Source organism: Aristolochia californica, unplaced genomic scaffold, assembly GCF_029961685.1.
Source record: "Aristolochia californica isolate CCGP_79_NKW_82.1479 unplaced genomic scaffold, dmAriCali1.0.hap1 SCAF_16, whole genome shotgun sequence".
NCBI lineage: Eukaryota > Viridiplantae > Streptophyta > Magnoliopsida > Piperales > Aristolochiaceae > Aristolochia > Aristolochia californica.
Window position 1 is genome coordinate 89825 of NW_027181837.1, and position 244148 is coordinate 333972.

At 40.3% G+C, this 244148-nt stretch overlaps 7 protein-coding genes and 2 non-coding genes across 12 annotated transcripts; 3 read left to right on the forward strand and 6 right to left on the reverse strand.

The window, feature by feature from the left end:
- Positions 1–4199: 4199 nt before the first annotated feature.
- On the reverse strand, positions 4200–6554 carry LOC137953653 (uncharacterized). Its single transcript, XM_068801110.1, has 2 exons — positions 5646–6554; positions 4200–5181 (listed from the first exon to the last, which is right to left on the reverse strand). Exons 1-2 carry the CDS (start codon positions 6266–6268, stop codon positions 4491–4493), a joined length of 1314 nt encoding a protein of 437 aa, XP_068657211.1. The 5' UTR covers positions 6269–6554; the 3' UTR covers positions 4200–4490.
- Positions 6555–8200: 1646 nt separating this feature from the next.
- On the reverse strand, positions 8201–41720 carry LOC137953168 (aspartate--tRNA ligase, chloroplastic/mitochondrial). The gene is made up of 15 exons (XM_068800424.1): positions 41319–41720; positions 40281–40424; positions 40001–40114; positions 38365–38472; positions 29846–29917; positions 28653–28744; positions 27684–27804; positions 27449–27571; positions 26412–26607; positions 26139–26326; positions 17598–17669; positions 16892–16990; positions 14657–14737; positions 11159–11216; positions 8201–8707 (listed from the first exon to the last, which is right to left on the reverse strand). The coding sequence occupies exons 1-15, from the start codon at positions 41700–41702 to the stop codon at positions 8538–8540; spliced, it is 2022 nt and encodes a 673-aa protein (XP_068656525.1). The 5' UTR covers positions 41703–41720; the 3' UTR covers positions 8201–8537.
- Positions 41721–43645: 1925 nt separating this feature from the next.
- LOC137953467 (uncharacterized) lies at positions 43646–44590 on the reverse strand. Its single transcript, XM_068800881.1, has one exon. It carries the CDS (start codon positions 44588–44590, stop codon positions 43646–43648), a length of 945 nt encoding a protein of 314 aa, XP_068656982.1.
- A 2437-nt stretch (positions 44591–47027) lies between these two features.
- On the forward strand, positions 47028–50211 carry LOC137953941 (uncharacterized). The gene is made up of 3 exons (XM_068801504.1): positions 47028–47365; positions 47460–49726; positions 49825–50211. Exons 1-3 carry the CDS (start codon positions 47167–47169, stop codon positions 49897–49899), a joined length of 2541 nt encoding a protein of 846 aa, XP_068657605.1. The 5' UTR covers positions 47028–47166; the 3' UTR covers positions 49900–50211.
- A 4887-nt stretch (positions 50212–55098) lies between these two features.
- On the forward strand, positions 55099–151270 carry LOC137954022 (serine/threonine-protein kinase TOR-like). 2 transcript variants are annotated; one of them, XM_068801604.1, is made up of 57 exons: positions 55099–55304; positions 55384–55722; positions 55823–55897; positions 56107–56279; positions 63061–63159; positions 63322–63481; positions 63780–63923; positions 65440–65609; positions 65697–65901; positions 66243–66434; positions 68143–68295; positions 72499–72620; positions 72739–72838; positions 72925–73020; positions 93871–94001; positions 97509–97611; positions 98197–98379; positions 98480–98572; positions 98668–98703; positions 99608–99706; positions 99983–100081; positions 100194–100356; positions 100432–100556; positions 100640–100692; positions 109449–109572; positions 109661–109846; positions 109958–110110; positions 110196–110348; positions 110887–110958; positions 111053–111187; positions 111274–111335; positions 111767–111864; positions 113383–113492; positions 113572–113745; positions 113840–113905; positions 127272–127340; positions 137606–137716; positions 137868–138008; positions 138113–138241; positions 138577–138742; positions 138915–139129; positions 144193–144399; positions 145858–145971; positions 146055–146249; positions 146329–146409; positions 147875–147949; positions 148114–148180; positions 148267–148427; positions 148657–148830; positions 148911–149039; positions 149170–149253; positions 149376–149437; positions 149583–149655; positions 149741–149875; positions 150515–150688; positions 150782–151053; positions 151171–151270. In XM_068801604.1, exons 1-57 carry the CDS (start codon positions 55179–55181, stop codon positions 151187–151189), a joined length of 7425 nt encoding a protein of 2474 aa, XP_068657705.1. In that variant the 5' UTR covers positions 55099–55178; the 3' UTR covers positions 151190–151270. The 2 variants fall into 2 exon arrangements, with proteins under 2 accessions (XP_068657705.1, XP_068657707.1); XM_068801606.1 differs by having other exon boundaries at positions 150794–151053.
- A 9521-nt stretch (positions 151271–160791) lies between these two features.
- LOC137953141 (endoribonuclease Dicer homolog 3a) lies at positions 160792–222745 on the forward strand. Of its 2 annotated transcripts, XM_068800379.1 has the most exons (25): positions 160792–161004; positions 161272–161452; positions 161558–161671; positions 189501–189635; positions 190701–190770; positions 194913–194977; positions 195177–195308; positions 195413–195565; positions 198109–198244; positions 207635–207731; positions 207834–208026; positions 208184–208344; positions 208590–208808; positions 208906–209171; positions 209260–209525; positions 209608–210098; positions 210187–210284; positions 210432–210670; positions 210751–210960; positions 219576–220052; positions 221010–221294; positions 221382–221708; positions 221786–221984; positions 222111–222222; positions 222300–222745. In XM_068800379.1, exons 1-25 carry the CDS (start codon positions 160883–160885, stop codon positions 222505–222507), a joined length of 4956 nt encoding a protein of 1651 aa, XP_068656480.1. In that variant the 5' UTR covers positions 160792–160882; the 3' UTR covers positions 222508–222745. The 2 variants fall into 2 exon arrangements, with proteins under 2 accessions (XP_068656480.1, XP_068656481.1); XM_068800380.1 differs by lacking the exon at positions 189501–189635.
- Positions 222746–224257: 1512 nt separating this feature from the next.
- On the reverse strand, positions 224258–239828 carry LOC137952865 (inositol-tetrakisphosphate 1-kinase 3-like). 2 transcript variants are annotated; one of them, XM_068799951.1, is made up of 10 exons: positions 239337–239828; positions 237939–238020; positions 237699–237731; positions 236445–236565; positions 236018–236110; positions 225681–225800; positions 225397–225573; positions 225232–225287; positions 225029–225113; positions 224258–224714 (listed from the first exon to the last, which is right to left on the reverse strand). In XM_068799951.1, the coding sequence occupies exons 1-10, from the start codon at positions 239513–239515 to the stop codon at positions 224647–224649; spliced, it is 1014 nt and encodes a 337-aa protein (XP_068656052.1). In that variant the 5' UTR covers positions 239516–239828; the 3' UTR covers positions 224258–224646. The 2 variants fall into 2 exon arrangements, with proteins under 2 accessions (XP_068656052.1, XP_068656053.1); XM_068799952.1 differs by lacking the exon at positions 239337–239828 and adding an exon at positions 237141–237191 and having other exon boundaries at positions 237939–237990.
- Positions 232568–232665, reverse strand: LOC137954067 (small nucleolar RNA U19). Its single transcript, XR_011112498.1, has one exon. It is a non-coding gene; the product is annotated as a small nucleolar RNA U19 (small nucleolar RNA).
- Positions 233953–234050, reverse strand: LOC137954066 (small nucleolar RNA U19). Its single transcript, XR_011112497.1, has one exon. It is a non-coding gene; the product is annotated as a small nucleolar RNA U19 (small nucleolar RNA).
- Positions 239829–244148: the final 4320 nt, after the last annotated feature.

The window sequence follows — 244148 nt, forward strand, 5'->3', positions numbered from 1 at the left end:
CCTAGTTGAGTGTATAGGAGATTCCCAACCCATTACTCAAAGACGTTGTTGTCACATGAGCTAGAAATATAATTCCAAATTTAACTAGACGGAAACACAATTTAACTAGACTCGTATGCACGTCATATACACCTAAAAGAAACTCAACTAGCACTCGGATTTTCAAATGAAACCACCAAATCAGGTAACCAAGCCGGATAGCCGAGTTGTACTATACTCCAACAAAGAATGGAAGAAAACCCTTCTCTTTCACCAATGACAAGGGAGGAGCCATTGCCCTCCCAATCATTAGCCATCATCTAACAATAGAGAGAGAAGGCTTAGTCTTCTGGATGGCAGCAACCAATACCCCTATCCCCCACCCACCCCAAGTTCCTTTATAGTCTGACTTGACTAAGCCACGGTTGGCTCTTGAGTCAACCGGTCCCATCTAACCCAAGATGCATGCAAAGTACAAATATTTTGTAATTAAAAACCTACAAAACCTAGGTGGTTATTTTTAAGTGTTTGGCTTTGAATATAACTGGGCTATGGGTAATTTAATTGTAATTTGATTCTAGTAGTTTTTTTCCATTATAAATAGAGGCTCATTATACTTAGTTATAATCAAGTCAATGAATTATTTATCTGTTCCGAAAATTCAACATATTCAAACAAGTAGTCAAATTCATCTAGAAAGTCTTGCCATCAAACCTACTTCATATTGACTTTCCTCTAAAGCCAAGAAGTACTTGTGGCCATATTATCCATCTTGACCACAAACCTCGACCTCGACCCTAGCAGGTAGTGCCTCCATACCCAAAGACAATGTACTTCTAGACTTATATGATGTCAAATAAGCTCCTGGCCAAATGGATATTGAGACTCAATAAGGCTATAATAAATATGAATTTAAGGAAAATTAATTTGATAATTATGTTTATATTAAGATAGGTATCACGAAGGTGTTCATGGTAACCATTAGATGATATCTTAATTATTGGGAATGATTTTGTCTTGATCATTGCTAAAAAAATAGTTATCACATAAATTTAAAATGAATGATCTTGATAAAACTTCCAATATATTAAGAATAAAAATTGACAAAAACAAAAAGTTGAAATTGTTGAGATTTTCTCAAGAATTTCATCTTGTTGAATTTATAGAAAAAAAGAAATACTTCATTGACATTATTGACTTATTATAATCAGAGTACATGAACCTCTATTTATAATAGAGGAAGGTAATAGAGTCCAATTACAGTAAAACTACATTTGTCCCAATTGCATCCAAACTCTAACACTTAAAGATAAACCCTAGCATAATTAAATAACAATATATAGATAAAAGAAAAATAATTTCGGTTACATAAACTTATCCAATACATATTGAATAAAGTACCTCTTTCTTGTACTTCTTCTACTTCTCTCCCTCAAGTTGGGAGGTAATGGCAATGATCCCAACTTGAACCAAATATCATAAATGTAGCAAGAAGCCCAAATAACATAGATGTATAAATAAGTCCTCAAACTAGGGAGAAGTGAGATATTTTTCTGATATAGCAACTCAAACAGTGACACAAAACAATCAGCTTAAATTCGTATTTTTCAATGCAACAGGATACTAGCATGACCTTTGATTCTTCTAATGCGAATATATCTTAAAATATAAATCAGATTGACATGAATTTTTTTCTATTTGAAACTAGACTTAAATACCTTTCATCCAAGTATAACATATCTTCATTAAATATAACTATCAGAAGATAAATAATTTGATAAATTTCGGTCTCTGTCATCTAGCCGAACTAAGTACTATTTCTCTTTTTTTTTCCAGCTTGACCATTGACTCTTCCAAGATCAATATCTTCTGATAAAAAACTCAAATCGAGAATTGGTTGAATAGGTAAGAAAATAGACTTACAGATATTTATTTTGATTTATAATTTTTAATATAAAGTCTAGTTCTTGATGGCATATAATACCTCAGAATTAGAAGTTATTTGTTGTTGTTCGAATATCTTTTGCAATCTGACCGTCGCTAATTCAAATATAGATTTCTCTTTGTAGATAACTCCGATTGAAAAAACTCATTTTTCCTTGGAAATTAGACTCAAATATATTTCCGTCAATATATAATTTGTAATATGAAATTCTCAATATAGAGGTGAAAAACGCAAAGCAAACTATGTGTGTAGGGACTTAAAAAATTAACTACGAACCTAAACTTAGTGTTTAGAGTTTAGGGTTTAGAGAAAAAGGATCTTATTATCTTTGTGGGTTGACCAAGTCAACTCATAGAACCTTCCCTGATACCATGATGAATTTATGGAATAGCAATATTGACTTATTATAGTCAGAGTACATGAACGTCTAAGTATCATAGAGGAATGCAGTAGAGTCCAATTACAATAAAACTATATTTGTTCCAATTACACCCAAACTCTAACACTTAAATATAAGCCCTAACATAATTAAATAACTCAAACTAGAACTCTTCTAGGACGTGATCGTAAGATAAAGATACATTTGTGAGTCTTTGATATTTCAACTTATGTGATAAGGATGTCAGCTCGTAGTAATCATGGTGGGTCTTACTTCTTATGGGTTTTGGCCCATCTTGTGGGCCTTCCTTGGTCGTGTACCTCATCTTATAATATTCTTAGATATGTGGGTCTTCCTTAGTCGTTTGGGTTGGAGCCCATCTTCTAACACATCTTAATACAGTCTTGAAGAGATTTGGTATGGAAAATTATAAAATAATTTTCTAATCGACTGTGAAAGGCTAGAAGTTTGATAAAATGGATTATCCATGAAATGAGCTTGAAATGCTTGATGTGGAAAGATAACATGATGCCTCTATAATTGAGAGTTGAATGTATGCAATCACAAGTATAAGTGCATATTATGTTAAGTAGTTGGACTTTTGGGGAGTTATTAAGAAAATCTAAGTAAAGTATATTATGAAGCTTCCAAAAGGGTGTCAAGATCCATTAAAGGAACTAAATTACAAATGCTAGCGTACTACGCACATGAGTGAACAATTTAAGGATATTTAAACTTCGATTACAAAAGTGATTGTGCTTTTCAAAACCTGGTTCTAGGTTAAATAATAAAGATCTTTAGTGAGAAATTAGGTCAACAACTTCTTAGCCCCCATTACCTAGCTATGCGTGAAAGCATATGAGAGCATTATATTTTTGTAAGGGTTATTGACCCATTTGCCCGACCATGGGATCCAATATGAATATTGGGAACATAGAATGAAAGTCTTTAAGAATGTCTAGACAGGTGAGACCTTATCTCTCAGTTCAAGATGTGAATGGTAGATTGATCCCAATTTGGTGTCCGATCGGGATGATATGGACATTCCCAGATTGGATCTCAATGCCAACGCCATGGCATTTTTTGCACAGAGCTTTGAGCAATTTTTTGATTGATTTAGTTTCGTTTTATAGTTTTGCTAAGGATATATGGAGATAAAAGTTGAATATAATTATTTTAGGGACAGTAAGGGTACCTCTTTCTCACTACGACGGCTTATCTTGACACTTATCCTTGATTAGTGATATCATCTCAGATAGAAATGACAAATTTGAGAGTGGGAGTAATGAGGAACCAGATTTGGAGGAATTGTTAAAAATTACGAGATGGACTTAGGATCGCCCACCAAAGAAAACCATATACGGCTATCTAGATTAGAAGAGGAGATGGAATCTTTGAGAAGAGAAAATTTATTAAAATTAGAAGAGCCTTATTAAGAGGGAAAATGATAGATTCAAAGTGCTTTATTCATTGTGTGTTTGCGTCCGTGTGTACTCTGATTATTTGTACGTGAATATTAATTATTAATTTTATATTGCACATACAAATATTTGAGAATGCAAAACACACAAGTAGGATTAAGATAAAATTAACTAATAGATATAAAAATTCGAAATTTACAAAATAAAAAATATATATAATTACACAACTACCCCTTTGTAATTTTAAATTTTCTCTTTATAACTAAAAGAACTGCCCCTGTCGCTCTCTCTCTCGGAGTTTGTAATAGAAAAAAGTACCCTTTCATTTGAGTATTACTTTTACTGAAATGTCGCAAAGTCCAAAAGCAATCGCAGTTGACAGTTGCTCCACGTGCACGTCACTTTTAATGAAAAGGCACGCGATGCTTTACAGCTAGACTTCCCTTTTTTCTAAACAAAAAATATCACTCACATGTCACAAGAACAACAACAAAAATTATAAAGAACAACTCTCTTCCTCTGTACATTCATGGCTTCCTCAAAAAACATCACCATTTTCTTCACCTTCCACTTCCTCCCCCTTCCCCATTCTTCTTTAGTTAGTTCTCCCAAGAATCAAAACAAAACCAAACAAAAACGAATCCTACTAACTCCTCCTAACCACGCCAACATCAAACAAATTCACTGGACCAAAGGAAAAATAAATTTGAATTTTTGATTTCTAAATGCCGTGCACATTCACATTCACATTCACAGAGGCTGCTTACTACAATTCCAGCTGATGACACAGTTCTTTCCTCAGCTTCTGGGAGAACAGTTTGCACGCATCTACGCTTAGATCTATTGCCGCTGCAAGAGCCACGAACGCCGCTGCATCCTCTCGGCAACCGACATGCTGGACCCCGATCTCCACCACCGGCCGGCTGCATTTCCCCTCCCCTTCAACGGTGGAAGACATCACGAACCCTCTATATGCACAGTATGGCCACAACCCGTACCCGTAGTCCCCACTGCTGCGAGGGCTACACGCCGGCGATGGTCCTGCCGGCGTCGAACACCTCCCCAAATCGATACAGAACTTCCCGCCCTTGCTGGTGGAGAGACTGGACTCTGCCAGGAGAATACCGGAACTGGACATGTCTGGTAGGAGGAGCTCGAAGCGGTAACCTAGAGCTTCGCCCCCGCGCTCACGCCATGCCTCCAGGCGGCCCCACGGCTTCAGTGTGCCATCCCCCCCTGGTCGGAGAATTAGCCACGCGCCTGGATTGGCACGAGAGACGCGATCCGAGTTCGGGGACGCCACAAATGGGGTGACCATGGAAGCCGTGGCCACACGGGAGCCTGAGAGGTCGTGGACAGTGATGGACCAGCCTTTGCGTTCTTTAGCCGGGCGCTCTCTCTCGCTTCCCAGAGAACTCAACCAGCTTCTTGAGCAGCTCGGATCAGATTGCGTGCTTCTGTCATAAGAATTAATCAAATTATTTCAAAGATTAAGTAGGATTCGAGCACAAAACCAGGCCGTTTCAAGCACACATCAAATAAAAATGAAGCTAGACAAATAGCTGATGGAAGGTAAAACAACAAAACTCAGTAGAAGGAACAAGTTCAAGAAAATTTGGGAAGAATTTCTTAGCTCATGCAACAAAACAATACGAGTGAAAAAGACTTCGAGCAAACTCCCCGAAATTAGGAATAGTGAAAGACATACTCGATATTCACGAAAAGAAGACAGGACATTAGGGTACGAGATATTCATGACAGCAGAAAATTCAGTTGAATTGATATCTGAAATTAAGCATAAAAAAATAAGAAGTAGAAGAAGTAGAGAATTTTTAACCGAGATGGAGAATTCAATAACAAGAGCTGATCGTCAAAGACAAAAAGAAAAATCAAAGACAATTACTGGAGAAAAAAAACTAACCTGGATCTGTTATTCCATTCGCCAGAATTTCGAAGACTGAACTTGCACGTAAAAACCGGCTGCCTCAGATTCCCCTGAATCTGAAACACCTGTGGGCTGCACTCCGGCTCTCCATCAAATTCAAACACGAACCTCGGATCCGGCTCCGCCCTCACACTCAAGTACATCTGCGCAGACGATCCTTTGGCACCTTTCCCAATTGAAATCCAGCCGTTGTGAAATTTTACAGCCTTCGACTCCGTCCCCGTAAGATCCAAGGGTAACGAAACCTTTCCCAAAAGCTTTCCCGAATTAACACCGCAAGTCGTACCCCTTCTGCCAGTATAGATCTCAATCTTCAAACACGTCTTCCCGGCAAAAATCGATTTGACGGCCAACTTATCCACATCCGACTTGGAAAGATGAAAAGTAGCAGCCAATGTGTGGGGGTTACCGTCGGGGTAAGCGGTCTCCGGCGGAATGAGCGGGACTACAGAGGTCTGGTATGGGAAATTCTTAAGGCGGATTTTGCAATAACATGGAGAGGTAGAAGGGTGCACACCGGACCGAACAGGCTTAACAGCAACAGGTATCTTGACAGCGAGGTTTCCAACAAGAAGACGAACAAAAGGGCAAGGATCCATGGTGGGAGAAGGCCCCTCCGGCAAACCGTTGGGGTAGAAACACAAGTTTCGATCAGAGAGATTGAGGAGAGGCGGAGGTTTTAAGAGAGGGCCGCCATGGAAGATCTGCAAGGAGGAGAGAATGGACAGGTAAGAATCATGTCATGGGGAAGCGTGAGGAGCTGAGCTGGTGCGCAACGCGCACACGTACGAGGCCAACGTGAATCGATCGGTCCCTGATCTGGCGTCTGCAGCCACAGCTGCTGCTGCTTCTGATTTCTCACTTTTGACTTTCTTTAATCGGATCCTCCTCACTAGGCTTTTTTATTAACATCTGTTTGTAGTATTTATTTTAAAATTTAAAGAGGAAGGAAGAGTACGGAAGCGTTAAAGGGCGGAGTGGTGGAAGACAGCTGTGGACAGGCTGTCGTTAATGGATTTAGCAGTCGAGGGGGAAGAGTTGACGCGACCGGCCTATCCACACCCCGCCACAAGGACACTGACGATTAAATGGCAGTTATGTCCTCCTTTTTCGCCTATTTTCAGTCCAATTCCCTCTCCCCCACTCCCGCTTCCCTCGCTTCAATTTTTACTTCACCAGATCCGGATCTCAGACTTGGACCCACAAGTGGGTCCGCGTCGCTCTCACGCAGCTGGAAGCCAGGGTGGCGCCTCGTCGATGCGCCCACAGGAGAATTGAGGAACACCACATCAGCCGTGACTTTTTCTCTCTGTTGTTTCAATATAAAAAGGGCTGAGAAACAGAAAAAGTCCGTGAAGCGGGCCCCGGCTGAGACACTTTTACTTTTTCCTTTCAGATTGAAGCGATCCATCCATTATAGCCATTATTTTGTATTATTTATAATAATTAATAAAATAAGAAATATTCTATTTTGATTAAATTAAAAAATGGGTACACCAAACTTTGATGAGTTTGGTACTTAATTGCTTTTTCTAGTAGTAAATTTAAATATTAAAATTTACTACGAATTTGTAATTTACAACAAAATGGTATCTTTTAAGAATTAGAAAAATTATATATCAAAATGGAAAGTGGGAACGGGAGTGGGACCTATTTTACATAGGGTCAATGTAGGGCCCCTTAAAAAGTGATTACATAGATCATATCAGCTTCTGTTGCCAAATTCTCTGCAAGAAGAAGAAGAAGCCTTTGGTTCCGTCGGACACCAGAAACAAGGAAAAGAAAACAATGACTAGTGTCTCACGAACTCACAATAGTTTGTTTTTTCCGTCGGGCTCATACTGTGAAAGCAAACGTTGGAAACCAGATGTTGGAGAGTAGCTTATTTGGAGGAGTATCTCGTAGCTGTTCCAAACGTGGTGGACGAAAGTTCCCTGGACGAGACCAGCAGATTGAGGAAAACGATAAAAGCAACCTGTGGAAATGTTCACAGAAAGCAAGACACAGAAGAAGAACGACGGGCAAGAATTAGGTAATGGGAGCTCTCTTTAAGAGCCACCAAACCCCAAATGTCTTTCTGGAGTTGGATCTTCGAACTTCCAAGGAGATTTTAATGATCAAAGCCCTATACTTGCTATTAACAATTAGATAAAAACAACAAAAAAAGGAAATTTCTAGTTGTAAATTTGTTCCATCGGCTAAAACCCATTAAAGGGATTTACTAGTTAATTTTTTGTTTGTTAAATTGTAGTTTTTTTTTTTTATTATTTATCTCCGTTTATTTGAAGTTGTTTTAGTAATGAAAACCTGCGGGTTCAATACCTACTCTAAATAACTATTGGAAATACCAAATCTAAGAGAGATATTCAAAACTTGCCCTCAAGACTTTAGATACAAGTAGCAATTTCCCTTGATTTTGTGCATCCATCCAGATGGACCATGATGGCGAGATGGTTATACTTTTCCACAAGATTAGCACACAGAATGGGAGACTTTATGGTAGAAGCTTCTGGTGGAAACAAGAGCCAAACTACGATAAACATTAAAAAGCTTATATTAATCAAAAGCAACTATTATGATCAATGTTAGCTGAAAAAGGTTGGAGAAAAAATTGCAACTAATCCTCTAGCAAATTCCTGTCCACGGCCTTTCAGCACCTCCATTTTTTTGCCATTCTTTGTTGTAGTTATTTGCCAAATTTCAATATTAAAACGTCATTAAAGTATAATTTGGCAAGCTACAAATTAGGCTACCACCTACTGAAGATTGGTCAACAGATAACTTACAGATAAGAAAAGGGTAGAAGAAACCGTTTGGAGGATTTTATGGGGGCTTTGCAGGATTAAATTAAGGATTTGAGAAATTGGACTATTGTACAGGATAAGAAAGGTCATGTAGTTGCTGCTGATCAACCTTCGATGGTGTCCCAGTGAGGGCACATTGAGCGGTGCTGGTCTTTGGGAATGCTATGACATCTCTGATAGAACTGGCACCCACCAGAAGCATCACGAGACGGTCCAATCCATAAGCTATTCCACCTGTGTAAATGGACAAATGAGTTAACAGAAAGGGTATTTGTTTTTGTCCATCAATGATTCAGCTGCCTTTACTAAAGATGACTGCAAGCAAAGCAATAGACTTATAAACTGGAGACAAAATTTACAAGAATTTTCAAAATCTTCGGTCACACATGATTAAGAAAATCTGTCGTTCTGAAGAGGAACAAAAGTGAAGTAACAAGAGAAATTACTTTGTACATAACATAAAAGATTAGATTCCCATTTCACCACTTGGCACCATCAAATTCAACCATTCAATGTGTAAAAACACTAAAGCCACACAAGTCCCTCAAATCCTTGAGTATCCAGCGATTTGGAATCACAGATCATGTAGGTCCTACATAGATCACTCACTAAGTCCTAACTATATGTAATTTTGGGTAAGAAAAATGGTAGTGGAGAGTCAAAAGCTCCTTCAAAAATATTGCAGCCTACCCTGTCAAAATTGGAACTTCAAATTTCTGGTTCCAAATACACTACTTATATAAAAAACGTATCTGTGTAGCACTCTCTTCTTTTATTGGTTTTGTTCCTGCTGATTGGTAATATTTCCAATAATCAGGCTGGTCCTCTAGGAGTGAGGGTTTGTTATTGGATGAATATTAACACAGCACAAACTAAGATTTGAAAGTTTCATAAATTAACTTGTAGATCTAGGAAGATTTGAAGGGAAAAGTAGGTTTTCTCAGTGAAACCCCCAGCATAACCAGAAAGTCTTGTAAAGCTATGAATTTTGACTTTTATAGAATTCCTAGTAATGTCTACTTGAAATAGTTAGATTAATAACTTAATGGGTTCAAGTAACTAATGTTATTCAGACCCATTGAGCTTTTTAAAACACAATAAACCCACTTCTACTCAAAGTAACCTACAGAATAAAAAACATATAGAAATTCAAGGCCAATGGGCTTTATTAACTACTAATACATCTTAATTTTTCCTTTCACCCAATCCACCACCTCTTCATAAGCTATAGCTATCTCCTCTACATTAATCCCCTCCGCTCGAACAGACTCACCCTATAGTTGGATTCATTTGGCATACAATACTTCCAGAGATTTAGAAATGTCAACAACATAAGCATTGTCATTGGCTGTTGATGTGTAGTAGGCAGAATCCCCTTGCACGGATACACCATCACCTCACCACCAACACCAAATAGCTTCACTCTCCTATGCTGATCAGTGGCATTAGATTTTTAAAACAATTGGCTTCTTGACTTCAGCTTGCCAGCAAGATGCTCTACAGCCACAATATAGACCGGTAATTTAGGAAAGGGAACAAAGTCTAATGTGTCTAAGTGTGCCATCATCATAATCTCGAAAGGCAACTTCCCAGAAGCACTCATCTTGTGATTAAACCAAATCCCACTAGTTTGGTTTGCTCCCAAAAATGGAACTGATCAAATTACCAAGAGAACAACTCACGACCTGTCTTTGGCCATCAGTTTGCAGACGATAGATACTGCTATATAGAAGTCTGTCTCAAACCTCCCATAAAATCCTCCAAAAGTCACTTAAAAAGTTAGTGTCCCTATTATAGAAGGAGATTCAAAAGTCATCATTGACTAGTGTTCAAAAGTTGTTGATCCTCCTTGGCGCCATTGGACAATTTTTCATCAGATTATTAAAATTGTTTCTTATTTTAATTGCTCTTGGTCTCAAGTGCCTAAATCAGCAAATCATAGTGTTGATTCCTTGGCTCCTTTAGCTTGTTTCTTGTTGCTCTCTATCAATAAATCATTTCATTCAAAAAAAAAAAAAATAAGATATCTGAAATGAAAGGGAGTTATTGACAAAATTGAGCTATTCACCTCATAATCTCTACTCTATAACCAACCTCTTTTGTCTCCTTTCTTCTCCATACCTATTCATCTTCTTCTCTCTATTGTTAACTCTTCCCTCTGATTTCTCTTTATTTTTCTTTTTTTTTTATCACTATAAAAAAGAAATTGTCATACTGATAATACATTTTGAAACCCTGAAAGATAGATAGCATTTTTTCTCTTTTGAAATGGAAAAGATAGATATCATATTGGGCATTAGATCAGAGGAATAAGAAAAATTAGGAAAAGACAGAAGAAGCGAAATATAAGTTGGAAAGAGGTGTACTACTTTTTCTCACTTCTTGTAAAATACATTGGCAAGCCAAAAATAAAAAAAGGGAATTATCCTGCAATGTTGGAAAGAGGCCAAGCTGATGCCAATCAATTTAAACTGTATTTCTCAAGAATTTGCATAACTTTAGGTGATAAGAGAATTCGCAACTATCACCTGTAAACCTTGTCTGTCAAAAACACCAGAAGTAAAATATTCTCTTTGGAATTTCTTTAAACAGATGATTATCTCTCACTTTTTGTCTAACTTAACTGGGCTTTCTGCTGTAAATGCCAAGATAATAATGAGAATTTCATCAGGATAGTATACATACCATGTGGAGGAGCTCCCATGTCAAGAGCCTCCAGAAGATAACCAAACTTTTCTTCAGCCTGCATTAACAGTATGTTGCTTCAGCTTTGTGTGTTAATAAAAACATGATAATAAATGGAGAAAAAAATGGATAAGAAAAAGCGGAAGTGACAAGACTGCAAAACCTACAAAAGCATCAAAAATAGAAACACGGACCACAGAGAACATGATGTACAGACAAATTCAGAGTTGACAGTGTTGACTGCTGATATCAAGCAAACAAGAACGTTATCTGAAATACTGCTATCACTTAACTTTTTGTATAAATTATTAAAAAGAGAGTAAAGTTCAAAAAAAACCTAGCTAGGTGGGCCTTCCTCCACAACAAGGTGTTGGAGCGAAATACCCAACTTAGCCTGAATGTCTGCCAAATGATTGGCAGAACGAGGAATATGCTTCCAATTACAATTTAAAAAAGAAATTAAATTACAAATATCTGAATACATATCCCAATAACGCCACGGAGGTCAGGTAGACTTTGCACACCAATCAATGACCATCCCCCCTTTGATGCAGAGGGGACCCGTGAACCAGCTTGTAAAGATTTGAATCCCGTTAAGCAGTCTAGAGAATTCTGTTGTGGTGGAGTCGGAGACTCCAACTGGCCCAGCGAAGGAGAAGAGGACAGTTGTTTGCATCATGGATAACTTCTCCATAGCCCGCAGGACCCGGGCAGCCAAGAGCATTCCCATCGAAGTTTAGCTTGTAGTGACCCGTTGGTGGACGGGCCCAGATAGCCATAATCGGAGGGTGGGAAGGCTGAGACAGCCCAGCAACCAGCTGTCAGTTTCCTCTGAGATTGGAGCTGCTGAAACTTCTGAACTCTTTTTCGGTCAGTAGCCAAGTTGTTACGTGGCCCGTAATGTTATCAATCAATATTTCAGAAGGGGAAGATTTAAAATTGAATTTTCTCCTATTTCTTTCCTTCCATAATCCTCATATGATATGCCCAATGCAACATGAGAGAAGCATCTTTCCAAGCTTTGGGAATCTAGGACTAGTGATTGAGAGGATAGTCGATGACAGATTTTGAGAGGTGCAATACTGAAACCCAATTTTATTTAAGAAGGTGGTCCAGATAGTATGGGCATAATGGCAAGATAAGACCCACACCCAATTAAAGAATCTGTGGTGAGGATTTTATTTCTACAAGCGCTCCAGATAAAAAAATTTGTACATGGCGGGGCAAGTAGTGTCCAGGTGAAGGTTGCAGGGTGATTGGACTGCTTTGAAAAGGGGTTATTAAGGAAGTTGTAAGCTTATACGGTTGAGAAGGTACCTTTTGTACAAGGGGGCCAGATCAATGTATCAGGTTAATCCGGGGTTTAGCCGTAGAGAAGCTCCAGAGGAGATTAGACGCCAGAATGGCTTCAGAATTCGAGAGAGCTCTTCAGAGGTTCAAATTCCAGCCCCCGATTTCAGACCACATATCTGAGATAGAAGCATCAACATTTCTTGTCAGGGTTGAGATAGACTCATAGCTGTTGTTGAGGCTGCATCGTCCAATCCACCAATCGGACCAAAATTTAGAGAAGGCCCCATTACCGACGTAGCATTTAACAGCTTTCTTGAAATAAGAAGTAACATGATTATTTTTTTCCATACAAGAGATAGTCGGTAGTGTCTTCCCCCCCAGTCCACCAACCCAGATGTTTGTTGGCTTTGGAAGCTACTAAAGCTCTCCAAATCAGTTCAAGGAAGAGATTGAATTTCCAGATCCATTTTAGGAGGAGAGCAGAATTCGTAGTGGTTGTATCACGGATACCAAGTCCGCTAAGGTGTTTAGGTTTGCATACCTCTTCCCATTTCACCAAGTAATACTTTTTCTCACCATTTGGCCCTCCCCACATAAATCTTCTTTTGATGAGATCTATTTTGTCTCTAATTGAGGCGGAGCACCGGAACATTGATAGAAAGTATTCAGGGATTCCATAAAGGCAGGGCTTTAGTGTGGCTGATACTAGATTGATCAAGTTTGCAATAGGTAGCATGAACTGAAAACAGTTCCAAGCACCCCAAAATGTTTTGTCCTGACCTGTAACTCTATAGCACAACGATTGTAACAGTGACCAAAATCTCTGAAGATCATTGGAATCAAAATTGTATGTCATCAATCTGTGTAGATTCGTTTCATCCACTATCAATGTCCAGAGTCTTTAACCATGATTTCCATGTGAGATAAGTCAGAATAAAGATGTGGAATTTCCAGGGTGAGAGGCTTATTTCCAATCCACCAATCATGCCAAAAGTTTATGAACTCACCAGGTCTGACTCTAAATCTTATAAATTTCTGGAATGTTGTAAACCTGAACAAGTAGCACCCCAAATAAATGACCCATCTGAGGGAATAACCGGTGAAGGAAACCAACAATTTTCATCAAAGTGATATTTTGCATATACTATTTTCCTTCAGAGGCTCTGCTTTTCACAACCAAATCTCCATAACCACTTAAACAGAAAGGTATGTATCAGTGTTCTAATTTTTCGAATTCCCAAGCCCCACATTTCTTTTGGAAGGTAAACATCATCGCACATCACTAGTTCACTCGAACGAGCCATCCAAAGAAATTTTTTTCCAAGGATTCGAGTTTTAAAAACTCTTTACTTCCATTTCCAGCTTTTGTAGCAATAAAACAAAAAAAAAAAAAAAAAATGGATTCGAGTTTTATAGCTACAAAAGGTAGACATGGAAGTAAAGAGAGATGGTAATAGAGCATTACCCACAAGAGTGGCTATGATTAAAGTAATGAGGCTGCAAAAGGACAACATTTTACCATTCCAAACCAACAACCTTTTTTCAAACTTTTCAATGACTGGGTCGCAATGGGATTTCAGAACTCTACCATAAAACCTGAATGGAAGCTTCATCTTTAGGGAGACTCCACATGCGTCATCAGCTGTTGGGAGCAAAGATCACCCCTTGGCGCTGATGGCAGCAGTTTTTTTTTAAATTCAGGACTTGTCTAGAAATGTTTTTGTAAGTGGTCTCATATTCATAGGCCTACTTATAGTGTTGCTAACTCTTTAGCCCCATAGCAGGTTTCCCTTTGATCCTTCATATTGGAAGAGATCCCCCTTTGTAATGATCCTGTTTGGCTTGGAGCTTTAATGAAAAAGCACCTTTTTCTTTAAAAAAAAAAAAAAGAGTTTTATGAAAAACATTTACAAAAATTTCTATGGGTATTCCTGTTCCTTTTCACAAAAAAGAACAAAAGAAGAGAGAGAAGCGAGAAGCAATTAACCCTAAATTATTTCATTTCAAGATATTGTATGAATGTGCAAATAGAAAGCACATGTCAAAAACATACTAGATAAAACTGATGGAAGGAAATCTAAGCATATATTGCATAGCATCAACAGATCATGAAGAATCATTATAGTGGGGAGAAAGCCCTTTTACATGCTAAGTAAATCAACTTGCTGAAGTTAATATAAAGAAATAATTAGTAAAGAAATTCACCATTTTGGGTGTGATACCAACAATATCCAGGACCTTTTCTTGAATGTCACGCTTATATATTCTCAAACTTCCACCACCAATCTGGTTCAGAACAAAAATTGAATGAACTTCATCAGTAAATAATTTGTGCACCCCATGCCAATTTGTGTTAGATATCCAGCCTTTTCACAAACAGGATAACCAACTGCCTCTTTGTTTAAATGGAAAGGAGAGAATGGGATATCTGCATAATAGGGTACATACGGTCCACTAAAACTTATATCATTATATTTCATCATCACTATAGCATGCTCCCATATATGTTAAGAACTTCACATTTGAAACCTCTATCGCACCATCATTTTCAATCTCTGCTCTTTTAAGTGTAGATAGAGTAACATCCTAAGTCCCACAAAGACTATTATCTAGACCCACTACATAAAAAGAAATTGAGGTTGATGAGGATGTAAAGCATAAAATAAATGCAGATGGCTTGAGTGGAGAATTGGTGTCTATATGTTGAATTTTACGCATATAATGGAAAGTGATGGCAAATTTTAGAAGCTTGCCTTCCGACCAACAATCCTAGAACATTAGGCAGTGAGGGAAGCAATGGTTACAGGCGGTGAAGGACCAAAGATGTGGATTGAGACACTTGAATGGGAAAACTTGGAGAAACAAAATGTAAAATGAACCAGTTAGTGAACACTTAGGACTAGCAGAGATAGATGAGAAAATAAGAGAAAGGTATTTTAAGAAGAGTTTTGCCAGCATCGGTTGAAATATAGGGAGGCAGATACACACAATAGAGTGGGTGGGGACTTGAACGAGGGTCACATAGCAAAAAGAGTGAATGATACAGTTCAATGGAGAAGGATTCATGTAGCAGACCCTAATACAGTGGGTATGGCATGCTATGATGAGAGCTGATATGTAAGACAAGTAATCTTGATAAAGGGAACGACAAAATAAGCAGTTTGATTAGGGGTCGATCAAAACAGTTTGATAGAAGAGAAATTGAAATAGACAAGTGAGAAGAAAGCAGGGATAAGAGAAGCACAACTACATAAGCAGTTTAATTAGGGGTTAAATAATGACTTAAGTGAATTACATCCAAAAAGAAAAAATTGCGCATCTTGCCTAAAATGTCAACAAACAGTATCATTTGAAGACAATAAAGATTAAGACTGAACCATTCTAACCTAGACTACAACTTATAGAAAGAGGGGGAACACGAAATGATCAAAATACCTCTTAGTGCAGAATTTTCCAACACCCCACCTCAAACTGGAACATATAAATCTAATAGCCCTAGTTGGTTATAAAATAACACAAATACCCGTTTTCTAAGAGCTTTAGTTAAGAAATCGCCAAGCTAACAGTATGGTGTCACCATTTTGCCACTCATAACTAAGTAGCAGATAATATGCTTGATCTGCTCAAGGAATAGAGGATTGGTTGTAATAAATATGGTAACTCGATTATCGTAGCCCATACCCATAGGATCTTTAATGTCAAATTCAAACTCCACCAAAACTGATTTCATCCACATTAGTTCACACTATCCCGGCCATTGCCTTGTACTCGGCTTCTCCACTGGATCCAGCGACGACTATCTTCTTCTTGCTCTTCTAAGTCATTAAGTTACCTCTAACGAATTTGCAGTAGCCAATAGCTGACCATCTATCCACCTTTGAACATCCACATTTGAAAACCCTTGATCTCTAGATGCCAAGAGACTTGTATAATAACTCCTTACCGAGTACCCCCTTATCTCAAAATCTTGTGAACTGCCTCCAAATGTATTTTTATTAATGTCTCCACTATAATTTAACTTACAACACCCACAACACATAAGATATCTGGCCTACTATAGAAGCTTCCCAAACAACCATTTGTGTGGAGTTCTATCATTTACGACTTTGATCAACATGAAATGCTAGAATTAGTGTCCATAGGCTCTCCATTAGCTTCACTCAAGAAGCCTATTTTCTTGCAACATATTAATAAAGTACTTACGTTCGAATCGGCACTAAAACACTGACGACGAACGTAAAACAAAAAAAATAAATAAATAACATTATCCTAAGCAACCCATCATGATACTTGTTTTTACCTTAGCCTCTTCACATTATGTACAAGAAACCCAAACCAAAATCGAGAGGACATTCCAACGACATACACACACACACACACGCACACACACATACAGAAAGAGAGAGAGAGAGACAGAGAGAGGTGTTATATTGAGAGTACCTCAACTCCATTGTAGACCATGTCATAAGCCATTGCACGAGCATTAGGTAGATCGTTAATGTCTCCAGGGTATGGTGCAGTAAAAGGATGGTGCATGGCCTGCAGAACAATTGAATTGTAGCTTGGTATATGGACAATGTGAGCACATTTTAATTAACTAGATGAATTGTGGTTGTGGTCGCCAAAATGAAGAACAAGAAGAATGGTAAAAATATGCCACTGTAATTGCAGTTGGTGCTCCTCAACTGCTACCCCCTCCCCACGGAGGGAAGGGGGGGCGGGGGGGATGGCACCAGCATGTTTGCCACTGCATTTCTGACCTCATTTCCAACCTCACTTATATATGGTCCCATGTCCCCTGCTCAGCCAATTCTTTGGCAGACGGTCTGGCCAAACGCGGGACCTCCTCCCTTCTTTAGATCGGGAGGCCCCCTTTTACTGAAATTGCTCTCTTTTTTAATATATTATCACCTTTATCAAAAAAATAAAAATATGCCACTGGAGATTAATAGGAAGTCAGCTTCCCATCAAGAACAAGAATATTCACCACAATCCTAATAAAAGTGATTTCATGAATTACCAAATTTCATCAGCCAAATGTAGCTACACTCATTATCTTCTAAACTTCAATTACTATCTTTTCTTTTTTTTTTAAAGCCTCAATTTTCTTTCACAACTCAAATGCCTAAAGAAACAAAGGTCTCACCTCAAGCCTTTGCTCAGACGAGTTCCACTCAAACATGGGAAAATCAGTCACCCAAAGAATTGCATGCGCTGACTACAAATAAGAAAAATGGAATATGCCATCACTAATCAGAAATATTTTCAAGATCCAGTAAAAATAAGAATGAGATCAACAACCACAATTACAAAAGTTGCACAACTTGCAATTCTCAAAAAATAACTAACAGAGAACACAATGAACCACCACATAAGGCTTCCATACTTATAACAACAAGAATTTTTTCAACCAATCATGAAGTCAAGGAGGAAAAGCCAAAGGAGATACAGCATTTTGTAAATTATTCTCTTTCTTTAAAAGATTTTCTCACTATTTTCAAAAAAAAAAATTGGTTACGAATTAGAGAACTAGCATAGCACCCTTGAGCCAGAAAATTGAGACATGATCATGCGAAACAGTAGCTAGAGAAACTTAAGCATGTGCGAGAACGAGATAGAGCAAGAATATGAGTTGAGATAGGGAAAGAGAGAAGTGTTTCTACTTTCTCATAAAAATACCAACTACAGTTAGAATCAGAATTAAACTAAACTACCCCAACTCCCAATTACACCGATAGTAAACTTACTAAATTAAATATAAAGAAACATAAAACACAACTAGGAAACCTGTTGTAAACTCCTCTTCAATCCATCTTCTTCCTTTTTTTTTTAAAATGTTGATGATTTTATTTCAAGAAGAAAAAGAGTACATCAAGGGAGGCCTCCCCTTACAATAAGAGATTGAAGGGAGGGACCCAATTTAGCACAAGAGTCCACAGCCGAATTGGCTAATCTAAGTACATGAGACTAGGAACAAGGGATAAAGGAGACAAGATCCATAATATCAAAAAATAGCTTCCAATGATGCCAAGGAGGGAATGAGGAGGAGCTCCATCCAATGACCACCTGAGAGTCGCCTTCCACAATGAGCGGGCCACTAAAATGATCCTGGAAGATACGAAGGCCATGGAAAAGACCCAAAAGTTCCACCGTGGTCGAGTCAGCAATGTCGAGGGCCCCGAAATAAGAGATAAGAGCAGTGCCGTCAGGATCAAAGATCACACTGCCCAAACCGGCCATCCCAGGATTCCCAAGAGCGTTGCTATCAAAGTTGAGCTTGAAGTGACTGGCGGGGGAGGAGCCCAAACAGCCACCTGAGGGGTGGAGGGGGAGCGGACATCTAAGCAATCACCTTCCAATTGGTGTGCAGAGGGGAACATGAGAGACACTCGGGCTCCTTTCTAGTGCGGATCCAGGCAGAGATGAGGCTCATGGCAATGCAAGAGACTTCATCAGCCATGCGGGAGACACGATCAAATCTCTGAGAGTTCCTCTCCTTCCAGAGGCACCAAGAGATGTGGGCAACACAGGCTGATAAGAGGAGCTTACCCAGGATGGGTAGGCGAGCCTCAGAAGGGTAGTGGCACATAGTGCTCAAATCATGAGGGAGGTAAAGCTAGAGGCCCAAACTATTGAGGAGAGATGTCCAAACCTGCCAGGCAAAAGAGCAATGCAGAAGGATGTGACAAGTAGTTTTTTCCTCCAAACAACAAAAGGGGCAAAGGGGATCCAGGGAGGAGTTGACGCACAGAAGGAGATTGTCAGAAGTAAATATTTTGTTGTAGCAAGCACTCCTCATGAAGAATCTCACCCAAGCAGTGGCGGTCGGGTGGGTGATGGGGGTCCTAGTCTAGCCCATGAGGAGTCTGTAGACCGAGGAAATTGAGAAATAACCACTGTCATCGGGGAGCCATATCATCCGATCAGCCACATGAGCGCAAAGCTTAACTTCGCCAAGGCCATCAATCAAGTCACAAATAGTAATGGCTTTCTCATCAATGAGGTCCCGCCTCAAACGAAGAACCCCGGAGACATTTCCCCAAGCATCGGCAACAAAGAGATCACAGCAAGTGGAGAGCTAGAAAAGCGGGGGGAAGGAGGAAACAAGACGGCCATCACCCGACCATCAATCAATCCAAAAGTTAAGGCTGGAGTCATCACCAACAAAGTAATGGATAGCGGAGTGGAAGACCGGAAATAAGTGGAACATCGATTTCCAAATGGGGGAGAGGTGACGTCCGCTATCATCAGTAATCCATCTAGCCCCGAGAAGCCAAAGCTTGGAAGTTACCATCGGTTTCCAAGAGGCCGTTGAGCTAGAGTTGTGTTTCCAAAACCACTTGAGGAGTGCATATCCCATCTCCTTAGTGCGTTTGATCCCCAAACCACCCAAGGATTTCGGCAAACAAACATCTTCGCAGTTGATTGTTGATGAGGTGATAATGGAACTCATTACTAGTATCACGCCACAGGAATCGCCTCTTGATCATGTCAATGCACTGGCAAACAGAGGCGGGGCAAGGAAGAAACGAAAGAAAGTAGTTGGATATACCAACTAGACAAGAGTTGAGGAGAGTCAATCTGACAACTTTGGGGAGAAGCCTATCTTCCAAGTAGACAGCCACAGCTCGAGTCTCTCAATCACCGGGACCCAAAGCCCATTTGTGGATTGCAATCAATAAAAGGGAGGCCGAGGTAGGAGAAAGGGAGAGTCATGATCGAGCAACTTAAAGTATCTGCCATAAGCTAGAGAAGAGAAGGATCAATATAGATGCCCATATGAGTCGTCTTCCTCCATTTAATCTTTTGACAAGAGGTGATCTCAAAGAGACCAAGAACGGCCTTGATATTGTGGATTTGATCAAGTGTGTCAGTACTAAAGCAAATAGTGTCATCTGCAAACTGGAGCAACGAACTATCAAAATTGCTCTGATCTGAGACAACATCAAGCTTCCCAAGGTTAAGGGCTGAGTAGAACATGGAGGACAACTACTCAGAGATAATATTAAAAAGCAGCAGGAAGAGGGGGTCCCCTTGTCAGATGCCACAGACAGTGCCGTTGAGGAGCAAAGAGTATAAGGCCGATGAGATGCAGCTACGAATCCAAAACCTCCATCGGTCACGAAAACCCATGCATTGCAAGACATGGTCAAGGAGGGACCAACTCACACGGTCAAAGGCTTTTTCAACGTGAGCTTGAGGACGAATCGGGGGAGACCCAACTTGGCGAGGTGATCAATAATCACGTGGGCAGCCATGGCAGAGTCAAGAATGTCTCGGTCACGGATAAAATCACTTTGACCTCTGTGGATGATGGCGGGGAGAACAACCTTGAGAAGATGCACCAAGATGCTGGCAATGATCTTGTATGGACTCGAGACAAGACTTATTGGCCTGAAATCGCGTGGATCCTCAACGTTGGCTTTCTTAGGCACAAGTGCAATAGGGGAAGCACTGACACATTAAAAAGTGATGCCCCGATCATAGAAGTTGTGAACCATGGAGAGAATGTACGTTCTCAAGGTAGGCCAACAAAGTCTATAGAACTCGCCATTATAGCCATCGAGGCCCACGGCTCTATCCTAGGGTAGGCCCATAACAGCATCCTCAACCTCAAGGTCCGAGAAGTGGAGCTCAATAAAGGCTGATCGGGTGGAGATTCCGATCGGGGGCGACGCTTGTTTCTTCTTTGCAATTGCTCCACTTGTAAGACTTGCCTTAGAACTCCACAAAACCAGCTTCTTTCACCCCCTCAAGTTGGATTTTGTAATTTTAGCTAGCAAAAAAAAAAAAAAAATCTTTATCTTTAATCTTCAATCTTCCTTTGCCTTCAATACCTTTGACTGCAAATTCTCTGTCTTCCATTCTCCCCCTTACTTGAATGTCATGGTCACCAAATTTGATCATAATTTCACCACCATTCTTGGAAATCTTCATTGTAGGCTCCTCCCAACACCTCCTTCTTTTGTACTTCTCCACCTACTTCTCCCCCACAAGTTGGGGATCTATGAGACCTATTAGACAAAAAACATCACCCTAGCTAACCACCAAAACCATAATTTATCAAACAATAAAATTAATCTACCAAATATTGACACAAGAACTCAACCCTTTAATGATTTCCTAACTTGTCACAATCCATTGCAGTAACTGAAATCAAAGCCAAGGAAGAAGGACATACTCATTAACTCAGGTTATATGTACTCCTTTCTATAGCAGTAAAAACATGTGTACACCCTCAATTCTTCGGAGAAGGCATGACACAAAGTACTATTGCGAGTAATGGGTGTGTGAGCAATGCTTCGAAGTGATGAAAATCATAACAACCGAAGAAATGCAAAGAAAAATTTTTCTGTGTTCAATCTTCAATCTTCCTTTGCCTTCAATACCTTTGGCTGCAAATTCTCTGTCTTCCATTCTCCCCCTTACTTGAATGTTAAAGTCACCAACTCTTATCAAAATTTCACCACCACTCTTGGAAATCTTCATTGTAGGCTCCTCCCAACACCTCCTTTTGTACTTCTCCACCTACTTCTCCCCCACAAGTTAGGGCTCCATGATACCTATTAGACAAGAAACATCACCCTAGTGAACCAACAAAACCCATACTTTATCAAACAATAAAATTAATCTACCAAATACTGACACAAGAACTTAACCCTTTAATGATTTCGTAACTTATCACAATCCCTTGCAGTAACTGAAATCAAAGCCAAGGAAAAAGGTCATACTCATTAACTCAGGTTCGATGTACTCCTTTCTATAGCAGTAAAAACATGTGTACTCCCTCAATTCTTCGAAGAAGGCATGACAAAAAGTACTATTGCGAGTAATGGGTGTGTGGGCAATGATCCGAAGTGATGAAAATCATAGCAACCGAAGAAATGCAAAGAAAAAATTTCTTTGTGTTCAATCTTCAATCTTCCTTTGCCTTCAATACCTTTGGTTGCAAATTCTCTGTCTTCCATGCTCCCCCTTACTTGAATGTTAAAGTCACCAACTCTGATCAAAATTTCACCACCACTCTTGAAATCTTCATCGTAGGCTCCTCCCAACACCTCCTTCTTTCGTACTTCTCCACCTACTTTTCCCCCACAAGTTGGGGATCCAAGAGACCTATTAGACAAGAAACATCACCCTAGCCAACCACCAAAACCCATACTTTATCAAAGAAGAAAATTGACATCTACCAAATACTGAAGCAAGAACTCAACCCCTTATTAATTCTTGACACAGCCCCATGCAATGACAAAAATCGAAGCCAATGAAGAAGGTCATGCTCATCGACTCTGGTTAGATGTACTCCTTTCTACAACAGCAAAAACATGTGTACACCCTTCAATTCTTCGAAGAAGGCATGACATAAAGTACCATTGTGGGTAATTGGTGTGAGGGCATTGCTCAAAAGTGATGAAAAACGTAGCAACCAAAGAAATGCAAAGAAATTTTTTCTGTCTTCAATCTTCCTTTGCCTTCAATATCTTTTGCTGCAAATTCTTAGTCTTCCATTCTCCCCCTTACTTGAAAGTTATGGTTACCAACTCTGATCAAAACTTCACCAACCAAAATTTCACTGCCACTCTTGGAAATCTTCATTGTAGGCTCCTTCCAACACCTCCTTCCTTTGTATTTCTCCATCTACTTCTCCCCCACAAGTTGGGGATCCATAAGAGCTATGAAAAAGAAACACTATCCCTAGCCAAACAACAAAACCCATACTCTATCAAAGAAAAAAATTCACATCTACCAAAAGAAAATTGACATCTACCAACTACTGACACAAGAACTCAACCCCTTACTGATTTTCTAACTCGCCACGATCCCTTGCAGTGACAGAAATTGAAACAGAGGAAGAAGGTCATGCTCATCGACTCTGGTTAGATGTTCTCCTTTGTACAACAGCAAAAACATGTATACACCCTTCAATCCTTCGGAGAAGGCATGACACAAAATACTATTATGGTAATGGGTCTATGGGCATTGGTTTGAAGTGATGAAAGACATAGCAACCGAAAAAATACTACTTGAGGCTTCACATCTCAAACTTGAATATACATGACTTACCCCATAACCATATGCATACCAAGAGAGAGATTGACCAGATTAACCCACAAAACTTCAAGATTGACCCACCTTAACAACAATAAGGCCAGAGAAAACAAAAAGAACAATTCCGATTATGTTGGACTTAGAGATTGGAATTTGAACACACTCATAACACACTGTCACAGAATTAAACCAAGTATTACAGCATAGAAAAGCTTTATCAGTGCCGTAAAGGAAAGCCTAGACTTTATATCTGACAAGCACCACTCCCTACATACAGAGCTGAGAGACCCAAGAAAACACCTAACAAAATTAATGCTACTGTAAAAGAGAGCTCAGATAGCAAGATAAAATCATACATTAGATAAGGACTACTCTTTGCTTCAAAAACAAACAAAAACAAAAGAAACCTAAACTTAGAGAATTGCTAACAGCATGAGGAAACAAAAAACAGAACCTTAATTCAGCAGCATATAGTGCTGACCAGTCAAATATTGGTGTTTGCCAGAATTGGCCTTGAGAATCACATAACAAATTTATGCAAGAAAGATTATCCTGCATCAGCAATTGAAACGCACACAGGCTGCCAAAGGGAGAACAAACTGAGCAATGAAGATTGTCCTGCATCACCCAACAACAACAAACAGATGCATATGTTGTTGTTGATAACTTCAAGCAACACCAGCAGCTGCTTGGGACAACTGAGGAAAGCCAGCCGCTGTTGTCAGAAGGATGCTAGCAAACAGAGAACAGAGGAGACAAATGCCGGAATATTCTGCGAACAAAAGACTTTAACTCAAGAGGAAAGAAAAATGAAATAGGAAAGCTGCTCCTAAGTTAAAATAAAAGAAGCCATGTGCAATGCAAAAAAGGAGGTCTTCTCAATTAAACAGAGAAAGCCTACCTCAACCAGGACTCACTATTGCAAGAACATGGATAAGGAAAGCAACCAAGAATATAGATTAATTGTCGACAATATTCCTTGCTGGAAGAGGACTCAAAATAGCTCCTATTCAAAATAGATTTACAGTTTTTCACCAGTCTTCAACAACTTCTAACCATGAGAACTAATGTTGAATTTCCCAAACAAGACCAAAACCAACTTCTGAACAGAACAAGACATTTGAATTCTTGTCTCCACATCGAGACCAGTAAAGAAGGCAAAACCAAGCTTTAATTCAGTAACATAGAAGTCACCAAACGTCAATAACTGACCTCTAATGATGAGAAAGAGACAATCTCCACTACCAAACAAAGGCCACCATTTTTTTTTTTTTTTGAAAAATGGGCTGAGGTCCTCAGGGAAAATAATCCCCAACAAAATACAAGGATTTTCAACCCTCGACTTTGCTAAACCATCAGCTAGATGATCAGCTGATCCAAATACATATTGTCAAGAAACATCAATCTCTTCCAATAAGTGCAAAATTTCCTTATAACAACATCTCCGCCTCCAAGCGAGGGTGGCAGATCTAGAAAACCATGAGAGAACCATGAATGAATCTCCCTCAACAATTAAAGGAGCTGCAAACTTTTGAACAGAGTATCTGACACCATGCAAAAGGGCAGTAAGCTTTGATGTAAGTGCATCACTTCTGCCAGTAAACCCAACTAAACCAATTCAATCACACAATCATGATCTTGAAGAACTCCTACAATTTCTGCACACCGAGGGTTACCAACAGAGCTTTCCTAAAAATTCCACTTGTAATAACCAAATGGAGGGCACTCCCATGTAGCTAATTTGGGTAGGGAAGAACTGGTGAAATAAGCTAACTCAGCCCAATTGCACCAGACAACAAATCTGGGATAAGTAGAGAATAGACCAAAAATGGAAGTCTAAGGAAGAATAGAATGAGCCACCTTCTCAATGACACTTCCAATAGAACGATGAACCCCCCCTGGATGTTTGATAATTCCTTTCTTTCCACAATAGCCAAAAAACAACAGCTAGTGAAATGTGCCAAAAAGAAAGCCATCCTTTGAAAAAGGGGCAACAAAAATCTGAGAAATGAAATCTGTAATTAAGAGAGGAAAGCATACAAAAATCCCAAACTTCCTGCATATGAAACTCCAAACATGCTGGGAACAGGCAGTGTAAAAGAATGACATTGGCACATTCCTCCACCTCACTGCTGAACTTACACAAACTAGCCATAAACTGGCCTCTTTTTGTAAGGTCGTCATATGTTAATATTTTTCTATGCATAGCAAACCACATAAAATGGTTATCCTTAGGAGGTGCTTTAGATTTCCAAACAAAAGAAACCTTCGGTCAATGAGAAGTTATTGAAAATCCAGCAATATACTTATAAAAAGCAGTAGAGAAGGAAACTGAACACTCAAAACTCCATATGGGAATATCAATATCATAACCACTCTTAACACACACTGGGTTCATCCATAATCTGAAAAGAAAAGAAATTGGGTCATACAGAAAGAGAACATCAGCAAGCCCAACAGTTCTGTTTGAGCTCAAACTGCCAGATAAGTTTTCTTTGGATCTAATTTTCACGGATAGTAACGCCTTTCAAAGTAAATAAACGTTGCAGAATCTCCAAATATACTGCATGGTGTTTGCAAGTGCAGTGAAAGGTTCACTATCAAAGACAAGAAGTGAAGATAAAAGATAAGCACTAACATCATTGACCAATCCCAGCTGGTCTGCAGTGAACAGTCGAAGCCGGTCAAGGGTCTTATTGACTGATGATGGAAGCCCAACAGCAAACAGGATAAGATCCCCTGGTTCTGCAGATAATACGCTCAACAGCTGCTCTTTATTTTCAGCTCCTAGAGTTGATGCTAATGTTTGAATACCTTCAAGATCTCCTGATATTATTTTCAAACAAATGAAAATAGAAAAAAGCATTCAAATCAAATTTGAAGACAAACTGACAAAGGGCAAACTCTCTACCATCACTAGTGACCTTGAGAAAGGGTAAACCCTTCGCTCCACATTTAATTGCTTCATTGTAGATTTCACCCTTTTTAAGGGCTGTGTTAGAATATCTCTCCACACCAGATGGCACACACAAAGCTTTGATAATCCCCCCACCAGCCAAGGTCTCCGCAAATACCTTGAAAGTGGAGTTGGAGAAGATCTCAGATACCTGGAAACCCACTTACAGAGGTCAGTAGATGCTCAAAGATAAGGGCATAAATTTCATGAACCAAATAGGATGCCAGCTCAATACGGAATAAAATGTTAAGGCCCTATCAGTACCTTTATAGAAATGAATGTTTTCCCCTAGTAGTTACTATTTCCCCACCTATGAAATGACAGAATAAGTCGACTACCACCATGGAGATTCCATGACTTGCATTTGGAGACACAAGATCTTTCCAACATACACGGCATCTCCTTCTCACATATTCAGATCAATAGAACCCCTTCGGAATTGCTTAAACTTTAATGCCAAAAAGATCTTTTCTTTTTTTTTTGAAAAGGTTGCCAAAAAGAATTTCATCTATGTATTACTTTTTTTTTAAAACCATTTCTTTTAAATCTGTATTTTTAAATAAATCATTTGCAAAAGATAAGTTTGCAACACGAAAATTTTGGCATAGATGAGTTGTAAAAACAACAAAGAGCAAGATTCAGATTGAACATAGAGAACATACAGGGATGTGGCAAAAAGACAGTTTGGACATGTCCGATATGATCGTTATCGGGTATAAGACAAGATTTTATGTGATCTAAATCAATAATAGCAACATTCAAAAAAATTGATAATTGCAAGAACTATATAAAGGCCAACAAGGAAATGGATGAAGTTTCCAATACAGAATAGAATAATCAAGCTTAGTGTTAAACTTGGGTTCAGGTTTATCCCAAAATGTCTAGCTATAGATGTTGTTACTGTACCTTGTGACTTTCATTTTGGACAAGGGACTATATTTTCAAAAAATACAGTATTCTATTTGATAATAAGAAAGTAAAACAGAGAGTACTTCTTTCAGCTCCATGCCAAAACGAATATCGGGCCTGTCTGTCCCATAACGGCTTATTGCTTCAGCATATGTAAGTCTTGGAAAGGGGTCAGGCAGTTGGATTCCCTTTATCTCCTCAAATACCTGTCAAAGAACAACTGACTGCATTAGTTCTCTAAAGCATTATCCTATTTTTAAGTAAAACAAGGATTGGGTAAAGATTTAAAAAGAATTCTTGCAAGCAACAAGGGCAAACATGTCTTATCAAATCCTCATTAAGTCTCAACATGTCTTCCATAGGCATGAAAGCCATTTCCATATCTAGTTGCGTGAACTCCGGTTGGCGATCTGCTCTTAGGTCTTCATCTCTAAAACATCTAAAAACAATAAACATAGGGATTAGAATGGTAACACCAATCGAAAAACAATCAGACAGCTATCTTTTTCTTTTTCTTTTTCTTTTTCTTTATATAAAAAAAAATTGAATCAGACAGCATGTCCACCGATTTTTCACGCAGAAAGAGAATTCAAGCCTCTCCTAAACAAGAAAATCAAAACTACATTAGTTGTTCAGTATTACAGCATATTCCCCTTTTTATGCATTACGCTAATTTTAGTTTAAAAAAATAAAGGGAGGAAAAACGTGCATCTAATGAACCCATCAGCCACATCCGAAAACCAAACACTCCTATATGGGATGAGCAAAAGCTACCATATGAGCATCCTCAAAAGCAACCACTAAACCCCATTATGAAGTAACAAAATGCTTTCGCACAACAAAAACTACACCACACAAAATGACTTTGACAATGAATATGGAAATTAGTTCTTTATGAACTCAACCACGGCTGAACTCTCTGGACTGTTTAATGGACTGAAACTATTCAAGCAACGTCTGGCGGGCCCTCTCTGCATAGAAGGCGACTCGAAAATTATTATCAACTGGTGTGCGAAGTCCATTAATCCTCCTTGGCGGCACTGGGTCTGTTTTTTTTATATTTGTAATTTAATTTCTCAATGAAACTGTAACTAGAAATACATTCCTAGATCATCTAATCATTTAGTAGACACTCAGGCTAAATTAGGTGTTTCACTCCAACCCCTTGTTGTGGAGGAAGACCTTTTTTTAGCCAGGTATTGTACTCTTCACTCTTCTTATTAGCTTCTACACCTTTTACTCAAAAAAAAAAAAAAGTTCTTTATGGATATGATTTTGCAAAATTACCTGGCTATTTGATAATATTTGTCAAAGGAAGAGACCATCAGCATCTGTTTAAACAATTGTGGACTTTGAGGTAACGCATAGAACATTCCTGGCTTCAAAAATACCAAAGTTTATAAAAAATCAGATAAATATGGTATTTTTAATAGTAAACCATGTAAATAAGCAATCATGTATAATTAAAAATAGCACCTTCAGTGACAGTGACAGTGACAAGGACCAAAGAACTGAAAGGCCACTCCAAAAATCATTTTGTGGTTTAACAAGTTGTTACATGTATTCTTCAAAATATAATATTTTGATGGAGGAATGATAATCTAAGAGAAGAAACGCCAATTCACATAAACAGCATGTGGTGTCAATCAGTGCTTGTGGCTCCAGAACAAACAACTGAAGCAGTTCACCCCAAAAAAAGATGACCTAAAAGTGTTAAACTCCCAAGCAGGAAAGACCACATAGAAAAATACAACTATTAGGGAAATTTGAGTGAAGCCATTCTTTCCTTAACTTTATTCCCTAATGAATGGGTTATAATAGTACTGGAAGAAAACACTTGCAATCAAGATGAGAAGAGGGAAAAATAAATGTGGAAATGGTTATGCATTTCTTTTACTGAATAGAAAGAACTGTGTAAAAAAAATTGTATTAAACAAGAGAAATGACAACACCTCTAAAAAACATGTAAAAATCAAGATTTGGGTGAAAGAAGAGGAGAAAATTGAGAGAAAAAAGGACAAAATAGAAGAAGAGTTTTCTGAAGAGCATGAATGGTGGACCTGGGAACTGTGCACGAATTTCCAGACTCCTTAAATAAGCATTTTGAGTTACAAATTACAAAAATGCCCCTATAGACTTAATAAACCTTAATCTCCTTATATCTCCCTAACTACACATCCAATGTAAATGAAAATTTAGCCACAGATATAATTTAACATACAGAAAAAGATTACGTAAAGAAAATTAACCACTGAAGTGATAAAATGACCAAAATACCCCTGGATGTATTTTCTAAAAAAACAAAAAAAAAATACAAAAAAAGAGAGATGGAAAAAGATTGAATACAAATAATAAGAATTTCATTAAGAAAGGGGAAAAGATACAAGAATATGAGATGAGAAGGCTAGCCACATGCAAGCTCAACAATAATGAAAAGAAAAATAGTTGTACTACGGAAATAAATAAGAAAGCTCAACTACCTGAATTCGTGAAGGTACTAGATAATCCCGAGCACCTTCAGGTGTAGATCTAGATAGGATTGGAGTCTCAATCTACCTTATAACCACGAGAAAAATAGGTTAAATAGAGAACGATACACAATTATAGCCATAAAAAATTGTGTCAAACAAATTAAACCTGCAAAACTAAAGCATAACAAAAAAAAAAAAAAAAAAAATCTATTGTGAGAAGCTCCACCAGAATAGCCAGCCAGTGAGCATCCAACAAAAACAAGACCACCAGTCAATGAAGAGCTACAAGGCCATGAAATTCAGGGTTGAAGAGAGAAATTATCTAAATTATAGCCTTAAATGAGTTTAAAATCTTCCTCCCTGGGAGTTTTCTTATTAATGAATTCTCATTTAAAAAAACAAAAGAATTCTCCTTTGTCATTGTTATACAAAAACAAAACAAAAGGCTTAGTTCCCATGTAACAGATGGTTCCACTGTTTGTTTTTTATTTGATGAATGGATACGTTATAAAGGTCTCAATGAGGCTTTCCATCTCTCTTTTCCCTTGTTAGGAATCATGAGATCCTAGTGTGGCAGGTTTACACTAATGAATCATGGATCTTTTATTTTCTTAGGAACCCAATGGAGGATGAGATGGAGGAGATTGGTTGCCTTTGCCTGAAAACACATTATGTTAGTGGCTCTAGGCTACGAGTTAATTTGGAAGCTGAGGTGCTTCTGGTCACGACTATGTCTCCTCCTATTATGAGTCTGCTTCACGTATCTTTCCCCCTCTTGGATAGGAAGGTTCTTCACTGGTCTGGCAGCTACCCTTTTCCTAAGATGTTTTTTTATGGTGTGCCCTTAAGGACTGTGTTCTAATCATGGACCAGCTTTGTAGAAGGGGCCAGGTGATTCCTGATTTGAGTTGTAAACTGTGTAGCAGCTTTGAAGAAACAAATAATCATCCTTTCACTCATTGCACTTTTGCACAGTCTTTGTGGGTTCTCTCTTCCCTAAATTGGGTTTTCAAGTATGTTTCCCATTGACCTTTTCAGATTTCATGTTTTGAATTTTAAAAAGGCCTCTTTCTAAACCAGGTCTGATTTTGTCGTAACCCTCATTTTCGGCGGTGGTTAGAGCAATTTGGAAGGAAAAGAATAATAATGTTTAATGCATTGGCAAAATATCGCGTCTTCTTCAGAACAGGAGGTCCCTCACATTGGACAGTGGGACCCCCTCCTCCAGGTTGATTTAAACTGAATTTTGGCAGTAGTTCTATGGGTAATCCAGAACCCATGGGAGGTGGAGATGCCATTCGGGATCATTCAACCAATGTTCTTAAGATTTTGTTCTACTCCATTTGGTTGATGTTACGCCTCTGAGGCAAAGCTTCGTACCCATCTTTGTGGTAATCAGAATTATAAGCAGCATTTTACACAACCCTTACTCATGAAAGGGGACTCTTTGGTTATCAACTGTTGGTTTTCATCTAGAAAGAGGCCCTCTTTGTGTTTTCTTCACATTTTTTAAGAAAGAGTGGATCTTTCCTCTTCCCTTCAAGTTCAGTGAGTACATGTAGTGCATTCTGCTAACTCGAAGGTGCACTTGTTGGCTAGCATGGTGTTACACTAGATGTTATTCAGGAGTGGCATTCTTTCCCCTTTGATGTAAATTGGTGTTTATTTTGCTCTTTGATAATGTACTTACTCTTGTGCCTAAGGTCATCAGCACTCCTTCACCTGTCATGTCACTCCTTATTCTCTCCTTCTAAATGAAATTCTAACTATTTAAAAAAAAGGGAGTTTAAAATAGAATGTTCACACCAACCATTTTATCTAGTGTGTACAAATTTCTGGGAAAACAAATGAGCATATTTCCACCAAATCAGTGGGACAAGTCATTTGGTGCATACAAATTCTTAGAACTTTTTTTTGAAATGATGATAATTTTATTTCAAAGAAAGGGAAGACACATCAAGGGAGGCATCCCCTAACAACAAGAGATTGAAAGGGGGGGGGGGGGCTAGTTTAGCACACAAATCAGCAGCTGAATTGGTTGATCTAAGTACATGAGACCAAGTACAAGAAATGGTGGAAACAATGTCCAAAATATCAAGAAAAATTTGCCAGTGACGCCATGGAGGGAAAGATGTACTGGAGCACCATTCGATGACGACCTTGGAATCTCCCTCAACAATAAGGGGACCACTGAAGCGGTTTTGAAAAATACGCAAACCGTGAAGGGGACCAGAGAGCTCAGCAATGGTTGAGTAAGCAGTTTCAAGAGAGCTAGAGTAAAAGAGTATGGCAGTGCCGCCCAGATCAAAAATACCCCGCCAAAGCCAGCCAAACCAGGGTTCCCAAAGGCGCTACCATCAAAATTCAGCTTATAATTACCGGTGGGAGGAGGCTCCCAAACAGCAACTCGGCGGGGAGTAGAGGGGACGAACATCTGAGCAATAATCTTCCAATTGGTGCAAACGGGGGAACAAGAGAGGCAGGCAAATTCTTTCCGGGTGCGGATCCATGTAGAGATGAGCCTTGTGGCGGTGTAGGAGACCTCAGCAGCAGAGCAGAAAGTACAATCAAACCGTCGGAGTTCCTCTCTTTCCAAAGGCACCAAGGGACAAAAGCAATGCAAGCAGCTATCAGAAGCTTGCCCAGGCCGAGAAGGCAGGTCCCAGAAGAGAAACGACGCATAGTGCTCAGGTCAAGTGGGGTGCAGAAGTTGAGACCCATATTATCAATAATCATGTAAGTCCACACCTTCCAGGCGAAGCCACAGTGGAGTAGAAGATGACTCACAATTTCAGCCTCCGTCTGTTACGGTCCCGGATCTGACACGTGGATTCTTTGGAAGGATCTGCAATCTGCCACGGATTACCGTACGGATAGTAAGGATTGAAGGCAGACATGGAGAACGAAAACGAAAGATCAAGCCAAAGGGAAGCTTGAAAGCCCTAGAGCTCGTTGAGGAGAACTCTAAGCCTCTTTACGCTAAATTTAACCTAATTCTTAACACTTCAATGCTTCTATTTCTCATTAGTCTTACCCCTTAAATAAGGTTCACCCGGTTAGGGTTTACAATAAAATATTCCAAAATACCCCTATAAATAAAATATTCCAAAAATACCCCTATGACCTAAAACTGAAATAAAATAAAGTAAATTAAAGAAAACACTAAAATAATAATGTTATTGTGTGCATAACATTACACCCCCCTTGGAAAACGAGTTTGTCCTCAAGCTCGAAAGTAGTGTCTATATGCCGACGTCTTCACCGGTGCTGAAGTAGCATCCGCGAAAGTTATGACGCCCCCTCTGTTTGCCCGCTTCCTTTTTTTTTTTTTTTTTTTTGGTGGGGGGGGCTGGTCCGAGTTAACCTGGGTTGACCCGGTTCAGGAACCCGGTCCGGCTTGCGACTCAGTGGACCGGGACGATTAAATTTTCCTAAGTTAGGAAAATTTAATCGGGAGTCATCGTCTTCCTTCGGCGGCTCCCGAACTCTGCGGCCGGCAGTTCCATTCCTCACGGCACCGACGAAGTCCGGCGATTGGCTTCTTCTTCCTCTCTCCCGGCACCGACGAAGTCCGGCGACGGGCGTCTTCTTCCTCTCTCCCAGCACCGACGGAATCGCAGCCCGTCGGGGCTTCGCCACCTGGATAGTTTCCAAGACAGAGGGATCTCGGAAACTCGTGAATCGTCGTTGCTCAGCCTCCCGGAATCGAGATCCCTTGCAGAAAAGTTTCTTACGGCGCCGACGAACTATCCTGCTTCGCCGGTGGCGACGAGAAGCCCGTTGGGGTTTCGCCGCTGGGAGCATTGCCGAGACAGAGAACCTCTGTTTCTCAGCCCACCCGGAATAGAGCCCAGCGGAAATTCCGTCAGAAATTTTGCCTACGACGCCGACGGAATTTTCTATTCCCCTCCGATTTCAGATTTTCGGTCATCCCAAAATCCTCCGGTGCCGACGATTTCGGGATTTCCTCTGTTAGGAAATCACCTCCCTGCTGCAGCTTAGGTGTGGAGATACGCACGGCGTCCATTGGGAAACGGTGATCCTCTTCTGTTTTTGAAATTCCGGTGTATCCGCCGTTGGATTTTGGATTTTTGGAGAGCTTTCTCGAGACAGTCTTCTGTTCGTCCGAGGGAGCTTCTGCGTCTTCTGTGCGGCTGTCATGCTCGGCGAATTCAGGTCGTGTGACCTGTTTTGCGGCAGCGCGTGGCTCCCTTGTCCAGCATTCCATGAAAATTTCATATAATGCTCGTGCTTCTCCAAATTGTTTACATAGTTTATCCGTGGAATTGTATACCTTCTCTATGCAAGCTTGTGTTCCTTCATATGGAAGGGAGAAACTGGTATCAGAGCGGGAACACAATGAATTATTCTATATCTCAAGAAGGAACACAAGCTTGCATAGAGAAGGTATACAATTCCACGGATAAACTATGTAAACAATTTGGAGAAGCACGAGCATTATATGAAATTTTCATGGAATGCTGGACAAGGGAGCCACACGCTGCCGCAAAACAGGTCACACGACCTGAATTCGCCGAGCATGACAGCCGCACAAAAGACGCAGAAGCTCCCTCGGACGAACAGAAGACTGTCTCGAGAAAGCTCTCCAAAAATCCAAAATCCAACGATACACCGGAATTTCAAAAACAGAAGAGGATCACCGTTTCCCAATGGACGCCGTGCGTATCTCCACACCTAAGCTGCAGCAGGGAGGTGATTTCCTAACAGAGGAAATCCCGAAATCGTCGGCACCGGAGGATTTTGGGATGACCGAAAATCTGAAATCGAAGGGGAATAGAAAATTCCGTCGGCGTCGTAGGCAAAATTTCCGACGGAATTTCCGCTGGGCTCTGTTCCGGGGGGCTGAGAAACAGAGGTTCTCTGTCTCGGCAATGCTCCCAGCGGCGAAGCCCCAACGGGCTTCTCGTCGCCACCGGCGAAGCAGGATAGTTCGTCGGCGCCGTAAGAAACTTTTCCGCAAGGGATCTCGATTCCCGGAGGCTGAGCAACGACGATTCACGAGTTTCCGAGACCCCTCTGTCTCGGAAACTATCCAGGTGGCGAAGCCCCGACGGGCTGCGATTCCGTCGGTGCTGGGAGAGAGGAAGAAGACGCCCGTCGACGGACTTCATCGGTGTCGTGAGGAACGGAACCGCCGGCCGTAGAGTTCGGGAGCCGAAGGAAGAAGACGACTCCCGATTAAATTTTCCTAACTTAAGGAAAATTTAATCGGCCCGGTCTGCTGAGTCGCACGCCGGACCGGGTTCATGAACCGAGTGAACCCAGGTTAACTCGGACCGGCACAAAAAAAAAAAAAAAATTGGCATCCAGAAGAGGGGGTCGTGCGCTGGACCGGGTTCCTGAACCGAGTCAACCCAGGTTAACTCGGACCGGGCCCAAAAAAAAATCCTGAAGGGGGTTATAGCTATCGCGGATGCTACTATGGCACCGGTGGAGACGTCGGCATACAAACACTACTTCCGAGCTTGAGGACAAGCTCGTCTTCCAAGGGGGGTGTAATGTTATGCACGCAATAACATTATTATTTTAGTTGTTTTATTTAATTTACTTTATTTTATTTCAGTTTAGGCCATAGGGGTATTTTTGGAATTATTTATTAATAGGGATATTTTTGGAATATTTTATTCATAGGGATATTTCTGTAATATTTTATTAAACCCTAACAGGGTGAACCCTATTTAAGGGGTAAGAGTAATGAGAAAAGGAAGCATGGAAGTATTAAGAATTAGGTTAAATTTAGCGTAAAGAGGCTTAGAGTTCTCCTCAACGAGCTCTAGGGTTTTCAAGCTTCCCTTTGGATTGATCTTTCGTTTTCGTTCTCCATGTCTTCCTTCAATCCTTACTATCCGTACGGTAATCCGTGGCAGATTGCAGATCCTTCCAAAGAATCCACGTGTCAGATCCGGGACCGTAACAACAATGTTATGCACGCAATAACATTATTATTTTAGTTGTTTTATTTAATTTACCTTATTTTATTTCAGTTTAGGCCATAGGGGTATTTTTGGAATTATTTATTAATAGGAATATTTTTGGAATATTTTATTCATAGGGATATTTCTGTAATATTTTATTAAACCCTAACAGGGTGAACCCTATTTAAGGGGTAAGAGTAATGAGAAAAGGAAGCATTGAAGTATTAAGAATTAGGTTAAATTTAGCGTAAAGAGGCTTAGAGTTCTCCTCAACGAGCTCTAGGGTTTTCAAGCTTCCCTTTGGCTTGATCTTTCGTTTTCGTTCTCCATGTCTTCCTTCAATCCTTACTATCCGTACGGTAATCCGTGGCAGATTGCAGATCCTTCCAAAGAATCCACGTGTCAGATCCGGGACCGTAACAACTGGTATTCTATATCCCAAGAAAGATGGATCACTATGGGTAAGGAATTGGAGAAAATACGAGCACGGTTAGATGCTTCCATTGAACGTTATGGAAGGGAGAAACTTGTTGTTGCAGCAAAACAGGTCATACGACCTCAATTCTCTATCTCGGACGGGCAGAACGGCCCATGGCCGGAAAAATCAAAAAATTCGTCTCGAGAGGCGGACGCAGAAAATCAACAGAAATCAGTCCCTAAAACCTGCTCACGGCAACAAGCCAATGGGGAAAATTTCCGTTCCGCACGGGAGGGGGAAAATTTCCGTTCTGCACGGGAAGGGAAAAATTTCCCGGCCATTCCCACCGGGAAATATTTCCGAGAGTCTGTCTCGGCAAAATTCCAATCGGCGAAGCCTCCAAGGGCTGCTAGTCACCGCAGGAGCAGCATGAGACTCCGTCGGCGACAATTCCGCCCTGTTCGGCGACATTCCAACAACAAAATCGTCAACATTCCAACAGAAGATCGTCGAAGATATTTCCGCAGAAGACCGTCGGCGACAATTCAGCAGAAGACCCGTCGGCGACATTCCAGCAGAACCGTCGGCGATATTCCGAGAGCCCTCTGTCTCGGCAACTCTCCCATCGGCGAAGCGAAGCCCCAATGGGCTGCTCTTCATCACCGGAAAATCAGGCGATTCCGTCGGTGCCGGGAGAGAGGAAGAAGAAGCCAATCGCCGGACTTCGTCGGTGCCGTGAGGAATGGAACTGCCGGCCGCAGAGTTCGGGAGCCGCCGAAGGAAGACGACGACTCCCGATTAAATTTTCCAAACTTAGGAAAATTTAATCGTCCCGGTCCGCTGAGTCGCAAGCCGGACCGGGTTCCTGAACCGGGTCAACCCAGGTTAACTCGGACCAGCCCCCCCCCCCAAAAAAAAAAAAGGAAGCGGGCAAACAGAGGGGGCGTCATAACTTTCGCGGATGCTACTTCAGCACCGGTGAAGACGTCGGCATACAGACACTACTTCCGAGCTTGAGGACAAGCTCGTTTTCCAAGGGGGGTGTAATGTTATGCACACAATAACATTATTATTTTAGTGTTTTCTTTAATTTAATTTATTTTATTTCAGTTTTAGGTCATAGGGGTATTTTTGGAATATTTTATTTATAGGGGTATTTTGGAATATTTTATTTATAGGGGTATTTTTGGAATATTTTATTGTAAACCCTAACCGGGTGAACCCTATTTAAGAGGTAAGACTAATGAAAAATAGAAGCATTGAAGTATTAAGAATTAGGTTAAATTTAGCGTAAAGAGGCTTAGAGTTCTCCTCAACGAGCTCTAGGGTTTTCAAGCTTCCCTTTTGCTTGATCTTTCGTTTTCGTTCTCCATGTCTTCCTTCAATCCTTACTATCCGTACGGTAATCCGTGGCAGATTGCAGATCCTTCCAAAGAATCCACGTGTCAGATCCGGGACCGTAACACCGTCCCGCAGAAGGGGCAGAGAGGATCGGGAGTGGTGTTACTGCAGCTGATAAGGTTGTCTGCAGAGAGGATCTTGTTGCGGCAGGAACTCTAGAGAAAAAACTTCACCTTGGGTAGGGCCGAGAGGCGCCAAACAAAAGTTACCGGGTGGGGGGCGGTCGGCCGAGTCCATCCCATAAGATGGCGGTAGGCCAAGGAGACCGAGAATCACCCGCTGTCGTTAAGGAGACAGATCATCCGGTCAGCCGTCTGAGGGTGGACTATAACACTACCAAGGCTATCAATCAAGCCACATACAAAAATGGCTTCCTTAAGGGTGCGTCTAAGGCAAAGATTCCATGAGTCATTCCCCCAAATGTCAGAGATAGATAAATCACGGCTGGTGGTGAGCTGAAGCAGAGGTGGAAAAAACAAGGCAAGAGAGCCATCGCCCGACCACCAATCTGTCCAGAAACGCAGATTGGAGCCATCCCCAACAAAGAACCGAATGGCAATGCGGAAGGTGGCATACAAATTCGTAGAACTAAAAACGCAGACAATGCTAAAGCTTCTGTAAAGAAGGACTCTATTACATCCTACCACCAGAAAAGCCAAAAACTAAAATTAACGGAAGAAAGTACAAAATCTGCAAGAATGAACATGCAGAGTTCAATTGTATTTAAAGAATAGGTTTATATGTAATGACTCGTAAAAGAATATGGATAGTACCTCTAAGAAACCATGAACATCTTCTAGAAAATGTCGGATAATCTTAACAACTCTATATCGCAACATTATGTTGTAGTTCATTTGCTCTCTGCGTAAATCAAGATATCGGTACCTGACATCACAAAGAAATGCAATTCTCAAAGAAATGATAGTGTAATGGTAACAAAGAATAAATACTAGCATCATTTCAAAAAAAAAAAGAATAAATACAAATATAGTGTTGACTTACTTTCAAAATATATGTTTGTGCTAAGTCTTTCTATGTTAAACTTGGGTTCACTTACTCTAAAACCATTTCATTGAGTTAAGCATTTGATTTGGGGCTCGATTTTTCAAATTTGGCTCTCAATTGAAGTTTTCATGAAGCAGCACAATCTCATTGTGCCTTTCACTTTAAAATCGTTCATCTGAAATTGAATTTGAGCTGCTTTTGCAATAGTAGGATCACTTAGGCTGGGTATATTGACTTTTCTTCATATTATAATAATATCAGCCTATTAAGAGGCATAATTTGACCTTCCCCAGTAAAGCAAAAAAAATGTGCATCATAATTGGACATACCTTGTCCAAAACCTCACTCAATTAACTTTTGGGGGTTGAGTTGTGTTTGTGCATTGAAAAATCCTTTATGGGTCTAGGAATTTGTGCCTGATTTGGTGTAACAAGTTCCTTAGAGGGTAATTGCTTTAATTTGACCTTTGCAGTCAATAGTTTATCAGTTCTATTTGGTTTTTCATAGTTAAATCAATTCCAAAGTGTACAAACACATTTTGGAGTGAATATAACAACCTAAGTTTGGGTTGTGAACCATTATAAATCTTTTTGCATGATTGTGGGTGTATTGTTCTTTGCATTAAATATTAAATTTTTATTTCATATTAATTGAATTTCTGAATTAGAGCACAATATAGGGAGACAAGTTAAAAATTAGTCATTAAAGCTTATAAACCTATTATACAAACACCTCCCCCCCCCCCCCCCCCCCCCCCCCTGCTCTTCTTTTCTAGGGCTATACTTGCGGGACCTTCAGATATACAATATGTACTTGTGAAAGTGACTGTTTAAACAAAAGAGTCCATAAAATGTCATTGTGTTCAATTGCCAAGGCCAAACCAGAGGATACATTCATTGACATCATTGTGAAATTTTTAAGCAAAAGAAAAAGACATAAAGCAGCCAACTACATGGCAACGAGCATAAAAAGAAGAAAAGACGATTGAAACAAATTCACAACGTTAAAATCCTGATATAGGGGTATTTTGATCATTTCACATACTCATTTGGGTCTCATAAAGTTACGGCAAGCTAGACTTCATATTAGGATTCTAGTTTTTAATTTTCATTGAATTCTACCTTGTATTATGAAGTTATGAGTGTGTTTGTAGTGAAGGGCAGAATTGTTTTTTCTTTGTATTTTTTACGTAAGTGAGATTATTACAAGAAATCTCGATTTCTGAGCCCTCATTCAACGCAGGCTTAAGTGCTGCTTCTCCCACTCTCTCGTCTCCTAATTTTCTCCCTTTCTTCTCCTTTAATCCATCTAATATTGCATCTTTTCACATAGAAGCAATTAAAAATAAATAAAAAAGATGAAAGTAAATTAAATAAATTCTTTCAAAGTCAAATATTAAATCAGGTACCTCAAGCGGATTTCCTCTGTTACTATCTCCTTTGCATCGGCTGCAGTGGTCACCAGGAAGGGAAGTGAATGTTTTACAGAGTTCAGTAGCACTACATGTTCGGCAACAATCTGATTATAGTGGCAACAACACATATTTAACAGCAAGTAACAAACTTGAAATATAAATCATGTACGTTACTTCCAAAATCAACAGCGACTCTGAATGTGAGTTTTGAACCAGTAACATGAAGCTTAAAACTATTTTTACTTCCAAAAAAACAGTCCAAGAAGAAACCTCTATCATGCCAGTTTTCATCTTCTTATTCACATATTCATTGGGCCGAGACTGCACAGTACCCTCCACAGCTATGACATACTCAAGGCTCAGCTTATTCACAGCACGATAGGCATCAGGGAACCTATCTGGAAGTGTTGTAATCTGAAAGGAATAAGTCTGATAGTTGTGAGACCGTAAAATTATTAAAGGTCACATACAAATGTCATTCTCAAGCGTAAAGCAAGTACTAACAATATATATGTGGCAAATTTTGAAAACAACAAATCCCAGGCCAAGAATCTTTTAAGACCAGATAACAGCGAACAAGCCACTAAAGAACAAAGGTGGCATAATCATATTTAACACGGAAGAAGCCACAAAATAGCAAAGTTATATAAAAATATGAAGCATAAATACACAAAATAAATGGTGGAGAACCCTTGAAATTAGCTAAACTTAACTGATTTTTCGATCAAGTTAGTCGAACCCATAAAACAATTCTTGCCAAGTTCTTGATGTATAAGATGAGTACAAAGCAAGTTCAGGATCCCTGATTAGTTCCTCCAAGCATCTAGTTTTCCCAATCAATCAGATTTTTTCATTTGAAAATGAATAAAAGAGAAACAAGAAAAAGTGCAACATGTGCAATTCCTGGACTCTATGGTAACTATATTTTTCAAAAAAAAAAAAAAAAAAGGCCCCGTCATAAGTGTTGCAAATTGAACCTTGCTTGCATTACCAATATTACTTTCTTCCGTTTGACACTTTCATATAAATTTCCCTTCTTCAATTATACAGATTAAACAGCACTCTTATGTGCTATTCAGACGACAATAAACTTCAAATCCACCTGCAATATGTCAATACCGACTACCAAATATGCGCGCGCAACACTCCCACTCCCAGGGGTTCATAGTAGACCAGCTCCATAGTAAAAAGTACAAATACAGGAGTTTCAGAGATTAATTAAAATGTAACAGCATTGTCAAATACACCAAAAGTGCAAAATATGACACCAAAACATGATGGTAAGGGCGCATTAATATTAAAATTAACCTGAACAATCCCAGTGTGATCTCTGAGATTAACAAAAGTAACCCCCCCGTGAATTCGATGCTGTGCCACCCACCCACACAAACGGACTCGCTTTCCGACATCTTCGACCGTCAAATTGCCGCAGCAGGCCGTTCTGCTAATCCATTCCATAGAATTGTCATCACAATTTACGAGCTGCAAATCCGGTTTTTCTGTTTTGGTTATGGGAGTGGTAGCAGAGGAAGAGCCAGCAGACGCAGAGTTAGAGAAGCCACAGTATCTTCGCTTCTGCAACCTTCGCAGTTCGAATTTGGGTAATTCACAACGTAAAATCGGCAATAATGCAGCTGAAAAGGGGATAATGCGATGGCACACGAGAGGCGACAGACGGAGTACCAGCGACATTGCCCCCAGTGTTTTGCACAAGAGACACAAGGGCGGGGGGGGGGGGTTATGAAGCATTACAACATTATCTATGCCGAAGGTTTTGGGAATGGGTTTTACGTAAGGCTGAATGTCTCTCTAATTCGACCAGTCAATTCAAAATATCGGATTAGATTCTAAATATTTAAAGCCATCTAATCTATACTTACCTATTTCTATTGGTAAAAACTATTTTCAAGAACCATCCAAAGGCCAAGGGACGGAGATAACAAATTAACTAGAAATCTATAATTTATATCTGTATATTTATTAATTTAGTATAAAAAATTCAAATATCTTAAATAAATGGATTAATAATGAATTTGATTTACTAAAGACATCAAATCTAAATATTTTTCATCTAAATATCAAATTTTAAAATATTTATTAATTCAAATAATGGACTCAAATTTTTAATAGATTACTCTCCATTGACGTAGAGGACTGGTGTTTGGAATCTTATAATTTGGCTAATAGACATATTTTTTTCTCCCATATTAGTTTTGGACAAGTTAGGCTCGGAGAAAGATAAATAGATGAAAATAAGAAAGTAAGGAAGAAGCTGGAAGAGCATATAATGAAGAGCTCCAGTAGCTGTCAAAGATATCCAAGGGAGAAAATGGAAATCGAAGAACTCGTATCTATCAGTAGTTAAAATGGTTATTCTAGAAAAACTCGATACTAAAATTTAGTAGGAAAAAGGGAATGACAAAGATAAAACAAAGAGAAAGGAAAGGTTGTCAAAGTCTGACCTATTACAAAAACGAAAAAGAAAGAAAAAAGGAATAAAAATTTAGTAGTTTGAAAGAAAAGATTTGATGCAAGAGAACAATTAGGAAGATAAAGAAAGGGAGCCTAATGCTACAAAATAGTATGTGGTGGTACATTATGACGACTATAACATAAATTGTTCAATAATGTTCCTTTAATGGATTATTAGGTTCTTAATTTTATAATAAATAATATTTTTTGTATGTTTTGTAAGTAAACTGTAGAATTAAAATACAATTAATTAAACCAATTAGGATTTGTTGGTAAAAGATATCTAATTATTCCATTGAAGTGGCTTCAGTTATGATAATAACTCAAAAAACGCGCAAGTCCAGTAATGTGATACATTCCATTCATGGATATTCCATGCAAACTCATTTATTTGAAGGTGGATGATGAGTTTGTTGGTTGAGATGTCTCAACTCTCAACTCTCAACGGTGTCAGGTGGGAAGTCCATCTCAGGAATCCCAATTAGATCGTTGAAATTAGGGTCTTTTTGACCTGACTTTATAAGTCGATTATTCGAGAACAGTCTAGCAATCCGTCTGGTTTGACTAAGAGAGCCTTCACGTTTTCTGTGACCCAATTGAGATTGACGACCCATAACCCCTTGATTATTGACCTCAAATGTGGACCCACCATTACTTACTGTCACGGTGTCACCCACCCCGATGGGCCCATCTCGAATAAATACCTTTTATGTGTTCTTACAATGGGTGGGCCCACAAGAGTTGAAGAAAGTACGGAAAATCGCAATAATCTCGTAATAAAATGGAGTAAATGGAGTAAAGGCAGACACGGGGTCACATTTGTTTGAGGTGTTCGGGTGCTTCATTAGTCCACTTTATCGTTGAAGGGGGTGGGACCCAAATAATATAATATTTTTATTTCCATTTATAATAAAAATTGATTAAAAATACAAAAAAAAAATTGTTTGTAGAGTCACGTAATAAAATTAAGATTGAACTCTGTCTATTTATTTCTTCACAAATCTGAACTCTGTACCGAGAGTGACGAAAAGAATGGTCGTAGTTCTGAACGTCTGATCCATCTTTTCAAGTTTTTTGTCAGGCTTTTCAATCAGAGACGATTGATCTCAACCGTCGAATATATAAAAAAAAAAAAAAAAAGGATTTTTGCAGCATTGGGAAGACTAGGACCCCACCTGCTCATCTTCCAAACCTAGCGCGTAGCCTACGTCTTCCCTGCTCCAGCCGGCTCTCCTCAACATCAGGGAGAGTAGACGCACGTGCCAAAGCACGCCGTCCTTGCTCTTCACACGCTTCTCCATCCCCTCGTCTCCCTCCAGCATTTCCCTCACTTCCTCCTCCCGCCACCCTCCCTCCCGTAGCATCAGCCGCACCTGCTCCAGGCACACCCCCAACCAACCCTTGCGCTCCCCCCAGCTCACTTCTTCGCCTTCGCACGTGACTTCCCACCATCCACACGTGCTCCCTCGGCTCTCGCATTGCTCCACCAGCTCCGACCAGAAGTCTATCCTCCTCGCCGCCTTCGCAGCCCACGCGGGTGACCAGCAGCCGAACGTTCCTTTTTCGTCGGAATTCCCGGCGAAGAATCCGGCGACGTCGTAGCCGGAATACCTACACTCTCCGCCGCGGACGTAGAAAACGGGATTCCCGGCCAGGTTGGGTTGCGAAGAAATGTAGCAATAACGATAGATGGGTACGAGTGGCGGTGCCTGTGCGACGTAAGGTTTGGCACGGGAGAGGGCTTCGTCGCTGGTCTGAGGTCGAGGACCCCAGGCTTGACACCAGAAATTACCTTTGGAGATCTCGTTGAGCAGGCCGGAGATGGGGAGGTTGGCGATTATTTGAAGCTGTTGGTGAGAGGAGGATCGCCAGTTGGGGAAGCCTAAGCCGATCGGCAAGCCTTCCTGGAGGATGGATCGGAGATCGGGGGGGAACCTGAAGTTGAAAGCCGACTCGATGGATACGAATTCCTCGTCGGTGAGACCTTCAGCAACGGGCACTTTACGGGACTTGAGATGATCAATGACAGTCTTCGCGTAAGCGGCGAAAGAGAAACACACTCTCCGCGGATTGCAAGTCGTCGAATCGATTGCCGCAGTCGGGGCCATTTAGAATTCCAAACTCTCAGAGGGACGGCATTGACAGAAACCGAAATCTATGGAAGATCAAATGTAATGTAACGAAAATGGGAGCCGTTAAAGGAAGGAACTTACAAGTAGTTAGAGCTAGTGGAAGAAATTAAACGGATCGAAAATTCCAAATTGAGAGAGAAATCAAGAAGAGGGGAAGAAAAAGCGAGAACGGAGGGGGAGAATTTAAAGAGAGATGGGGGATCAAAGAAGAAGGCCGCCCGCGAGCTTGGGCGAAGAAGTCGCTCGCATAACAACAAATCCGGGATTACATCTTTGTTTTGTTGTGCGTTTTGGCCTCCGAGCGAGAAGAGACATAAATGAAGGGAAGAGCTTCTCATTGGACACGTGGCGCGTTTCTCACGTAATGTTGCAGTTGGCACCCCGGCTCTCCAACAAGTCCCACCGCTATCGAATCTCGATAGAAAGTAAATTTCCCTCTGTACTCGCAGTGGGCCCACTTTCTAGTTATGTATCTAAATTATTAAATTATCGACGGCAAACCAAGCGGAGACTCGAGGCTGTGTGTTCTAACTTCTTTGCTGAATAAAGGAAAAGGGCCAAAAATGAGCTTATTAAAATATAAAATATTTAATTATAATAATTATTATTTTTTAAAATTAACATTTAATGATGTATAATCATCACAGAAGAGGATTAAGGGGGTAAAAAAAACAAAGAATTGTAGAGAGAAGGTTTTAGGAGGACAAGAGGAAGAGCGACGAATTTAGAGAAAAGAGAAGTAAGATTAAAATAATGGATTTATCTAAACCCTCCCTTAAGTTGTACTAATATTACAATAATACATTTCACCTTATTAAGAGTGCATAAGAGACATAAATCATAAATTAATTACAAAAATATCATCTTTATGACATAGTTCTTTATTTACCATCATGTCGCCATTGTGTGAGCTTATGGGCCTTCACCTTGGTTTGTAAGCTTGAACCCATCTTCGACACACTTGGAAGTATATGTCTTCCTTGGTCGTGTAGACTTGGACCCATCTTTTAACAATATTTACCTGTTTTTTAAAGCTAATAAATACTTGGATTTTTAATTACCCTAAATAAAAGTATTATAATTATTTATTGGTTTCTAAAAAAAAATATTGCACACATAATTGATGACTAATATTGTTTTAAAACTTGTTTCACAAAAGCAGATGTGAGAAATACAAAATAAAATCTTACCTCAAAATCAGTAGAAGACCTTTTACAAACTCCAAGAAAATATTTTAAAAATTATAAGAAATCTTATTCATATTAAGTAGGAATTCGTTTGAATTTTTATTTCAAGGTATATGTTTTTTATTCTTCATTACAATAAAAGACCACAAATCAAAAATAAGAAAAGGTCAAAGATTGAAAATTGACTATATAAATTATTCAATCCAAATAATTATTTAATCAAGTAAAAAAGTATTATAATTATTTTATTTTTTATTTTTATTAGTTGTTGTCACAAATAATTTATTGTCGAATATTATTGAGTACTTTCATTTATTTCATCTAAAATTTATCTTTTTATTTTTATAAATAGATTATTCTCTATCACCTAATTTTATATTATTTTTAATTTATATCTTTCTTTATGTTCGCAATTATTATAAATTTTAAGTGTGTATACTTCCATTTTCTTTTCTTTTTTTATAATTACAATTTCTCCATGTGTAGTGCTTCTTAATCACGAGATTATAACTATTAATTTCATTTGCGATAAGAAAATTAAAAAAAAATATAGTAATTTTTAAAATAAATAGTACTTGACTATATTTAATCATTTATGTGTATCTACATTATGTTATGTATTATATGTAAGGAGACATACTATACTTAAGTAGTGTTACATACAATTGATTACACTAGGCACCTTTTTTGGGATCCTTCCTTGGCAAGGAAAGAAGAACATGTGCAAACCCATGGTATGATTCTTTCTTTCTATAATCGAGTCATCCGGTTTTTTAAGTACATCTGATTTTTGCTTAAATAAGAATCCAGAAAAAAAGAAAAAAATTGATTCCGATTTAACCTGGTTGAAACGGCGGGTTGGGCCCAATTTAAAATATTATGGAAAAATGAAAAGCCCACTTTGCCTCAAACCTATAGTATTTTTCTCTCGTCCTTTATTCACGTAGTAATGGGCCCGTCCACCCAACTCGATTCAAGTGAAATCAGCCCTTTTAATTAAAACCATGGACGCCTCTAGTCCTACTATGTTGATCTCAATAGCTCCGATTCGTGGAGTGGGTTTGCTCTTTATCGGGCCAATGGCTCGGAAAGGCGGAACTCTTTTATTCCCCAACGGTCGGACATCCATGGGCATTTAAAAATTCAAAAAAGCCGACACTAGAACGTTATAAAGTTCTCTTCTCCTCCCCCACTAGCCGTTTCTATTTCCTCAATTCGAACTTCCTTTGCCCTTTGTCCCGAGATACTGTCGAAATCCCCTATATCGACATTTCCGCTTATAATCACTGTAACCAATCTTTCTTCCTCGCCATTCTCTTTCAATCACTGCAGAAAGTACTCCGTACTAGAGAAGGGAAGGAAGAAATGGACAGAGAAAACACCGGGGCCTCATTGATCAGATCCCCAACTCCCACTGCAAACAGATCAAACCATAATCTTATTACTCCAGATAGTTCCGTTCGGGGGAAGAGTTTCACGGGTACTGCCGCTGGCAGGCCATCTATCTCGGCAATTCAGAGAAACTTCTATCCTGTTACTCCTGCTAACAGCCCTGCAAGTCAAGGTACTGTGGTCTTATTTCTTGAAATGTTTGTTTTCTTTTCCTTTTCAGTTTATGTTCTTCAGCTGGGTGTTGCTATTTCTTACTTTTGGACCAGAAATCCCCCCAAGAAAGATGAGAGCTTCCTTCGATAAAGAGAACGAGAAAGATCGAACTGCATCGAGTTCAGTCCGTACACAATCACCGGTCAATTCAAAGGGGACAAAGAATTTCATGGCTCCAACCATCTCTGCAGCTTCCAAAGTTGCTGCGTCGCCTAAAAAGAAAGTTCTTTCAGAAATAAACGAAATGGTTAGGTCTTCTGTTTCTCTCTCTGATGTAAAATCCTCGGTCATGTCCATGAATTCATTAGAGTCGTCTTCTGGAACCGGAAAGGCCTTCCGGAAATCCGAAATCAGCTCTGTTTCGCTGTCAATACCAGCAAACTTCCAGATCACAAAACAACTAACTTCTGGAGATCAGATCCAAAGGGCTCCAGTTTCTCTCCCTGACGGTAATTTCCCTTTTGTTTCGGAAGAGCTGTCTGATATTTCTGAAACTGGAAGGGAGAAACCGAAATTGGAGAATAAGGTCGGTTCCGAGACCCAATCAGATGACCCAAAATCCTCATTATATGGAGAAAGTCCTGAATCTGTGACACCAGATAACTCGAAAGTGACAGAAACTTTGGAGCCAAAATTTTCCGAATCAGTTTACAGTGATGATCGGTTGAATCCTAAAGAGGATAACTTCTCTTCTCAGGCTTCGCCCCACATTTCTTCTCGTCCTCCATATGATCCAAAAACAAATTATCTTTCTCCTAGGCCTCGATTCCTCCATTACAGACCCAAGTCGCGGATTGAAATCTGTCTGAGTAGAGAAAATGATTCTTATTGTGACAAAGGCATTAAGCTTGAAAAAAGCTTCACGTCTGAAAGCTCTTCAGATACCGAAGAGGCTGTAGAAATCCCAAACGATTCTGAGGAATCATTTTTTCATGATGAAGAGGCCGAATATTATGAGGAGACCTGTGTTACTCGACCCATAACAGAGAGTAGTAATGGTTGCATCAAAAGGAGGTTTGGTTCCTACCTTTCTGGAGAACGAAAGGTGAAATCGGCCCTTCTAGTTTTTGTTATAGCTTGTTTATCCATGTCAATTACAGATTCTCCAGGCATTGTTATCTCTTCTTTTCTCCCCAAAACCTATTTTTCGAATCAGTTATTTGCTCCTGCATATGAAAATCTTGAGCGGACAGCTCAAAGTTTTAAACAGTGGTCAGTCTCTTATTGGTCCAAGGCGAATATCTTTTCTAAAAAAGAAAAGACAGGCAAATTTCAGTTTTCAAATTTAACTTCTTTAGACCGTGAAATTTGTAAGCTGCTGGATATTATGGCTGCCGAGAATCCGGCGAATTTTTTTCCTGGAGTTCAGTTCAAAGAAACGGACAAAAAAAGTAGGACAGGCCTGGAAAGGGAAGAGCAGATCGTAGAAGATTTTACTGAAGCAAAACTTCACGTGACACGTGAAGATTCCAAAGATCATAGAGGTAGCAATCTCGTGGAGGAGGATAAAATAGAACAAAAATTGAAAGGTGAAGAGGGTCACTCAGTCTACAGTGTGGCAGAAGCTATGCAAAACCAGATTGGTTCAAGGCTGGAATCTGAAGAAAAAAACAAAGAGGACGCTGCTGATCACGTGGACGATGAGAGTAAAGAAGTTGCTGAAGAGGTTGTTGAGATAGTTCTGCAGGTTGAAGCACAAGATGAAGAGGATCTATCGCACCATGAAAGCACAAACAATATTGATATGGAAGTTGTAGAAGAAATTGTAGATGCGGCTCTTGAAGCTGAACAACTGTCATCCAAAATTGGGAATGAATCCCAAGAAACTATTACCAGTGATTATCATACTTACATTAAGAGTGAGTCAACATCTGAAGAAGCCGCTTCAGGGAAGTCGGATTGTTTTAGCACATTCCATGCAGGAAACACGCTCTGGGTGCACATTGCTCTAACATCGTTTGCATTCCTTGCACTTGTTGCCGTATCATCGACCATCTATCTCAAGCATAAGAAAGTTTCTGCTGTACACCCAACAGTTTTAAAACAGAATTGTCCAGCAGAAAAGGTGGTCTCGAAGGGAGATTCTTACTTGAAGGGATCTCGAAAATCACATATGGAGGTTGACATATTAGGGGGGTCAGGTCCCTCAGAAATGAGTAGCAGTGTCCGGAAGAGCTCATCTCACAGCGGACGGAGAAAGATTGAAGAGATTCGGAGCATTGAAAGAAAGGTGAGAAGAAACTCCTTGGTTTCGGATTGTTCTGCAGAGTCACCTTCTTTTGGAAGTTTCACAACATATGAAATGCTACAGGGTAAACATGTAAGTTTCTCTCTAATAGCTTTAATAGATTTTATTTCTTTTTCCTGGTAAGCTTGTTGTCAAGAAGAAATTTCTCTAATATTTTGTTATGGTTGAAGGGATGCCAAGAAAATGATGAACTCACTCCTGTGAGGCGTTCGGGCAGAATTAGGAAGAGAATCACTTCCCCCTGACAAGAGGATGTGTGCCATCACTATTTGGGGTTTCTTATGTGATGCTGTGCCGTGTGCATTCTTCCACCCTCAACACTAATACTAATAGTGTTTTGCAAACGTGGAAGTACAACCCATCAATATCTAAGTATGGGAATATGATTTTTTCAACTAGTTCAAACATAAGGTTACCTGTGCGTTAATCCTTTTTTATGTTATCTACTCTATTACATGTCAAAACTTTAGTGGACTGTGACCAAGTTGACTCACACAGTGATATATGTCATCTCAATTTCGAATCCATAGAGCAACTGGAGGTAAATAGGACTTAAAGAGGTATTACAATGATAGCCACTTTGACTATTATGAGGTTGTAATGAATATTATCAAACTATGGTATTTGAATAATAATTTTATATAAATAATAAACGATAATGTATTAAGATCGATTATTGATTCATGAAAGCAGATAAATGTAGTGCAATGATGATCCATTCATGCTGGCATGTCAAATAAAATATGTTTTTACGTGGAAAAACCCTATACATAGTTTAAAACATAGTTACAATAAACATGTTCAATGCGCTGGAACAACATATAACTTTAAATGGTGGATTGGATGCCTATCAATATAAGTTATCAAGTGAAAAATCACATTATCCAAGGGAAGGTGATGTTAGGCCATTAGGTAGGTTAGATGTTCCTCCATAACATGGACCTGTGCCAATTGAGATCGTAGTCAATGAAGTTTAGAAATAAGAGACAGAGGTAGAAGATAAGGACAAGGAAGAACAAGAATATGTTATGGAATAAGACAATGAAGAAAAAGATGAAGGAAATGAGCAAACTCAATTAGTTGTAATGAATTCAAATAGTTTTTTTTTAGTCAACGATGTTTGTCCACTAAAGTTGTAACATATGTATTTGTTTAAAATTCATCGGTGCTATTGTCTTTTGATTCGTAGCATAACTGATATCATGAATAATTGTGCAAGTTATTTCATCTCATGCCTCCCCATCCACCTGGAGTACCACCAACATGACCTGCATTACCTAAGAGTAGTCCCATGGTAGATCCACTATTAGAGATGCATGATGATGAGTTGCATGAGGATGAGTTACTTGGGAAAGACAATCGTCTTCCAATGACTCGTGGAATTAAAGTTCTTTTTAATAAATTTAACAAAAACGTACTTCTCAAAATTCAATAACCTTATAAAGTTTATTGTAAAATTTTAATTTATTATATGTATAATATCTATTTATACAAGTGCATCTCCATCCACAACCTCGCTCAAATAAAGATTTGGCACGAAAGATATAAAGTTATGAGAAAGTTGGATAAGTAGATCTCCTTGAAGTTAAAAAATTTATAGGATGGACTTTAGTATTTAGAGTCATCTCTTCACCCATTGACAAGTTGCATGCTTAGGAACCATATGCGTGTAAGAGTGTCAAACTTTAAGGAATACATTGATGAGTTGTTATCACACAAAAACCCCCATAGTAAACATTAAATATTTTACAATTACACTCTTTCTTTTGCACTCACCTCTATTGGTAATTTTAATTTTGATGTTCGATGTTATTTTTATTTTTTAAACTAAGATCGAATTTTAATTTTCTAAGTAACAAGGAGTCACATGTCGTCATGTATTCGAAATAGGGTGTTACATTTTGGCAACATCGAACTAGTATGTACACATAGGGGGAGTTAGTCAGCAAATGGATTTTTGAAGTTCATGTTCATCTCCAACATGAAGATCATCTCAGTCATGTACATGAACTTCAACTTAACACTTGCTGGGGGGGGTTAGTGCACATGACTCAGGACATGATTTTCATGCGCATTACGCAGTTCATGTCCTGGTGTCGTTAGGGGGCGCCGAAATTCATGTCATGTACATGAATATACATGAATCAGGAGTTCATGTCCCAAAAGTAAACGGCGGAAAGCTTTTTTCGCCCGATTTTAAGAATCATCCACATGACTCTCGCACGGGGCTGTCTTTCGGGGCTCTCTCTGCCGCACACCTCTCTGCCATTGCATTCCCGCAACCCTCTCTCATTCTCTGCTCCCTCTCTCGTCTCCATTCCCGCAGCCCTCTCTCGTCTCCATTCCCGCGACCCTCTTTCGTCTCCATTCCCGCAGCCCTCTCTCATTCCCGCAGAGCACAGGAGGTCGAGCTCTGTTGCAGAGCTTCTCGGCCTCCCTCTCTTCTCCCTCTCGGCGTACCGTCGAAGCGTCGCCTCTGTCAGCATTGCCCGTCGCCGTCGCCTTTGCCTAGCCCGTCACCGTCGCCATCGCCGTTGCCCGCTGGCTCACTGCGGAGGAAGACGAAGATGTTTAATTTATAATTTTTATTTATAAAATAATTATTTTTATTTTACAATTACTATATTAAAATAGTGATTTAATATTCATAATTCTAATGTTTTTGAAATAAATATTTGATAAATTATTTTGGCATAATTATCCGATTGCTATAGTTAATTAAACCAATGGTTTTAAATTTTGTGATAATATATTATTAATTAATAATACATAAAATATATTATGTACAAATATATTGTGTGTTAAAGTTCTGATTAGATCAATTTTTTCTCTTAAAATATTCATTTTTAGGTTAAAGTATATCATATGTTATTAATAAATTAATAACTTAACGTATTACTTTCGTTTTTTTATTTATAACATTATTTATTTATTATTTGTAATTAATCATATATGTATTTCATTGGCTCATGTAATTACCATATTAATGCACAATAAAATATCTAATTCAATTAATAAATATATTAATATATTTAATTATACATTAAATAACTTATTCGTGTAGTAATAATGGTTGTTTTACCTAATTTGGGGTTTAAAGATTATGTTGTAATTAAGTGCACTATAAAGGTTTAGAGATTCTCTTGTTTTTAATGTTTTTCTCATGTTGGGGCACTAACACTGGAAACTGTTTTCCGGTGCACATGAAGTCGTCAATACTAATACCAAGTGCGAAGATGATCTTCATGTACATGACTGACATGATCTTCATGTTGGACATGAACTTGATCTTCAAGAATCCATTTAGGGCACTAAGGTGTTAGTGTCGACGACTTCATGTACATTGGAAAACAGTTTCCAGTGTTAGTGCCCCAACATGAGAAAAACGTAAAAAATAAGAGAATCCCTAAACCCTTACAGTACACTTAATTAAAGCATAATCTTTAAACCCCAAATTTGGTAAAACAACCATTATTACTACACGAATATGTTATTTAATGTATAATTAAATATATTAATATATTTATTAATTGAATTAGATATTTTATTTTGCATTCATATGGTAATCACATGAGCCAATGAAATACGCACATGATTAATTATAAATAATAAATAAATAACATTATAAATAACAAAAACGAAAGTAATACGTTGAGTTATTAATTTATTAATAACATATGATATACTTTAACCTAAAAATGAATGACTTAAGAGAAAAAAATGATCTAATCATAACTTTAACATACTATATATTTGTACATAATATATTTTATGTATTATTAATTAATACTATATTGTCACAAAATTTAAAACCATTGGTTTAATTAATTATAGCAATTGGATAATTAAACCAAAATAATTTATCAAATATTTATTTAAACAATATTTTAATTATGACTATTAAATCACTATTTTAATATAGTAATTATAAAATAAATATATTAAAAAAATAAAAAGTAATTATTTTATGAATAAAAAATATAAATTAATGATTTTTATGACGATAGTTTAATTTTTCCTAACTTAGGAAAAATTAAACCATCGTCGTCTTCCTCAACAGCGAGCCAGCGAGCAACGCCGATAGAGGCGATGCACCGACATTACGCTAAGAGGGAGGGCGAGAAGCTCGACCTCCTGTGCTCTGCGACAGAGGTCGAGAGGGAGGGCGAGAAGCTCAACCTCCCATGCTCTGCGACATAAGTCGAGAGGGAGGATGGCCGACGGAGGAGGGGGGGGGGGGGGGGGGGGGAGGGAGGAGGAGGAGAGAGGAACACTGAGAGAGAAGAAAAGTCGTCATCGAGGGAGGAAGGCCTCCCTCTCGATCTCTATCGTAGAGCCTCTCGGTCTCCCATACTCTACAACGGATGTCAAGAGGGAGGGGCCGTAGAGAGGGAGACCGGAGAGGGACGATGGAGACGAGAGAGGGAGCAGAGAGCTCGGGGAGAGAAGGGGTGCAGGAAACGGAAATGAGTAGACTCACAGAGAGGGTGTGCGACAAAGAGAGGGGCGCGCTCGTTTCATGTACATGATTATCAAAATTGGGCGGAAAACGCATCCTCTCGTTTATGCTTTGGACATGATCTCGTGAGTCATGTACATGACTTGAACTCCGGCGCTCCACTAACGACCTCAAGACATGAATTGAGTAATGCGACTGAAGTTCATATCCTAATTCATGTTGACTAACCCCCCATAGTAAAAGGAAAATAGGGGTCACCCTACATGACTGTCAATACCTTATAAAATAGTTTATCCCAAAGACTCGCAGTAGCTTTATTAGGATGTCTTAAAGCCGGAGCAATCCAAGTTATTTAAAATAATGGGGTTAAATATAAAAAATTAATTACATAAAGTATTACTAATATTGTCTAATTCCAAATTCAAGAGATATTACCAAGTAAATGTCAAAAACAATTTAAAACAAATGGTTTGATATATTACAATGCAAAAAGAATGAATGGGATATGAGAATATAGGGCATATAGTAAAATTGAACTATATTTTATTTATTTTATCATCATTTTGTAGAGTATATGACAATGAGAAATTTAGGATTATTTATCAATAAATACACAATCAATTACCTAGCGAAAGTGAAAATAATTGTGAATTGTTTTTTTGTGTTAATATGCGCAATGAAAAGTATAGTGGAAAGTAAATTTGGGGGCACTAACATTGAAATATGTTTTCCAGCTACTTTAACTCGTCTACACTAATAACCAAATATGAGTTAAAGTTAAATCAATTCATTTCACTTCATTCAATTATTCACTTCAATTCTAAGTAATTGGGCTTAAATTCGGGACAACTGACTTTATTTCTGTAAGTATTTCTTTAATAGGTTTTCGGTTATTTTCGCCGGATACTTTCGCTTTCGGAGTGCAATCGCTAAATTCCACTCTGTTGTATAGGGCCAGCTCAACTTCCCTCTGTCCCCTCCTCTGTCAACTATGCATCATACACACGGCATAGCGCACTCCTTCGTGCTGTTAACAATGCTCAGTCTCCATAGGGTTTAAGCAAAATGGCTTCCGGCGCCACGTCGATCCGATACGGCCTGGCAGCCTCGGCCACCGCCGCTGTAGCTGCGTCAGGAGCTGATGCCCTTAACCGCATCCTTGCTGACCTTTGCACCAGAGGCACTCCAAAGGTTTCTTTCGATCTGCATTTGTTTCCAATGATCTTTCCCGTGTTTCACGGTATATTCAACCTCTGCTTCGTCTTTACAGGATGGTTCCGCATTGACACTCAGGAAGCACGTCGAAGAGGAAGCTCGAGACCTTAGTGGTGAAGCCTTCTCTCGCTTCATGGATCAACTTTACGATCGCATTTTGAGTCTTCTGGAAAGCCACGACGTGGCTGAGAATCTCGGTGCGCTTCGAGCGATTGATGAATTGATAGACGTACCACTTGGGGAAAACGCCTCTAAGGTCTCTAAGTTCTCAAATTACATGAGAACTGTTTTCGAAGCGAAACGGGACCAGGAAATTTTGATTCTGGCCAGTCATGTTTTGGGTCATTTGGCTAGAGCTGGTGGGGCTATGACTGCTGATGATGTGGAGCGTCAGGTTTGGTTCTATCCGTCTAGTGCTCTTGTCATATTCAGTGCTTAAGGAGGCAAATTTTACACTTGTGAGTTGTTGGTTGACTGTGTCTTTTCCTGTTTAGGTAAAAAATGCGCTGGATTGGCTTCGAGGTGAAAGAGTGGAGTACCGCCGGTTTGCAGCGGTCTTGATTTTGAAAGTAGGCTTTCTATCCATTTCATCGTCTCTGAGGTGTTTGAATGGTGTGGAGTTTTCTGTTCTCTTTGTCAAAAAATATATTTTGTTATTGAAATGTGTAAAATCTCAATATTGACAGAAAAAGCCTTCTTTCAACATATAAGTTTACATTTTTAATGTATCACTCTTGTATTGGTAGACAGAACTAATTGATAATATTCTCTTTCATAGGAAATGGCAGAGAATGCGTCAACAGTATTTAATGTTCACGTGCCAGAGTTTGTTGATGCCATATGGGTTGCGTTAAGGGACCCTACATTGGCTGTCAGAGAGAGAGCAGTGGAGGCTTTGCGTGCTTGCCTTCGTGTTATTGAAAAGCGTGAGACACGCTGGCGGGTTCAGTGGTAGGTTGAGCTATTCACAGTTATAAGTTACACAAAAAGTAGTCTGTTTGTGAACAAAAAATTAGAGCAAGTGACCTTAAGATTCATTGTTATAGTAGTGCATCATAATGTGTAAAGTGCATTAACTCAGAAAAAAAATGTTAAAATGGTTTTGGCAATAGATGTGAAGTCACAGTGAGTCCCTTGCATATTTTCGACCACCATTTGGAGTGAGAAAGAAAAAGGAATTCTCACTAAGTCAATAGTGTAGCCGGTTTTGGCATGCTGAACCTTGTGTTTTTGCACCTAAACCTTATCAGCTTCAACTTGGTGGGTATGCAATGCATATGGTAAGAAAAGAAACCACTGAGGTAATAATGCTTTAAGAAGCTGCAAAAGTGTTTGAAGGTGGAGGAAGCCTTTCAGAATTGTTTTTGTAATTTAATTGGAGTGCTGACCTAAAAACTATTTAATAAGTTAATTGAAAGGAACCAACTTTCGTGATTATCTAATGAAATTTTTTGGTAAGGGTAAAATAATCTGTCAAGACTTACTTGCTTAAAAGAAAGTTAACTAGCCTTGACATATTACTAGTAGTTCAAAGTTTACTGTCAAGTTCTGAACTAGCCTCGGGGCAGAAAGTTAACTGTTTTTCAAGCTTCCTTTTGGCTTGATCTTTGTTCTCCATGTCTCCCTACAATTCCACCATGTCTTTCTACAATTCCCCATGGCCGAACTAGAACGTCAACAATGAATCTTTGTGTCAGATCCGGCACCGTAACAGGTATTTTGATGCCGATTATGTTGGGTGTAAGATGGATAGACGTTCTACATCAGGCTACTGTTGTTTGTTGGAGGCAACTTGATAAGTTGGAAAAGTAAGAAACAGACAGTTGTGTCTAGGTTTAGAGCAATGCCAATAGACACTACCGATAGAAGATGGAGTGTGCCTTACATCCAGCATTAGGATTGGAGTATGAAGCAATGGCTTATCGGCTAGGAGTGATTTTTACACTCACTTATATTATGCCAGCAAGGCCTCATGGAAGGACGCAACAACGTGAGGGGGAATGTTGGAAGATGAAGGCATATTGGAAGATGTGTCATTTTATACAAAAATATTTTATACATCAGTTGCAGCAAGCTGGGAGTTCATGTTGTTCTCTCACCCCCAGCTTGAGGGGGAGTGTTGGAAGATAAACTCAAGCCCACACAACCAAGGAAAGCCCACATATCTAAGATTATTATAAGATGGGCCACACGATCAAGACCCACAAGATGGGCCCAAGCTCATAAGAAGTAGGACCCACAATGATTACCATGTGCTGACATCCTTATCACATCAGTTGGAAGATTGAGAAGGACTCACAAAAGTATCTTATCTTATGCTCACGTCAAAGAAGAGTTTTAGTTTGAGTTATGTTTGTCTTTTATCTATATTGAGTTATTTAATCATGTTAGGACTTACCTTTAAGTGTTAGAGTCTGGGTGTAATTGGGACAAGGGTAGTTTTATTGTAATTGGACTCTACTACCTTCCTCTATTGTAAATAGAGATTCATGTACTCTGATTACAATAAGTTATTGAAGTCAATGAAGTATTTATCTTTTCCATAAATTCAACAGGCACCGTCTACATGGAGCCCCTCAGGGGAGATAACTACCTGTCTGAGAAGTCCAAGAAGAACACTAGTGATCAATGATCATTATCTCTTGGAATGTTCAAGGAATTGGATCCATGCGTCGCCGTGCCGCAATTCGCGACCTCCTTGCCTCTACCAAGGCAAATGTTGCTATTTTTCAAGAAACCAAGGTGACTTCTCTGCCCCTTGGATATATCCGTGAGCTGTGGCCTCTTAAGGAGCTTGGATGGATTTTTGTGGATGCGATTGGATTGGCGGGCGGCATTCTGATTGTGTGGGACATTAATACTATTGAGGTGCTCGATCGTTGCTGTGGCACTTACTCCCTCAAAATCAAATTGAGAGACAAAGGATTGGGGAACATTTGGTGCCTTGTGGGTGTGTATGGTCCTACTAGACACCATGAGAGACATCTCTTCTGGGATGACCTTTTGAGAACTTGTCAGAGGTGGCCCATTCCTTTGATGCTTGTGGGAGATTTCAATGTTACCCGCTTCTGCCACGAGAAATCCCCTCCCTCCTAGAGTATCACTACCTCCATGAGGCTATTTGCAAACTTTATTGGTAGTTGGGATCTTGATGAGGTTACCCTATCTGGGAAGACCTTCACTTAGTCAAATGGCAGACATCCCCCCGTCCTCTCCAAGCTTGACCACTTCTTAGCCAACAACGACTGGCTTCAGTTATACAACAATGCCACATGTAATCCTCAATAGGGTTGTTTTTGACCATTGGCCGATTATGGTAGATACCCACTTCGGCAGTTGGGGTCCCCCCCCCCCCCCCCCCCTTTTCAGGTTCAACAATGCTTGGATGGCGGATGCCTCTTTTGACTCCTCTATCCAGTCCTTCTGGGAAAGGGTGGTCGTGACGGGCCCGACCGGGTGGAATTTCCCTGCCAAGCTCAAGATGCTAAAGCTGTTGCTGCGATCATGGGCCTCTGCGAGAAAGGCCTCTTCCTTAGCCGAGAGAGCCGTCGTCCTTTCTCAAATTTCCACTCTTGACTGTGAAGAGGAATTTAGAAACCTTTGTTCCTCAGAAGTAACTTAGAGATACGCCCTCCAAGGGCAAATGCAGTCCTTCGCTCATAGTGAGCTCGTCCACTGGAAGCAGCGTGCAAGATTTTAATGGCTCGTTGAGGGGGATGCCAATACTAAATTCTTCCATGCAGTCGCCTTTGCTCGGAGAAGAGCCAACCACATCACCACTCTCATCGTCAATGGTGAGAGTACCTCGGATCGATCCCTTATTTCAGAGTTATTGGTGAACTTTTTTGAAGAATTATACTTTGATGGCCAGCTAGTTCGCCCTTTCTTCGAAAGGGTTCATCTCCAGGCTATTCCTTTGATTGCAACTAGTCTCATCGAACTCCCTTTCTCTGATAAGGAAATTGAAAAAGTAGAGTTGGGTCTTCCTTTGGATCATGCTCTGGGCCGGGATGGTTTCTATGGGGAATTCTATTGCTGATGCTGGCCTTTCATCAGAGACGATATTGCCTGCAAGATCCACTCGTTCTATCAGTATGACATCAAATATAGGAGCACCGGAGCTTCGCTTATTGCCCTCATCCCTAAAAAGGAAGGGGCAGGAATTTCTTCTGACTTTCGGTCGATCAGCCTCACCACCAGTGCTTAGAAGGTGCTTGCACACCTCCTTGCCAATCGCCTCTGGCCGGTTCTCCCTATTGCCATTCATCATGGCCAGAGTGCTTTTATCAAGTGAAGAAATATATTAGACTTAACCATGGTATGTCACGAACTCATCCACCATTTTAAGGCTTTAAAGCTTCCCAGATTCATCCTAAAGCTTGATTTTGAGAAAGCCTTTGACAGAGTTAATTGGAAGCTTTTGGACACTCTCCTGGGGTAGATAGGATTAGGGGAAAAATGGCGCTTCTGGATTCAAAGTTGCATCTCCTCTGCAAGTTACTTAGTCCTTCTCAACGGAACGGCCTGCAGTTATTTTAAGGGATCCAGGGGAATCATGTAGGGAAAACCCCTTTCCCCTTTGCTCTTCAATGTGGTAGCGGAATACCTATCATCTTTGATCTATTCGGCCAAAAACCTGGGTTGGCTCCTCCCCACGATGGACTATGCAGCCTTTGATGTGCCGGTCCTTCAGTTTGCAGACGATACAATTTGCTTTGGGATTGGTACTATGGATTAGATCCGAAAACCCCGTGCTGTATTGGGACTATTTGAACTGGCTTCTGGTCAGAACATTAACTGGAAGAAAACCACCCTCCTAGGCTATCATATCGACTCAGCTGTGCTTCAGGGTATGGCTAAATATTTGGGGTGCTCAGTGGGACAATTGCCAACTACATATCTTGGACTACCATTCTTTGACTCTCGGTCTTCGGCGACACATTGGTCCCCCCTCATTGAGAAATTTGAGAAGAGACTAGCTACTTGGAGGGGCAAACTTTTATCTTCTGTTAGGCGACTCACTCTCCTCAAGTCTTGTTTGGCAGGACTGCCAAACTATTTATTATCATTCATGCACTGTCCGACCTTCGTTTGTAATCGGATGGACGCCATCTGTTGACGTTTTCTCTGGAAAGGATCAGAGGACACCTTCAAATATCATTTGGTGAGTTGGAAGGATATTTGCATACCCCGCAATTTGGGTGGTTTAGGCATTCGGCCTACGAAGGAGATGAATAATGCCCTCTTGCTCAAATGGATATGGAACTTCAACATTAAGCATAATGGCCTATGGGGTGATAAGGTCAGGTTCTACCTTCAACCTTCGGGTGCCTGGTGGAGGGAGGATGGTGCTACTCGACTCCTATCCCCGATATGGAAATCAATTAAGAAGCTCCTCCCAATATTCAGAGATGCAACTTCTTTTCACATAGGCGATGGAAGGACCCTCCTTTTTTGGTCGGATGAATGGTGCAGCCCCCGCCCCCTATCCGAGGATTTCCTGGGGCTCTCTAGGGTGGCGAGGGACCTCTCTTGCTTAGTGGCTGATTCTTGGAGAGATCGCTCAAGGAGTCTCATATTTCGCCGGGGATTAAATGATGAGGAAACTATGACTTTTTGCTGTCTCCTCTCCAGACTCAGCAACACTACCATTCGTGAGCATGTAGTTGGTAAACTGACATGGAAGCTCAGCATTAATGGCCGATTCACAGTTGCATCCGCCTACTCTCTCATTAGAAAACAAGATTACAATATGCATGAGCTCAAGGCAAACCTAGCATGGTAGCTCTCAACGCCTAGTAAAATCAAATTCTTTGTGTGGACAGCCATTAGGGAACAAATCCTCACCTCTGACAACCTCCATAAAAGAGGTAACACTACCCCCGATCGCACTTGTCCCCTTTGTGGTGTGTATGACGAGATAGTCCAGCATGTTCTCTTACATTGCGACTTTTCTTGGTAAGTCTGGATGAAGATCTTTTAGAAGATTGGTCTCCAAATGGGGCTACATCAGGACCTTTTCGGCACCTTTAAGATGGTCATGGGGATATGCCTTCCTAAGCTGGGCAAGATAATTCTCTTGGCATGCCTTGCGCATATCCCATGGTGTATATTGCTCGAGCGAAACGACCGGAGATTCAACTCCAAGGCTAGCAACCCTGATAATATAACTTTTCTGGTAGTGGGCCTTATCTCGAGTTGGCTACATTCTAGGAAGGAGTTTGCTTCTCTATCGGGCATCTCCCTTCGAGAAAATTGGGGCTTGATCGCGCACATGGCGGGCCCCTGTAGGAATCCGGTTATGGCCACCTGGGATCCTCCCCCTTACAATTGCACCAAATTCAATTTTGATGGCAGTGCTTTAGGCTGTCCTGGGCCGGCTGGAGCTGGTGGTGTTTTCAGAGACAGCAGTGGAGACCCTATTCTATCCTATGCAGGGCCGGTGGGTATTATTGATTCAAATATTGCTGAAGTGAGTGCTCTTCTATTTGGCCTCCAAATCTTTAAAGAGCGGCTTCATGGCAAGCTAATTATCGAAGGCGACTCAAAGACTGTCATCTGCTGGTGTTCAAAAGATAGCCCCCCTCCTTGGCGCCACTGGCCAATCACTGATTATATTGCTGACACTGTGTCATCTGTTCATTGTAAATGGAACCTCGTTCCTAGGTCAGCCAATTTTTTGGTTGATAAATTGGCAAAATTCAGAACCTCCAGCAATCTCTCATTGTTTGGGAAGGCTTCCTCTCATGTAATCTACTCGTTTGAGCTCTCATAATAAAATTCAGCATCATTTAAAAAAAAAAACTTTGTGCCCTTTTTTTTATGGTATTTGTCTTTATTAGTATTGATACTCGTCCACTTGGTTATATAAGAAGACTCTTTAGTGGTCATTTCTTGGTTTTTTTTTGGAAAGAGGCCTCTTTGGCGTTTCTTACACATTTTTGAAGAGGTTGAAGTGCTCTTTTCTCCTTTTCAAAAACAGTGAACTCATACAGTTTGCGGCGCCAACTCAATCATTGATTCTATGGCTCGTCTTGGGTTTCTTTGGGTGTTATTTAGGAATGGGATTTGTTTCCTTTTGATGTGCATTAATTGTATTCTTATTTTTTATTTTTTGTACATATTTTTTTGTACTTGCGCTTGTACTTTGCCGCATTGTTTTCTTCTCCCTTGTAACTCTTACCACTCTTGCTCTTAATGGGATTCTCAATATTCTCAATATAGACCTTGAGGGGCCGCTGCTATAATGGAGATTCCTCCCCACCTTTGAAATACTCCATGTATATGTTTGGGATGGAAATTCTGGGTAGGAGAATGGCATGAACAGCTGAGTTCCAAACTTATCGAATACATACTCCTACCTACCTCCTGAAGGTGTCAGTGTTTTTATGTGTTGAGCATGGAGTTCCAATTCTCTCTCTCTCTCTTTTTCTCACACTCATTCTCTCTTAGACTCATGTATGAGATAAATTATTTGATAGCTATTTTATGTTTATAGTTTTGTTATTTAGAATGCTCCTGGATCTGATGTCTATTAGAGGGATAATATGTTGACTTTAAGCTGATAAATGTACAACACTAGAAGTTATGGTTGGAGATCTATTTTCTTCTCTTGTTATTTATGCATTATCCTTCTGGTTGTTGTGAGCATTGACTAACCTATGCTTCTCATATTGCTCGGTTCCCCTCCATGTGGCATTGTTCTTTTTGATTTTTATCATACTACTTATAGGTACTATCGCATGTTTGAGGCTACACAAGATGGATTGGGAAAAAATGCTTCTGTTCACAGCATCCATGGTTCGCTGCTTGCAGTTGGAGAGCTTTTGAGGTAGTTTGGTGTTTATTGATTCTTTAACCTTTTTTTTGGCAATAATTCATTTTTTCATTTGGTATTCCGATAAATCTTTTAAAAAAAACTTGTGCTAAATGATTGTTCAAGCATATCTTATATGATAGGCATTTGGACCTTATTTGGAATCTGTCTTGTCAGGAACACACGTGAATTTATGATGTCAAGGTATAGAGAAGTAGCTGATATTGTCCTCAAATATCTACAGCACCGTGATAGGCTTGTCCGCCTCAGCATTACCTCATTGCTGCCTCGGATTGCGCACTTCCTGCGTGATCGTTTTGTTACGAACTACTTAAAGGTCCACTCACTTCTTCTGCTTGGCTTGGGTGAGAGATTTTGGTTTTACTGTAGTATGTCCTATTATGAGTGTTGATGGTTGTTATATTGTTATGCTATACTTTTCTTTGGTGAAAAAAAAATTGTTTACAATGCTAAGCAGCTGGCTTATATAGTAGTTTACCATCCCTTATGCTTTTGATGTTCAGACTTCAATATAAATATTTAGGTAGGGGCATGAAGACATAACTAATATAACATACTTTCTCAAAGAAAAAACAAGGAATGCAGAAGACCTCACTGTTCATTCTAATTTACAGATTTGCATGGATCATATTCTTGCTGTTCTGCGGATTCCAGCCGAGCGTGCTAGTGGATTCATTGCTTTGGGGGAGATGGCAGGTGCTTTGGATGGGGAGCTCATCCATTATTTGCCGACAATTACCTCTCATTTGCGTGATGCAGTATGTGTTGACATTTAGTTTCAGTTCTTTTTTGATTGAGTTGCTATATCTGTTTGTATTTTTTTCTTTCTTTTGCTGAGGTCATTTGATTTTGGGAATTTTGGAGGTTAAGTTCTTGGGAAGTGGTTGAATAGTAGATGGAAAAATTATTTCTGGATTGGGTGGGAGAGCTTTTCTGGGACACTTCCCCGTATTTTTTACATACTATGAGTTACTAGTGCATAAGTCATTATTTATTTTGAATGATGAGCTTTTTATTGAAGCAAAGGTGAGAAGGGAATTACATGGCAGGGTGAGTCCACAACAAGAAGCAACAAGTAGTAAAATAATACAGCATTACACTGGTGGTTTGTGATTGCCAACACGAGCCAATATTTATTTTAAAAAAATGCTATCAAGCTATTTAAAAAAAAATGCTATTACGATAATCAATCGGCTGTTGTCATCATCAGGAAGTCTTGGGAGCAGATTCCCATGATCTTTCCTTTACATCTTTATTAAAATTTTGGACTTCTGTAGATCATTGATCACTCTGAGGGCCACTCAGCTCATGGTCCTACAGGTGTTGGGTGCCAATCATTTGGCGGTCTCCTCGAGTAGGAAAAGATGTCCCTACAACATCTCGTAATGGTCATGAGCCTTGTATTTAGTTCATCTCGCAGGGTATTTTTTATTCCCTGCACATTCTTTACACCAAATTTACTTAGTATGGTATCTATATCTCTTAAGTAATGCTATTAAACCCTACTTCGTCACAAACCCGAAGACGAGAGGTGATCTGGTCTGCTTGAGCCTGATTCAGCTGGTCATGATGTAACTATGAAAAATTTAAAAATAAAAAAACAAAAATTAGATTAAGGGAGGGTCTCCTCTGACCTTTGAATGTAGGGGGAGGGGAGCAGAACCTCCCTTTCCTCCTGTCTGCATGCAGAGGAGGGGCCCCTACCTTCCTTCACACATTGACAGAATGGAGAGGGGAGGGTTTTGGCTTTCCTCCCTCCATTTTTCTTTTCTATTGGGAAGAGGGACCTCCAGCCTGCATGACACTGGTAACACCGGGAGGTTTCTCCCTCATTGACAAAAAAAAAGGGTGGAGGAGTGGGGTGGTGGCTTTTTATCACTTGTCTGTACTAAGGGGAGTGGGAGGAGGACTGCTGACTCCATCCTTCTTTCTTTTCCTTCACTAACGAGGGGACCTGTGGGGAGGATGGATGACTTCCAACCCAAATTTCTATGTCACTTGGTGGAAGGACCTTCCCCATGTGACAGGGTTGCTGGCTGAAACAGGTTCAGTTTTGATAAATGCTGCCCTAAAGTTATTGAAAAAATAGTTTCATGGGATCAAGAAGAAAATGGAACAATGGTATGGAAGAAAGATTATATCTGCAATTGTTTCTGTTTGCAAAATAAGATGGGTTGTGGGCTTGCAGTTTGTGTCACAGGGCAGTGACACTTTTCTGTTTGAAAAGCACATGTATCATGTTGCTACTGATGGTTCTTTTATCAATGATCTTAGATTGCTCCACGGAGAGGACGGCCTTCGCTTGAAGCCTTGGCTTGTGTGGGAAGCTTTGCAAAAGCTATGGGACCTGCTATGGAACCTCATGTTCGTGGTCTTCTTGATGCTATGTTTTCTGCTGGTCTTTCTCCTACTCTAGTAGAAGCTCTTGAACAAATAACTGTCAGGTCTGCTTTTAATTTCTTTCTGCCGCCTCTCTCCTTCCCATATATTTAGTTGTATTTATTTTAATAAATTCATGGTTAAATCTTCAGCATTCCATCTTTGCTGCCAACGATACAAGAGCGTTTGCTGGATTGCATTTCAATGGCCCTTTCAAAATCTCTTTATCCTCAGGCAAGGGCTGGTGCTGTGGTTGCTCGTACGCATACTGTGACCAATCCACAGCAAATTTCAGATATTACTGGGCCACCCCTTGTACAACTTGCTTTGAGAACCTTAGCTCGCTTTAACTTTAAGGTTGACTCATATAATTTATACTTCTTCTCTTTTGCTGATATTCTTGATTCTGCACAAAATAATTATTACTCATACAACACTTGAAATTGGAAAGTGGTCCAACTGGTTGCCTGACGATGTTAAAAATTGTTGATTGGGTGTGCATGAATGCCTTAAAATGTTGATGGTTCAATTTTTAGAATTATGGAATTGCCCCATTAGTAAGATTTGAGCTTATATTTTTCTATACTTTGACAAGTCAGCATGTTTCATTGCCTGCTTAATGTTTCATCAAAAGATTCATGAGAATCCTGCATCTCCTTGCTTATGGAATCTCTCTGGAGCTAACTTGTTGTTTATAGGGTCGTGAACTTCTTGAATTTGCCAGAGAGTCAGTTGTTGTGTATCTAGAGGATGAAGATGGTGCAACGCGAAGAGATGCTGCCCTTTGTTGTTGCAAGTTAGTTGCAAACTCCTTTTCAGGATGTACAACATTTATCTCAAGTAGGTCTGCTAGACCTGGTTGGGGAAAGCGTCGCCGCCTTATTGAGGAGGTAGGTATTAGCGTGACTCAAGATATCTCTTATCTTCATCACTACTCTTTTCGTAGTCAGATATATGATGTAGTCTATGGTTATTTAATTGCTTTTTTATTTTAATCTGCAATTGATCAGAGTTCATGTATAAGAATTATGATCAGTATCTTGTTTGCTTGTCTGTATACCAATTTAAGATTGTGTACAGATCCATGAATAGGTTCTGTATTATACTGAATGTTAGTAAATCTCTGAGCACTATCTTGTTAGATCTTTGTTTTTTTTTCTCGATAATGATGTATTTATATTAACAAGAAAAAATTATTACAAAGGAAGAGGGAGCAAATCCCTCTCAACAAGAGATTGCAGGGACGCTTCTTGTTTGGCTAGCACATCTGCAGCCGAATTTGCAAATATCGGAATATGAGACCAAATACAAAAGAGTAGTGAGGTAATATCTAAAATCTCCCGAAAGATGTCCCAATGGCGCCACGGTGGAGGGGAAGCACGCTCACACCATCTAATGACCACCTTCGAGTCCCCTTCAATGTGAATGTGACCACTGCAATTGTCTCTGAAAACACGAAGCCCATTGAGGAGGTCATAGAGCTCAGCCGACGTTGAATCAGAAATGCCTAATGGGCCGGCATAAGAGAAACATTGATTGCCAGATGGATCCGAAATAACTCCCCCAAAACCAGCGATCACCGGATTGCCGAGAGAAGAGCCATCAAAATTTAACTTTAGGTAACCAGCTTCCAGGGGGGTCCACTCCTGCATGGCTAGAACCTTGATCCTGAAGTGCATCCTTGCCAAATTACACCAGTTATCACGGATAGAGGTACCCTTGAAAGAGGAAAAAGACTTCTTAGTTAGAAGGCAAGTGGATATGTGCCCCGACACCTTGTCTGCTACTCTTACTTCCAATTCACTTTTAGCATTGAAACGCCTTCGGTTGCATTCATTTCAAAGCCTCTATGGTACGAAACTGGCACAGACGGAGATCATCACTTTTTCGAGACCAGGAAGGGGAAAGCCAATGAGCGACTTGCTGAAGGAGATCAAATCAACTGATATACAAAATTGCAGCCCCAACTTGCATAGAACAGGGGTCCACACATTCCATGAGAAGGAGCACTGTAGAAGAATATGACTGGCAGTTTCAGCTTTAGTACTACCAAAAGGATAGATGGGTGACCCCTTCTACTAAGCACATCTGCCATGAGAATCTTATTCTGGCAAGCGCTCCACATGAAGAATTTTATCTTTGGAGGTGTACAAAGACACCATACAAAGTAGATATCATGCTCCCTTTGCGTCAAATCCCAGCCATTAATGTAATTGTATGCAGATGAAACTGAAAATGTGCCGCTTTTGTCAGGCCACCAAATAAGCTTGTCCACATCGGAAGGTCTCATGCTGACATAATTCAGAGAGTCCAATAAACTGCTCGCTTCCAAGGCTCTGAGTCGGAAAGGCCCTTTTGTTAGATCTTTGTGGTATACATTATTTTTAATTATTTAAAATTTTCTATTAATCTTAGCTAGATTTTGAAGCCTATTCCATCTTTCAAAAGATAAAAAAGTGCAGCTTGGAGCTAATATTTAGAGATTTTCTTACTTGAGCTTTTCAACTTTTTTTTTGACATAACAGGATGCTTAAAAACCTATCTGAGCCCACAGGTAGCCCTTCGATATGTTGTTAATCCTGCTGATTCATGTTGCAGATTGTTGAAAAACTTCTGATTGCTGCTGTGGCGGATGCTGATGTTAGTGTGCGACATTCTGTTTTTCTTTGTTTACATGGAAATGTGGGCTTTGATGAGTTTTTGGCACAGGCTGATAGTCTTACAGCTATATTTGTTGCTCTAAATGACGAGGTAATATTTCTTCTAACTATGATTTTACAAGCTTGCGAAATCCTGGATTTCTTGTGGATGAATAAATGTTGTTTTTCACTTATCATGTCAATAGAAAATTTCTAGATAGACCACAATGTGTTTCCTTTGTTAGTTAGTTAGTTAGTTACTAATTCTTCATTCCTTACACCAAAAAATGCAACAGGTGTGAACATCACACAGAATTACAAGAATTGCTTGAAAATTCATTTTATTTCTTGTGAGTGTTAATCTTTTGATATGCCTTTTTCAAAAGTATCTATTGATATAAATTGAACACAGTTTGATGAACTTTTTTACGGAAAGGTGGCATACAAAATCTGCTATTTCATTGAATCCGTTTTTTTATCTCCTTCGAATGGCCTTGTACTTTTTTGAAAGAAAAATTTATTTACATGTTGGGCTTCTAGTGTTTTCTATAAATGGGGTTTTTGAATAACAGTGAGAAAGGGGTTGTCATAAAGAGGACTCTTAGTGGAGTAAGGAGAGGTAGGATTCAAAATTGCATAAATTAAAGTAAAAATACATCTAATAAGAATAAGATAAAGGTCAAGATAATTATGGGGATATTCCTTCCTAAGTTGGGCAAGATAATACTCTTGGCATGCCTTGCGCATGTCCCATGGTGTATATGGCTCGAGCGAAACAACCGGAGATTCAACTCCAAGGCTAGCGACCCGGATAATATAGTTTTTAAGGCACTGGGCCTTATCTCAAGTTGGCTACATTCTAGGAAGAAGTTTGCTTCTCTATCGGGCGACTCCTTTCGAGAAAATTGGGGCTTGATTGCACACATGGCGGGCCCTTGTAGGAAACCGGTTATGACCACCTGGGATCCTCCCCCTTACAACTGCACCAAACTCAATTTTGACGGCAGTGCTTTAGGCTGTCCTTGGCCGGCTGGAGCTGGTGGTGTTTTCAGAGACAGCAGTGGAGACCCTATTCTATCTTATGCAGGGCCGGTGGGTATTGCTGATTCAAATACTACTGAAGTGAGTGCTCTTCTATTCGGCCTCCAAATCTTTAAAGAGCGGTTTCATGGCAAGCTGATTATCGAAGACGACTTAAAGATTGTTATCAGTTGGTGTTCAAAAGGTAGCTACCCTCCTTGGCGCCACTGGCCAATCACTAATTGTATTGCTGACATTGTGTCATCCATTGTAATTGGAACCTCGTTCCTAGATCAACCAATTTTTTGGTTGATAAATATGCTAAATTCGGAACCTCCCAACAATCTCTCATTGTTTGGGAAGACTTCCCCTCTTGTAATCTGCTCGTTTGAGCTCTCATAATAAAATTCAGCATCATTTCAAAAAACAAAAAAAAAGATATAGGTTAATAAAGAAACTTGGAACCAAGTCCAAAGACCAAAGCTATTAGATTGGAAGGGAGGCCCAACAACAACTTGTTACCTGGTAACTCCCTCCATTCGTGTATACATTAGAATGTTAACTTCTATGTGTATGATTCCACAGGATGTAAGAACTGCAAAGGTCTTCAATTTCATTGAAATAAGTCAGAAATCTATTCAGAGGTGGTTTCTTTCGTGAAGCCCTTCTAATAATCACGGCTAAGTCCCCCTTAACAACCAAAGGATGGGAGAATCTGCCAGTGAAGAGTCTAATACCTTGCAGTAGAGCCCCTAATTCTGCTTTGGTAGAATAACAGTGACCAAAGAGGGCGAAGAAGACAAGGAGGATATTACTTAGCCCATCTCTAATGGCACCTCCATCAGCTGGCCCAGGGTTTTATGAGAGCTAACATTAAAATTGGATTTAATTTGACCATTAGGAGGCGGAGACCAGGTGTTAACATTGTGAATGCGGTGGATGGTGGAGTTAATTAAGGCTTCCCAGTTTTGTCTTATGAGTGACTGATGTGAAATTTAATTACATCGGCTTTTATACGTCGCAAGCGTACGAATCGTTCATGTAATCTAGCGGGAAGCGAGGGTCGTATCCACAGGGAGGACTGAATTTTGTGTATTCTTCAGTCAACTAGCCTAACCAAATATGATGAATTAATCTGAACTAAACACTGATTATATCTTAAATTATCAAGCAATGATCTAATTAACTACTTGCACAATAGGAAACGTCAACTCTGGATTTTACCGTGATTCGTGCCTCTCTCGAGTGCCACGTAACCACGAATCCGGATTCTCAATCCTTGCGTCTAGCCCCTCTCGGGAGCCTAGAGTAAAGGACAAAGATCGGATTATAATACCAGAATCCAACCTAAATTATAATCCTGCCCTAACTAGCTAATTACTCGGAAAATTCGGAGAACAAATATTCGATAAACATCAATTCTCAAATAAAATTTAATAAGCATTCAAACCTAAGTTCAAACTATAGAAAACTAATTAAATTACAAAATGACGGATTACTCCTCTTCTTCTTCCTCTCGCTCAGGCAGCAATTCCGTTCTCACGGTTGTTGTGATTTCCAGAAATTAGCGGCTTCGGGTAGCAGGAGCGAGCGGCCGGAAGTAGAGGCGACGCCGGCGAAGAGGAATCGAAATCGGCGCCGAAGGAGGTGGTGCGGCGGAAGACGAGATGGAAGCGAAATCCTCTGACCGGCTCTCTCGAGTCTCGGTCGGAGTCGGACTAGGCTCGGGAAGTGGTTGGAAATGCGTAATCGACGCTTGAGGATGGTCGGAATGCAGAATCGGCGCCGGAGGAGCCCTCTTGGGTCACCTCTCGGCCTGGCGAGCAGAAAATGGCAGTGTTGAACTCGCCGCGACGGAGACTCTCTCGAGCTCTCCTCAGGTCTGTTCTCGGTTGTCGAACGGCGGTGGCGCGCGGCGAACGACGGCTGGAGGGAGCCCTCTCGGGTCTCTCTTCTTTCGGTTGGCGGCTGGCTTGAGACTCTCCCGAGCTCTCTTCTCCCTCTTTCCCTCAAAACGATTTTGCCCTAAAAATATCTCTCCCTTTAACTAATGGCATTTTTGTAAATATCTCCTTCTCCACCAAAATTCTCCTGAAATTCCATAATTGAATCCATAAAAATCATTTAAGGAAGAAATAAACCCTAAAAGCAATGAAATATAATTCAGGAGAGAAAAATATGCAATATAAGCAGTGATTAATGCCAAATTCAATAAATGCACGTTTCATTTGAAAACTGATAAATAACCACCTATAACACAATTATGAGGGCTATTCTATTATAATTAACCTAGTTCTCATGTCAGAATCTGGCATCTATCAGTGGCCTCGATAAATGAAGGGTTTCTTGGATAGAGTGCATCATACTTTCAGTTATTTCCCTAGCGCTCCTTTGCTTACCCTTGAAGGTCCTTTTGATGCTTCCACTTTTTGATGTTTTGGATCATGGTTGTCTTAAGTCGGACTCTAAATCATGATTTCCTATTCATTTGAGGCTGAGTTCTGGCCCCTCCTATGAGGGTTTTTCAGGTTCTTTGGTAGTAGAGGGAGATATTTCAGTGGTTTTCTCTTGGTTTACTTTCGAAAGAACTCTCCCTAGAGATGACTTCATATTAATGATGACACTGGGAGCATTGGTTGGAGTTTTCAAGTACGATGGATTCACACAGCTTATGGTTCTAACTCTGTTGCGGATCCATTAGTGCATCAGGGTGTTTCGCTGGAGACGTCTTTGTTGGAGTTTCTTTTCCTTTTGATGTTCATTGGTTGTGATTTACTTTCTCTTTTGTTTTCTGGTTGTTGAGTTGTGTGGCTGGCCTTCCTTCCCCTATTCTTGTTTTTCTTCTCCTTAATGAAATTTTCAAACAAAAAATATCCTGATTGTCTTAAGAGTGTAATACATTTCTCATTGAGAAGCTCCTTTCCCATTTTATTGTGAATCAACTTTTCTTCTGAAAAAAATGATTTATGAAATTTTGTGTGCATTGTTTTTACTATTGTACTTTTGCTTGAAGATGCTGAATACATATAAATGAAAACATAGCAAACATTCAGGATAAAGTAGGAACTCTACTGTGGAAATATGGAGCTTTTATTGCTCCATATTTTTTTTGTATATTGTAACAAAGTGGTTTCTTCAGCTGCCATTGTATGAATATTTGGAACAAAATGTTCTGGTTACAATTGGCAACTATTTTGTTATTACATGTCCTTTGGGATGGAGGATGGGGGCAGACAGGCTGTTCATAAAAGTGATAATTTGTGTCTGGGATTCTTATTTTCTTTTATTGCTGCAGGATTTTGATGTTCGAGAGTTTGCTATATCAGTAGCTGGCAGATTATCAGAAAAGAATCCAGCATATGTTCTTCCAGCTCTCCGTCGACATCTCATTCAGTTATTGACATATCTAGAGCACAGGTAAGTTGGTGTTCTTGTTCCAAAAAGTTTTGGACTCTGTCAACAGAAGGTAAATCTGGCCATGGTTTGCTGCTAAAAAAAAAAAAAGTTCCAAATGACCGTCTTTCCATGTTTGCAGCTCAGATAGCAAATGCAGAGAAGAAAGTGCAAAACTTTTAGGTTGTTTAATTCGAAATTGTGAGCGACTGATACTTCCTTACATAGCACCAATACACAAGGTTTGCGTAACTCTTTGCCTCTAGCTGAGTATCCTTTCTGGTGATTTTTGTCTAAAATGTTTGTTACTTAACTTTTTCTGTTGCAGGCACTTGCGGCAAAGTTGTGTGAAGGCACTGGTTTGAATGCTAATACTGGGGTTGTGACTGGGGTTCTTGCAACTGTTGGGGAACTTGCAAGAGTGGTGAGCCAATGCCTTCTTCTTTTATTTATTCTCTTCTGACTACTGTTTCTGATGTTAAATTGTGTAATAAATAAGTAAAGAGAAGTGGAAGAAAAAATAAAAAGGGTGAAAAGAGGGAGAAGGCGGCTGAGTGAAGAGCAGCAGCTGCTAGGAATCAATTTGATGCCTTATCTCTTTTCTTAGATCATTTAAAGTGAAAAAACAACTAAAAACATAGGATTGCCTTTAGTACTTGCTTCTACTGTATACAACCTAGGAGTGGTCATTGAGTCAGGTTTTGCAGGGAACCTGACCCGACACAACCTGTAAAACCTGGGTTCGGTTTTAACCTTTGGGTCGGGGATAGGGCGGGAAAAAATTCTTTGAGTTTTGGCTCGAGGACTGGTTTCCCCAAACTCGATTCGTGGGAATGGGGATATAAGGGAGGGTTGGGTTTATGTGGACCAGGTAAGTATGGGGTTGGGGTCGGGTTCATGGTTTCAGTTTTTTATCGGGGTTGGCCAACCCATTCCCACCCCTAATACTGCCATATAAAGCTACAAATGCAACAAAAAACATACTAAGTTTGATGTATCACTAATTGCTCAGATCGTGCCCTCTGCCCCCCGTCGAGTTGCTGTTTGGGAGCCTCCTCCCACCGGACATTATAAGCTGAATTTTGATGGTAGTACCTTTGGGAACTCGAGTTTGGCTGGTTTTGGCAGGGTGATTTTTGATACAGGCGGCACTTCCATACTCTAGCCCTCTCGGAACTGCTGACTCAACCACTGCTGAGCTCTCTGGTCTCCTTCATGGTTTGCATATTTTTCAGGACCGCTTCAGTGTTCCCTTTCTCGTGGAGGGAGATTCCAAGGTCGTCATCGGATGGCGCTCTACTTCATCCTTCCCCCATGGCGTCATTGGCAGATTTTTCTTGATATTTTGGACATTGTATCTACCATTTCTTGTACTTGGTCTCATGTACTTAGATCAGGCAATTCAGTTGCTGATTTGTGTGCTAAACTGCCCCCCTCCCTCCTTCAATCTCTTGTTGTTAAGGGAGGTCTCCCTTGATGTTTCTTCCCTTTATTTGAAATAAAATTATCATCATTTCAAAAATAAAAATAAAAATTTGACGTATCATACCAGACAAGGAGCTCCAACATCTTTCGATGGCGAACTCGAAATAACGTCCCCTTTGCTCCAAAGATGACGACTGGATAACCTCTCTTGAGCTTGCGAGTGGGTTTTCTTTGGTTTCCTAGCAGGACGATGACACCAACAAGGACTGTAACAGGGACCTCAAAACTGATCGTAATGAATGGAAGACTGTGCAAAATCGCAATCGGCGTGTACCAGTGATAAAGGTAGATTAATGCAATTGATTCTCCTTTTGCAATTCAAGAAATGATCATGCGACACATTGTAGATAGAAATGGAAGATTGATTCGCATTCCAGTGAAGAATGGGGTGAAACGATCTTTCGTTTCTATTCCCACGGCTGTGAGAAGCCTTTTCCTCCAATCTTTCGATGACATTACCAGTGACTCCACTTTGGCGCCGAAACTCAAGGAACTCACTGTGGGAGCAATCGCCTTCTCTTTCGTAGCCTTTCGATACCGAAATGTCAGAGAATGCTAGATCGTCCAGTGCAGAAGCGACCTCATCATGGCCAGAATATACTTTCTTGAGACTACAGGTGACTCCTTCAACTAGTTAAGCTTCCGTACCAGCTTTTGGCACCTTCCGATGAGTGGTAACCCTGAACCAGAATCCCCTTCTTCTTCATGCATGATTTTGACGAGTCGTAACCCTGAGCCATCACCCCATTCTTCTTCATGCGCAATTCCCTTCAACCAAATGAACCATCATTTCCCCCATCTCTGAAACAGCTTGCCCCTGTGTAACCCACCCCCCACAGTCATAACAACCCTTCCCCCTATTTTACCTGCATTACCATAGACCACCATTTCCCTTCCTATAGACTCCCCCTCTTTGGGGGGCAATCTGGAAAATGGTGGATTTGGTTCATTCTTCTGGTTGGGACCGAAATTCCATCGCCATCTGGTTCAAGGAGTTAATCCAAATCGATTGCTGGCCGAAGGTCTCGCTATTGGGCTCCCTTTGTTGGCTCATGCGTCTCAACTCTCCAGAGGATAAGTCAGCTGCCCTTCGACTCTCCCCGAATGACCATGCTGGTCTTGCTGAAGTTTTGGATTGGCTCCCTTCCACTCACAACTGCTCCTTCGGGTAGTAGATCTCAATTTGGGGTCTTCTTGTGGAGCTTTGGTCAGAAGACACCTTCAAGCATATTGTCGATTTTTTCGGCACCCTAATAAGATTGGCGGAGGACACTACCAGCATGGCCAAACTTGACATTGCAACGCTCTTCATCTCACTGATGCAACTTTGGGAGGGAACCTCCTTCTTGAAGATCATCGTGGGTGCAGAATATTTTTGGATCAAAGTCTGTTTCGGCGAGATGACCATGGCCAGCTCCACTGATCCTCCCATCTGACGGGAAAGTGACTCGTCCCTGCCGATTCCTGCAACTCACATTGACTGAGTCATTGCCCGAAGATGGGGGTGGGGTAGTGTGCTGGTCTTTGCTGGTGTGGGCTAGCTTGTGGTTGACTGGAAATTGGTAGGTATATTGAGTATCAGGCAAAGTTGGGGGGAGGGAAATTGCGGAAGGTGTGCCAACCAAAGTTTCAATTGGTGAGCTGGGGGATGAAAAGGATTACCATAACGGATCCACGATGGCATTGGGTGATTTTGCATTGCAGATGGTTGTGGTGGAGTTGAATGGTGAGGTAGAAAACAAGGTCCCCTGTCTAGAGTTCTTTGGAGTTGCTGCATTCAGAAGTGCTGGAAACGATTGTGTGAAAGAGCTTGATGGAGTCTCCAGCAATGGTCGGGATAGTGATGAATGAAAGGTTGCTGCCCGTCCTTGATAAGATGCTTATGGCCCGACCCGATCGCTCCTGGGTTTGGTGAACAGCGCTGTGAATTTTTCCATGTTTGAAGGTGAAGGCGGTGGAGTTTCTTGGCAATGAGTGTCGAAGTCTTCTGCGTATGGCTCGGCTGGAGATGGTCGGCCAGCCAAGGTTGTCATCTTCCACGTCTTCATTGATCCTCATGCCGCTACAACTCAATTGTTGATGAAGAGCACTTCCACCATTGATCTCGTCATCGAGAGGTGTTCAAGAGGGTTGTATGGAGTCTTCTGGGGTGGCTGAGGAGCGGATGTGGAATGCCTGAGGGGGTGAACAGAAAGTACGCTCAAGGGGTTGTACTGCGCTTCGCTCTGCACAACGCCATTAGCCCGTTCTTGACCAAAATACTTCTAATTCCATATTTTCTTACATTTGAATGTTAAGAAAATCTCTGTCCTAGAGTTGTTTCCTTTATTATCTCTATTTTGAATGTTAATAAGAGCTCGAAGGGTCTGCATGCACTTAGCTGGGGCTTCCCCTGACCCCTGGATTACCCTCCAAGTCTTCTTGGCATCCCGTCATTGAGCGACTGGAAGGGAGATTGAGATCTTGGAGGGGAAAATTCCTTTCCAAAGCTAGAAAACTGGTTCTAATAAAATTCTGCCTCCATGAAATCCCTAGCTACTATCTATCTATGTTCTGATGCCCTACTTCTATTAGAGACAGAATTGAGCTACTTAAAAGAAGATTTCTGTGGGGAGGCCAAATGGTGAAAAAAAATATGAATTAGTAAAATGGGAAAAGGTCTGCAAACCAAAATTCCTTGGAGGACTGGGTATTTGCGATACTGCGACTACTAATTCACCCCATGTGCCCATTCTGCAACTCTGAAGATGAAACCACAAGCTACATTCTTCTTCAATGCATATTCTCTTGGAAGGTGTGCACTCTCATTCTCAGTAAGTTTGGGTTACAATCCTGCATGGCGGCTGATCTTCTCTCGTTTAGTAAGTCGCTCACTGGTACCCCTCTGCCTGACCTTGGTCAAATGATACTCTATGCTTGCGTTAGTTTCATCCCGTGGGGGCTTTGGAATGAGCGCAATAGAAGACGATTTGATGCAAAATGTGAATCTGCAGATCGGGTAGCGGATCAAGTGGTGGGTCATATATCTACTTGGCTACTGACTAAGAAAGCCTTAAAGCCTTCTCTTCCTTTTTGGGCACCCCTATCCGTGAAAACTGGAGAAATATGGCTATGATACTTTCTGGGACAAAGACCCCGGTTTTGCAAGAATGGACTCCTCCTGCTCCTGGTTACCTTAAGTTAAACTTTGACGACTCGTCTCTTGGTAATCCAGGGATTTCGGGTTTCGGAGGAGTTATCTCAGACTATTCCGGCAATCACCTTTTCTCTTATGCCAGCCCTCTGGGCATATCTGACTCTACGTTTGTAGAGCTACATGGCCTCCTCTCCGGTCTCCGCGTCTTCAGAGACAATTGCAACGGCCCTCTTCATATTGAAAGAGACTCAAAAGTGGTTATCGGATGGTGTGAGAACGCTTCTCCTCCCCCGTGGCGGCATTGGGATACCTTTCGGCAAATTGTAGATATTACCTCAATTGTTCTTGTATTTGGACTCACATTCCGAGATTCGCTAATTCGGCAGCAGATGTGCTTGCTAGGTAGGGAGCTAACCTACAATCGCTGGTTGTAAGGGAATTGCTCCTCTAAATTTTGTAATTTTCTTTCGTTTTATTAATACATCTTTTTTTTAAAAAAATCTGTTCTTCTCCTTAAATGGATCTGGAAATTCAACCTCTTCCTTGATCTAATATGGAGAGCTTTAGAAGCCGCAAAAACTAATAAGCAATTGGGTTAGTGGACGAAGGGGGGAAGACACTCATGTCTATACTCAGCCTAGAAAAAAATCGTCTTACTACTCCCAGATTTCAAGAAAGCAGTCAAATGTTATGTTGGCAATGAAACCTCAACAAAATTTTGGTCCGACTGGTGGACTGGCCTCTCTAGCCTCAATTTTAGCTATGAGTCTATCTCAATCCTTGCTAGAAATACTGATGCCTCTATCTCAGAATTGTGGTTTGAAACTAGGGGATGGAATTTGAACCTCAGAAGAGATGTCTCGGATTCTGAAGCTATTCTGGCTTCAAATCTCCTATCGAGTTTACTATCAGCCAAACCCAGTAACAACCAAGATACTTTGATCCGGACATCTTGTACAAAAGGTTCCTTCTCTACTACTTCAACATACAACTTCCTCTGTAACTTCTGCTTGGATCAATCAAATCACCTTGCGGCCATTGTATGGAATCTCCTTGCCCCACCTCGAGCAAATTTTTTCTTCTGGACCGCTTCCATGAATAAAATCCTTACCTCTGACTCCTTAATCTGGCAAGAAACCCTTGTGCTCGTTCTGTCAAAATGCACTAGAAACAACCAATCACATTCTCCTTTCTTGCCATTTTGCCCATTCTATTTGGATCACCCTTTTAAACAAAATTGGGTTTCAGTACTGCGCTGCATCAAATCTATCATCCATTATTCTCTCACTCATTGACACTAGCCTCCCAAAGCTAGGAAAGATGATTCTCTCGTGCTGCATTGGGCATATCCTATGGGATTATGGAAAGAAAGAAATAGGAGGAAATTCAAATTCAAATCTTCCCCCTCTGAAATTCTGATTGATAACATTACGGGCCAAGTAACTGTCCGGCTTCTAAACCGAAAAGAATTCAGAAACTTCAACAACTCAAACTTTAGAGGAAATTGACAATTGGTTGTTGGGCTATCTCAACCCTCTCCCCCCCCTCCCCCCCCCCCCGATCATGGCTATCTGGGCCTCCCCACCATCGGGCCACTTCAAGCTTAACTTCGATGGAAGCGCTCTCGGTTGCCCTGGTCATGCGGGATATGGAGAAGTTATCCATGATGCAAACGGTCATCTCCTCTTCTCCTTTGCGGGCCCACTTGGCATCTCCGATTCCACAACAACAGAACTCTCGGGCTTGCTGAACGGAATTCAAGTTTTCTCTAGCTGGCTCATTGGCCCACTCTGAATCGAAGGAGACTCAAGGATTGTCATTAACTGGTGAGCAAACTCCATCAGACCTCTATGGCGTCACTGGGACATGTACTCAGAAATTTGTAATTTAATTTCCCATTTGAAATGTATTTTTTTAAGAGAAGTAAGTGTGAATGTATTACTGAAGAAAAAAAGATTACAACCCTTAAAAAGCTAAAGAGACATTTCCTCCACAACAAGGTGTTGGAGGGAAACGCCTTTTTTAGCTTAAGCATCGGCTAAGTGATTAGCTGATCTTGGAACATGTTTCCAAGTACAATGTAAGACAGAAATTAACTTACAAATTTCCTCAAATAACTCCCAATGACGCCAAGGAGGTTTGGATGGCTTTGTGCACCAGTTGATAATGACTTGAGAATCTCCTTCAACTAAGAGAGCACCATCCTTTTTTTGCTTGAAAAGTTTCTGACCGTGTACAACCCATATAATTCCGCGCTAGTAGAGTCAGATACACCAATTGGACCCGCATATGTGAAGATTAGATTGGCTTGTTCATCGTGAATAACTCCGCCAAAACCAGCCGGTCCTGGACATCCAAGAGCACTTCCATCAAAATTTAGTTTCAAGTGCCCAGGAGGGGGGTTGGAGCATTCAACCATTTCAGGGGCTCTTGCCGGATTAGACGTACATGCCACATTTCACCAATTTCCTCACATGTTTGTCCCTTTCAAGTTGTAGAATTCTTTGCGTTGGAGAACCCAAGAGGTTACTTGACTGATAATCTGATCACAAAGAATTTTCTGTGGGAGAGCTTTCTGATTGAATTTTCGATTATTTCTTTCTTTCCATAAATTCCATGCAATGTGTCCAACACAACAAGAGATTAAAATTTTTCCCAATTTTGGGAGACGAGAGCTAACCAAAGTTAGGATGGTGTTATGTAAATCTTGAGATGGGTAGTATGATATACCGATTTTATCCATCAATTCGGTCCAGATCTTATGAGCATATGCACAGTGCAGGAGCGTGTGATCTGCTGTTTCAGAAGATGAATTACAAAACGAGGATTCTGGGTTTGGAACATTAGTGCCAAGTCTTTGTAAAGCATCAGAGATTAAGATTTTCTTGCGGCATATCGTCCAGATAAAAAACTTAACTCGGGGAGGAATAGGTAGCGACCATGCAAAGGCAGCAGGATGTGCTGCTTGGGGAGTCGGATATGAAATCATATGGTGGTACACAGAAGTAGTGGAGAACATACCTTGTTTGTTTGGCATCCAGATGAGTGTGTCAGTAGAGCTTTTTAATGTCACTTTTGAGAGCAATTTGACCAGGCTAGTGGCTTCCAGTGCTTCAGAATCATTCAATGCTTGCCTTAAATATAGATTCCAGCCACCCGAAGGCTGCCAATGATCAGAAACCATCATGCTATGAGATCTTGATAATTGATAAAGACGTTGTTGACTATCCTTCAAACAGCTTGAGCCTATCCACCAATCCGTCCAGAATAGAGTTTCTTTTCCGCACCCGATGTAGCATTTGACGGCTGATTTGAAAGTTGGTAAAAATTTGGCAATTTTCTTCCAAACAGAAGATAACTTATAAAACCTCCCCCCGTCTACCATGAACTGTTTCGATCTTCATTTTAACCATTCTACGCCACAGCAGATTGGGTTGCATGTTGTATTTCCAGATCCACTTCATGAGTAGTGCCTTGTTTGTGGTAGCAATGTTCCGAATCCCGAGTCCCCCCATTATAATTGGCTTACAAACATCTTCCCATTTTACAAGACTAAACTTTTTTTCCCCATTTGGTGCATCCCATAAGAATCTTCTTTTTAAAAACTCTATTCTATCCCGAATAGATGCAGGACATTGATACAAGGAAAAAAAATAGGAAGGAATACCGTGTAGGCAAGATTTGATGAGAATCAACTTACCAGCTTTGGATAAAAATTTTCCTTTCTATGAAGCGAGACGCTTCTCGAGATGGTCAACAACCTAGAACTAGGAGTTCTTTGTAGGCAATAGTGGAGTCAAAGGCAAGCCTAGATATGTGCTTGGAAAAGACACAACCTTACAAACCAGATAATTCACCATCGAATTGAGAATGGAGGATTCAATGTTAAATCCAAAAATTGAAGTTTTCTCCCAACTAATCTTTTGACCAGTGGTCAATTCAAAGATGTTCAATACAGCTTTCATGTGTTTAACTTGCCTCATGGACCCTTCTCCGAAAAGGATAGTATCATCAGCATATTGTAAAATGAGAACGTCATGGTTCGGATTAGCAAAACCAGGATTTAGCCAACCCGAATGTTTTGCAAAACGGATCATAGAGGTAAGGTATTCTCGTACGAGAGTAAAAATGAATGGAGATAGAGGGTCTGCTTGTCTTATCCCCCTAGAGGCTTTGAAATAACCACGAGGTTTACCATTTACCAAGACAGAATAAGAAGGAGAGGAAATATAACTCCTCATCCAAAATTTCCATCTTGTGCCAAAACCCATACGGTCAAAAAGATAATCCACAAGTTTCCAGTCAACTCGGTCAAAGGCTTTTTCAAAATCAATTTTCAGGACAAACCTGGGAAGGGATGATTTTTTGAACGAATCAAGGAGTTCATGAGTTGTTAGAGAAGAGTCCAAGATGTTTCTGTCTCGGATAAAAGCACTTTTACAAGGATTAATTACTTTGTAAGGGACTGCTTTCAACCGATTGGCCAAGAAACGCCCAATAATTTTATATGAACTGGAAGTAAGGCTAATGTAACGGAAATCATTGGGTAACTCCGAATTTGTTTTTTTAGGAATAAGAGCAATAAAAGATGCGCCGATCCCAGAGTGTGTTATAACTACTTGGTGAAAATTGTGAATGAAGGGACATACATCATTTTTTAACAGGTCCCAAAAACAGTGGTAAAACTCACCATTAAACCCATTTGGTCCTGGGGCTTTATCTTTAGGAAGGCCAAGGACAGCCTGTTCAATTTCTTCTGGTGAAAATGGTTCTTCAAGATCTGCAACGTCTTCAGTGGAGATACGCTCGAAGTCAAGCTGATAGAGTTTTGGTCTTCTGAAATAGACTTCTAGATATAGTTCTGCGAAGTACTTCACCAAGAGTTTAGAAATGGAGGCACTACCCGTAATCACTTGTTCTCCATTACAGAAAGCAGTGATACGGTTAGTCCTCCTCTTGGTCAAGGCGATGGAATGGAAAAACTTTGTATTCCCATCTCCCTCGGCCATCCATCGAAATCTTGAACGTTGCTTCCAACGAACAGACTCAGAACGAAGAAACGAAAGATATTCTGAATTTAAATTATTTCTAATTAATAAATTAGAAGGAGAGATTAACCTTTGTTCCTCTAGTAGATTCAACTTAGAAATGCGGCGGCGAATCGATTCTTTCTGGGAAGCAACAGAAATTCGGAGATTTTTTTCCCACAGCCTGATCTTCCGCTTGCGGGCTTTGAGTTTCAGAGGGAGGGCCCAACTTGGGTTAGGATGATTTTCCAGCTCGAGCCACCACATTTTGAAGAAGGGAATGAAGGCCTCGGTTAACAGCCAAGCATTCTCAAAACGAAAAGGAGATTTTTCCCATGTAACTGGCCGAGTGTTGAGTTGGATAGGCCAATGGTCAGATCCTATTTTATTTAGGAATTGGCCAGAGACATTTGGGAAGAAGAAGTTCCATTCTGTATTTACAAAGTATCAGTCTAATTTAGACAAAATAGGGGGGGTTGGCAGTTTGTCCAGGTGAATTTTTTCCCCAATAGAGGAACCTCGGATAGAGCAAGACGATTGATAAAATCAGAAAAAGCTCTCATGGTTGATGAGGTTCGTGAGGCAGGAGGGCTTTTGTCAGAGCAAAGAAGAGTTGCATTGAAGTCTCCTCCAAGGAGCCAAGGGAGGTCCCATAACTGGACAAGCTGGAGGATTTCCTCCCAGAAAGTTGCCCGGTCACGGTAACGAGTAGGTCCATAGATGCCAGCTAGCGCCCAAGACGTCCTGAGGTTGTGATCGAGAAACTGGAGACCGATTGAGTATTGCCCCGGAACAACAGATATTGCATCAAAAGCAGTTGGATCCCGGATGACAATTATGCCACCGGAATGGCCAATAGCATCCACATTTGCCCACGCAGGGTTGGTGTCATACCACAAATCACAAACAAATGAATAATAAAAAAACAGCAGCTTAGTTTCAAGTAGAATAACAATTTTTGGTTTAACATCAAAAAGCTCCGCTCTGATGAGGGCTCGCTTAGACGAAGAACCGAGCCCTCTGACATTCCATGATAGAACAATCATGGAGATCAAAAGGTGTTGATATTCCGCATCGCCAAGCCAGCTTCGAGGTAGCCCGAACAGAAGAGGGGTGATTGTTTTTGACTTTGTCTTTTCCTTTGTTTTGTCTGGGAAGTGGGGGGGTGGTGTCTAAGGTCTTCCGGTTTGGACATATTGTCTTTCGGCAATGGTGTGCAGGGGAGGGGTGATTGTTTTGGGGGTTGGAGTCTCCTTAGTGTCTGTGTGGGGGTTGATGATTCGAAGGGGGGTGGGGCAGAGGATAGTGGGGGAGTGGATATATAAGGTGGGTGGGGAGTAAAAATGAGGGTCAAAATCCCAGGTGGAGTCATTGGAATTTGAGCAAAGGCGGGGTGAATAGAGAGGGCTTAGCAGGGCTCGAGGAGAATCTGTGTATAGGGAGATTTGTGTTAGAGGAGGGTCTGATGGGGCGGCGAGAGGAATGGGATGTTGGGTGATTTGATGTGGGAGGGTTGAGGGAGGAGGGGTCCAGGTGGATAAGTCTCGGGAAGGAGCCAAGGCTGTGTGTGATATAGTGGAGAGATGGGGGTTTGTCGAGGTGGATAAGCCTCGGGAAATGGAGGGCGCACAGGTGGCGTTTGACAGGCGAGGGGTACTAAAAGATCGTGGGCGTCGGGAAGCGGGGGGTTTCGGGTAGGGTGGCGGAGGGGGAGGTGGTTTTAATATGAAGGGACGGGAGGGCGACATGATGTGGGCTTAGGGGATTTGTTGATTGATGTGATCGACGGTCGCGTGTAAGAAGATTTTGGCTGCGGTGGATGTGATGGGTTGAAAAACTTCACGGGGCTCAAGGTTGCCAGATCGGGGGGGGGGGGGGGGGGGTGCATTGGGGGTACCATTGATTTGAAGTGGTGATGATGGTTTTCGGGAAATGGGGGGGAGGGTATGTGGGAGAATGTGTTTTTTTGGATTTTTGCGTCTTGGTGATGCAGAGTGTGACGGGGATGTAGGTGAGAGGGTGGTGTGGTTTATGATGATAGGACTAATGGGGCTGATAGGAGTCTTGTGATGAGATGATGAGGATGGGGAAGTAGCGAGAGTTATGGAAGGAGTCTTGTCAGGTGAAGGTTGTGACGGCGGATCGGCTCGCGAGATCTTGTCAGATAGGTTTCCTTTTGGGGTTGGTGACAGGTATTCTGCAGTTGGTTGGGGAGCTCGATTACCAAGGGATGGCACTGTGGGTAGGGGTATTGTCACTTGGGGGATTTTGTCGGTGTTGGCATTAATTGGGCTATTGAAGATTGACAGAGATTGGACTGTTCTGGGATTTGGGTTTTGATTTAGATTTAGATTTGGAGCAGATTTTTTTTCGAAACCCATGTCCGATTGGACTCCGAGTGATATTTTCGTGTCAGCAAAGTTGGGTGAGTCGACTCAACCTGAGTCATGCCTCGTGAGGTTTCTTCTGAGTTGGGAGAAACTGCCGGAAGGACTTCCAGGTCTCCAAATTCCATGGAGACCCAAGTCATGGTTTTTCCGCAGGAAATATGAACAAATTGTAAACCACTTATCGATGATTTTGGCCGGATGAAGATTTTTTCTTTGTGAAGGTTCGCTGGCTGGCTTTCGGCCCAGATAAGTTCTTCGAAACCTTTTGTGAGGCATTCCAGAGTATGCCTGCATCGGATTTCCACCGGAAGACCTTAGACGATCACCCATTGCCCCGAGAGGGGTGCTGTGAGTTCTTGGCTCCAATTCGTCATGTGAAAGAATAGTGATTCAGTCTTTGTCTTCAGTGCATGTATTCTTCTGCGGTCCTCCTCCGAATTAAAGTTAATTATCCAGCTCCTCTCTTGAGCTTTGGTGATGGCCGTGGGATGGATATTTCGTTTTTGTAGCCATTCTTGGATTTGCTTGCTGGTGCAAAAATTTTTCGGAGCTTCTATGATCACTGCTAGGGACATTCTGTGAGTGCCCTCGATTTCGATGTGGGCTGGTAGGGATATGAAAAACTGGATTTGTGGGGTGAGGCTTGAGGGAGTGGTATTGGTGGTGGTGGTGGACAGTTGTTTTTGGTGATCTGAGGTTTTTTTGTTGGAGGAGCAAGTTGAGGTGAAAAAATTGACTGATGTGAGGTGCTTGGTCGTGAGTGGATTTTTTTTTTGATGTGGTTAGATGCCGGAGTATTTGATCAAAGCTTTTCTATCCCATTCCAGAAGTGGAGAGCTATGGTAGGTATATCATACCCATTATCATTCGGCCACGTCTTTGGTGGACGACGCATTCCAGAACTCCCCCGTGATACTGGATGTGCACTTGGAATTCTAGATCCCCAGTGAGGAGTGATCTGCTGTATTTTTCTTCCCATGTTCCCTAATTGGACTTTCTGAAGATGTCTAGGAAAGAGCTGACTGCAGAGATCGGGAGGGAGATATATGATGTTTTTCCCCCCTCTTGCGCATTTATCTGGATTGCTTCCCCACTCTTCTCCTTCCTCTTTCGAAAAGTCAGTTTCGCTTTTCCGTTCCGGAATTCATATCTTGCCGGGTCCTCCACTAGGATCCTTCGTCGTGAGGATCTTGAGATTACAGTTTGCCATTTCACTCCTAAGCTATCTTCGGTTTCAATACTTTCTTCTTCCCCCTTATCTTCTTCTTCTTCCAGTTGTTTGCCTTGCCGTTGCTGCTGCTGCTACTTTCCCAGACTGGTTCGATCGTCGCCCCATCCTGGGCGCTATCCTACTAGAGGCGCTGAATCAGAGGGAATGGTCGTTGGGTAGGAATTACTCCGTTCCCCAGTTGGTTGGTGGGAGGGAGTTACTCCTTTACCGACCCCTCTCATTTGAAATGTATTTGGAAGCACATTCCTCGTTTTGCCAATCATTTGGCACATTTTCAGGCTAAGGTGGGCATTTCACTCCAACACCTTGTTGTGGAGGAAGACCCTCTTTTCTAGGTTTGTTTTGTACTACCCTCTTCTTTTAATAGTTTATACACATCTTTTCAAAGAAAAAAAAAAAAAAGAGCTCAAAGGGTCTCCTAGTGTCATTTGATGGTTGCCTGCTCTCACCTGGGCGATTGCTCATAATATTTTAAGATGATATTCATGAAATGTGCACATCCTTCATGGTCTTTTTGCTTCATACTTTTTGATCATCCAATTACTGATGGACTTTGGTCTTGGGATTGTTTGATTTTTTAATTTTTTGTTGTTAAGGCTTCCTTTCCCATTATAATGGAGCATATTGTTCTTTTGAATTTGTGTTTCACGTCCTTAATGTTGCTTCTTATTATTTCTGTTTTTCCTCGATAAAATTCTCATCAGTTAAAACAAAAGTTAAAAAATGGATCTTTGTTGTCAGAAACATCTGTTTTTTTTTTTTTTTTTTTGAAATGTAGAAACATCTGTTTGTTAATTATCGAAAATGTTCCTTTTGATTGCCCATTTGTGTGAGACTCTACTCTTTCCTTTATAAAACTTTACAGTGTTTAAGGTCATCCTTACTCGAGTTTTTTGAAGTGGTTAGTCCTTGAAAGGAATGATGATAATGCATTGCATTAATCTGGTTTGTTCTGCGTATTTAAGGCTCATGATATTATGGAAGCATGGTTTAGAGCCTCTTAGAGTGGGTCGAAGTCCTTCTTAATGATTTTTTGGGTCCTTTGGAAGATGATTCCAAATAGTTATTAGTTGGTGGGAAGAGAATATTTTTGCAGCTATTTGGAGGTTTTGACAAGATAAGAGGATATTACTGCTTAGTTAGCACATCATTGACTCACATACTAGGGGTGCCCACAATTTATCTGAGTTAGGGTGACAACTGGAGTTTCACAAAACATTCATTTTATTATTATTATTATTATTATTATTATTATTATTATTATTATTATTATTTGAAAGAAACCATTGTTATTGGCTTATTTATTTATTTATATAGATGCCATTTAGAGGTGAAAGAATTATTTTATATGAAAGCAAAAGAAGGGGAAAATGCATGGAGAATAACTAGGAGAGCAATGATTGTGGGATCTTAATAAGAGGAAGTTATCTCCTATCCTGAAATCTCTCTATCTCCTTATCCCGATTTTCTCCTCATCAATCTGGTTTTATGTGGGTAATGGCCAATCTATTAGATTTTGGGAAGATTGGTGGTCGGGCGTTATGCCACTTCAGAACTCTTTTCCGAACCTTTTCAGAGTTTCCAGACTGAGGAGGATTTCAGTTGCTAAAGTCGCCAGTAATGGGGGATGGAACATTCTCCCTCTCCGAGGTCTATCGGACTTAGAAGCTCTGGAAACCAGTCGCCTTTTGGAAGTCATTCAGCTGACCATGATTCAGGCTAGCAGATGTGATAAACTAATTTGGTGGTCAGATAAGAGTGGCTCTTTTTTGGTATCCTCCGCCTATCTTGTAATTCAAGGATGGCTCACTCACAGCTCCAGGCGTGCGGTGGATTTTACCTGGTGTCTTAGCGCCCCCCCAAAAGTAAAGTTCTTCATGTGGAGTGCCTGCCTCAACGAAGTCCTTTCTGCTGACAATCTTGAAAAGCGTGGCCAACTTGGGGTGGACTCCATTTGTCTTTTTTGCCAAGTCGCCTAGGAAACTGTCAGCCACTTGCTCTTCTTATGTCCTTTCTTGTGGGGGATTTGGATGTCGATTCTCAGCCAAATTGGTTCCCAGTTTTGTTTTCCTGCGGATCTTCCCGCAGCCTGTCAGATGCTTGCAGGGATTGCTGTCTCTGGTCTTGGGTGAATGATGATCTCGGCATGCTTGGCTTTCATTCTTTGGTGTCTCTGGTTAGAGCGTAATAAAAGGAAATTTAATGCCAAGTTTAATTTCCAAGAAAGAGTCGTTGAAATTATCTCAGGAAATATTGTTACATAGTTCCACTCCAGGAAAACCTTTTCCCCCTTCTCGGGATCTTCCATCAGAGACAATTGGAGTTGTCTTGCCCAACTCCATATGTCTTCTAAGCCCCCAATTGTTTCTGAGTGGACTCTGCCGTCTGCCGGTGTTTTTAAGTTCAACTTTGATGATTCCTATATCGGAAACCCTGGCTTTGGCGGAGTGGTTCGTGACTCTCTTGGGAACCAGATTGTCTCCTTTGCCTATCCTCTCCGTATTGCGAATTCCAGACGGCTGAGCTCCATGGTCTGCTTAATGTCCTCTGCGTTTTTCGCGATCACTGCGTTGGGCCCATTCATATTGTGGAAAATTCTAAGTTGGTGATCTACTGTTGTGAGCGTTCCTCAACGCCTCCGTGGCATCATTGGGACACTCTTTTTGAAATTATGGAAATTGTCAGCTTGTTTGATTGGTTTTGGTCTCACATCCCGAGATCAGCAAATTCTGTTGCCGATAGTTTGGTGAAGCAGGGAGCTTCCTTGCAATCTCTTGTTGGTAGGGGTTAGCTCCTCCTTTTTTTCTCTTGTTATCTTAATAAAATCACCTTTCATCAAGATCAGGGGAAGTTGGCTGCAAAATCCTTTATTTGCTACTTTGTCAAACAATTTGGAGACTGCAGGACATAGCGAATGATGTAAAGAGATTGAGAGAGCAGTTTGATTTTATTATTGAAACGTGTAGCATATGAGGGATGAGCTGTTTGAATTCATTGAAGAAATAACAAATATGAAGTTGACCTCCACCATAAAAGAGTTTCAATGATATGTGGGACATTTGTCGCCTATGTGAATATCATTTTCAAAAGGAAAAAGTGCTTGAATATTTTTCTAAAAAAAAAAGGTGCTTGAATATCGGTGCAGGAAATGTAAATCTTCTTTTCACCTTCGTTGGGCCAATTGGATTGTCTGACTCTACCACTGTTGAGTTTTCTGGATTGTTTAATGGGCTAAAACTTTTCAAGCAACGTCTGGTGGGCCCACTCTGCATTGAAGGCGACTCAAAAATCATTATCAACTACTGTGAGAAGTCCTCTACACCTCCTTGGCGGCACATGGATCTTTTTTATGATATTTGTAACTTAATTTCTCAATTCCAATGTAATTGGAAATACATTCCTCGATCAACTAATCATCTAGTGGAGACTCAGGCTAAATTTGGCGCTTCACTCCAATACCCTTTTATGGAGGAAGGTCCTTTTTAGCCTGGTATTGTAATCTTCACTCTTTTATTGAACATTCACACCTTTTCCTCAAAAAATAAAAAAAATTTCAATTAGCTTCTAGTTTGCTTTGTCAAATTTCCACCAAGTCAGCATCACCCATAAGGCTGTAGGTGTTTCGTTTATTTCTCTGATCCCCAAAAAATCCCCGGCCAACCTTCCACAAGACTTTAGACTAAGCAGTCTCTCTACTAGTTACTATAAAATCATTGCCCGTCTGCTTGCTAAACGTCTTCGGATCCACCTCCTCTCCAAACTCATAAGTCCTTGCCAAAGTGCATTTATCCGGGATCAGAATATCTTAGACTCCGCCATGGCTGCCCATGAACTCCTAGACACCTTCAAAAAATCAAATCGGCCCAAATTCGTCCTAAAAAATGATTTTAAAAAGGCCTTTAACCGAGCAAACTGGAAGCTAATTGATTACCTTCTAGATAAAATAGGTTTTGGGACTCAGTGGAAATTTTGGATGAGAAGTTGTATCTCTACTGCATCATATTTTGTCCTAGTAAATGGGAAGCCTTGCAGTTATTTCAAAGCTAGAAGAGGAATCAGACAAGGTGACCCCTTGTCCCCATTTCTCTTCACTCTCATTGGGGAACATCTTGCTTCTATGGTCCGATTTGCCAAAAGAACGGGTTGGCTTAATCCTATCTCTAATGACCCAAGCTAAGATAATCCGTTATTGCAGTATGCTGATGATACTATTTTTTTTGGAGAAGGTACCTTGAGTAAGATCTCCCACTTGAAAGCTCTGCTCCACCTTTTTGAGCTGTCTTTTGGACTAAAGGTAAGCTGGGCTAAATCATCTATTTTGGGTTTCAATATTGATCCTTCGGTTCTAAATTCCATGGCTAATTATTTGGGTTGTAAAGTTGCCTCCGCTTCGGGCACGTATTTGGGACCTCCACTCTCCCCTGTCTTACCTTCAAAATCTGCTTGGCAGCTAGTCATTGAGCGACTTGAAGGTAGACTCATCTCTTGGAGAGGAAAGTTCTTGTCCAAAGTTGGTAAACTTACTCTTATTTACATGGAATACCGTCTTATTTTCTGTCTTTGTGCCGTTGCCCTGCCTCTGTCAGAATTAGAATTGAGTTTTTAAAAAGAAGATTTTTATGAGGTGGGCAAAATGGTGAAAGAAAATATTGCCTAGTGAAATGGGTTGAAGTGGATCTAGAAATTTAATATGCACCCGTCACAGATTTGGTGAAATATAGTGGCGACAAAAGCAGACAAGTTCTCTGGATGGTGGACAGAAGGAGGAAGGTGTAATAGATTATCTTCTGTTTGGAAAAAGATAGCACGATTGCTATCTGTTTTAAAAAATGCTGTTAAGTGTTATATTGGATCTGACAGTCGAACAAAATTTTCGACAGATTGGTGGGTTGGCCATGCTAGTTTAAATTTTAGCTATGGTCAAATTTTTTCTCTTGCCAGAAATAAGGAGGCGAATATTTCAGCGGTCGGACAGAATTCTTGTGAGTGGAATTTAAACCTCCAAAGAGCGTTGACTGAAGTGGAAACCCTAGAATCCGCTGAACTCGTCACGAGATTATCTTCGGTTTGTATTAGAAGTGCTCCAGATACCCTAATATGGACTCCATGTCCCAAAGGTGCATTTTCTACTTCAACTACCTATAACTCTCTTCTCTCTCCCCCCTCTACTCAATCCTCTCACCCATCTGCTATTGCGTGGTCTTTACTCGTGCCTCCAAGAGCAAATTTTTTTATTCTGGACAGCATGCCAAACAAAATCCTGACCTCAGATTCACTAACGCACTGGGGAGCGCATGTTTTGGATCCCTTGTGCCTGTTTTACCCGACCACTACCGAAACTACAAACCATATATTATTGTACTGTAACTATGCTCACTATGTATGGACCAAACTCATAAGCAAAATTGGTCTACAGTATTGTTCCTTCGAAAATCTCACATCTACTATTCATACGGTCAGAAAGGCTCGCCTCCCAAAGCTCAGAAAGTTATTAATCTTTTGCTGCGTCGGTCACATCGTTTGGGCCCTATGGAAAGAACGGAATAATAGGAGGTTTAATAGAAAATATCTTCTCGAAAACATTCTAAGCAACAAAATTGTTGGGCAAGTTACTTCTTGGATTCTTATGAGAAAAGAATTTAAAAATCTCAAAGGAGTAAACTTACGAGGGAATTGGCATCTTGTTGCCAAAATGTCTCACCACTACCGTCCTCCAATTATGGAAACTTCGTCTCTACCCCCGGTAGGACATTTTAAATTGAATTTTGATGGAAGCGCGTTGGGTTGTCCGGGGCCTGCTGGATATGGGGTGGTTATTCATGATGATAAAGGAAACCTTCTCCTCTCTTTCTCTGGGCCAATAGGTGAATCAGATTCAACAACTGCCGAGCTTTCGGGTTTGTTTAATGGCCTAAATCTGTTTCATCAGCGGATGGTAGGCCCTCTATATGTCGAAGCGATTCTAAAGTTGTCATCAATTGGTGTAAGAAGGCATGCAAACCTCCGTGGCAGCACATGGATCTTTTTGAGGATATATGTAATTTAATTTCTCAAATATAGTGTACATGGAATTATATTCCTAGATCTGCTAATCACTTAGCGGTTGACAGGCTAAACTAGGGGTTTTTCTCCAACATCTTGTTGTGGAGGAAAGTTTTATATTGTAAGGTATGTATATTTTCTCTCAGTAATATATTCACACTTTTTCTCAAAAAAAAAAAAGTCCCCCATGGCACAGGGAACATATTAGCAGAAATTGACCAGCCCATTTTGGTTAAATCTAGCACCACCAACACCTGCTTGACTGGGATTTCTTTCTAATTCCCCTCAAAGTTTCTGAAGGAGGTGTTAGACATCCAATTCTCCTTAATGGGTGCAATTGTCCATTTGTTTAGATCCCCTTTTTGCATGCCTAGAGGAGAGTTAAGTGTAAAGCTTTTTTGATGGACCCAACTGGCTCTGTACCGTGATGAAATCCTGTTTCTCTGTTTCTGGAGCTCTGCAGATTGTAGACATGACTGCCTCTGAAGGGTTTGACCAGCTGTAGGAAGCTAATGAATGCCCTGACATATGCATTTTTTAGAGTGTTAGAGGCAGAAAAGTGAATTTTTTAGCTGTTGAAATATACCTTCACATTCTTTTTTTTTGAAATGACCTTCACATTCTTTAAAAAAAAAGAAATATACCTTCACACTCTCTTCGAATTAAGTGGCTAGGAATGTCAGTTTCTTTTTCTTTTTAGAACAGAATCGGCATTATGATCTAATTATCACTCCCTAGTCAGTATAAAGCTCCCAAAGCTAGGGAAAATGATCTTATCTTGCTGTATTGGTCATATTATTTGGGTTCTCTGGAAAGAGCGCAACAGAAGGAAATTCAAATTCAAATCTTGTCTTATTGGGGTTTTGACTGAGCAAATATCCAATCAAGTCTTTGTTTGGCTCTTAAGCAGAAAAGAATTCAAAATATTCAGTAACTCCAACTTTAGAGGAAGTTGGAAATCTATTGCTGAGATATCCCTGCTATCTCGCCCCCCTACTATGGCTACATGGACCCCTCCTCCATCTGGCTGCACAAAACTCAACTTTGATGCCAATGCTTTAGGCTGCCCAGGTCCTGTAGGTTTCGGTGGTGTTATCTACAATGAAAATAGCGATCTCCTCTTCTCATATGCAGGTCCCCTTGTCATTTCAGATTCTACTACTGCAGAACTATCTGGCCTTCTGCATGGGCTAAAGGTCTTCACTGGCCACCCCTCTGGCCCTCTTTTAATTGAAGGCAATTCAAAAGTAATCATCAATTGGTGTGCTAACCATGGTCACCCCCCGTGGCGTCATTGAGATATGTTCAATGAAATTTTTAATTTACTTTCTGGTTTAAACTGTATTTGGAACCATATTCCATGCTCTGCTAAGCACTTAGCAGACTCTCAGGCTAAGGCGGGTGTGTCTCTCCAACACTTTGTTGTGGAGTCAGGCCCCCAAAGCTAGGTTTGTATTCCTTTCTTGTTTATCAATATACACACTTTCACCAAAAAACATCACTGCCTCTCACCTGTTGGGCTTTGATGCCTACCTTTTTACATATCTTGTATTTTCTTCTTCTATAATAAATTCTCTTCTTGTGCATTTTCTAGTCTCTTTGACTTATTCTTGCTGTTTCCTGAAAGTGAAGAATGCATGTCTTGTCTTACATATTTATTTCTGATGTCAATGCTTTCTTAAATGAAGGTTGAATTGTTTTTTTTTTTAGGAAAGCAAAGAATGCATGTCTTGTCATATTTGTTTCTGATGTAACAGTTTTCATTAGTAAAAGATGAAATGCTTTTGTTTTCCTTTTATATAATTGTGTTTTTTCTTTGTCCTTTTACAAAATAATTATGTTTTCTGTATTTTTGTTTCCATTTGAAGCTATCTTATGTGAAAAGAATTTGCCTTCTAGTTTCTGTATGCATGTCTTGATGCTAGCTTTTTTGAGTTTTATAGCAATTGTTTGGATTTTGTAGGGTGGCTTTGCAATGAGACAGTATCTTGGTGAGTTGATGCCTTTAATTGTTGAAGCTCTCTTAGATGGAGCTGCAGTTGTAAAGCGTGAAGTAGCCGTGGCAACTCTTGGACAAGTTGTACAGAGCACGGGGTATTCCACATCTTTTTGTGTCATAGGATTGACTTTAACAGTTCTGTACATTCATATGTTCATAGCGGTGTATATTCGTATAATTATCTTTTTTTTTTTTGAGAATAGTGAGAATTTCATTAAGAGAGATAGTGTAAATAGTTAGAAGAGAGAAAATCGGGGCCGGTGATCCACTTCACTTCAGCCGACGGATCAAAGCTCTCCTTCATTTGTATCCCAACTGAAGCAATCTGTAGCTTTAGACTCCAGTTTCGAAGAGCGACCATCGAAACAAAGCGATCCTGTGAACTTTGGTCACGGGATTCCGTTTTTCTCTTCTCGGTGACCACTTTCCGTGGTTGCCGGGAATGCCGGATCACTCACCGAAGAGGAACTTTCGTTTTGGCGAGATTGTTCATTCCCGAGGCCACAAACTCTGGTGTTGGCTGGAATGAGGTAGTCGCAGCCCTCCAGAATTTTTCTTTGGCAACGCTGGAGCCTGAGAATGCGTCAATCTTTCCCGACGAGGCCAAAGCAACCTTCCCACCCCTCTTCCCTGAATTCCAACAATGCCAAACCACCCCCCTTCCCCGAGCTTCACAAACGACTTTCCTACCTCTGCTTCCCGTTCCCAACAACACCCCATACCTCTCCTTCTCAGAAATTGTATCACCTTTCACAGTATTGGCACATATTTTATTACCTTGGTTCCGAAGAAAGCTAGTGTTGAGAAGCCAGAGGACTTCCGACCAATCAGTCTTGTGGCAAGTGCCTACAATCATAGCAGGAATTTTCGCTCTCCGCTTAAAGGTTCTTCTCTCAACTATCATTCACAGAGGGCAAGGCACTTTCCTTAAGGGAAGAGAAATTTTGGACTCAACTATGGCAACACGTGAGCTTATTGATCATTTCCATCGTAACAAGGATCCAAGAATTGCTTTGAAGCTCGATCTTGAAAAGGTTTTCGACAAAGTTAACTGGATTCTGCTTGATAAGATTATGGAAAAAATGAGTTTTGGCAAAAAATGGAGATTATGGATAAGAAGTTGTGCGGGCTCGACCTCTTATTCTCTCATCCTCAATGGCTTAGTTTGTGGGTACTTCAAAGGGACTAGAGGGATCAGACAGGGTGATCCGCTATCCTCGCTTTTATTCAACATGGTTGCTGAATTCCTCTCCTCAATGTTTTACTCGGCGGTCAATCTTGGGTGGCTTCCTCCTACTAGTATCCAATAGGCCTTTAATATTCCCATCCTTTAGTGTGCGGATGATACCATCATATTTGGAATCAGTAATATTGATGAAGCTAGAAGGATTAAAGCGGTTTTAGGTCTTTTCGAATTAGCATCAGGGCAGAAAGTTGATTGGGGGAAAACCTCTCTCATGGGTTTCAATGTCAGTCCTGAGCTCCTTGCAGAGATGGCAAATATATTTGGCTGTACAACAGGTCACCTAACAACAACCTATCTCGGCCTGCCCTTATTCAATAGCCGCATAAGCAGAAGTCTTTGGAATCAGGTGGTTGAGAAGATTGAATCCCGACTAGCAACATGGAAGGGGCGTTTTCTTAGTAAGGCTGGGAGGCTCATCCCCCTCTCAAGTCTTGCATTGAAGGCATCCCATACTATGCACTATCTTTTATGTCTTGTCCTACATCCATATGTAAAACTATGGATAAGCTCAAACGAAGATTTAGGGATCGAGTGATGCCTTTAAATATATCTGGTCAGATGGGATGAAGTTTGTTTGCCAAATAATATGGGTGGCCTGGGGATTCGGAAATCCAAGGAAATGAACCAAGCGTTGCTCCTAAAATGGTTATGGAAGTTCAATACACTTTCTTCCAATCTTTGGAAGGAAATGGTATTTGTTAAGCTTGGTTGTGGCTCTCCTTGGTGGATTTCAGGAGGTAATCAGAGATGTCTATCTTCAATTTTTAGAGCATTATAACTACTTCTTCCAAAATTCCCTTCTGCCAGTAGATTCTTTGTCGGAAACGGCAGATCCCTCAAAGTTTTGGGATGATTTGTGGATGGGGCAGGAGCCGGTACAGAATGCTTTCAGAAATCTTTTTCTCCTCTCTGCACGTAGAGACATATCAGTAGCTGATGCTTTTGAGGGAGGGTGGTCTGATCCTTCATCCCAAAAGGAGTTTTTCTGACACATAGGCTTTGGAAGCCAGCTGCTTGATGGATTCTTTAAACTCGGTAAAATTTTGACCTTCAAAGTCCGACAAGCTCATTTGGTGGCCGAACAAATGAGGTACTTTCTCTGTATCATCTGCATTTAGATACATTAATGGCTGGTATTCGTCTCAAAGGGAGCATGAGGTCTACTTTGTGTGACGTCTTTGTGCATCTCCTAAGATAAAATTCTTCATGTGGAGCGCTTGTCAAAGCAAGATTCTCTCGGCAGATGTGCTTGGAAGAAGAAGACACCTCTCAATCGACCCCCTGTGCCCTTTTTGTAAGACTAAAGCTGAAACCATGAGCCACATTCTGCTACAATGCATTTTCTTGTGGAAGGTGGGGACTTCCATTCTTAGTATGTTGGGGTTACAATTCTGCATGATGGCTGATTTGATCTCTTTCAGCAAATTGCTCATTAGTACTCCCCTTCCCGGTCTCGGAAAAACGATTTTTTCCGTTTGTGTTAGTTTCATTCTGTGGGGGCTTTGGAATGTACGCAACCGAAGGCGGTTCAATGCAAAAAGTGAATTAGCGGTACGTGTCGCGGACCGTGTGGTGGGACATATCTCTTCTTGGCTTCTGATTAAGAAGTCTTTCTCCTCCTTTGTGGGTACCCTTATCCGTGAAAATGGAGAAATTTGGCAATGATGCACACTAGGACAAAGGTCTAAGTCATGCAGGAATGGACTCCTCCTGAACCCGGTTACCTTAAGTTAAACTTTGATGGCTCTTCTCTTGGTAATCCTGGGATTGCTGGCTTCGAAGGTGTTATTTCAGATCCTTCTTGTAATCAGCATTTCTCATATGCCGACCCTTTAGGCATCTCCGATTCTACATCAACTGAGCTACATGGCCTCCTCAACGGGCTCCATGTTTTCAGAGATAAGTGCAACGGTTCCCTTCACATTGAAGGGACTCGAAGGTGGTCATTGGTTGGTCTGAGTGTGCATCCCCTCCCCCGTTGTGCCATTGGGACATCTTTTGGGAGATTCTAGAAATTACCTCAATTTTATCTTGTATTTGGTCTCACATTCCGAGATCCGCAAATTCGGCAGCAGATGTGCTTGCCAAAACAGGGAGTTACCCTACAATCGTTTGTTGTTAGGGATCTGCTCCCTCATCTTTTGTAATTTTTCTCTTGTTAAAAAAAAATGTTGGTACATGTTATAAGAAAAACTGGCAATGATGTCTTTTTAAACTTTATGGGAATTTGATCTTATTCATTTTATTAGTTTCATGTTGCATTTAGTTATTATATTCTAAAAACAAAGTTGCGTTTAGTTATTATATTCTAAAAAAAATGTTGCAATCAGTTAAATATTTAGTCTTTTGGCCCCAGGTATGTTATTACTCCATACAATGAGTACCCTCAGTTGCTTGGCTTACTTTTGAAATTGCTGAATGGTGAATTGGCATGGTCAACCAGAAGAGAAGTGTTGAAGGTAAGTTTTCTCTCATTTTTTTCATTGTTAGGACAAAATTATTGGTGGTTAGCAAATGACAGAACTTCTTGTGGTGGAAAACTCCTCTCGCTCTGTACTATCTTTAGAGCTTGTCTTGTATTTCATATTATGTTTTCTGATGCGCATATGAATGCATATTTTTCTTTCTAGCTGACTGTACTAGCATGGGGTTTACTCAAGCCTGATAGCTTTGATGCTCAGGGCTTGTTTACTCATTACCGTATATGTTTTAACTAGAAATGCTGTTAAGGTTGTTTTCTGAAGAAGTCGAGAATTTCATTAAGTGGGGGAAGAGTGCAGAAAAGTTGTTAGATTAATTTTTTAATTTTTGAAGATGAGGATTGCGTTAAAAAGCTACAAAGAGAGGTTCTCTCTAAAGGAGGGAGCAAAGAAGATATAATGACAAAAAGAAAGAAACAGCTAATATACAACAAAGCTGTGACCTTTGGTTTCTTCCTTGACAAGGGAATTGACGATGTAGTTTATAGATGTAGTGCTTGTGTCCATGTTATCTCAGAATGTTTTGTTACCAGATCTGGAGGCTGAATTCCAAACTCCTATCAGGTTTTGGGGATTATGGGTGCCTTAGACCCCCATGTACATAAGCGCAATCAACAGAGCTTGCCGGGATCACATGGGGATGTAACACGGGCTGCAAGTGATACTGGTCAACATATTCGGTCTATGGAGGAATTGCCTACCGATCTTGGACCATCATTTGCTACTTCGGAGGATTACTATGCTACAGTATGTGTATAGACACTTGTATGAATATAGGCATTTATAAGTTATTATCTTCCACAAAATTGTTTGGTTTTCCTGTGTCATAAGTGGATCTTTTGTTTAGGTAGCAATCAATTCTCTTATGCGTATTCTTCGAGATCCCTCACTTTCAAGTTATCATCAAAAGGTGGTGGGCTCTCTTATGTTTATATTCAAGGTGGGCCATAAAAAAATATCACGTGTTGCCTTATTCCAGTGCTCATCTTATTATTCTAGATTCTGACATTTTCATTCTTGTTTCCTTGGATCTAGTCTATGGGTCTCAGTTGTGTTCCATATTTACCAAAGGTAAGACTTACTCTACTCTTGATATTTGATCGTTTATCACATCTCATATAATTACTTCTTTGTGTATGTTATGTTTTCTCATATGCTTTGCAATTTCCTGCTTGCTTTCTCATGGTTTTTATCTGTCTGGAACTTGTTTGCTCTTCTTTAAAAAAATGTTCTTTTGTTTGGGAAAAAAATCTTCTTTTCTCAGTATTGCAAATGTTCATGGATCACTTATATGGAGCTTCCCGTTTTCCATAAATATGATGGATTTGGCTGAAATTGTCAGTTCTAGATGAAGGGATTGTGATTTAAGGCACCATAGCAAAGAAAAGACCTGAACCTACTTAATATGCTGGGCTAGCTGTCTTAGTAGCAATAGTTGCCTGTAAATCCTGAGAGCTCATTACTCATCATGATTATCATCTTCTCTTTTTCTTGAATATGTACATTACTTTGGTCCTACATTCTGCTCTGTCCCTTGCAACTGTCTAGCTAAATTACCCTTCTACTAGTTTTCCTCATCCCTTGCAACCATATTATTTTTGGCCTTTATCTATATCTGCCAGACATTTGATAAGGACAAGACTCTTCACTGGTGAAGTATCAGGTCTCTTTTGGACATGCATATACCGTCTTAAAAAACTTTTGCTCAATATTTTTTTTAATGGTGCTATTCTGAATCAGTTCTCTTATATTCTCTGTCTGATTTGTCTTTCCTAGTTTTGCATCATTTTCATTTGAACATTTTATGATAAAAGATGTTATAAATGACAGAAAATAAGTATATGTATGTCTTTTCATCGTCATACTGTTGTTTGAAGGAGATACAAAGAATTTGTTCGTGCTGAATTGCGCTTAGTTTAAGGTCATCCTCAGGGAGATTCTCAAATGAGGATTGTATATACTTTCTTTTGTTTAGGTTTTGCCTGATCTTTTTCACACAGTTCGTACATGTGAAGATGGTTTGAAAGAGTTTATAACTTGGAAGCTTGGAACTCTGGTATCTATTGTGCGTCAGGTATGGTTGTAAATTGGCTGTTGTTTTCTTTGTTTTTTGAGTTTTTCAATAAGGATAAAGGACGAGTACAGAAGGATACAACTTGCAATTCAGATGCAGAAAATAAAAGCTTGCAAGACGTGCAACAAAAAGATAATACCGTGTATGAAAGAAAAGTCCTAGTCTCAATTGCCTGTTACTATATTTGGAATGGTGGTCACCTTATAATTTCTTGTTTAAATATTAACTATAGAGTTTTCTGAGAGAATATTTTTCATCATTATGTTTTCCATGCAGCATATACGCAAGTATTTGCCAGAGTTATTATCGCTAATTTCTGAACTGTGGTCTTCGTTCTGTTTACCTGCCACTAATCGACCTGTGCAAGGCTCACCAGTAAGTGAGCGTTCCATTGGGATGTATCTAGTGCTCTTTCAAGTAAATTTTATTCTTATTTTATTCTAGTCATTGTGACTCTTGCTATTTGTCGATCTATTCAATTTCTCAGATTCTGCACCTGGTAGAACAACTATGCTTGGCTCTGAACGATGAATTTAGGACATATCTTCCTGTTATCCTTCCTTGCTGTATTCAATTGCTCAGTGATGCAGAACGCTGCAATGACTATACCTACGTTCTGGATATTCTTCATACCCTTGAAGTGTTTGGTGGTTGGTGTCCTTTTGGTGTTTGGTGCTGTATCTGGTGAAGATACATGACTGATATTGATTTCTTTAATCCTTCAGGGACTTTGGATGAACATATGCATCTACTTCTTCCAGCTCTGATTCGGCTTTTTAAAGTAGATGTTTCAGTTGATATAAGACGTGCAGCTGTTAAGACTCTTACTAAGCTTATTCCATGGGTGCAGGTTGCTAGCTTCAGCCTAGTTTGTCTGTTGCCTTACTTTGTATAACAAGTGCTTTCATGTGATACTTGTCATGTTTATGTCAGGTCACTGGTCATGTATCAGCTTTGGTGCATCATCTGAAGTTAGTGTTAGATGGGTATGTTGTTGATACTGTTTACCTACTGCAATATTTATGGTGCATTCTATTTTTTCTACGTGCTATATCTAGAAGCTCTACGAGGCAGTTGGTGCCTCTGGAAGTGAATATTAACTCCGGAGAAGTTTTGTTCTTACTGGATGAAGGATATGTTATTGAAAGATTATATCTGACCTAAGATTAGCTAAAGTTTGGGACCTCCCTGCAATCTCTCACTGTATGGGACAGTCCCCTCACCATGTAATTCTGCTATTTTCAGCTTTTTAATGTAACTATTTAAAAAAAAGAGATTATATCTGACCTAGATGTGCTTTCGTCTTGCTGTAGGGAGTTACTGGTTCAGTTTTAATTGAAGAAGAGGAAGTAGAAAGTGAAAGATATATGCCCTTACTAACTATTGAGAGATAGGAATTTTAAGGGTATTATTGTAACTAAAAACATATTTGTTTTGTTATTCATACGTGAGGGTAGTTTGGACTATTACCTTTATATTCTATTTGTCTAACTTGTTGAGTGCATATTTGTACCGAAATGTACTTGAAAGGGAGTTTAGTCATGATTAAGACCTCAACTCCATGCTGTTACTGATTAACAACAGCCACACCTTTCCTCATCTTCTCTCCTCTTGTTTCTTTCTAAAATTTGTACCAAACATTTCGAAATTCCTAACGTGCGAGAGAGAGCTCCCCTGATCGTCATTGTCTCTACGGCCGGCGACCGGACCACTCATGACGACCACTGCAAGCATTTCCGACGCCAGTAGAAGACGCGATGCTGCTGCGATGAGAAGAAATGAAAGAAATGTCTCTCCACGGCGAGGAAGAAAAACCCACAGACGGTCGGATCTGTCCTGCTACCGTTCTGGTAAGCTTTCTGAGGCTCCGATGGAGGACTACGAAGCTTGTTGGATGACGGTCTCTCGCCGAAAGAAGCGAAATAATCTTTTCTGCTTCACCTACGGAAGATGCAGAGTTACCGTTTAGAGAGTCGTCCGTAAATCTGGTCCGGTGATCCGTATCTCCTCAGCTGACGGATCAAAACTTTCATTCATCAACGTCCCAGTAGAAGCAATCCACAACTTCAGGCTTTAGTTCCAAAGAGCTCGGAAATTGAGAGAAATCCCGTGAATTCTGGCCACGAGACTCGATTTTCCTCTTCTCGATGACTACCTTCCGTGGTCGCCTGGAATGTCGGGTTACCCACAGAAGAGAACCTCTGTTTTGGTCAGATTGTTCATACCCAAGGCCACAAACTCGGGTTTTGGCTTGAATGAGCTAGCCACTGCACTCCAGAGCCTTTCCCCAGCTGAAGCGCCAATCCTCCCCGATGATGCTAGAGTAAGATTCCCACCTGTCCTCCTCGCAACCCAGCGCCACCAAATCACCCACCGACATCTCTTGCTCCTAACAGCACCCCCTCCTCCCCGAAAATTCCAGATTTGCCCCAGCCCCAACCCCGACCCCCCCCCCCCATCCGAAATCATCCAAATCCCACCAAAACTTCTCCATGACGGGCGCAAAATTTTGACTCGCTCCATTCTCGTCCAAACATCCCCTGACATCATCAAATCCAACATTCTTCACTGGTTGATTGACGAACTTCACCTTCATTACACTCCCAGAATCTCCTATCTCAGTTCCCTAGCTTGGCTTGTTCGTTTCAGAACCCAACAAGAGTCTTCTGTGGCTCTTACCCTCATACCCCACACCAGCTCATGCATCACTGGGGTCGCAGAATGGCTCCCCTAGACACCCTCTAGCCACTATGGCCAATGGGTCACTGTTACAAGGCTTCCTGCCGAACTTTGGCAGAACGCGGTCTTCTCAAGAGTTGTGTCTGAGTTGGCTCTATCATTGCTTTGGACCACCAACGGAGCACTGGCACTGTTTGGATGAGGCCTGGATACTCATAAATCCTCTTCACCCATGTGAAGAGCAATACTTCAGATGTGTTATGGTGGATAAAGCGTGGTAATGGATCTGTATCAGCATCGCTGTGATGCATGATTTTAGAGATGTGGTCCTTGAAAGCACAATCAAACCTCGGGAAATCACACAACCAATCAATGCTCTGGGAAATTACACCTCTAGACACCGTGCCCCCCCTCTCTGGAATCTGGTCACAAGACTCGATTTTCCTCTTCTCGATGACTACCTTCCGTGGTCGCTAGGAATGTCGGGTTACCCACAAAAGAGAACCTCTGTTTTGGCCAGATTGTTCATACCCAAGGCCACAAACTCGGGTTTTGGCTGGAATGAGCTAGCCGCTGCACTCTAGAGCCTTTCCCAAGCTGAAGCTCCAATCCTCCCCGATGATGCTAGGGTAAGATTCCCACCTGTCCTCCTCGCAACCCAGTGCCACCAAATCACCCACCGACATCTTTTGCTCCTAACAGCACCCCTCCTCCCCGAAAATTCCTGATTTGCCCCAACCCCCCCCCCCCCCCCCCCCCCCCCCCACACACACACACACACACACACACACACACACACACACCCCAGAAACATCCAAAATCATCCAAATCCCACCAAAACTTCTCCATGATGGACGCAAAATTTTGACTTGCTCCATTCTCGTCCAAACAACCCCGACATCATCAAATCCAACATTCTTCACTGGCTGATTGACGAACTTCATCTTCCTTACACTCCCAAAATCTCCTATCTCAGTTCCCTAACTTGGCTTGTTCGTTTCAGAACCCAGCAAGAGTCTTCTTTGGCTCTTGGCCTCATACCCCACACCTGCTCATGCATCACTGGGGGCTTAGAGTGGCTCCCCTAGACACCCTCTAGCCAGTACGGCCAATGGGTCACTGTTACAGGGCTTCCTGCCAAGCTTTGGCAGAACGTGGTCTTTTCAAGAGTCGTGTTTGAGTTTGGCTCTATCATTGCTTTGGACCACCCACGGTGCATTGGCACTGTTTGGATGAGGCCCGGATGCTCATAAATCCTCTTCACCCATGTGAAGAGCAATACTTCAGATGTGTTATGGTGGATAAAACGTGGTAATGGATCTGTATCAGCATCGCTGCGATGCATGATTTTAGAGATGTGGTCCCCGAAAGCACAATCAAACCTCGGGAAATCACACAACCAATCAATGCTCTAGGAATTGCACCTCTAGACTCTGTGCCCCCTCCCCCCCCCCATGGCCTCCTATAAATCGCCCCCACACTCCACAAAACTTCCCCCCGATTAGAGGAATCCCCCCCACCCCCACCCCCGAGAAATCCCCCACCCTAAAAATTTCCTCTCCGATGCAGAGTCCGGAAGTAGTGAGCGCGCTCCCCGTGCTCACAGGCAAAACAATTCTCCCCCTCCCGTTGTCACCTACCAGCGCCGAGCTAGAGGTTAGCGGAGTCAGCTTCTACAGGGAGGACCCCGCGCCACCACTCGATACCCCCGCAACCCAAAGATGGGATATTTCATCATTCCTGAGCTGGGTGAACGAGCTCAAGCGTTTGTGGCAGCTTTCTAGTCAGAACTACGCAAATACGACCCAGAAACTTGGGCCCAGATAGTGGAACTTGCCATGATGGACACCGTTTTCACGGAGCCTCTCCCTGGAGATAACCGCCCATCTGAAAAGTCAAAGAAGATGAATAATGATCAATGATTATTCTCTCTTGAAATGTCCGTGGAATTGGGTCCTTGCGTCCCAGTGCCTCCATTCTGAACCTCCTTGCCTCTACCAAGGCAAATGTTGTTGTTCTCCAATAAACCAAGGCGACTTCTCTTCCCTTGGATACATCTGTGAGTTGTCGCACCTAAAGGAGCCCGGCTGGGCTTCAGTGGATGCAGTGGGATCGGCTGGCGGTATCCTATTGATGTGGGACACCAGTACTACTGAGGTGCTTGATCGTTGCTGTGGCTCTTACTCCCTTGGCATCAAGTTGAGAGACAAAGGTTCGGGGAACATTTGGTGCCTAGTTGGTGTCTACGTCCCTACCAGACACCATGAGGGCCACCTATTTTGGGAGGATCTATTGAGGACTTGTCAGATGTGGCCTATTCCTCTGTTGCTTGTGGGCGACTTCAATGTCACTTGCTTTTGCCATGAGAAATCCCTGTTGTCCCAGAGAATCACAACCTCCATGAGGCTATTTGTTGACTTTATTGGCAGCTTGGACCTGGATGAGATTACCCTATCGGGATGACCTTCACTTGGTCAAATGACAGGCAACCCCCTGTCCTCTCAAAGCTGGATTGATTCTTAGCTTGCCCCTCTCCCCCTTTTAGGTTCAACAATAATTGGATGGCGGACCCCTCTTTTGATCTATCTCTCCAATCCTTCTGGGAGAATATGACTGGTGCTGGTCCGAGCGGGTGAACCTTCCCAATCAAACTCAAGATGTTGAAGCCATTGTTGAGGTTTTGAGCCTCCAAATAGAAGGCCTCTTCCTCTGCTGTGAGAGCCAATGCCCTTTCTTAGACAGCCACTCTCGACTCTGAGTAGGAATCTAGAGGTCTCTCTCCTCCGAAAGTCTCGCAGAGGTATGACTTGGAAAAGACATTTGACAGAGTTAATTGGAAGTTTCTGGACACCCTCCTGGGGAAGATGGGATTCGGAAAAAATGGCGCTTCTGGATCCAAAGTTGCATCTCCTCTGCAAGCTAATCCGTCCTTCTCAACGGAACAGTTTGTGGGTATTTTAAGGGAACCAGGGGAATTAGACAGGGAGACCCCCTCTCCCCCTTGCTCATCAATGTTGTAGCAGAATATCGATCCGCTTTGATCTACTCGACCAAGAACATGGGATGACTCCTCCCCACGACAGATTGCACAACCTTTGATATTCCGATTCTCCAGTTTGCAGATGATACTATTTGCTTCAGGGTTGGTACTATCGATCAGATCAGAAAACTGTGCTGTTCTGGGATTATTTGAATTGTCTTCTGGTTAAAACATAAACTGGGGAAAACCACTCTTCTTGGCTACCACATTGATCCAACTGGGCTTCGGGATATGGCAGACTACTTGGGATGCTCTGTGAGAAATATGCCAGCTATATATCTTGGGCTCCCATTTTTGGATTCTTGGCCTTCGGCGTCACTATGGTCCCCCCTCATTGAGAAATTTGAAAAGTGGCTAGCCACTTGGAGGGGTAAACTCTTTTCTACGGCAGGGCGTCTCACTCTCCTCAAGTTAATCTGGTAGGGCTGCCCAATTATCTGTTATCATTCATGTACTGTTCGATCTCCATTTGCTCCAAAATTGATGCCATTCGTCGGCAATTTCTTTGGAGAGGTTCAAAAGACAACTGCAGATACCATTTGGTTAGTTGGAAGGATATTTGCATGCCTTATAATTGGGGAGGATTGGACATCTGGTCTACAAGAGAAATGAACAAAGCTCTTATGCTCAAATGGATTTGGAAGTTCAACAACAAGCATAACAGTTTCTGGAGGAATATGGAGAAATTCTACCTTCAGTTTTCAGGTGCTTGGTGGAGAGAGAGTGGCGCCGCTCGCCTGCTTTCCCCGATATGGAAATCAATTTTTAGGCTCCTTCCACTTTTAAAGAGATGGTACCTCGTTTCACACTAGCAATGGAATGACCCTTCTCTTCTGGTCAGATGCATGGTGTGGCCCCCGATCTCTCTCGGAGGACTTCCCGGGGCTGCATAGGGTGGCTTGCGTCCTCTCTTGCTCTGTGGCTGATTCATGGAGTGATCAATTGTGGAGTCTCCCATTCCTGTGGGACTAAATGATGATTAATCGTTGGCTTTTTGCTCTCGCCTTACCAAACTCAGTAGTACAATTATCCGGGAGCATTTAGTTGATATGCTGATTTGGAAGCCTATCAATAATGACCGATTCATTGTTACTTCTTCTTACTCTCATATCAGAAACCAAGACTACAGTATTCATGAGCACAAGGCGAATTTGACTTGGGAATTCTGAGCGCCAAACAAAATTCAAATTTTTCGTATGGTTGGCCATCGAAGAACTGATTCTTACTTCGGACAACCTTCATAGAAGAGGCTTCACCGCCTCTGATCTTTCTTGTCCCCTTTGTGGTGTGTGCGATGAGACAGTCCAACATGTCCTCTTAGGTTGTGGCTTTTTGTGGCAAGTCTGAATGATGATTTTTCAGAAGATTGGGCTGCATGTGGGGATATATGAAGACCTCTTATGCCCCTTTGAGATGGTTCGAGGGCTTCACTTTCCTCAGCTGGGTAAGTTAATACTTTCGGCCTGTTTTGCTCATATTCCATGGTGCATTTGGTTTGAGCAGAACAACCGGAGATTCAAATCCAAAGCTAACATCCTGGATATCACGACTTCTCAAGTTGTTCCCCTAATCTCAAGCTTGCTTCATACAAGGAAAGATTTTGCCACTCTATCAGGTGTTTCCCTTCGGAAAAATTCGGAATTTGATGGCCCATATGTCTTGTCCCTGCAAAACTCCAAGTATGGCCTTCTGGGATCCTCCCCCTTGCGATTGCATTAAACTGAATTTTGATGGTTGTGCTATTGGTTGTCCTGGGCTAGGATGAGCAGGCAGTGTGTTTAGATGTCATAATGGAGACCTTATACTTTCTTATGCTATTCCGGTCGGCATTGCCGATTCTAATAATGCTGAAGTTAGTGCTCTGCTGTTCGGTCTCCAAATCTTCAGGGATCGTCTCCATGACAAGTTAATTATAGTAATTGGAATCTCATTCCTAGATCAACCAACTCTTTGGCTGATAAATTGGCAAAGTTCAAAACTTCCAAGCAATCTCTCATAGTTTGGGAAGACTTCCCTCTTTTATAAATTGCTCTTTTGAGCTTTTCTTTTAATAAAAATCAGCATCATTTCAAAAAAAATACTGGGCTTCCATGTCAGTTTATCAACTGCATGCTCATGGATAGTAATGCTGTTGGGTTTGTAGAGAGAGCAAAAAAGCCGAAGTTTCCTCATAATTTAATCCCCGACGAAGCGTGAAACTCCTTGAGCGGCCCTTCCAAGAATCTGCCACTGAGCAGGAGATATTACACAATATTAAAGCTTTCCTTGGCCTATTTCAGATCATTTCTGGTCAGAAGATTAATTGGAGGAAGACGACTATTATGGGTTTCTATATTGACCCTTTTAGGAATTAGATGTCCTAATTCCAAACTAACAAGAGCAATATTAATAATCGTAGAAGAAGGAAAAAAACAAGCACGAGAATGCAAAACAGGGACTCTGGGTCCTGGTTATTGAAAGGATTGAATGACGGCTATCTACTTCGAAGGGTAAACTTCTCTCCGAAAGTGGCAAATTGAATCTCCTCAGCTCTTGTTAGGCTTGTATACCCAACTATTTTCTCTCGTTTCTACCTTGCCTCGCTTCTGTTTTTCGGCGCATTGACATGATCAATAGACGATTTCTGTGGCGTGGTACCAGTAATGATTTTCACTACCACCTCGTCAGTTGAGAAGATGTTTAAATGCTGAATGGTTTGGGGATCAGACAAACCAAGGAAATGGGATCTGCCCTCATACTTGAGTGGTTCTGGAAGCTCAACTCCAGCTCTGCGGCCTTTTGGAAACTGATGGTGACCTCCACTCCAGCGTCTTGAGACTAGATGGATCACCGATGATAGCAGTCGTCATCTCTTCCCCATTGGGAAAGCCATGTTTCATCTACTCCAAGTCTTCTGTGCTGCCATCCATTACTTTGTTGGTGATGGATCCAACCTTTGGTTTCAAACTGATTGGTGGTTGGGTGACGGTCTTCTTGCCTCCTCCTTCCCCCTACTTTTCTAAGTTACCACTTGCTGTGATCTCTTTGTTGCGGATGTTTGGGGAAATGGCTCCTGGGATCTTCGTCTAAGACGCGGCCTCAAACATAAGGGACTAGTGAAAAATAAGGTCAGATTGGGACTAGTATAAAATATCATGCTGATGGGACTAGTGAAATCTGTAAGGTCAGATTGGTAGCTAAAGGTTACACACAAACATAAGGGGTAGATGGGGTGGAGGGAGGCTGATGAGGGGAGCACTAGTTTCCCAAATGGATCGACCTCAGAATTGGTCTTCCAGTACAGGCAACTGAAAAATTTGAAGAAATCCCGCAATGTTCTCAATCTATGTAAAACGCTTGTCAAATCGCGAAGAAAACTTGTCTCTCCCTTATCACAAAATGACCGTCTTTGAGTCACTGTTGAGAAAAATATACTTCTTGTAGTTGATAAACCCATGAGAAGACCTGAAACTTCATCATGCCCAAAAGGCCACAATAGAGGAAAGGATACTACTGAGTGAGTTTGTGTCTTCATGCCCAAAGGGCCACAATAGAGGAAAGGATACAACTCATGGTCACACATTTTGCAGTTTTTGCGGATAATGGTTGTCAGCAGATCTTCAAACTTCTGAGTTAATAATAGTACATTGCAAAACGGCTTGCACAAACCTTTCGCTAGCCTCCGATTGAGCAACTTTTGATAAAGAATAGCTGAGTCATAGATTTTTAATGTATGTAATTGTTTATAAAAAATTTGATGTATTTTGATTTTCTTTTTGAATATGTTATTTTAGTTTCCAGAAAAAAGTGATGAGGTTTTACTTTCAGATGAAAGAACACAAGAGCCCCTAAAGGAAGAGATATAAATAAAAATAAGAAATATGATAGATTTCCATGTATGCCTTGTATGGGCAGTTTCTTTCATTTTAAAAATGTTTTAGTATTATTAGAGTAAATGTTAGTGTTTTAGGTTTCAGGGTTATGACATATCTTTTTTTATTTTAACCAGCTGAAAGTAGCAAGTTATCTATATGTGGTTTTCAGGAACAATGATGAGTTGAGAAAGGATGCTGTCGATGCTCTTTGCTGCCTTGCCCATTCTCTTGGGGAGGATTTTACCATTTTTATTCCATCTATCCAAAAACTTCTAGTGAAGCACCGCTTACGGGTCTCTCTTTCCTCTGACTATGTATTTCTTTTTGGGTGTTCTGTTAGGTGCTTCAGAATATTAATGGCTAACTTTTATTTTTTGGCAGCACAAAGATTTTGATGAAATTGAAGACCGGTTAAGGAAACGCCAGCCTTTAACCGTAGATAGTATCTCGGTTCAAAAGTTGACTCGGCGTATCCTTGTTGAAGTTATTAGTGATCCTTTAAATGATGTTGACAATGACCTGTATGAGGAAGGAGCTGAATTGCATAGGCAGCTGAGGAGTCATCAAGTAATAGAAGATTGCATGCATTCATAAAAACAGATGAAACTGTTAATATTTATTGGCCCTCTTATCTTTCCCAATTAAGCTCAGTGTCATATAGTTAATCCATTCTGTCAGGTAAATGATGGAAGGTTGCGTACAGCTGGTGAAGCTTCTCAAAGGAGTACCAAGGAAGATTGGGCTGAGTGGATGAGGCATTTCAGTATTGAACTTCTTAAAGAGTCTCCTTCTCCAGCTTTACGTACATGTGCAAGACTAGCACAATTGCAAGTAAGAATTTCTATCTATGGGAATAAACTTCCTAAAATGGTCAGTTGACGGGACTCTGTGCATTTGTGACCTTGACTTTTTGCAGCCTTTTGTTGGGAGAGAGTTATTTGCCGCTGGGTTTGTAAGCTGCTGGGCACAAATGAATGAGACTAACCAGCAGCAATTAGTTCGAAGTCTTGAAATGGCCTTCTCATCTCCAAATATCCCACCTGAAATTTTGGCCACTCTACTGAACTTGGTATGTAGTTCCTGCATTATTTTTTCAAAATATATTTCTGCATTAACATGCATGTGGTTTATTTTTCCTGTCAAATAAGTTGCTGGAGAGAGCTGCAACGATCACCAATGAAGGCTGACGGAACAGCCAAGAACGAGAGAGAGTCTGAAAAAGGGGAGAGTCCCTTTCCTTTTCTTTTTCTTTTCTATTTAAACATAGGATTAGGTTTAGGTTAAACAAGACAGCCCATGGGCTTAATTACAATCTAACCCACCATATAACTTATTAACCTATATACATGTAAATATCTAAACAACTAGCATTAATATAAATTCCAAAATATGGTAACATTTTCATCATCCTTCTATCTTAGGGGTTAGAGCTTCTTCAAATGTTTTTAATTTCTACTTTTCTTTCAGCAATATTCTTATCATACTCAAAAAATAATTCTTCTCGTTGTTAGGGGTGGCCTCCCTTGATGTATTCTTTTGCTTTTCTTCGTAATAAAATCATCACCGTTTTTTTTAAATCTTCTAAAAAAAGAAACTTCTTTTTGCAGGCAGAGTTCATGGAACATGATGAGAAACCTCTTCCCATAGACATCAGACTCCTCGGTGCTCTTGCTGAGAAGGTGATTCATGAAGGAAAGTTGTGAATATGTGGTATACTGGCAAGGATGTTTTATTGATATGGTTGATTGTTTCTGCATTTTCCTTTTTCTTTAGTGTCGGGCATTTGCAAAAGCCCTGCATTACAAAGAAATGGAGTTTGAAGGTGCTCGCTCAAAGAAGATGGATGCAAATCCAGTTGCAGTGGTAGAAGCTCTTATACATATAAATAGTCAGTTACACCAGCATGAGGTTTGGCTTTGTTTTTTTCATTTAATGTTTGAAGCGGTTACAGTTGTCGCTTCCACTAGTTTGTGAACAAAGGTTCCCTTTTCCAGGCTGCTGTGGGGATACTGACTTATGCTCAACAACACTTGGATGCTCAGCTGAAGGAGTCTTGGTATTTAAGTGATGAAATGCCATTGTTGAATTTTCCAAAAAGAATTCTTTTACATATAAACTGTTGAAATTTAGTTTTTTTGTTGTAACTGTAAGCATCCTCCTCTATTGATTGGTGTGCAAAGTCAACCCTTCCTCCTTGGCGGCATTGGGATATGTATTTTGATATTTCTAATTTAATTTCTTTTATAAAATGCAATTGGTAGCACATTCCTAGATCTGCCAATCATTTGGCAGACATTCAGGCTAAGTTTGAGTATTTCACTCCAACACCTTGTTGTGGAGGAAGGCCCACTTACTTAGGTTTTTGTACTCTTCTTCATATTTAATAGTTTATACATCCTTTATTTAAAAAAAAACCTCCTCTATATGCTTCTCTCTCTCTCTGCTTCTCACTTTTTCTCAAGGCTTTTCACAATTATGTTGTCTTAGGTATGAAAAATTGCAGAGGTGGGATGATGCTCTCAAGGCATACACTGTGAAAGCATCTCAGGCAACAAGTCCACATCTCATCTTGGATGCCACATTAGGTTATCATTTGATTAAGAAATTATTTGATTTAAGTTTATTTTGTTTTCCGTTCTCTTGTTTCTTACTATATCTCTTATGGAATGTTTTGTCTTTACAATCAGAAGGTGCACTAATGTTAGTTTCTCATTATTTTCGCCAGAGGATACAAGATCTCTTATAATGACTCTGATATTCACCATCTCAAGTTTATGTGCCTTACACATTTTGTCAGTGTTTCTTTAGGTTATTAATCTTGTTGGTGGGTAAAACCCCAACCTTTCCGTGGTCTCTACTTGTACTCCACGTCTTAGGCTCATTGTGTAGGCTCGAGAGTGTTTTTTTTGGGTAAAAGGGCTGCATTTGTTATAGGCTTGGTAGATCCTCAGTCTTTTGGTTGGGAAGAAAACACTTTTAATTTGGCTATATATTTTGGGATTAACGATGCAAATTCTTCTTGGCAAGCGAGAGAATTTAAGGTTTTTTTTTTTTTTTTTTCTGTTATGTGGCTCTTATAAATGTTCGTCACATCATGGCCCTGAATGTCGGTTTAGGCCTGAACATGGAGGGGTGAGGGTTGGTGGTTGGTGAAACCCTCACCTTTTCATGTCTTATAGTAGCTGTTTGGTTATGAAAGGTGTTGTCAGTGGGTAAATGTTCTACTTATGGACTTCAGAAGATCCCAAGCTCATTAGTTGGGAAAGTGTCTCTCAAGTCTTTGTATATTTCCCATAAAAAAAACAACTTTTTGTATATTTCCTTCTCTCTTCTCATGAAATGCTCACATTCTTCAAAAAACTTTGGGTAGTCACTTGGGGAGAACTGGCCTCTCTGCAGTATACTTTATGCTTGAATTTTCTGTGTTTATTCTGTATTTTACTTGATTTTGGAGACCTGAATGGATTGTTTTTTATTTTCTTTTTTGAAATGTAAAAAAAAAAAAAAGGTAAAAAAACAATCCAATCAGAGAGAATGTTGCCTTGATCTGTCTTTCAAGTTTGCAAAGCTTATACTAATGTTAGCTAATTGTGGTTTTTTTTTTTCAAACCAAAAGCGCACAGCCGGTTTAGCATTAGTTGCTATGGGTCTGTTGAGCATTTCTTGATCTGGGGTCTTGAGTTTATGGAGTGGTCTTAAAATAGAGGTTCCATCTTGGAGCTGATCTCCTGGCTGTTGAGTATTGTTCTCAGCTGGTTTCGACTGCTGAGTTGGTTGGTTGGTTGTCTGATAAACCCTCCGTTACTCTTTTATCTATTTCAATAAATTTACACCATTTCAAGAAAAATAAAAGATGGGGAATGCAACTGTGCTTAGAAACTGAAGCCATTTTAGTTGATACTCTTTTTAAAGAAAGCCTGAACTTCGTAACTTTATCTAGAAATTAAAATGATCCACTTTAGCATTTTAAGTGCCACAGAGTAGAAGATTTTACTTTCTATTCAAAAATTTTCTTAGTCCTGGTTTGTTTAATTATTGGGCTGTCTTTTGTCTGCTTATTTCATCCAGGGAGTAAGGGTGTCTAAATTTGTATCTTTTTGTAGGTCGAATGAGGTGTCTTGCTGCATTGGCCCGTTGGGAAGAACTGTACAATCTCTGCAAGGAGTATTGGACCCCAGCTGAACCAGCAGCTCGATTGGAGATGGCACCAATGGTTTTTTACTGCTTTTGTTATCTTGTTCAATATTTTTTTCACGTTGCATTCTCTGGACTCTTGCTTGTTGCCATTCTAGGCTGCTAGTGCTGCATGGAATATGGGAGAGTGGGATCAAATGGCGGAATACGTCTCTCGTTTGGATGATGGAGATGAGAGTAAGCTACGTATTTTGGGCAATATTGCTGCCACTGGTGATGGCAGTAGCAATGGTACTTTCTTTAGAGCTATTCTGTTGGTTCGCCGTGGAAAGGTAAGTCATACCTTTGCCAACTCTGAACATCTTCGGGTCTTGATGATAATTAGCTTCTTTCATTGAGAGTTTTTTTTTTTTTTTTTTGTTATAGTATGATGAAGCACGAGAGTTTGTAGAGAGAGCAAGAAAGTGTTTGGCAACCGACATTGCAGCTTTGGTTTGTTTCCTTTCCTTTGAAATCTATATCAAGCCGATTGTTTGTGCTTTTCACTTGCTGTTTGGTAAATCAAAATTGTTTGAGTTATTTCTTGAATGTCTTTGTTGTGCATTTCTTGCGATTTCAGTGGTCTTTTCCATAGCTTAATTAATTTGGTCATGTTTTATTTTCTTTTCTTTCTTTTTAGTTGTAGGGAGATTCTTATCAATATGGGAAAAACAAAATGGTGGTGGGATCCCTAATAGAGGGAGTCCTCCAAAAAAAAGTAATTTGTTATCTTCCATTGGCATTTGAATGAAACTTATTAAAATATATGATTCCCTAGGATTGCAGGGACAGAGATGCCCAGGTTTACAGTAGGGGGCCGGGGGTGACCGAACATAACAAAATGATCTGCCTTCGAATTAGCCTCACAAGGAATATGGGACCATTCTATCTTAATGGTGGCAGCAATATCTTCAAGGTCACTAAAGTGCTGGTCAAATTTCCGTGCGTACTTGTCATCGTCTCTTCCCCAAGATATGACAAGCTTCAAGTCTCCTTCAGCGATCATTGGAGGCAAAAGTGTTAAAAAATAGTCCCACATGGGGTAATCAGTACAAAGATCTTGAGTTTATTAGTTAGGAAAGAGGTTTCCTAAGTTGACTAGACACTTTGGGATAGGCCTTGGACCCAACTTCACATGGTATCTGAGCGAGAATAAAATACAGAAATACTATCTTCCAACACACTTGGATATGTGACCTTCCTTGATCGTGTGGGCTTGGGCCCATCTTCCAACACTCCCCCTCAAGCTGGGGGATGAGTGAACATCATGAACTCCCAGCTTGTTGCAAATGGTGTATAAATTTTTTTTGTATAAAATGGCAGTCCTCCCATCTTCCAACACTCCTCCTCACGCTGGTGGTCACTTCCATTTGGCCTAGTTGACATAAGATAAGTGAGAGTAAAATCACTCCAAGCCGTATGACATTGCTTCATACTCCAGTCTTATTCCATGCTGGATGTAGGACACACTCCTATTATTCTTAGGTAGTGCCACTCCTATCTTCTATAGGTAGTGAGTCTATACACAATACTCAGAAGTGTAAAAAAACTCCTCCATCACTGTGTTCCTCCACAGGACAACGATTCTCAAGTGGTAGGAGTAATAAATGCCAATTCAGGGGGGTAGTGGGTACATTGACACTGAGGCCACCTCTTCTTCAATAATAATGTCTCATCCAAAGAGACATAATAGTTGCAGTTGAATATAATACGACCATTTTCCAACACATATAACACGAACCAAAATAATAATCCTTGTAAAAGGACCCATGAAATAATCCATTGCAAGTATATGTACCAAATAATATGCTGACCAAGGAATACGCTATCAATACTTCAAAATAAGAATCCAACCAGAGAAAAAATACCAAGTCGCGCCGAGTCAAATAGTAGACCATTATAGCCGAGTCGCGGCAGAAATATGTATAAAACTTGGGACCTGGACCCGTATAACCGATGCAGAAAACAAGTGGCCCAAGTTAGGTTGACCCGGACCCGAGTTGACTCGATCCGAGATGGTCTGAGTTAACTTAGCAGAAAGTAACGGAGCAATGCTTGGGTTGATGGGTTAACTCGGCCCGGTCAGGGTCCCGATCGGAATAGGCTCGGCCAGATGCTGATTAATTCAGGTTTCCTAACTTTGGAAACTTGTATGGGCAACAATCATCTTCTTCCCCACCGGAGAGCTGGCGCTGAGCAGAAACACGACAACAACTAGAGATCTTGGACGACAATCAGATAGTTTCCGGAAAAAGGAAACAACAACTGGTTCAAAATAAGAAGGCCAGTAAGAAGTCCGTCGTCTCCAGAATGGCTGAGGAGTTTTCGAAAACAGATTCGTGATCTTTTCGAACTTTGGAACATAAAATTTTTTCGGAAGTTTGCGGGATCCGTATCTCACGGGACTATCTGAAGGAGATTCAGATGATATAGGAAGCCTTGTGCTCTCCAAAATGGAAACAAACTATGGATGATGAGATGAGTTCTTTGGTGTCTCAGGGAATATGGAATCTATGTGATCCACCTGTAGCAAGCGAGGTATTGTTCTTTCTGAGAAAATATATATTGGATATGTTACAGGACTATGGTTTATTAGGTGCTAAGTCTCTAGACACCCCCATGGAAGTTAATCATAATCTACATGACACCCAGGGTCCTACACTCAAGGATAAAACTCAATACCGATGGTTAGTAGGTAAACTGATCTATGCTACAGTTACCAGGCCGGATATTTCATTTGTTATGGGAATTGTAGAGCCACAAAAGGGGGCTTATACTAAAACTATCCACTTGTAGATCCACAAAAAGAGGGCCTACACCTCAACTATCCACTTGTAGAGCCACATAAAGAAGGCCTACACCTAAACTATCTACTAGTAGAGCCATAAAAGATGGCCTACACCTAAAATTGTCCACTTGTAGAGCCACAAAAGAGGGCCTACACGTGAGGGGGAGTGTTAAGGAATAGTGCCACATGGATTAATGAGTACAATGATCTTGAGTTTATTAGTTAGGAAAGGGGTTTCCGAAGTTTATTAGTCATTTTGGGATAAGTCTTGGACCCAACTTTACAAAAAGTGTTAGTTATATATTTTCAGCCTATGGAGAAGACCAAGGATTTCAGCTGTGGTAGAGTCTGAGATCCCAATGGCCCATAAAATGCAAGGAGAGTTAGACCTGAATGGTCCCTTATGAATCCCCATAACCAGAGGGACTGGGATTACCAAAGAACTCCAGTGAAAGTTGAGTTTTGAGAAGCCACGTGGAATAGGGGAACATCTTGTCAAAGTTTCAGGACTGTGGGGGAAGCAAGACATCAATGCTCCAGATTTCTCGATTAATGGCCATCGGCATCTCTAGCTGAGTTCATTGTAGCACAACATGAATGTTTTCTGAACACCATTACCAAAAGAACTCTAGTGAAAGTTGATCTTTGAGAAGCTACGTGGAGCAAGGGAACATCATGTCAAAGTTTCAGGACTGGTGGGAGGAAGACATCAGTGCTCCAGTTTTCTCGAATAATAGCCGCCGGCATCTCTAGCTGAGTCCATTGTAGCACAACATGAATGTTTTCTCAACACCACCACCAATGATTCTTGAAGAGGAGGTAAAGGATCATTGCACTCCCACCAGAACATCCTTGGCACTGCAGCAATGGCCATTTGTCATGGGAGAACCCCCCATTTGAGGATCTTCATATGAATACTGCTTGTGATAAAGTGAATAAGGGATGCTGGGATGAACAGAGAGAGTCAAAACTTCTAATGGAGTGATTCTAGATTGCCTGGGTAAAGGGACAATGCAGTAAGGAATCATCAATGGGTTCTGGTTCAGAACTGCTGAATTTACAACGAAGATTGGATACTTTGGCACCCCTTCTCTGAAGTTGATCAAAGGCTAAGATTCTTTGCTTGAGGAGGAGCCAATTTTCACTCTTAGTGGGCACAATAACTTTGCAGGTTGCTGTGGGGTAGGAAGAGGTGCCAGCTGGTTTGTTAACCAACAATTTGTAGCGAGAAGAGACAGAGAAAGTGCCAGAAGACTCTGCTGTCTAGATTAGTTGGTCCTCACCTTCAAGTCTGATGTAGGTCATAGCAAGCTTATTGAGGTGTGCGTCCATCACATGTGGCTCACTTAATCTAGTACTTGATCTACACTAAGTACACCGAGAATTAGGATATAAATTTTAATAAACCAAAATATTTCAAGAATTCTGCAGTACATAAAGAAATAATGTTATTACTGAAAAGAGAAGATGAGAAATAATTAAAAAGATAACAAAATTCATGGACCCATAGAATGGTATCAAGTTGTGCTAGAGTTGCCAGACATTGAGTCTCCTAAGCACATATATCGAAGACGATTTTTTTTTTTTTTTTTTTTTGAAATGATGACGACTTCTTTGTTTGGTAAAGAAATCCTTTTGGTTTGTGTCTCATCTCTTGTTGTGGCAAGCTCTAGACCTTAGCTGCAATTCCTTGAGTCATTCTGGTGGCACCCAAATTCACAAGCAATCCCTCCACACACGCCCACACACACGTGCGTGTGCATATCCCTCCTTTTCTTTTGTGCAATGTGTGAAAGAAGCCGTGTGAGAGGTGTAAGCCAAATCTCATGGAAGACAAGTCTCAAAAGTAGAATAAGCAACTCATAATTGGAAAGTGGAAGGCCCATTAAGTAGGCAAAGAAGGCTGATTTGATTAAGCAACTTGTAGAGATTCCTTTTTCAAGATAAAGAGTATATCCACTAGATTTTTTCCTAGTCATTATGTTTTATTTTTTGATAAAGATGTATTTATATTAACAAGAGAAAAATTACAAAGGAGGAGGGAGCTGATCCCTAACAACAAGCGATTGCAGGGTTGCTCCCTGCTTGGCAAACACATCTGCTGTCGAATTTGCGGATCTCGAAATATGAGACCAAATACAAGAAAATAGGGAGACAATTTCTAGAATCTCCTGAAAGATGTCCCAATGGCTCCACGGGGGAGGGGATACACACTCACACCAACTAATGACCACCTTCGAGTCCCTTCAATGTGAAGGGGACCGTTGCACTTGTCTCTGAAAACACGGAGCCCGTTGAGGAGCTATGTAGCTTAGCTGATGTAGAATCGGAGATGCCTAAAGGGCCAGCATACGAGAAATGTTGATTACCAAGAGGATTCGAAATAACACCTTCGAAACCAGCAATCCCAGGATTATCAAGAGAAGAACTATCAAAGTTCAACTTAAGGTAACCGGGTTCAGGAGGGGTGCATTCCTGCATGACTCTGATCTTTGTCCCAATGTGCATCATTGCCAAGTTTCTCCAGTTTTCACGGATAGAGATACCCAAAAAGAAGGAGAAGGACTTCTTAGTCAGAAGCCAAAAAGTTATTAGTTTAAGTGTCTTTAACATCTCTTTTTCTTGGTTTTAGTAAGTCAATTATAGTGTAATTTAGAGAATAATCTAGTTTAAGTGTGATTACACTATAAATAAAATGAGGAAGAGGGCATATACAATGTGCTGTCTTTTTTCTTTTTTCTCCCTCCCTCTTTCTCTCTCTCTCTCTGTTTCATTCCTTGATTCTTAAGCTCTCGTTCTCTGAAATTTCACATTGTACCAAAGCATTGACCCTAAGATGGAGAAAAAAAGAGGAGTGAGAAGAAGAAGGGGAAGAAGAAGAAGAAGAAGAAGAAGAGGGGGAGTAGGAGGAAGAAGGTAAGAAAAAGAGAATTTACTTGGTTCAGTTAAGTTTGTTTTGCTCAACCTCTTCTTTGTGTGCTTCACTTTTTACGGTTTAGTTTTGTTCTTCCTTTGAGTTCATCATTCTTTCTTGGTATATTTTCTCCCTATGGCATAGTTCCAATGTCTTTCTTTTTCTGATGTTTGTTGTCATTGCTAGCAGTAGTCAGTCTTCAAAATTTCTGCAATTCCCATCAGGCAACAAATCCTCATCTCTGACAATCTCCGCAATAGAGGCTACACAACCCCCGATCGTACGTGTCCCCTTTGTGGTGTGTGCAATGAGACAATCCAACATGTTCTCTTACATAGTGATTTCTCTAGGCAAGTTGGATAAAGATTTTTCGGAAGATTGGGCTCCAACTGGGGTTGCATTAGGATCTCTTTGGCACCTATGAGATGATTATGGGGATCCACCTTCCTAGGTTGGGCAAGTTTGTCTTGGCATGCCTCATGCATGTCCCTTGGCGCTTATGGCTAGAGCGAAACAACCAAAGATTCAATTCCAAGACTAGCACCCCGGACGATACGACTTCTCATGCAGTGGGCCTAATCTCTAGTTGGTTACATACCAGAAAAGAGTTTGCCTCTCTACCGGGTGTCTCCCTTTGAGAAAATTGGGATTTGATCGCGCATATGGTGGGCCTCAATAGGACTCCGGTTATGGCCACTTGGGATCATCACTCTTTTGACTTCATCAAACTCAATTTTGATGGCAGTGCTTTAGGCTGTCCTGGGCCGGCTGGAGCAGGTGTTGTTTTCATAAATAGTAGTGAAGACTTTATTCTATCCTATGTTGGGCTGGTGGGTATTGTTGATTAAAATACTACTAAAGTGAGTGCTCTTTTATTCAGACTCTAAATTTTCAAAGAGTGTCTCCATGGCAAGCTGCTTATTGAAGGAAACTCAAAGACTGTCATCAGCTGGTGTTCAAAAGATAGCTCCCCCCCTTGGCGTCACTGGCCTATCACTGATTGTATTGTTGACATTGTGTCATCCATTCATTGTAGTTGGAACCTAGTTCCTAGTTCAGCCAATTCTTTGGCTGATAAATTGGCACCCCTCCTTGTAATCTACTCGTTTGAGTTTCTCTTAATAAAATTCAGCATTATTTCAAAAATAAAATAAAATAAAATTCTGCAGTTCTATATATGTTGCTGTGATTGGAGATTCAGAGTTTCAGCGTTCTTGTCCTAATTTTCTTTAAACCATAACCGGTATAATTCAGAGATTGTCATTTGTCATATCTTTTTCTTCCATGGATAGTTTCCCTTAGAGTCTGGAACTTGACATCTTGTCTTTAAACTTTGTTTTTAATACAATAGTGGTAGACGCCCTTTTCTGATTTCATAAAATTAGTTTCGTCCTTTTTTGGCCTTTATTAGGCATTGTTGTTTATTATTGAAAGGACTCCTCTGAATTCTTTTATTTTTTTATGAAAAGGTGAATTTATCAAGAGAGAGAACATAAAAACATAGTCTCAAGGGAGCAAACCCCTAACAACAAGGGATTGAAGGGAAGCTCTCTGCTTGGCAAGAACATCGGCAGCAGATTTGGCAGAGCTTGGGATATGAGACCAATTACAATCATAATGGACTACAATTTTCATAATTTAAAAAATGGTGTCCCAATGGCGCCAAGGGGTGCAAGATCGCGTGCACCATCTGATCACCACTTTGGAGTCCCTCTCAATATGGATGGGGCCATTGCAGTGATCTTGGAGGACATGAAGCCCATTGAGGAGGCCGTGGAGCTCAGTCTTCGTGGGGTCAGCAAAACCCGAAGGGCCAGCAAAAGAGATGAACTGATTGCCCATGGAGTCACGAACTACACCACCAAAACTTGATTTCTCTGGATTGCCAAGAGAGGAGCCATCGAGATTTTGCTTAAGGACATCGGGCTGCAGCAGAGACCACTCCATGACTGTCGAGGGCTTCAATTGCACATGAAGTTGCACAAGGCACCACCAATTGTCTCTAATAGTGTACCTAGAGAATGGGAAAAAGGTTTTCTTGGTGTGAAGCCAAGTAGAAATATTCCCTGAAGTGATGTCGGTGACTCTTTTAGGGATTCAAACTTGGCGTTGAAATGCCTACAGTTGCATTCCTTGGGATGAAAGCAATGCAAGCGGCGATTATCAATCTACCAAAGCTGGGGTATTTGAATCCAAGTTGCATACGACAAACGGCGGAGAGGTCCGTAGGCATACAAAACTAGACACCAATACGGCTAAGAATCACCGTCCAATTCCACCAAGAGAAGCGGCATAAAATGAGAACGTGATTGACTGTTTCTTTTGTAGAGCTGCAAAGGGGACAAATGATATCAATAGTGTGTTGGCCACACCTTCTAAGATTGTCCGCTGAAATTTTTTTGTAAAGGGAAGTGCTCCACGTGAAGAATTTCACTTTGGGTGGACTGCAAAGATGCCTTTGGGTGGGGTGCAAAGATGCCAGCCACCTCATGCCTAGTACTATGAGTGAGCCACCCCCTGAGTTAGTAATAAGCGGAGGTAATGGAGGAATTTCTGCTATCAGGCCACCGAGTTAACTTGTCTGGGCACGAGCTTGAATCCAGGATGACTGAATGATGTCCAATAGGCGACTGGCCTCCAGAGCTTCAAGATCATATAGGCCCCATCAAGGGCGAACATTCCATCCCCCCATCACAAGCAGCCAGTCCTCTGAATTCTATATACTGCACATCAGATTGCAGTAGGTTGTCAATTAACAGCAGGTTGGTGTCCTTTGGTTTGGGCTTGTAGCAATGCGAAGTTTTTCCTCTTTTCTGCTTCTGCAAAACAGAAATGCAGCTGGTCAGTTTTTTGGTTTTTTCTGTGTTCTATTATTTTCTGGAATAAGTTAATTGTCAGAGCAGTGATTGGTGGGATTAGAAGAGGCTGTTGGTTCTGTACAGGTGCAGGATGTCCTTTCTATCCCAACTCTCAGAAGTCTCTACTCAGAATCATCTTTTTTCTGTTGATCAAGTTTTGTTTTAATGTCTGTTCTGAAGTTGTGTGCTGTATCAGTTATTGAGTTTTGCTAGTTTTTAATTACAGCGGCAGTATGCCAGTCTTTGGTGTCACTCTCTCTCTGGTCTCACTTTGTGCTGGTGTCGCTTCTTGTAGTGAAATGTTTTTTCTCATGGAGTTAAAAAAAAAAGTGGTGGCTGTTGATCTTGTGTGTGGCTAAACTCCCAAAAGTGACAACGGTATTAAAAGACACCCACGTGTGTAGGGGTGACATGGTTAATAAATAAGGAGAATTTTTATCGATGAAATAAAATTATAATTATTCAAACTGGTGTATGTTCTGTTATGTCTTTTTCCTTTTGAAGTATGTTGCCCTAAGGGCATTGTAGTCATTGTAAACACTTTCACACAACCATAAATACAACCTCAAGGCATGGGTAATGCATTCGAGCTTCTTCCTCTTGACTCAAATTTGTCCTTACACTTCTCTCTCTTTTCGTCTTCTTTCTTTCCTTGCTTTCTTTTTTCCTCTCTCCAAAGAGCTAGAGTTCCTCTCTTCTATCCTTCCCATTGAGATCTTTTGTGTTTATATGTTGGCCCTAGAAATCAACAAACGCCACAATCTGATCTCTGGATTTACAACTATTTCAAAGTAAGTATCAAAATGATGGATGAGAATTGTCAGTCATCTTCTGCTGCAGTGCCCTTTTGCCTTGCAAGTTTGGTCTTCTGTCCTCGGTAGATTGGGTATTCAGTTCTGTCTTCCTTGAGGCCTCTACGGATTGTGTTGTTTGTCCCTTGGGAGCTGGATCCCCAAGCTTGGCAAATTTCTCCTTTTGGCCTGCACTACTCACACTCCTTGGTGCCTCTTGAAAGAAAGGAATAACCGTCATTTCTATTGCAAATACAACACTGTTGAGGAAGTCATTTGGCATGCCACTGGTCTCATATCTGCTTGGCTTGACAATTGGAAGAAGTTTGATAGCCTCCTGAATGTCCCTTTCCGCACCAATTGGTCGTGATTGTTCAGATGTCCATCCCCCTAGAGCTCCCGCACTTGTGAGCTGGCAGCTGCCTTCTTACAGGACCCTCAAACTCAACTTTGATGATAGTGCCCTTGAATGTCTAGGAATTGCGGGCTATGGTGGTGTGGTTCATGATGTTGATGGAAACAACCCTTAGGCGTGGCTGATTCTATTACTGTTGAGCTTTCTGCCCTCCTACCTGGTCTCATCCTGTTTTAGAAGCGCCTTAGTAGGCCCCCCATCATTGAAGATGACTCAAAAGAAGTGATAAACTGGCACTCCTTCCCGTTGGATCCCCTGTGGTGGCATTGGGACATTTTTTTGGAGATTTCTTGATATTGTATCATCCATTTCATGTTCTTGGTCTTGTGTTCCTAAATTAACAATGTTGTTGACTCTTATGCTAAATTAGGAGCCTCCCTACAATCTCTTGTTGTAATGGGAGGGCTCTCTTAGTGGTTGTTTTTTTCTCTCATTGCTTGCAATAAAATCTTTATTTTCTATAAAAAAAAAAGGATGGATGAGAACTTTAAAACTGTGAAAAGTCAATTGTCTCCAGTTCGCAGAAATCATTTGTAATTAGCAGTTACAGTTTCTTTTGATTTTGGTGGTCTTTCAGTCTTCCATCTGGTGTCTTTGATTTTTTTTTTCTTATGTGAGGTACTATCTAGTTAGATTAAGTTTCTTTCTTTTTTGATAACTTTTTGAAAAGAGGTTTTTTTTATCACAACTACATTGATCTTCACATCTGGTCCACTTGCAAAGTGCTTATTGTGTGTTCACATGTTTTTGTTTTTTTCTAGTTTTTTGGAAGTCACTTCTTTAACTTCTCTAAGTCCTTTCCAAATAGTCTTTTCATTGCATTTGATGACTGCTAAAACTGTCTAACACTACAACTGTCTTGATTTTTTCTTTTTTTTGGTAAAAAGTGCATTTCTAAAAGAAAGGCGCCTTTCATTTCAAAGCTCAAAGGCAAAAAAATAAAATTAGAGAGAGGACTCCTTACAACAAGGGATCGGAGGATAGCCCCCACTTTAGCTAAAATATCAACAAAACCATTTGATGATCTGTGAATATGAGACCCAAGTATAGACATGAGTTAGGCCTAGGTCCGGAATTTCTAGGAATGTATGGCAGTGATACCAAGGTGGATTCTTCTCTGAAGACTAGCTGATAGTGCAACTGGAATCCCCTTTAACATACAGCAAGCCATGGTAATTATCGTGGACGATCTGCAGCACATTGTTGATAACATGGAGCTAGTAGCGGTTGAGTTAGTGTGACCAGAGAAAGTGGATAAAGCTTCCCTATTCGCATAGCTGATGATGCCACCAAACCCACATGGCCCAGTGTTAACCATAGAGGATCTGTCAAAATTGATCTTCAATGTACATGCCAGTTTGAGTGGATGAGGCTCCCATGAGGGCCATGGTTTGGTCACAACAAAGCGCCAAGGAGATGAAGATTGCCAGAAACCGCAGCGATCCCTCACCTACCTAATTCCCCAAGGAATGACAACCTCGCATGCCTTAAGCAAATTTTTTCTTGAATGTTGGAAGCAGAAGAAGAAAACTTTGTCATGATTCCTTAGTGAGAACCTACCTCTTAGAAAGTTTATAATTTAATTTCTACATTTCTTAATTAGTTTCTTTTCCATGGTTACTGAAATGATTGCTGGATCGGCATTGCCGTGTACACTGCTATGATATTTCTGCTTAGATGGATATGGCAGAAAGTCTTGGTGATCCTGCCCTGGGAAACTTATTACTGTAATTTGCAAGTGAGATATATCTGATTGGTGAAATTTCCGAGGTCATTTTTCTTACTGAACCCAAAAGGAGACATGGTGGCTGTCGTGCTACAGATCCTCCCAGCTAAATAGTTTTGCTTTTAAAATACCTTCTCATTGCCGGTTACAGATTATCAAAGAAGTGGGCAGTCCTGGAGGTAGAAAGAAATTTCCTAACCCGCTTCTCATTTTTTAACCAATTTAATATTCAGAGTAAGAACAAGCAAGATGTGGACCTTATTTGGTGCAGGAAAGATAGAAAAAATTATTCAGGAAATACACAAAGAAATGTAGTGCATTTCTTGGTTGCAAATCAGAATTTACTGACTTGATTTCCCTTGGCTTCCTCTTCATGGGTTTGGTGGGAATTCTTGCATGTGCTGCGCATCTAAATAAATTATTTGGTCGAGCATGCAATGATGACTTCTGCTAAATGGAGGAACTATGCGGAAGTTTAATTTTAGGAACCATGACGCAATTGTAGCCAATTATTCTTAAAATGAATTATTGTAGATTAGCGTTGTAAACTTAAATTTTCGTGCATGTTTTTTTTTTTATGAAGGTGTGTATATTGATAAATAGAGAGAAATACAAACCTAGTTTTACGGGCCTGGCTCCACAACAATGTGTTAGAGAGACACACCCGTTTTAGCCTGAGAGTCTGCTAAGTGGTTAGCAGAGCGTGGAATGTGTTTCAACGTACAATTTAGCCTAGAAAGTAAATTAAAAATTTCATTGAACATATCCCAATGTCGCCATGGGGGGTGGCCATGATTTGCGCACCAATTGATGATTACTGCTGAGTCACCTTATAAAGTGGACCAGAGAGATGATTGGAGAAGACCTTGAGCCTGTGCAGAAGTCCAATGAGTTTTGCAGTAGTAGAGCCTGACCTGCCAAGGGGGCCGACATAAGAGAAGAGGAGTTTGGTATTTCCGTTGTGAAAAACACCACCGAAACCCGCAGGTCTAGGGCAACCTAAAGCACTACCACCAAAGTTGAGTTTTATATGCCCAGGTGGAGGGGAAGTTCATGTGACCATAGTAGGGGGGCGAGCGGGAAGGACATCTCGGCAATAGATAGCCAATTTCCCCTGAAGTTTGAGTCACTGAATTTTTTGAATTCTTTTTTGCTTAAAAGCCAAACAAAGACTTGGCGTGCTATATGGTCAGTCAAAACCTCAATAGGGCAGGATTTGAATTTGAATTTCCTATGTGCGTTCTTTCCAGAGAGCCCAGATAATATGACCCATGCAACAAGATATAATCATTCTCCCTAGCCTTGGGAGCTGCGAGTTGACCAGAGAGAGGATAGTGTCAACAAGGTTTATAGATGAATTGGAGGCCAATTTTGTTTAAAAGGGTTGTCCAAACTTGGAAGGCATGTTGGCAAGAAAGGAGGACGTGAGTTGTTGTTTCTGGAGTATTTATGCAAAAAGGGCAGTGATGGTCCAAGATTGAGGTGCCCCTACGAATTAAAGCATCAGAGGTTAATATTTTGTTTCTGCAGGCAGACAGACCAAATGAAGAATATGGCTCGTGGGGGGACTAGCAGATCCCAAGCATGAGCCGCTGGGTGCTTAGGATGATCTGAGAGGTTGTTTAAAAGTACATAGGCTGAGGTCGAGGAGAAAGATCCTTTTGGACATGCAGTCCAGATCAGGGTATCATCAGATGTGTTCATTTGGCTGCGTGGAAGAGTGTGGAGGAGTTGGGATGGTAGGAGAGCTTCAGCATCAGTAAGATGTCTTCTAAGGTTGAGATTCCAATCTCCATTTCCAGATAAACTATCTGAAATAGTTAATTTTCGTGCATGTTTATATAAACTTATTGCATGATTTCTATGATCTGATGTAGATTTTATAACTTAATTGAGATCATATTAGATGTCGTTTCACACTTCAAAGTTACCTTTTATGTTTTTTCTTGTGCTTCCACATGCGGAAATATCTTTCTGAAATCTATATCCCGATGCTTTTTAATGGTATTAGTATCTAGGTGAGTAGTTTGTGCTATTGATGTAGAAATAGTGCGGCATATCATCCTGAAATCTATATTCTATTGATTTTTAGTGGCATAAGTATCTAGGTGATTACTTTGTTCCTTTGGCACAGAAATGGTACTTCTGTTTCTTCGTGCTATGGTTTTTAAGTCGAGTGGTTCCCTGCTGCTACTGTTTCTAGCTTCAGTTCATTTGATCTCTTGTTGACTGTTGTTTGTGTAGTGTTGAAATCATTTGACTTCTGATTTTATGATTTGTCCTTTGTTTTTTTTATTCGTCTTCTTTCTTGCTGGATACTTCTTTAGGTGCTTGAGAGTTATGAACGTGCATATAGCAACATGGTCCGTGTTCAGCAGCTTTCGGAGTTGGAGGAGGTTTGCTTTTTTCTTTTTTGTTTGTTTATATTAATTCCTGTCAATTTTAGCTGAAATTAAGTTATTGCTACGATCTTTTCAGTAGTGAGTACATCCTTCAGTATTGTTTTTGCAAAGAATCATGGTCTGTAAAACATGCCTATGATGATAGAAACTAAATTACCATGTTGGCAGGGTGAGATATCATTTGTCTTCATGAAAAAGAGCTTTGGTGGTTGAGGACACTAGCCAAATGGATAATATAACAGAAAGGCCTCCTCACTGAAAGCCTTGAATACTTGTCTTGATACCTGAAGAAACAGAAAAATCAAGTTTTGGAGAAGAAATTCCAATGAACCTTGGTAGCTGTCATCAATTCACTATAGTTGACAGATTTATGGCAAAAAGACAATTCCTAAGCTCTTAACTAAAAAACCAAGTTACAATTACTTGGACACTCTTAGACAACTACTACAAATTGTGACATTTTAAGTCATGTGTCTAAAATACACTTTATTGGATTGAGCCTAGTTCCATCCTAAAATGACTAGCCACTTAGGAGGCCTATTGCCCAACTTTATAATCTAATACTACTTCTTAATTATTTTTTATGTGAAACTTTTTCCCATTCAACACTCCTTTAGTTTAGGCTTTATACATAACAGACTTGATACGTGGCACACAACCCACAAACTCCCACACAATGGAGCCTACAACACATAAATAACTTGAGGACCACAAATTGGGCCTTGCCTATGCATACATTCTGTTTTGATACCACTTTTGGATTGAGCGTTGTTCCGTCCTAAAATGACTGGTCACTTAAGAAGCGTATTACACAATTTATAATGCAATACTATTTCTTAAGACTTTTCAATGTGAGACTTTTTTTCCACTCAACACCCCTAATTGATGAGTTGGAAGATTTGGGTGATGGGAGGACTTTTGTTTTTTGTAATGTCTAGAGCCTATCACAAGGAGGGCATGGACAATATTTTTGGGAGAAGTTGCAAGGTCATATTTCTCATTGGGACATTCCTCAATTACAAGATGGATACTCTAATACATTAAAACATTTGTTTGAAAGAAATTGAACTACAACATTATTCAAAAAAAAAAAAAGGAAATTGAACTTGACGTATTATTTCCACAATGCGGTAATTTGATGATTCTTTTATTGATAATAGTTTGATTGATGTTGCTATTTTTGGTGTCCTTTATACATGGTTTAACTGTTGAACTCCAATTTTGGCCAAGTTGGATTGGTTTCTGGTAGAGGACTGGCTAGATTTGTTTCCGTGCTCCACTACCGGAAATCTACCTAAGCGGATTTCTGACTATTGTTCTTCTGTGCTAGATTGTGATTCCTTGGTGTGGGGCCCCTGTCCTTCCTGGTTTGAGAGAGTTTGGTTAGAACATGAGGGCGTTTGGGGGTTATTGGAGGGTTAATGGCGAGAGAGTCGTTCTAGGTCCCCGTGTTCTAGATTTGTGTTTATGTGTTAAGGCGGGTCCAATGCCCATCCCAAAATGACTAGTCAAGTTAGGAAATCTCTTTCCTAACTAAAAAACTCGAGATCTTTGTACTATCTAATCCATATGGGACTATTCCTTAACACCCCCCTCACATGTTGGCCCTTTTTTGTGATTCTACAAGTGAATAGTTTAGGTGTAACCCCTCTTTTGTGGCTCTAAAAGTGGATAGTTTAGGTGTATGCCCACATATGAGTACTTGCTCTGATACCATGTTAAGTTCGGTCCAAGGCCCATCCCAAAATGACTAGCCTACTTAGGAAACCTCTTGTGAGACTATTCCTTAACATAATGTAAACAGTTAAAAGCTAAAATCAGGTGTCTTCTTAGGAATCTATTGGCAGCATCAAGTAGAAAAGGACTTTCTTTATCGCATTGAAGATATTATTATTAGGAGCTGAGAGGATCAATCCCAGATTCAGTGATTGTTGAACATGAAAGGTATATGCAGCAACTTTAGATTACTATTTCGACCAAACCTTTGCCTTCTGAGACCTCCTTCCCTTCCTCAAATGAAAGGTCGTCTCGGCTAGTGGAGGAACTCCAAGTTGAGCGCCACAAATATGATGATGAGACGTGGCAGCAAATGATGAACATGGCGCGCCTAATCGGAGTTGTTTATAAAGGTCAGCTGTCGGGGGACAACACCACTCCGGGAGTCCAAAAGAAAGGTAACAAATGATTCTGCTGTCATGGAATGTCAGAGGAATTGGTGCGGCCTGGAAACGTGGTACGATTTCTTGTTTCCTATCCCAGTTTAAGCCCTCTATTGTGATTCTCCAAGAGTCGAAATGTTAGGAGATGATTGATGCCATTGCAAAGGAACTATGGACATGCCCTTCAAAAAGCGGGTGACAGTCAACGCCATTGGTCACTCTAGTGGCATTTTCGTTGCCTGGGACTCCGCAAATTTTGATGCTCTCATTGTTATTGTAGGCCGCTTCTCTTTGGGAATCCAGTTTCGTGACCAATCCTCAGGCCCTACAAGATATAGGGAGAGAAGGTTTTTTTGGGAAGAGCTCTTCGAGCTTTATTAGTTGTGGTGACTACCTTGGCTATTAGCGGGGGATTTTAACGCTCTCCGTTTCTGTATTGAGAAGAAGCCTCCAGAAAACTCCATATCTGCTTCAATGCGGGGGTTCTCGGATTTCATAGTGGTTGGTGTCTTGACGAGATATCTCTCTCTAGAAAAAACTATACCTGTTCAAACTGGCAGCAACAACCCATTCTCTCAAAACTGGACCGTTTTTTGCCTGCCCTGACTGGTTGCAGCTTTTATGCAATGTTACTAAACGGGTGCTCAACAAGGTGGGATCTGATCACTGGCCTATAATGGGGGCCTGCACCTTTTGATTTGAAAACTCTCGGCTACTAAGAAAATTTTTTATTCTCTTATAAATGGATGGTGGGGTGAAGGTCCAAGCTATGGTAGGAGAGAGTGGGCTTTCCCTCTCAAGCTGCAATTTTTAAAAGGAAAAATCAAGGATTGGACTACAAGTCGTCGTGCCTCTTTGGGTGCCGAGAAGGCATCTCTCCTCTCTCAGATTGCAGATCTTGACCTGGTGGAGGAGCAAATGTATTTATCTCTTGCTGAGTTCACTTCTTGAAATTCTCTAATTTCTGAACTTAATACTATACTTCATTAAGAGAAAATTCGATGGAAGCAAAGAGCCAGATTTAAATGGTTGAATGAAGGTGATGCCAACGCAAAGTTTTTCTATGTCGTCGCATCGACAAGAAGGAGATCCAACCGAATCACCTCATTATGTATTGATAATGAGCTAATGTCGTGTCGGACCTCAATCACTAACGTGTTGGTTCAGTTTTTCTCAGGTCTATATTCGGAGGAATATACTAATAGGCCAAAAGTTCTTCACATATGTTTCTCCCTGCTCTCCCATGCAGCAGCTTCCCTATTAGGGTCCCCTTTCTCAGCTGGAGAAGTTGAGAGGGTTTAACTTGGTATAGACTGCAATAGGGCTCCAAGCCCAGATGGTTTCAATGGAGATTTTCTAAAAAGGTTTTGGCCAAGGCTCAAGGAGGACACCTCTGATATCATTCATGGTTTTTTCATGAATGATATCACTTTTCGCAACATCGGTGCATCTTTTATTACATTGATCGCGAAGAAAGCCAGTGTTGAGAAACCAAAAGACTTCCGGCCTATTAGTCTCGTAACAAGTGCATATAAGATCATTGCAAGAATTTTGGCGCATAGGCTAAAGGTTATGCCCCCGATCGTCATTCATCGTGGGCAAGGTTCTTTCCCAAAGGAGAGAGAAATCCTAGACTCCACTACGGCAGCCCATGAGCTTATCGATCATTTCAATCGTAGCTAGGATCCAAGAATCGCCCTCAAGCTGGACCTAGAAAAGGCTTTCGATCGTGTAAATTGGGTACTCCTTGATATGCTAATGGAGAAAATGGGCTTCGGTGCAAAGTGGAGGTTTTGGATCGGGAGTTGCGTGAGCTCGGCCTCTTACTCTCCTATTCTCAATGGCACAGTCTACGGGTATTTCAAAGGGTCCATGGGTATCAGGCATGGAGACCCGCTCTCTCCACTTCTCTTCAAAATTATAGCAGAATTTCTCTTCTCGTTGTTTTACTCGACGGTGAATCTTGGATGGCTGCCTCCTACTAGCCACCAACAGGCTTTTAATATCCCCATATTACAATACACGGGTGATACTATCATTTTTGGGATCGGTAATGTGGATGACGCCAGAAGGTTGAAAGCAATTTTGGGACTATTTGAATTAGCCTCGGGGCAAAAAGTTATCTAGGGGAAAACTTCCCTCATGGGTTTCAATGTAAATCCCGATCTTCTTGATGAGATGGCAAATCTCTTTGGATGTAAGACATCTAGCATCCTGTCCACTTACCTTGGCCTTCCCTCTTCAATGGTCGAATAAACCAAAGTCTGTAGAACCCTGTGATGGAAAAGATTGAGACCTGTCTGGCATCCTAGAAGGGCCGTTTTCTCAGCAAAGCAGGAAGACTCACTCTTCTAAAGTCTTGTATTGTAGGCATTTTGAATTATGCTCTATCTTTTATACATTGTCTTGCCTCCATATGCAAAGACATGGACAAGTTAAAAAGAAGATTTCTTTGGAGAGGATCAAGTGATGCTTTTAAATACCATTTGGTCAAATGGGAGGAGGTTTGCTTGCCAAAACAGATGGGTGGTTTGGGGATTCGAAAATCGAAGGAAATGAATCAATCTCTGCTCCTAAAATGGATTTGGAAGTTCAACACTATTTCTTCCAATCCTTGGAAGGAAATGGTAAAAGCCAAACTTGGTTGTCCTTCTTCATGGTGGATTTCAAGAGGTAATCAGAGGGGTTTATCCCCAATTTGGAGATCGATATATTCTCTTATCCTTGGCTAGTAGATTTTATGTTGGAAATGGCAGATCTTTGAAATTTTGGGAGGATTGGTGGACAAGTCAGGTACCTCTTCATTCTTCATTCAGGAATCTTTCTCTCACGAAGGGACATATCAGTTGCAGAAGCTTTTGAGGGGGATGGTTTGCACCTGCACCCCAGCCGAGGTCCTTTTGATACCGAGGCATTGGAGGCTTGTAGTTTGATGGAATCTCTTCAGTCTTTAAGGCTGAGGCCATCAGAAGTTGACAAGCTGATTTGGTGGCAAGACCAAAGTTTAGTCTTCTCAATATCCTCCACTTACAAATTTTTCAATGGTTGGCATCTAAACCAAAGTGTTCATGAGATTTTCTTTGCGTGGCGTCTTTGTGTTCCACCAAAGATAATTTTTTTCATATGGAGCGCCTTACAAGGGAAAATACTCACGACAGATGTACTTAGAAGATGAGGCCACCCTGCTATTGATCATCTCTGCCCCTTCTGCAACTCAAAAAATGAGACAGCCAATCACACCCTACTTCAATGCTCCTACTCATGGAAAGTTTGGGCTTCAATCTTCAGTAAGACCGGGCTTCAAATTGGTATACCGGTTGATCTGCTTTCTTTTAGTAAGTCACTCGTTGGTACCTCCTTCCCTGGGCTTGGAAAGCTTATGGTCTCTGCTTGCACTGGCTTCATCCCATGGGGGATTTGGAATGGGCGCAACTGCAGGTGATTTGAGGCTAAATGTGATTCCGCGGAGAAAGTAGCTAAACGTGTCTTGGGTCAAATCTCAGTGTGGCTTCTTACCAAGAGGCCTTTCTCCTCTTATGTGGGCACCTCTATCCGTGACAACTGAAGCACAATGGCAAAAATGAGGTTGGCTTCCAAGGCCCAGTTATGCAAGAATGGATCCCTCCAGAGCATGGTTTCCTAAAGTTGAATTTTGACGGTTCTTCGCTGGGCAATCCTGGGAGACCAGCTTTTCTCGTATGCTGGCCTGTTAGGCATTGCTGATTCCACGTCGGCTAAGCTCCATGGCCTTCCTAATGGGCTTCGCGTTTTCAGAGATAATTGCAGTGGCCCTCTGCATATTGAAGGAGACTCAAAGGTGGTAATTGGTTGGTGCTAGTATGTTTCCTCTCCCCCGTGGCGCCATTGGGACTCTTTTAGGGAAATTCTTGAAATTGCTTTTCAGTTGTCTTGTATTTTGTCTCACATTCCGAGATCTGCCAATCCGGCAGTAAATGTGTTTGCTAGGACTTGAGCAAACCTTCAATTTCTTGTTGTTAGGGATTTGCTCCTATTGCCTCTGTAATTTTCTCTGTTAATATAAATATATATATATATATATATATATATACATCTTTTTTTTTAAAAATGGTTTCTTGAGGTGCTAGGCAGATAATTGTTGTTATGTGAAGCACCTTGATGACTCCTACATCATTGTAATGCTATATATTGATGACATGTTGATTGCAGGTGATTGCAAACAGGAAATAGATAAGTTAAAAAGGGAGTTGTCCAAGAAGTTTATAATGAAGGATTTGGGTGTTGTAAGGCAAATCCTTGTTGAAGGTGTTGTGCAGGTTCAATGTGAATGATGCAAAACCAGTGAATACTACTTTTGCTAGTCACTTTAGCTAAGGAGCAATCACCTTTTACAAAGTTGGAGCGAGCCTACATGGCCAATGTGCCTTATGTTTTTGCTATTGGTAGTTTCATATATGCCATGGTGTGTACTAGACCAGACATAACTCACGCATTGGGAGTTGTGAGTAGATATATGAGTAATCTGATACACCTCGATAACCAAAATAAAAGTTTCAAACCCCAAAGAAACAAATCACGAACCTTCGCTGCTGAAATCGAAATAAATCACCACCTCGCATAGACGACACCTTCCGATACCACTGAAATACCTCCGCGTACAGAAAACCAATACGTGCGAATGTAATAGAAATGGCAAAACGGAAACTCCAAAATCAAACTCACGATCAAACTCCAACCAAATCAACAAGTAACCACTGGTATTCGAGAGACCAGTACTCTCCCCTGAGCTACGCTCTGAATACAAATCGATGCCCTTCCTCTACCTTCCTTTCCCCCCTAAATTCCTCCCGAAATCACTTAATATTATTCAATTCCCAAAATGCCCCTGACCCATTAATCTCCATCTAATTATTCTTTTGTTTACTCCTTCTAGAGTAGGTAATATTAATTTGGGGTCTATCATAATCCAGGTAAATAACATTGGTTGACAGTGAAGTGGATTCTCAGGTATTTGAGAGACACTGCAGATTTAGCATTATGTTTCAGAAAGTCAGACTTGGGATTGCATGGTTGTGTAGATGTTGTCATGGCTGGAGGCATTGATGGTAAGAAGAGTACCACTGGATATGTAAACACGTTTGGGTGGCACAACAATTAGTTGGGTCTCTAAGTTGCAAAAGATAGCTACTCTTTCTACTACTGAGGCAGAATATGTCGTCGTGACCGAAGCTAGCAAACAGATTGTATGGTAGTAGTCTTTCTTGGAAGAATTGGGTTTCAAACATGGGAAAAATGTGTTGTATTGTGATAGTCAGAGTGTTATTCATTTAGTAAAGAATGTTGTTTATCATGCCAAGTGTTAGGAATTGGATGCCCTAATTCCCAACTAACGAGAGCAATAATAATAATTGCAAAAGAAAGGAAAAACAAGCATGAGAACAAAAAAGATATATACATGTTTGCCTCAAGGTGAGACTACGTCCTGTTTTCCGCCGCTACAGTAATCTACTATGAAGATGAAATAGTTTACAAGAGAGATCACACACACTTACAATTGTTGTTTATCTCTAACCTCTCTTAATGTAGGGCGTAGATTAGGATCCACAACTTAACACAAAACACATACAGGTGCGTTATCACTTCATTAGATCGGCTTTGGAGGACGGAGTCTTAGCACTTTAGAAGATTTAGGGGAGTCAGAATCTAACTGATATGTTGAAGAAGTCTGTTACGATTTAGAAACTGAAGTGTTGTGCAATTTTTGTTGGATTTCTCTCTGAGGATTGAGAAGTTGTTGCCGTTGCAGAGGAGCTATTGATGATGGATTAGTCCCCAAGTGGGAGATTGTTAAGTTGTTGACTCTAATTAACGCCTTACGTAGAGTAGTTTCTCTTGATATTTGGGAGCGCCGCTATTAGGGTCTTCATCGAGGATCATCAGTTGCTGTAGAGAGAGGTTAGAGAAAAACACTTGAGTGTGTGCGATTTCTTTTTTAAACTACTTTTTCATCATAGTGAATTATTGCTACGGCGGAAGACTTGACGTAGTCTCACCTTGAGGCAAACCCGTATAAATCTTGTGTTTTCGTGTTTGATTATTTCTTCTTCTGAAATTGTTATTGTTCTTGTTAGTATTGAATTGGGGCGTCTAATTCCTAACAGTAACTTCTTTTGTTGATTCAAGAGCTTTTTATGTTCCCCTTGGCTGCCTTCCAGATAAGGTGGTTGAAACTTAATTTTAGTGACTATTTTCAAGGAACCCAGGCCCCACTGGTGGTGGAGGTATCTTCCTGGACCACATGGGCCAGATTGTTAGGGTGTATTTGTCCCGTTTGGTGAGTGTGATTCTACAAAGGCTGAACTTCACGTTTTACTTTGTGGTTTGAGGATTTATTGGCAACAACACTAGGATATTGATCACAGTTGCAATTTGGCAGTTGTATGATGAAGCTCTTGAGTTATGTATGGAACTTCAGTTGTGGTGGGTATATGTTGTGAGAGTGCCAATGGCATAACATATGTGCTTGCTAAAAATGTGGTTTGCATGTTTGGGCTTGTCGAAAGTGTTGTTTATCCATTTTATCGTGGTTGATCTTTCTTTCTTTTTTTGGCATTCTTTTTTGGCATGCTATGTTTGTCACCGTGTAGTGTGCAGTCTTTGTAGCTTTGGCCTATTTCATTTTGGGCTGTTGTCTTGTATTCCCTTTCTTTATTAATGCCATTCTCATTTTTCTTAAAAGAAAGAAATTTTTTAAAGTAGGAAGGTGGAAAATATGGTAGAAGTATGCTGCAACAAAACCAAGACAAGAACTCTATTTGAAGGCATCCGACTACATTCAACAAGATGGATAATTTCCATCAACATTATTATCTCATCATCAAAGCATCATCCCAACTATATTTATGTTAGCTTTTTTTTTTTTTTTTTTTTGTTGAGAAAGTGATGCATTCATTAAACCAGAAACAAAAACATGATTAGGCTGGCCTTCTCCTTACAAGAGTCATTTCATTCTTTCTGATCTATAATATCTCATATCCATAACGTACTATGGTCGTTCAAAACATTTGTTAAGTTAGGTCCAAGGCCCATCCCAAAATGACTAACCAACTTAGGAAACCTCTTTTCCAGCTAATAAACTCAAGATCTTTGTACTTAGTAATCCATGTGGGACTATTCTTTAACACTCCCCCTCACGTGTAGACCCTCTTTTGTGGCTCTACAAGTGGATAATTTAGGAGTAGGCAGTTAGGTGTAGGCTTTCTTTTGTGGCTCTACAAGTGGATAGTTTAGGTGTAGGCCCTCTTTTGTGGCTCTACAAGTAGATAGTTTTTAGGTGCAAGGCCACATATGAGTACCTGCTCTGATACCATATTAAGTTGGGTCCAAAGCCCATCCCAAAATGACTAGCCAACTGAGGAAACCTCTTTTCCAGCTAATAAACTCAAAATCTTTGTACTCAGTAATCCGTGTGGGACTATTCTTTAACAACATTAAACTAAGAAAAAGTGTCATCTTTTTCAAAAAGAAAAAGCAAAATTTTGACTTCCACAAGAATACGATTTTGAATGGCTTCTTAACTTTTTTTTTTATGAAGAAAGGCTTCTTAACTTACTCTGGTAGTTTGATAAACTAAAATTTTATTAAGTGCAGCCCTAACCTGTCAACAAAAATGCGAATCTGAAAAGGATCTGAGAAATGAGTATTTTCTAGAAAATATTTGAAGAATTATAATAATGGTGGAAAACTTGGGAAGTGAACACCCATGTCGTCTTTTGTGATGTCATGGTGATCTATGTGCAATTAAACTAGGCCAGCTACGATCTGAGAAAGTGACGGAAAATTATTTTTATTCATGTGGATGGAAAATGGACAGAAGTTTTGTGACCTAATGCTTGCTTGAACAAATTGATTAGTGGATATGTTTCTTTCTTCTGCAACATGTTTGTGTGGAGTGTATTTAAAAACCAAAAAGCAGTACTATTAATGTTTATCTGCTGCATTCAGTTAGTTTTTGGGATTGGTGTGGAATTGAGACTTTTTCTTGCTCTTCCTTTTACTACGTGATCCTGTTGGGTGTGTATTTTTTTGTGTAATTATGTTAGTTTTTTTAATTTTTTTCAGGTTATTGATTACTGTACTCTTCCTTTGGGGAACCCTGTTGCTGAAGGACGAAGAGCTCTTATTCGAAACATGTGGACTGAACGTATCAAAGGAACTAAAAGAAATGTTGAGGTGGATATGTTGTTTTGTTTTCATTCCTGTAGAAGATTTTTTCGAAATGGAGAGGAGTGCATAATTTCTTTCCGATATATGCTTTCCTGTTTATTTCTTTCTTCAAGCATGGTTCTTATTTCTTCCGAAGCTTCTTCAACATGAAATGTAGGTCTGGCAAGCTCTTTTGGCAGTTCGAGCACTTGTCTTGCCGCCAATAGAAGATGTAGTATCTTGGCTCAAATTTGCTTCACTGTGCCGAAAAAGTGGTCGTATTAGTCAGGCACGTTGTACCTTAGTAAAACTCTTACAGGTTAGTTTTATATTTTGTACAAAATATGGCATTTCTCTTGGCAAATAATGGTTTTCACTCTTTTGGTATCTGTGAATGGTCTAATTTTCCTTGTTTCTTGTCAGTTTGACCCTGAATCTTCTGTTGAAAATTCACCATATTATGGACCACCTGAGGTCATGCTTGCATACCTGAGGTACCAGTGGTCTCTAGGGGAGGATCACAAGAGAAAGGAAGCATTTGGAAGGTTACAGGTCTAGTATATCATCTTCTTTGTCATTACAGCTCTATAATGACCAAATTGGAATTGATAACCTATTATGGCTGTTGTTTTATTTAAAAATTAAATGTTATTTCCAGATTGCTTGATTTCTAGACTTTGCAAAAATCATTTATTTAGCTTTTATTTTTCAAACATTTAATACACTCCAACACCTTTCGTAACTCCTGGTGGAACCCAAGATTACTAGAAACCTCCATGTGACCATTGAGCCAAAGGCCCAAGTCACATTTATTTATCCATTTGGTCAAGTGAATATTTTTTCCTTGATAATCTATTTAATAATTTCTTGATTGCTGATTTGCGCAGGATTTGGCTATAGATCTGGCAAGCTCAACAAATATTGCTCCTGGAGCATCCAGCATGGTAGCTAATGTTTCCGGCTCCAGTGTATCATTGCTTGCTCGTGTATATCTAAAACTTGGAGCATGGCAATGGGCTCTTACTCCTGGACTGGATGATGCGTCTATACAAGGTATGAGTTACTATTTTTCTGTGAGATTTATTTGCATGTTAAGTGCGAAGGTTGTTGAACCCCTAGCATTATGGAGCATCTATCTGGTTGTCTGCATAACATATATATTGCATTCTGTTTTAAGTTCTCATTTAATGCATGTATGATTATAAGTAAACAATATTTTTTACAGAGATATTAGTGGCGTTTCGAAATGCCACTCAATACGCAAGTGACTGGGGGAAAGCATGGCATACGTGGGCTCTGTTTAATACTGCAGTGATGTCTCACTATACCCTCCGAGGTTTGCCTGCAACTGCTGGGCAGTATGTTGTTGCTGCAGTCACTGGATATTTTCATTCAATAGCATGTGCAGCGACTGCAAAAGGTGTAGATGATAGTTTACAGGTGAAATCTTGATTTCTAGATGCTATTCTCTTTAATTTAGAAGGTTAATTGTATAGTTCATGTACTTAATGATGCTGGTGCCCGCTCAAAAACTGAATTTTGCCAAAAATATCAGGAGCAAGTAAAAATGAAGAGCCAAATGTCCGTGCAAGAAATCTTGGGCCATGTTATTGCCCTTATGAGGAAATGAATTTCTTCAGTTTTCTGGATATATATTTCCTTTTTAGGGGATTCTATGAATTCATAATTTTTTTTAATAGAGGGACAAACAGAGTCCCTGTAACGCGTAATGAGGAGCAATCCTAGTGCTTATGTCATAGAATATTGTCTTCTGCATCAGCAATTCATGTTGCTGAATGTTTTTTTTTTTTTTTTTTTTTTGAAAATGATGTGTGTATATAACAGAGAGAGAACAATACAGAAATCAGGGGAGCAAAACCTTAACAAATTGTTGCTGAATGTCTAGCAAAATCAGGTCTAACGACCTCATGTTTCTCAGTTGGTGATTCTTTCTCACTAGAGCTTGTGGGCCTCTTTCTCCCCTCTTGTATTTTCTTTGTTTATAAATGAATTTCAAGTATATATAAGCTGGTGCAGAAAAAGTTCAACCATTCTGTAGCCGTACTTATACTCCATATCTCAGTTTAGTTGTTTGAAACTAGAAGTTATTATGGGGGTACATGCTCACATTTGATTTGGTTCAAGAAAGATTCTAGATTTATTACTTGAGAAAACACCTCCTAATTTCAACTAGTAATAAGAGGAACTGGTCCAAGTTCAACATGGTATAAATGCAAATCCGAACTTTCTTTAGTGGTCCTTGTGGGTTCTATGTGGCTTAGGTGAAGAGTGTTTGTGGATGAAAATTCCACCATTATGTGGTTGTATCTATGCTCTCTGTGTCAGTCTTGTTGTCTAAAAGTAAGATTTGAAGTAGAAGATTTTGTTTCTTAAAAGATGGGTTTTTTTTTTTTTTTTTGAAAAGGATGTGATTTTATACCAGCAAACAAGACATAGGAATAATGAAAGGAGCACTCCCTTTACAACAAGAGATTGGAGGGAGGCTCTTTACTTAGCAAAAAAGTTAGTAAAGGAAATGGTTGATCTAGGGACATTGACCAGCTATACAAAATTAAAGATACAATATCATAATCTCATAAAATACACCCCAGTGGCGCCATGGGGGTTCAAAAGAGGAAGAGCACCATCCAATCACCACTTTGGAGTTGCCTTCAATACGGAGGGGGCCACTAAGGTAATCGTGATTGATAATGAGACCCTGAAGAAGCCTAAACACTAAGTAGATTTAGAGTAAAAAAACCCCATTCGCTTCCCCAAAATTGGCATGCTGCTCTCTGCCTGCCTTGCTCACATCCCCTGGTGTCTCTGGCTTGAGAGAAGTAACCGGAGATTCAACTCCAAGTTCAACAATCTGGATAGTACGGTCTCTTGCGTTGTAGGTATGGTTTTTCAGCTGGCTCCACACCATGAAGGAATTTACTCCTCAGGTTGGTATCTCCCTTCGATGGAATTGGTGTCTTCCAGCCCACATAGCAGGCCCCCAGAGGACTCCGATCATGGCTGAATGGGAGCCTCCCCCCAGATATTGCATTAAACTGAATTTCGACGGAAGTGCTTTGGGTTGCCTAGGTCTGGCTGGTGGGGTTTCAGAAATCACAGTGGAGAAATTATTTTCTCCTATGTTGGGCCTATGGGCATTGCAGATTCTACCACTGCGAAGGTGAATGCTTTTCATCTTGGGTGGAAGGTTTTCAAAGAGAGACTTCAAGGGAAGTTGCTGATAGAGGGAGACTCTAAAGTGGTCATAAGCTGGTGCTCTAATTCAACCACTCCCCCTTGGAGGTATTGGCCAATTACTTCTTCTATTATAGATATTGTATCTTCCATTTCTTGTACTTGGAATCACATTCTTAGGTTAGCCAATTTTGTGGTTGATAGGCTAGCTAAATTTGGAACATCCCAACAATCTCTCATTGTTTGGGACGGCTCCACTTCCTTACAATTTTGCTCTTTTGAGCCTTTTAATATAACTCAGCACTATTTTAAAAAAAAAAAAAAAAAAGTTGAGCTGAAGGGTTCCCGAATGAGGTAGCTTCCAATTTTCCAATTTATCAAACTCCTTTTTAGTACAAAACCAGGATGAAATTTGGCCAATAATGCAACTAGAAATCTCCTCCACACTACCAAATTTGTAGTTAAATTGCCGATTAGTTTTTTTCCTTTCAAAGACTCCAAGGAATATGGGAGACACTTGCTGAGAGGAGTATTTTATAAAGCTTTGGAATATTAAGTCCTGAATGCTTTCTGACTAGTGTCAATGAGATCTTTAGGAAGGCAAAACTATAGGCCAATGTGGTTGAACAAAGAGGACCATACCCACCAAGTGAAAGTGGTGTGGAGGAGAAGATGGTTGATATTTTCCACCTCGGAGTGTAGAGAGGGCAAAGGATGCTTGGATTGGAATTGCCACGTCTCCGAAGATTTTCTCCTGTTAGGATCTTGTTGAGGTAGCCGCTTCAAAGAAAGAACTTGATTTTATAAGGAACAGAAAATGCCAAGCAATAGCAGCCTCATGCTTAACAAGGTCAGCAATCCACCCTTTGATTTGCCTGTATGCTGAGATAGAATTTGTCGTTGCCATCAAACGCCCATATCATTTTATCTTGCACATGTCTTTGGATTCTAATGGATCCTATGCCTCCAATTAGGTGGCAGACAGCAAGGGCCTCTCCTTCAATTAGACCACGCTGAAAAAGAAGATTCCGGTTGACATTGGTACACCAGGCTACAACAACAGTGAACGATCAATGGGTGGTAATGTTCATCAAGGAGTTATAGGAATCTTTTAGTGGCCTAGTCCTACTCCACCAGCTATCCTAGAATTTTATTTTTGATCCATCACCAATGTAATAGCAGATCACTGTCTCAAATGTTAGGAGGAAGAGAGATCTCTAAAGCGGGGACAAGTTTTGGCGCTGACCTCCATTAGTCCCCCAGGAGTGCTCCCAGCATAATTTAGCAGCAACCATAGGTCTCACATATTTGATGAGGAGTTGAATTTCCAGAGCCATTTAAGTAGGAGAGTCTGTTTCGTATCTCTAGTGAGACGGATACCAGTCCAAGGAATTTTGGCTTACAAACTTCATTCAAGCCCACAAAATGATACTTAAATTCGTTGCCTGTATGCTGCCATACAAAGCATTTTTTAATGACTTCATCGCGGTGGCAGACGGAAGCGGGGCATGGTTTTAAAGATAGGAAGTAATTCGGAAGCCCAATAATGCACGAGTTGAGAAGAAGTTGACCCACTTTAGAAAGCAACCGCCCCCTCCAAGTGGTATGACGGCTCTCAAACTTTTCAATCATTGGTTTTATTGCATGGTTTACTTCAGGGAATCTCCTCCTTGGAGGTTTCTTCATGTTCTTGATGAGGTTATGGAGTATCATCAGCATCTTGACTTTCAATGGGTTCATGCAATGGCAGACTTGTTGACTTCTGATTTATACCCTCGTCCAAATAATATAAACCATCTCATTCATGGCCCTGGCCAATTATCCTCTTCGTCTTGATATTTTGAATCAATGTTATTGAACCATTGAGATACTTGGTGATTTGAGTAACAAACAACAAACTAACTAGAAACTTAGATAAATGATAACTGTTGACAATGACATGGAGGGAGTGGCTTGAACTCCCCTCACCACAAATATTAGAAGAAGAACCATTAAAAACTATTGCATGAGTCAAAGAAGATGGAGTAAATGATGAGAAATGAGATGTTGTACTTATCATATGGGTAGATGCCCCCGAATTGATGACCCATTTACCGGCAGTAGTCACATTAAGAGCAGGGATACCTGAATGGCGAAGGTAGCAAATGCAGAAGTGGATGGACCAGTTTGTGCGGAGGAGGAAGTAAGAATGGTCACATTTTCTTGTCTCTGTATCAAGCACAACATTTATTGTTTATAGATCTAGTACTGTTGCCTTTTGTAGTGCCATGGGATTCATTTGTATCAAGAATGACCTGAAGTGCTGATTTATTACATTTGTCCAGCATCTATTAGAGCAGTGATTAATACACCCAGTTTCATTCACCTCGACAATGTACACGAGAACCCTGTCCAGTCTTTGACCTTTGCCTCCCTAATGTAGTACATGCCTAATTTTTGGAAGAAGAAAGTCATCTAGAACAATACAGCTGTTTCTATATTCGGAAAGGTATTGCTTTCGGTATGTACTCTTGTTCAGTACTTTCTCTGTACGGAAAGTTAGCATGTTTCTACTTTTAAAAGTTTCCTAGGTTGTCTACAATCCCAATTAGGAGAGTTTTCTTTAGAAAAGTCTTTGGTTAACAAGTCTTTCTATTTGTAGTTAATTTAGGAAAGTAAAAGATTTAATAAGTTCATTACTAGTGGTTTCCATCTCAATTATTTGTGGGAAGAACCAGTAACTGATACCAATATAGAAAGTCATCATTTAATTGTAATTAGGATGTCATTTCAATTATGGTGATCTTACTTATTTTGGCAAGTTTTTGGGGGTTTCGAGTCTATGAATTGGTGAATTTGTTGTAACTTCTGTTAAAGGTCAGGGGTATTTTTGTAAGTTTACTATAGGGTATTGTGTTCCGGCATTCTAATTAGATAGAGATGAATTAGACATGCTCACCAATGTAATTTTTACTTTTTCATATTACTGTTTGATTGTAGTGGCACTATGGTCATCTTTGTACGACAATAGTTTGTTAGTGGATTTTTCTCTTGTGCTGGCCGCTGCTAGTTTCAAATAGCACCTGAAAATTTAAGTTCTTCCCTTGAAACTTGAAAACTAGAAATTTCCTAGAGTTACGTAGAGGTCGAGTTATCCATATTCCAGCCTTGGCCATCAACTTTATTACAATTTGCTGTGTAGAGTTGTTGCCAATAGAACTCCAATGTGATATTTGAATCATGCAGTATGTCCGGGGCCCGTATGAATGGTCGCTTATAATGACTGCTTTTCTTATTGATTGTTAAAGCAATGAATGTTGGTTTTGCAGGATATTCTTCGTCTTCTTACATTGTGGTTCAACCATGGAGTGACATCTGAAGTTCAAATGGCACTGCAAAAAGGCTTTTCACATGTCAATATTGACACTTGGCTGGTCGTATTGCCTCAAATTATTGCAAGGATACACTCCAACAACCATGCTGTGAGGGAATTAATACAGTCACTTTTGGTGCGCATTGGAAGGGGCCATCCACAGGTGGGCTTCGAAGGATGCTTTGTCCTTCTAATTTAATTTGCCTCAACACATTGCAATGGTTTTTTAGATTCTGTATGTGCAACTCAGTTTATGTTGTCTAAATTTTGATGTTGTTTTCTTTTTCTTCTTCTAATTTACTTTAAGGTTTTTGAGTTTTCTTTTTTTGTTGTACTTAGCCATTTCCTTCTGTTTCATTGCCAATCTTTTTTGACTGAAAATTGGTTTACTAATTGTAAACCTTGATTTTGATACCTCTCTAACAAATTATAGATCAGATACCCCCTTCATTATTAGGACACCCTAGGAGCTGTCCCTTTCTCGTTTAAAAGTCTGGGGATATTGGGTGCACATCTCTTGATATATTGCAATCAGATTCTTTCATGCCACCGTGCTGCGTGACCTAACTTCTTGGCAGCAATTGCAGTTTTTTTCTAAATCGAGCTGCACTATCTGTAGAGTGGCTTTTTCATAATTATTTTGGACAATCTTAAAAACCAAGTTCCTGAAGCTTTTTTCGAATGAGTTTTCTGGGTGTTGGGAAGTACATTTAATAGAAAATTGTTGTATGTTCTACAGCAAAAGACGTCTAAACTTGTCGAAAGGAGCAACTGACAAGTTTGAATATCACCTTGTGAATTGGGAGGTGAGCCTCCCCAACAAAAGTGGTGGTTTGGGTGTAAGAAGACACTGATCTCTCAATAAGCCATTTCTCTCTAAGTGGCAATGGAGATTCAGCAGTGAAAGTGACAGTCTTTCATGGAGCATGTGATGAACCCAGAGATGTGAATCATCCCCCTCCTACCCAAATTAGAAGGTGTACTGTCTTGGCATTATAATTTGGTAAATCCTTCAAGAGTCTTCCCAAACCTGATCCAGAATAGAAATGGCTGAAATAGCTCAGTGGAGATGTTGTTTCATATGCACTAGCACATATCACAGTCTGCCACAAATTTGTGATCATAATTTTCTAAGCCCTACTGAAAGAAAGTTGATTTCACTTTTCTATAAGTGCATAGGAATCCCTTTTGTCCAGCACTAGGGAAGTGATGGTATCCAATTAAAATTACATTAATAATCTGGTTATCCTTTGGTTATCTTTTCTTGATAGGGAGAAAAGAATTGTGTGAGTGGTATTGCTGATCCGAATTGGGGCTCTGGTATAGATTCCTCATGATCCTTTGAATGTCTTTGTCATGGCTATAGGCGTGCTTAAAGTCCTGTAAGACTGTTGGAACTGGTGAGCAACCAATGATTAGTGGGTAGGGTCATGGTGTTGTGACTAAGCATTGGCTGCAGAAGTTTCTATTTTTTTTATTTTTTTTTTAGTGATTTCATTATCATATCCCAGGAGCTTCCAGTGCTTTTGAGCTGGTCAATGTACTGTTTACTATTAGTATTTTCTCCCTATTTTGTTATTTATTTATACATGCTTAGCAAATGTGTTCCGGTCTCTTGTAGGCCCTTATGTATCCTCTACTAGTTGCATGCAAATCCATAAGCTCATTGCGCAGGGCAGCAGCACAGGAGGTTGTTGATAAAGTTCAGCAGCATAGTGGTGTACTAGTGGACCAGGTATTTCTTGTCTTTCTAATGTGAAACTCTCAAGTTGAGTTATGCTGTTCAAGATGAGCATGGCAACTGTTTAAAATTTACAGGCACAACTTGTGTCGAAGGAGTTGATCCGGGTAGCTATTCTCTGGCATGAACTGTGGCATGAAGCTCTAGAAGAAGCTAGTCGATTGTACTTTGGTGAACATAATATTGAAGGGATGCTTGCTGTTTTGGAGCCGTTACATGCAAAACTTGAGGAGGAAGGGGAAAAAACAATAAAGGAAACTGCTTTTATTCAGGTTTCTCATGGTAGCTGGTTCACATAAAATTTGAGCATTTCACTGATTCAATTTTCTAAATATGTGTCTTTGGGTTTAGGCTTATGGTCATGAGTTGTTGGAGGCTCATGAATGCTGCTTGAAGTACCGTAAAACTGGTAAAGATGCTGAACTTACACAGGTACTCAATACCCTTTAGATGAATGTAGTTGTTTTTTTTAGATAAAAATGAATGTAGTTGTTGACTGCAGTCTTTGCAATGTGATCTAGAAGCTAGAGCTGGGTTGGAATAAATCTAGCAAAAGTTTAAGAAAACATTGAAGAAGGAAGACACAATTTTAGTTTGGTGCAAAATTTGTTTTGAGAAAGAGCTTTCAAATTTTGTTAATATAAATTTGAAACAAGTTGAGGCATCCTTCCTCTGCCCCTTATCGATAACATCCTAGAACTGCCTTTTCAATTAAAACTCAGTAATAGGAGATTAAGATACTTTCGTAGAGCTGCCCTTTCAACATCTGTTATAGACCTTTATGACCAGCACTTTTCAGGTCCTGTCAAAGTGCAGGAAACTCATATGTTGTCATATCTTAGCTTTCGGGATACTTTTTGTCTTAGGCATATTTATGATGTGATTATTCATATATTACAGGATTTGATGCATCAGCTATTTATCTAACTGATGATTTAGAAAAATTTGGTGTTTCAAGATCATCTATTAAAAGTTGGGAATTCTATTCCCCTTGGGCTAATCATCCTTGGGTGAAAGAAGCAGGAAAAAAATTTGGATCAATCAAGCCTTTTTTTTTACATCTTTTGGTTGTACCGTTGTGCCCACTGTTTTGATCTGAGCTTATTTGTGCAAAACAGACCAACACAAAATCACTTGAACAGAAAATAGTCAGTTATTTTTTACTGGATAAATATTTAAGGTCTTCTGTTATTATTATTTATTTATTTTCGAAAAAGTGTATTAATAAAACGAGAGAAAATTAAAAACTTTAGAGGAGCAAGTCCCTTACAACTAGTGATTTTAGGTTAGCTCCCTGCCTAGCAAGCACTTCTGTTGCCGAATTAGCGGATCTCAGAATGTGAGTCCAAATACAAAAAACAATTGAGGTAATTTCTAAAATTTCTCGAAAGGTATCCCAATGCCGCCACAGGGGAGGGGAAGCATTCTCACACCATCCAATAACCACTTTTGAGTCTCCTTCGATATGAAGAGGACTGCTGCAATTGTCTCTGAAGATGCGGAGACCGAAGAGGAGGTCATGTAGCTCTGCAGACGTAGAGTTGGATATGCCTAGAGGGCCGGCATAAGAGAAAAGCTGATTGCCAGAATGGTGTGAAATAACCCCTCCGAAACCCGAAATCCCTGGATTACCAAGAGACGAGCCGTCAAAGTTTAACTTAAGGTAACCAGGTTCTGGAGGAGTCCATTCTTGCAAAACCGGGATCTTTGTCCCATAATGCATCATAACCAAATTTCTCCAGGTTTCACGGATAGGGGTGCCCAAAAAAGAAGAGAAGGCTTTCTTAGTCAGAAGCCAAGTAGATATATGACCCACCACTCAGTCCGCTACCTGATCTGCAGATAAGGTCTTCTGTTATTTCTATTCATTCAAATGATCAAATACGTTTTCTTTCAGGCTTGGGATCTTTATTATCATGTATTCAGACGCATAGATAAGCAACTTCCAAGTCTCACCACCCTTGATTTGCAGGTAACAATCATATTTACATTTTTTGTGTATGAATTGTATGAATGAACATTCACACTTTTTACTAAAAAAAAAAAAAAAAAAATTGTATGAATGAGCCATTTCCAAAAGAAAATGTATAAATGAGATTGTTAATGGTTAGATTTCTCATCATCTGTAAAATGCAGTTTGTTTCCCCAGAGTTACTTAGTTGTCGAAATTTAGAGCTTGCTGTGCCTGGAACATACCGTGTTGGTAATGTGCCTGCAATATCTTTTTTCTTTTTCTTTTTTTCCTTTTTGAAGGTCTGTCATTTATATGTTATATCATTCATTAAGCAGGATCACCTGTTGTGACAATAGCTTCATTTGCACCACAACTTGTGGTAATAACATCTAAACAAAGGCCTCGTAAGTTGACAATTTATGGAAGTAATGGAGAAGATTATGCCTTCTTGCTGAAGGGCCATGAAGATTTGCGACAGGATGAGCGTGTCATGCAGGTCTAGTATTATTTCCTTTTCCTTTAAATCTTCCGTTTGTCCAGTTATTTGTGTGAATTTCCCGTGTGGAAGATATTCTTTGAACCATTGAATGGAGTGGAAAAATGAGGCTTCAATTTTTTTAGTGAGTTGTTTTTTATCAAAGCGAAGATGAGGCTTAATTTATAAAAAAGTTCTCACATGTTTTTAGTAACTTAAGCTGAAGTTTCTATGGATTTATATTATTTAGCTCTTTGGATTGGTAAATACTTTGTTGGAGAACTCAAGGAATACAGCTGAAAAGGATCTTTCCATTCAACGTTATGCTGTAATACCCTTATCATCAAACAGTGGATTGATAGGGTGGGTTCCTAATTGCGACACACTGCACCATTTGATACGAGAATATCGGGAAGCTAGAAAGGTTTGTTCATTTAATAGCTTGGTATATTTTCAACTTGAATAGTGAACTCACTAATATTTCTGACCGTTTCACCATGGCAGATTTTCTTGAACCAAGAGCACAGGCTTATGCTAGCGTTTGCTCCAGACTATGACCACTTGCCTCTCATAGCTAAAGTGGAGGTGTTTGAGCATGCTCTTCAAAATACTGAAGGAAACGACTTGGCCAGGGTAAATACTGTTCTAATATCTATTATTGAATAGTGACAATCAGGAGAACTCCTAGAGACTCTTTTCTGTCAATGCACAAGCTATTTTATATCATCTATGCTCTCCGCTGGACAATTATTGCTGTTGATAGGTCCTGTGGCTGAAGAGTCGAACCTCTGAGGTTTGGCTAGATCGTCGTACAAATTATACAAGAAGCTTAGCTGTGATGAGTATGGTATGTTTTCTTTTAATTATTTTTTATTTCTTTCTTTGTAGATTTGAGGTTCTCACTTCTTCTTGTCTACTTCAAGCCAGTACTTCCTGTCACTCTGACATTAACTGGAAAATTTGTCTCAGGTGGGTTACCTTCTTGGTTTAGGTGATCGACATCCTAGCAATCTTATGTTGCATCGCTACAGGTCTCTCTTTCTCTTGCTCTTTTTCTTTTTCTTTTTTTAATTTAAAGGAATGGTTGCAGGTTGTTCTTGTCTTCAGTATATTGTTGAGAAAATCAGCAGCTGATGTCATTGATATTATTATTATTTTTCCTCTATGTGCCTCCAGCGGAAAGATCTTGCACATTGATTTTGGAGATTGTTTTGAAGCTTCAATGAACCGGGAAAAGTTCCCTGAGAAGGCCTGAACTCGACTTCAAAATGTTTTTTCTTTTGGTTTACGTTTTCTTCAGTTGGCTCATCTGATTACATTGGCATCAATTACAGGTTCCTTTTCGCTTGACTAGGATGCTTGTGAAGGCAATGGAAGTTAGTGGCATTGAAGGCAACTTCCGATCAACTTGTGAAAATGTGGTGCAGGTCCTTCGAACAAATAAGGATAGTGTCATGGCTATGATGGAGGTATAGAAGTTGTTGTTATATTTTTTTTGTGCTCACTGTGAGTATGCAATCCTTGACTTCCAAGTATGGGCCTAGTCTGACAACCAGACCCTAGACTTATATTATACAACCTGAGTCGATCAGTTGCATTACAGTTCCCATAAATATGGACCAGCTCCCTAGTGATGGATTCACTTGTAAAACTTGAGCTCCCCTTCCCTCTTTCTCTCTACATGTGGAGGAGCCACTGCCCTCCCTACTGCTTGTAGAACTTCTGCAGTTCAGCATGGTACTTGTGTGCCCCTTCCCTTGAACTTACTTTTCATTTTTTACTTTTTAAAATGTTTGAATCATATCTATGATGATACCCCAGTTCAATCACTAGTTTAAACCGCTTGAACTGGGTTCATCCACCATTCTAGGTTGGCCGTTAGTCCAGTAATTTTAATAAATTAAGAAGTGCACCCCTATTACCAAGAAGATGGATGACAAAATAAGGTTCTGCTCACTCCAGAAGTTGCCTGTTGCCTGTTGCCTGTAAGTCGTGCTACAGGCAGATGTTTCTGAAAATGCACTCCTAATCTACAGCTTCTAGGCAGGCAATTCTGCCTCTTGTTTTCCTTAAGTAGAGGAGCTAACAGTTGGAATCTGTGCTTTTAGGCTTTTGTACATGATCCCCTAATAAACTGGCGGTTATTCAATTTCAATGAAGTTCCCCAAATGACTAACTATGGAAATGCTCATGCCCAACCGGTTGTAAATAGTGAAGAATCTGCACCTGCTAGAGATTTTCCTCATCCTTTGCGTGGTGCTCGGGAAAGGGAATTACTCCAGGTGAATTATCAGATTTAAATTTTTTATTCTTTTTTGGTTCTAAAGAATGCTTGATAAAAAAGGAAAATCATAAATATCTATTTAATTTTCTAGGTTGTCAATCAGGTTGGTGATGCTAATGAAGTTCTAAATGACCGTGCTGTTGTTGTTATGGCTCGCATGAGCAATAAATTAACTGGGAGGGACTTCTCTCTTGGGTCTTCTATATCTTCACCAACAAGCTCCATTCAACATGCTGTAGACCATGGTACATTAATCTCCAGTGACACACGAGAAGTTGATCACGGTTTATCTGTTAAACTTCAAGTCCAGAAGTTGATTATGCAGGCAACGTCACATGAAAACTTGTGTCAAAATTACGTTGGGTATGTATATGTTGCTTTCTTGCTATTATTTCCCTTCGTAGGGTTTTGATGTTATTTATTTTACAAGGCACTGTAATTGAATTCATAGGTATTCATGCCAGTTTTGAATTGTTTCAGGTGGTGCCCTTTCTGGTGAGCATAATTGAACCCGTATTTATTTGTACATAATACACATGTAAAGAATGTAGTGTTTCCGGTAAATTTGTTGTATTCTCTATCGTGCTTTGTTCTTCTAATTATGGACACTAGTATCAAATTAATATAAAGGTTTTCTTTTCCCCGGGAAACAGAGAGGCTAAGCTGCAGGAAAGAAGCGAGAGATGTGAGGCAGAGAAAGAGAGCAGAGCCTATGTTGTGTAGAAATCAGAAGCCAGAGACATAGAGCAGAAAAGACAAGATTCATAGACAGCTGACACCAGCTGACACCAGAAATTTTTAGGAGTAAAAATAGGGTTATGAGTAGCAGAATAGAAAACGATTAAGGTAAAAATGTTAAAAGAACCACCACCGTTGGAAGTAAATCAACAATTGAGGTTCGGATCCGATATTTACCAGATCCGAGTCACATGATTCTAATTCTACACCTAAATCGTTTCAGATCATATGAGTCATCTGTTTGAGTTCCGCCGGAATTCTATTTCATATAATAATACTCGAATCGAATCGAATCCAGATAATATCTGAACCCATTGACAACCCTACAAAACTGCGCAGAGAAATAAGCTTAGTTTCCTGTCGTTGTTGAAGTAGAACTATCCGAAGAGTTTATTAGCTATTTTCTGATCGGAAGCCTTATACGAGTGATATGAGCATTAGGACGGCATCTGCCACACTTTGAATCTTCTATTAAATCTATGCCAAGCATGACATATCCAAATGATGGGGAAATGCAAAAGACATACCGGCTGTCATCAGATATCTTTTTGCAATGTCATTCGAATTAGAGAGCTGTGTGAGAAGAGAAGTTATGCACCATAATAGAACTTGAGGTGTAGTTAGATTTAATGGTTGGCTGTTTAATAGGTTTATGCGGGGGACTACAAGTTAGATTTGTAAGAAGATACAAGTTTTGACTAAAAATAGAAGGCTTTGTTGTCTGTCTTCTTAAACTCCATTTCTTTTAAAAACCCAATTTCTTCAAAATTTCGTGCTTTTTTTATTAAAATCAAGCTTGTGTAAGGCAATGATTTAATTCAACTTCAACATCAAGTTGGGTGTTAATGCCCCAAAATGAAAAATATAAGAACGAGTAATTTTTTATAATATACTTAAATAGAACATATACCTAAACAAATAATTAACCAAAATAAACATGGTTATTACACTAATAAGTGATTTAATGTAGTATTAAAATATATTAAAATGTTAATAATAAATTATTATATTATATTAATTAATGATTATGGTTTATTATAAAATAATATAATAATTAGTTACGACTATAAAAATAATAAAAAATAAATAAATAGAGTAAAAAATAACAGAAAATGGATTTTTTACATAGTATTAATTAATAATTTATTTTTACAAAATTAAAATGATTAGTTTATTTAATCATAAAAATGGGATAATTAAACCAAAATAATTGATCAAATGCTTTCTTTAAAAATATTTTAATTACCAGTCTTAAAATTTTAATTTAATATATTAATAAAATTAATGAATATAATAAATATATATATTTTATTTTATTATTAACCTAGGATAGATTATTAATATATATATATATATATATATATAATTAAAACTTTTAAAACATGCTTGAAAATGAATCGAGTTACTCGTAATAGTCCACAATTTACAGCATAAAAGCAAATGTTTATGACTTGGAATATAACAACGAGTTTGTGCCTTTAATATTAAAATCATCAACTTAGGAGGGGTTAATGGCCGAAAAATAGGTTTTATTAAACCAAAACAAAAATAGGAAACCAAAATAATTGATCAAATGTTTGATTTGATAATATTTTAATTACCACTATTAAATCACTAATATAATACAGTAATTAAAAAATAAATATAATGAATAAATGACGTTGGTTAAATTTTTCCTAACTTAGGGGAGATTAGTCAACAATGAAGTTCACATGTATTATGTAGTTCATTCAATTAGGCTATTAGTGGTGCACCAGCACCAGCGTCATCTGAAAAACACAAGTAATTGTCTCAGGCTAAAATCGTGGAATAATGATTCAACCTAAAATTGCGAATCATCCACATGAACCCATCGTTCGGGACGCGTCAAATTTTTTTTTTTGTCTCGCGCTCTTTTTGTTAGTCAACAGTAGTGTCAACCATGAACTTGAACTTCAAATTCATTTAAATCATCTACATAAACTTCAACTTCAAATTTCCCTAAGGGCTTTGACCCAATCTCTTTCAATAGCGTCTTTCATCATGAAATTCTCAAATGTCTTAGTAATTCGATCCATTGCATCAAAGAATCTTCTAGTGACATCATCGGGCATTTCGGTTCTCTTTCTACGACGACTTGAAGATGACCACTTACTTCTTTCAGATTGATTACCTAGAGACTCATCCATGCTTAATAATGGTGATGGAGTATCCCTAACTATATCAACATCCTCTGGTTCATCCATCAGGACATGTTCCGATTCACGGATCACCTCATCGTCCTGATCTACAAAGGTTGCACCTCCTGAACCTCCGCTATTGTGTTTCCCACTACCAAAGCTAATTTGTCGTACAGGGGGCAGCCTTCACGTCTGTACGTCTTAGCATCTTTATGCTCCTACAAGAATATAACTTCATTTAGAGGTCTTGGAATAGAGTTATACTAACGCGAAAAACATAAAAAATATTTTATAGTACATCATGATTTACTGACCTTTATGTAGTCAAGCCATACAGAATTATATGCAATAACTCGTTGTGTGGTTGCATCCCAACCAAACCCTCTAGTGTTGATACAACTCGTTATTGTTTGGTATGTTTTCTTCCATGCTCTTGTTCGATTATTCACTTGCTCAACAGTTTTTTCATGACTGCGTCTTCATTGAACTTATTTACACAGTCAATGTATACCTCATGCTTCCACACCCCATTAGGCAACTTGTTCCCTAGATTGACTTGTTCGACCAAGAGAGCGAGCATTTTGCTATCATCATCGAATGTCCAAATATCATATGTTCGACCACTTGGTCGTCTTCTTGCAGCCATGTATAAACTAAATCCGAGACGATCCTCACGGAAAAAAACTTTATCAGACAACCTTTTCTCGTCACGGAAACACAAACCATAAAAAAAAATACCATGTGGTGGATATGTATAATACCCGAATCTCCTCACCACATGGCAAAAACATTCTATAGCACTTCAAAAATTCTCAACAACATTCTCACACATTTCAAAATTAATTATATTATTTTCACTACTGCATATGCGCTAAACAATGAGAACACACACACATCAAGTCCAAATTCATCAAAGACCCTTGGTAGAGCCCCATATAACTTCGCAATCACTATGAACTGTACCTCGTCAGTGATGGGGGTCGGGTTTCGTTGGCTAATGGACACCCGTGTAGGCGACTCAACCTTGCTTGAATTGGACTAAAAACCCCTAATAAAACGTAAACCATAACCATCAAACCCTAAAGTGAAACTCTAAACCCTAAACCATAAACCCAAAACCCTAAACCCTAAACAATATATACCTCATGCTTCCATATCCCGTTAGGCAACTTGTTCCCGAAATTAACCTGTTCGACCAAGAGATCGAGCATTTTTCTATTGTCTTCGAAGGTCCAAATGTCATATGGTCGACCACTTGGTTGCCTTCTTGCAGCCATGTATAATCTAAATCCGAGACGGTCCTCAAGAAAAAAACTTTATCGGAAAACCTTTACCCGTCACGGAAACACAAACCATAAAAAAAAACCTAGAACCTAAAACCCAAAACCCTATCACCTCTAAACTCTAAACCCTAAACACTAATTCCAGAACTTAATACCTTAAAAGCCCTAAACCCTAAACCCTACACCCTAATTCCAAACCCTAAACCCAAAAAACCCTAGAGCTTAAAAACACAGAACCCCCAAAACCTTAAAAACCCTAAACCCCCTTAACATTAAAAACCCTAATCCCTAAAATACCCTAAATCCTTAACCATAAACTCTAAACCCTAATTACAGGACCCTTAAATACCAGCAGCAAACCCTAAAAATAATCCATACATGAATCAAGAATTTAGACTATAAACTGTAACCCTAAATCCCACAATAATGCACAAATGACCTCCAATTAGGCACTGAAAATAAATTTAAATCAAATAAAACACTAATTTAATGAAAAAATTAGGGTTTAGGCATACCGTTTGAAATTTGGGGAAAACCGAAGCCGAAGGGTGAAATCGATGCCTAATCGATGCCCAAATGTCCAAAATCGAAGAAAATCGAAATGGAAATGGTGAAATCGAACGAAATCGGAAGGTATTTTCGGGGAAAAGGAGAATAGCCAGAGAGAGAAGGGAGTGGGAGGCCGAAAGGGAGAAGAGAGCGAGAAGACAGAGAAGAAAGGGAGGTCGGGAGGGACAAGAGAGAGATAAGCGAGAGAGAACGAGTCTGAGAGAAGAGAGGAAGTCACGGAGACAATAGAGGGGGTGCAAGAGAGAGGGCGAGGCCGAGAGAAGACCAAGAGATGAGACCAGAGACGAGAGGGAGCTGAGACGGTGGCCAAAGACGAAAATCCGATCAATTTTATGGCAGCAGAGACGTCGGGGGCACATGGAGACGAGAGAGGGAGTGCGGGAGAGAAGAAGAAAAAACAAGAAATGACGATGCGTAGGGGGGGAGGGGGGGGAGGGGTGCAAGGAGAGAGAGGGTAAAAAGCTTGCGTTGCGTGTCCTTCAACTCAAAGAAGATCAAACAAGGTCTTCTTCAAGATGAAGGAAATTAAACCGTGGAGATGAAGGACCCTTCATCCCCATCATCGAGATGAAGCTTCATCTGCGCTCCACTAACGACTTTAAGTGTTGAAGGGCATTATGCGGTTGAAGATCATCTTGTCCTTCAAGTTGACTAACCCCCCCTTAGTGTGGATGAGTTCATGTGCACTGAAAAATAGTTTCCAGTATTAGTGCCCCAAAATGATAAATATAACAAAAACAAGAGAACGAGTAACTTGTAATAATATATTTAAATAAAACAGAATACCTAAACACCAAATTAGGTAAAACAAACATGATTATTACACTAATAAGTAATTTAATGTATAATTAAAATATATTAATATATTAATTAAATAAATTATATATTATATTATTTAATGATTGCAATTTATTATACATTAATACAGTAATTACATGAGTCAATTAACTGTGCACATGATTAATTATAAAAAATTAATAAATAAATTTAAAAATAACATAAACGAATATAATAAATTAAGTTATTAATTTATTAATAACATATGATATACTTTAATATAAAAAAGAATGATTAAACAAAAAAAATTGATCAAATGCTTACCTTAACACACTATATATATATAACTATATATTATAAAAATATGTTAATTAAACCAAAATAATTGATCAAATATTTGATTTAACAATATTTTAATTACCACTATTAAATCACTAATATAATACAGTAATTAAAAAATAAATATAATGAATAAATAAAAATATTATTTTATTAGTAACACAAGATGGATTTTTTACGTAGTATTAATTAATAATATATTTCCATAAAATTAAAAATGATTAGTTTAATTATTTATAAAAATGGGATTATTATTGAAAAATAATTGATCAAATGCATACTTTAACTATATTTTAATTAGTAGACTTAAATATCTAGTTTAATACAGTAATAAAAATTAATGAATATAATAAATAAATAAATATACTATTTTATTCATAACTTAAGATAGATTATTCAACAACGAGTTTGTGCCTTTAATATTAAAATCATCAAGTTACTAATTTAATACATATGAACGACACATGTTCAAAAGCAATAAGATACAACCATTATTTATCATTCCACATGCGAGTCGCTATGGCATCTTGATATTATGCAGCTCTTATGGATTCTAATGCACATTGTTTTCAAATATTTGTTGATTGGCTACCCTCATCCACAAGACCATCACTATCATCGTTGTCCGCATCATTCATTGCACCTACTAATTGGACCTCACCATTTCCTCCACGAAGCTCGTCACCCGAATCATCATCTTCCGATTTAAATGTATCATTGTAATACTCTCTACGTATATAATTATGTAATATGCAATAAACAATTACAATTTTTTTCTGGATCTTATAAGAAAACGGAGGAATACCTTTCAACATTTGAAAATCGAACTTTTAAAGCATCAAAAGTTTGCTCAATCGTATTTCTCAAAGATGAGGGCCTTCGGTTGAATAATTCTTTATCATTTCTAGAAATATTATCTCCAAATTTTTGTAGATAATAAAGAATTTTTCGATATGAAGCCAAAAATCCAGGAAGATTTGCATAACCAAATCGACTAGATAAAATTTACCTACAATAGAAATTATATTCCACTTAAAATAATTGAAGATAAAATAGATAAAAAAATACTACATAAAATTATATTATTAGCCTTCAGGTACAAAGAGTTTATCTCAACGAGTCAATGCGTCCTTCAGTACACAGGAATCAGCTATTGATCCCTCCCATCCAACAAGTACATAAATTAATTGCATGTCAAATGTACATGTTGCCATCACACTTTGTTAGAGATAGCCTTTTCTGTTACAGAACCTTCGTTGTTCTTCAAGTGGGATGTTCACTTTGATATGAGTTCCATAAATAACCCAAATACAATCCTAATTATACCATTTCAATTAATATTGACTAACTTTGTCTATTAATCTAAAATTATTTATTAGAGGGCAAGTGATGTTACCTAAAAGTACAAATAAAACATTGGCTTGTTTAAAATCTTCGAGTGATTGAGTTCTAAAGGCCTTTTAATGTAATCAAAGTAAAGTTTGAGAATAATATCCAACACCTTATTGAAATACCTACTTATGGTCCAGTTTGATCTATCAAACATCTCTGTTGTGACTCTAAAGAATTGTTGTTGATGGACAGTTAGGAGAAAATATGCAAGTTGTTCTTCCACTGAGATGGTTTTTGTGGCTAATAAAAATCATCTATTATTAAATATCTCTGCCAATTTTCAAAATACATTATGATTCATCCTGTAAAGTGATTTGTCTAGTGCATTTTGCAAATATAACAAACAATCAATCCCACAAGAACATGGTACATGTCTTTCGCAATGGTAGAGATAATATTTTCCCATGGCGAACAAAATACATGTGAATGCAAACATAGTTGCAATCTTTTCTTCGTCTGTCATAATATCCATGGAAATCTGCAAATTCAATCGCATACAAGTCATAAACACAAACACACATCTATCTTCAATCATAACCTATTTTCGATCACACCTCTACACAACCATATTTATCCACATTCCCACATTCCTACCTTCATTCACACATCCTACCTTCAATCACAACCATATCCATTCACTTGTCCACATCCATACTCATCCACCATATTCATCCACACAATAACAACACAACAATCATATAAAATATAAATCTTAACCATAATGATATTCATAATCTATCAATGATAAGTCCTACAATGTCATAATTCAAAAATCATCATTAAGATACAAAACACTCGTCCCAAAGTAGATAGTGTACTTAAAACTCATTACTACATTTCTGTTGCACCAAATTTAAGCCACTGGAGCCGCTCTTCCATTGTCAGCTTCGTAAACATGGACTTCTTACTTGGTGTATCCAACCATATAGGAGCATGAAACTTCAACTCTATCAGTAGGTCCGGGATTTCCATGAGGACTTCAATCCAATCACTTTCGACATTACCCTCTTTAGGCTTGATGATATCCCTAAATGCCTGAGCGATTTCCTTCATTGCATAAATGAATCTACCATTGTCATCAGTGGACATTTCGGTTATCTTTCTACGACGAGTTGAAGGTGACGGGTTACTTCTTCGAGACTGCTTAGTTGCCGACTCATTCCTGCTAAAGAATGACAATGGAGTATCCCTAACTACATCGACATCCTCAAGCTTATCCATTGGTACATGTTCTGACTCACAAAGGAGTTCATCACCCAGATCTACAGGAGTTATACTTGTTGTCCCCATGGCTATTGACTTTCCCACTACCAAAGTCAATTTGTAGTAAAACGGGCAACCTTCACTTTTATACTTCTTAGCATCTCTATGCTCCTAAACCCTAATCCTTTTAGACGTCTTAGAATAAAGTTCTAGTAATGCGGAAAACATACAAAATATTTTGTAGTACATCATGATTTACTGACCTTTATGTAGTCTTGCCATACAGAATGACATGCAATAACTCGTTGTGTTGTTGCATCCTGACCGAACCCACTAGTGTTGAGGCAACTCGTTACTGTTTGGTAAGTTTTCTTCCATGATCTTTTTCGATTCTTAAGCTGCTCAACAATTTTTTTATTGATTGTGTCTTCATTGAACTTATTGACATGGTCCATATATACTTCACGCTTCCAAACCCCATTGGCTAACTTGTTCCCAATATTGACCTGCTCGACCAAGAGGTCGAGGATTTTGCTGTCTTCTTCGAAGGTCCAAATGTCTTATGATCGAACATTTTGTTGTCATCTTCTAGCTATTTATAATATAAATCTTAGATAGTCCTAATGAAAAAAACTTTATCAGACAACCTTTACCCATCATAGTAAGTAGGACACATGGAAACACAAACCATTAAAAAAACCCTAAAACCCTAAACCTTAAACCCTATAACCCCAAACTCTAAACCCTAACCGAGAACCCTAATTTTTTAAAAAAAAACATAAACCCTAAACACTTAAATACCTTGAACCATACCCTAAATACCTTAAACCCTAACCTTAAACCCGAAATTATACCCTATAAAGACGAAATTGAACCCTAAATACCATAAACCCTAACCCTAAATCCCGAAATTATGTAGCATCTAAACAATCAATACAAATTACGGACACAGAAATTAAAATTAAATCACTATATTAATTAAAAAAATTAGGGTTTAGGCTTACCTTATGTAATTTGGGAGAAATCGAAGCCCAATGGGAAAATCAAAGACAAATGGGAAAATCAAGGGAAATTGAAGTAGAATCGAAGAAACAGACGCGCGAAATGTGAAAAATTGAAGAAAATCAAAATCAAAATGGGGAAAATCGAAGAAAATCGGGATGTCTTTTAGGGGAAAAGAGAACAGCAATAAAGAAAAAGGAGTGGGAGGCCAAGAGGGAAAAGAGAGGGAGGCTGAGAGGGAGAGCAAGTGTGAGAGAAGGGAGAGGGATGCTAAGAGGGAGAAGGGACAAGGAGGCTAGGAGGGAGAAGAAAGTTCGAGAGGAAGAAGGAGACAAAGAGAGAAGAGAGCATGAGAGGGAAAAAAAATTCGGGAGAGAGCAACGATGCGTCATGATGGTTCATCCGGATGAATAAAAAAAAACTAAGGATTCCTGAGCATATCTTTGAATTCATCTGGTTCATATCTAGTTCATTAATTTGAACCGGGCGCTAGTACACAACTAAAGGAAATGAACTGAATAATGGGGGTGAATTACGTCTCCTAATTCAAGTTACTAACCCCTCTCCGCCCTGACATGAACCTGTTTTCCGTAAGAAGTTAAAACGTAGGACTTGTTTTTCGCGCCCGATATCTACTCTTCGAAGCAAATCGTCTGTTACCCCAGAGTTCTTCTCTCTGTTTTTTCTTCTCTTGGTTTCTACCGCGGGCTTCCATTTTCTTCTTTGCTGATGGATCCTTCAGAGCTTAGTTCGCGCAAAAGGCCTTTCCCTGAGTCTGAATCGAAAACGGAAAGTGAAGATGAAGAAAAGAGATATATGGCTGACTCTTCAGTAAACTTTGATCCTAGGGGGTGCCGTCTCAATCCCTTTAAACTCTGTCACTCTTGAGTGTTATTACCACTACTTCTGTTACCGTCTTCTCTCGAAACGCTTTGTAGCGTTCGCTTGGTTTGGTTCTTCGAGGCAGTGTCTTCTATCTAGTCAAATTATATCAATGGGGGTTGAGTTTAGTCGAAAAGCCAAGTCATTTTGAGCTGCATTCACTTTTGCCATGTCATCATCTATTATTTTTTCGTTCCTGTAACTTCAATGTATAATTCCTTTTCATGAATGTGTAGATACCAAGTTGAAATTTTTAAAGTCGCTTTGCGGAGAAACACGATTGCTGTCCTAGACACCGGAGCCGGCAAGACGATGATAGCCGTGATGCTTATGAAGGAGATCCGGAAAGAAATGAAGCAAACGAGAGATAACCGTTTGATTATTTTCTTGGCCCCAACAGTTCATCTTGTTAACCAGGTATCTAGTTGTGCACGTATTTAGTTTGTCGTTGAGGGTGGTTAGAATTTTCAATCTATGATACGGACATCTTATTTCTATATGTTTGCTCGTTTGTCCATGCAGCAATATGAAGTTATTAGGATACATACAAATTTCAAAGTGGGGGAGTATTATGGGGCGAAAGGCATAGATGGATGGACGGCCCAGTGCTGGGAAAAAGAAATAAACTTGCATGAAGTAATTCTGCCTTTCTTATTTTTGTTTAGCACATTTTTTCCCCATTTGGCTAATACTCTTGGGTTTTGAGGTTTCCAGTCTTGGATGTATATCCTGATGCAGGTTAATACTCTGTCCAGTATGCCTGTTTCAGCTGTTTCATGTTGGATTTTGGGTACTCGATAAGAAGCCTGGTTTAAAATGCCAAAAACCACTAGTTAGTATGTAACTGTATTGATGTTTTCAGACAATATGCATATACTGGTGTATGGACGTCTCTTCTCTTGCACCAATCTATACATCTTGATTGTGGTGGAGATATATTTCCACACATAGCACAGATTGTATGTCGAATAGTACTTTTTTAAGCATGTTACCGAATTCTGTTTGGCAATTATGGCATTTAATTTGAAATTAGTAACTGAATTATGTTCCATTGGTCTTCTTGATTCTTAAAGGTCATGTTGTGTTTTGATTAACATATTTGTCTTACTGCATGTTCGTTACTATGTTCATGTTATATTTGTATGTTTTTGAATTCTTCTATGCACATGGGTGGATTTTGTTTTGCTATTGCAGAAAAAAGTTGTAATTTTGTACTTATTATGCTCAGGAGCTTGTTGATTTTCAAAATTTAGCATCTTAGGTTTTCAAAACCTGAGCTTAAGTTGTTACCATTTAAAAAAGAGAAAGGAAGACAAAAAATCTATAAAAATTGAACATGGTAGTTATTCAGTAACTGAGAAAAAGGAAAGAATGTGGAAAAATATTATCAGGAATTCTATTTCAAGGACTTCTGCACAAAGGAAGAGATTTGGGATATTTCATTACTTACAATTGTAGGTGAATGAACACCACTGAGGAAGCTGGTGAGATTTTGAGGCAGCTTGATGGTTTAGATTGAAAGAATGACATGTTAATTGCTTCCTCTAAAGTGTCGATAGCCTAGATTTCAACAACAACTAAGAAAACTATAATTTGAATTCAAGCTTAATGGGAGAAAGTTGAAGGACAAAAAGTAGGGTTTCTAGAGCTATTATGAAACTAGCAAACGAAAAAAAAACACAAAGGATTAATTTATCCAAGAGAAATTAACATTGAGAGATGAGAGGGATCGGTCAAGGAGTAACTCCCTCCCACCAACCAACTGAGGAACGGAGTAATTCCTACCCAACGACCATTCCCTCTGATCCAGTGCCTCTAGTAGGACAGCGCCCAGGATGGGGCGACTATCGAACCAGTCTGGGGAAGCAGTAGCAACGACAAGGCAAACAACTGGAAGAAGAAGAAGATAAGGAGGAAGAAGAACGTATTGAAACCGAAGATAGCTCAGGAGCGAAATGGCAAACTCTAATCTCGAGATCCTCACGACGAAGGATTCTAGTGGAGGACCCGACAAGATATGAATTCCGGAATGGAAAAGCGAAACTGACTTTTCGAAAGAGGAAGGAGAAGAGTGGGGAAGCAATCCAGATACACGCGCAAATGGGGAAAAAAATCATACATCTCCCTCCTGATCTCTGCAGTCAGCTTTTTCCTAGACATCTTCAGGAAAGTCCAATTAGGGAACACGGGAAGAAAATACAGCAGATCACTCCTCACCAGGGATTTGGAATTCCAAGTGCACATCCAGTATCACGGGGGACTTCTTGAATGCATCGTCCACCAAAGACGTGGCCAAATGATAATGGGTATGATATACCTACCACAGCTCTCCACTTCTAGAATGGGATGGAAACACTTTGATCAAATACTCCGGCATCTAACCACATAAAAAAAAAATTCACTCACAACCAAGCACCTCACACCAGTCAATTTTTTCGCCTCCAACTGCTCCTCCAACAAAAAAACCTCAGATCACCAAAAACAACTGTCCACCACCACCACCAATACCACTCCCTCAAGCCTCACCTCACAAAAACCAGTTTTTCATATCCCTACCAGCCCACATCGAAATTGAGGGCACTCGCAGAATGTCCATGGCAGTGATCATAGAAGCTTTGGAAATTTTTTGCACCAGCAAGCAAATCCAAGAATGGCTACAAAAACGAAATATCAATCCCACAACCATCACCAAAACTCAAGAGAGAAGCTGGATAATTAATTTTAATTCAGAGGAGGACCGCAGAAGAATACATGCACTAAAGACAGAGACTGAATCACTGATCTTTCACATGACGAATTGGAGCCCAGAACTCACAGCACCCCTCTCGGGGCAATGGGTGATCGTCAAAGGTCTTCCGGTGGAAATCCGATGCAGGCATACTCTGGAATGCCTCACAAAAGGTTTCAGAGAACTTATCTGGGCCGAAAGCCAGCCAACGAACCTTCACAAAGAAAAAATCTTCATCCAGCCAAAATCACCGGTAAGTGGTTTACAATTTGTTCATATTTCTACGGAAAAACCATGACTTGGGTCTCCATGGAATTTGGAGACCTGGAAGTCCTTCCGGCAGTTTATCCCAGCTCGGAAGAAACCTCACGAGGCATGACTCAGGTTGAGTCGACTCTCCCAACTTTGCCGACTCGAAAACATCCCTTAGAGTCCAATCGGACATGGGTTCCAAAAAAAAATCCGGCCCCAAATCTAAATCTAAATCAAAACCCAAATCCCAGAACAGTCCAATCTATGCCAATCTTCAATAGCCCAATTAATGCCCGTGCCGACAAAATCCCCGAAGTGACAATACCCCTATCCACAGTGCCATCCCTCGGTAATCGAGCTCCCCAACCAACTGCAAAATACCTGTCACCAACCCCAAAAGGAAATCTATATGACAAGATCTCTCGAGCCGATCCGTCATCACAACCTTCACCTGAGAAGACTCCTTCCATAACTCCCGCTACTTCCCCATCTTAATCATCTCATGACAAGACTCCTATCAGCCCCTTTAGTCCTATCATCATAAACCACATCATCCTCTCACCTACATCGCCATCACACTCTGCCTCACCAAGACACAAAAATCCAAAAAAACACGTCCTCCCACATACCTTCCCCCCCATTTCCCGAAAACCATCATCACCTCTTCAAATCAATGGTATTCCCAATGCCCCCCCGATCTAGCAACCTTGAGCCCCGGGACGTCTTTCAACCATCACATCCATCGCAGCCAATATTTTCCTACACGCCACTGTCGATCACATCAATCCCCAAATCCCCTCAGCCCACATCACGTCGATCTTCCGTCCCTTCATATTTAAACCAACTTCCCCTTCGCCACCCTACCCGAAATCCCCCGCCTCCCGAAGCCCACAATCTTTTAGTACACCTCGCCTGTCAAACGCCACCTGTGCACCCTCCATTTCCCGAGGCTTATCCAACTCGACAAACCCCCATCTCTCCACTATATCACACACAACCTTGGCTCCTTCCCGAGACTTATCCACCTTGACCTCGACCCCTCCTCCCTCAACCCTGCCACATCAAATCACCCAACATCCCATTCCTCTTGCCGCCCCATCAGACCCTTCTCTGACACAAATCTCCCTATACACAGATCCTCCTCGAACCCCGCTAAGCCCTCCCTATTCACCCCGCCTTTGCTCAAATTCCAATGACTCCACCTGGGATTTTGACCCTCCTTTTTACTCCCCACCCACCTTATATATCCACTCCCCCCCTATCCTCTGCCCCACCCCCCTTCGAATCATCAACCCCATATGGACACTATGGAGGCTTCAACCCCCAAAACAATCACCCCTCCCCTGCACACCAATGCCGAAAGACAATATGTCCAAACCCCTTACCTGTATACCTACTCCAAAAAAAAAAAAAAAGGTAAAGATGAAGCTAAAGACAACCCCCCCCCCCTGTCCTTCCAATGGAGCGTCCTCCTTGACTCGATCGCCCCCCTGTCTTCCCCTCTGGAATCCTCCCAACTTGGTCCGACCTCCCCCCAGCTATAATCTCCAAATCTACTCCAACCATGGCCTTAACTCCCACTCCGCGGGATGATCTCCTCCTGTTTCTTCTAGAGCAAGAACAAGACTTCCCACGAGAGAAATTTTCATAAATGACGGAGCTTGCAAACATCTTTTGTTCGGGCTACCTCGAAGCTGGCTTGGCGAAGCGGAATATCAACACCTTCCGATCTCCATGATTGTTCTATCATGGAATGTCAGAGGACTCGGCTCTTCGTCTAAGCGGTGCTTTTTGATGTTAAACCAAAAATTGCTATTCTACTTGAAACTAGGCTGCAGTTTTTTTTATTATTCATTTGTTTGTGATTTATGGTATGACACCAACCCTGCGTGGGCAAATGTGGACGCAATTGGCCATTCCGGTGGCATAATTGTCATCTGGGATCCAACTGCTTTTGATGCCAAATCTGTCGTTCCGGGACAATACTCAATCAGTCTTCAGCTTCTCGATCTCAACCTCGGAACTTCTTGGGCACTAGCTGGCATCTATGGACCTACTCGTTACCTTGACCGGGCAACTTTCTGGGAGGAAATCCTCCAGCTTGTCCAGTTATGGGACCTTCCTTGGCTCCTTGGGAGGAGACTTCAATGCAACTCTTCTTTGCTCTGACAAAAGCCCTCCTACCTCTCGAACCTCATCAACCATGAGAGCTTTTTCTGATTTTATCAATAGTCTTGCTCTATCCGAGGTTCCTCTCTCGGGAAAAAAATTCACATGGACAAACTGCCAATCCCCCCCTATTTTGTCTAAATTAGACTGATACTTTGTAAATACTGAATGGAACCTCCTCTTCCCAAATGTCTCTGGCCAAGTCCTAAATAAAATAGGATCTGACCATTGGCCTATCCAACTCAACACTCGGCCAGTTACGTGGGAAAAATCTCCTTTTCATTTTGAGAATGTTTGGCTGTTAACCGAGGCCTTCATTCCCTCCTTCAAAATGTGGTGGCTCGAACAGGAAAATCATCCTAACCCAGGCTGGGCCCTCCCTCTGAAACTCAAAGCCCATCAAGCCGAAGATCAGACTGTGGGAAAAAAATCTCCGAATTTCTGCTGCTTCCTAGAAAGAATCGATTCGCCGCCGCATTTCTGAGTTGGATCTACTAGAGGAACAAAGGTTAATCTCTCCTTCTGATTTATTAGTTAGAAATAATTTAAATTCAGAATATCTTTCGTTTCTTCGTTCTGAATCTATTCGTTGGAAACAACGTTCAAGATTTCGATGGATGGCCGAGGAGATGGGAATACAAAGTTTTTCCATTCCATTGCCTCGGCTAGGAGGAGGACTAACCTATCACTGCTCTCTATAACGGAGAACAAGTGATTACGGATAGTGCCTCCATTTCTGACCTCTTGGTGAAGTACTTCGTAGAACTATATTTAGAAGTCTGTTTCAAAAGACCAAAACTACATCAGCTTGATTTCGAGTGTATCTCATCTGAAGATGCTGCATATCTTGAAAAACCATTTTCACCAGAAGAAATTGAACGGGCTGTCCTTGGCCTTCCTAAAGATAAAGCCCCCGGACCAGATGGGTTTAATGGTGAGTTTTAGCACTGTTTTTGGGACCTGTTAAAAAACGATGTATGCGCCTTCATTCACAATTTTCACCAAGTGGGTATAACTCACTCTGGGATCGGCGCATCTTTTATTGCTCTTATTCCTAAAAAAACAAATTCGGAGTTTACCCAAGGATTTCCATCCCATAAACCTTACTTCCAGTTCATATAAAATTATTGGGCGTCTCTTGGCCAATCGGTTCAGAAGCAGTCCTTTACAAGGTAATTAATCCTTGTCAAAGTGCTTTTATCCGAGACAGAAACATCTTGAACTCTTCTCTAACAGCTCATGAACTCCTTGATTCGTTTAAAAAATCATCCCTTCCCAGGTTTGTCCTGAAAATTGATTTTGAGAAAGCCTTTGACCAGGTTGACTGGAAACTTGTGGATTATCTTTTTGACCATATGGGTTTTGGCACAAGATGGAAATTTTGGATGAGGAGTTGTATTTCCTCTCCTTCTTATTCTGTCTTGGTAAATGGTAAACCTCGTGGTTATATCAAAGCCTCTAGGGGGATTAGACAAGGAGACCCTCTATCTCCTTTCATTTCTACTCTCGTAGGAGAATACCTTACCTCTATGATCCGTTTTGCAAAAATTCGGGTTGACAAAATCCTGTTTTTGTTGATCCGAACCATGACGTTCCCATTTTACAATATGCTAATGATACTATCCTTTTCGGAGAAGTGTCCATGAGACAAGTTAAACGCATGAAAGCTGTATTGAACATCTTTGAATTTACCACTAGTCAAAAGATTAGTTGGGAGAAAACTTCAATTTTTGGATTTAACATTGAATCCTCTATTCTCAATTCGATGGCAAATTATCTGGGTTGTAAGGTTGCGTCTTTTCCAAGCACATATCTGGGCTTGCCTTTTTTTTGAGAAGTGTGAATGTATTACTGAAGAAAAAAGATTACAACCCTTAAAGCTAAAGAGACATTTCCTCCCCAACAAGGTGTTGGAGGGAAACGCCTTTTTTAGCTTGAGCATCGGCTAAGTGATTAGCTGATCTTGGAACATGTTTCCAAGTGCAATGTAAAACAGAAATTAACTTACAAATTTCCTCAAATAACTCCCAATGACGCCAAGGAGGTTTGGATGGCTTTGTGCACCAGTTGATGATGACTTGAGAATCTCCTTCAACTAAGAGAGCACCTTCCTTTTTTTGCTTGAAAAGTTTCAGACCGTTGTACAACCCATGTAATTCCGCGCTAGTAGAGTCAGATACACCAATTGGACCCACATATGTGAAGATAAGATTGGCTTGTTCATTGTGAATAACTCCGCCAAAACCAACCGGTCCCGGACATCCAAAAGCACTTCCATCAAAATTTAGTTTAAAGTGCCCAGGTGGGGGTTTGGACCATTCAACCATTTCAGGGGCACTTGCCGGTTTAGACATACCTGCAACATTTCGCCAATTTCCTCGCATGTTTGTCCCTTTCAAATTGTAGAATTCTTTGCATTGGAGAACCCAAGAGGTTACTTGACCGATAATCAGATCACAAAGAATTTTCCGTGGGAGAGCTCTCTGATTGAATTTTCGATTATTTCTTTCTTTCCATAAATTCTATGCAATGTGTCCAACACAACAAGAGATTAAAATTTTTCCCAATTTTGGGAGACGAGAGCTAACCAAAGTTAGGATGGTGTTATGTAAATCTTGAGATGGGCAGTATGATATACCGATTTTATCCATCAATTCGGTCCAGATCTCATGAGCATATGCACAGTGTAGAAGCATGTGATCTGCTGTTTAAGGAGATGAATTACAAAACGGGCATTCTGGGTTTGGAACATTAGTGCCACGTCTTTGTAAAGCGTCAGAGGTTAAGATTTTCTTGCGGCATATCGTCCAGATAAAGAACTTAACTCGAGGAGGAATAGGTAGCGACCATGCCAAGGCAGCAGGATGTGCTGCTTGGGGAGTCGGATATGAAATCATATGGTGGTACGCAGAAGCAGTGGAGAACATACCTTGTTTGTTCGGCGTCCATATGAGAGTGTCAGTAAAGCTTTTTAATGACACTTCTGAGAGCAATTTGACCAGGCTAGTGGCTTCCAGTGCTTCAGAATCATTCAATTCTCGCCTAAGATGTAGATTCTAGCCACGCGAAGGCTGCCAATGGTTAGAAACCATCATGCTATGAGATCTTGATAATTGATAAAGACGTTGATGACTATCCTTCAAACAGCTTGAGCCTATCCACCAATCCGTCGAGAATAGAGTTTCTTTTCCGTACCCGATGTAGCATTTGACGGCAGACTTGAAAGTTGGTAAAAATTTGGCAATTTTCTTCCAAACAGGAGATAACTTATAAAACCTCCCCCCGTCCATCCACCAGCCTTGAACTGTTCCGGACTTCATTTTAACCATTTTATGCCACAACAGATTGGGTTGCATGTTGTATTTCCAGATCCAGTTCATGAGCAGTGCCTTGTTTGTGGTAGCAATGACCCGAATCCCGAGTCCCCCCATTATAATTGGTTTACAAACATCTTCCCATTTTACAAGATTAAACTTTTTTTCCCCATTTGGCCCATCCCATAAGAATCTTCTTTTTAAAAACTCTATTCTATCCCGAATAGATGCAGGACAGTGATACAAGGATCAAAAATAGGAAGGAATACCGTGTAGGCAAGATTTGATGAGAACCAACTTACCAGCTTTGGATAAAAATTTCCCTTTCCATGAAGCGAGATGCTTCTCGAGACGCTCAACAACCGGGAACCAGGAGTTCTTTGTAGGCAATAGTGGAGTCAAAAGGCAACCTTACAACCCAGATAATTCGCCATTGAATTGAGAATGGAGGATTCAATGTTAAATCCAAAAATTGAAGTTTTCTCCCAACTATTCTTTTGACCAGTGGTCAATTCAAAGATGTTCAATACAGCTTTCATGTGTTTAACTTGTCTCATGGACACTTCTCCGAAAAGGATAGTATCATCAGCATATTGTAAAATGGGAACGTCATGGTTCGGATCAACAAAAACAGGATTTAGCCAACCCGAATGTTTTGCAAAACGGATCATAGAGGTAAGGTATTCTCCTACAAGAGTAAAAATGAATGGAGATAGAGGGTCTCCTTGTCTTATCCCCCTAGAGGCTTTGAAATAACCACGAGGTTTACCATTTACCAAGACAGAATAAGAAGGAGAGGAAATACAACTCATCATCCAAAATTTCCATCTTGTGCCAAAACCCATACGGTCAAAAAGTTAATCCACAAGTTTCCAGTCAACCCGGTCAAAGGCTTTTTCAAAATCAATTTTTAGGACAAACCTGGGAAGGGATGATTTTTTGAACAAATCAAGGAGTTCATGAGTTGTTAGAGAAGAGTCCAAGATGTTTCTGTCTCGAATAAAAGCACTTTGACAAGGATTGATTACCTTGTGAAGGACTGCTTTCAACCGATTGGCCAAGAGACGCCCAATAATTTTATATAAACTGGAAGTAAGGCTAATGGGACGGAAATCCTTGGGTAACTCCGAATTTGTTTTTCTAGGAATAAGAGCAATAAAAGATGCGCTGATCCCAGTGTGTTATACCCACTTGGTGAAAATTGTGAATGAAGGCACATACATCATTTTTTAATAGGAAGGCCAAGGACAGCCCATCTGGTCTTGGGGCTTTATTTTTAGGAAGGCCAAGGACAGCCAGTTCAATTTCTTCTGATGAAAATGGTTTTTCAAGATCTGCAGTGTCTTCTGATGAGATATGCTCGAAGTCAAGCTGATGAAGTTTTGGTCTTTTGAAACAGACTTCTGAATATAGTTATGCGAAGTACTTCACCAATAGGTCAGAAATGGAGGCACTATCCGTAATCACTTGTTCTCCGTTACAGAGAGCAGTGATATGGTTAGTTCTCCTCTTGGCCAAGGCGATGGAATGGAAAAACTTTGTATTCCCATCTCCCTCGGCCATCCATCGAAATCTTGAACGTTGTTTCCAACGAATAGATTCATAACGAAGAAACGAAAGATATTCTGAATTTAAATTATTTCTAACTAATAAATCAGAAGGAGAGATTAACCTTTGTTCCTCTAGTAGATCCAACTCAGAAATGCGGCGGCGAATCGATTCTTTCTAGGAAGCAGCAGAATTCGGAGATTTTTTTCCCACAGTCTGATCTTCGGCTTGAGGGCTTTGAGTTTCAGAGGGAGGGCCCAGCCTGGGTTAGGATGATTTTCCTGTTCGAGCCACCACATTTTGAAGAAGGGAATGAAGGCCTCGGTTAACAGCCAAGCATTCTCAAAACGAAAAGGAGATCTTTCCCACGTAACTGGCCGAGTGTTGAGTTGGATAGGCCAATGGTCAGATCCTATTTTATTTAGGACTTAGCCAGAGACATTTGGGAAGAGGATGTTCCATTCTGTATTTCCAAAGTATTGGTCTAATTTAGACAAAATAGGGGGGTTTGGCAGTTTGTCTTGGTGAATTTTTTCCCCGAGAGAGGAACCTCGGATAGAGCAAGACTATTGATAAAATCAGAAAAAGCTCTCATGGTTGATGAGGTTCGTGAGGCAGGAGGGCTTTTGTCAAAGCAAAGAAGAGTTGCATTGAAGTCTCCTCCAAGGAGCCAAGGAAGGTCCCATAACTGGACAAGCTAGAGATTTCCTCCCAGAAAGTTGCCCGGTCACAGCAACGAGTAGGTCCATAGATGCCGGCTAGCGCCCAAGAAGTTTCGTGGTTGTGATTGAGAAACTGGAGACCGATTGAGTATTGTCCCGGAACGACAGATATTGCATCAAAAGCAATTGGATCCCATACGACAATTATGCCACCGGAATGGCCAATTGCGTCCACATTTGCCCACGTAGGGTTGGTGTCATACCACAAATCACAAACAAATGAATAATAAAAAAACTGCAGCTTAGTTTCAAGTAGAATAGCAATTTTTGGTTTAACATCAAAAAGCACCGCTCTGATGAGAGCTCGCTTAGACGAAGAGTCGAGCCCTTTGACATTCCATGATAGAACAATCATGGAGATCGGAAGGTGTTGATATTCCATATCGCCAAGCCAGTTTCGAGGTAGCCCGAATAGAAGATGTTTGCAAGCTCCGTCATTTATGAAAATTCCTCTCGTGGGAAGTCTCTTTCTTGCTCCAGAAGAAACAGGAGGAGATCATCCCGCGGAGTGGGAGTTAAGGCCATGGTTGGAGTAGATTTGGAGATTATAGCTAGGGGGGAGGTCGGACCAAGTTGGGAGGATTCCAGAGGGGAAGACAGGGGGGTGATCGAGCCAAGGAGGACGCTCCATTGGAAGGACAGGGGGGGAGTTTGGGGGGGGGGGGGGGGGGGCGAAGGTGGGGGGGTGGTGTCTTTGACTTTGTCTTTTCCTTTGTTTTTTCTGGAAAGTGGGGGGGAGCTTCATCTTTACCTTTTTTTTTTCTGGAGTAGGTATACAGGTAAGGGGTTTGGACATATTGTCTTTCGGCATTGGTGTGCAGGCGAGGGGTGATTGTTTTGGGGGTTGAAGTCTCCATAGTGTCCATTTGGGGTTGATGATTCGAAGGGAGGTAGGGCAGAGGATGGGGGGGAGTGGATATATAAGGTGGGTGGGGAGTAAAAAGGAGGGTCAAAATCCCAGGTGGAGTCATTGTTATTTGAGCAAAGGCGGGGTGAATAGGGAGGGCTTAGCGGGGTTCGAGGAGGATCTGTGTATAGGGAGATTTGTGTCAGAGGAGGGTCTGATGGGGCGGCGAGAGGAATGGGATGTTGGGTGATTTGATGTGGGAGGGTTGAGGGAGGAGGGGTCGAGGTCGAGGTGGATAAGTCTCGGGAAGGAGCTAAGGTTGTGTGTGATATAGTGGAGAGATGGGGGTTTGTCGAGGTGGATAAGCCTCAGGATATGGAGGGTGCACAGGTGGCGTTTGACAGGTGAGGGGTACTACAAGATCGTGGGCTTTGGGAAGCGAGGGATTTCGGGTAGGGTGGCGGAGGGGGAGGTGGTTTAAATATGAAGGGACTGGTGGTCGACCTAATGTGGGTTGAGGGGATTTGGTGATTGATGTGATCGACGGTGGCGTGTAGGAAAATTTGGTTGCGGTGGATGTGATGGTTGAAAAACGTCTCGAGGCTCGAGGTTGCCAGATCGGGGGGGCATAGGGGGTACCATTGATTTGAAGAGGTGATGATGGTTTTCGGGAAATGGGGGGGAAGGTATGTGGGAGGACGTGTTTTTTTGGATTTTTGTGTCTTGGTGAGGCAGACTGTGACAGCGATGTAGGTGAGAAGGTGGCGTGGTTTATGATGATAGGACTAAAGGGGCTGATAGGAGTCTTGTCATGAGATGATGAGGATGGGGAAGTAGTGAGAGTTATGGAAGGAGTCTTGTCAGGTGAAGGTTGTGACGGCGGATCGGCTCGAGAGATCTTGTCAGATAGATTTCCTTTTGGGGTTGGTGACAGGTATTCTGCAGTGGGTTGGGGAGCTCGATTACCAAGGGATGGCACTGTGGGTAGGGGTATCGTCACTTGGGGGATTTTTTCGGCGCGGGCATTAATTGGGCTATTGAAGATTGGCAGAGTTTGGACTGTTCTGGGATTTGGGTTTTGATTTGGATTTAGATTTGGGGCCGGATTTTTTTTCGGAACCCATGTCCGATTGGACTCCGAGTGATGTTTTCGAGTCAGCAAAGTTGGGTGAGTCGACTCAACCTGAGTCATGCCTCGTGAGGTTTCTTCCGAGATGGGACAAACTGCCGAAAGGACTTCCAGGTCTCCAAATTCCATGGAGACCCAAGTCATGGTTTTGTCGCAGGAAATAAGAACAAATTGTAAACCACTTACCGGTGATTTTGGCCGGATGAAGATTTTTTCTTTGTGAAGGTTCGCTGGCTGGCTTTTGGCCCAGATAAGTTCTCTGAAACCTCTTTTTGAGGCATTCCAGAGTATGCCTACATTGGATTTCCACCGGAAGACCTTTGACGATCACCCATTGCCCCGAGAGGGGTGCTGTGAGTTCTGGGCTCCAATTTGTCATGTGAAAGAATTGTGATTCAGTATCTGTCTTCAGTGCATATATTCTTCTGCGGTCCTCCGAATTAAAGTTAATTATCCAGCTCCTCTCTTGAGCTTTGGTGATGGTTGTGGGATGGATATTTCGTTTTTGTAGCCATTCTTGGATTTGCTTGCTGGTGCAAAAATTTTCCGGAGCCTCTATGATCACTGCTAGGGACATTCTGCAAGTGCCTTCAATTTCGATGTGGGCTGGTAGGGATATGAAAAACTGGTTTTTGTGGGGTGAGGCTTGAGGAAGTGGTATTGGTGGTTGTGGTGGACAGTTGGTTTTGGTGATCTGAGTTTTTTTTTGTTGGAAGAGCGGTTGGAGTCAAAAAAATTGACTGGTGTGAGGTGCTTGGCTGTGAGTGGATTTTTTTTATGTGGTTAGATGCCGGAGTATTTGATCAAAGCGTTTCTATCCCATTCCAGAAGTGGAAAGCTATGGTAGGTATATCATACCCATTATCTTTTGGCCACGTCTTTGGTGGACGACGCATTCCAGAAGTCCCCCGTGATACTGGATGTGCACTTGGAATTCCAGATTCCCAGTGAGGAGTGATCTGCTGTATTTTCTTCCCGTGTTCCCTAATTGGACTTTCCTGAAGAAGTCTAGGAAAGAGCTGACTGCAGAGATCGGGAGGGAGATATATGATTTTTTTCTCCTCTTGCGCATGTATCTGGATTGCTTCCCCACTCTTCTCCTTCCTCTTCCGAAAAGTCAGTTTCGCTTTTCCGTTCCGGAATTCGTATCTTGCCGGGTCCTCCACTAGAATCCTTCATCGTGAGGATCTCGAGATTACAGTTTGCCATTTCGCTCCTGAGCTATCTTCGGTTTCAATACTTTCTTCTTCCAGTTGTTTGCCTTGCCTTTGCTGTTGCTTCCCCAGACTGGTTTGATCGTCGCCCCATCCTGGGTGCTGTCCTACTAGAGGTGCTGGATCAGAGGGAATGGTCGAGGAATTACTCTGTTCCCCAGTTGGTTGGTGGGAGGGAGTTACTCCTTGACCGACCCCTCTCATTTGTCCATTTCTGGGCTTGCCTTTGACTCCACTATTGCCTACAAAGAACTCCTGATTCCCGGTTGTTGGGCGTCTCGAGAAGCATCTCGCTTCATGAAAAGGGAAATTTTTATCCAAAGCTGGTAAGTTGGTTCTCATCAAATCTTGCCTACACGGTATTCCTTCCTATTTTTTATCCTTGTATCATTGTCCTGCATCTATTCGGGATAGAATAGAGTTTTTAAAAAGAAGATTCTTATGGGATGGGCCAAATGGGGAAAAAAAGTTTAATCTTGTAAAATGGGGAGATGTTTGTAAGCCAATTATAATGGGGGTCTCAGGATTTGGGACATTGCTACCACAAACAAGGCACTGCTCATGAAGTGGATCTGAAAATACAACATGCATCCCAATCTGTTGTGGCATAGAATGGTTAAAATGAAGTCAGGAACAATTCGTGGCTGGTGGATGGACGGGGGGAGGCTTTATAAGTTATCTCCTGTTTGGAAGAAAATTGCCAAATTTTTACCAACTTTCAAGTCTGCCGTCAAATGCTACGCCGGGTGCGGAAAAGAAACTCTATTATGGACGGATTGGTGGGTAGGCTCAAGCTATTTGAAGGATAGTCATCAACGTATTTATCAATTATCAAGATCTCGTAGCACGATGGTTTCTGACCATTGGCAGCCTTCGGGTGGCTGGAATCTACATCTTAGGCGAGCATTGAATGATTCTGAAGCACTGGAAGCCACTAGCCTAGTCAAATTGCTCTCTGAAGTGACATTAAAAAGCTCTACTAACACACTCATCTAGACGCCGAACAAACAAGGTATGTTCTCTACTGCTTCTGCGTATAATCATATGATTTCATATCCGACTCCCCAAGCAGCACATCCTGCTGCCTTTGCATGGTTGCTACCTATTCTTCCTTGAGTTAAGTTCTTTATTTGGACGATATGCCGCAAGAAAACCTTAACCTCTGACGCTTTACAAAGACGTGGCACTAATGTTCCAAACCCAGAATACCCGTTTTGTAATTCATCTCCTGAAACAGCAGATCACATGCTTCTGCACTGTGCATATGCTCATGAGATCTGGACCGAATTGATGGATAAAATCGGTATATCATACTGCCCATCTCAAGATTTACATAACACCATCCTAACTTTGGTTAGCACGTCTCCCAAAATTGGGAAAAATTTTAATCTCTTGCTGTGTTGGACACATTGCGTAGAACTTATGGAAATAAAGAAATAATCGAAAATTCAATCAGAAAGCTCTCCCACAGAAAATTCTATGTGATCAGATTATCTGTCAAGTAACCTCTTGGGTTCTCCAACGCAAAGAATTCTACAATTTGAAAGGGACAAACATGCGAGGAAATTGGTGAAATATTGCAGGTATGTCTAATCTAGCAAGAGCCCCTAAAATGGTTGAATGGTTCAAACCCCCTCCAGGGCACTTTAAACTAAATTTTGATGGAAGTGCTCTTGGATGTCCGGGATTGGCTGGTTTTGGCAGAGTTATTCACGATGAACAAGCCAATCTTATCTTCACATATGCGGGTCCAATTGGTGTATCTGACTCTACTAGCGCAGAATTACATGGGCTGTACAACGGTCTGAAACTTTTCAAGCAAAAAAAGGAAGGTGCTCTCTTAGTTGAAGGAGATTCTCAAGTCATTATCAACTGGTGCACAAAGCCATCCAAACCTCCTTGGCGTCATTGGGAGTTATTTGAGAAAATATGTAAGTTAGTTTCTGTTTTACATTGTACTTGGGAACATGTTCCAAGATCAGCTAATCACTTAGCTGATGCTCAAGCTAAAAAAGGCGTTTCCCTCCAACACCTTGTTGGGGAGGAAATGTCTCTTTAGCTTTAAGGGTTGTAATCCTTTTTCTTCAGTAATACATTCACACTTCTCAAAAAATTTATCCAAGAGAAAAAAAAACAAAACTTAAATCAATAGGAAACAAATTGTTTTTGTGTTACATATGAAAGCCTTTTATATGCATACAAATCAAAAAAATTAGAAAAGTCCTAAGTTGTCCACTCTAGGAAATAGACTATAATAGGACTTACTAAATTTAGTTCTTCTTGCTGGAAAAGAAACTTAAAACAATAAATAGTTCTACTCACTAGGACTTTGCTTGCGTCCATAGGTTGTCTTTTTTAATTTGCACATTTTTCCAGTTTCCCCTTTAGTAAAACACTCAGGAAGTTGTTCCATATAAACTTATTTTTTGCGATCATCATATAAAAAGGCATTTTTGATATCGAGCTGAAATAAGAGTCACCCTGATTCATTCCGACAAATACATGGATTTTGATTGAGGTCAATCAAGCTACAGGAGAAAAAGTTTTAAACATGTTGTGGAGTCTATGAGGTAAGAGTTTGTGTTGTGTGCCCCATTAAGTGTTTGTACCCACGTCTCGGGTCTGTTATGTGTAAAGCCTAGATTTGAGGGAGTGTGTTGAGTGGGAAAAAGTTCTACATTGAAAAATGGGAAAAAAAGTTATAAAGTTGACCAATAGGCCTCTTTAGTGGCTAGTCAGTTTGGATGGAACCAGACTCAACCCAACAAAATAAGTTGTTGTTTTTATATAGTTTCAACATTGTGATTTTTTTATAAATTTTATGATTATGTCTTAATAAAAATCAGCACCATTTAAATTTTTTTTATGATTATTATAAAATTTAGTATAATTTTATTAATTATTCCGTTTATTTATTTGATTCACCATTTTATTGTTGGATAATCGGGCATATAAACGGTATATGGAATAGGGTGCCAAAATTGGATAAAAAGTTGTATATTTAGTAAGTTATACATCAACAAACCAATATACGGAATATATTATATTGTTCCTTATTGTTGAAAAATAAATATGGAAGAATCTTGAACTTAAATCTCATAAGAGCTTTGTCAGATACAGAAGCACTAGAAGCTTCCGACCTTGTCACTAGTCTTTCTCTGGTTCAATTCAGAAATGCACCCGACTCTCTCATCTGGATTCCATGCCGACAAGGTACGTTTTCTACAAACTCAGCATACAGCTTCTTACTCTCTTCCCACCCTGCTCAACCCAACCATTATGCAGCCATTGCATGGTCCCTACTTGCACCCCCTTGAGCGAAGTTTTTTATTTGGACCGCATGTCGAAACAAAATTTTGACATCCAATTCGTTAATACGTCGAGGAACTAATGTTTGGAACCCCTTTTGCCCTTTTTGCCAAACAACCCTTGAAAGTGTAGACCACATTCTGTTACATTGCGATTATGCCCATAATGTCTGGACCAATCTCATTAACAAAATTGGTCTGCTATACTGCTCTTCTCAAGAACTCTCATCCACAATCCTCACTCTCACTAGCGCACATCTTCCTAAGCTCGGAAAACTAATCTCATGTTGCGTTGGTCATATCGACTGGGCCTTATGGAAAGAAAGAAATAATCGGAAATTTAGTGGAAATTCTTGGATATTCTGATTATTAAAATTGTAAACTCAATTTTGATGGCAATTCTTTAGGCTGCTTGGGCCGGCTGGAGCTGGTGGTGTTTTTCAGAGACAGCAGTGGAGACCCTATTCTATCCTATGCTGAACGGTTTTTTTTTTTTTTTTTTTGAAAAAGACGTAATAATAAAAACGAGAGAAATTACAAGATTTGAGGGAGAAAGTCCCTTACAACCAGCGATTGTAGGGTAGCTCCTTGCCTGACAAGCACATCTGCTGCCGAATTTGCGGATCTCGGAATGTGAGACCAAATACAAGATACAATATACAATTGAGGTAATTTCTAAAATTTCCCGAAAGGTATCTCAATGCCGCCACGGGGGAGGAGATGCACTCTCACACCAGCCAATAACCATTTTTGAGTCTCCTTCGATATGAAGAGGACCGTTGCATTTATCTCTGAAGACGCGGAGACCAGAGAGGAAGCCATGAAGGTCTGCAGACGTAGAGTCGGATATGCCTAGAGGGCTGGCATAAGAGAAAAGCTGATTGCCGAAATGATCTGAAATAACTCCTCCGAAACCAGAAATCCCAGGATTACCAAGAGACGAGCCATCAAAGTTTAACTTAAGGTAACTGGGTTCAAGAGGAGTCCATTCTTGCAAAACCGGGATCTTTGTTCCAGAGTGCATCATAGCCAAATTTCTCCAGTTTTCACGGATAGGGTTGCCCAAAAAAGGAGAGAAGGGTTCTTAGTCAGAAGCCAAGTAGATATATAACCCACCACTAGGCCAATGGGTATTGCTGATTCAAATACTGAACCCCTCCCCGAAATCCCCTTGCCCTTACCTCTACCCCTACCCCTCAGACACCTGTCAGACATCAACCCCGCCTTGAGCCCCAACCATAACACTTTCCCCATTGATATCAAACGCCGCCATCCCCTACACGCCAAATAACCTGCCTTCCACACTGATCCCAAAAAATACTGCCCTCAGACTCATTAATCCTCCCTCGGTCTCCAAAAAGACCCTTTCTCCACTTCCCCAATGACGCCTTGAAAAATCAACCTAATCCACTTGAGGCAACGGTCTCTTGTCCCGTTGATGGATGGAGATCTGTCCTTTCATCCAAAACTTCGCTGCCACTTCAGCCGCCTCAAGCCCTCAAGCACCCGAGTCCTCAAAGAGCCTTGTTAGCACCATCACTTGGAAGTCCCCCATCCCGTCATCTCTCACCCAAAGAATTAATTCCCCTACTGACAACACATCAGACTCTGGATCCTACTGTGATGTGGATCAACAGGACACAAACACCTAGGACCCACTCAGTGAATGGCACAAACAACTGCCAATGTATTTAAACTCGTCAAAATGATCAAGCCTCCTTTTGGGAAGAAATCTTTCTCCTTGTTCAACTTTGGGATTTACCCAGGCTCCTAGCCGGGGATTTCAACTCCATCCTTCTCTGCTAAAAAAAGAGCCCTCCCACCATCAGAACCACTTCCACAATGAGAGCTTTCTCCGATCTCATTGGAAGCCTTGACCTCTCAGAAATTCCTCTCTGAAAAAAAGTTCACCTGGTCAAATGGCCAACCTCCTACTCTGTCCAAGCGTGATAGATTCCTTGCTAACAATGAGTGGCTCCAATTATTCCCCAACACATCTGGCCAAGTCCTAAACAAGTTGGCTCCGATCATTGGCCTATTCAACTCAATACTCACCCTCTTGCTTGGGGGTGCTCTCTGTTTTGCTTTGAAAATTCTTGGACCTTTAATGAGTCCTTCATCTCTGATCTTGCTGACTGGTGGCAAGAACTTGGGCATCACCCTAATCTTGGCTGGGTGCTCCCTCTCAAAATCAAAGCTTTGAAGGCGAAGATCCGCACTTGGTCGGTAAATCATCGTGCTACTATTACTTCCTAGAAAGATTCAATACATCGCCGCATTTCTGAGCTAGATCTACTCGAAGAACAAAGGTCCTTTTCTCCTCCTGATTTACTTCTCAGAAATCATCTAAATCTGGAATATTCAACTTTACTTTGAAATGATTTTGTTCATTGGAAACAGTGTACAAGATTTCACTGGCTGGCCGAGGGGGATGGAAATACAAATTTTTTCCATGTCATTGCCTCGGCCAGGTGAAGGGCTAACTGTATCACTTCTCTCTGTCAAGGAGATCAAGTGATCACAGATAGTCCCTCTATATCTAATCTTCTTGTCAAGTTCTTTTCAGATCTTTATTCAGAGGAGCGTTTCAACTGGCCCACGCTATTTCAGCTCGACTATAAGCGTATCTCACCTTCTGATGCGAAAGAATTAGAATGGCCCTTCAGCGTTGAAGAAATTGATTTTGCTTCCCTTGGCCTTCCAAAGGACAAAACTCCTGGCCCTGATGCTTTCAACGGTGAGTTCTACCACAAATTCTGGGACTTAATCAAATCGGATGTGTATGCTTTTGTCCAAAATTTCCACCAAGTCAGCATTACTCACAAGGTTGTGGGGGCCTCCTTCATTGCCTTAATTCCAAAAAATTCCAATTCTGCCCTTCCTCAAGATTTCAGACCAATAATCCACACCACCAGCTATTACAAAATCATTGATCGACTTCTTGCAAACCGTCTAAGATCCCTCCTTCCCAAAATCATTAACCCCTGTCAAAGTGCTTTTATCCGTGGTAGAAATATCTTGGACTCCACAATGGCCGCTCACGAACTCCTAGACTCTTTCATAAAATTCAATCTACCCAGATTTGTCTTGAAACTTGACTCTGAAAAAGCCTTCGACCGTGTAAACTGGAAACTAATTGATTACCTCTTTGACAAAGTGGGTTTTGGGACCCGATGGAAATTTTGGATGAGAAGCTGCATATCTACTGTTTATCATACTATGTCCTTGTAAATGGAAAAGCATGTGGTTTTTTCAACGCAACAAGAGGAATAAGGCAAGGGGACCCTCTCTCTCCCTTTTTCTTTAATCTCATTGCTGAACACCTAGCATCGATGGTTCATTTCACTAAAAGTTCGGGCTGGCTAAAGCCCATCTCAAATGATCCCAATCAAGATATTGCACTTCTACAGTATGTTGATGACACCATACTCTTTGGCGAAGGTACAATGAACCAAGTCTCTCATATAAAAGCTCTGTTCAACTTATTTGAACTCTCTTCTGGGCAAAAGGTAAGTTGGTCAAAATCATCTGGGATCAATATTGACCCTTCTGTTCTAAATTCTATGGCTACTTATCTGGGATGTAAAATTGCATCTCCTCCTTGTACATATCTGGGACTTCCACTGTCATCTGCTCTACCTTTCAAAAGTTGGCACCTTGTCATTGAACATTTGGAAGGCCGTCTGGCTTCCTGGAGAGGAAGATTTTTGTCGAAAGTAGGTAAGCTTGTCCTTATCAAATCATGCTTCCACGGTATTCCTTCTTATTTCCTCTCCTTGTACTTTTGTCTTGCCCTCGTTCGAAAAAGAATAGAATTCTTAAAAAGAATATTTCAGTGGTGGTGGGCCAAACGGTGAAAGGAAGTACAACCTCATGAAATGGGCTGAGGTATGTGAACCAATTGCCATGGGAGGCCTTGGGATCTGGGATACAGCTACAACTAACTCTGCCTTGTTACTTTTTTTTTTTTTTTTGAAATTATGCTGATTTTTTTGAAAGCTCAAGAGAGCATATTACAAGGGAGGGAAACCTTCCCAAACAATGAGAAATTGCTGGGAAGTTCCGAATTTTGCAAATTTATCAACCAAAGAGTTGGTTGATCTAGGAATGAGATTCCAATTACAATGTGTAGAAGATATAAAGTTAGCAATACTATCAGTGATGGGCCAGTGGCGCCAAGGGGGGAGGTTGTCCTTGGAATACCAACTAATAACCGTCTTCAAGTCGCTTTCAATGATTAACTTACCATAGAGACGATCCCTAAAGATTTGGAGGCCGAACAATAGAGCACTAATTTCAGCAGTATTAAAATCGGCAATGCCCACCAGACGAGCATAAGAAAGAATAGGGTCTTCATTGTGACCTCTGAACACACCACCTGCTCCTGCTAGACCAGGACATCTAATAACACTACCATCAAAATTCAGTTTTATGCAATTGTAAGGAGGAGGATCCCAGATAGCCATACTTGGAGCTCTGTTGGGGCTAGACATGTGAGCGATCAAATTCCAATTTTCCTGAAGGGAAACCCCCGATAGAGTAGCAAAATCCTTCTTCGTATGAAGCCAGCTTGAGATGAGGCCGACGACATGAGAAACCGTGTTGTCTGGGGTGCTAGCTTTGGAGTTGAATCTCCGGTTGTTCTGCTCGAGCCAAATGCACCATGGAACATGCAAGACAGGCCGAAAGAATTAACTTGCCCAGCTAAGGAAGGAGAATCCCTCGAACCATCTCAAAGGTGCCAAAGAGGTCCTGATGTAGCCCTAGTTGGAGCCCGATTTTCTGAAAGATCTTCATCCAAACTTGCCATGAAAATCCACAATGTAAGAGGACATGCTGGACTGTCTCTTTGCACTCACCGCAAAGGGGACAAGAAAGATCAGGGGCAGTGAAGCCTCTTTTATGAAGGTTGTTTGAAGTACGAATTTGTTCTCTGATGGTCCACACGAAAAATTTGATTTTGCTTGGCATTGAGAGTTTCCAAGCCAGGTTCACCTTGTGCTCATGAGTATTGTAGTCTTGCTTTCTGATATAAGAGTAAGTCGAAGTGACAGTGAATCGGCCATTATTACTAGGCTTCCAAATCAGCTTATCAACTGAGTGCTCTTGGATAATAGTACTGTTGAGTTTAGTAAGGAGAAAGCAAAAAGCCAACGATTCATCATCATTTAATACCCGACGGAATGGGAGACTCCACGAGTGATCACTCCATGAATCAGCCATAGAGCAGGAGAGGTTGCTTGCCACCTTATGCAGCCTCGAGAAGTCCTCCGAGAGAGATCGGGGACCACACCATTCGTCCGACCAGAAGAGAAGGGTCCTTCCATTGCCCGTGTGAAACGAGGTAGCATCTTTGAATATTAGAAGGAGCTTGAAAACTGATTTCCATATCGGGGATAGGAGGCGAGCAACGCCACCCTCTCTCTAGCATGCACCTGAAAACTGGAGGTAGAATTTCACCATATTCCTCCATAAACTGTTATGCTTGTTGTTGAAATTCCAAATCCATTTGAGCATAAAAGCTATGTTCGTTTCTCTTGTTAGCCGGATGCCCACTCTGCCTTGTTACTTAAATGGATTTGGAAATTTAACATGCATCCTGATTTGTTCTAGCGGACTATTGTTGCTGCTAAAGTAAACAAAATTACTGGTTGGTGGACTGAAGTTGGAAGATATAATAAACTATCTCCCGTGTGGAAAAAGATTGTAAAAATATTGCCTGAATTCAAAAAAGCAGTCAAATGTTACACCAGAACGGGAGGTCTGACAAAATTTTGGTCAGATTGGTGGGTGGGGCCGAGCTGCATCAATATCAGTCATAGCCAAATCTTTTCCTTGGCAAGAAATAAGGATGTGGCCATATCTGATCAAAAGACAAATTCCTGTGAATGAAACTTAAATCTCCGGAGAGCGCTGTCAGATGCTGAAGCACTTGAAGCTTCCAACCTCATCACCTGTCTATCCTCGGTACGACTCAAAAATGTACCCGATTCACTTATCTGGACTCCATGCAGACAAGGTACCTTTTTTACTGCCTCAACTTACAACTTTTTGTTTTTCCCCTACCCCACTCAAACTTACCAACCCGCAACCATTGTGTGGTCCTTACAAGTGCCTCCTCGAACAAAGTTCTTTATTTGGAGCACATGTCGAAACAAAATCCTCATATCCGATTCCTTAATCCGTCGAGGAACCCCCGTTCAGGACCCCCTTGTGCCCCTTCTGCCAAACCTCTCCCGAAATTGCCACCCACATCTTTCTACACCGCAACTATGCCCATACTGTTTGGACCGGCCTCCTCAACAAAATCGGTCTGCAATATTGCCCTTCTCAGAATCTCTCATCCACAATCCTCACTGTTTTTTTTTCTTTTTTGAATGAAGATGTATAAGCTTTTAAAAAGGGAAGATTACAATACCTTCCTAAACAAGGCCTACCTGCACAACAAGGTGTTGGAATGAAACGCCTAATTTAGCCTGTGCATCAACTAAATGATTAGCTGATATAGGAATATATTTCTAGTTACAATTTAAAGTAGAAGTTAAATTACATATATCATAAAACATGTCCCAATACAGCCAAGGAGGACGTTCTGTCTTTGCGCACCAATTGATGACGATTTTTGAGTCTCCTTCAATCCAAAGAGGCCCAGAAAGACGACTTTTAAAGATTCGTAGTCCATTTAGTAATCCGGATAATTCAGCAGTAGTTGAATCTGAAATTCCAATAGGCCCAGCAAAGGAAAAAAGAAGAGCACCGTTTCCGTCATGAACAACACCACCCAAACCCATTGGGCCCGGACATCCAAGAGCGCTTCCGTCAAAATTCAATTTATAATAACCCCTTGGGGGAGGAGACCAAATTGCCATAATCGGGGGACGAGGTGGATAAGACATGCCAACAATTGTCCGCCAGTTCTCATGAAAGTTAGATCCATTTAGATTTTTGAATTCCTTACGCAGAAGGATCCACGTAGTAACTTGACCAATAATTTTTTCAACCAATGTATTTCCTGGAATAGATTTTAAATTGAATTTGCAATTATTCCTTTATTTCCATAATGCCCAAATGAGATGTCCAACACAGCAAGATATTAATAGTTTTCCGAGTTTTGGGAGGCTAGTATTTGTAACTGAGAGGATGGTAGATGAGAGATGTTGAGAGAGACAATATTAGAGACCGATTTTGTTGAAGAGGCTGGTCCACACAAAATTGGCATAATTGCAATGTAAAAGGATATGGGTGGCTGTTTATGAGGAAGTTTGGCAGAAAGGGCAAAGAGGGTCTGGGACAGGGTACCTCTCCGAATTAGGGAATCTGATGAGAAAATTTTATTCCTACATGCAGACCAGATAAAAAATTTAGCACGAGGGAAAGCAAGCAAGGTCCATGCAATGGTAGCAGGATGTTTGGTTTGTGGAAGGTTGGGACAACTCAGGAAATTGTAAGCAGAGGAAGTTGAGAAATTACCTTTCGTGCATGCCTCCAAATAAGAGTATCAGTCACATTTTTGAGACGTACCAAGGAAAGAATGGTGATGAGGTCGGATGCCACCAAGGCCTCAGAATCCAAAAGAGATCTTCGGAGATTCAAGTTCCATCCTCTAGAATCGGTTCTCTGGTCTGAGATGGATGCTTCAATATTTCTCGCCAAGTTAGAAATCAAGTTGTGGCTGATGTTGATGCTGTGAGTGCTGGTCCACCAGTCGGTCCAAAATCGTGTTACAAAACTTGTGCTAGAGTAACATTTTACAGCCGTTTTGAAAGCAGGTAACAATATTACAATTTTTTCCACACAGGGGACAGCCTATTACATCGCCCACCCTTAGTCCACCAGCCTAATAATTTATTTGCTGTAGTAGCAACCAATTTCCTCCAAATCAATTCCAGATATAAGTTAAACTTCCAAATCCATTTAAGTAACAGTGCAGAATTGTGGTAACTGTATCATGGATCCCAGTTCGCCAAAAGTTTTTGATTTACATACCTCAGCCCATTTCACAAGGCTATATTTCTTTTCGCAGTTTGGTCCTCCCCACCGGAATCTCCTTTTGAGCAGTTTAATTCTTTTGCGGACAGAAGCAGGGCATCGATATAGGGAGAGGAAATAAGAAGGTATAACGTGCAGGCAAGACTTAATAAGAACCAATTTGCCAACCTTAGATAAGAATCTTCCTCTCCAGGCTGCTAGGTGGCCTTCCAAACACTCAATAACATGATGCCAAGAGCTTTTGGAAGGCAAAGTAGGTGACAAAGGTAGGCCCAGATTTGTACCGGGAGGCGTTACAATTTTACATCCCAGTGCGCCATGGAATTTAACACATAAGGATCAATATTAAAGCCAGTAATTGAAGATTTTGTCCAGCTTACCTTTGACCAAAGGAGAGTTCAAATAAATTTAACAAAGCTTTAATATTTCTCATATGCGGGTCCACTTGGTATATCAGATTCTACAAGTTGAGTTACATGGGTTATACAACGGGCTGAAACTTTTCAAGCAAAAACTGAAGGGAGTCCTCTTACTTGAAGGTGATTCTAAAGTTATTATCAGCTGGTGTCATTGGGAGCTATTCGAAGATGTTTGTATTTTAACTTCTGAAATGCAGTGTAAGTGGAATCATATTCCCAGATCGGCAAATCATTTAGCCGACGCTCAAGCAAAAAAGGGTGTTTCCCTCCAACATCTTGTTGTGGAGGAAAGCCTTTCTAGATAGGTATTGTATTTTCTCTCTTCTCATTAATATATTCACACATTTTCCTCAAAAAAAAAAAAAAATATGAGAGATTTCTTCTAAAGTACCTTCACCAAAGAGAGTGGTGTCATCAGCATATTGAAGAAGGGAAATATCTTGATTGGGATCATTTGAGATGGAGCTTAGCCATTTGGAATTTTTTGCCAGACGGACCATGGAAGCCAGGTGTTCTGCAATGAGAGTAAAGAGGAACGGAGACAAGGGGTCCCCTTGCCGAATACCTCTTGTGGCGTTAAAATAACTGCAGGGTTTTCCATTCACAAGAACGGAGTATGACACATTGGAGATGCAGCTCCTCATCCAAAATTTCTAGCGTGTACCAAAACCCATTTTATGAAAAAGCTAATCAATTAGTTTCCAATTCACACGATCAAAAGCTTTTTCAAAATCGAGTTTCAGGACAAATCTGGGCATTTTGGATTTTTTGAAGGAGTCCAAAAGTTCATGTGCAGTCATGGCTGAATCAAGGATATTTCGGCAATAGATAAAAGCACACTAACTAGGGCTGATATTTTGGGAAGAAAAGATTTGAGTCGATTGGCAAGAATTCGACCAATGATTTTGTAAAAACTTGTGGTGAGGTTGATAAGTCGGAAGTCTTGAGGCAAGGTAGAGTTTGTTTTTTTCGGAATAAGCGCAATGAAAGAAGCACCCATAGCTTTGTGAGTGATGCCGACTTGATGAAAATTTTGAACAAAAGCAAATACATAATTTTTTACATCCTCCCAAAATTTGTGATAGAACTCACCGTTGAAGCCATCAGGACTAGGAGCTTTATCATTCGGAAGGCCAAGAGAGGCAAGTTCGAATTCCTCAGTACTGAATGGTCTTTCCAAGAAGTCTGCATCCGAAGAGGAAATATGCTTATAATCAAGTTGGTAGAGCGTAGGACGGTAGCGTTCCTCTGAATAAAGATCTGTGAAGAACTTCATAAGAAAGTTAGCAATGGAGGGGCTATCCATGATCACCTGATCCCCATGACAGAGAGATGTGATATAGTTAACCCTCCTCCTGGCAGAGGCAATAGCATGGAAATTTTTTGTATTTCCATCCCCCTCGGCCAGCCAATGAAATCTGGCTCGTTGTTTCTAGTACAAGGTATCATTTCGAAGAAGATTTGATAAATCGATATTTAAATTGTTTCTGAGAAATAGATCAGGGGAAGAAAGGGACCTTTGCTCTTTGAGGAGATCCAACTCAGATAAGCGGCGGCAGATCAAATTTTTTCGAGAAACAGCAGCAACACGCTGATTGAGAGGCCATTGGCAGATCTTCACCTTCAAAGCTTTGAGTTTCAGGGGGGGCGCCCAACCCGGGTTAGGGTGTTGAGAGAGTTTTTGCCACCATCTAGCAAGATTGGATATGAAGGATTTAGAAACGATCCACGAGTTCTCAAATTGAAACGGAGATCAGCCCCAAGCAGGGGGATGAGTGTTGATTTGGATCGGCCAATGATCAGAATCAATTTTATTGAGGACTTGGCCAGTGGTGTTGGAAAAATTTTGGAGCCACTCATTGTTGCCAAGGAAACGATCAAGTTTGGAGAGGACAGGGGGGTTTTGGCTATTTGACCATGTGAATTTTTTTTCAGAGAGAGGTATTTTGGAGAGTTCAAGACTACTAACGAGATCCGAGAAGGCTCGCATAGTGGAGGTGGTTCTAATGGCAGGAGGGCATTTTTCAGAACATTGAAGGATGGCATTAAAATCCCCAACCAGGAGCCAGGGTAGGTCCCAGAGTTGGACGAAGAGAAGGATTTCTTCCCGAAAGGAGGTGCGACTACTGTAACGGTTTGGTCCATAGATGCCAGTTAGGGCCCAAGAAGTCCCCAAGGAGCGGTCACGAAAACATATACCAATAGAGAAAAGACCAGGATGGGAGAGATTAGCTTCAACAGAATTTGGGTTCCAGAGGACAAGAATACCTCCAGAATGCCCAATTGCATCAACTTTTGCCCATTCAGGATTAGAATCATACCATAGTTCCCAAGCAACAGAATTATCAAAAGATTGTAGTTTGGTTTCAACCAATATTACAATGTTTGGCTTACATTCAAAAAGGGCCGCCTTGATGATTGCACGTTTCGAGCGTTTAATTTGATCGTTTAATTTGACTCAGATTCTCTATTATAAATAGAACCTAGTGTACTCAATCCCCTGTAAACAACAAGTATGCCTTTAATATCTATGGTTGCAATTAATCATTCTTACAAGGGTAATTTTAGAAACTACCGCTAACAATATGTAATTTTATTGATTGGTAATGATTTTTAAGTTAAAGCATCATTGGAACAATTTCTCCTTGTGCTTTTATGTGTTTGTGTCTTTTTTATTAGCTTGCATCTTTCTAGTAACTTTGTAAGAAAGTAGTTAAAGCTATCTCTCCAACTCCTCTTTCCTCCAAACCCCCACCAAAATCATGTGTTGTTGTATTTCTTTGTTATATTTTACAAAATGATTTGCCTTTGATCATCTATGTATAGGTAATGGTGATGACTCCTCAGATACTCTTGGATAGCTTGAGGAATGCTTTCTTGACTCTTGATAGGGTATGTCTGATGATTTTTGATGAGTGTCATCGAGCCAGTGGAAATCACCCATACACGAGAATCATGAAGGTATGTAAAAGTAGCATTTATAGAGCACACATACATGGAACTGATGCAGAACCAACTACACTATAGATGTTTATAGACTTTCTTTTGATAGAAGTCAAAGTAGTTGTTGGAGGGTAGTAAACCCTTTGTGTTATGCGCTCAAATTGGTTGCTTATGTGTGTGGTGCATCAATAGTTTGATAATGGTTTTGGTGTGAAAACATCTTCTTTTTTACTGTGGTTTGTTATTTTGAGATGGACCGCACCCTACTTCATTGTGGTGTCTTAGGAGATCCTTATATAGGTCTGTCAGTTTGTTTTCTATTTGCTAGGCTAGTTTATTGTGTTGGCTGGAAGATGAGGAGTGTTGGAGGATATACAACCTCAATGTCAAGAGCTCAAGTGGCAACGATCTATGTCTGCATACGGCTGAAGCTTATTACTTGGTTTAGGCTTGGAAAGATCATTTGCTTGTTAGTTGAGATTGTTAGAAAAATGTAGTCCAAAGGTCATTTTCGGTGTTGTCTTTGAAGGGTAGTTTAATATTTAGATCCCTTCCCCTTAGGGTGATATATGTGTCCTTGTGTTATAGTTTCTCTTATTTGTTATGAATTATACTATTTTATGTACTTTAGAAAGAGAGGAGCATTTATGTTATTTTCTTCTGAAGCAATGATAAAGGGGATAAGGGTTGCACACTGCTCCTAATAATGCTGCTTGAATTCTTGTGCGCTTGATTTTCCTGCTTCTGTATTCTCCCTCTAATTTTCTTTGCAATTCCACCTCATAATCTTGCAAGTTGACATGGTATATGAGGAAGACATCTGTTCTATTGGGCCTAGTTTGTGCCCCGATTAGTTTGTACACCATTTGTGTTATTCATGTCTTAGCTTCGTTGACCACTCCATAGATTATTATTAGAAAATGTCATGTGGCTATTAGTTGGGAAAAACCTCCTAACTACAGCTAGTCATTTTACGAGATCCAACTTTAATAGAACCCTTACCTTTTCCTAGTAATTTTGGTTGGACCTTGATTCAACTTCAATGGTAGTTAATGCTATCTTGTTGTCTCACAATTCTTGCAGGAATTCTATCACAATTCTGGCCATAAACCAAAAGTTTTTGGAATGACAGCTTCTCCAGTAATTAGAAAAGGTAGATTCCTATGTTGAAGCCACTATTACTTTTTTTTGAATGAAGATGTATAAAAGGCGCTATTACTGTTTCAAAATGGTGATTTATTAATAAAATGGATGAGAGGAATGCCCTCAAACTCTAAGGGGGATAGAACCCTCTTGTTTATCGAATTTTAAAATACTTGAAGGGTACCCCCTATAAAAGGCTTGTTATATAAAAAGCATGGATATGTAAATGTTACACCTTCTTTGACATGGATTTTGTTGGCTCCAAGGTTAACAAAAGATTTACCAGTGGTTTTTGTACCTTTGTCAGTTAGAAACTTGGTGTTTTGGAAAAGTAAGAAGCAAACTTTGGCTGCCAAAATCAAGTGTTGAGAATGAGTATCAAGCCATGGCTCCTACTGCTTGTGAGATGATGTGAGCTAAATCAGTTCTTCAAGAATTTGTTTTAAACATATCGAACTGATGCCAATGGCTTGTGACAATCATCCAACAATATATAGTGCCAATAGTCCTGTGTTCCATGAGAGAATAAACCATATTGAGGTTGATTGTTATTTCATTAGAGACACTGTTATGCGAGGATTGATATCTAATCCACATCTGAGGTCTACTACGTAGTTGGACGATTTATTTACTAAAGATTTTTTTTTAAACAATTTGATGACGTTTTTAACAAATTGGGGACGTTGGATATGTACCCTCCAACTTGAGGAGTGTGAGAAAAGCTAGGAATTTTTTTGTTATCCTTTTGGTTAGTTTATTTCATAGTTATCTTTAGAGCTTAGTCTTATTTATGTTCACCTCTTTTAGAGAGGTCAAAATTGTCTTTTTTGTGAAAGTTGTAAACCTAATCTAGCTCGACGTGGGGAGAGAGCTTCTTTTTCTCTTTCACCTTATGTAAAAGTTTTTCTTCTCCAAACCCTGATGATTGTAAGTCATTTTCTCTATCATTTTTCTTCCTTTTCTTTTGGCAAGCTTAAGATTCTTGATGAGAATTCCAGATTGTCATTGTGGTATTTTGTACCCCATTTTGATTACATCTCAGGCTTAATGGCTTTTGTTTGGTTTATGTTCTGTCAAGGGGATTGTTAGTGGTATTGTTTTTTTTTTTTTTTTTAAACGATGCTGATTTTTATTAAGACAAAAGCTCAAAAGAGCATATTACATAGGAGGGAATCCTTCCCATACAATGAGAGATTGCTGGGAAGTTCTGAATTTTGCCAATTTATCAACCAAAGTTGGTTGATCTAGGAATGAGATTCCAATTACAATGTGTAGAAGATACAATGTCAGCAATATTATCAGTGATTGGCTAGTGGCGCCAAGGGGGGAGGTTGTCCTTGGAACACCAACTAATAACCGTCTTCGAGTCGCCTTCAATGATTAACTTGCCATGGAGATGATCCCTAACAGCAGAGCACTAACTTCAGCAGTATTAGAATCGGCAATGCCCACCAGACCGGCATAAGAAAGAATAGGGTCTCCATTGTGACCTTTGAACACACCACCTACTCCTGCTGGTCCAGGACATCCAATAGCACTACTATCAAAATTTAGTTTTATGCAGTCGCAAGGGGGAGGATCCCTGATAGCCATACTCGAAGCTCTGCTGGGGCCAGACATATGAGCGCTCAAATTCCAATTTTCCCGAAGGGAAACCCCCGATAGAGTGGCAAAATCTTTTTTGTATGAAGCCAGCTCGAGATGAGGCCAACAGCATGAGGAACCGTGTTGTCTGGGGTGCTATCTTTGGAGTTAAATCTCTGGTTATTCCGCTCGAGTCAAATACACCATGGAACATGTGCAAGACAGACCGAAATAATTAACTTGCCCGGCCGAGGAAGGAGAATCCCTCGAACCATCTCAAAGGTGCCAAAGAGGTCTTGATGTAGCCCCAGTTAGAGCCTGATTTTCTGAAAGATCTTCATCCTAACTTGCCACAAAAATCCACAGTGTAAGAGGACATGCTGGACTGTCTCTTCGCACACCACAAAGGCGACAAGAAAGATCGGGGGCAGTGAAGACTCTTCTATAAAGGTTGTCTGAAGTAAGAATTTGTTCTCTGATGGCTGACCACACGAAAAATTTGATTTTGCTTGGCACTAAGAGTTTCCAAGACAGATTCGCCTTGTGGTCATGAGTACTGTATTCTTGCTTTCTGATATGAGAGTAAGCCGAAGTGACAGTGAATCGACCATTATTACTGGGCTTCTAAATCAATTTATCAACTGAGTGCTCCCGGATAATAGTACTGCTAAGTTTGGTAAGGAGAGAGCAAAAAGCCAACGATTCCTCATCATTTAATCCCCGACGGAACGGAAGACTCCACGAGTGATCACTCCATGAATCAGCCACAGAGCAAGAGAGGTCACTTGCCACCCTATGCAGCCTCGGGAAGTCCTTCGAGAGAGATCGGGGGCCACACCATTTGTCCGACCAGAAGAGAAGGGTCCTTCCATTGCCCCCACGTGAAATGAGGTAGCATCTCTGAATACTGGAAGGAGCTTAAAAACTGATTTCCATATTGGGGATAGGAGGTGAGCAGTGCCACCCTCTCTCCACCATGCACCCGAAAACTGGAGGTAGAATTTCACCATATTCCTCCATAAACTGTTATGCTTGTTATTGAAATTCCAAATCCATTTGAGCATTAGAGCTTTGTTCATTTCTCTTGTAGGCCGGATGCCCAATCCTCCCCTATTATGAGGCATGCAAATATCATTCCAACTGACCAGATGGTATCTGAAGGTATCTTCTGAGCCTCTCTTGTTAGTGGTATTGTTAGTAGGATAATGTTGAAAAATCCTTCGGTCATTACTCGGGAAAGTACTTTCTAATTTCAATGAGCCATCTTGGGATGGACCTACAGAAAAAGTTATCAATCCTCAATAACTTAACAAAACTTTGGGAACTTACTAGCATTAAGGAGAGGACTATTGGTGGTTATCTCAATCACCCCTTTGAAAGAGTGGCATTTACCCTTTTGTTCCTGTATTACAAGAAACTCCTACAAGCACAAGCCTCTTTTGCATTCTCAATCCCTTCAGATGGGGAATGTAAGGGCGGGTGGTGAAAGCATAAGAGGAAGAAGTCAAAGAAATAGGATACAAGTAGGAATGACCAACCTTTTTGTTAGTGGGAATAAACCCACCTAGGTTAAAGCTTCAAAAACTCTGCAACTATTAGTTGGGAAAAAGTCTCAGAGCTGTTTTGGCATGGAATTAGACCTAGACCCATCTCTTAACAAGGAATTAGAACTAGAGCAGGACATTTATTCTATTGGGCCTAGCTTTTACCCTGTTTATATTGTCCTTGTCTCAAACCCCTTGTTTTGGAAATATCATATGCTATTAGTTGGGAAAAAGTCTTCTAATGAAAATGGTCAAAAAGAAAATTATAAGTTATGGACACAAATGATAGGCCGATAAGGCCCAGAAAGAATATATAAAAAAAAAAAACGAAAACAAATATAATTAGTAAAGTAAAATCTATGTTGGAAAATCCATATTGACAACAAGATGTTGGAGAGATGCCCCCCTCCCTTTACTGAAGAATCCACCACTGAGTTTCCCAAGCAATGAACATGACTCCAAGATACCTGAATTGTTGTAATTAATTCATTAAGTTGTAGAAAATAATTATCAAATCTTCATGGTGGATCTGCCACGGTTGTGCCCTAAGTAATGACCACTAAGGAATCACCCTCAGTGATAACTGGAAGTGAAAATTTTATTTGTACAATCAAAGTCCTTGAAGTACAACCTAACTTCTGCATTAGTTGAATCAGTTTCTGTATTGGGGCCTAAGAAGGAGAGGATATGGAGATCCCTCATGATTTCGAGTAACTCCTCCAAAAATAAAAAGTACAAAGAAGTACAAAAAATAAAATCAGCTGAAGCTGAAACAGGGATGAGGAATCCATTATTGATAGAATTTTTTGCATAGAGCTAAAATATCATACTAGGCATCCAGTATCTAAGTGGGGCTAAATCTCCCTAATACATTGATAGGTCTGATGTACTTCTACACCAAATAGACCATAACTCTCATCTGAAGTTTCAACATTATCTGTTTTTTTTCTTTTTGATATTGTCACTTTGTGGTACTCATTTTTTGGATACCTTCTCATATTTGTTGGGTCTATGCTAATCCCAGGTGTGTCCACAGCCATTGATTGCGAGACGCAATTAAGTGAACTGGAAAGTATCTTGAATTCTAAGGTCAATGATATACCCATCCCCTTTTTTTGTCTGTGTGTGTGGGTAAGAGAAGTAGAATGAGTAACAATTGTTTCTTATAGGCCAGTTTTATTACGAACTGCCACTGAGATAAAATTCTCATGCTTCTGTTTCTTTTAATGGTTCATCTGGTTCAAGTGACTCGACTTGCTCTTAACTTATTATTTCATCTCTGTTTTAGATATGTTTGGCAGAAGATCGAACTGAAATTGAAGAATGTGCACCCTCAGCTCAGGAAATTAATTGGTATTATGATCCTATGGTCTTTCATCATGAGGAATTGAAGAAGAAATTAGAATGTTTATGGCAAAAGGTTCCAGATCTCTTTTTTATCTTTTAGGGAAGATTTCCACTTATTTGTAATGTATTTGAATTTGAGGCAAGATCATTTCTCATTTAGTCCTTCTTTTAAAACAGTTTGATGCTTTAGTTGTTCATTTGCAAGGATCGCCAACATATCAATTCAAAGATACAGTTGAGAGCTTGAAGGCATTAAGAAGGGATTTGGAAAATTACCATGCAAAAATTTTATACTGTTTGGATAATCTTGGTCTTACATGTGCCTATGAGGTATGACCGTTTGTTATTATTTGTTTCTAAATTAGTGTTTGCTTTATTTCATTGAATAATAAGGGTAATTTTGTAATACTGATCTCTTAGATGGTTTCCAGCTAAATTAGTTACTAGAATTCTTTTTTAGCAGCTGATTTCAATATAAAAAGTCACATTTTAGGAGGGTCAAATTCAGGTGGGCTGCTTCTTGGATGGTCTTGCTCCAGGATATGAAGTTGTACACACCCAATTACTTGCTGATCATGATTTACCCACTCTCGAGAAGGCATATAATTGAGTTCTCAGAGCCAAGAATGTTGTTGTTCCTAAAGTAATAGGGTGGTTAAAGGATCAAAAGTTGTTGCTCTTAACCTCAAGTCTGCCCCTACTCAAGCTAAAGCATTTAGAGGACGAGGGGGAAGTAGTGGAGGTAGGGGCATAGTCGAAACTATTGTGGACATGGCCGAGGCTATGGAGAGTGGAAGTGTAATCTGGGAGACCTAGCTGTATGTAGTAAGGGCATTTTGGACATTTCACTCCTATCAATTTACCCCTCTAGGACGAGGAAAATTGTTTTGAATTACTTAGTAGTTGGTTAAATTTAAAGTTTTTATGTCTTGTAATTAAGAGTTATGGATAGATTAGTATAGAGGGGTTAGGGGTGAGCATTGGGTCGGGTTTCACACGAAATCTGACCCGACCTGACCTAGCCAGTTTAGGAAGGTGTATCCCCATAACTATCTCAAAGGTGCCAAAAAGGTCTTGATGTAGCCCCATTTGAAGACCAATCTTCTGAAATATCTTCATCCAGACTTGCTATGAAAAGTTGCAATGTAAGAGAACATGTTGGACTGTCTCATCACACACACCACAAAAGGGAGTAAGAGCAATCGAGGGCGGTGTAACTTCTTTTATGGAGGTTTTCAAAAATGAGGATTTATTCCCTGATGGTCGTCCACATGAAGGATTTGATTTTATTAATCACTAAGAGCTTCCATGCCAGGTTTGCCTTGTGCTCATGCATGTTGTAATCTTGTTTCTAATGTGAGAGTAAGCGGATGTAACTGTGAATCGGCCATTAATGTTGGGCTTCCATGTCCGTTTATCAACTGCATGCTCACGAATAGTAGTGTTGCTGAGTCTGGAGAGGAGAGCAAAAAATAGTAGTTTCCTCATCATTTAATCCCCGGCGAAACGTAAGACTCCATGAGTGAACTCTCCAAGAATCAGCCACTGAGCAAGAGAGGTCCCTCAACAGTATTAGAATTGGCAATGCCCACTAGACCAGCATAAGAAAGAATAGGGTCTCCATTGTGACCTCTGAGCACACCAACTGCTCCTGCTGGTCCAGGACATCCAATAGTACTACCATCAAAATTCAGTTTTATGCAGTCTCAAGGGGAAGGATCCTAGATAGCCATACTCGGAGCTCTGCTGGGGCCAGACATATGAGCGATCAAATTCCAATTTTCCCGAAGAGAAACCCCCGATAGAGTGGCAAAATCCTTCTTTGTATGAAGCCAACTTGAGATGAGGCCGACGACATGAGAATCCGTGTTGTCTGGGGTGCTAGATTTGGAGTTGAATCTCCGGTTATTCCGCTTGAGCCAAATGCACCATGGAACATGCGCAAGACAGGCCGAAAGAATTAACTTGCCCAACCGAAGAAGGAGAATCCCTCGAACCATCTCAAAGGTGCCAAAGAGGTCTTGTTGTAGCCCCAATTGGAGCCCGATTTTCTGAAAGATCTTCATCCAGACTCGCCACGAAAATCTAGAGTGTAAGAGGACATGCTGGACTCTTTCTTCGCACTCACCCCAAAGGGGACAAGAAAGATTGGAGGCAGTGAAACCTCTTCTATGAAGGTTGTCTGAAGTAAAAATTTGTTCTCTGATGGCTGACCACACGAAAAATTTGATTTTGCTTGCCGCTGAGAGTTTCCAAGTCAGATTTGCCTTGTGCTCATGAGTATTGTAGTCTTGCTTTCTGATATGAGAGTAAGCCGAAGTGACAGTGAATCGGCCATGTAAGAAAGTAAAATAGAAGAGAAATTGAAGAGAAAAGAGAAGAAAAAGACTCATTTCAAAAAAAAAAAAAAAAAAAAAAAAAAAAAAAAAAAAAGAGAAGAAAAAGAGAAAGAATAAGGGAGAAAGGGCTGTCATACAGCCTGCTGGATGTGGAAAAAATCTACACCCCATCAGGTTTTATTTCTCTTGCAAGTGTTTTTACAAAAAGACCAAAAAAACTTAAAGGATTTATACATGTATGTATAAAACACCCTTCTAAACCCACAGAATTTACACAATAACCACACCTCTTTAGATACTCTAATCTGAAACCTTTTGTCTGACAAATTATAGCTCTATTCACATGAGAAATTACTAAAATACCCCTGACTTTTAGGAAATCTTAGATAATGATGGATCATAAGCATGCGTTGATTGTTTCCTTTTGAAAAATTATTGCTTTAATATTACTTTATTTTTTTACTTCTCACAACTTTATTTACTAATTTTTCTGTTTCTTTCTCTTATTAAATGCTCTGGTATTATTTTCCATAGGCTGCTCAAGTTTGCATGGGAACTGTCCATGATACAAATTCTTCAGATGCATCTGAGTTTTTTGGAGCAAAATCTATGCAATGTAAAGATTTTCTTCAGGAAGCATCACAAATTATTGAAGAATATGGACAACATGGTATTAGACTAATATTTGGTGCCTCTATTTTGGTTTAGGTTTTAATTCTTTGAGCAACATCTGTTGGTGAGTTCTTTTGTGGGCCAACTTAGTATTAAGTTTTTTTTTTTTAAAGAATGGTCAGAATTTCATTAAGAGAAAGGTGAATTACAAAGAAATATTTTCTTTTGGAGTGTGAATATTCAATAAAACAGGAGAGAAATACAATTACAAAGAAGTATGATTACAAAAAACTGAAAAAATCTTGCAAACAATGCAGCCAGAAAAAAAAAAAACAAAAGCCTTCCATCACATCACTAGCTAAAAATAAGGAAAAGTTGTTAGAGAGTAAAAATTCTCTCCCTTGTTCCAGCTATACATGTTCCACAGGCAGAAGAGGATTTCGGTGGCTGATGCAGCCTGTGATGGTGGGTGGAATCTTCATCCTCGTCGGGGTCTATCGTATCTGGAAGCTTTGGAGGCTAGTCGTCTGTTGGACACTAGTCAGCCAACCAGGATTTAGGCTCACAGCCAGGACAAGGTAATTTGGTGGCCTGATAAGAGTGGCACCTTCACGGTCTCCTTTGATTACCTCGTCATTAGGGGATGGCTCACTCATAGTCTGGGCCAGAGAGGTGTCTTTCACTTGGCGGCTCAACTCTCCTCCCAAAGTGAAGTTCTTCATGTGGAGCACCGGCCTTTACAAAATTCTTTCAACAAATAATCTCAGGAAGCGTGGCCAAAACGCAGTGGATACCACTTGCCCTTTTTGCAAATCTATAGAAAACTATCAGCCACCTGCTCCACTTATGCCCCTTCTCGTGGGGGATTTGGACGTCGATTCTTGGCCGTATTGGTATTCAATTTTGTATTCTTACGGATCTCATCACCATTTTTCGTATGCTTCTTGGTTCTTGTGTTGCCTTCATTTCTTGGGGTCTATGGAATGAACGCAACCGGCGGCGATTTAACACCAAGTTTGAATCCCCTAAGAGAATTGTTGAAATCATTTCGAGGAATATTTCTACCTGGCTTCACACAAAGAAAGTGTCCCCCCCCCCCCCCCCCCCCCCCCCCCCTTCTTCTTTGGATCCTCCATTAGAGACAATTGGCATTGCCTTGCCCAACTCCATTCGATTTCGAAGCCTCCTGCTGCTACCAAGTGGACCTCGCCAAAGCACTGTGTCCTTATGTTAAATTTTGATGGCTCTTCACTTGGCAACCCCCGGAAGGCTGGTTTCGGCGGAGTTGTTTGTAATTCTTTGGGTAATCAGATCGTCTCCTTTGTTGGCCCTCTCAGTATTGCGGACTCCACGACGGCTGAACTTCACGGTCTCCTCAATGGACTTCGAGTATTCCGGGACCACTGCAGTGGCCCCATTCACATCAAGGGCGATTCCAAGGTGGCGATTGGTTGGTGTGCGAGATCGTCCGCTCCTCCCTGGCATCATTGGGACTCTTTTTATGAGATTATGGAAATTGTTAGTTTTTAATTGTATTTGGTCTCACATCTTGAGATCTACTAATTATGTGGCCGATGTTTTGGCCAAGCTGGGAGCCTCTTATCAATCTCTTGTTGTTAGGGGTTCACTACCCTAAGGTTGTGTTCTTCTTTTCTCTCTCTTAATAAAATCGCCTTTCATAAAAAAATAAAAATAAAATAAACTCGTTGTGTTTGGGAGAATCGTCCTATTGAGCTTTGCAAAGATTCTATGCTTAATTGGGAAGATGTCTCCTAACTTATGCCAGTTATTTTTGGATGGATCGGAATCCAACTTGAACAATGGCAATCACTCATTCTAGTGCATCAATAAGGTGGGTAATGACCAATCGGTTAGATTTTGGGAAGATTGGTGATCAGAATATATGCCTCTTCAGAACTCTTTTCCGAACCTCTTCCGAATTTCCAGACTGAGGAGGAGCTTAGTTGCTGAAGTCGCCAGTAATGGGGGATGGAACATTCACCCTCAACACGGTCCATCAGACGTAGAAGCTTTGGAGGCCAGTCGCATTTTGGAAGCAATTCAGTCGACCAGGATACATGCTAGCAGATCTGATAATTAATCTGGTGGCCAAATAAGAGTGGCTCTTTTTCGGTGTCCTCCTGTTGAGTTCTTTTGCCAAGGATCTTGTCACCCAATGTTCCCTTCTTGATTCCAGCGTTGGTGGTGATTAATTGAAGTGCGTATTCTTCGGTTGAGCATCGGCTAGTTGCTGATGATTTCAGTGAGAGAGATAGGATGATTCCGTGAAGAGAATGGAGATGATGATGAATCGCGTGAAGATAACCCGAGCGTAAGGATGAGCTGATTTCTAATTTTTATCTACTGTAGCTAAGACCTAAGTTTCAGAAAATTCTCTTTTTTTTTTCGATTCATTCACGCCCCTTTATAAAACAGGGGCGTGCTTTAGAAATCCAGCATCAAGAGACCTGGATTTCATACATATTACAAACCTGCCATGCTTTTCATGATTCCAGAAATATTACAAACCTGCCATTAAGTCAAAAAATCCAAAAAATACACAAGTTACCCTCTTCTTCTATCAGCTACTCTTGATGGTATGGAGTCCATAACATCACCCCCTCCTGGGGAAAGAGTTTGTCCTCAAGCTCAAAGGTGGGGTAAAGGGGCCGGAACTGCTCGAGGGGTTCCCATGAGGCGGGAAACAATTCGGCTTCAGACCACCGGACGAGGAGCTCCCAGGAGTCGTGTGTGCGGCGAGCCTGCAATACCTGTGCTGGGGAGGGAAGCGTACGCCCTTCATGGAGTGGAGGCAAGGGTGTATGCAGCATGGGAGAGTCGCCGCGAAAGGGCCTCAAGAGAGAAACATGGAAGATGTCATGTATGCTGGCGTCGGGGGGGAGCTGGAGGCGATATGCAACACTGCCAATGCGAGCTAAGACTCTGAAAGGTCCATAATACCGGGGAGAAAGTTTGTGCGCCAATAGAAGTCCCGACTAAGATGAAAATAAGGTTTTTGTTGGCCCTCGTGAGTACCATCATGGATGGAAGAGAGAATGCTGGTGATGAGAGGGGACGTGTGCAGCAGAAAAACACAGTTCTTGTAGAAGATAAGATGGTCTTTAACTGTCCACCTTGCCCTGCGCAATTTTCAGTAACAACTCAAGAAGCTCAGGATGTTGTTGGGTCTCACCTCGGATGGAATCAAGCAAAAGAACCCGCGGCCGGTTGATAGCATGCAGCTGAGGCGCAACAAGTCACAGCGGGACAGCGCATCTGCGCCTCGGTTGAGGTGGCCGGGAGTGTACTCCACCTTGAAATCAAACCCCATGAGTTTAGTGAGCCAATGTTGCTGCAGGGACGTCGTGAGGCGTTGCTGTAGCAGGTACTTTAAGCTGCAATGGTCTGTCCGGATCACAAAGTTCCAACCCCACAGGTAGGGCCGCCAAACCGATGAGTTCCCGTTCATAGGCAGCTAACTTGTGGTGGTGCGGGGCCAATTGGCGGCTGAAATACGCGATGGGATGGCCGTGTTGCTGTAGAACGGCGCCAATGCCCCCACCTGAAGCATCACATTCAATGATGAACAGTTTCGCAAAATCTGGAAGTTGGAGAACTAGGGCAGAAGCTAAGGACTGTTTCAGCGTGTGGAATTGTACTGGCAACCGCTGTCCAGGTGAAACCATTCTGCTGGAGCAAGCTGGTCAGCAGAGCGGCGATCTGACCATAATCACGAATAAACTTGTAGTAGTACCCCGACAAGCCGAGAAACCCCCACAAGGCCGTTACCGACTGCAGAGTAGGCCATTCCAGCACCGACTGGATTTGGTGCTGTCCACTTTCACCCCGGTTGCTGAGATCACGTGACCCAAGTAGGCGACCTCGGAGGTGCCTATCGCACATTTGGATTTGTTGAGGAATAAGTGTTGAAGATGGTCGTCCCAATGTTGACTATAGATCAAGATATCGTCAAAAAACACAAGAACAAACTTGTGGAGGAAGGGAAGAAATACCTCATTCATCAACGCTTGGAAGGTGGACGGTGCATTGGATAGACCAAAGGGCATCACCAAGAACTCAAAGTGACCATGGTGTGTCCGGAAAGCGGTTTTCTCCACATCATCAGGGTGGACCCAGATTTGATGGTAGCCGGATTTCAAGTCCAGCTTCGTAAAAAGTGTGGCACCATGAAGTTCGTCCAGCAGTTCATCCACCACGGGGATGGGAAATTTATCCTTGACCGTGCGAGCGTTGAGCTCCCGATAGTCCACACAGAACCGCCAAGACATGTCTGGTTTCTTGACCAACAGCACGGGTGAGGAGAAAGGCGAACAGCTGGGCTGAATAAGGCCTTGAGTGAGCATGAGTTGACACTGCCGCTCAAGCTCGTCTTTCTGCAAGTGAGGATAGCGGTAGGGGCGCACGACCACTGGTTTGGTGCCCAACTTCAACCGGATACGATGGTCACACGACTGTATCGGCGGAAGAGCAGTAGGTTGCAGAAATAATTCAGCGAAGTCCTCAACGAGCTGGGTGAGCTGCAGGCCATCAGAGTCCAGCACATGAAGAGTTTGCAAAGTGCGCTAGAAGGGGGCATGGATGCCCTGAAGTGTGAGCTGTTGTGGACCCTGGGTGAAGGTCATAGTAAGGGACTGAAAGTCCCACAAGATTGGCCCCAACCGCTGCAGCCACTTAATGCCGAGGACTAGATCAAAACCAGAAAGTGGAATCACCAAAAAATCTGCAGTGAAGGGGTGGCCGTCAACCACAAAGGGCACGGCGGAGCAGACCCCTACGCTGGTAATTTTGGCTCCATTAACGACTGCAACTGATAAACCCGAGTTATGCTGAAGGGGCAACCCCAACTGCTGGGCTGCTGGCAGGCTCAAGAAGTTGTGTGTGCTGCCGGAGTCAACCAGTGCCAGCAGCATACGAGCCTGGATGCCAGCATATAGCTGCATCATATTGGTGTCGTGTACCCCCGTCATGGCATGGAGAGAGGGCGGGCTCGGCCTCATCCTCGAGGGAAGGGTCAGCTGCTGAATCCCTGCCCTCTAACCCAAACAGCCGCTGGCATAAGTGGCCTTGGACGTATTTCTCGTCGCAATTAAAACAAAGGCCTTGTGCTCGCCGCTGACTCATTTCAGATGTAGAGAGGCGTTTCGCATAGAGAGGCGGAGGAGTGGACCGGGGAGGCACCGCGGGATTGGAGGTGGGGGGTGCTGGGCGCAGGGGAGGGCTGTGAGCTGGGGCTGTAACAGTGCTGGGCGCAGGGGAGGGCTGTGAGCTGGGGCTGTAACAGTGCTGGGCGCAGGGGAGGGCTGTGACATGCGGTGCGGCCAAGGTGGGCGGCGCAGCAAGGAGTCCCTCAGAAGTCGGTGTTTAGTATCCAGTGTCCAAACCAAGTTCATGGCATGGGTGAGGGAGGTGGGGCCAAGCAATTCTACGTCAAGGCGTAGAGGCTCGACCAACCCAGCAATAAACAAGGGAAAATGCTGGCTGGGACGCACATGGCTACGGGCGCGGGTGAGACGCTCCTGAAACAATTTCTGATAGGCCTCAACGGATCCGGTTTGTTTAAGATTAACCAAATACCCAAGAGGGTTGGTGTGGGTAGGGGGACCAAACCGCAGCATACATTCAGCCTTAAATAAGCCCCAGTCATACACTTGATGGTCCGAATCGAGCATGTGGAAGGCGGCTAGAGAGACCCACTCCCCGGCCGGAATTCGTTGATGCCAAAAGAAGTGGTCACAGCGATGCAACCACAGTAAAGGGTCATTGGAACCATCATATGTAGGAAATTGAATTTTTGTGTACCTTGGCACACTGGAAGCGGCGGTGCTGTGAGAGGCCCTTGGGTGGAATTGTTGTGGACGCAGGGGTGGCCTTGGTGGGGGAAACTGAGTAGAGTAGTCTGTTGGGCGTGGGAGACTGAGGGGATGGGGAGCTTTGCGGGGCCCTTGTGCTTGGAGAATTTGGCCCACAGACTCCTAAAGTTCTTGAATCTGGGACTAGAAAGCAGCCACGGAAGCTTGGAGTCCATCAACGGTAGGACGTAGATCAGAGGAAGAGGAAGAATCATCCAAGGCGGTCCCATCTGATACCAAGATGTTGAGTTCTTTTGCCAAGGATCGTGTCACCCGACGTTCCCCTCTTGATTCCAGCGTTGACGGTGATTAATTGAAGTGCGTATTCTTCCGTTGAGCATCAACTAGTTGCTGTTCAGCTCAGAGAGAAGAGCGGACAGAGTTGTTGATGATTTCCATGAGAGAGATAGGATGATTCCGTGAAGAGAATGGAGATGATGATGAATCGCGTGAAGATAACCCGAGCGTAAGGATGAGCTGATTTCTAAGTTTTATCTACTGTAGCTAAGACCTAAGTTTCAAAAAAATTCTCTTTTTTTTCGCATTCATTCACGCCCCTTTATAAAACAGGGGCGTGCTTTAGAAATCCAGCATCAAGAGACCTGGATTTCATACATATTACAAACCTGCCATGCTTTTCATGATTCCAGAAATATTACGAACCTGCCATTAAGTCAAAAAATCCAAAAAGTACACAAGTTACCCTCTTCTTCTATCAGCTACTCTTGATGCTATGGAGTCCATAACACCTCCACCTATATTGCTATTTGTAGATGGCTCTCTCACAGCTTCAGACATGTAGTGGAGTTCACCTGGCACCTCAACGCCCCCCCAAAAGTAAAGTTCTTCATGTGGAGCACCTGCCTCAAAAACACTCTCTGCTGACAATCTAAGAAAACGTGGCCAGCTTGGGGTGGATCCTATTTGTCATTTTGTCATGTAGTTGAGGAAACTGTCAGCCACATACTCCTTTCATGCCCTTTCTCATGGGAGATTTGGACGTCGATTATTAGCCACATTGGGTTCCAGTTCTGCTTTCCCGTGGATCTTCCCGTAGCCTGTCGGATGCTTGCAGGGACTATCGTTCCCAGTCTTGGGAGAATAATGATCTCGGCTTGATCGGCTTTCATTCCTTGGGGGCTCTGGCTAGAGTACAATCAAAGGAGATTCAATGCCAAGTTCAATTCCCAAGAAAGAATTGTTGAAACCATCTTAGGTACTATTACTACATGGCTTCACTCTCGGAAAACCTTCTCCCTCTTCTCAGGATCTTGCATCAGAAACAATTGGGATTGTCTTACCCAGCTCCGTACGAATTTTAAATCCCTAGTTGTTTATGAGTGGAACCAACCACCTGCTGGAGTCCTTAAATTAAACTTTGATGGCTCCTCCCTCGACAACCTTGGTCTAGCTGGTTTCAGTGAAGTGGTTCGTGATTCTTTTGGGAACCAAATCGTCTCTTTTGCTGGCCCTCTTGGTATTGCGGATTCTATGACGGCTGAGCTACACGGTCTTCTTAATGGGCTATGTGCTTTCCTCGATCACTGTGTTGGGCCCATTCACATTGAGAGAGACTCTAAGGTGGTAATCTACTGGTGCGAACATTCTTCAGCACCCTCGTGGTGTCATTAGGATACTTTTTTTGTGGAAATTGTTAGTGTTAAGGAATAGTCTCACATGGATTAGTGAATACAAAGATCTTGAGTTTATTAGTTTGGAAAGAGGTTTCTTAAGTTGGCTAGTCATTTTAGGATAAGGCCTTCGACCCAAATTTAACATGGTGTCAAAGCGGGTACTCATATGTGGGCCTGCACCTAAACTATCTACTTGTAGAGCCACAAAAGAGGGCATGCACCTAAATTATCCACTTGTAGAGCCACAAAAGATGGTCTACACGTGATGGGGAGTGTTAAGGAATAGTCCCGCATGGATTAGTGAGTACAAAGATCTTGAGTTTATTAGTTGGGAAAGAGGTTTCCTAAGTTGGCTAGTCATTTTAGGATAGGGCCTTCGACCCAAATTTAACAATTAGTTTGTTTGATTGTTTTTGGTCTCAAATCCCAAGATCAGCAAATTTTGTGGCCGATTGTTTGGCCAAGCAAGGAGTTTCCTTGCAATCTCTTGTTGTTAGGGATAGCTCCCCCTTTTCTCTCTGTTTCTTTTAATAAAATCATCCTTCTTAAAAAAAAAAAGGGTGGGTAACACTTGTTGAAATTTTAGGTTCCTATATTTTGTGGTTATCTGAAAATAGACAAAGAAAGGAAGTGACTTGATGCTATTTTAAGGTTTTATAGGTTTTAGAAATTAAGAATAGAAGCTGACATTAGGAAGAAAGAATGAAGGAGAAGACGGACGAGAGCAAAAAACAGACGGTTATCAAATATGAAGTAACACTGCTCAGCTCGTAATTCTTTATAATGAGTTTGCTTACAAAAAGATTAAAATGCCCTTGACCCTTGACTTACTTAAAGTGAAGGCATTGCTTTAATTAAATAAACTCAGCAAAGCGTGGTGAGGTTATGATAAATAACTTATGGAAGCTTTGTAGTATGGTTGAGGAGAATGCCAATCATTCTCCTTCATTGCCCTTTTAGTTGGCAAGTTTGGAATTTTGTGCTACGAAAGTTTAACATTTTCACCTGCTTTCTATGATCAGTTGGGGAGTTAGTTTGTCAATTCTTATCATGACCTTTTACTGAAGAACGACAAAAGTTCTGGCAATTATCTTTAGCAGCTATTCTGTGGAGCTTGTGGAAAGGGAGAAATTCCAGGACCTTTAACAGTATTCAGCAATCAGTGGGAGGAGTCATTGACCAGTCTATTCATTAATTCGTTCATGGCTGCATTCTCTTGCCTAGGGTGATACGTATGGCTTCAACTATGAGGGGGCTAGAAAAAATTGCTGAACAATAATCTGAGTTCATTTTAAAAGAGCTCTAATCTCAGCTTCAACTGTATCAGATCTACCAATAGGACCTGACAAAGCAAATTTGACTGCACCAGAATGATCTTCAATTACCCCACCTACACTTGCCCATGTGGAGTAACTATGTAAAATGTCTTTTCTTTCATAAAAGTTTAGACAACTTTTCTCTTCTTCTTACACTCCCTCCTCTTTTCTACTTCCTGGATTGCTTCTAAAATCTTCATGTTTAACTAGGAGAACCCTGCCATTCAGATACATAAGCAAGTTGATAAAGAAAACTTCTCCTTTATACAGTCAAGTCCCTAATAAGAAAATTTTAAAATTGATTAAGTCTATTGATTTGGAATATAAATATAAACAATAAAGAAGAGGAGAAGAATATGGAATTGCTTTAATGGAGTAAGTGTGAAGATATAATCATCACCATTTCAAAAAAAACTTCGCTCTAATACTCATTCAGGGTTCAAAAAAAATATATATGGATATGACTAAATTGCTACAGGTTTGTGGCTTAGTCAAACAGTACAGAATTGCTATCAATCTACACCTTGTAAAAAAATAAGTACATATTGTTACCTTAACATCTTTGTGAACACTGCAATTGTTGTTGTTCTCCAATATCCAAAGTGACAACTTTTTTTCATTAATGCAGATATTTTCCAGGCAGATAATGACTGGTCTTCGGCCATGAAAATGGGCTACTTATCTCCAAAACTTTATGAACTGATACACATTTTTCAATCATTCGAGTGAGCGAAATCTTTGGATTACCATCCCCTCTTATCAGTCACTTTATGTGTCCTGTCAAAAAAAAATTCTCACTTGCATAGCATTCATTATTTTGGTTGCAGTGGGCCAAATCATGTACTCTGCCTGATCTTTGTGGAAAGAATTATCACTGCCAAAGTGATTGAACAATTCATGAGGAGGCTTTGTAATTTATCTCATTTCACATTTTCATATTTAACGGGAGGAAATTCATCAAAAGGTTCACAAACTCCAGCTATGCAAAAGAACATATTGGATTTATTTCGTTGTGGGAAGGTACTCATTGCGATCTAGTTACATAATCTTTTACATCGTTGTGGGAAAGTATGTAACAGCTTACACCAATTTTTTATCTTTAGAAATATTACACTTTTTAACAAGAAATGCACTGCTATTTTCCATACATTTATTTCCGACAACGAAATATATCCAGGTGAACCTTTTGTTCACTACTGATGTGGCCGAGGAAGGAATGGATGTGCACAACTGTTCCTGTGTAATACGTTTTGACTTGCCAAAAACAGTTCGTAGCTATATTCAGTCACGTGGACGCGCTCGACAACGTGAATCTCGTTATATTCTAATGTTAGAAAGGTACAAAAGATCTACTCACTTCTGGTGACGTGTTAACTTCTTATTCTTTTATTTAGATTGGAATTGAAATCAAAATCCTAAAACTTTCTTTTGGTGTTTCAGTGATATGATTGCATCATGCACGAGAAACTGAAGATTTTTTTCATCCATGCTTTTTTTTCCATTGGAAATGGTCTTACAGAAAAAAATACTGGTTTTTATTTCATTATTCTGCCTATTAATTCTGATAAAACTATCTTTTCCAGGGGACAAATTAAGCAAAGAGAACTGCTTTTTGATATAATAAGGAGTGAACTTTCAATGACTGATACTGCGTTAAATAGAGACCCTAGCATATCTATTGCCGATATGTATCACCCTGACATGCCAAGCTTTTACATTGTTGAGTCAACAAAAGCAACAGTTACTGCTGGTTCTAGCATTGGTCTTATTTACAAATATTGTCAAAAGCTCCCCAAAGATAAGTATGGTTCTCATTGTCCTTTTTTGTTGCTATTACTCCATTCCATTTTGATAAGTGCTATTTTAGCATTTTAGTTTCCTCTGTAATGCTTTCCTCAGGTACTTTCTTCCAAAACCAGTATTTGTATGTGACTTGGATCAGGGGTCTTACATTTGCACATTAACTTTACCTCCAAATGCTGCATTTAAAAAGATAGTGGGTCCACCAAGCAAAAGGTCACACACTGCAAAGCAGCTTACATGCTTGGAGGCTTGTAAAAAACTACATCAAATGGGTGCACTTGATGACCATCTGCTCCCTGTAGTTCAAGACCCTTCAGAAAATGAATCCAAGAACAGCTCTAAAGGGTTCATTGTTGGTGCTGGTGAGTAGAAAAGAGACAAATAAATATTTATAATATTCTATATTTCTAAACCAAATGTTTGAACTTGACTTTCTGTTTTTAACCAAAGGTACAACAAAAAGGAAGGAATTACATGGGACAAGCACAATTCATGTCTTATCTGGAACTTGGGCCCAATACCCCAGCAGTGTTATGTTGTGGGCATATAAGCTAAATTTTTCATGTGACCGAGATAACTACTCTGACTTTGTACTCCTATTGGAGGCCAATCTAGAAGATGATGTTGCAGGTGTAGAAGTAAACCTTTATCTTGTCAACAAGGTGGTCAAAACTTCAGTCTCTCCTTGTGGACAAGTTCAATTTGATGCAAACCAGGTCTGCATTCAATGTCTCTCTCTGGTTTTATGTTTTTTTGCTCTTTTCTTCTATCTATTTATTTCCCATGTTCTGCTTGCAGGTGAAGATAGCAAAACGGTTTCATGAACTTCTGTTTAATGGTTTATTTGGAAAGTTGTTTGTTGGATCCAAATCATCTGGATTAGACAGAGAGTTTCTGCTCAAAACAGAAAATAACTTATTGTGGAATAGTTCAAATATGTATATCCTTCTACCACTTGACACATCGTGTAATGAAAAGTTGGCCTTTAACTGGAAGGGAATTTGCTCGTGTGCCTCTGCAGTGGAATTTTTTAACAGTTTTTCCTCCCACATGCGCACATTCTACTCCATTAGTAATGTTGCAGACATTGACAACAAATCAGACATTATCCATTTAGCTAATAAGAGTGTTCAAAGTAACAACCTCAAACAAATGGTGGTTTTGGCAATTCATACTGGGCGAATCTATTCCATTCTAGATGTGGTGATCGGGACATCTGCAGAGACACCATTTGAATCTGATGGGAAAGTGTCAGAATTTTCTTCGTATAGGGAATACTTCAGCAAGAAGTGGGTAGTTGAGTGCATTTTGAATTTCTCATCTTGTTGCTTTCATGTCAAAGGAATTTAGCTTATAGAAACAGCATGATGTGTCCAGATATGCAATTGAGCTTCAGCATCCACAGCAGCCATTGTTGTTACTAAAGCAAAGTCATCATGCACACAACCTTCTCTCATCAAATTTAAACAATGAAGGTTTGTTGGTTATATGTCAATTCACTTTTTACAGCTTTTTTATTGACCAACTAATGAATATATCATTCTTTCCCAATTTTTAGGGGCAACTACTCTCAATTTGATACTATCTAAGATACTTTCTTAATGTTGTATTTTTGTTAGCAGATGGTGCTATCTGCAAGAAACAGAAGGGTTCTAAAAACCATATGCAAGTACCAAAGCAACAATCTCATGTTCACATGCCTCCAGAACTTTTATTCTGTATTGATGTTTCTATAGATGTTTTAAAGTCTTTTTACTTGCTTCCTTCTTTGATGCATCGATTGGAATCCTTAATGTTGGCCTGCCAATTGAGAGAAGAAATTGCTTGTCATCCACACAATAGCCATATACCTGCATCACTGGTTTGTCAGTTATTCCCTTGGAAGAAGTTTTTGTGTTTCTACAGTGATAAATTGTTAATGGAAGTGTTTTGGTGCTTTAGATTCTAGAAGCAATCACCACTGAGAGGTGTTGTGAGGACTTCTCTCTGGAGCGCATGGAACTATTGGGGGATTCAGTGTTAAAGTATGCAGTGAGCTGCCATCTCTTTCTAAAATATCCTGAAAAGAACGAGGGAGAGTTATCTTCTCTCAGACAATGGGCTGTTTGTAACTCAACCCTCCATAAATTGGGGACCATTCACAAGTTACAGGTGCACAAGTCTTTCTTTATGCTCTATCAGTGTTCAACTTTGTAAAATCTTGAAACATGAAAGTACAATGGAGAGAGAGAGAGAGAATTTGGGAAGAAGCTGCTGCACTTCCTGGCAGTCTTGTTTGGGGTTAAAAACCACATAACCCCTTTATTAAGTCACCTATGTGAGATTTATGTAATAAGACCAAAAATGCCCCTCATCAACTACACGACCTATAAAGCTCATAATAAACTGTAATGAAAAGGAAAATGACAGACTATACCCACATAAGACATAGCTTAAACTAAGAGGACATAATAACATAATTATATGTGGTGATTGCAACTTGTCGCTTGTTTATGTGGTGATGAATTCTACTTTCTGCGTTCAGCAGTTTCTTGTCTCTTGTTTTACTTTCTATTAAAAGTAAGGTGCTGCTACTGCAGAATTGAATTTAAATTAGCCAAGTAATATCCTCCATCCATTAAACACAAGACCTAGAGCTTTTTGGTTATCAATGTTTGTCTGATTATGTTAGAAGTTTCTCTGCCAACATTGATTGCTAGAGTTTGTTTTCTGCTACTTCTGACAGCAGCTTAGTGTCTTGCTCACATGGAGCTCAGTATGACTTGGAAAAGGCTTTTACATGTGTTAGTCTTTCAAAAATTCCACTAAGTACCTTTCCTATTTGTATTTTGTTATTTCAACACTTTGGAGCAATGCCAACACATCCATTACGCACAGCAACACTTTCTTACATGTCTTCTCTCAAGAATTGAAGGGTGTACATGTGTGATTTGCTGCTATACAAAAGAGTAAGTCTAACTAGAGTCGATGAGCATGACCTTCCTTGTCTTCGGTTTCTATCAATGCTACGGGCTATGGCAAGTTAAGAAATAGCAAGGGGTTGAGTTCTTGTCTCAATGTACAGTAGATGTCAATCCTCTTGTTGTTGGGAGTATGAAGTCTTGTTGTTTGGTTAGGGAGATGTTTTAAGTTGGGTCCTTTGACTCATGGTTCCCCAGCTTGAGGGGGAGACATATAATTTAGTATAGTGGTGCTGAAGCTTACAGTGAAGCTTGTTCAAACAATGAAAGATTGCTAGGAAGTTCTGAATTTTGCCAATTTTTCAACCAAAGAGTTGGTTGATCTAGAAATGAGATTCCAAATACAATGAGTAGAAGATACAATGTCAGCAATACTATCAGTAATGGGCCAGTGGTGCCAAAGGGGGGAGCTGTCTTTGGAACACCAACTAATAGCAGTCTTTGGGTCACCTTCAATGATTAACTTGCCATGAAGATGATCCCTGAAGATTTGGAGGTCGAATAGCAAAGCACTAACTTCAACAGTATTAGAATCGGCAATGCCCACCGGACCAACATAAGAAAGAATAGAGTCTCCATTGTGACCTCTGAACACACCGCCTGCTCCAGCCGGCCCAGGACAGCAAATAACACTACCATCAAAATTCAGCTTAATGCAGTCGCAAGGGGGAGGATCCCAGATGGCCATACTCGGAGTTCTGCAGGGGCCAGACATATGGGTGATCAAATTCCAATTTTCCCGTAGGGAAACACCCAATAGAGTGGCAGAATCCTTCCTTAAATGAAGTCAGCTCGAGATGAGGCCAACGACATGAGAAGTCGTGTTGTCTGGGGTGCTAGTTTTGGAGTTGAATCTCCGGTTGTTCCGCTCGAGCCAAATGCACCATGGAACATGTGCAAGACAGGCCGAAAGTATTAACTTTCCCAGCCGAGGAAGGTGAATCCCTTGAACCATCTCAAAGGTGCCAAAGAGGTACTGATGTAGCCCCACTTAGAGCCCAATCTTCTGAAAAGTCTTCATCCAGACTTGCCACGAAAATCCACAATGTAAGAAGACATGCTGGACTGTCTCATCGCACTCACCACAAAGGGGACAAGAAAGATCAAGGGCGGTTAAGCCTCTTCTATCAAGGTTGTCCGAAGTAAGAATTTGTTCTCCGATGGCCGACCACACAAAAATTTTGATTTTGCTTGGCGCTAAGAGTTTCCAAGCCAGATTCGCCTTGTGCTCATGAATTATGTAGTTTTGCTTTCTAATATGAGAGTAAGCAGAAGTAATAGTGAACCGGCCATTATTGTTGGGCTTCCAGATCAGCTTATCAACTGAATGCTCCCGGATAATAGTACTGGTGAGTCTAGTAAGGAGAGAGCAAAAAGCCAACGATTCTTCATCATTTAGTCCTCGACGGAACAGGGACTCCACAACTGATCACTCCATGAGTCAGCCACAGAGCAAGAGAGGTCGTTTACCACCCTATGCAGCCCCGGGAAGTCCTCCGAGAGGGATTGGAGGCCACACCATTCATCCGACCAGAAGAGAAGGGTCCTTCCATTGCCCGTGTGAAACGAGGTAGCATCCCTGAAAACTGGAAGGAGCTTGAAAATTGATTTCCATATCGGGGATAGGAGGCGAGCGGTGTTGCCCTCGCTCCACTAGGCACGCGAAAACTGAAGGTAGAATTTCACCATCTTGTAGGCCGGATGCCCAATCCTCCCTTATTATGAGGCATGCAAATATCCTTCCAACTAACCAAATGGTATATGAAGGTATCTTTTGAACCTCTCCAGAGAAATCGCCGACGGATGACATCAATTTTGGAGCAAATGGAGGTCGAATAGTGCATAAATGATAACAGATTATTTGGCAACCCAACCAGACAAGACTTGAGGAGAGTGAGATGCCCCGCTATAGATAAGAGTTTACCCCTCCAAGTGGCTAGCCTCTTTTCAAATTTCTCAATGAGGGGGGACCATAGTGACGCCGAAGGCCGAGAATCAAAAAGTGGGAGCCCAAGATATGTAGCTTTGCATATTTCCCACAGAGCATCCCAAGTAGTTTGCCATATCCCCAAGCCCAGTTGGATCAATGTGGTAGCCAAGAAGAGTGGTTTTTCCCCAGTTTATGTTCTGACCGGAAGCCAATTCAAATAATCCCAGAATAGCATGCAGTTTTATGATATAATCCATAGTACCAACCCCAAAGCAAATAGTATGATCCGCAAACTAGAGAATCGAAATATCAAAGGCTGTGTAATCTGTCGTGGGGAGAAGCCATCCCATGTTCTTGGCCGAGTAGATCAAGGAGGATAGATATTCTGCTACCACGTTGAAAAGCAAGGGAGAGAGGGGGTATCCCTGTCTGATTCCCCTGGTTCCCTTAAAATACCCACAAACTGTTCCGTTGAGAATGACGGAGTAGCTTGCAGAGGAGATGCAGCTTTGGATCCAGAAGCGCCAATTTCCCTGAATCCCATCTTCCCCAGGAGGGTGTCCAAAAACTTCCAGTTAACTCTGTCAAATGCCTTTTCAAAGTCAAGCTTGAGGATGAATCTGGGGAGCTTGCAGACCTTGAAATGATGACTAAGTTAATGACATGCCATGGCCGAATCAAGAATGTTTCTTCCCTTAATAAAAGCACTTTGGCCGTGGTGAATGGCAATAGGGAGGACTACCCTATCTTTTTAGGGATGTGGGCAATGAAAGAGGCTCCAATACTCCTATATCTGATGCCATGCTGATAAAAGGAGCAGGTCATGCCGGCAATGTTCTCTAATGAAGGGACAGCAACGGTGATAAAATTCCTCGTTGAATCCATCCAGCCCCGGAGCATGATCCAGAGGAAGACCAAGGGCTGCAATTTCAATTTCCCGACTAGAGAAGGGGAGCTCGATGAGGCTAGCTGCAGCTGATGGAATAACCTGGAGGGGCGGATTGGATGGTGATCAGAGTATAAATCTGAAAAAAAAATCACCAGTGAGTCAGAAATAAGGGTTCGGTTCGAGGTGGTCTCACCGTTGACGCTGAACATGGCAATGCGGTTGGCCCTTCTTTGTGCCGAGGCGACTGCATGGAAGAATTTAGTATTAGCATCCCCTTCGAAGAGCCATTTGAATCTTGCACATTGCTTCCAATATACTAACTCCTTGTGGGCAAAGGACTGCAATTGCCCTTAAAGGGCATACCCCTGAGAGACTTCCGAAGAAGAGAGACCTCTAGATTCCTCCTCAGAGTTGAGAGTGGCTATCTAAGCAAGGGCATTGGCTCTCACAGCCGAGGAAGCGGCCTTCTTTTCGGAGGCCCAGGACCGCAACAACGGCTTCAACATCTTGAGTTTGATTGGGAAGGTCCACCCACTCGCAGCAATGGTCATATTCTCCCAGAAGGATTGGAGAGATAGATCAAAAGAGGGGTCCGCCGTCCAATTATTGTTGAACCTGAAAAGGAGAGGGGGGGCGGTGCAACTGCCAAAATGGGTATCAACCATAATCGGCCAATGATCAGAGAAGACTTGATTGAGCACTTTGCCAGAGACATTGCTATAGAGCTGAAGCCAATCATTGCTGACTAAGAATCGGTCCAGCTTTGAGAGGACAGGGGGTTGCCTGCCATTTGACCAAGTGAAGGTCTTCCCAGATAGGGTAATCTCATCTAGGTCCCAGCTGCCAATAAAGTCAGCAAATAGCCTCATGGAGGTTGTGATTCTCCGAGACGGCGGGGATTTCTCATGGTAGAAGCGAGTAACATTGAAGTCGCCCACAAGCATCAGAGGAATAGGCAACATCTGATAAGTCCTCAATAGATCCTCCCAAAAGAGGTGGCGCTCATGGTGTCTGGTAGGGCCATAGACACCAACTAGGCACCAAATGTTCCCCGAACCTTTGTCTCGCAACTTGATGCCAAGGGAGTAAGAGCCACAGTAACGATCAAGCACCTCAATAGTACTGGTGTCCCACATTAGTAGGAAACCACTAGCCGATCCCATTGCATCCACTGAAGCCCTGTCGGGCTCCTTTAAGTGCCACAACTCGCGGATGTATCCAAGGGGAAGAGAAGTTGCCTTGGCTTCTTGGAGAACAACAACATTTGCCTTGGTAGAGGCAAGGAGGTCCTGAATGGAGGTGCGGCAATGCAAGGACCCAATTCCACGAACATTCCAGGAGAGAATAATCATCGATCATTATTCATCTTCTTTGACTTCTCAGATGGGTGGTTATCTCCCGAGAGATGGCTCCGTGAAGACGGTGCCCATCACCTTGGCAAGTTCCACTATCTAGGCCCAGGTTTCTGGGTCCTTCTTGTAGAAGTTGTCTCTACTGACCTCTAGTTCGGCGATGGTAGGTGACAACGGGAGGGGGAGAATTGTTTTGCTTATGAGCACGGGGAGTGCGCTCACTAGTTCTGGACTCTGCGTCGGAGAGGTAATTTTTGGGGTGGGGATTTCTCAGGGTTGAGTGAGGAGGGGATTCCATTATCCGAGGGGAAGCTTGTGGAGTGTGCGGGCTATGGGGACGATTTATAGGGGGGTATGTATTGTGGGGGGGGGGGGGGGGGGGGGGGGGGCTATGGGGACGATTTATAGGGGGGTATGTATTGTGGGGGGGGGGGGGGGGGGAAGAGAAGGTTATTTTTGGAGTTAAGACGGAGGGGTGGACAGCATCTGGATCTAGGCCAAGGGTATTTTTTGTGGGGGGATTGGGGTGAGTGGGTGGGTGAGTGATGTGTCGGATAAGTGGGAAGGAAAGCCGGGGGGTCATCAAGAATAGGTCTAACGTGGTGATCTCGAAAGACTCAGATCCCATTGAGGAGGCCGTGGAGCTCAACCATCGTGGAGTCTGCAATTTCAAGAGGATTGGCAAAAGAGACGATCTGATTGCCCAAATAGTCACGAACAACTTTGCCGAAACCAGCCTTCCCAAGGTTGCCGAGAGAGGAGCCATCAAAGTTTAACTTAAGGACACCAGCCATCAACAATGTCCACTCAGTTACAGTTTGGGGCTTTGAAAACGTATAGAGCTGAGCAAGGCAACGCCAATTGTCTCTAATGCAAGATCCAGTGAAGGGTGAGAAGGCTTTCTTAGTGTGAAGCCAGTAGAAATATTCCCCGAAATAATTTCAGCGACTTTCTTCGGGGATTCAAACTTTGAACCGCCTTTAGTTGAGCTCGATCCAGAGACCCTAAGGAATGAAAGTAGGGCAAACAGGGATCATCATTCTTCCAAGGCCGGGGATGGTAGACCCAAGAAGCATACGACAGGCGGCGGGGAGATTCGCAACAAAGTAGAACTAGATACCAATACAACTGAGAATCGACATCCAAATCCCCCAAGAGAAAGGGCATAAGAGCAGGTGGTTGACAGTTTCCTCTGCAGATCGGTAAAATGGACAAATGGTGTCCACCATGAGTTGGTCACGCTTCCTGAGATTGTTTGCCGAAATAATTTTGTTGAGGCAGGCGCTCCACATGAAGAACTTTAGTTTTGGGGGTGTGTTGAGACTCCAAGTGAAGGCCACCGCATGCCCTGAACTGTGAGTGAGCCATCCTCTGATTACAAGGTAAGCGAAGGAAACCGAAAAAGAGCCACTCTTATCAGGCCTCCAAATTAACTTATCTTGTCTGCTAACTTGTATCTTGATCGGCTGAATGGCGTCCAAAAGGTGACTGGCTTCCAAAGCTTCCGGATCCGATAGGCACCGGCCAGTATGAAGATCCTAGCCCCTATCATAGGCGGCTTCAGCAACTAAAATCCTCCTCTGCATGGAAAGGCTGAAAAGGGTCAGAAAATATTTCTGCAAAGGTGCTTAGCCTGACCTCCAATCTTCCCAAAATCTGATAGATTGACCGTTGCCCACATAAAAGTGGATCGCATAGGAGAAGATCAGGAGAAGGAAATAGAGAGATCTCCAGATAGAAGATAAACGCCTTCTGTTTTCCCCCTCGATCCACCAGATCGAGGAAATGCCGAGTTTCACATGCACCATATCTTTCCAAAGATTTGAGGCGGCCGAGTTGAATCTCCAAATCCATTTTAGGAGCAGAGTACGATTCATGTCTTTGGTTAGATGGATCCCCAGGCCTCCACGAGACTTGGGAAGGCAGACATCCTCCCAACTGACCAAGTGATACTTAAAATCTGAGCTAGTTCCTCGCCAAAGAAATCTCCTCTTCATTTTATCCAACAATTGGCAAACAGAGGCAAAGCAAGGCAAAAAGGATAAAAAATAGTTGGATATCAGCAACACTTGATTTGAGAAGGGTGAGCATTCTTGCCTTGCTAAGCAAACGCCCCTTCCAGGTGGTAAGTCGCATCTCAATCTTTTCAATAACCAAAATCCAAAGGTCGAGAAAATAGAAAGCCCGAGGTAAGCACAAGGGGTGGATGAAACTGAGCAACCAAGAACATCAGCCATTTCCGAGAGGGTCCTCGGGTTAATGTTAAAGCCCATCAACGAGGTCTTCCCCCAGTTAACCTTCTACCCTGAGCATAACTCAAAAAGCCCAAGAACCACCTTGAGGGGAATTGTTGAAGAACAGTTATGGAAGTCTCACATGACTCTCACAACAAGAAGTCTTACAGAGCCAGAATTATTATAGAAGGAGGTCTCATAGAAGAGTCTCAGTTAAAGGTGTTTTATTTATGCTAATCTTCTATTTATGTCCAGTTGTTCAATAATTCTAGGACTTATCTTTTAGTGTTTAACTTTGGGTGTAACAGGTATAAGGGTAGTTTAATTGTAATTGGATTTTACTGGTTTTCTCTATTATAAATATAGGCTCAACTCAAATTACATCAAGTTAGTGAAGTTTTTCTCTTTTCCAAAAATGCAACATTAACAATAAAGTGAGCCAATTGAAAATAGAAAAAAAAAAATCTTGCAAACTGAAGTTCAAAACTCCAGCCTGAGGGGGAATGTGTAATAAGCAGTTTTATGGAGTCTAAGCCAAGTCTCATGGAGGAGGAAATGTCAAAAGTTCAGCAAGCTCAAAGAAGAGGCTAAAATGAAAAGGACATATACAAGAGGTTTCCTAATTGTGTTTTATGTCTCTAAATGTTTAATTTAGTGAGTTTAAAATGGATGTAAACGGGACATGGTTAGTTTTTTTTATTTTAATTTAAGTGTAGTAAGTTTTTATAAATAGAATGTGCAAGAGAGACAGCCACATGTTCTCTCTCTCACGTTCTTCTCTCCTCCTCTCCTTGTTTTATGATTTTTCCTCTCCTGCATGCTTGTTCTCTAATTTTTTACAATCCATAAACTAATGGATGCATTCTGAGATAGAAAAATGGAGAAAAGAGATAACTCTATATTGTATGCCCTCTCAGTACATTGCAGCATTAGTTTTCTCCCCTTTGCTGCCAATACGGGCAGAGAAAAAGAGAAGAAGTAAAAAAGAATTGTGTAGATGTTAGTGGATTAAGCTTGCTCTAATACCATTTTGGAACTAACAGATCAAAATAGAAAGTTGTGGAAATTAAGAGTGTTAAATGAATAGGGAAACCTGAAAAGAAGAAGAAGACAGGAGAAAGAACGAGGATAAGAGATAGATGGCTGCTATTAGGGCTCATAACCACCACTATCGACCTCTCTCTTCTTTAATTAATTATAGCTTACTACGGGATACTGTTATATAAATATTCCTGTTTCTAAACTGTACTAAAGGGATGAAAAGAAAACTTTTTACTTCTACATGCAGGAACAAAACAATCACTTGCTTATGATTTGGTTCACCTTAGCTTCATCATCATGTTTTCATGGGAAATGTATATCTTTTCCCATTCCTCTTCTCATCTGTGCTTTTTTTGCCAGGGCTACATTCGAGATAGTGCATTTGAAGTTCGACGCTGGACAGCTCCTGGGCAGCTTGGTATATTCCCATCTGGTTGTGGTTGTGGAATTGACACTCGTGAAGTGCCACTTGAGAACCCATTCACAAGTGAAGACATCTCTATTATAGTAGGAAAACCTTGTGACAAGGGTCACAGGTGGATGTGCTCCAAGACAATTGCTGATTGCGTTGAGGCTCTTATAGGAGCTTATTACGTTGGAGGTGGGTTAAGTGCTGCTCTGTCATTGATGAAATGGTTTGGAGTTGATGTGGAATTTGATCAACACATGGTTGCAAAAGCTATAAAGAATGCAGAACGTTGGTGCTATGAACCAAAAGCTGATGATGTCAGAGCACTTGAATTGAAGCTTGGGTATAGTTTTGAAACCAAGGGTCTTCTGTTGGAAGCCATGACGCATGCATCACAGCAAGAGTTGGGAGCTGGGTACTGTTACCAGGTATTTGGAGGAAAGGATGATGGTTTACAACATTGTTCTGTCCTTCGCAAAGTATGTCGCTAAGGATGAAATATTGGCTCTTGAGCAGCCTCTGAAGTCATTTTTTTCAACAAAAAACAAGACTAATGAGATGATTATTTCTGAAAAACAAAATATAGAATAGTCAAAAAACCTGTGCTGAAACCCTAAAGGACAAAGAAAAAGAGGCAAGAGCCAATACGGCTGCTGGAATTCTTCTTTCTTCCACTAATTGATTCCCCATTATAATCCTAAGTTGATACTTGAGACAAAACATCTTTCCAAGAGGCCAAAATAACCCTATTGGTTATAATTTATGAAGGGTAAAAATGTCCTAAACCCTAAAATACGAAATAACAAAAAAATCCAATGAAAAATGATTAGTCTAAGCAAGAAGCTCTTGGGCCTCATTTCTTCTTTTCCTTATTGGGCTTATTCTATCAAATAGTTTCATGTACACTTCAGTTTGCTTCTCTACATCAGATTCTTTCATTATTGCTTTCAAATTCTAAACTTTGGTTTTTTATTAGACTTTTGTCATTTATGTTTATTCGTTTGATATTTGCATCTTTTTTCTTTTTCAAGTATTAGGGCACCGGTGCCCTACTTTTGTTCTTAAATGGGACTGAAATTAATATTTTGTTTCCTAGTAGTGTGGCTCTTTTTATCAGCCTGAACACGTTGATCATTTGTTAAAGTAGGTATTATTTTAAAAAATAAAATAAGAAAAAAGAGATGGTACGCAAAGAATCACTAGCTTGGCTGTAAAGCTTATTCTGGTTTTGCTACTACTACATTCCACTGAAACATTTTATCATGATGCTCATGTAAATTAAGATGGTACCTAGTTACTAATACCGATTAGCATCTTGTAGAATTCATAAATATTAAGCATTTGTGTACCTTGCCTTACAATTATCTTTCCTCTTCTTTCTCCAGAGACTTGAATTTCTTGGTGATTCTGCATTGGATGTGCTAATCACAAGACACCTTTTCGAAACCCATACAGAAGTTGATCCTGGGGAGTTAACTGACTTACGGGCCGCCTCAGTGAATAATGAAATTTTTGCTCAAACTGCAGTGAAACATAACCTTCAGCAACATCTGCAGCATGCTTCTGGATTTATGTTGGGACAAATAACTGAATATGTCAAGAGTCTTACAGGAAATCAAGATAATAGGAGCCAGTATCTACCACAAGGAGGTGGCTCAAAAGGACCCAAGGTAAGATTCTGAGTGTTGTTCACTTGCACCAATAGTTAATCTTTCCTCGAAGCATAATCTGTAAGCAATCTTTCTGTTATGATTTAGGCTCTTGCAGACTTGGTGGAAAGTATTGCCGGGGCTGTACTCATTGACACTGGTGTTGATCTGGAAGCAATCTGGCAAGTATTCAAACCTTTACTTTTGCCAATTGTCACACCAGAAAGTCTAGAGCTGGCCCCATTTCGTGAATTGGATGAGTTATGTAGTCATCATGGATACTTCATAAGCACAAAATGTTTGAGCATGGGAGATGCTGTGGTAGCTGAATTGCAGGTTCAACTAAAAGATGAGTTGCTGACAAGGCAAGGCCAGGACAGGAGTAGAAAGACTGCCAAATCAAAAGCAGCTCAACTTTTACTAAAAGATTTGGGGGTTTGTCATTCATCTTGCTGATGCTTCTTGTAAATATCTGTCATTCATTTGTTTATACAGGACTTTGTTGTATACAGGAGAGAAGGATTTTACATACTCGATTTGCATTTAAGAAGAAGCATTCTGAGGATAAACTTGGCGACAATTCCTTTACATCAACAAAAGATAGTGAAACTAAAAGACTCAGTTCAACTAAAAAGCAAAAGATTGCTGAAAATCTATCCATTTCAGATCTAGAGCTAAAACCTTTGCTTTCAGAGAGAAGCTGCAACTCAGGTAGGTGTACAGTAATATACTGTGGTACACTGCTTGCATATCCTGATAGCAAGTTCTCTTTCTTTTTCTCATTGTTTTCCAGTCAATGAAATTAATAGCTAATCCGGATGGTGTTTGTTAATGCAGTCTCAACTTCTGTTAATATGGTAAAAGGTGGCCCTCGTATAGCTTTATATGAACTTTGTAAGAGATTGCAGTATCCATTGCCTACTTTCAAGTCAACTGAGCATAGATCAAGGTAAAGATAAAAGAACAATCATGAGTCTACAGACCGTTGAACAAACTCCATTGACTCCTATTTTTCTTGTTATACAGATCACTTACTGTTGTAAGCAAAGGCCCTGATGAAAGAAAAGGATTTAATAGTTTTATATCAACAGTTGTATTACATAGACCAAACATTGAGGTAATCGAAGTCACGGGTCAGCAACGTGCTGACAAGAGAAGTTCTCAAGATTCAGCTGCTCTTGTCTTGTTAGATGAGCTTCAGAAACGAGGTGTTTGCACAATTGGGGGTTCCTGACTAGATACAAATCGCACAACATTATTATCTGTGCATCTTATTGCTGGAGAGAACTGTTTTTTTTCTAGTCCACGGTGTCAACAATTTATTACTGAAGAGAGAAAGTGTATAGCCTTTTATTGTATTTGTATATCCACAAGCCCCGTTTGATTTCAAATTCAGTTTCTCTAAACATACAATTAGACTACTGGTTAGTGCCATTTAAGTGACTAACATGAATATGTACTTGTGCAGTGTACTCCCCCATCTCAAACTCGTTCACTATCATTCAATATTTGTCATGGTTGCCATGAAGTCATGTCATTGCATACATGTGTCAAGTTTAGGCTTTTCTAATATGATTTGGTATAGGATCGAGGACTTCACTTACCAGTACAGGTTACCCCAAATATATGAGAAATACCAACTGGCTCTACTATCTCTTGGATTACCAGGTATCTAAAACCTTGCGGACAGTATGTAAGAACCTGAACAGGTGTAAACAGTAGTTCAAATTACCCTGTATGGTTCGTTCATACTGCAAATCTCTGATGCTGGGAACTATTATTCAGATCTAAAACAAAATCAGATTCGGAAGGATTCTTTGGCTTCAAAGTACCTGTAATAGCACCTCCTCTCACGGCATATTAAAGCAAAGAATAGATTTGTCCCATAAGTTTTCAGTAATATGCTGTGGCGAAGCTGCCATTCCTGGCTGCATCAGAATTACTACACATGAAGGTTTTGTTTACAATTAATGACTTCTTTCTTAGGAACTAATGCCCCTCTCGCTTTTCACCTGGCACTGGATAAGGAGAAGTCTGGATTTCTTTGGAGAATAAAAGATGGGGTCAGTGCTCCAGTTGAGAATCAGATAATGGTAGGGCACAAGGATTTTTTTATGTTGTTAAATAAAAAAAAATTTAAAAAAATCTTCTATAGTACCAAAGTAATTGGGTAAATTAGATAAGCAATAACCATTATCCATTTCTTTCCCTACCTTGTTTTCCATCTACAGACATTGAAAACATGGAAAGAAGAGACCCTCTGCTTCTACTCACTTTCTAACACGGAAAAGAAGCAGAAGGGGGAGAGTAGCTTCCTCCGCTACCTTTATGTCTCTGCAAACAGGAGGGAGGGAACTTCCTTTCCATCTATGCTTAGGAAGGGGGTAGAGTAGGTTCAGAAGCCCTGCTCATCGCACGAACTCAAATAACTTAGGAAGGGAAGGAGGCTCCCCTTTCCCACTCAGTGAATTTAAGCAGGAGGAAGAAGTACCTTTCCCTGACTTTATTTCCGATTGCAGTACCTCTCACTCTCCTTTTGGGGAAGAGAATGGGAGGGAGAGGCTGGCTTCCCTTGATCGCGTATCTGTGTGTCCCCACTTCAGCTACTTAGTAAGTGGGAGCAAGGAGGCTGCTGACTACTTTCCAGCCATTTTCCCATCTCTTAACCACTGCCCATTACTTCAAGGTGATTCTATTAGGTGCTTAATGCGCTGCATAGTTATCAGACATGTATAGTATGCATTTAAATTTATCAGACATAGATTCCTCTGCCCATTACTTCAAGGTGATTCTATTAGGTGCTTAATGCGCTGCATATTTATCAGACATGTATAGTATGCATTTAAATTTCCTTCAAGACTTCCAAAGTACTAGAGTGCACGAAATGGGCAGAAATTGGTTTATACAATTCAGCTTTTTTTTGTTTATTCCATGTTTCAGATTCTGATAACTCTTTGAACTTCGGACAGTAAACGGATCGAATCCGTTAAAATTTTCTTATTCTTCTCTGCCAATGAGTGTCCAATATCAATTGGAGAACTATTACTAAAAGTAATCTATTTTCTTTCATAGAAGTAGGAGAAAATATAAAATAAGCAATCCAATGCGCAAGATTGAAGAAAAGGCTTGGATACAAAAAAAGGGGTGATTCCACCGGTCAATAGTTACAGCAGATTGGGACCCGTTATCCATGAAACCATGTCCCGCTGCAAAATGACACTTTCATACTAGCACAGAAATTTTTTTGTACATTTTGAGATGATATGCTGCCCCTTCATAGAGAGATTAGAATATCAATGGCTCCATCTCCATCTTACAATTCTGTGGGTTAGATAGAGGCCTTCAGTTGTTCACTAATAGAACGCATTTTATTCTAGCTGTGGACCAGGCTTAGAAGGAAATCTGTAAATATGTGCTCATACTCGGGCATCTTTCCATAACCTACAAAGAGTTCAACCTCCGATAAGAACCATGGACATATACCTTTTAATGGTCAACATCAATCTTGTTCTCTTTAAAAGTATTAGCAGTAGCAAATTCAATAAAGCTTTTAAAACAAACTCTCATGTGATAGTATTGAATCGAAAAACTTGCACAGTTAATGCTTCTAGTTTCTAATCAACAGGATCAATATGGGCTTAGTTTCAACACTACAACTAAGGTCTAAACCAAAAATATACACAATAACTTCTTTTTTTTTCCCGTCAAAATGGGACAATGAAGGTTCAAAGTTATTGAAAAAATATATCATTTACCTGGAAAATAGTTGATATCTATGACATAAAAACGGTCTCTGGTTCCAAGCTCACGTATTATGTCCATATTGAATAACCTCAGACCCTATACCCCAGAGCAAACAAATAAAGACAAAAATAACATTATCGAATAACATGTACAATTATCTCTTTTAAACAAAAAAAATGTGGAAGAAAAAAAGAGAAAAACTAAAGTGACTTACAAGTCGACGACGAAGCTCCCTAGCAAGCCTCTCCAGCAGTGGTCGTGGAGGAAGCTCTGAGGATCAAGAATACAAGTACAAGTCATTAAAAATACCAGATAGAAAGAATGTGGAAAACAGACTCCATAAATCTTGAATATGTTAAGACAGCAATGGGAAACCCACCTGCAACACAAGGATCCAAATCTGCATCATCAGCACAAGCTGAAGCACAAGAAACTCTTGGGAAACGGAAAACCCCACCATTGTTCAAAAGCTGACACTTATTAACATCTGGCAGGGAAAACCGCCTCACAACCTTTATAGCTTCTCCAACAATATATACCTTAAAGAGCACACCACCTAAATCCATGAAACACAAGGAAGACCCACCAATTAATATCAGATGCTGACCAACAAGTAAGAAAATTGGTAACATCATCATATAAGAAATAAGTAAAAATATGTACCATGGTTGACAAATTCTTGTAGAACCAAGGGAGGCTCCAGTTTTGATAGTGACAGTTGATCATAAGCAAGAGATAATTCATGTGACTTTGCACTTCCATCCACAACCAATGGCTTCGCAACTGAAACAAAATTTTAGCCAATACAAACTAATTAACAATTTTTTCTCTAAAAAATATCACTGGACAAAGTACATACTAATATGAGCATATTACCAAAAAAGATCGGTACTGTCAACATGAAAGCCAGAGAAAACATTCAATGAGTTCATAAATTTTCAGTTGCATGAGTAGTCTGTATCGAGCTGCATGCAAGATCGCAGTGAGATTTCCGCACCCACAATTTCTCAACAGCTTCTCTCAACAACTGGGAGATTCAATCCAAACCAACAGCAAATCTAGTTGAATTACTTCTATGAAATGTGCAGTAATGCAGCTCAAGAGTAAGATATTAGAAAAGAAAAAATGAAATTGTATTCAGCTCAGTCCAAACGTTTTTAACAGAGACACAGAGCTCAGACACTGCAAGCCTCTCAGTACAATGATGCTGTGCACCTGCAGAGACAGGCCAAATAGACTATGACCTTGATACCATTAGTAGGGTAGACTACTTCTCACATATTGAGACCATTTAAAGAAGAAAACCTAACTATTTCTAGAACATCATTCTGTTACTTTTACATCAAAAATTAGAGTTTCATTTTGTCCATGTAATATATATTAATGTCATGGAAGTGTTTGAGATCTAGTTGTATATGTGGAAAAATTGGCCAGGTCAAATTTGTAATAATTTGGAAGATGTTTTGCTGCCCAGGGCACAATAGTCATTTACCTACATGCATACCATCAAAGTTCTAAGCACAAACTGGCATATTTCATACCAAGTTCAAGGAAATTTTAGGAGGACATTCCAAAATGAATTAACCTAGGCAAGTCACAAGCACCCAAAGTGGACTCAGTACCCAGTAATTGAGTGCCAGATTTGTATGGGTTCAGACATCATACTCCTTTAGTTCTCACTTTGTTTACCTTTTGTCCACTGAGCTTTTCATAAACAATTTGTTAGGGGGATTGTATAACACTATCTATCCAATAAAATTTTGAAGACAATGGTCAGTGATAAGCCTCCTCTTGTCAATGATGACTGGCATATTATTGGATGCTCTCATGATCCCAAACCCCACTCAATTGATATGCATATATTAACTCTTAAGTGCATTCATCACAGGAATGCACACAAGAAACTAACAAATAAGAGCATCCACATGTTCACGCTTTTTTTATCTCTTTTCCAGTGATCAATTTGTTAGGGGAATTGTATAACATTACCTAAATAAAATTTCAAAGACTGATCGGTGTTAGGCCTCATCTTGTCAATGATGAACTGTTATATTGTTCGATGCTCTCATGATCCGAAACCCCACTTAAATGATATCCATATATTAACTCTAGCTGCATTCATCACAGGAAAGCACACAAGAAACTAACAAATAAGAGCATCCACACAAAAATGAGCACAATAGCACAGCAAATTCAGCCAATTAGGAATGTAATTCTGTATACATACTGGATTTGGTCCGGATATTGAAATTCCAGATCTGGTCCATTCACCAATATCCAGATAACCAAAATCCAATCCCTCCAATAATACCAAGATTCAAATAACATCTGAATCCAAAAACTTATTTTTAACCACCCTTCTTTCAGGGGATTATTTTTTCTTAAGATGAACAGAATTAAAAAAATTCAAATTTCCGGAGCTATCTAGGAAAGGAGCTGATAAAGACATCGGTCCTTCCACTCAAAGGATTGCGGAGGAAGATCCGTCAATCATAACTCCGCTTTAATCTGCGCCTCCGTCTGAACCGAATGCAGATGGGATTGTTTTCTGCTACTTCCGGTTATTCAAGAAGCGTTAATCACGTTAAAACCATGTTAAAAAAAAAAAGAGAAAGGATGTCCAAGGCCTACTTGGGGGATAATGGATCTGACTTTCTGCCATAATCCCCTCAAAAGGCCTTCCATCAGTGTATGCCTCTTAACTAAGCCATGTTCTGCAACAGAGGAATAGAACCCTGTGACCATTCATAGCTTTCTCTAGAGGCAAAGTCGGCCAAAAAAATCAGAAGGGAAATTCGATAGATAAAATAGAGAAAATACCGCACTATGACTCATGATTTCCAGGTTGCAATCTTCCCAAAGGTACTAATCAATCAAGCAAGAAAAGAAAGAAAAAAAAGTGCCTTGTGTCAGAGTACAATAGATCTATAATCTCTACTACAAAAATCTAGTGATATAAGCGAAAAAATTGGCTACATCAAATTTTTGATATTTTTGCAGATGGTTTGATCCTCGGGGCAAAACGGTCAGTTACCTACATGCAGACTATCAAATAATGAGTACAATGTTAGATGATCTCATGGCCCAAACCCCACTTAAATGATATGCATATATGAACCCCCAAGTGCTTCATCACAGGCATGCACATGAAACAAACATATTAGAGCATCCACACAACAATGAGCATAATAGCACAGCAAAATTCATCCAAAGACGATTGTAGAGCTTAAATGTCCTAGACTTAGTCCAGAAATTGAAATCCCAGATCCAGTCCATTCACAAATATCCAGACAACTGTAATCTGAATATCCAAAGAATTATCTAAATTTGGATATTCCAATCCAATCCGTCCGATAAATACCCAAATTCAGATAACATGCAAATCCAAAAACCTATAACATCCTTCTTTTAGGGGATTTTTTTAATAAAGAGCAGTAAAAAATTCAAGTTTTTGGAACTATCAAGAAAAGGTGCTGATAAAAAAATCGGTCCCTCTCAAAATGATTCCAAAGGAAGGTCTGTCAATCGTAACTCCGTCATAATTTGTACCTCCATCTGAACCGAATGCAAATGAGATTGTTTTCTACCACTTCCAGTTATTCAAGATGCATCAATCAGGTTAAAAAAACAAAGAAAACAAAATATGAGACAGATGATGTCCAAGGCTACTTGGAAGACAATGGATCTGACTATCTGCCATAATCCCCTCAAAAGGCCTTCCATCAGTGTATGCCTCCTAACTAAACCATGTTTAGCAACAGAGGAATAGAACCCTGTGACCATTCATAGCTTTCTCTGGAGGTAAAGTTGGCAGAGAAAATCAGAGGGAAAGTAGATAAACAAAGGAAGAAAATAATCCGCATAACGTCTCATGATTTTCAGGTTGTGGTCTACCCAAAGGCACCAATCGATCAAGTAGGAAAAAAAGAAAAAAACTGCCATACATCAGTCATTTACCAACATGCAGACTATCAAAGATCTAAAGACAGACTTCATACTAATTTCATAGAAATTTTAGCAGGTGACTATCTTCCTGTAATCTTTATACTATTAACGGAAACATTTTGCATATTGCAAAATGAATTCAACTAAGCAAGTCACAAGCACCCAAAGTAGACTTTGTACCCAGTAATTGAGTGCCAGATTTGCTTGGGTGCAGACATGAAATTGCTTTCATTACCATGGCCATATGTTCTCACTTTTTTACCTCTTCTCCAATGAGCTTTAGAGTTCAGGGTCTAGGGTTTAGGGTTTAGGGCGATTGTATCCAATATCTATCCAATAAAATTTTGAAGAAAAGGGTCAGTGATAGGCATCCTCTTCTCAACGATGAACTAGTATGATATTGGATGTTCTAATGGCTCACACCCCACTTAAATGATATGCATATATGAATTCTAAGTGTGCATTCATCAAAAGCATGACTAACAAATTAGAGCATCCACACAAAAATGAACACAATAACACAGCAAATTCATCCAATGACTATAGGGCTGCAAATGTATCAGACTTGGTCTGGATATTGAAACTCCGGATCCAGTCCGCAAGCAACTATTCAAAGATCCAAAATCCAAAAATCCATAGAATTATCTGAATTTTGATAACTGAATCCAATCCATTGGATAATAACCATATTCAAATAACATCCAAATCTAAAAACCTAAACCAACCATCATTTGGAGGATTCTTTTTGTTAATGAAAACAAGTAAAAAAAATCAAGTTTCCGGAACTATCTAGGAAAGTTGCTGACAAAGAAATTGCATCTTCCCCTCAAACAATTCCGAGTGGAGGTCCGTTGATTGCACCTCCGCTTTAATTTGCGCCTCCGTCTGAACCGAATGCAGATGGAATGGTTTTCTACCACATTCGGTTATTCAAGAAGCGGCAATCAGGTTAAAACCACAAAGAAAACAAAATAGAAAACAAGAGACGTCCAAGGGTGCTTGGGGGATGATGTATGTGACTTTCTGACATAATCCCCTCAAAAGACCTTCGGCAGTGTATGCGTCCTAACTAAGACATTTTCTGCAACAGAGGAATAGAAGCCCATGACCATACATAGCTTCCTCTACACACAAAGTCAACAGAGAAAATCAGAAAGGAAATTAGATTAAAAAAATAATCTGAATTACGACTCATAATTTTCCGTTCCCAGAGGTGCAAATCAGTTAAGCAAGAAAAAAAAGAACTACCTTACATTGGAGATTAATAAATTTATAATGTTTACAGTAAAAATCTAGTGATATATTTGAAAATTTGACCAGGTTAAATTTGTAACATCTTTGCCGATGTTTTACTCCTAAGGGCAAACTAATCATTTACCTACATGGAAACCATCAAAGATCCAAAGCACAAACCGGTAGACTTCATACTAATTCCAATGAAATTTTAGCAGGCCTTTATCCTCTTATTCTTGTAAATGTTATTTATTGACTGAAATTTTTTGCACATTTCAAAAAGAATTCAGCCAGGCAAGTCACAAGCACCAAAGTGGACTAAGTACCCAGTAATTGAGTGCCAAATTTGCTTGGGTGCAGACATAGAATTGCTTTCATTACCATGGCCACACGTTTTCAGCTTTTTTACCTCTTTTCACTGAACTTTTCATAAACAATTTGTAAGGGGGTTGTATAACAATACCTATCCAATAAACTTTTGAAGACAATGGTCAGTGATAGCCATCCTCTTGTCAATGAACCAGTATAATGTTGGTGATCTCATGGCCCAAACCCCACTTAAATGATGTGCATATATGAACTCTGAGGGCATTCATCATAGTGCATGCTACAAGTAACTAACAAATAAGAACATCCACACAACAATGAACACAATAGCACAGCAAATTCATCCAACGAGGATTGAAGGGCTGTAAATGTACCGGATTTCATCCGGGTATCTAAGCTCTGGATCAGGTCTGTTCACAAATATTCAGATATCTGAAATCCAAATATCCAAAGAATCATCTGAAATTGGATATCCAAATCTATAGTTTCCGAAACTCTCACAGAAAGGTGCTGATAAAGAAACTGCTCCTTCCCCTAAAACGAATCCAGACAGAGGTCCTTGAATTGTACCTCCACCTACGTATGGGCCTCTGTCTGAACCGAATGCAAATGGGATTGTTTTCTACCACTTCCTATTAATCAATGGGCGTTAGACAAGTTAAAACCACAAAGAAAACAGAATAGAAAACAGGAGATGCCAAGACTATTTGCGGGATGATGAATCTGACTTTCTGCCATAATCTCCTCAAAAGGCCTTTTGTCAGTGTATACCTCCTAACTATGACACGATCTCCAACAAAGGAATAAAACCCTGCAACCATTCATATCTTTCTCTAGAGGCAAAGTCGGTAAAAAAAATCATGAGGAAAATTAGATAAAGAAAAGGGATAAATAATCCACATAACGACACATGATTTTCACGTTGCAGTTTTCCAAGAGGTGCCAGTCGATTAAAGAAGGAAAAAAGAAAAAGAAATAAACTGCCTTACCTAAAGTACAGTAGATCAATAATCTCTACTGCAAAAATCAAGTCACATAAAATTTGCAGATGTTTTGCTCCTTAGGCAAAAAAGTCATTTACCTACATGCAGACTATCAAAAATCTAAGCACAAAGCAATAGATTTCATACTAATTCAAAGGAAATTTTAGCAGGCCATTGTCCACCTATTCTTGTAAACCTCATATTACTAACTGAAAACTTTTGCACCTTCCAAAATGAATTCAACTATGCAAGTCACAAGCACCCACAATGGACTTTGTACCCAGTAATTGAGTGCCACGTTTGCTTGGGAACAGACATGAAGCAGCTTTTATTACCATGGCCACAGATTCTCATTTTTTTAACCTCTTATTCACTGAACTTTTCATAAACAATTTGTTAGAGGGATTCTATCCAATAAAATTTTGAAGACAATGGTCAGTGTTAGGCATCCTCTTGTCAACGAGGAACTAGTACCTTGTTGGATGTTTTCATGGCCCAAACTCACCTAAATGATATGCATATATGACTTCTCAGTCCATTCATCACAGGCATGCACCTATGAAACTAACAAATAAGAGCATCCACACAAAAATGAACACACTAGCACAGAGTTTATCCAATGAGAATTGTAGGGCTGTAAATGTTTCAGATTTGGTCTGGATATTGAAATTCTGGATCCAATCTGCAGACAAAAATCTAGAAATCCGAAATTGGAATATCCAAAGAAATAACTGAATTTTGATGACCGAATCCAATCCGACGGATAATGCCCAAATTCAGATAACATCCAAATCCAAAAACCGAAAAAAACCTCTTTGGGGATTTTTTTCGACAAAGAGAAGTAAAAAAATTCAAGTTCCTGGAACTATCTAGGAAAGGTGCTGATAAAGAAATAGCTCCTTCCACTCAAACGATTCTGAGGGAGATCTGTCGATCATACCTCCGCCTTAATATGCGCCTCTGTCTGAACCAAATACCAATTGGATGGTTTTCAACCACTTCTGGTGATTCAAGAGGAGTCAATCAGGTTAAAACCATGAAGAAAACAAAATAGAAGAAAGAAGATGTCCAAGGCTGCTTGGGGGATAAGTATTTTGACTTTCTGCCATAATCCCCTCAAAAGGTCTTCTATCAGTGTATGCCTCCTAACTAAGCCATGTTCTGCAACAGAGGAATAGAACCCTGTGACCATTCATAGCTTTCTCTAGAGGCAAAGTCGGATAAAACAAAAGGAGAAATTACTCTGCAATACAACTCATGATTTTCAGGTTACAGTTTTCCAAGAGGCACCAATCAACCACACAAGAAAAAAAACTGCCTTACATCAGAGTACAATAGATCTATAATCTCTACTGTAAAAATCTAGTGATATATGTGAAAAAATTGGCCAGGTCAAATTTTATAATTTTGTAAGAGTTTTGCTCCAAGGGCAAAATAGTCATTTACCTACATGCATACAATCAAAGATCTAAGCACAAACCGCTAGACTTCGTACTAATCCCAAGGAAATTTTAGTAGGTCTCTATCCTCCTATGCTTTTTTTGAAATAGGTCTATCCTCCTATTCTTGTAAACCTTATACTACTAACTGAAACTTTCTGTACATTCCAAAATGAATTCAACTAGGCAAGTCACAAACACCAAGTGGAATTTGTACCCAGTAATTGAGTGCCAGATTTGCTTGGGTGCAGACATGAAATAGCTCTCGTTACCATGGGCACATGTTCTCTCTTTTCTTACACCTTGCTCACACAGCATTTCATAAATAATTTGTTAGGGGGATTGTAACACAATACATATCCAGTAAAATTTTGAAGACAATGGTTGGTGATAGGCATCCTCCTGTCAATCATGAACTAGTCGGCCCAAACTCCACCTAAATGATATGCATCTATGAACTCTTAAGTGCATTCATCACAGGCATCCACACAAGAAACAAACAAATAAGAGCATCCACACAAGAAACAAACAAATAAGAGCATCCACAAAATGAAAACAATAGCACAGAAAAACTCATCCAACGAGGATTGTAGGGCTGTAAACTACCAGATTGTCCGGATATTAAAAATCCAGGTCTGGTTCATTCACAAATATTCAAATATCCAAAGAATTATCTGAATTTGGATATCTGAACCCAATCCATCGGATAATACCCACATTCAAATAACAACCAAATCCAAAAATCTAAATCACCCTTCTTTTAGGAGATTGTTTTTATGAAGAGAAATAAAAAATTCAAGTTTTCGGAACTATCTAGGCAAGGTGTTGATAAAGTAAATCGCTCCTTCCCCTCAAACGATTCCGGAGGAAGGCACACCGATCGTACTTCAGCCTTAATATGCGCCTCCGTCTGAACTGAATGCAAAAGGGATTGTTTTCTACCACTTCCAGTTATTCAAGAGGCATCAATCAGGTTAAAACAACGAAGAAAACAAAATAGGAAACTGGAGATGTCCAAGGCTGCTTGGGGGATCATAGATCTGACTTTCTGCCATAATCCCCTCAAAATGCCATCCATTAGTGTATGCCTCCTAACTAAGCCATGTTCTGCAACAGAGGAATAGAACCCTGTGACCATTCATAGCTTTCTCTAGAGGCAAATTCGGTACAGAATATCAGAAGGGAAACTATATAAACAAAAGGGAGAAAATAATCCACACAACAACTCATGATTTCTAGGTTGCTGTTTTCCAAGAGGCGCCAATCGATCAAGCAGGAAAAGACAACTGCCTTATGTCAGAGTACAATAGATCTATAATCTCTATTGTCAAATCTAGTGATATATGCAGAAAAATCGGCCATATGAAATTTTTAATATTATTGCAGATGTTTTGCTCCTCAAGGCAAAACAGTCATTTACCTACACGCAAACTATCAAAGATCTAAGCACAAACTGGCATACTTCATACTAATTCCAAGGAAATTTTAGCCGGCCTCTATCCTCCTATTCTTGTAAACCTCATAATATTAAATGAAACTATTTGCACATTCCAAAATGAATTCAACTAGGCAAGTGACAAGCACCCCAAGTGGACTTTTACCTTGTAATTGAGTGCCAGATTTGCTTGGGGGCGCAAACATGAAACTACTTTTATTACTAGGGCCACATGTTCTCACTTGGACTTTTACCTTGTAATTGAGTGCCAGATTTGCTTGGGGGTGCAAACGTGAAACTACTTTTATTACTAGGGCCACATGTTCTCACTTTTTTTACCTCTTTTGCACAGAGCTTATCATAAACAATTTGTTCGGGGAATTGTAAAACAATACCTATCCAATAGAATTATGAAGAAAATGGTCAGTGATAGGCATCCTCTTGTCAATGTACTGGTATAAAGTTCTATGTTCACATGGTCCAAACCCCCACGTAAATGATATGCATATATGAACTCCAACTACATTTATCACAGGCATGCACACAAGAAACTAACAAATAAGAGCATCCACACAAATAGCACAGCAAATTCGTCCAATGAGGATTGTAGCGCTGTAAACGTACCAGATTTAGTCCGAAAATTGCAATTTTGGATCCGGTCAGTTCATTAACATCCGGATATTCGAAATCCGAATATCTGAAGAATTATCTGAATTTGGATATCCAAATCCAATCCGCCTAATAACACTGGGATTGGAATAACATCAGAATCCAAAAGCCCTAAACCATACTTCTATAGGGTGGTTCTTTTGTTTTTGTTTTTGTTTTCTAGAAATAAAAGTAAAAAAAAAAAAATCAGATTTCAGGAATTACCTAGGAAAGGTGGTGATAAAGAAATCCTCCTTACCTTCAAACGATTCTGAAGGGATGTCTATACCTCCACCTTAACCTCCACCTTAATATGCACCTCCGTCTGAACGAATGCAGATGGGATTGTTTTCTACTACTTCCGGTTATTCTAGAAGCATTAATAACGTTAAAACCACGAAAAAAAACAAAATACAAGGCGAATGATGTCCAAGCCTTGGGGGATAGTAGATCTGACTTTCTGCAATAATCCCCTCAAAAGAGTTAAAAGGGCCACCACTGTTGGATTTATATTCAACAGTTGAGATTTGCATTGAATATTTACTGGATATGAATTTCATGATTCCATTTCTGATCCAAATTCATTTCAATCCATAATCCTATATCCAATTGAGTTCCATCGGAACTCTATTTCAGATAATAGTCAAGATTCCCAACTGGGACCCATTGAGAGCCTTGTGGATTGGGTTTTTGGCTTAATGGCCATATTTGAGGGGTTTTTAAGTGTGAGTTTTTAGGCTCAAGTCTCACTATGGTAAGGAATTCAACATTCAAGATATATAAGTAAATTCATCTAACATTAATCCAAGGGAGTATCTTTACATATTATCAAAGGAGTCTCTTTTATTTTATTTTTTTTGAATGATTTCAAGTTGTAAGAGTTCAAAAACTATCCAAAGTGAGCAAAATTTTTTGCATAACAAGGAAGAAAGAGAGCAAACATTTCATGACCATAACCAGAACCAGTATGAACACACAAAGGAGACCTACCTAATGGTAGCGTCAGACCAGCTTTAACTGCTGCATCAGGAATGGATGATGGATCTTTAGTGATAACCAACTGCCTAGGGACACCAACTTTTCCTGAAAAAAATCAAATGATCAACAATTGAAAGTATTTATCCTAGTATCACCAATAGTCTTAGCAGGTCCATAAATATATTCACAGATATACATGTACATGCCTATATATAAATGCACGGATAAGTGTATGTTTCAAACTCGAAGCTTCAAGTAGAGAAATCACAACACTCTTCAAATAGGTAATCAATTTACCTTAAACAGTTCCAGCCATCATTCATCATCTCTACTTGCCCCAACTATTTTGGAGATACATAAATCCTTCTCCACTATGATTTTTGCTCCCTCATTGCTAAAATGGTTTTAATGCACTAACAGAAAATCCAGAAATGCTTACCATTACAGTCAGACAAGTTAAGATCAGCAACATCCTGGAGCATTGACTGGCGATTGTGTACGTGTTGAATGGCATTTGGTGGGTCGAGTACAGTCACCTCAGGATGCTTTTGCCAGTAATCCTTCAAACAAGAAATGAAACAAAGGGCATCAGAGACACATAGAGATCTAACTATAACTAGACTAGATGAAGTTAGTTTGTCAAATGCAAACTAAGATACAACATTAACATGAATCTCTCTAACATCCAAAAAAATTTGAAATACGCCCAAGAAAACATAGACTCCTCTGTCCATTACCTCAAGGTGATAGTATAATGTGCTTAATGCACTGCATATTTATCAAACCTTCGTAGTCTGCATTTAAATTTCCTTTAAGACTTCTATGTACTACATTGCATGATAATGACTTGGGATAAAAAAATTAGATATGGGAGAAATAAATATTAGATATAAAGGGCACTGAATGCAAGAAACAGATACACTTAAGATAGGTGGAAGTTGACAAAACATTCGATGTAGAAGCAGAAGATTTTAAAGAAGAGACGGTAACAAAATGATCCTTACCAAGGATAACACCATGAATAATGACCACTGAATGAGAAGCCCGGATTTATTATAACATTATTTTTCCATTTAAAAAATAACATAAAATCAAAAAGAAACTAACAAACAGACAAACAAGAAAAAACTCACACCTTGATTATTCACATCCCGGTGTCTGACACATGTAAAAAATGCAGGCACCCCTACAGGAAAAAGTTTGAAATATTTTATAGATAAACAGAAACACATCGATAAGTAGAATCTCCATGTTGAAATCAAGGACTGCCATCTAGACAAATAACCTTACAAAATCCTTCAGTAGGAGTTAACCAGAAATTCCATTTTTCTTTCTTGAATTTCATCATTGAATGTGATTGAGAGGCCTCAATGACAGTGATTTTAGATATTTTAAAAGGCAAAACGCATTTTGACAGTCAGCTAAAACAACTTTTACTTCTCTATCCCAACCCAAATGAGCAAGGGACTGCACATTCTCAAATAAAAACAGCAGACAGGTGTAATTTTCCTATGTAAGCATGGTGTAATACCCAACGACCATGTTAAGCTCTCTCTCTCTCGGAGAGCTCCATGAATTATCGAGATCAAGCAACAATAAACGACGAACATAGCACCAAATCATCAAACAATAAACTCAGATCTAAATTCAAAAGTTGGTGCATGAGACAACGTTAGTTGCAAGGAAAACTAACCTCAAGAATTTGACGCCATTCCTTTCCAGACAACTGCACAACGTAATCCAGATAAGTCACTCAGGCATATAAAATATTTGGAGAAACAAGATGAAATTAAGTTACATCACAAATTCAGCATATGAAACTTCTGATGAACTTGAATTTGGACTTCATAGTCTCTCACTCAGATGGCAAGAATTTGGACATTGATTTTAAACAAAAAATGGGAGAAACCATATATGACAAATGACCACAAACCTTATGCAAAACAATGTCAAAAGGACCTTGCTCTGAAAGAGGTCTACTCTGGTCTATCGCAACAAATAATATACCCTTCTTCCTGCAGAATATTTGTAAGATGGTTTATGAAAAGTCGTAATTTAGAGCTCAATAGCGAGGAGAAAATAAATTAAGCATAATAGTTATACTTCACAATTTATAATCTCTAAAAGCAATCTTCTCAAAAGATTTAGAAACTCGGAATTCACATCGTTAAGAGCAAAAAGAGCACTCCATTAACTGAATGACCTACTGTGGCTAGTTGTCAAGAAGCCTGCCAGATTCATTTTGACACAAAACAAAGTTGACAAAAGGACTTCAAATTTAAAAGTGATAAACAAAGACATTCATAACCCAAAAATGAAATGGTATGGGCTAACAGGAAACTCAATTCCTTGTTGAAAGCAAATTTTGATTGCACAAGTACAAGCAATGTAAGGATGCTTCCACTGATAAGATACATAATAAAAAATTCTTCAGTAGTAGTGCTTTCAGAATTAACTTTAAAAATAACAGTACCAGCAGTCTACGGACAGCTCCCACAGATAAGAGATAGGATAAAAAACTATTCGTTGCAAAATCAACTTTGAAAATAACAGGTCTAGTTTCACAGAAAGTAATCGATTGATTTTTTTTATTCACGAAGAAATTTTGAAAAAGAAGATAAGATTTTGTATTCCAAAGAATATCGCGATTTCGTGGAAGCCAACCAAAGAAGATTCCAAACCCAAGGGACAATTACAATAATCAGGCCACACGCCATATTCACACGTATCACTAAAATCTCCACATTCGTCATTTCCGGACTACTTTTAACTCTCCTTTTATTTCCTTTCGCGTGCAAATAAATTATAAGCCCGATTTTTTTAACATAGACTATATCAAGCCAATAGTCTTGAAAGAAAATACAGAACCAAAAACGAAATAAACATAGATCGAATAACAGTACTTTACTTATAGGGAATAAAATCATAGGTTAAATAGGAAAACAAAATTCCGCCTGGAATAATCCATTATAGGAAAGGAAAAGGAAAAACGCGGGCTCAGTAAAATCACCCCGAAGGTAAAAGTATTGCATACAGTTGAATACCACATAAGACTCTCCATAAATCAAAAAAACAGGCTCAATAAATAAATCGCACGTCATCTGCAAACTCGTCGAAGAGGAGGTAGAAAGATACAATCACAACAAATGAGTATAACGGCATACACCACCAGGAGACTGATCTCTCAGAACTATCCCCAAAGCCATTATCATATGGAGAATCTCCGTTCAATATAGAAGCCACCAGGCACTCAGAAAGAGTATAAACGAAAGGGACAGACACGTTCAAGTGCTTGGCTTTAGAAGGATACGATCCATCAATGCATAATTACCTAGCCAAACCTTCTAGTTTTGGCTGCAAGAAACTCTTCGTTTTCTTCGACGTTAAGGCATAGCCAACGACGAGTTTCTGCTGAGGCGGGAACCCGCCTGAGATCGAATAAGTCTGCAAATTGCGCTCGTTGTCTTTATCCTCCTCATTTCTAAACGAGATCTCTCCGTTGAACCTCATAACCCTTCTTAAAGTACAAAGCCACTCTCAAGAACCGATAAGAAACACGCCACTTTAGGTTCTTTTTAAGTTTGTCTCCTCTGTTTTTTTTCCCCAATAAAACAACTGGGTAACAATGAACAGGCCGACGCTTATTTCCCACAGAATCGACAAGAAATAGGATTTATTCGGATGACTACCAAGGACGATTAGCGCAAACCCTAGAAAGTTTTGCTCGGAATTAGGGAGAAAGCGAGCAGAGGGAAGATCATCAAGAGCGACAACAGAGAGACGGAAATGCAGGAGGGAAGCGAGAATTTATAGGACAGGAGATTTTCGCAATAGATTTAGTGACGAAAGAAACCCTACCCTCGGTCTTCTTCATAATTGAGTGCTACAGTGCTCCGCATTTGCGAGAGTTTCCGTACCAGGCATTAGGGCGAGGCCGCGAGGGTAAGGCAAGGAGGGAGGAGAACGACGTGGGCTCGCCAAACGATAGGCACGCAGCTCGAGCCACACATGCAGAGCGAATGGTGGACTGTTACGTGTTGACGTGAACGGCTCAGTGATGTGCGCGCCACCTTGGCCGTCCATTACCGCATTGCTCAACGTGAAAAACGCATCAGGATCAGATTTTATGCAAATCCGTCACAATCTAAATTTACCAATTAAATATGGACCAAGAAAATAAATTAATAAAATTATATTTTAAAATTTTATAAAAAAATATAAAAAATAAATATTGAGTCTCTATCAATCAAGTTCCACCCTATGATCTAACTCGCTGAGTTACAAATCACCTCACCGAATCGGAAAACCATTGTTCACCATAAAAAGTCACGCTCGTATTTCTGGGAGAAAGGAGCTACCAAAAACTAATGAAGGGGTGGACTCGAGGAAGCGAGAAATCCATCGTGTGTCGGAAGCCAGTACACGTGTCCTCCTCTCTCTGTTAAAAAAACACGATGAGGAATGACGGGAGAAGACAACTGGCGCCCTTACGTCGTCCTTATGCTAAAACGACAAAAAAAATGTCAAATTTACTTTTTACTTTTTCTTTTTTTATCGCAAAAAGACAGAGACGGGTGACAGCTCTGCCGCGACACTCGGGACCACGTTTCGCTTTCTAATAATGGGACCAGGGACTGCCGTTTTGACTCAGATCAGTCGATCGAATCGGCGAACAGAAAAAAACCAGGGGAAGGACCGAGTCGTCCGTAAGCCGTTCATACGGGTTGTCAACAATGTCGCACGATCGGCGCTTGGTTAGCCGCCGTGAACCGGACATTGGCATGTGGGGCCTACCTCGGTGGACGTGCGGATCCGTGACAGTGACATGATCATGATGTGGGCCTATCAACCGCGGAATACTGAAATATGACGTCATAGTGATTGAGCTGAACAGCAGCGACAAGCACCAGGGGAATTTTAGGTCAAATATTCCAACCTTTTATGAAATGAAAAAGTATCCTCGTGATTTTGATTTTCGGTTTTTGGTGTGATTTTGACGTCTGGAGGTCTTCATGTAATTTGGCAAAGATGACAGAGTTCTTTTGGTCTTTTCAAGTGCCTGAGCGTTTTTAGGTACTTGAAAATTTTATAAATAATAAAAAAAATAGACAAATCAATATAACTTTATGATAATTATTAACTTATATTAGTTATAACAGGCTTTTCAATATTATTTAACTTCATTTTTTAGGTCATCACGTCGAATTTTAAATAATCACTTTTGAAAACAAAAAGAAAATACAAAAATTATAAAAGGTTGGCATATAATAATTCAATAAAAACTTTTTTATTGTAAAAATGAGATTTGAATATTCTATTGGGAGAATAACTCCAAATTTCAACTCCTTTCTCTATCAGGGATGATATGGGTGAATTCAAGGTAGGCACTCATCCGCATACACACACTCACACACATACACATATACACACAAAGGCGGGAAAAGGATAACTCCCTTGTGGTGATCCCTTCTCCAATCTCAATGAAAAAATGGCTCTTTCATTGTGTGGAACAAAAGAGAGAGAGGCGGGCTCTTTACTATTAACATCTTTAAATAAATCGTAATAATATTACTTCTTGTCTACAATTAATGCTTAACTATCAACTAAGCTTAAAGGTTAACCCGTGCTTGTGTCCTTTTCAAAGAATATATTTTTTAACCCATGAAAAGGGATTGAAGTTGTTTATGGATTTCTTGCATCATGTTTCAATAGAGAACATAATCAAAATTGCATCAATCGAGTTATACTGAGACTCGCCGGTCTAGTGACCAGACTCAGGGCAAGTCAAAAAGGATTCGTTCAGAATACAAGAGTCTGACTCCCTTCTTATGACTTGACTCACCCAATCCAAAATCCAATTTGACTTTCCTAAGTCACAAATGGAGTCAAGCATAGGTTATTCCTTATGTGGGATGGTAGCCTTTGTCTTCTATATTAAGTGAGGCATAAGATCCATCTCCATCATGTGCTAGTAGTTGAATGCTCCAAAGAGGTATAGACGTATAGTTAAGTGGAAATAAAGATTGTCCATTCGAGTAGCTTTCTCCAATAATAATTGATTGGCATAGCTTTCTCCATAGAAATCAGTGGTTGAAAGTGGTCGAGTGTAGCCAAGGTGTTTTTGTTAGACCTGTATTTTGGAAGTTACTCTTATATGTTTCATTTAATTGCTCAGGAATATGAATTAATTTACATTTTTTTTAACTTTGGTGATAAATCATGTGAAAAGCAAACACTGAAATAGTAGTTTTTTTTGTTAAAATTTTATTTTAAGAAAAAAAAAAGAGTTGTCTAATGGTCAAAATATTTGTAGGAGAAATTGTAATTGAAAAATTATTCTCTATTTCACTAATAATCATTTAAACTAGTTTTATTGCAGATATCTTCTTGGTTGATTTTGTCACATTTTCTATTTTCTTTTTAAAATACAATTTTTTTAATACTTTTCCAATGATTTTCTTTTAATGCAAATACTTCATAAAATAAAACATCCTCTATTTTATGTGCAGTGGATAATTTCGTGAGTTTTTTAAATTGTGTGAAGAATTTGTTTAGATGGACTTTTTTTATGTTTTGTAGAGCAATTTTTGAATTATAGGATGTTAGATAAGTTAAATTTAATATATTTTTTTTCTTTTTACATGCTCTAAGTTATGAAAAAAACAAATGCAAGCATTTTTTTTTGGGGGGGGGGGGGGGGGGTTAAGTGTTAGAGAAGGGTATTAGGATAATGTAAAAGATCTTAAGAAAACGGGTAGTTTGATTTCATAGCTGAGTTCAAACAAAATCAGCAACTTTATGTGCAAAAGAAAATACAAAATAAAATGGTAAAAATCTCCAATTATTTAAAGGAAAGTTTTTATGGCTTTAGAAGTATTCAAGTTAAAACCTTTTTCCTATTCAAACTCTTTTGTAATCTCATAATACTTAATTAATGTGTGAAACTTATTAGACAAACCTTATTCTTTCTCTTTTCCTCTCATATTTTTTTCCTGGCCCCTTCTCTTTCTTTCCTAGGTGGGTAAATAGTCTATAGACGAAATGGAAGAAGTTTATTCCATATATTATTCTAATTATTGTTTCGTTATTTTGCATCCATTTTGTCTCATTACTTTTGAGGGTATTTTGATTCCTCTTATTTACCCAATTGGTAAATTGTCAAGTAAATAGGGAATTAAACAAATAATAATATTGATACAATTTTTAAAAAATTTAAACACACATTACAACATGTTTAAAATGTCTAAAGACAATAAAAGTCATCTAATAACATGCATAATAAGGTCCTCCCCACATTGGTATGTAAAAAATCACAATAATACTCTTACATTTCCATTGATTGAGTAAACAAAAAATTGGATAATCAGGTAAACTTGACACCATTATTTCTCTTACTTTCCCAATCAAGTTTGGCAAGAGCCCCAATATTATCATCATCATTATCAAACATTATCTAACATGTTATTAGGAGCTAAATATTAAAATAATGGAATTCTGATAAGAACAGAAGTCATCTTATCAAAATCGAATACGTATTTCTTGTTGTTGTCATCAAATTAATTAGAATATTTGTCTTAAGTGCTCTTCAAGAGTCAATTTCTCCCAAGTGCACGTCTATCATTACTATATATATATCCATTACCATCACATAACAAGACAATGACAAATGTCCTTTGTTGAATAAAATGACAAATATGAGGTAGTGACTACATACAATTATTTTATCGTTCCATATTGTCATTTCATGCCCACTTGTTTACAAACCAAACCATTTGCTTATGTCTTGCTGTTTGTGACCAACTACAAGAAGGATTCTCTATCAAAATATGGTTTTATCACTACATTATGAAGTGGTTTCAGTTTAGAGATTAAATGAAAGCCTAATTGTTTTAAAATTGTGTTTTTCTATTCCTGACTGTCATGGTTGATGTTGAATCTTAAGTTTAATCAGTAAATTTTTTTATAAACATCCCATAAGTTCTTGGGTAAAGAAGATTAAACGCAGAAAAATAACCCATCAACTTGGGTTTCAATTTCTCTTTAAATGATAACTTCTCTTTAAAACACACTCACATACTCACAATCCTCCTTTTCATTTACCTTATTGGTAAGCTTTCTTTAAATGGGGTAGAAGCAACTATGG

Coding starts and splice junctions, on each gene's coding strand:
- LOC137953653 (XM_068801110.1), bottom strand. CDS start 6,268: ATGGATCCTTGCCCTTTTGTTCGTCTTCTTGTTGGAAACCTCGCTGTC. Junction 5,182..5,645: donor GAATGGAATAACAGATCCAG/GTTAGTTTTTTT, acceptor TTCTTATGACAG/AAGCACGCAATCTGATCCGA.
- LOC137953168 (XM_068800424.1), bottom strand. CDS start 41,702: ATGTCGCTGGTACTCCGTCTGTCGCCTCTCGTGTGCCATCGCATTATC. Junction 29,918..38,364: donor ATGTTCATGGTTTCTTAGAG/GTACTATCCATA, acceptor GTTATAAGGTAG/ATTGAGACTCCAATCCTATC. Junction 14,738..16,891: donor TGGTCTACAATGGAGTTGAG/GTACTCTCAATA, acceptor GTTCTGAACCAG/ATTGGTGGTGGAAGTTTGAG.
- LOC137953467 (XM_068800881.1), bottom strand. CDS start 44,590: ATGGCCCCGACTGCGGCAATCGATTCGACGACTTGCAATCCGCGGAGA.
- LOC137953941 (XM_068801504.1), top strand. CDS start 47,167: ATGGACAGAGAAAACACCGGGGCCTCATTGATCAGATCCCCAACTCCC. Junction 47,366..47,459: donor TAACAGCCCTGCAAGTCAAG/GTACTGTGGTCT, acceptor CTTTTGGACCAG/AAATCCCCCCAAGAAAGATG. Junction 49,727..49,824: donor AAATGCTACAGGGTAAACAT/GTAAGTTTCTCT, acceptor TTATGGTTGAAG/GGATGCCAAGAAAATGATGA.
- LOC137954022 (XM_068801604.1), top strand. CDS start 55,179: ATGGCTTCCGGCGCCACGTCGATCCGATACGGCCTGGCAGCCTCGGCC. Junction 111,188..111,273: donor GTCAGTTACACCAGCATGAG/GTTTGGCTTTGT, acceptor TCCCTTTTCCAG/GCTGCTGTGGGGATACTGAC. Junction 149,254..149,375: donor GCTTAGCTGTGATGAGTATG/GTATGTTTTCTT, acceptor AATTTGTCTCAG/GTGGGTTACCTTCTTGGTTT.
- LOC137953141 (XM_068800379.1), top strand. CDS start 160,883: ATGGATCCTTCAGAGCTTAGTTCGCGCAAAAGGCCTTTCCCTGAGTCT. Junction 208,027..208,183: donor ATTTATTTCGTTGTGGGAAG/GTACTCATTGCG, acceptor AAATATATCCAG/GTGAACCTTTTGTTCACTAC. Junction 210,099..210,186: donor AGGGAATACTTCAGCAAGAA/GTGGGTAGTTGA, acceptor TGATGTGTCCAG/ATATGCAATTGAGCTTCAGC.
- LOC137952865 (XM_068799951.1), bottom strand. CDS start 239,515: ATGAGGTTCAACGGAGAGATCTCGTTTAGAAATGAGGAGGATAAAGAC. Junction 225,288..225,396: donor TTTGGATCCTTGTGTTGCAG/GTGGGTTTCCCA, acceptor CTTGATCCTCAG/AGCTTCCTCCACGACCACTG. Junction 225,114..225,231: donor GGGAGCTTCGTCGTCGACTT/GTAAGTCACTTT, acceptor TCTGGGGTATAG/GGTCTGAGGTTATTCAATAT.